The sequence below is a fragment of the Polyodon spathula genome, chromosome 12, assembly GCF_017654505.1.
Source record: "Polyodon spathula isolate WHYD16114869_AA chromosome 12, ASM1765450v1, whole genome shotgun sequence".
NCBI lineage: Eukaryota > Metazoa > Chordata > Actinopteri > Acipenseriformes > Polyodontidae > Polyodon > Polyodon spathula.
The window spans coordinates 22677675-22960608 of record NC_054545.1 but is presented as its reverse complement, the minus strand read 5'-3'; the positions used below and the strand labels follow the sequence as shown (position 1 = coordinate 22960608).

General features: G+C 41.0%; 4 protein-coding genes and 1 long non-coding RNA gene across 9 annotated transcripts; 3 read left to right on the top strand and 2 right to left on the bottom strand.

Moving 5' to 3' along the window:
- The first annotated feature begins 19252 nt into the window (after positions 1 to 19252).
- Positions 19253 to 23200, top strand: LOC121324519 (proheparin-binding EGF-like growth factor). Its single transcript, XM_041266508.1, has 6 exons — positions 19253 to 19503; positions 19996 to 20190; positions 20714 to 20900; positions 21571 to 21726; positions 22069 to 22151; positions 22544 to 23200. Exons 1-5 carry the CDS (start codon positions 19461 to 19463, stop codon positions 22139 to 22141), a joined length of 654 nt encoding a protein of 217 aa, XP_041122442.1. The 5' UTR covers positions 19253 to 19460; the 3' UTR covers positions 22142 to 22151; positions 22544 to 23200.
- A 20178-nt stretch (positions 23201 to 43378) lies between these two features.
- On the top strand, positions 43379 to 106563 carry LOC121324703 (prefoldin subunit 1). The gene is made up of 4 exons (XM_041266824.1): positions 43379 to 43483; positions 45182 to 45348; positions 68181 to 68265; positions 106336 to 106563. The coding sequence occupies exons 1-4, from the start codon at positions 43430 to 43432 to the stop codon at positions 106417 to 106419; spliced, it is 390 nt and encodes a 129-aa protein (XP_041122758.1). The 5' UTR covers positions 43379 to 43429; the 3' UTR covers positions 106420 to 106563.
- A 3169-nt stretch (positions 106564 to 109732) lies between these two features.
- Positions 109733 to 157616, bottom strand: LOC121324801. 2 transcript variants are annotated; one of them, XR_005951282.1, is made up of 4 exons: positions 155483 to 157616; positions 143166 to 143272; positions 128474 to 128573; positions 109733 to 111236 (listed from the first exon to the last, which is right to left on the bottom strand). It is a non-coding gene; the product is annotated as an uncharacterized LOC121324801 (long non-coding RNA). The 2 variants fall into 2 exon arrangements; XR_005951281.1 differs by lacking the exon at positions 143166 to 143272 and having other exon boundaries at positions 155483 to 157590.
- Positions 157617 to 161024: 3408 nt separating this feature from the next.
- LOC121324376 (cysteine-rich and transmembrane domain-containing protein 1-like) lies at positions 161025 to 213154 on the bottom strand. 4 transcript variants are annotated; one of them, XM_041266129.1, is made up of 3 exons: positions 212994 to 213014; positions 179069 to 179448; positions 161025 to 161409 (listed from the first exon to the last, which is right to left on the bottom strand). In XM_041266129.1, coding segments are annotated over exons 1-3 (489 nt in total). In that variant the 5' UTR covers positions 212996 to 213014; the 3' UTR covers positions 161025 to 161302. The 4 variants fall into 4 exon arrangements, with proteins under 4 accessions (XP_041122063.1, XP_041122064.1, XP_041122066.1 ...); XM_041266130.1 differs by lacking the exon at positions 212994 to 213014 and adding an exon at positions 213064 to 213154 and having other exon boundaries at positions 161026 to 161409; XM_041266132.1 differs by lacking the exon at positions 212994 to 213014 and adding an exon at positions 212779 to 212800 and having other exon boundaries at positions 161026 to 161409.
- A 21129-nt stretch (positions 213155 to 234283) lies between these two features.
- LOC121324674 (cell wall protein DAN4-like) lies at positions 234284 to 261910 on the top strand. Its single transcript, XM_041266782.1, has 4 exons — positions 234284 to 234538; positions 249814 to 250581; positions 256912 to 256990; positions 260832 to 261910. Exons 1-4 carry the CDS (start codon positions 234493 to 234495, stop codon positions 260908 to 260910), a joined length of 972 nt encoding a protein of 323 aa, XP_041122716.1. The 5' UTR covers positions 234284 to 234492; the 3' UTR covers positions 260911 to 261910.
- The last annotated feature ends 21024 nt before the right edge of the window (positions 261911 to 282934 follow it).

The window sequence follows — 282934 nt, the reverse complement described above, 5'->3', positions numbered from 1 at the left end:
GTAAACAGAGTCTGTCTATGTGTAACCTTCATTTCTACACGCGCATGCAGTGGATGTGTGTCACGGTGATCTGCTTTGGTTGACAGTGACGGTTTTCCTGTTCTAACAGACCGGCCTATTTCGATTTCATTTGTTAAATATCACTTTTTGACAAAATCATTTGCACTGCAGTGAAAAGGCGCTTGTACACAATGTTTAGATGTGGTCATGTGTGCCGTTGTCATGGCAAATATCGCCCCCTCCCACTCGCGATTCAGAGTGAACAGAATAGAGTAATCCTGTCGTGTATCCGCCCTGTTTATCTGATCTCTCTCTCTCTCTCTCTCTCTCTCGTGGAGGATTGTGGGAAGGGCTTGCAGAGAGGTGGAACGCCGGTGCGGTAGGACCGGGAAATTTAAAACTTTATTTATTTATCTATTTATCTATTTATCTATTTATTTATTTATTTATTTATTTATTTATTTTGTTTGTTTGTTTGATAGTTACTTAGTTGTTTTTTTTTTTTGTGTTTGTTTGTTCGTAGGTTAGTGGTGTGTGTGTGTGTGTTTGTTTGTTTGTAGGGTGTTTGGAGATCCCGTTATGGGGTCTCGTTCAGGAGGGCTGGGGGCTCTCACCCGCCGACACGGGGTCCGTTGCCTGCCTGACCCCGGGGTTTCGGTGGAGGAGTGCCTGCTGGCAGTAGGAGAGGTGGTGGGGTTTGAAAATATTATGTCGGCGTCAAGAATGAATAAAGCGCTGGTAATATTTTTAGTGGAGGTGTCTCTGGTACACAAGCTGGTAGAGGAAGGATTTACAGTGAAAGGTGAATTTGTTCAGGTTTCCCCTCTAGTAACCCCGGTTACGAAAGTTATTATTTCTAACGTGCCTCCGTTTTTAAAAAATGAGCAATTAGAAAAGAATTTAGCTCGTTTTGGTAAACTGGTGTCCCCGATTAAGGGAATCCCGCTGGGGTGCAAAAATAACAGTGTTAGGCACGTCATGTCGTTTAGAAGGCAGGCGTTTGTCTTACTAAATGATCCTAACCAAGTCATTAATGTTGCCTGGAATTTTAACGTGGAAGGGATGAATTGTGTAGTTTTTGTCAGTTCCGAAACGATGAGATGTTTTTACTGTGGAGAACAGGGACACCAGAGAAAAGCCTGCCCGAGAAAGGAGGCTAGAGCGGAGACAGGGCAGGATCAGGGCGATGCTGGCGGGGAGGAAGTCGGGGGTGTTGGGGGTGAGCGGGAGGAAGAGTCGGCTCCCCCAGCGCAGCCGCAGAGCGAGCCCGTGCTGACCGAGGAGGGGGCGATCCAGAAGGAAACCGGAGCAGAACCACCAACACCACGGCCTCGCACAAAGAGACCCAGCCGCAGCCTGTCACTGACGGGTTCGGAGGATAATACCGCTACTACTGAGAATGGTGAAGAATCATTCAAGGTAGTAGCGAAAAAGACACGAATTCAGCGGAAGGCTGCAGAGCTGCCGGATGGCAGAGCGCAGCCAGTGCAGAACTCCGAACCCGTGCAGACAGGGAGACTGCGGGCTCCAGGCGGGGCGTCAGTCCCTCCCAACGCGGAGGAAGAGAGCACAGCGCAGGGTGAGCCAGGCGCGGTGCAAGACTCTCCGCTAGCTGAATCTCAGCCGCCTGAAATGGTGCCGGCTGTAGCAGAGACCGGTGTCGGGGAGTCGGAGGGAGCTGCGGAGGAACGGATTCTCGGGGGCGAGCGAGAGGACAGCGCGGATGAGATGGAGGGGGAGCTCTCTGACTCCTCGCTTATCTCAGACATCCCTGATAGCCAACCCGTCAGTAAGAAAAAGTTATACACACTTGAGCAGGTAAATGATTTTATGATAGAAACAAAAGGGAAAAGGGGAGTAGAAATAGAGAGTTTTTTCCCTGATCTAAGGTTATTTCTCCACTCCGCTCACGTTATAACAAGGAAAGCCACAATAGAAGAATTTGATCAGCCAAAACGTTATAGATTAAAAAAAATTGTTCAGAAAATTAAAAAGGATCTTAAAAGTGGTTCAAAATCTCTTGTTTAAAAATGGCTGTGTTTTATGAAACTTCTTTTATTACTTGTTTTAGTGTGTTAGTTTTTTTAGCTATGATGGAAAGGTGCGTTTTTATTTCTTTTAATCTAAACGGCTGCAGACAGTCTTTTAAGAGGGCGCAGCTAGTCGAGTTTTTAGAGCAGAAGCAGGCGGGGGTGGTGTTTCTGCAGGAAACGCACTCGGATCAGGAGAATGAGGAGGCGTGGCGAGCGGAGTGGAAGGGGCTGTGCGTGATGAGTCACGGCGCTAGTACTAGTGCAGGAGTAGCCGTGCTTTTTAAACCCAGCCTGGGGGCAGTTTTACTAGATATAGATGAAATCGAGAAAGGGAGGATTTTAAAAGTAAGAGCTAGGCTGGGCAGTACAGTGTATGTTTTTATTAATATTTATGCCCCCAATAGAGGGGGCGAACGAATTTTATTTTTTAAGAAATTAAAGCAAGCTCTTTTTAATATTAATAATAATGATGTGGTGGTAGTAGGAGGAGATTTTAATTGTACTGTTAATTTTAATATTGATAGAAATAATGATGAACCACACCCTCAGTCCTCCAGAGAGTTGGCTGCATTGTTAGAGTCCAGTGACCTGGTTGACATATGGAGATGCCTGCACCCCAGTTCAAGACAATACACCTGGTCTCAGTATCACACAGACTGTGTATATAGAGCAAGACTAGACCGGTTTTATACTTCAAAAAACGATTTAAATAAATTTATCAAAGCAAGAATCATCCCCAGTAGTCTCTCTGACCACCACTGTCTATTAATTACAGTAATAATTCAATCAGAACCCCACAGAGCATCTTACTGGCATTTCAATGTAAAATTATTACAAGATGTAAAATTTAAGCAACAATTCAAACTTTTTTGGATAATTTGGAAAAAAGAAAAAGCACAATATAAAGATTTAAGACAGTGGTGGGACATTGGCAAAATACAAATTAAATGTTTTTGTCAACAATATACTATAAATGCAACCAGGTCACTGAACACAGCCGTGAGAGAACTGGAGTCCAAAATCCTCCTCCTAGAGGAAAGTTTAAATTCAGAATTTAAAGAACAGACCCTGGAGAACCTAAAGGAGCAGAAAATCGCGCTGGGGAGCTTGCTGAAGGAAAGAGTGAAGGGGGCGATTGTGCGTTCCAGATTCATGGAGTTGAGAGACATGGATGCCCCCACTAGTTTCTTCTTCAACCTGGAGAGGAAGAGAGCGGACAGTAGACAGCTGTGTTGTATCAGGACTCCTGGTGGGAAAGAACTGCACACCCGGGAGGAAATCAGCAGAGAGGCGGTGCGTTTTTACAAGGAACTTTATAATAAAGAACTGTGCAACATAGAGGACACTGAGCGGCTGCTCCAGGGGTTACCCAGCCTCAGTGAGAAGGAGCAGATTCAGCTGGACGCACCGCTGACCCACCAGGAGATGACCGCCGCTGTCAAGCAGCTCTCCAGCGGAAAGGTTCCCGGGATCGATGGACTGCCAGCAGAATTTTATAATAATTTCTGGGATATAATGGGGGAGGATTTGCTCCAGGTTCTGAGAGAGAGCCTCAGCCACAAGGAACTGCCTCTTAGCTGCCGTAGGGCAGTGGTTACACTGCTGCCCAAGAAGGGAGACCTATGCCAGCTTAAAAATTGGAGACCTGTGTCAATTTTATGTTCTGATTTAAAGATTTTATCCAAAACAATCGCTAATAGATTAAAAAGTGTTATTGGAACTGTAATACATATGGATCAAACATATTGTATACCGGGTCGCTCTATTTTTGATAACTTGTTTTTTATTCGAGATTTTTTAACTGTAAGTGATATTTGTGATTTTAATGTAGGAATGGTCTCCCTGGATCAAGAGAAGGCTTTCGACAGAGTCGACCACACCTACCTCTTTCATACACTGGAAGCCTTCGGGTTCGGTCCTGGTTTTATTTCTTATATTCGGCTTTTATATTCCAACATTTTTAGTATTTTAAAGATCAACAATGGGCTGAGTCAGCCCTTCCCAGTGTGCAGGGGTATAAGGCAGGGCTGTGCCCTGTCTGGTATGCTGTATTCACTGGTTATAGAGCCCCTGCTGCACCTGCTGAGGGTCAGGCTAGCTGGATGGACAGTGCCCTCCTCGCCCTCCACACCCTCCTCTGCCACAGTGAAGGTGTCTGCCTACGCAGACGATGTGACTGTGTTTGTGAGGGGGGATGCAGATGTCCAAGCGCTGCAGCAGACTCTAAATGAGTTCCAGAGAGCATCTTCTGCCAGAGTAAACTGGGCAAAATGTGACACCTTCCTGTCAGGCGGCTGGGATGAGGGCACCCCTCCTTTCCTGCCTGAGGGGCTGAAATGGAACAGAACAGGTATTAAAGTGTTGGGGGTGCACCTCGGAACAGAAAACTACATGAAAAAGAACTGGGAGGGTTTGTTGGATAGGGTGAGGGGGCGGCTGCAGAGGTGGAAGGGACTGCTGGCTCAACTGTCCTTCAAGGGCCGGGTGCTTGTTATTAATAATCTGGTGGCCTCTAGCTTGTGGCACAAGCTGGTATGCCTGGACCCACCCCAGGGCCTGGTGAAGGAGATCCAGAGAGTGTTGCTGGAGTTCTTTTGGAGCGGGAGACACAGTTTGAGGCCGGCAGTCCTCTACCTCCCTAGTGATGAGGGGGGGCAGGGGCTAGTCAGCATTGCCAGCAGGGTGGCAGCCTTCAGACTGCAGGCGGTTCAGAGACTCCTGTACACTGAGGAGGAGGCTCATTGGAAGAGGCTGGCCTGTTTCCTTCTCAATAGATTTGGGGGGCTGGGGTTAGGAAAACACCTGTTTTTAATTGAGAACACCAGTTTTAGTAAAGCAGGACTTCCTCCTTTTTATCAAAGTATTTTAAAAGCCTGGCAGCTGGTGAGGGTGGAAAGGGATGTGGAGTCCTTGACAGGGCAGGACCTGTTTGAGGAGCCCCTATTTTTTAATCCACTCTTTCCAGTTAAGTTCCTCCAGTCGATGACGCTCTGTGCCAGTTTTTTAAAAGCAGGTGTAACCAGGATGGTCCACCTGTTAAACCTTGAGCTCTCCTGCTGGCTAACTGCCTCCCAGCTAACTGCACAGCTAGGCTGGCACTCAGAGAGGCTTGCAGAAAGACTGATGGGTGAGTTGAGGGGCTGCCTCTCCCCGCGGCTCAAGGCAGTCCTGAGGGAGGAGTTGTCCAGAGGCACAGAGCAGAGACAGCTTTCCTTATTTCCAGGGATGATCGTGTCACCAGCAGTAGGTGAGGAAGGTGACGGCGGTGGAGAGAATGGAGGGACTTTGCTTAAATTGCAGAATGTGGAGGAAATTATCTTTCACACAATGAATGGAAAACAGATATACAAATTGTGTGTTAAAGCCACAGAGTATAGTAGGCTAAGGGGTCTGGTAGACTCTAAGTGGCGAGCTTACTTGGCTGTAGAGGAGGGGCACAGGCCGGTGTGGAGGGTGCTGTACAAGCCGCCTCTCGCCAAGAGAGTGGGGGACCTGCAGTGGAAGATTCTACACTGCATTGTGTCCACAGGCAGGTTTCTCCATAGAGTGGACCCCAGCATCAGTGAGCAGTGCGCTTTTTGCTCAGCAGAGGAAACTCTCTTTCATGCCTACAGTGAGTGTGAGAGGCTGCGGCCACTTTTTAATTTACTGCAGGGAATCCTGAATAATTTAGGAGTCGTTTTTAGTAAGGAGCTTTTTATTTTTGGGGTTCTATACAATTTTAAAATGAAAAACAGGTGTGTTCTTATTAATTTTTTATTTGGACAGGCAAAATTGGCTATTTTAAAGACAAGGAAAAATCAACTCTCTGGTTCTGGACTGACCAGTTTAGTGGTTCAGTTCAGGGTGCTCGTGGTCAGCCAGATCAGAGTAGAGTTTGAGTATTTTAAACTGGTCAGTAACCTGGAGGACTTTCAGGAGAGGTGGTGTGTGGGAGACGCCTTGTGTGCTGTGAGTGAGGAGGGGGAGCTCCAGTTTTTGTTCTAATTTTATTAAATTTTTGTTTTACAGTGTTTTATTTTTGGCTTTTATCTGTTTTCAACAAAGAAAAAAAAAAAACACTGTTTAATATTGATTTTTTAATGATCCTTTTATTTTGTTTAAAATCTGTTTTTAAGGAGAACACGATATATTTTAGGATTTTTTAAATTTTGCTCAGGCAGTAGGAATCTTAACTTTTGTTGTGTTTTACCTTTATTTGAATTTTAATGGATTTTATTTGGAATATTTAAATAAAGGATCTTAAAAGTCAAAAGTCTCTCTCTATATATAGAGAGAGAGAGAGAGAGAGAGAGAGAGAGAGAGAGTGTAGCGACGGGGCGAAACATGGACTGTCAGACTGCGAGTGTGGAAGGGGAAAAGCGGTCTGAGAATGTAAATTATGTAAATAGTTTGTGTTAGAATGGGAGTAGGCTTATGCATGTGAGTCACATACCCTGCTGTCAGTGATGAGTGGTGAAGCTCTGGTGCTGCCTATGTGCCGATTGGGATTGGTTAAGGAAAACATGCTAATGAGGGGTGTGTGAGGTGTCCAATGAGAGCCTGAGGGAGAAGTGTTTAAGAGGGTCTGTCCAATGAGAGCCCGAGGTAGCAGTGTTTAAGACGGGTAGTGTCTAATGAGAGCCCCAGGCAGCAGTGTTTAAAAGGGGGAGTGCCGCTGCCTTGGGTGAAGTCTGTTTAAGTGTGGTTCGCTTCTTGATTGAATTATTAAAGAGCAGTTTCAATAAACGGTACTTTTAACTGCACCACCGACCTGGTCTCGTTATTGTCGCCATCAAGACCGTCACCCCCTGCTAGAACCCACAGCACAATCAATGTTAATACTTACATGTTACCTATATATATATATTATATCTTATATATATATATATATATATATATATATATATATATATATATGGGTATATATATATATATATATATATATATATATATATATATATATATATATATATATATATATATATATATATATATGTATATATATAGTGATTTTTATATATACAGTGATTTGCAGAAGTATTTACCCTCTATCAATAATGTCACATATTACAAATACTGAATTACAAATAATGTATGCACAGTTTTTCAAACAAACTTTTTTTTAATTCAAAGCTGTAGTGGTTAAACTGAACAGTGTTATATGAGGTTAAATATCAGCAAAACTTGAAAAGAAAATGTATAAAATGAAATTTACAGGTTGCATAAGTATTCAGCCCCTAAGTCAGTACTTGGTAGAAGCACCTTTTGATAAGTGATAAGTTTGATGGGAATCGTCACTGGACTGCAATCTTCAAGTCTCGCTATAAATTTTCGATTGGATTCAAGTTAGGACTGGGCCACTCAAGAACATTAATTCTCTTCTTGTTCAACCACTCCAGTGTGACTTTGGCTTTATGCTTTGAGTCATTGTCCTGCTGAAATGTAAATTTCCTCCCCAGTTTCAGAGTCTTGACTGACTAAAACAGGTTTTCCTCAAGGATTCGCCTGTACTTTGCACCATCCATTCTCTCCTCTATTCTGACAAGCTTCCCAGTCCCTGCTAAAGAGAAGCATCCCCATAACATGATGCTGCCACCACCATGCTTGACAGTTGGGATGGGGTTGACAGGGTGATGTGCAGTGTTGGGCTTGCGCCAGACATAACACTTGGAATTTAGACCGAAAAGTTCAATTTTTGTCTCGTCTGACCACAAAACCTTTTTCCACATGTCTGCAGTATCATCTACATGCTTTTTCGCAAACTTCATACGTGCTTTAAGATGAGGCTTTTTGAGTAATGGTGTCTTTCTTGCCACCCGTCCTTACAGGCCAGCTTTGTGTAGAGACTGGCTTATTGTTGATGTGTTGACTCCCATCTCAGACACAGAACTTTTCAGATCTCTCAAGGTCATTGTTAGCTTCAGAGTGACATCCCGAACCAGTTTCCTGCTTGCCCTGCTGCTCAGTTTGGGAGGGCGACCTGATCTGGGTAGTGTCTGGGTGGTGTGATGCGTCTTCCACTTCTTAATGATAGATTCACTGTGCTAAGAGGGATAATCAGCGCCTTTGAAATGTTCTTGTCCCCTTCTCCTGCTCTGTGCCTCTACCACTTTATACCTGACTTGTTTTAAAAGCTCATTGGTCTTCATGGTTGCTTTGTTGGATCATTATGTGAGTTGCAGCTTGAAAGTCTTTATATACCTGAGGGAAATTATTTACAAGTTAAACTACTTTGAGTACACACAGGCTGAAACCATTTCATTAATTTTGTGACCTTTCAAACAAATCATTTGCACCTAAGCTGATTTTGTGCTACAGTCGCAAAGTGGCTCAATATTTCTGCAACTGAGATCTGTTTTTCTTTGTAAATCTTGCTTATTTATATTGTGCATTTTTGATTTGATCAATGTGGAGTAGTTTGTGTAGATACTATATGTAAAGTCTAATTTGAAAGTGTCGTGGAGTATGCTCAGATGCCAACAAAATGTAAAAACTTTACAGGGGGGTGAATACCTCTGCAAACCACTGTGTGTGTGTGTGTGTGTGTGTGTGTGTGTATATATATATAAAATGAATAAACTATAGATATGCGTGTGTGTATGTTTACGTACAGTGTCTCTCAAAAGTATTCACCCACCCTTGGACTTTTCCACATTTTATTGTTTTACAACACGGAATCAAAATTGATTTAATTAGGAGTTTTTGCCACTGATCAACACAGAAAAAGTCGTTAATATCAAAGTGAAAAATACAATCTACAAATTGTTCTAAATTAATTACAAATATAAAACAGAAAATAATTGATTTCATAAGCATTCAGCCCCTTTGCTTTGCTACACACCTAAATAATCTCTGGTGCAACCAGTTATCTTTAGAAGTCACATAATTAGTTGAATGGAGTCCACCTGTGTGCAATTAAGGTGCTTTACATGATTTCAGGTTAAATACACTGGGAGGTCCCACAGTTGGTTAGTACATTTCCTAACAAAAACTACATCATTAAGACAAAGGAACATTCAAAGCAAATTAGGAATAAGATCCTTCAAAAGCGCCAATCAGGGGTAGGATATAAGAACATTTCCAAGGCATTGAATATCCCCCGGAGCACAGTAAAGTCTATTATTAAGAAATGGAGAGAATATGGCACAACTGTGAATCTGTCTAGAACATGCCGTCCTCAAAAACTGAGTATCTGGGCGAGAACAGCACTAGTCAAGAGGCCTATGGCAACTCTAAAGGAGATACAGTCTTCCACGGCTGAGCTGGGAGACACTGTGCATACAGCAACAATAGCCCAGGTGCAAAAAAAAAAACATTGTTGAAAAAAACTCACATCAAATCTCGGCTAGATGTGGGAGACTCTGAGACCAAGTGGAAGAAGATTCTATGGTCTGATGAGACCAAAATAGAGCTTTTTGGCCTCAATGCTAAGCGCTATGTTTGGAGCAAGCTTAACACCGCACATCATCCTGAGAACACCATCTCTACCATGAAGGATGGTGGTGGCAGCATCATGCTGTGGGGATGCTTCTCTGCGTCAGGGCCTGGAAAGCTTGTGAAGATAGAGGGCTAAATGAATGCAGCAAAGTACAGGGAAATCCTGGAGGAAAACCTGCTGAAGTCTATAAGAGACCTGGGACTTGGGAGAAGATTCATCTTCCAGCAGGACAATGACCCCAAACATACAGCCAAAGCCAACTAGAGTGGCTTAAAAACAAAAAGGTCAATGTCCTGGAGTGGCCCAGTCAAAGCCCAGACCTCAATTCAATTGAGAATATGTGGAAAGAGTTGAAAATTGCTGTTCACCAAAGGTCCCCATCCAACTTGACGGAGCTTGAGCAATTTTGCAAAGAACAATGACTAAAAATTGCAGTGTCCAGATGTGCAAAGCTGGTAGAGACTTATCCAAATAGACTCATGGCTGTAATTGCTGCCAAAGGTGCCTCTACCAAATATTGACTCAAGGGGATGAATACTTATGCAATCAATTATTTTCTGTTTTGTATTTGTAATTAATTTAGAACAATTTGTAGATTTAATTTTTCATTTTGACATTATGGACTTTTTTGTGTTGATCAGTGGCAAAAACTCCTAATTAAATCCATTTTGATTCCATGTTGTAACACAATAAAATGTGAAAAAGTCCAAGGGTGTGAATACTTTTGAGAGCCACTATATTTACATGTAACTCAATTATTATTTGTAATATTATAGTGAGAAACCCGAACATAATTACCAATAGTACTGGCTGTTTTGATGTGTATTACTAAAGTTTGTTAATATACTTAAATACTTATAATATCAGTGTGCAGAACAACAGCGCACAATTAAGGTTTTTCATGTGACATGTGACATCACCACAGCACAGCGTGACCCTACTGTATGGTGGCATAGCCTGCTGTGGTCACGTGACTGCAGCCCCTCCATTTTTAGAATTAAATTTATTAATCAGTGTTAACCTAGTTTACAGATATCTGAAATAAATCTTAAAAACATGTTTTAAACCATTAAAAATGCCTTTTAATGCGTACAAACACGTTCATTATTTAAGCAGAATCTTAAATTTACTGTGCACACTGAACTAACTTTGAATTTCAATAGTCAAAAAAAAAAAAATTGATTATATTCAAATACCATCACAATTCAATTAACAAAATGTACGTGTGCTTCATTGTTTGGTTAAAATAACAAATAGCTGACTTGGTTGTACAAGAAGTGCCTCTAAAAACAGCTTCTCTTGTAAACCACCTGTCAAAAGTGGGAGGCACCCACTGAGCAGCTGCATCCATACTGCAGTGAAATGCGTAGGAGGTAATATTTTGTTTGGGCTCACAAAGGCACAGTAGCACAATCAGCTTGCAGGGCAGCAAGTCCCCTGCTGAGATGGGCCAGTCTAACTGAAAGCACATCACTTATTCCATTTGATCCATCGCCAGGCAGAGCGGGTAATCAAAACAGCAGTTTTCACTGCTTGAACATCACGCTGTTGTTTGCCTCTTCCTTCACTTCTGGAATGGTGATCATGAAGGCTCAGGAGGGCTCAGGAGGCGCCCAGAGGGAGGTGGGATCCCCCATGCCAGCACTCCCCGCCCTAAAGCATGTGGGGAATCAGCTTGACTTGACCTATGGGAGCATCGCCACCCTCGACCACATCGCCCTAGGGGCCAGGCCCAGGCCCCACCAGATCCCTGGACCACTTCGGGACCACACACCACCCCCCCGACAGGCCCTCCACTGCGCCTCGCTGCCGCTGCTTTGACCGCCTTTAGCCATCTGCGTGTCCCCTTCATGACCTCCCAGAGCATCTCTGCCACCCTGCAGCCCCCCATTAGCCCAGCCCAGGACCTGTTCGTCAGTAGAAACAGTTTGGCATAGTAGCTGTGGGGAGCTTTGCCTGGAGCAACGTGCCCAGCTGTGGATATCTTCGCTGCCCTGAATAGACAGGCTGTACTCATATTCACCTGGCTCAGCATGCTATAGACCCGGCAGGGAGTAGAGGTCAGGATCCTTCAAGAGATGAAGGAAGTGGACATCATTGAGCCCTCTGACAGCCCCAGGACCTCCGCCGTTGGCTCGTATCGAAGAAGAACGGAGAGTGTTGACACCACTAACAACGACGCCACTAACAAGGACTCATGTCCCTTGCTGCACATAGATGAGTTGCTGGATCTGGTGGCTGGTTCTGCCTGATTCAGCTTTTTGGATCTCTGCAGTGGCTACTGCCAGGTCGAGTTATCCCCCGAAGCCCACGCTAAGGCGGGCTTCTCTATAGAAAGAGAACATTGGCAGTTCAAAGTCCTCCACTTTGGACTGTGCAATGCACCCGATACCTCTGAGAGGCTGATAGAGTGGGTGCTGATGGGCATCTCCCCCGACGTTGTCTTGTTTATTTGGACGACCTCTTGGTTCACGCCACCACCTTCAAAGGGCCCTGACAAACCTGATGGAGATGCTGCAGCAACTCGAGGCCATCGGACTGATGAAGAGAGGTTATATTTCTGGGGCACCATGTAGCGAAAGATGGAATCAGAATGAGGGTCATCGCATACTTCAGCCAGACCTTCAGCAAGTCCAAGCGCAGGTACTACATCACCCGTCGGGAACTGCTTGCTGTTGTAGCTGCCCCGAAGCAGTTCCGACTGTATTTGTGTGGGAAGCACTTCATGCTGTGGACAGACCATGCCTCCCTCCAGTGGTTGGTTAGCTTTATGGAACCCAAAGGGAAGCTCACCCGCTGGCTAGAGCAGCTACAGGAGTATGACTTCGCCATCCAACACAGAGCTGGCACCTGCCACTTGAACAGGGATAATCTGTTCCACCACCTTTACTTACTAGAAGACTGCAGTCACTGTGAGAGACGGTAAGCACAGCATGGCATTGTAGCAGAATAAAGCCAAGCAAAGTCCTGGTGTGGAGCATATCAGACAGCCACCCTGAAAAGCAGCTCATAGCTAAGCAATTATGATGAGGGAGTGTCAAGCAGCATACAGCGCAGTAGCAGCATGTCGCAGCCGCAAGCTATATGATAGCAAGCAGCATGGACGCAGCAAGCAGCATATGAGAGCAGCATTGATGACAAGGCAAGCAGCCAAAGCAAGCGAGCAGATCTAAGGCAAGCACATTAAGCAAGCAGCAGAAGGCAGTATAGCAGCAGCAATTAATACTGCGGCAAAATAACAGCATGATCTATGCGCAGGCAGCCAGAAGCCAGCACGAATCGCAAGTCATTGAAAGCATAAACCCACATAAAGAAGCATCCGCCGCAGATAGGACGCAAGGTGGGGTGAGTGAGCAATGACGAGCATGAAAGCAAAAAGCAAGCAGCAATTGATGAGACAAGCAGCATTGGATTGTAAAAAGCAGCCGAAGGAAGCATAGCAATAGAGGACTGTGGAGGAGAAGAAGAGGAGCAGCAAAGCAAGCTACAGGCACGGCATGAGCACATATGAAGGAGCCCAGAAGCAGAATTATAATGAGGGGGAGCTCGGGGATAAGTATCGGAAGGGGATGGCAAGTTGTGCTCAGAAGAAGTAGTGGGGGTGGTGGGGATTGGGTGGAGTGTGAGTGCTCCGGCGGGTGGGGGCGTGTGCTCAGAAGAGGGAAAGCACGCCGATGTGATTAAGCAGTGGGTGGTGGAATTGGTATGTAGAAGGTGCAGCTGGAAAAAAGTTAGGATAAACGCACCGTGTAGTCTTAGTTTGAGAGAGCAAGTGACGGGTGTGATTGGGTGAGGGGGCCTAGGCCAGGGGGGGGGGGAAACGGAAGTGAGTAGCAGAGTTTCAGTAGTGAGCAGTGAGCGGAGCCAGTAGAGCGTGAGGGGCTCGAGCAGTGTAGTTTGAGTAAGTGACGAATGTGAGCAGTGAGGGGCGGTGTGGTGAGGGGATAGAAGCAGGGAGAGTAGTTTAGTAGGGATGAGGGGGCCAGAGGGATGAGACCTAAGATCCGGGCCAGGAAGCAGGGGCTCAGGATTGAATGTCAGGATGGTGAGTTCACCAGGGGGATGTTTTGTTGAGATCAGGATTGCATAGGCCAGGGCCACCCAAGGAAGGAGGATTGACGTTGTGACTGAGTACCTTGTGTGTGTGTCAGGAGGGATGATGATTGTGAGGTGATGATTTGAGAATTGAGGGACGTGTGCGTCGAGTGAGCGGGGCCAGGATGATTGCGCCCAGGTAGTACTCGAGCAGTGAGGAGGCCAGGATTGAGAAGGAGCCTTCTTGTCTCCCCTGCTCCAAGGGGTAGGCCAGGAAGGATTTGAGGGGATTTTTGACTGGATGTGTGTTTGAGACGGACCAGGGTGTAAGACAGCAGGGAGGAAATTCAGCAGTGGTAGGGGGGACCCGGCGTTGTTGTCTGAGGACCAGAGGGATGAGTGAGGACAGACCAGGACAGGGAGTCTTTGTTGTTTGGCCCACAGGCCAATGTGTAGCAGCGACTGCCGTGTTGGTGGGTGCATTGTTTGAGTGTGGGCCAGGGGACAGGGAGTTGATGTGGTTTTTTGGGATGTATATGACACCAGTGTTGACGTTTGAGACAGAGGGACCAGGTGTGATACCAGGTGAGACAGGAGTGAGCCCCTGCCCTTCCTGGAGCCGTGAAGGACATCGTGATGGGACTGGAGTGATTCGAGATTGAGTGCAGTATGTGTAGTGATGAGAGGGAGGGGCCGCCGAGCGAGAAAAGCCTATTGTGATGGGGCCAAAGAGGATTTGAGACGGTGGGATGAAGGTGATATTTATATGAGGACAGAGGCTGTCCCAGCTAGGATTTGATTATGATCTATATCCCAGGATGAGTGTGATGGGAACTGAGTGATTGTGGGGGGCCCAGGCAACTGGGAGCAGTTCTACGACACCGTATATAGCAGAAGTGTGGTCTAGGAGTGAGTGGGGGAGTTGTGATGGGGGGGCCCCCAGGAGAGACGGATATTGAGGGATGAACCTCCCACCACAGGATGATGAGTTTCAGGCAGTTGGGGGCCCCAGCATGTAGATAGCAGTGAAGAGTGGTAGTGAGGTTTAGGGGGCAGGATGAGAGATGAGATGTAGGATGTTAGACTGTTGATCAGGATCATGAGTAAGCAGTCGTGAGAGAGTGAGAGCAGAAGAAAGCAGTTAGCAGAGTAAGTAAGCAGGAGTGAGGGGCCCCCAGCGGCGTGAAGACCTAGAACGTTAGCAGTGCTAGTTTTTGGTGAGGGAGGGAGCAGTGAGGGGCCAGGATGAGACAGGAGCCTGCGACCAGAGCGAGAGGTACGGGGAGATCTCCACTGCACCTACCACAGACTGGAGAACTAAAAAAGAACAGCACCCTGATCCACAGCCTGTCTTTCGGTGTCTGGTGGAAGGTACGCTCTCCTACAACCAAAGGGCTATGGGCCGAATGGGATGGCCTGGCAATGGGAGTGGAGCAGGCGTCTGTTCACGGAATCCATGGAACAGTACACTGGGGTAGCCAAGATCCTGTGGCGCCTGCGATAATCGTACTACTGAGGCCGCTATCAGAGAGACGTGGAGGACCTCTGCCGCAGAAGCGACAGCTGCACAGCCCAAATGACCCCTTGGAAGAGTCCTACGGGATGGTTTTAGGGGTTTGAAACCCCCCCCTCCAAAACCTCGTCCCAACCAATGTAAGTTCTGACACTTAATAAAAATAATAATAATAATCAGTCAAACACATATCTAGGTGTGATTGGCCAGAGTCCTGTCCTTTTTACACCAGATCCAGCCTTTGATTGAACAGCGCCTGCGCACATACTGTTCATACTGACGTGCAATGAGACGAAGTCAAAGATTAATATAGGAATTAAGCTAATACTAGCATTATGAGAAAAGGAAAAAAAGTCAAAAATCTGTGATTTTTTTCATTTGTACTACTCCCCATAAACCAGTGGTTTTCAACCTTTTCATCTCCAGGTGGGTTCGGAATTTTTACAGACATCGGTGAAATTTTTATCCCAGATCATTTTTTCAGAAGTTCTCTGATTTATTTTACAGGGCCTCAGAAAATGTCAAACTCAGGCGTCCTGTGTCTTTTTATTCCTGTGCAAATCGACCATGTCAGCGATATGTTACAATTGATATGGCATTTCTGGGGTATTCGCTCTAAGCAATACCAGCCCTCGCAAGCGACCTGAGCTGACTCTTCTGGCGCATTCATAGTGCTGCAGGAAAATGGCAGCAGCCTTACAATATCCGTCTGTCAGTCATGGCATTGACACAGAGAGGTGGGAAAGAGGGTGTGTGGCTTTCCCCCTCTCTGAGTAGCTGAGAGGAGGGCTTTGGGGGATTGCTGCACCGATAAAATGACGCTCTGGAGTTCCCTCGGGTCTGCCCCCTCTAAGACGAAATGAGCCAGCTGGTGTAAGATGGGTTGCCAGACCGAGCACGGCCAGCGAAACAAAAACAAACGCAAAAAAAAAAAAATTGGAAAAAGAAAGGTTGTACAAATCGTGGAATCCTTGGACAGACCCCGAAATGTGTATAGGTGGAGGGAACACCGTAGTGTAGGACGGAGACCCGGGCTGTGCGGACAGCGACGGTTGGGGTGATGCTGCAGAGTACAGCACCTTTATTTTGTAGTTTTATTACAGTGTTTTATTTTCCCTTTTTCTTTCACTTTTTTGTTTTCATTATTATTTCTAGCACTTGCATGTGCACTGGACCCTATACCTGAATTGGTAAATCCGTAGTCCTGTTTACTGTTGGCAGTATTCAGGCCACGGACAACAGCGCCCTCTGCCTGTTGGAATAAATCAGTGCGCCTGAGCGGCATTACAAAACAAGTTCTGTCTTTGTCAGTGAATTGCTCATAACCTATAACAAATCATGCTTTAAATGGATGTTGTAAAACTGAGACGTAAGTACTTGACAAGTTTGCAAAGAAAAACAGAAGGATGGACTTGGAGATCTAAACATCGGGTTATTCTTTCTGTTATTTAACGTGTATGTTTGATAACTGCATAGTAATGGTTCTAAATGTGATTGTGAGGTGGTCACTGTTCCTAATAGGGTGATTGCGAGTTTATTTTTACTTCCAGAAACATCTTTTATAAATTAGCACTCTGAATAGACACTGGTAGCCTAAAAAAAAGAGATGAAACAAAACGGACTAACACTAAACAAACAGTGGACTAACAGACAAACAAACACGGGGAGGCAAGACAGTTCTAACTACGTTATTTTACTTTGTTTACTCTCCTTCTCCACACTTGTTCTCCTCTCACCGAACACACAACCCGAGTGAGTGAAAACATGCAGCTTTTATGCAGCTGTACCGAGACTAGATTGCTAATCAATCATTCAATTGGAGTTGCGGTACAACTGCACGTGAATTAATAAAGTGCAATTCCCTGTGCTCATATATTATTACATTTTACCTGCACGTGAAGTGCTGTGCAATCCTTGTGCCTAAATACAAATATACATTTTAAACAATAGTGCACATACCCCATATGACATCCAGTGTACCAAGAACTATACACCAATATTAACACACAACACGCAACATACAACACCTAAATACACACAGGGGCGGGGCAACATTGCCACACACCGCCATCAAAAAAGAAAATAAAACCAGGCAAACATTTTCAATTATTTCTCCAGGAGTCGCAGAACTGACACTATGCAAGTCTAATTTGGCAAGCCAAAGTCTTAATCCTCATCAGCAGACCTCTGAATACTTTATATGCAGGGTGTTATTTTGTTCATTGTGGTAAATATATGATTCAGTTTGTTCATAGTATAGCACTGTAATATTTCGAGTTTGACTTAGTAGTGCACACTGTCGTGCAAATATAACTGTACTGGACATACCCCAGCGAGGACGCCAAACAGACAAAACTGAATTACAGCCGTGGAAGATTGAGGCACTTCAGATTTGAACTGAAGAAAATGTTTCCCTCGTTCACCAGATGGCGCTATAACTCTTGCAAACGCTGTGCAGTCCTGGACTTGGCTGAGCAAAAATATCTGGAAAGCAACCAATCCACAAACCCTGCCACACAGTGCTGCATTAAATGCAATTCGACAGCAACTGGACACTGCTCTCCTATCGCTTGTTATGGACTGTTCTGTTATTACTGAAAACGGAACTGCATATAAAGCAGGGCTGAGAGTGGACACTGATAAACGACATCTGATCCAGGAGGCGCCATTTCTGATTTCGGGGGGGGGGGGGGGGGGGGGGGGGGGGGGGGGGGGGGGGGGGGGGGGGGGGGGGGGGGGGGTGCTCTTTTCTTTTTTTTTTGCAGTAAAAACTTAAAAAGCAGTTTATTACAGGAGCATGTTCTGTGATTATTTATTTTTTTATATTTATGAATCACATGATAACAAAATTACCATCACAAGATAAACTCTTAAAGCTAAGCAATGTGCACCTGTGGGGTACAAACACAGTACCAATTAAAGCCTTCTTTTAAAGCTTATATATAAGTTCAGAACACATAGGAGATAATATAGAATGATATTACTGATCCCACAGCCTTGATGCATCAACCTTGTAGTCTTAACACATATACCAGTCACTCAATTTGATAGATTGTGCACTATTCTTAATAGAGATAAATGGTGCTGCAATTATGGTTTTTGTAAACTTCTTATCATGTGCCAAATTGAAGCATTTGTGTTCATCCATGCAAGATCACTCCCCCATTAAGTAATGTGTATTTTTATACTGTTGGCTGTAAAAATGATCAATTACCGACTATTCTGCAGTAACAGGGCAGTGGGGTCGCAAAGTAACTTTATATAGTACAAGGGGTTTGCAGTACCAGGGAGTATGAGAATCACTGCTATAAAGAGTGTTTGTTGCCTGGTTTAAAAAGTACTACCGACGCAGTGGGTGCGTTTGCAGAGATCATACTGAGAATCTGCGCAGATCTCCGTGAACGGATCCCCCCCCCCGATGAAACTCTACTTTCATTAGGCTTATACAGTTTATATTAGATTTACAAATAATTCTCTCAAATTTGTTTTCTAAAACAAATTGCGCCCCGTCCTAATCTAACGCCACTGGGTGCAGATGAAATGCTTCACAGGGCTGCTCAAGCCCAGATCTCAGAAGTTCTTTCAGTCGACTACAATGATATTTTGAGACAACCCGAGGTAAATAAACAACTTTAATTAGTGCACCGGCCAGGCTGTATTGACTCGGGAGTTATTATCTCATAACACGCCCAGCAATGCCGTTGCCTTAGTAAACCAGTCACTGTTACTAATATAGATAGACCAACATGCTTCTGCGCTTAGGAGCCCTGTCTGTTCCAGTAAGACAAGCTGTCAGCCCTAATAAAGTTTAGAGACGTCATCAGATCTGCAGTCATTTCAAATAAGGTTGTTTAAAACATGGTTTTTAAGTAGGATCCATTTTCCCCTGCAAATGCAATAATTAATCATTAATCATTATAATTTATACCGGCTTCATCTCACAGATTTGGTGACTACGTTTGTAACCTTGCCCAGACATGTCTCATAATAAATAAATATATATTTACTCTAAAAAACACAACACTATACAATCTCCACGTATGTAAAAAATGTAATGGAAACTGTTGCATACATTGCTTTTTTTCCATAGATCTTTGCGCTGTATATGTTTTCATAAATCATATCAAGTATTCAACTAAACAGTTTCCCTCTGACCTCGCTGGACGGCGCTGACATCCCTTTACTGCGAGTTGTGTGTTAGTCAGTGGTGAGAGGATGAGCTGGGTGCGGGCAGGCTATATAAACGGGTTAAGGCAGAGGAGGCGCATTCCGAGGTTACTGCAGACGGTTTAACATCACAGTTTGTGAGGTGGATAAACTGAACGGAATTACGATCCGGAAGAAACTGGAAAATAAATATACAGCCTTGGGAATACAACCTAAAACCTAGAGGAATACACTGCCGGGATTACTTTTACTAAACTACAGCCTGTGTATTGCACCACACGAAGCTACAGTCATGACGCGTGTTACAGTTGTGTTAGTGCTTTTCCACGCAGCCGGTAAGAACGGGAATATGCTTTCATGAAGTGTGATTTACCTGACAAGGGAAGGGCAATGTTAATGCAAAGACTCTATTAAGGGTAAAAGAATATGGGTTTGCGAAGGCGCTGTTCTTTTTGGAGCACTTTCAGTAGAACAAATATTTACAAAATGCTCACAACCAGCCTACAAGTTTAAAACTTATACATGTCTTTAAACAAGCAATAAGCAAACACTAAGGCTTTTATTGATTTTGTAACACACTGAATTACCGCAACACTAGGCTTGCTTCAACTTGTTCAAAAGTATGTTTCGTCTACCTATGAGGAAATAATGTGTTTAGGCTACGTGTGTGTGTGTGTGTGTGTGTGTGTGTGTGTGTGTGTCTGCCTATGTATCTATGTATGTATAAACTCATCACCGGCACGTGGATTTGGTTTTCAGTGGATTTCAGGTGTTTTGCTCTCTGTACACTGATACGTTAATAACATACTGTATGCTTTTTCTTGCAGTATTCTGCAGTTTAGTGAAGGGAGCTGCTATTGAACGGTTCGAGAACGACATGTCTCCCAGTGTAGAAATCAAAGAGGCTCTCAGTAACAAAATAATCAGAGATGATGACTATGATTACGACTACGACAGCAGCAAGGAGCTCGAATACGGGGAGGAACCCTGGTCCGGAGACTATGACATTGAATTCCCGAGAGGTAAGAGATATAAGCGACGTTCAGGGGTTTAAGGTTTGTGTAACTCAGTCATGTCATGATAAACGCAAAGTACGGAAGTACATGTTGATAAGAAAACCAACAGCAATGTTTGAAAAAACAAACACATTCAACTGAAATGAATTATTACTGTTGCCACTTAGAATATATTAGCTCTTCTATAGACGACCGTCTGGTGTACTATGCCTTAAAATGTTGCTTTTGCTTTATTTTCACTAATTATAACGTTTAGAGCCAATATTTCAATGTTTAGGTTCCAAGATTCTTCTTAAGAATGCAGTGAACCTGCTACGATGTAATTTATTCTTATTTACTTGAGGTGAACTTAATCATTTTGCATTTACAGTAACAATTCAACATCTTTTCACTCTACCCAGTATAGTAGTGTATGCATTCCTGTTCATGCTGTAACGAGCAAACGACGTCATTCAGTTGCAGTTTGCGCTGTTTGGACACGAAACCGATACCATGTCAATCAAATCCTAAAAGCCTTCTCATTTTACAGTGGCGTTTTCCACCAAACCACTAGACCTGTCCACCACTTTAAACCAAGAGCAAGGCAAAAAGAGTAAAGGCAAGGGGGGAAAAAAGGGCAAAGGCAAAAAGAGAGACCCGTGCCAGAGAAAATACAAAGACTTCTGCATTCACGGGGAGTGCAAATACATCCGGGATCTCAAAGAGCCATCCTGCATGTAAGTATTGTACGGCAGCATGTGCCCACAAACTGTTAGAAGCTGCATTTCAGCAGAATGATAAGCATGCAGCAAGAGCTTGTGTTAGGGTTTCATAATCTAAAATTGGTTACACAAATGCTTATATATGTCTTAATAATGTACCATGTCTCAAAGTAAGTAGTTCACTTAGAACACCAAAGTTAGTTTTGTAAATTGGTGTGCTCTGAGTTTAAAGCTAATAAAATATAAGAGTAGTATTTCCAAGAAGATGAAATTGGCTCATATTAACAATATGTGTGTCAGTCTGCTATATCAGACACTACTAAGCTGGAATCCATGAAAACCTTGTTGAAGTGATCTTCAGTGGCCCTCTCTAGTGGTTCTGTACCAACCTACAATGGGATGAGGCTGTCAGTGGCAGAAGGGTACCATGTTGGTTCACATAGTGACATACTGTACCAGTGCTGTCACAGTGGTGTGAAACACTGGTGTTAACCCTGTCCAGTACAGTACCAGACAATATGATGCCATATCCAGACTCCTTCATTGTGCTGTATTAGCTGATAATGCTGGATTTGCTGAAGTGCATCACTTGGTATGTGGAGCAGACACGTGGCTTTCAATCAGAAATCCAGTAAGTCCTGAGTGTGTGGACACTGATTTAATGTTCGCCTGTGTTTCTCTGTAGCTGCCAGCAGGGATACGTGGGAGAGCGATGTCATCTCTTCAGCCTGCCGGTGGTTAAGAACAAGGACAACTACGACAGGACCACTGCCCTCGCTGTGGTGGCTGTGGTGCTGTCGTCCATGTGCTTGATTGGAATCGCTGCGCTTCTAGCACTGAGGTGAGTTTCTTGGGTCCTGTACAGCTACTCTTCTCAGAGAGGTAGTGTGAGAGTTTTCCAGATGCACTGCAAGGCACTTTACCACCCATCCTATGGTGGTTTATTATAATGCTGGAGCCCGTGCTTTAGACCATTAGCCGAGAGGTTTCATTACTCTGCAGTGAATGTTTTTTTCTGCAGCAGCATGCTGTGTGTTTCATATAAAACATCCCTGACATGCATGAAAGAGGTCACTTTCAAATGAGTTCATTGGCAAAATATACTGATTACAAGTTTTGCATTCAAATAATACAGTAAGTGCGCCATGGTGTCTTAATGAAACGTATTTTCCAATGTCTTTAGGTTTCATAAGAGGGGAGCATACGATGTGGAAAATGAAGAAAAGGTCAAGTTGGGAACAGCAACTAACCACTAAAACAAGCAAGGTAAGCAGCGAGATCTGTTGATACATCAGCAATGCTGCAAGTGCGGTTCAGTGGAACTGTTTAAGTTATTTGGCATAACTGTTGTGGACAAAAGATAAGCTCTACTTTTGGAAGGCTAAAAAGGTTCACAAATCCAGATTTCCATTTAAAGTATTTTAAATGTATTTTCCTCAAAAAAAGGTGCTGGGACCATCATCCCATGCTGTGTTTTCATTGTTAAAGAAACAAAACAAATGAGTGGTTCTGAAACAAAGTGGAGGGTTCCGAGTGGGACACTTCCATTTCCAGTATGCGTCCAGTGGCTGTAGGTCTCCGTGCTGTCCCATGATACTGCCCGGGGAGGGGATTGTTCCTGACATGCAGAGTGTGAACATGCTGTTTGTTTGTTGCAGGAATGAGAATCGAAGCTCTACCTCAAAGGAAGAAGGAGGAGGAATGTGAAAGGGAGTGAAGCTTCTGGATGTTTGAATGTTTCTTTGAAAAGAAGTATTTAATTCACCATGGAGGAGTGGCAGACAAGGAGAGCATTCGAAGGAGACTAATTTGGAAGGAAACATCCACTGCAAGCAGAAGCAGCCAGGGCTGGCCAATGGAAACATGCGTCACTGAAGGATATGCAAAAAGACTCAAAGGCTGGCCTAGTGCTTTGGGATCTGGCCAGCTGTGACAGTACCTTTATTAACCAGTAATCCCAATTTATTTAACGCAACTTCCACTGTCTGTTTGGTTTGAAAATGTTACAAGTTTGTTGAAAGTTACTTGCATTCTCTGAGTGCACTCCAAAAGATGTAGCGTTTGTCGGTCTGTATATTACAGACAGTGCTACACTTGCTAATGTACTGTACCAATTATTAATACTTATACAAGATGGATATTTATATTTAGTATACAAGCTTTTTAACTTATTTATTTAAATAACATTTTTATATTATATTTATTTCTGGTTTTTACCAGGGAATTTGATAAAACGGCAGAAATTTCTCTGTCTGTTTTGCATATTGGCTGAGATTTGTGTTTGTTGTTTTTTTATTAAATAATAGTTCATGTTACTGGTGTAGTATGCTTTTTCTCAAGCTCTTTAGCGCTGGGGCGTGCTACTGTTTCAGCAGGTGCATTCATGTCCAATAAAAAGACATTTAGAGAGCTGGGTTTTAACTGAGAAACAACGATTCCAAAATGAAACAGTAACTGAACACTTAACTTATCAGTAGAACATTATCACGGATGTTTTTCATTTGTTTTAGCTTTTTTACTGGGGGTGTGACGGGTGGCTTGGTGACGTCAGGCCAGAAGCAGGAAGGAAAATAAATGCAGTACTGCAAGGCAAAAGACGTGGCATGCATTGTTTTATTTTTAGCCAAGTTACAGGGGGATATAAAGATTTTTGAAATACCACTTTACTGCTTTAGAAATGGCTGTGTCCTGGTTTCTTGTCACATCCTGGTGCAGACTCTGAGGCTACAGGAAGCAGCACCTTTCTAGAGTAGGGTCTTTGTGGTATAAATCTTCATAGGCCCAACTCAATTAAATATGTCATTGATAATGTTTCTAGGTAAGATGAATTGTAAAGCTTTGGTTACATTGTCTGATTGTGGGCTGTGAATCGGACAGTACAGCACACAGTGGGGTTCCTGTGTGCTGGATCTGCAGTTCTCTTTGCATCAACACAGCAAAGATCCTGTTGAACTGTTCAGGACACTTCAGAAAAAAAAAAAAATCATACAAATCTGTAAATATTTCTAAAAAAAACCAAAACATCTCCTGATAATAGCCACCCTGGACTCTATCAAGGAGGAATACACACCTGTCATTTTCTGACAGCCTCAATCCCAACACCATGTGGAATGTGAACAGATTTGAGCTTCTGCAGTGAAGAAGCACACCTTCAGTTTCTGCTCCTGGCATGATGGGGCTGCTAGAAACACCACATGGAGTGCTCTGCTTCCCTCAGTCCAGGCTGAAAACTGCAGGAAAGCTAGATAGGGGTTCCAGTTCTAGAAGGTTTGAAGTCAGATAGAGGATGTAGGGGAGCTCTGCAGTTGTCACCTAGAAACAGAAAAGCATTGATGAGGACCCAATAATCAGATGCATTGATAGGACGATGGACCTCTGTTATTTCTCAAAATGTTTTGCAATTGTTCAAGACATTACTGTATTTATTTATAAAAAAAAAAAAAGCTATGTTCTAATAATTTAATTATCTATGATAAAGACCCCCTAACAATCCTAGCTTTTTACTGCATTTTAGGGTGCAGTTACTAAAGGTTATGGTTAGTTAGTGTGATACAGCTCCAGGGAATCATTTAATTAAGGATGTTGAAGCAGTAGCAAATTGTTTCTTGTTGCTGTAAGTTAAGTAATGTAATAGGCTATGAGAGTGCACTTTTCTGGCCATCTTAAGAGTGCACTGCAGTTGTTTTTAATGATGATTAAAAGTGTGGCTCAATATTTAGTGCATCATGATTATCCTCTTCTCTGCTTGTAAGGAGGATGGTACAGGGATCAATCTGCCCACACCTTTCTTTGGCTTTGATAAAGGCAAGTTCATTTTATCAATAACTTGATTACTCTTTAGTTCACTAAATTTGTAACCCTTGCCTCTGAAAGGCTGTGCATGCCTCTGTGTGAGGCTTTTGATTTCGCTTGAACAGGCTGTGCTGGTGTGTTCATTGCAATGAGCTTCAAACTGCACCCTGGAGTATAAACGGGCGGAAATGTTTTATATGAAGAACAATGTTTGTGTCTTTGTTAGGATAGCTTTCCTTTATGGACTAAGCTGTATTGCATATTCAGGCCCTTGGTTTCAGTTGTACCAGTTTACAGGTTTATTAAAAGTTATTTTTAATTTTCACCAACAACACAAAAAAATACCTGTTTATATGTTAAAAAAAAAAAAAAAATGATAGTCTAATATAACTGGTACCATTTCTCTAAATAAAAATAATAACTCTAGCTTCTACTGCTTAATGACTGCTTGGCATTTTTCTCTGTCCATCCACCATATTCAATTTTAGTTTAAAAAAAAATGATTTGCACTGTTTTTTTCCTTTTTGGAATACAATGAGAAATTACCTGCAAATCAATGTAAAATAATAGCTGGAAATGGAGGGTCCACCTGTGTGCATTATACATGTATTTAGCAAGTCCAAGCAGCACATAGCTCCCTGTCCGAGTCTTTCTCTCCATTATCTTTCATTAACATGTAACATGAATCCTGCTTCTGAATAAACTCAGAGTTTCATGTCCTGTATATTCTTCTCTATTGTACAACCATGTAAAACTGTTTGATCTAGAAACTCTGGTAATTTAATAAGATGTTGTATGAGAATTATAACTAGAAGTTTTCCTAACTGCAATGGAATAAAGAATTTCAGAAATACAACTTTTACATTTCATGTTTTTATTACTATTGTTGAACAGGACAAAATAATCTGTCTGAACTTCTGGATACAGTGGCACCAAAAATCAAGATACTGAGTTTCAATATCCATAATTACAAATATATTTACCATTGAAGCTATGGGGTTGATTTGCTCAATCAATAGAAAGCATTTTAGAGCATTATAGAGCATTTGACAGCACCGGGAAATACCCCTGGATTGCATCAGCCACCTGTGCTCAGGGGTAATCCCGGGATACCCTTGGCTAGGTGGGCAGGGGGATTCCTCCAACAGTTTAGATGGCAGTACCTAAACAGCTGTGCACATTTCACTAATTAAACTAATGACTAGTGACCAGTATACTGCAGCAGGGTGAACAAAATAACAAAGAATTTCTTACATCAAGTTCCTGAGAAAATGCTAGTCCTCTTGGGATGGCAGATTTAAGAAACATTTTTCCATGACTTTATCAGTTCAAATGTATTTCAAATGTATTTATTTAAGCAGGATAGAGATCCTGGCAAGAAATGTCATATTAGAAAATCAATAGGAAAAAATAAACCAATCATTCAAATGGAGCAAAACAATTAACATAAAAAAACAATCGTTATAAACAGAAATACAAAATGTCCTGATCATAATCAGCAGTTAGTATTTACAACCCTGGTCAGATAAAATATTTTATGAGGGATTTAAAAAAGAGAACATTTTAATGCTTGAAGACAGTGAATTCCAGAGATGTGAGGCCTGAGATATGATGGGTCACTGGCCCATATTAGGTCTTGATTTTAAAAGTAGGTACATCATTTGATCCTAAGTGCATAGATAGAGTTACATGCCTCTACAGAGATGTAAGGTAGCTTGGAGAAGTTCCACTGTTAATGACCTGATTCATTTAACAGGTATTGTGGAAATGTTTCCAGTGCAATAGCATGCTACTACATCAGCAATGTGCACATTAGCTTCAAACCCATTGTGTTGCATTGCTGGTAAAGCTGTGGTCTGTTGATGGTTCAGCTTGACTAGGGTTTCCTCAAGACAACAAACTGGTATGCTAAAGGTTTTCCCAACCCAGATATTTCAAAACTGTAATAGATAGATATTATAGGCTGCTCAGGATCTTTCAGCCAAATGTCTTCTGTATTCCACAACACACCACAGAGAAACCCTCTTCATGACATCATCCGTGCCACTTACAGTTTATATTGTGCTGTATTCTGTGCTCAGCACAGTTAACCTCTGTAAAGCATCACACCCGAGGCACCTCCCAGAATCCCATTCAACTGTAAAGCCCATTTAATACAAAAGCAAAGGTAAGGCAGCAAGCTTGAGCTGTTCTTATTTCTGATGCTTCGTGGACACTTCAAGGGCTTGGACACTATAACAATATCACCCTTAACTACATCCTCTCCATCAACCTTTTCACTCTTTTCAATGAAATTGACAATGGACTAAATAAAGGTTGGTGAACGTCTGTGTATTGATTCTATCAACACACGTAGAGCTTAAACAGGCTTTCAGCCTCTGAACGTCATAGCACAGTGAAATCATGGTAAAGCATAGGCAAGCAATGTAAAGCATGGAGAGGTATAGTAAAGCATAGGCAAGCATTGCAAAGCACAGAGAGGTATGGTAAAACATAAGGAAGCATTATAAAGCACAGAGAGGCTTTGTAAAGCATATGCAAGCATTGCAAAGCACAGAGAGGTATGGTAAAGCACAAAGAGGTATGGTCAAGCATTGTAAAGCACAGAGAGGTATGGTAAGGTATAGCAAGCATTGAAAAGCACAGAGAGGTATGGTAAAGCATAGGCAAGCATTGTAAAGCACAGAAAGGTAAAGCATATTTAAAAAAATGCAAAACCATGAGAAAAGTGCAAAAAAACTACAGTGGTTAACGTTTATAATAATTATCTGGAGTGTTATGCCAGATATGTCAGCTGTTAATGCTGAAAATCTTCATGCTGTAAAGTGGTTAGCATGTCAAACAATGTTGTAACCCATGCTGAAACTAGTGACCAGGTAAAATGTTTCTAGTACAATAAAACTACATTGAAAAAAAAAGATATATCTTTGCTTCCTTGAGCTACAATGGAGCTTACAGAAGTCATTCCTAACCTCCTGCTGCTGCAGGTTGAAGCAGGAACATGCCTGTTAAGAAGGCTGCTGGTGCCAGCGGAACTACCTTCAGGAAATTGAGCAAGTGGGGAACAGGAATTAACAGATGTACTTACCGTGCACTTAAAACACATCTGACAGTAAACAATCTAATCTCAGCCTCCTGGGGACCCCCAGAGAGCTCAGATGAAAAGAACCCGGGGCCTGAAGTAGACAGCACTGAGCCTCTGTCTCGTGTGGAGTCTGGGCCCCCAACATGACATTCTGTACTGACAAGAACAGCACGAACCCCATGCAGAAATGTATCTATAGTGGTAGCCTCCTATCAGTCAGTGCATTTACTTGGAAAACTTCTTGAAATAGCATACTGAGCATATACACACTTTGACCCTTTTCTCCTGCATGTGATTTTTTAGAAAACAGAGAAATGAATAACAATCTTTAGTCAGTCTGCATGCATCTATTTGTCTAGTTAGGGATAAAGTAATACATTTGTTAAAGTCTGTATGTATTTGTTAATAGCCCATAGTGAAGCAGCAAATGTTTTCCAGCTTTAAAATGATGTGAGAATTTAAAATAATGTCTGCAAAAGAAACTGGTAATATAGAACAGGATGAGCTGTTGGAAAGGCTGATTGCACATTATGGGCAATCTGAATAGAGGTATAGGATAGTAATCTTTGGATTTAAGACTTGACACTTCAATAAAGCAATACATTTTGGGAAAATGCTTTGTCATGTAAACTTACTGACTGTCAAATGAGATCATTCTCAAATGTGCACATCAAGAGCTCTCATGAATATACTTCTCAACACATGCAGTTAGACACTATTGTGCACAACATCTGAATTTGAAAACATTACATAAACCTGAACATGAGAAAGCAAACCCTTTTACTGCATTTTTAAATTAAGCTTTGATGGTTCCAAACAAAAACATCAGTCAGGAAATGTAAGAAAATCATTTCTAATAATCGCTTCTTTATACTCAACTTGAATATTTTGAATTTAGAAGGTTCAGATAGTAGTAGGTGGAGTAAATGAACACTACATGTATACATCACACACATATCCACATTTCCTTAATGGCAATAATATCAATGGAAACTACAGCAGTAGCACTGAAAAGGGGAGGTTGAATCATTTTAGACGCTGTTGTATATGATGAATTGCTCACCCAGTTGTGATGAAACTGGGTGATGAAACATTCTTTAGCAGAAGTTGAAGAGCATATCAGAATGTGTGTGTGTGTGTGTTTGTGTGTGTGTGTGTGTGTGTGTCACAATTCCACCTAGTTTAGTGAGGGATATTGTTCTATTTCCTGCTTGTTTTCGGCTACGAGATGCATCTTACTAGAAACGTTAGTAGATTGTATCATACTTGTTCTTATAAAAAGCTGTTACCACACAATTCAGTGAATAACAACATTGCACAGAGCTTTTATGGTAAAGCTTAGTTACAACACAGTAAGAGCAAACAAATATTACATTACATTGCAAATCAAATGTTGCAACATAAACCATGTCATCCCCTCCCCCTATTGTAAATCACTACGGCTAAAGCTAATACAGAGAATTCCCTGCTATTTCAACCCCAACACCTCTGGAGGCCTGGGTTCCAACCCTGCTAACCAAGTCACAAGTTTAAAGACTGTGCTGGTCAATTTGCCCACAGTGGACATTCGTTAACAGCACAAAACCACCACACAGCTCATCCCAATGGTCAGTGTGTGTTTGAGAGAGAAAGAGAGAGAGAGAGAGAGAGAGAGAGAGAGAGAGAGAGAGAGAGAGAGAGAGAGAGAGAGAGAGAGAGAGACTTTGACTTTTAAGATCCTTTATTTAAATATTCCAAATAAAATCCATTAAAATTCAAATAAAGGTAAAACACAACAAAAGTTAAGATTCCTACTGCCTGAGCAAAATTTAAAAAATCCTAAAATATATCGTGTTCTCCTTAAAAACAGATTTTAAACAAAATAAAAGGATCATTAAAAAATCTATATTAAACAGTGTTTTTTTCTTTGTTGAAAACAGATAAAAGCCAAAATAAAACACTGTAAAACAAAAATTTAATAAAATTAGAACAAAAACTGGAGCTCCCCCTCCTCACTCACAGCACACAAGGCGTCTCCCACACACCACCTCTCCTGAAAGTCCTCCAGGTTACTGACCAGTTTAAAATACTCAAACTCTACTCTGATCTGGCTGACCACGAGCACCCTGAACTGAACCACTAAACTGGTCAGTCCAGAACCAGAGAGTTGATTTTTCCTTGTCTTTAAAATAGCCAATTTTGCCTGTCCAAATAAAAAATTAATAAGAACACACCTGTTTTTCATTTTAAAACTGTATAGAACCCCAAAAATAAAAAGCTCCTTACTAAAAACGACCCCTAAATTATTCAGGATTCCCTGCAGTAAATTAAAAAGTGGCCGCAGCCTCTCACACTCACTGTAGGCATGAAAGAGAGTTTCCTCTGCTGAGCAAAAAGCGCACTGCTCACTGATGCTGGGGTCCACTCTATGGAGAAACCTGCCTGTGGACACAATGCAGTGTAGAATCTTCCACTGCAGGTCCCCCACTCTCTTGGCGAGAGGCGGCTTGTACAGCACCCTCCACACCGGCCTGTGCCCCTCCTCTACAGCCAAGTAAGCTCGCCACTTAGAGTCTACCAGACCCCTTAGCCTACTATACTCTGTGGCTTTAACACACAATTTGTATATCTGTTTTCCATTCATTGTGTGAAAGATAATTTCCTCCACATTCTGCAATTTAAGCAAAGTCCCTCCATTCTCTCCACCGCCCTCACCTTCCTCACCTACTGCTGGTGACACGATCATCCCTGGAAATAAGGAAAGCTGTCTCTGCTCTGTGCCTCTGGACAACTCCTCCCTCAGGACTGCCTTGAGCCGCGGGGAGAGGCAGCCCCTCAACTCACCCATCAGTCTTTCTGCAAGCCTCTCTGAGTGCCAGCCTAGCTGTGCAGTTAGCTGGGAGGCAGTTAGCCAGCAGGAGAGCTCAAGGTTTAACAGGTGGACCATCCTGGTTACACCTGCTTTTAAAAAACTGGCACAGAGCGTCATCGACTGGAGGAACTTAACTGGAAAGAGTGGATTAAAAAATAGGGGCTCCTCAAACAGGTCCTGCCCTGTCAAGGACTCCACATCCCTTTCCACCCTCACCAGCTGCCAGGCTTTTAAAATACTTTGATAAAAAGGAGGAAGTCCTGCTTTACTAAAACTGGTGTTCTCAATTAAAAACAGGTGTTTTCCTAACCCCAGCCCCCCAAATCTATTGAGAAGGAAACAGGCCAGCCTCTTCCAATGAGCCTCCTCCTCAGTGTACAGGAGTCTCTGAACCGCCTGCAGTCTGAAGGCTGCCACCCTGCTGGCAATGCTGACTAGCCCCTGCCCCCCCTCATCACTAGGGAGGTAGAGGACTGCCGGCCTCAAACTGTGTCTCCCGCTCCAAAAGAACTCCAGCAACACTCTCTGGATCTCCTTCACCAGGCCCTGGGGTGGGTCCAAGCATACCAGCTTGTGCCACAAGCTAGAGGCCACCAGATTATTAATAACAAGCACCCGGCCCTTGAAGGACAGTTGAGCCAGCAGTCCCTTCCACCTCTGCAGCCGCCCCCTCACCCTATCCAACAAACCCTCCCAGTTCTTTTTCATGTAGTTTTCTGTTCCGAGGTGCACCCCCAACACTTTAATACCTGTTCTGTTCCATTTCAGCCCCTCAGGCAGGAAAGGAGGGGTGCCCTCATCCCAGCCGCCTGACAGGAAGGTGTCACATTTTGCCCAGTTTACTCTGGCAGAAGATGCTCTCTGGAACTCATTTAGAGTCTGCTGCAGCGCTTGGACATCTGCATCCCCCCTCACAAACACAGTCACATCGTCTGCGTAGGCAGACACCTTCACTGTGGCAGAGGAGGGTGTGGAGGGCGAGGAGGGCACTGTCCATCCAGCTAGCCTGACCCTCAGCAGGTGCAGCAGGGGCTCTATAACCAGTGAATACAGCATACCAGACAGGGCACAGCCCTGCCTTATACCCCTGCACACTGGGAAGGGCTGACTCAGCCCATTGTTGATCTTTAAAATACTAAAAATGTTGGAATATAAAAGCCGAATATAAGAAATAAAACCAGGACCGAACCCGAAGGCTTCCAGTGTATGAAAGAGGTAGGTGTGGTCGACTCTGTCGAAAGCCTTCTCTTGATCCAGGGAGACCATTCCTACATTAAAATCACAAATATCACTTACAGTTAAAAAATCTCGAATAAAAAACAAGTTATCAAAAATAGAGCGACCCGGTATACAATATGTTTGATCCATATGTATTACAGTTCCAATAACACTTTTTAATCTATTAGCGATTGTTTTGGATAAAATCTTTAAATCAGAACATAAAATTGACACAGGTCTCCAATTTTTAAGCTGGCATAGGTCTCCCTTCTTGGGCAGCAGTGTAACCACTGCCCTACGGCAGCTAAGAGGCAGTTCCCTGTGGCTGAGGCTCTCTCTCAGAACCTGGAGCAAATCCTCCCCCATTATATCCCAGAAATTATTATAAAATTCTGCTGGCAGTCCATCGATCCCGGGAACCTTTCCGCTGGAGAGCTGCTTGACAGCGGCGGTCATCTCCTGGTGGGTCAGCGGTGCGTCCAGCTGAATCTGCTCCTTCTCACTGAGGCTGGGTAACCCCTGGAGCAGCCGCTCAGTGTCCTCTATGTTGCACAGTTCTTTATTATAAAGTTCCTTGTAAAAACGCACCGCCTCTCTGCTGATTTCCTCCCGGGTGTGCAGTTCTTTCCCACCAGGAGTCCTGATACAACACAGCTGTCTACTGTCCGCTCTCTTCCTCTCCAGGTTGAAGAAGAAACTAGTGGGGGCATCCATGTCTCTCAACTCCATGAATCTGGAACGCACAATCGCCCCCTTCACTCTTTCCTTCAGCAAGCTCCCCAGCGCGATTTTCTGCTCCTTTAGGTTCTCCAGGGTCTGTTCTTTAAATTCTGAATTTAAACTTTCCTCTAGGAGGAGGATTTTGGACTCCAGTTCTCTCACGGCTGTGTTCAGTGACCTGGTTGCATTTATAGTATATTGTTGACAAAAACATTTAATTTGTATTTTGCCAATGTCCCACCACTGTCTTAAATCTTTATATTGTGCTTTTTCTTTTTTCCAAATTATCCAAAAAAGTTTGAATTGTTGCTTAAATTTTACATCTTGTAATAATTTTACATTGAAATGCCAGTAAGATGCTCTGTGGGGTTCTGATTGAATTAATACTGTAATTAATAGACAGTGGTGGTCAGAGAGACTACTGGGGATGATTCTTGCTTTGATAAATTTATTTAAATCGTTTTTTGAAGTATAAAACCGGTCTAGTCTTGCTCTATATACACAGTCTGTGTGATACTGAGACCAGGTGTATTGTCTTGAACTGGGGTGCAGGCATCTCCATATGTCAACCAGGTCACTGGACTCTAACAATGCAGCCAACTCTCTGGAGGACTGAGGGTGTGGTTCATCATTATTTCTATCAATATTAAAATTAACAGTACAATTAAAATCTCCTCCTACTACCACCACATCATTATTATTAATATTAAAAAGAGCTTGCTTTAATTTCTTAAAAAATAAAATTCGTTCGCCCCCTCTATTGGGGGCATAAATATTAATAAAAACATACACTGTACTGCCCAGCCTAGCTCTTACTTTTAAAATCCTCCCTTTCTCGATTTCATCTATATCTAGTAAAACTGCCCCCAGGCTGGGTTTAAAAAGCACGGCTACTCCTGCACTGGTACTAGCGCCGTGACTCATCACGCACAGCCCCTTCCACTCCGCTCGCCACGCCTCCTCATTCTCCTGATCCGAGTGCGTTTCCTGCAGAAACACCACCCCCGCCTGCTTCTGCTCTAAAAACTCGACTAGCTGCGCCCTCTTAAAAGACTGTCTGCAGCCGTTTAGATTAAAAGAAATAAAAACGCACCTTTCCATCATAGCTAAAAAAACTAACACACTAAAACAAGTAATAAAAGAAGTTTCATAAAACACAGCCATTTTTAAACAAGAGATTTTGAACCACTTTTAAGATCCTTTTTAATTTTCTGAACAATTTTTTTTAATCTATAACGTTTTGGCTGATCAAATTCTTCTATTGTGGCTTTCCTTGTTATAACGTGAGCGGAGTGGAGAAATAACCTTAGATCAGGGAAAAAACTCTCTATTTCTACTCCCCTTTTCCCTTTTGTTTCTATCATAAAATCATTTACCTGCTCAAGTGTGTATAACTTTTTCTTACTGACGGGTTGGCTATCAGGGATGTCTGAGATAAGCGAGGAGTCAGAGAGCTCCCCCTCCATCTCATCCGCGCTGTCCTCTCGCTCGCCCCCGAGAATCCGTTCCTCCGCAGCTCCCTCCGACTCCCCGACACCGGTCTCTGCTACAGCCGGCACCATTTCAGGCGGCTGAGATTCAGCTAGCGGAGAGTCTTGCACCGCGCCCGGCTCACCCTGCGCTGTGCTCTCTTCCTCCGCGTTGGGAGGGACTGACGCCCCGCCTGGAGCCCGCAGTCTCCCTGTCTGCACGGGTTCGGAGTTCTGCACTGGCTGCGCTCTGCCATCCGGCAGCTCTGCAGCCTTCCGCTGAATTCGTGTCTTTTTCGCTACTACCTTGAATGATTCTTCACCATTCTCAGTAGTAGCGGTATTATCCTCCGAACCCGTCAGTGACAGGCTGCGGCTGGGTCTCTTTGTGCGAGGCCGTGGTGTTGGTGGTTCTGCTCCGGTTTCCTTCTGGATCGCCCCCTCCTCGGTCAGCACGGGCTCGCTCTGCGGCTGCGCTGGGGGAGCCGACTCTTCCTCCCGCTCACCCCCAACACCCCCGACTTCCTCCCCGCCAGCATCGCCCTGATCCTGCCCTGTCTCCGCTCTAGCCTCCTTTCTCGGGCAGGCTTTTCTCTGGTGTCCCTGTTCTCCACAGTAAAAACATCTCATCGTTTCGGAACTGACAAAAACTACACAATTCATCCCTTCCACGTTAAAATTCCAGGCAACATTAATGACTTGGTTAGGATCATTTAGTAAGACAAATGCCTGCCTTCTAAACGACATGACGTGCCTAACACTGTTATTTTTGCACCCCAGCGGGATTCCCTTAATCGGGGACACCAGTTTACCAAAACGAGCTAAATTCTTTTCTAATTGCTCATTTTTTAAAAACGGAGGCACATTAGAAATAATAACTTTCGTAACCGGGGTTACTAGAGGGGAAACCTGAACAAATTCACCTTTTACTGTAAATCCTTCCTCTACCAGCTTGTGTACCAGAGACACCTCCACTAAAAATATTACTAGCGCTTTATTCATTCTTGACGCCGACATAATATTTTCAAACCCCACCACCTCTCCTACTGCCAGCAGGCACTCCTCCACCGAAACCCCGGGGTCAGGCAGGCAACGGACCCCGTGTCGGCGGGTGAGAGCCCCCAGCCCTCCTGAACGAGACCCCATAACGGGATCTCCAAACACCCTCCAAACAAACAAACAAACACACACACACCACTAACCTACGAACAAACAAACACACAAAAAGAACAACTAAGTAACTATCAAACAAACAAAATAAATAAATAAATAAATAAATAAATAGATAAATAAATAAAGTTTTAAATTTCCCGGTCCTACCGCACCGGCGTTCCACCTCTCTGCAAGCCCTTCCCACAATCCTCCACGAGAGAAAGAGAGAGAGAGAGCTCTGTGAAGCAAACAGAGATGAGCTCCTAAAAAGAAATATTACTTTTAAATGTTTACATAGAAAACAATGTTTGATTTCTGAAAAAATTTGCATAAAGCTGTCTAAACAGTTAGAGAAGGCAGGGACGATATTTTCAAGAAGAAAAACAACAGGATTAAAAGGATTTTTAAAAAGGCAAGAAAGAGAGGACATGAGAAAGAAAAGTGAAGTTTGGGAAATAAAGAGAGACAGAGAAGACAGAAACAGGCAAGGTAAGCCTGTATAAATTTAAACTGAAGACAAGACAGAACATATTATAAATAAAATAAGGCTTATCAAACTTCAGATTTACTGCAATTCTTTTAAAAAAAAAAATGTAGAGGGAGAATTTAAATGAAATGACAGTTGGGCTAGACCCAGCAACTGCCACTCTGTACAAATGTATCAATCATAGCCGCTCCCACCATCAGCACTCTCTGTGAAATAAAATACCCTGAAGAAGTTTGCTCCAAAAAGGCCAGGAGACAATATAAAATCAAAGTTCTGAGAGGATCCCCAGCGACCCTCATTGCAGACTACACTGTGCAGGGGGAGAGCAGAGTCAAGAGCAACCTACTATTTTACACGCAGCACCCCACTGCCTGGCACACAGCCCTATGCAAGACCTATCCCTGCATCAGGAAGGGGGGATTGCCAAAGACAGGCAGATCATAGTGTCTGAAGACAAGGACACAGACAGCACCATGCTCACTGTCAATGTGTACCACAATAGCACAGTCCTTGTGCAGGGCACTGACAACAGCCTAGACGACTTTGCACTCAGCTTCTAGACATTGAAAGAAAAGACACTGACCCAGTGAGCGAAACAACACCCCCCATGCACAGCACCTCCGTTTCCCCAAAACTCTGCAGCAACATCAGAATCCTGAAGGAATACCTGTCAGTATTGGAGCTGGAGTTCAGAGTTCAGGGAGCAAACCCTGACCAACCTAAACCAGTGCAGCTCCACACAGCAGCTTAGATGAGGTGACCAGATTCAAGACACAGCACAGAGCCAAGGTGCAAGAGCTGAGAGCAGCAATGAGAGGTCTAGAGGAGGACAACCAGACCCTGAAGACTGAGCTCCGGTAAGCGAGAGAGGAGCTGGCCAGGACAGCCCAGCTCAACTACCTGAAGAGCCTGCAGAGAGAACTGGAGGAACCGAAAGATACACTGCACAACACCCATCAGCCAGCCTGCACCAACACACACTGTCCCCCCCCCCCCCAGCACCGACACACACACTGCACCCCTGAGCACTGACACACACACACACTGCACCCCTGAGCACTGATACACACACTGCCTCCCCAGCACTGACACACAGACTGCCCCCAACACTGACACACACACAGCCCCCAGCAATGACAAACACACTGCACCCCTGAGCACTGACACACACACTGCCTCCCCAGCACTGACACACAGACTGCCCTCAGCACTGACACACACACTGCACCCCTGAGCACTGACACACACACACTGCCCTCCCAGCACTGACACAAACATACTGCCCCCCCCACCAAACACTGACACACTCACTGTGCATCAGGCTGTGCAGTGCAGAAATTATCATCCTGAGTGACTCGAACTGGAAGTACCTAAATTAGACGCTCCTCTTCCCAGGCAGAAGAGTAAAGAAGACCTGGTGCCCAACAACACAGATGGCCCTGGACCTGCTGTCAGGGTGAAAATTGAGTGACGCCAAGCACATCCTGATCCATACCTGGACCAATGACCCAAGCGCACACAGGGGTGACGTGGCCAAGGTCCTGAGGCAGGTGGCAGTTAAAGCCACAGAAGAGTTCCCCTCAGCCAAGGTTACCATTTCCAACCTACTGCCCAGAGCAGATGTGCCACAAGAAGTCATCCATAACATCAATGCTGAGGTGTCCCGAGGCTGCACCTGCTGCCAAACATGTAGCTGGCACACCATTGTGACATCCAGCACTACCATCTCTATGACCAGGTGTCCCCTGAACAGAGAGTGCATGAGGCTATTTGCTAATGTCCTCAAGGACAATGCCGTTGCCTAGACCCGACCAGCACCTATACCGAGACCAGGACCACACCCAGCCCCAGAGACTACACAGAACCCCAGAGACCACGCGGTACCCCCAGCCCCTGTGCAGTGCAGCAAAGGCTGATCAGCCAGCAACAGCAACCAGCACAGCCGGACAGCTGTGCAGCAGCAGCCTCCAGAGCAGGGAACCCAGCATCCACCAAACTGAACCAGATAAGAAAGCAGCTCAATATCATACAAAACTCAAGAGTTAACTGGGTGTCAGAAAAAAAGACTATATATTTATACAGTGCCTACAGAAAGTCTACACCCCTTTTCAAAATTGTCACCTTTTGTTGCCTTATAGCCTGGAATTAAAATGCATTAAAATAGTTTTTGTTTTTTTCATTTATCTACACATCCTACTCCAAAACTTCCAAGTGAAAAAAATATCCTAGAAATGTGTAGAAAATTAATTAAAAATAAAAACTGAAATAGCTTGGTTGGATAGTGTCCACCTCCTTGTAATAGCAATCCTAAATTAGCTCAGGTGTAACCAATCACCTTCAAAATCGCACACCAAGTTCAGTGGCCTCCACCTCTGTTAAGTTGTAGTGATTCACATGATTTCAGGATAAATTCAGCAGTTCCTGTAGGTTCCCTCTGCTGGGTAGTGCATTTCAAAGTAAAGACCATGAGCACCAAGGTGCTTTCAAAAGATCTCTGGGACAAAGTTGTTGAAAGGCACAGATCAGGGGATGGGTATAAAAAAATATCAAAGGCCTTGAATATCCCTTGGAGCATGGTCAAGACTATTATTAAGAAGTGGAAGGTGTATAACACCACCAAGACCCTGCCTAGATCAGGTTGTCCCTCCAAACTGGATGACCGAGCAAGAAGGAGACTGATCAGATAGGCTACCAAGAGGCCAATGGCAACTTTACAAGAGCTACAGGCTTTTATGGCCAAGACTGGTCAAAGTGTGCATGTGACAACAATATCCCAAGCACTCCACAAATCTGGCCTGTATGGTAGGGTGGCAAGAAAGAAGCCATTACTCAAGGAAGCCCACCTTAAATCCCGTTTGAAGTATGCAAAAAAACTCTGTAGTCATGTGGCAAAAAGTTTTGTGGTCTGACAAAACTAAAATTGAACTTTCTGGCCTAATTGCAAAGCGTTATGTTTGGCGCAAACCCAACACAATCACCCGAAGAACAACATCCCTACTGTGAAGCATGGTGGTGGCAGCATCATGTTATGGGGATGTTTCTCATCGGCAGGGACTGGGGCACTTCTCAGGATAGAAGGGAAAATGAATGGAGCAAAGTACAGAGAAGACTTTAAGGAAAACCTGCTGCCCTCTGTAAGAAAGCTGAAACTGGGACGGAAGTTCACCTTTCAGCATGACAACGACCCAAAGGACACAGCCAAAGCTACACTGGAGTGGATAAGGAACAAAAGGTAAATGTCCTTGACTGGTCCAGTCAGAGCCCCGACCTAAATTCAATCAAAAATTTGTGGCATGACTTGAAGAATGCTGTCCATCAACACTCCCCAAGGAAGTTGACAGAGCTTGAACAGTTTTATAAAAAAGAAAGGTCAAATATTGCCAAATCTAGGTGTGCAAAATAGGTAGAGACCTATTCTAACAGACTCACAGCTGTAATTTCTGCCAAAGCGGGGTGGAGACTTATCCAATTATGATCTTTCAGTTTTGTATTTTTATTATATAATTTTTTTCTCAATAAAACCTTTTTCCCCCTTAACAGTGTGGATTATGGTGTGTAGTGGAACAAAAATCCCCATTTAAATGCATGAAACTCTGAGGCCCTGCACAACAAAATGAAAACAGTTCAAGGGGGTGTAGACTTTCTCTAGGCACTGTAAATATACAGTGCCTTGCAAAAGTATTCAGACCCCTGACCAATTCTTTCATATTACTGAAATACAAATGGTACATTGAAATTTTGTTCTGTTGAGATTTTTATTTTAAAACATTTAAACTCAAAATCAATTATTGTAAGGTGACATTGGTTTTATGTTGGGAAATATTTTTAAGAAAAACCAAAAACCGAAATATCTATATATATATAGTATACTGTATGTGTGTACCAAAAAATAGAAAACAACAAACTAAATTAAAATCATAAATATTTAAAATGATTGGAAACAACAATCAAAGATAACCACAACCCATTGGACACCCCAATCACTCTGCCAGAGTTCAAAAAGAAACTGCAGATTCTCAAACCCAGAAGAGCCTGTGGGCCTGACAGCATCAGCACCGAGATGCTCAAACACAGCAGTCCTAAGCTGCAAGAAGCCCTACTCAAACTCTTCAACCTAGTACTGAGAGATAAGTATTTCTCTGGGATCTGGAATCAAGACCTCATTACCCCCATATTTAAAAGTGGAGACAAATTCACACCCAGCAACTACCAAGGTATTTGTGTGAGCAGTAATCTGGGGAAGGTGTTCTGCAGTATTATTAATGCCCGGATAATGGCCTTTCTTACCAAACACAGTATCATGAGTAAGAGTCAGATTGGCTTAGTACCAAACCGCCACACCTCTGACCATATTTACACCCTACACACCCTAATAAACAAACACATCTACCAAAATAATAAATGAAAGATATTTGCCTGCTTTATAGAGTTTAAAAAGGCATTTGATTCAATTTGGCAAAAAGGACTAATTAATAAACTTCTTCAAAGTGGTGTAGGGGGTGAAGTCGATGACATCATAAAACCGATGTACTCAGAAAATAAATGCAGTGTTAAAATTGGTACAAAAGAACAGGATTCTTCACACAGGGACATGGAGTGAGGCAGGGCTGCAGTCTGAGCACAACACTATTCAACATCTATATCAACGAGCTGGCCAGTGCTGGAGCAGTCTGCAGTCCCTGGCCTCATTCTCCATGACACACTAATTAAATGTCTGCTCTACGCAGATGACCTGGTCCTGCTGTCTCCTACAGAGCAGGGTCTGCAGCAGAGCCTGTCACTGCTAGAGCAGCACTGTCAGAACTGGGCACTGACAGTAAATCTGGACAAAACCAGAGTTATGGTCTTCCAGAAAAAAGCCAGATCACATGGAAACAGGAACCACATCACTCTGGGAACCACCACCGTGGAACACACCACTAGTTACGTTTGCCTGGGTCAGACCATCAGCGTGTCAGGGGGCTTCAATATGCCTATAAAAGCATTGAGGGAAAAAGCATGCAGAGCCTACTATGCCATAAAGAAAGCACTTTACAAATACCCCCCCCCATAAAGATCTAGCTAAAACTTTGATAGTGTTATCCAACCAATCCTGCTTTATGGCAGTGAAATATGGAGCCCACTTTCAAAATATAATTATAAAACATGGGATGAAGGTCAAATTGAAACTTTCTATTTAGAATTTTGTAAAAACATTTTACATAGAAACTCTCCCAGCCATACGTGTCGGGCTGAACTAGGTCGCTTCCCCTTACTGCTACCCATTGAAAAAAGAGCAGCCAAATTCTGGGTCTAATTACAAATCATTCCAGAGCAACCAACTCTGCTCAGAGAGAGACCCCCTGAGACAACTAGCAAAGAAACACCAGCTTGCCAACAGTGCTAATGACAAAATTACAGCAATAACATTTAAATAAATGTATCTCAATAATAAAATGACACACATTAACCATTGGCATAATGAAACAAATTTTTTTTGGAGTCTACCCTGACACAATATCTTGTCAGGGAAAAAGATCCCAAACAAAGACAAACCCTAATGAAGTACAGACTCTGTGACCACACCCTGCCCTTCGAAACAGGCCTCCATAAAAAGAGCTGGCTGGCCAGACAGAACAGGCTGTGCAGTCACTGCGAGCTGGGAGGTCAAAACAGAGGTGCACTTCCTGCTGTCCTGCTCCAAATACTGCCAAATAAGGGACACATACCTCCCTAAATCCTCGAGTCAGTTGATCGAGTTTCCAAACCTGCCTGAACCTGAGAAACTGCGAATCCTGCTGGGAGAGGAGGCTCTGAAACAGAGCTAGCAGCCCAGTATGTGTCTGCCTGTCACAACCTGAGGGACAGTGTGTAGACACTCAATAGAAATTCACTGCTTATTGTTAAATTAGACAGGGTGGGTGTTATATTGTTTACATTCTATTAAGAAGGTGGGAGGAAGGGGATGAATTGATATTGTGTGTTATTAACATGATATTTTATTTTACGTAACGCGTGTTGAAATGCTTTGGCAACACTGGATGACTCATGCAATACTAGTAAAGCCAGTTTGAATTTGAATTTGAATTTGACTCAGGAGGGAAAGACAGGCAGGGAGAGTTCAGATTAGGATTGAGGTGCTCTCTCTCTCTCTCTCACTCTGTCTCTATCTCTGTCTCTCTCTCTCTGTCTCTCTCTCTGTCTCTCTCTCTCTCTCTCTTTGTATATCGCTGTGTCTCTCTCTATGACTCTCAATTCAATTCAATGGTGCTTTATTGGCATGACTGACAATTAGAACCATTTACCTAAATGCATTAAACAATATATCATGTAAACATTATGAACATTCATTTGCATTCAAAAATAAGTAAAATAAATAAAAATAATAAATAAATGGAACAAAGGCAAATAAAGAGTGAACATTCTAAAGGAACAGCTAACAAATGGAATAATGGTAAACATAGAAATCATGGTAAAATAATAAATAACATAACAATGACCATAGGTCAATAAAATGTAACACTGAACTTTGGTTAAACTCTCAAAGCAGTGCTGAGTTTTTTCTGGATCTGAAGAAGGGAGGTTGACCTCTCCTTTCTCGCAGTGACCACACAGTCTGTCTTCTCTGGGCAGCCAGGATTTTTTGTGCCGGCCGATTTCGAAGGCCAGACTGTGGTCACTGAGCCTGGTACTTGGTCAGGATCTGCCTCTGCTTTATACCTCTGACAGTGAAGAGATACTCTACGAGGGTAAAGTTTCTTTTTAGGGCCCGATAGCAATCAAGTTTATTTTGGGATCCCAGTGTTCCAAATAATATTTTTTGATTTGTTTTATAATTTGGTTTACTCTAATTGGCAGTGTTTAGCAGTGATGTCCTGAAGCTGGTTAGTGTAAGTGTGAATTGTTGCAGTGAGCTTCAGGACCAGCTGGATGAGGGGACTGTTTTCTGGGCTGAGCTCTTGGGTTTGAAGGGCCTTGTACTGGAGTGAGTCTGGCTCACCTTTCCTCAGATGTGCTCTTTTCTGTATGGAGATGAGCAGTGGATAGCGGCCTACTTCAGCCCTGCATGCATGGTTTATGTTTTTTGCTGTACCTGTAATATGTTTTTCTCTCTCTCTCTCTCTCTCTCTCTCACTCTCTCTCTCTCTCTTTCACTCACTTGCAGTGTTGTCAGGGAAGCTCTCATGGTGCCTGTGCCAGTTTCACCCCTTTCACAAGTACATTCACACAAAAACAGCCCACTAGAGCTTTTAAGGTAAATGATATAATTTGTTGACAGTACAGTTTGTTTACATGCCCTGAAAGTAATTTTAACTGAAAGGAAAAGTTTTGCCCTCAATTAAAATCTGCCTTTCTCAATGAAAAGAACGGCAACAGGCAATGCGCTGGGACACATCCCTGCTCTTATACAGCAAGATTTCACATTTCACAATTCTGGCAATATAATGTCTTACATCCAACAAGAATGTAAATTAACGTGGAAATAATGTAAAGCTACCGAAACTAGTAAAATAGAAATAAATCTTAAATCGTTTATTTGTGTAACTGTAATAATAAAAAAAAAAGGTAGCATGTGATTTGTAATGAAAACAACAATAAAAAAATGCATAAATAAATAAATGGATAAACAGTGACCAATGAAAGGCGTGTTTTCACATGATTCTGGAGGGATCTGCTCTAAGGCACTGCAGTGTGCATAATTCCCCACGAATAAAGGGAATGAACCCAGCGGAGAGGGAAGTGTTACATGCCTTGCGCAGTTAATTCAGTTTAGCCAGGAGCCGACTGCGCATGTGCACGGTCCCGTCAAAGATGGCAGCCCCTGTAGACTTAGAATTGAAAAAGGTAAATATTCTCGCTGTGAATTTTGTGTTTGTGTGTGTATATATATATATATATATATATACATATACACACCAAATAGAAAGTTTAAATATTAGCTACAATAGTGAAAGATTTGCTGAAGATAGCAACTTGTTTCGGGGCTGGAAGCATGCTGTCTGAGTCTGACTGTGTGAATTAAACCGCTAGGCAAAGAGGCCTGTGTTTCTTTAACTGTACTGAAGTTTAAAATATTTTATAAAATATGTTTTACTAGTTTTTACTATAGCATACGCAATTCTATACTAATATTCTGCACTGGTAAATGTACGTGGCCATATGGAAATACTAGTTTATCGATACAAGCTTTACGATTTACAGACTATAAAATCAGTTATCTATTGTTTTCTTAACTACTAACTCACTTTATTTTGTTATTAAACACAATTACATTTTGTGCGTACCTTCAGCCATCTTCTCCAGCAAATACTTAGTCTTTCGGGGCGTGCACCAGGCGAAGCATGCCACAGAAGCACTGCGCTAATTGCAGCTCGTGTTGCCTTAGCTATAGCGTCTGTAATTCAAAACCATCATTTAAATGAATTTACGTTTTATTTAAGTCAATTTCACCCATTGAGAAATGAATCGTGTAATTTTCCGTGCACTTGAGGACGGCAGTTCAGTGGGTTACAGCACAACAAACACCGTCAATTTCTTCAGACATAGTAACACCATTTAAACAAAAAATTGCATCCAGAACAACGCGATTCTGGAAATCTCTCTTTGTAAAAGCAGACCGGCTTGATACATGCTTCATTCTGGGCATCACATTGATTTAGGAGCTCTGTGCCCGAAATCTTGCACGCCAGTACAACCACGCTATATGATAGACTTCATGTATTCTGGTGTCTGAAAAGGAATAACAGCCAGTTTAGTTTTTCTTCTTACTGTAACAGATGTACAATGCCCAGACACAATTAGGAAACCCTCCACCCAGGTATTTAATGCAAAGGCAAAGTAGATACTGGCTTCATCAGGTGATAAGGTACTGTATATGATCACCGTGGATAGTAAATAAAGGGTTTGTATTTCACTGCCCCGTAAATAGGACCTCCAAATAATCAACGTTTAATCTTAATGTTATAAAAATAGAAGAAACAGCTTGGGTCTCGGTAGAAATCAGTTAAAATAAAAGTCTGGGTGTTGCCAGTTTTTTTTTACATTTTTTTTTTTTAATCATTTGCATTGTTTCTCTCCTTTTGAAATAAATTGAGGCAAACTTGTATGTGCCTTATGATTTTATTGTACTGAAATGATTTTGGCTTGCTTTTGTTGATCTGCAATTCCTTTAGAGGGGGTTGCCACTAAAGTGAATGTAATTTGTTACGGAGCATCATAGCTGATCCACAATGCTTAATGTTTACCACGGACAAGATGTGTTTAGTACATCTGTGTTTCAAGATTATTGTTTGTGGTTTAAAGATTATGATCTAGAACTTGCACATCTGCCATGACCTGCACAAAGCTAGGGCGTTAATGGGCAAGAAATGCTCCACTCCAGTGATTTTGCATTTATTTATCTGCCCCAATCCTTACGCTATATATAAATCAGAAAATGGATTGTGACATTTATTTAAGGGCAGTTATTTTTTCCAGTCGCTATCAAAGTCGCATCTGATCAAACAAAACCCTTGACGTCTCATTCCTTGCTGTGTTTCCCAGGCCTTTGCTGAGCTGCAGGTGAAGGTGATGGACACACAGCAGAAAGCAAAGCTGGCAGACCTGCAGATTGAACAGCTGAACCGCATGAAGAAGCACGCACACCTGACCGACAGTGAGATCACCACTCTGCCAGACGAGACCCGCATGTACGAGGGGGTGGGAAGAATGTAAGTCACCTAAGCAACTCTTAATGAATACTGTAGTAGTTCACAGTAGCGCTCGTTTTAGGTTTGAGTCAGTCGCATCATTATATCATAGCCCGTGCTTTTTGGGGATATGTACAGGTGTCTCTGTCTGTTCATCCGTCTGACTGTGTCACACTTTTACATGTATCTTGGGAACACAAGAACGTATTCCACATACTGTGAGACATTTTTATTTTCAATGAAGCAAACACATAATTTGCTTCCCTAATGACATATGGACTATATTAAAGTACAAAGAGCGAACACAGTATTGCACCTAATAATTATTGCCATCATTCTGTAAGTCTGACACGCACAGTATAGTAGAGTTTATTTTTTAAAATGTACTCATTGCTCCTTGCAGTTACTTCAGTGCTACACTTGCGGGTCACAGTGAGCCAAAGCGTGAAACTTCTGGGAGTTTGAGTTCTGAGAGAGAGAAATGTGTGTGTGTGTGTGTGTATATATATATAATATATATTATTAGATACCACACATTCCCTTTGCTTACCATTAACAAGCAAAAACTAAATTTGGTTACTTTCTTTTCGACATGATGTAAAACAAGCACCCCATAGATAATGCCTAAACGACAAAACGTGTCATTTTCTAAAGCTTCTGGTTTACCGGTGTATCATTTAGCAGTGCAGACTTTACGCTAGGTTCCTTTCAGTTAGACAATTGAGCTAGTTAAGCAGGCATGTTCTAAACAGTGGCACACCAGAGACCCCCCAGGTTATGCATTCTAACCCTAAAAGGGGCTCTCGTCTCTTATGGGGGTGCTTTAGCCCCCTGAGCCGCCCCGTATTTTGAACCTTGCGGAAAAATAGGAAAACACTTTTTTTGTGTTTAAAGTACTTTTGCATTGATTTTTTTTCCTACATGCTCAACACTGATAAGATACACAGGTTTAGTTTCGAAATAACCCTTGTTTGCAACATTTTATTCCATTAATAATTTTACAGTGTTTTTCGTTTTTATTTAAACTGCTAGAAACTATTCCGTTTTTTCAAATTTCTAAATGATTGGTTCAAGTAAATTTAAGTACAATGTAAAAATGCATCAAAATATAGATATACTACTAAAACAGTACTGTAAATTCCAGTAGTAACAGTGTAAACCACTGGCAAATGGTACTTTAATGGATTTAAAACGTAATAATTAACAGAGCGTAAAATCAAGTTATACATCACATCTGTATTAACCTATTTTATTTTAGCTTATCAGGTACCCAAACAAGTTCAAAAACATATATTCTTTGATTTACTGAACATCTCTTTCCTAAACCATACTTGGACAATAGTTCCAGCTGCATTGGCTTTTACAAATTCATTGTATTAATTCAAATTTAAAAGAAAAGTATTAAACATGCTTGCGTCAATTAAAGCATAAATAAATCAATGAATTAAACCGTGCACCATCTAATAACCAGTAAACAAACCATATTAATGTTGCATATGGTGTAGTACAATTGCATTTAATATCTAGGAACTCCATTAATTTTGTTTTGTTAATCAGAACCATAACCATACACATACTTTACAAGTGTACCACTGTGTTGCACTGACATGTAGAACAAGTTAGAGTTCTGCATCTGGTCGGGTGCCCGCGGATGCCCACGGCTGACCTGCAAAGCTTGTCAAGTTTGGGTCCGAATGTGAACTTTTCCACGATTTACGGTTCAGACACGGTTATGAATTTGAATAACCGAAAATGTTTTTTGTGCCCTTTCAACATAGTGATTTATTAGAAGGTAAATTCTTGGACCATAACAGGTTTTCAGCGTTTAGGGAGCGGTCGGCTGACTAAGCAGTGTTCTTGGTTTGTAATGCTGCTTGTTTGATATGTTGCAAGATTATTTTATCACATCTGCTTGGTGATATTAAAAATGTCTGTGTGTGGATGAGGTGAAACAAAAGTTAGTCCAGGGTTTATATCATGTAGTGGATAATAGTGTGAGAGGTAAATCAGAAGTGTGGAATTCTTTTGGAATCATATTGAATGAAAATAATGAAAATGTGACTGGATTCGTTGCTTGTAAAACCCGTCATTGTGTTTTTGTGTACAGCAGCCACAAAACTGGTACATCATCTCTGTGAAAGCACGGGTGTAGCTCCCTTTCAAAGGCCTTGAATATCCCTTTGAGCACAGTCAAATCGATCATTAAGACATCGAAGGTATTCGGCACCACCCAGAATCTGCTTAGAGCAGGCCGTCCTCCCAAAATGAGCAGCCGGGTAAGAAGGGCATTGGTCAGAGAAGCCACCAAGAGGCCAATGACAACTCTGGAAGACCTACAGCGTTCCATGGCTGAGATGGGAGAAACTGTCCATGTGTCAATAATAGCTGAAGTACACCACAAATCTGTCCTGTATGGAAGAGTGGCAAGAAGGAAGCCATTTCTGAAAAAAGCCCATGTAAAGTCTTTCTTGGAATTTGCAAAAAGGCATGTGGGAGACTCTGTCAAAAGATTCTGTGGTCCGATGAAACGAAAATTGAACTATTTGGCCTGAATGCAAAGTGTTATGTGTGGTGCAAACCCAACACAGAACATCACCCAGGTAACACCATCCCTACTGTGAAGTATGGTGGTGGCAGCATCATGGTGGTGGGATGCTTTTCATTGGCAGGGACTGGGAAGCTTGTCAGGGTAGAAGTCAAAATGGAAGGAGCTAAATAGAGGCAAATCCTTGAGGAAAACCTGCTTCAGTCTGCAAAAGACCTAAGACTGGGATGGAGGTTCACCTTTCAGCAAGACAGTGAGTCCAAGCACACAGCCAAAGCGACACTGGAGTGGCTTAAAAACAAGAACGTGAATGTCCTAGAGTGGCCCAGTCAAAGCCCGGTCTTGAATCTGATTGAGAATCTGTGGCAAGACGATCCCCATCCAACTTGACAGAGCTTGAACAATTTTGCCAAGAATGGGTGAATATTGCACGATCCAGATGTGCAAACCTGGTAGAGACTTACCCCAAAAGACTGCTGTAATTGCTGCCAAAGGTGTTTCTACCAAGTATTGACTCAGGGGGGTGAATACTTACTATATGCACTGTACACATTTTGAGGCTGTGGATCAGCATCACTTTGTTGCTGCTCTTCAGTGGAGTCTGTTGACTCCTAGTCCTGAGGTTCATTTTCTTCATCTGCATCTGAGTATCTGAAATGCCAAGGTTTATCTTGGCAGCTTCCCCTATTGGTGGTACTGGGATTTGGCTTGAGCATAGAAACTGTCGTGGACTCTAGGAATGGGCTTCTTGCTGTTACTTGAAGATCTGTTGTTGAGTTTGAGAAAGGACTGAAGTAGCAAAAGCTGCGTGTGTCAGGAATTGTTTTAGGTGTGTGATCAGATCAAAGGGTGGAAAGCTCTTTTTTGATTTCCTCAACTTCCTTTGCATCAACGTACAGAATGCTGATATTTGGGCAGACAGATCGCAACAAAGGCAAAGTCCTCTGGAGAATTCACCAATGCCTTTCCCTGCAGAATCCGCCGCCAGACAGTGCATTTCAGTGCTTTTGATCAAGCTACAATGGTTTTTGTGGCTTATATTGAATTTAATTGAACTATACTAAATAAATTAAATTCAGTGCTTCATGCCAAAAGCTGTGGAGCGGCACTTGAAGTGGGGGGGGGGGCCATAGATTTTTTAGTAGCCTACTATCACCATATTTAAGGTGGTACGGCTGGAGTACATTATTAAATGGTAAAGTCTGGTTTAAGTTTATTTTAACAATTCCTGCTTTGAAATAGTATGTTGTGTTGCTTTATGGTGACTTCATTACATTTGTATTTAACCAAAATATGGTAAATTAAATTTTAAATAACTTAGCTAGTGAAAACTTAATATAATGTAACGACAAGTATTTTAAATGGGAAATTTAAATCCTGTTGTGGAGAAGTTACTCACTACAATACTTAACATGTTGTTTGGAAAATGAAGCGAAAACACTTTCCAAAGAAATCCTGTCTGTTTGTATTTCTTTGTCCAAATTCTGATGCAATTGAGGTTATATCTGTTAGGCGAGGGGTTCCTTATGGCTATACCCACAAGTCATTAAATCTGTGCTGTGCCATTTTTTATCGTAAATATTTTTTTGTGCGACAGAGATGAAAATCACCTTTCTGCTCTGCTGTGGTCAGTGGTATTGTGCAATACAAGCGGAGCAGTTTGTGAACTTCTGGAAGTAATCTTCTAGCCACTGGCACTACAGTCATTGTATTAGAGATGGACTTGTCCCCTTTTTAGTCTCGTTTTCCCCTTGCTTCTTTTAAAATGTCAGGCATCATAAGCAGCTGTGTGTGTAAGCGGTCAAAATCAAAGTCATTATAATAGGTTTCCAAAGTTATTGTTGAAAACGTTATGGCTTCTCAATTAATTCAGTTTCCCAGCGTGAGATTTCTTTTAAAATGTGCCTTCCGTGGTGTTGTGGGGGAGGGGGTTTCTGAAGGGGGTTGAACGGAGACATCGCAGCCAGGGACTATATATATATATATATATATATATATATATATATATATATTTAGAATTTTTTTTTTTTTTTTTTTTTCCATTTACCAGCTTTAAAGTGGTCGGGCCATGACCTGGATGGCCCCCTGGCTCCGCGGCCACTGCTTCGTGCAATATATTAAAATAATTGCATTTGCAATTTTTAGCTGCAGATGTCATGTTAGTTACAAAAAGGAGCCACGTCAGTTACATCATTTTTTTTTTTTTAAGTATTTATTCTATTAATAATTTGCCATGACATTAGTCATGAGACAAGCTAAGATTATTCAAAGTTTCATTGGTTATTTAAAAAATAATCTATACTGTAACTGCCATCACAAATGTAACTGAAATGGCACTTCATCAAGGGGGAAAATGTCTCTGTGATTATCATACAATGTTGTTTTTTGTTGGTAATTTGCCATTTATACAATAATCTTTTATGTATTCTAAGTGAAAAGGAATAATTACCTGCATCAAATGTGGTAAAGTACAGGGACTGGACCACATGACATTAAAAGCAAGATGTCTTCTGGTCACATGATTTGGATTAGCAGCAAATATCTTGTGACTTCTGACACTGTAAATATCCCTCTAACATCATATGCAAAAATAATTAACTGATTCAATTAATTTTAACCTCAAATGATCATTTTTCATGGAACTACCCTCCATTCAAACAAAATGTTTTCTACATCGAGCCATAAACAAGTTCCTCCTCTATGGCTCGTTTTTCTTTCACCATATTTAAGTTTGTCTCTGTTTCGTCTCCAGTCATGTACTGTTTTTTCAGCATTGCGATTGCCATACATTTTGTCAAATTCAACAACGCACAATTTCAAACCTGTTGTGCATTTTAGTTTTTTGTCTGACTGACCTACTTTATCCAGTCTCAAAGACATCTGCATTATTATAGCACTGCAGTTACAACTAACGGAAGACTGATACGTTTACTCAACTTTCTAACTAATAGCTGTTTGCTACAAATTCCAGGGGAGGGTTCAGACTGAATGTTGACAAATCAATGGCTCAGGAGGGTGGGAACAAGGAAATTCCTAGAGATGGCCAGCTATTGTGTTAAAGGTGAAGTAGTATAACTGTGAAGTTTTCATATTCTGAAGCTTGATAACTTTTTTAATTAATTTTTTTTTAATTAATTTTTGTAAAATTGTGTTTTACCCCATTTTCTCTCCAATTTAAAATGCCCAATTCGTAAACCTGGCTCTCTGCCGCAGGGTTAGAAAATAACAATATTGTGCTACTAGTCCAAAGGACTAGTACCTTTTGCAATTTGCTAGTCCTGATGTAAACTTGCTAGTCCTTATGTGAAGTGCTTAAATTGGAATCAGCAGCATTTGGGGTCCCTAAAAATAGGCTTAGATTTTATTTTGCTAAAGAATAAACACCGTTATAAATTTAGATTTACATTTTTTTTTTAATGAAGCACCTTCATAAACGCTCATACAGATCGATCAATCGCCTGTTTGCACATTGTGCATAACATGTGTTGCTATTTACAAAAATGCTGGCTGGCTATGAATTACCATCTATAATAATTAATGTACTCGCGTACACATATGATCTTCACTAAAGTCCCAATTTAAAGTACGGTAGAATTTGCCAGAACTGACAGACGTTTATCTACTAGGTTTAGATATTAATGAGAGCATAGCAAATACAAAGGAAAACCGAGGGAAATGCAGATCTTTTCAATAAAGCTGGGATACTTTGTATAAATTGATCTTTATATTTTTAAATGCTGCACTAACAGTTCTGCTTGTGAAGCATCCACACTATAATTTGACAGAACAGCTGATTTATTTGAACTGTACGGGACCTTATTTTCCCTTATTGGTGCTTGAGCCCCGCAGCACCAAATGTGTGTCTTTTCGTTCACATAAAGTCAGAAAAAAACAACATATGAATCCAAATTAACATGTATTTATACTAAAGTAATACAAAAATGACTACAAAAGATTTATAAGTGAGTAGTTTTTCGAGATTTACAATAGTGAGTAATTTTTCGAGATTACACTCTGCAGCCCCGCCATGCAGCTATCTCAGAGCTACAGCGTCGGAGGTCCATGTGGCTCTGGGCCGCTTGTAGGCATGTCCGCAGGCGCCCAGCCAGTCTACAGGGGACACCCTGGCCGGCCTAAGCCCTCCCCACCCGGTCTGCGCTTGGATTAATTGTGCCCCGCCCCCTGGGAACTCCTGTCCATGACCGGCAGTGGAATAGCCTGGACTTGAACCGGAGACCTCCAGGTTGTAGAGTGCATCCTGCACTCAACACAGAGTGCCTTTGTTGGATGCGCCACTCTGATTTCTCCACGTAGACGCATCTGGGTCAAGAGGAGGTCAGCCAAGAGCCTGAAAGCTTGCATTTTAACATTCAAAATGACTAAGGGTATTGAGAGAACTTTTAATTAAAACAGTGGTTTTGTGTTTCTACCTAGCAATGTGACCTGAGTGCCATAGATCCTGAAAAAAAATTAATTGGTTTGTTGACAGTTAAATTTGTGTGAGCCATAACCGTGGCTGTAATAATCCCCTTGTGGTACTGGTGCAGTAGTTTAATATTAGACACATTGGCGCATATGTTGCACCAATGTATTAGCCACTCCACCCTTTTAAGGGCCCCACAAAAATGCCTAGGAAATCGACTTACGCAGCATTTTTTTTTTTGCGATAGGTGAGATTTACTAGTTTAATTTTCTTAGCTCCTTTTACTTGGGTGTGTAGGTTTGGATGATGCATCTGAAACTGTTTGTAATTTCTTGAATCTTGATCTGAATTTGTTGAAACAAAGAAAATATGTATTTGGTGATGCACTATATTCCACACAATGTGATATTTATTTTAATATAATTTCTTAGAAAAGTCCCAGACAGAGCTGTATAATAAAAGTACCCACAATTGGGATGTTTGATACAATAATGTTCAATATATCCTAATTAAGATTAGAACAATTAATAAAAAATACAACCAAATAGAAACTTTTCATTTCACAAATGAAAAACAGTGAGCCATGCATTTCAACAAAAATCCTAACCTGTTTATCAGAATGCTCTCAGATTGTCCTGAGAATATTACCATGTTCTATTTGTCTTGTGCAGAGTGCCCGTATTAAAATACTAAAGCAGGGGTGCCAATACTTTTGTCATGAACGAATACTTTAAATGAAATGTTTATTTATTGTTTTTATAAAGATTAGTTAAATTACTAGAAATTGTGTGTTTTTATTTTTGGTTGATTACAAAGTGGTTCAAATTTACTATTAACCTGTTACTTTGAATTATGGTATATTAAGCGTAGGGTGCCAATACTTTTTTCTGCGGATGAGTCTGAAAGTGGCATGTTGCTACAGTAACTCTGCAGTACACAAAGAATAAGGACATATGTTCAAAAGCGTCTTCCCAATGCTTACAGGTAATTGGAAATACTTTATGAATTATGAAAATGCTGAAAAGTTGATATTTTAAGTTAGAAATGACAGCCCCATTTGGTTGTCTGGTCTAATTGGAATCCCAACTGTAGTGCAGTAGCTGTGTCTGGTATTTACAGCGTTTTTTTGTGGAAACTCCATTGTTTTGATCTTGTTTGCCTGGGCAAAACAACAACAGCACTGCTTCCTGTGCCATTATCTAGGAGCTGCAGCTGAATATCTGGAATACTCATTTGGAATGAACTCTGCCTTTTCAATGTGGATGTGTTAGAATCCCAACACTGCACTTGGACTTTTTCTCGATGGGAAACTTGACTTGTTTCCACTCTTCTAGTGTAACCCATTTTTCTTTAAGAACTACTGGTCTCCTTCCATGAGTGCCATCCTAAATTTGTACATGTGAACTAGGGAAAATGATGGAGTTCGCCAAATTAAGAACTGCTGTTGTTAATTCTGCAACAATTAGTCACTCCTCGCTGGTACCTGAACCAGATTCCTGCATTTCCCTATACAAGCAAAAGCAAAGTGTAGAAAAGCATGATGAGAGGGTGGTAAAGCATAGGCAAGCGTTGTAAAGTACATAGCAGTATTGTAAGGCATACTACAATGTATGGTAAACTGGTAAATGTATAGTATAACCATAGGGAAAGCATAGAAAAAATAAAATGTGTGCAGATTTGCCATGGTAAACACTTCTAAGGGTTCTTTCCCCTTGCTTGTGGTGATGCGCCCAGGAGGAGTAGGGATCTTGGTGATATTGATGCCTCACTGTTTAATCAGGAGAGGGCACTGTGTGCAGGTTAGGGTCAGGAGAGGGCACTGTGTGCAGGTTAGGGGCTTCTCTCAGATGCATGTGCCAGTAGTTGCCCAGCTTGTGATTTGATTGTAAGTGACCTGAAGGGAAAGCTATACCAGGTCACTGGACAACTGGATCCTAAGAGCAGTGGAAACAACTTTAATCTCTGGAAGATTTGCTAGCACTTATTTTATTATCAATGATATACCCATGTGTTCTGATGGTCTCCCTTATTAATTGATTCAGAGGGGGGAGACTAAAAAATATTAGATTGGCATATGTCTTCCAGCTATTAGTTTTTGTTGCACATGAAACTACATTCATTGGGGATGACAGATCATTGAAGTCTGGATGTTGGATGTTATGAAAGCCATGATGCCTGCTTGTCCTCTTGACCAACTCCCTGCTATCTTATTTCTTGCGTTGAAAATGATATTGTGATCCGAATATGGCTGCTGGAAGAAGTTACATATAAAGAACTATAGAGTATGTTTAAAAGGTGTTGTCATATGGAAATAAATAGCCAGGGCTTACAAATATACTACTACTGTCGTGGAGGATTGCCAGTGAATTGTAAATCTGTTACTTCATGTCCCAATGAAGACCTTGCTATGTATCCTGACAGGCTGTATGGCTATTTCAACCTCCTTCTGCCTGACATCATCATGTTACAAAGAACAGTCTGAGGAGAAAGCGCACAGCAGCCTGATCTTTCCAGCTTTTGTTACCCCTGCCCACACAGGACAAAAAGGCATTTGAGTCTGACTCTGCAACCTTCCCATGTCAGACCCAGGCATTTAAACTGCTAAACCAGCTTCTGGCACAAACAGCCCTTGACACTGAAAAGCGTCGATTCAGGCGGGGAGTGTGTTGCCTCCGTTCTCTCTGAAGATTGAGAGGAAACTTTTTGACCTTACAGCTAAAACTACCTTCTGGGAATGTGAACAAACTGGGTTGTCAACAAAGAGTGTAGTGAACACTACACAAATCTATTTTATTAAAGCTTCATTTAAATGCAGAAGAGAGCATTTCAATTACTATTCTTGGCTAGTTCCACGTACCCAGGCACTAATAGGACAGCCTTGGTGGCATTAGGTAGACCAAGATTTGCGTTAATTAGGACCTGTGACTTTGACATTTGCAGGAAAAAGGTATATCGGAAAATGGAACCAGAGCCAACGTCGCTGGCATACCTAGATTATTTTTTTGCTGGCTAGACATTTTAGTTAATTTCTTTTAATGCCAGACACTATTCATGCCCTTTATGTAAACCAGTGTTAAATTAAAGAGACATCACTCTTGTTTGTCAGAACCCAAACCAAAATCAGCAGCCAGTGAAGTATGTGTGAGACATTGCTGGGCTAGAAGTCTATGAGCCCTCGCCCTCCAGAACTGTGCAGCTCCAGTTACCAGTGTGCTGCCGTTCTGGAGGCAGGGTCCGCCTGACACTGTAAACTGAACTGCTTTCAGGCTGTGTAACTGCAGAACTTTATTAATAATCATTAAAGATGAACTCGGGATCAAATCATGTATCAGTCCTCAAGTTATTCGAGAACAATGGTAGAAATTTGCCTGCAAGGTCAGAGTCTAGGAATGCATCAGCACTGGGGAGCTTCTGCAAAATTCAATTAGCTGAGGTAATAGAAACCTCAACTGATGGTGCTTAACTATTTCCAGTGGGAAAGGGGGAGTATGAATGTATTCCTCTGATACACATCAGGAGAGATGAACTAAGCTTCAGCTGCAGTGTAAAGTTTTGCAACATTTTGATTTACAAAGTTAGTAGAAATAGATATAAGATAATAATAAAATAAACCTTGGTGTTAAGGCTTTGGAAAGTGTTATGGAAGGTGCTTTATAAGTGGTGCAGTCAGAAACTGATTTCTTGATTTAAATTTTAGACAGTTAACAATCAATGCATTGAGAGCACTTTAGTATTCAATAAAATCATTTTGTTCCACTCAGTGATATAATAAATGCATTGAGAACACTTATTAAAAAGCAAGAAGACATAATTTTTTTTCATTAGATTCTGGATTTCTCTTCTCAGAACAAATAGAAATGGAAGAGCTTCTAGTCCAGTGATGTGCAAGGAAAGCATGTGTTTCTGGGTAGTTACGGCAGCCTCCAAATAGGGCTGTTGATTAGTGGCTGTTTAATCAAGGCATTTAAAGCTAATTGTTGCATCTCTAATTCCACTGAAGTGTTTGATAGCTGTGCTAGATGCTTCTGAGCTACAGTATCACACGCTCAGTTCTACACAGGCCTTGCGGTCTGGTTTTGACATTCTTCTGTGACCTAGTCTTCTATACACTAATATCAGAAAGCGCACATTGTGTCGGTTTACAAGCTGCGTTCTTCACACAAAGCAAGCAGATGTTGGCGAGAACATTGAAACAACCTAACAGGATGACATTTAAGAGCAGGAAACCTGCAAGGAAGGCTGTGGAAGGAGAGGGGCCCTGACTTCAAATGAAATGATCTGGATCTCAGATCATATAACATTCAGAGAGGGGCCCTGACTGTAAATGAAATGATCTGGATCAGATCATATATCATTCAGAGAGGGGCCTTGACTGCAAGTGAAATGATCTGGATCAAATCATATAACATTCAGAGAGGGGCCATGACTGCAAATGAAATGATCTGGATCAAATCCTATAGCAACTTGTCCAGGGCCTGAAAATGTCTGTGGGTGACACTGGGTATCAGTCTTGGCAGTCAGTGTGGCACAACTAAATTTTTTTGGGTCTAATAATATAAATGGCACATCTGATAAATAGTACAAATGCCCTGAGGGACATCTTATTCAGATATTTTGCATGCATTTGAAAGTTGTGCATTCAGGGATACCAAGACATTTAGGTCCAGATTTCTAAAAGAATTGCGCATGTTTTATGACCATAAAACAGGCGCTGAGGGTTCTGAATTCTTGGATGGGATTTATAAAACACACACAATGGCATAAACACAATTAATTGCTTGATTTACGGGGGCAATGTCGCTGAACGAAACCGCTAAAATTGGGAGGGGATTTTGCAAATGAGGTCTGTTAAATATTCCGTCTCATTTATTAAAGCTGCCGGTAATTGCGGGCCTCGAATTTGCGTGATTTATTTTAAGAACTCTGAAAAGCAGGCGTTAATTTGCTGCAGTCATACAGTAAGTTATGTAAGGCAAAGTTATGTGGGAGACTTGTCTACAGCAAGAAGGAAACATTTTGCAAAGAGCTAATTTTTTAACCCTTCTAATCAAGTCAGTTTGTAAATTACGGTTGATAATACCGGTAGCATATTGTTTTGCAAACTCCAATTTTCAGTACATGTTTCATAGCTTACATGACAAAACAGAAAGTCTGCAAATAGAGAATATAGAATCCATCTAAAAAAAGGTTCTTAGAAGCACCTAAAAAGGTCTACCCACAGTGGCAAAGCAAGGTTCTGATGAGAGCCTTTACTTCTAGAGTGTAGGCATTATTATACGAATGGTGGAGGAGATTAAGAAAAGATGAAATGATATTCTGAGGCACAGGAAAGAAAGTCTCATATACAATGAGGGCTCATTCTCCACAGTTATTTTAGTAATGCCTACAGAATGTATTTTTGCAATATGGCATTCTAGTATTTAACAATACTGGTTCAGGCAAGATTGTTAAATTCGAGTTGGAAAGAAAACTGTAAAAAAAAAAAAAAAAAAAAAAGACAGAGGGATAGGTGACGCAGTTAGTTTGTAGCTAGAGCAAGTAGAGTTTTTCGACCACATATACCATACAGATATGCTTTAAAATCATACATAGAGTAAGAAATACAGACAAACATAAGAAATAGGAGAGTTGTAACTGTGTAAGACTTTTAGAAAATATAAGTCGTAGTTAAACTGAAGACTGTTTGTAGGCAGCTGTATTGTTGCTGAACATATTGCTGTACAACAGTGGAAGGATTATCCACCCATTTGAGTGCCTTGGATGTTAATAAGTAAAACTTCTTGTTTCTGAAGTTTGAAAATCTGTATGCCTGGAATTATTCTATATGAAACAAGATGATGAACTAATAATCTGAAGCACAGTAACTGGATGATGTGTCATAAAGTGTAAACAACCTACTACAAACTTTGAAGTGGTACATTTGTTTATTAAGAAGTCATCACACATTCCATATTTTATTCATTTGTCCTGGTGATGTATTTTGAGCTTGTAACAGATCTTCATGTGTTACAAGTACTGCTTGTACCAAAATCTCCAATTTCATTTTGGTAAATTTCAGTGTTTGCTTCTGAGCATCCTCATCACCCTGGCTAGTACCAGGCTGAGGTCTTTGTGTGCCATACATTTTCTTTTGGAATGTGTAGCCTACACACGCAGGTTTTACCTAAACCCGATATTTATTGTCAGAGGTGTGTAATTCTTCACCGCTAATTGCGATGAGGGGTATTTAAATTGGTTGATTGTGGAATCGCCTGCTTTACCTAATTAGTCTTATAAAATTGGTTGTTATTTTGACGATGAATGCAGCTGTACTGAACACGCACGTTACGGGGCTTTTTGCAGTCATTTTTTCCCATTCATACATTTGGGCCATAGTGTGTATATATAATGCTAACAGAAACTATTAAAATTATTTGACAAAAATTTAACACTAGAAAGACTGGAGATATACTCATACCTAGAAGCACTGCAGCAGTCTTTCTGACGGCTGTATTCAAAACACTGTAAATAGTATAATGAAAGGAAAACAGTCGGTTGTTTTTTTGTTTTAATTGAGTACGCCACAAACATCTGAACAACCAAAGCATAATATATAAACATTTATTTTACAAATCAAAACAAAAAAATGTAAACAGACAGACATCTGAACAGACTTCGGTTTACAACATACGGTACATATTTATAAAATTGAAATGATAGCAATATATTTTTTACTTTTCAGCAGCAATTGGTTTATTACCAGATGAGTAAAAGCAACTGAACAACGTAGATATATAAACTTAGAAAAAAAAAACATTTTACAGACGCACACTGCACAAGAAGTTATAAAAAAAAAAAAAAAGTAATTTCTTTTTCTTTTTTTTTTTTTTTTTTTGACAAAAGGGTATTCCTTTACCTTGAGTCTAAGGCTGTTCACAATCAACACAGATAATGTGCTTCTCCACGCCACCTTTCTGCACAGGGCACAGCTGTCCGAAGTTTTGTTTTTATTGCACTTGCCAACCTGGCATTGGCGGCTCTCGACAGGTTTGTCAGATTCTGCTGTGGGTTCACGCTTGGCAGTCTCCCTCTCCAAATGCTTCTTGCGAAGTTCCTTTGCTAACTATAAAATATATTCTCTCCTTGGTAAGTTCTTCTCTGTGCGGTCTTTGTAAATTACCCATGAGTTGATGTCTGCTGGTCCAATACATTGTAAAACACCTGAACAGACCACTGTCAGGAGACAGCTTTCACGGAATACTTCCCTGCCATCTGATCCAAAACATACACTCCATATTTTGTTGCGTTTTAAAACCCCATGGTCTCTGGTATTTATTTTCACTAGTTCCGATGCTAGTTGACTGACCAAAGTAGCGTAGCTGGCAAGCAGGCGCCAGCCTTCAAAAGGCTGACTGAAAACAATAGAATGTCAGTCATTCACTCAGGCAGAGGGTAGAGACTAATCTGATTACAGCTAAACACAATGCGGACAAATAAATTGGTAAATAAAAATTGGTAAATAAAAATAATAAAGTAGAATACCGTTCTGTATAATCACAATACAATTGTTTTCTGTGTGGCTGTCAATGTGACTGCTCCCGGGGCTTTTAGGTATAATGTAATATATCTCCTTTATTTCTGCACTCCCGCGTTTCATGCTTTGTGAGACTATTTAATACATACGGACAGAAAGGTACATGAACGCGCCCCATATATGTTACACGACTGGAGAAAATTACATTTTAAAACCAAAAACCGCAAAAATGACCGACACAGGGCGTCTGGCGTTAAGAAATTGAGAAAGACCTTTAGTCGAAGTGTTGATCAGTAGTTTAAAATAATTTCAATAATTTATTTTAGTATTGCGCCAAAATATTTAATGAGCATGCTCTTTGGGTGGGGTAAAAGGGAAGCGACCTGCCTCCATTCAGTCTGCGTTTTCCTTCTCTATGCTGGAGCCGATTGTATGAGAGGTGCTGAATAGAAAAAGGTTTCTGAGGAATGTAGAGAAGCGGATGCCAGGGACCATGACATTAAGCAAGTGTCACAAAGACTGCTGACGGCTCACACTGTTCTGTTTGGAATAGCTGTGCAAGTGCAAGCACTGTGCTTATATGATTTGCATATCCTGACTTTCAGCACCGGAGAAAGGCTTAGTGTTTCACATGAGTGACTGTCAGCATAGAATACAGAAGGGGTAGGTGCTGGGGTTTTTTGCATCACTAAAAAGCATCAACATTGTAACACATAGGCAGTGTTGGGAACTTTACTGAAAAAAGTAACTATTACTTGTTTGTTCCTTACTTATTATTTATTAAAAAAAAAAATAGTGTGTTATGTTACTAGTTACATTTCTTTCTCTTGTGTTGTCCTGTGAAACAGTTCCATACGTCTTAACTATACATCTGGTAATTCATTTATTAAATGTGTCAAAATAAGCAAACATTTGACTTTGATATTGTTACCATCGTCCTCTGTCATCTCAAAGTAGTGGCAATACCTCCAACCATAATGTAAACAAACCAGAAAGCTAGCAAGTTCTGGTTACTGAGTACAAAGAAGGGAGAATTTTGAACAGTTTACTGTCTGAAATTTGATACTGCATTAAGATGAAATAGGATTCAAATGCTGAAGACCTGTCTACGTTCTGTGCGTCTGCAATCCGAAAATAACTCTAGAAAAGGAAGAGCGCATATAAAGCCTAACTGAATAGCAGTCTGTGCAGAGGAAACTTGACATGAGAACAATGGGTTATTAATCTGCTGCTAATGTAGGAGTCCTACAGTTGTCCTGTTCCTCCTTATCGAAAGATCTCTGTGTTTGTCGTGGTTTTGAGGGCTGATCTAAAAACACCATTCCATTGCCAGCACTGTCTTTTCCCTCAGTCTACAATAGTAGTTATTCACCCCTGAGCAGTTGTTTTGTCTTGTATTCAACACTGACTTTGCATTAGATTTGAGTATACGCTAGATATGAGTAGTAAAATCCATGCATTTTTCTAGGTAAAACCACTTTCCTGCTTGTCACTTAAAACCTTCCTGTAGGACTCTTCATTTTCACATGAGAAGTTCATTCATTCTGCCACCCCACTATAGATTCACCTCCTTTGTCGCAATGAATTGGACCCCAGCTAAAGTCTTATGTGTAGCAAAGTGAGTGTAAAACTGCTAGTGCTTGTTGCACTGAGCTTGCTTATTCTCTGTGTCCAGTTCATGATACCAAACCAAAACTGGAAATGTAAAAGTTGAGACTAATTTAGTTTTAAATGTGTTCATATTCTTTTTATTCATGAGAAAAACAGAAAGCAACTTCCAGGCGACTCCAGAATTAATGAATGTGAAATTTTGGTTTCTTGAACATTGCCTGCGGTGGAATTTGCTTAAAAAATGACAGCAAAGAATATCTCAAGTCTCATCCTTAATTAGCCATTGTAAAGCTACAGCTCCCTCTATGGACAGTTATGGCAGTGCTAGTATATTTGGTTCCCCCATTAAGTTAGTTACATTTTTAGAAATGATTAGGGCGCTATTCAAAGATTAGTTTTCTTGCCAGGGATTCATAGATTGTTGTAAACCTTCAAATGTTTGTCAGACAAGAGTCACACACTGAATGTTTGTTTTTTGTTGTTACTTGTTGACAGGAACTGTTTGACAATGTGTGAATATTATAAATCGCACGTTAAATGTCCCTCACATGCACAATTCGATCTTTTGATTTGTATAATGCCTTTTACGTAAACAAAATTTGTTGTAGTATTTGTATAAAGTCCACTACCAAATCGTTATACGTAGCAAGTCTATATGGCGTCGCTGCCGTGTATGGAGCAGGATATAGTATCCAAAGCACTGGTTAAATTATTAATTAACACTAATAATTTTAATTTCGAAAAGTGAGCACCGTCTGCCCCTCTAGCTTGTAGTATCCAGAGGCAAACCTTTAATTTATTCATTCGCCATCATGACAGCAAAGCGCTGTATAGCATAAGCTGTATTGAAAGAAATGTCTCGAAACCCCTCTACTGTTTGGGATTTTTTGGTTAAATGCCCAGATGACCAAAAAAAAGCTGAATGCAAACTGTGCAAATGACTCGTATCATGGAGGTATAACCAATCTCTGGGATCACTCGACAAGCATAAGTTCATATTATTATTATTATTATTGTTTTTTTTTTTTCCTTCGCAAAACTTTAAACTGCTGATGCTTCGACGCTGTGTGACTGATCAGGTTCTGACTTGGCAGGTATCAAGCTGGATACATTGGCTGTCAGATGCTGGAAAAATTTTGCTGCTGCATCCTTGCAATTGGCGCAGTGACGCATTTTTCGATAAAACCTTTCAATCTTCTTCTTGGGAACCGGTGAAGTGATTGATCTGAAACTTGGCATATATCATCAGCATCCAAACCCGCATCAAGTTTGCGAAGCAGAAGTTTCTCTAGTAAATTTTAATGTTAAAATGGCTGCCACAAATCTTATCGAAACACGCCCTTAACAACAAACTGCTGCTGTTTGAAAACAGTTTGTCCAAAAAACTCCAAACTTGGTGGTTATTGTCCCAGTAACAATGGGATACAAATATGTGAAAATAGTGATGTTTTATAAAACAAGATGGCCGCCACTTACACGTTTACATTTTAAATTTAAACCTGCATCAGTTGACAATGATTTACTTGACTAACTCCAAACTTCACAAGCATCTTCCCTGATACTTTATCAATACAACTGAATTTTAAAAAATGATGTTGACGGGAAACAAAAATGGCCGTTTGACGCGTTTTTTTTAGAAATGTTTCGAAATCATCTTCTTGGGAACCGGTGAAGTGATTGGTCTGACACTTGGCATATATCATCAGCAGCAAACCTGCATCAAGTTTGCAAAGCAGAAGTTTCTGTGATAAATTTTAATGTCGGCTACCACAAACTTTAACGAAACGCGCCCTTAATAGCAAACTGCTATTTGAACGCTGTCTGACCAACAGACTCCAAACTTGGTAGCCATTGTTCCGGTGACAGTGGAATACAAATATGTTAAAATGGTTATATTTCGTGTAACAATATGGCTGACATGCCTACATTTTCTTATTTTTAAAACTGCTTCAGTTTAAAAATGGTTCACTTGGTTAACTCCAAACCTGAAAACCATAGTGCCTGTCTTGGTACAATTTACATTTTCAAAAATGGCATTAAACAAGATGGCCGTCTGACGCATTTAAAAAAAAAAAAAAACTTTCGAAATCTTCTGTGGAACTGTTGAAGTTGCTGATTTTAAACTTGGAATATTGAACTAAACACGCTTAGACGGGTACTGATACTGGGGCTTGGAAGACATAGAACTGCCTGGCAGTTCTAGTAGTTATTATTATTATTATTATTATTATTATTATTATTAGTAGTAGTAGTATTAATGTTTTTAGTAGTAGTAAATGTGACTGATAAGCTGCTTGGAACGGTGACTGTTAAATAAAGCTTTGTTTTGGCAGTTGTCAGCTGCAGTTTGTGCTGCTGTAATGCAAGTTTACTGTATATATTGCAAGCAGCATCAATTACGTGTAAATAAACAACGTGCATTTTTATTTAAATTATAAAAACATGATTACTGTTCTATATAACATTTTTAAACTACATGTGAATGTTTGTTTTATTCCTTTTATATGGATTACCTGTAAAATAAGATTTTCAATCCAATATAAACTAGTAGCTATGGCGACATCACCAGTAAATTATGCAAATGAGTACTGAAGTAACTTAAAGAAAATGATGGTGATTAAGTAGATTCAAGAAAATGCACAGAGTCCTTTTCTTCAATCAGTTGCCAGGTTTATTGAAATATGCAGGGAGTCTGGTCCCAGGTACAGGACAAACAGAATACTCATCATTACAATGTTTGCATGACATTAAATACCCTTCTGTATAGATGGTCCACCTCCCCTTTCTCTGACACTTAACCAATGGTCAAGGTAATTTAATTTATTGTGTGAGTGTGTGTGTCTGTGTGTGTAGGCTAGTGTGACAACCTCTGAACTCGGTGCATTCTTCACACTCCTGGAGACAAAAGGTCCATACATCTGCCTTCTGTTATCTTCTTGCGACCCCCTTTGATCCTAGTGGCATTATCTCTTTCGAGCTCTCTGAAGTCTTTAGAGCCTGTACTAATTGTAGTCCACAGCATTGTTATCTCGTTAGCTTGCGGTCGTTGTTGGGCAAGAGTTTGTAGACGCAATATCTCTATCAATGGTTAGCAGTACATGCAATTTGAACCAAACAGTCTTCTATCTGCAGTATTAGTCTCTTTTCAGAAAAGAACACCAGTATAGCTCTGCCAGTCCACATGTGTAGCAAACTGCTAATCAATTCTCGATCCATGTTTCCAAGCTTCCTTCGATAATGTATTTCGAACTGTCGAAAGTCAAAATGTACCCTGCGTTGCAGCACTAGAAATGATTAACCCAGGATAGCCTTGTTTGTTGTAGGCTTCGCTGGAGTTATGACTGGGTGGGACTGGGAGCAATGTGCATCTCTACCACATCACCTTCATCTTTGACAGTTTCTGGAGGGTTGCATACACATTTCACTCTCGATGAAACTCTTTATTGATAGGGATGTCACAAAGACACAATAGATCTTATTCACTGAACAGATAAGAATTTGTATATTTAAATATGTGTCTATTTGAAGTCTATTTTTAGCAGCAAAGGTTTTATTGGTTTTGGAATTTCATAAAGCTAACTAAGTCTGAATTCTATTACCATAAAGGCTGTCCCAACTGCACATTTGGATTTCATTTGAGTTGGGGCTGGGTGCAGTAGCAGGCTAATTTTATTAAAAGTTGTTCTTTATCACAAATGCAACTTGTTTTCTGGCGCTGATTGGCCACCTTTATTTTAAACAAGGCCCATTCAGTCACTGTGTGTGACCAGAGCCATTGTTCAGCACCATTCATGGGAACTAAATTCACGAGCATCAGGTGTACATTTCCTGTGCTATTGTCAGACTCGCTAGAAATGCGTCGCTCTTTGTTGACACTGACAGAGATTACTGACCTTTGACAGAATTTCAGCATTCGTGGTTGTGTGCTCTCATGTTCAACTTTTCATTTAATCTGTAAAATTAAAAAATTGTAATATATACTTTCTGTATTTTTTCTTGGTAATGAGGGTTTAAAAATTTTCCCAGGCCAATCAAAGTTTTGCATGTGGGTGCGAGGTTGAAAAAAAATGCTTTCAAATTCATGTTTCCCATCAAGAAATTAAGACCATCGCTACGAACTGCACAAAAAAGATTTACACAGTTTACTAGAGTTCAGTCTTTTAGCTTATCCCAGGGACAATCCTTCTTCCTGAGCTTGTGACTCAGAATCCAAGAGGATGATCAGTTCTCACAGCATCTTTTGTAACCGTGCCCTGCTCAGTTAAAGCCAGTTCAACCTCTGCGGAAGGCAAAGGTTCCAAGTTTTGTTTCTGTCAGTGTTTCGGTAGCTTTGCTCCCTGAATGACTGTGTCAGTGTGTGCTGGGGAATTTCCCATGTCCTGGGTTGGAATGAATGACTCACTATCAACCAATGCTAGTTAAAGAAACTTCAGTGACTGTAGTAATACCCCCACAGACTATTAATAACCCATTTACAGGTATCACTTCATGAGTGTAGAAACCTTTGCACACCAAGAAAGTAACCACCTCTGACAAGTAACTGTTCAATCTACAGGGGCGTGCAATTCGTATCGCCCGGGACAGCAATGTTTATGTGAGGGACAACAAGTTTTGCTGTCATAATTTGCCCGTTGGACAAATAGTTTGTATTTATTTATTTTTATGTTCTGTTGCTAGAAAAACACTCCAGGTATATTTCTAGAGAGCCACGCAAGTTTGTGAAAACAGAACTGTGAAAGTCTAGCACCACACACGCAAATTTTAAAAAGTGTTTATGTCCCACCCCTATCACGTCTGATTGGCTAGTTGTGGAAAAAGTTGGTCTTCTATTGGTCACAAAGAAACCCAGAAATGGCTGCCAAGAGAGCTTCTGGCAGGGCACCGACTAAACTAACAAGTTGTCGTTTGCATTTTTTATAAATTGGCAAATAAGTGATGCTACTTTCTTAATGATATTTAAATGCAGCTTATATGCTTGAAAATGCTTTCCTGATATTTAAATGCAGCAATCTAGTTAAAAAAAAAAAAAAAAAAAAAAAAAAAAGTGTTCTGTAATTTATAAAATTCTTTCTGAGTCTACTTTGTGGCCAAGTGTGTACTTGTTGGGATGTTTAAAAAAACAAATTGAAGTTTACTGTTAAGAAGCATTTCAAGACAAACTTTCCCTGGCAAAAAAAAAAATATATTTTTTTTTTAATTGGATTTTGGTGTTGCTATTTTGCTATTTACCATATTTGCATATTTTTTAGGTTTAAACACTGTTAAAAAATTAACTTATTTTTTACTAGATTTGAACAGTAGCGATATTAGTTATTTAAAATAAAATACAACCTGTAAATCTCATGATAATGTTTTTATGTATTAATGCATGTATTTATTTTTCAGTGAGTAGTACAGGCATTTTAGTAGAAAAACACTAAACTGCAGAGAAACTTGGCAGGTTATACACAAGTCCTTTAAAAATCTGGGGTTCAGCAACTACAAAACTGAAAGAACGTTAAGAAAAATCACAGTTCCACAAAGCAACAGTAATAGTTATGTAGTAATAGTACTAGCAATGATTTCGTATCTGTGATGCAACAGACTAAAAGAGCTGACATTAGGAGCTGGATTCATCTTATAGAAAAAGAGTGAAAAAAACAGGCAGAAGCTATTTTTATATTTGAATAACTCCAAGTACTGCTTCTTATACTTGGCATGTTACTTAAATTTACTAGCAAATGTGTTCCAAACTGCACTGAAAGGAACATTTCCTTAGAGTATGTTATACATTTGTTGGATTGAGGTGGGGTCACAGGGAAGCTTTTGAATATCTTGAAGAATGTAGTGAACCAGTCAAGCTACAAGGCTAGATCCACCCGTCAATCACTAATTGATTGACTGAGTTCACTGTGAAATAAAACCAAAATCCTACAAGTTGTATTGTACTTTTCTCTGTGCGACGGGGAAGGGGTAATAGATTTTTCAAGCATTTTGTCCCATGGACACGTTTTTTTCAAAATTGCACATTCCTGAATCTAGAAATGTTTTAGGATAGCGAGACCCCCCCCACCACACACAATTGTGTTGGTACCCTAGTATACAGGTTGCGACAGTCCTCATTGCAGGTAGTTTCATTCCAGTCATAGCAGTGTGGTGTGGTGACATGAAGCTGTTTCCTTGGAATTAGAATGGGGTGACCACTAAGTTTCATCAAAACTGGAACATTGCTCTAGTGCACATACACAGGGGAGCAAAACACATACTTAGAATAAATTTACTGTTCCTGGTAAATGTATGAGTGCTCAGTAACATCGCAGCACTGGGACATGTGTCAAGGATGACAGCTTGAGGAGGAGTGTCCGGGTGAAGACCCTGCACCTTTATGTAAATAGTGCTTCAAAGTTTTGGTTTACTTTATCCCTGTCCCTGAGTGAAAATTGTTCCCTCCATTGCAGGCATGCGCTCCTACCCCTATTTGGTTTTGGAGAAGGAAATGCATGTTTCTTGTGAAATAAACATAAACAACAAATGCAAAATTTTTCGTAAGGCTTGCGTGAAAGCCGCACACATCATAAACATGTATCTGATTTTTTTTTAATTTATTTTGGTTTTTTTTAGCAGCAGTTCGCTAGTCATTAAATAATTGGCCAGCCATAGTGTTTTTTTGGTTCCCCCCTGCCACTGTGTTTGGGAGCTAGAGCAAGCATGTTGTTGGAGAGTTTTGGAGGTTTTGTATTTCAGCTTGTCCCAGATTCTAATATTGTGTCATATTGTTTTAGGTTTATCCTGCAATCTAAAGAAGTGATTCACAGTCAACTCCTGGAAAAGCAGAAGGGAGCAGATGAGAAGATAAAGGAACTTGAGGTGAGTCCTGAACTAGGACTGTAGTATTTCACTGTGGAGAAAGAGAAAGACAGGCACCTGTTTGTCAAAATCATTATACAGAGGTGTTGTAGATTCATTACAGATCGGAAATGACATGAGCAAAGATCAGTGCTAATTGGGGCCTGTAAATCCTTCCGTATGAGACTATCATTGATCCCTTGCTGGTTACTTGCTGAGCTGATATACATGTCAGGGAAAAGGTGCTGGGCTTTCACAAGACAAACATCCCCACTTTGTGAGAAGCAACAGCAGTATGCTCATGTCTGGCTCTACAGTGTCCTTGGAAAATATTGTAAGAATTAATTTTATTGACCACCATTCTTTGACACCATGCCAAGAGATTCTCAAAACTGCATTTTTTACATTTCTTGGAGCTTAGTGTATGTACATGTGTGCTGTAACTGGCATATGCTTTGGTAAATATTTCTCAACTCTCTGAAAAACTGGAATATGTGAACTCCGCAGAGCTATGAAAAAGGAGTGTTTGTGTTTCAGGCATTGGAGCTTGCCTTGCCTTGTTTCCTTGCCTAAGATAGACTGAACAAGCAATGATGCAGAAAAGAGAAACTCTGGCCTTTTTATATGTGTCTCTGTGTTCCGTGAATAAATGTGATAATGTTGCAAGTATATTTCATATCGTTCTGGGATGTCGGGCTCTGTCAAAGAGTGCAAGTGAACACAGTCCAGTCAACATGTTTAGAGAGAGCCACAAAACACTTAAACGTATTAGAAGTCATTGCGTCGAAATAAAAAAAAAAAAAACAGATGTAAAGCTGATAATGTGTTTGATCTGTTTATGTAGAAGATGTTGCAGTTTAAACTTTTACAATGTTTTGTCAGTTACATTCTGAGAGTGAGTTCTACATTCTGGGTGTAAAGTATTTGTTTACATTCGATAGTTGATGTAAAAATACAAGGAAACCTGTACATCCACGACCCACAATAAGTGTTACTGATGGAAAGATCTGTTGTTCTCCCTGGAGAGCCCACGACCCGCTTTCCCTTGGCTCAGTGCAGTGAATGGAGGGTAAAGAATTGCTGCCTTGGAGGAGGTCTCTGGAGGCTGTCTCAGGGCAGTGGATGCAGTGTGGAGATGGATTGCTGGCACGGAGGAGGTCCTCTGGAGGCTGTGTCAGGGCAGTGGATGCAGTGTGGAGATGCATTGCTGTCTCGGAGGAGGTCCTCTGGAGGCTGTGTCAGGGCAGTGGATGCAGTGTGGAGATGCATTGCTGCCTCGGAGGAGGTCTCCTGCAAGCTGTCTCAGGGCAGTGGATGCAGCGTGGAGGTGGATTGCTGCCTCGGAGGAGGTCCCCTGGAGGCTGACTCAGGGAAGTGGATGGAGTGGAGGTGGATTGCTGTGCTTGTGCTGACACTGCAGTGTCTGAACTCGCCTCTCCAGTCCCAGTGCCTCACAGACTGCTCTGTAGCAGAGCTCCGACTCTCCCAGTGTTCCCATGCCAAGCTCTTGCATTTTCTCCGGCTCAAGGCGCCCTTTTCTGTCTCCCTTAGAAAGCTCCATTGTTTGGTCTCCTTCCGCATGGCACAATACATTCATTTGCACAGATGCGTTTTCTGTTTCTGTTGGAGTTAAATTACTTCCTTGAATGCTTGAGTATGGAGGTAAAACTAACAAACTAAAGTATACGACTGTTTCAGTGAATGCAATTGTGTTGGTCATTGGTTAAAATGTTTAGTCTGCTGGGTAGTTTTATCTTACAATATTAAACTATTTCTGTTACAACAGTGGTTAAAAATAAGGATTGCTCTGAATGCTAGCATACATCAACATTGCCCATGTTTGTACCCATCAGAGGATGCATGTTCCTGAGGGGGTTATATTGTAGGTGCCTGTGCAGTCAATCTGTCCATGTGTATTTCACTGTTTTACCAATAGACCCCTGAGTCTACATTATATTGATTGAGTAGTATTGGAATGTGGAGATGTAGAGAGGTGTCTTTTTTACATGTACATATGGTGAAGTAGTTCTTGGGCATCTATGTTTTCATGTTAATAATGGAAAGAGTTTGTATTTACAGGGCGGAGGGATTTGTACGCTACTTGCTGTATTCTGAAAGGGAATTCGGTGACGTATCGTCATTCTTCACCCCAATGGTTTGGGTGCATCATGCTCATGATCTAATGTTGACTGTCACAACAGGCTTTGTGTTCGAGTTGAAATCAAGCTTACGTTCAGTAGTCTAGTCTAAACGTACTCTCTCACAGCTAACAACCATTATTCTCGTGTTAATTTCTGGGGGATTTCTTTTGTAGCCCCTCCAGCATTGTCTGCATGTTCCAGTTCAGCTTGGCGGCTTTGCAGTTGCTATTACTCTTGTCTGTCTGCTGAATCAAATCCTGATACTGAGTGTGTTTTCTTCCTTTTGCTAATACTGAATTTACCTCACTGAACTCCCTGTCCTAGCTTACCCCTTTCAGAATGGTGTCTGGGACGGCCATGCAGCTACACCCGAGGATCACAGCCATTGATCCAACGCAGCTTTGATGACACGGCCTGTGGTCCATGTTTTGATGACAGAGCCTGTGGTCCGTGTTTGACAGAGCCTGGGGTCCGTGTTTGACAGAGCCTGGGGTCCATGTTTGACAGAGCCTGGGGTCCCTGTTTTGGTGACAGAGCCTGGGGTCCCTGTTTTGATGATAAAGCCTGTGTTTCCTGTTTGCTTAGTGTGCTGTAATATTTGTTTTTGATGACGTCTTTCCATAAAGATAATGTTTTTGGCACCCCCCTATCTCTTTGTCCAAGTATGAGAAGACAGAGTCTGTTTTGGGAGAGATTGTCTGGAAGCTGCAGTGTTTGAAGGCCTCAGAGCCAGCAGAGTTATCAGAGCTAGATAAAGAGACTGAACTTGTGTTCTGTAGCAGGAAATAATGTGTTTCTATTCTGGAGTTTTGTGTCTGCAATCTATGTATAGACTTTTACAGTATGGCAATCTGACTTCCTTTGTTTTTATTTGCTGATTATTGACAACATTTGATATGCTCTCTCTCCCAGCACTGCTATTCTGGGAACTTTTAGTAGCCAGGCGTTGGAAGGGCAATACTGAAAATAACATGTGGGAGGACTATATGGGACTTTCTCTAGCTCTTGGCGGTGCTGAAATGCTGAAGATGAGGTGACCTTTTATGTAAAGCATTCTTTTGAAAGTGCTGACACAAGGCGTCACTCAGTTCGTCTGCTTTGTCCACTCTGCTGCCGTGATGCATGCTGCCCACTCACTGTAACCTGGTGCCCTGGCACCATTCAGAAGGGATTTAGGAAATAGAGAGCAAGTGCTTTCACACACCAGCACTTGTTCCGTGATACAGCAGGGCATGAGTCACAGCCTGGTCTGCTCTAGACCAGTCCTCAGCGTTAACATGTCCGTGAATCTGAATAAAAGTTAAAGACCTTTTTATTTATTTTATATTTCAAATTTAGGAGAGACAAAGGCACTGTCTACAGTTAGTTACCATGAGACCCTCCCCTCACAGCTCTGCACCTCCAGTCCTGATTTGAACAGCCCCCACCTGCAGTCCTGGGTAGCGTTCCCTTAAGGCTAAAATGCACGCAGTTTACTAACTTTCACAAGTTGTTATCATAAATGTCAACCTTGGATCAAGACTCCAGCCTCTCGAGGTAAACCTATTATTTTGAGACCATTCTTACAAAGCATTAACATAAGCATACGTAGGAATTTCCACGATGTGACTAGTTGAGAGTCCACTCTTTCACGATACACCGATTATCATGATTGTAGCGGTTATTTTTCAGCTACTTTTTTAACTGAATAAAAAGAAAAAAATAACATAGTTATGTCTTTTTTTCTCTGGGGGATATGGGATGCAACACAAGGAAGTTACAAACTTTAAAAAAGAGCAAGATTATAGCAAGAATGAAAAAAATTACAAGCGCACAAAAGATTTAGAAGTGAGTAGTTTTTTGAGATTTACAATTACTGTATTTACGGTATAATTGTAAATCTCGAAAAACTACTCACTTCTAAATCTTTTGTAGTCATCTTTGTATTACTTTAGTATAAATACTGAAGTACTTAAAAAATAGATGGTGAGTAAGTAGATTCAAGAAAATGCACAGAGTCCTTTTCTTCAGTCAGTTGCCAGGTTTATTGAAATATGCAGGGAGTCTGGTCCCAGGTACAGGACATACAGAACTCAAAATTACAATGCTTGCGTGACATTAAATACCCTTCTGTATAGATGGTCCACCTCCCCTTTCTCTGACATTAACCAATGGTCAAGGTAATTTAATTTATTGTGTGAGTGTTAACGTGTGTGTGTCTCTGTGTGTGGTCTAGTGTGACAACCTCTGAACTTTCTTCACACTCCTGGAGACAAAAGGTCCATACATCTGCCTTTTGTTGTCTCCTTGCGACCCCCATTGATGCCAGTGGGATTATCTCTTTTGATCTCTCTGAAGTCTAGAGCCTGTTCCCTTCTAGTCCACAGCATTGTTATCTCGTTAGCTTGCAGTCATTGTTGGGCAGTTTGTAGACGCATCGTCTCTATCAGTGGTTAGCAGTACATGCAATTACCCAGGAACAAATTATTATTATTTTTTAGCTTTTTCCACATGCGTAGCAAACCCCTAATCAATTCTCAATCCAAACATATTTCAATACCATTATCAACTTTACCCGAGGTAGACTCTTTTTCTGGTGGCATAATAGTCTATAATGTGTACAGTATGTGACTATCGTTTTCTACGATTATCGATTAATTAAAACATTTTAACAATACGATTATCACGAATATTTGTAATCACGATATATGTAAAATACTATCGATCCAATATTCTAGCTCTATCGAAATCTTAAAATGCACGTAAGATTCCCTAGCATACAGTGCCTATAGAAAGTATTCACCCCGCTTGGATGTTTTCACAGCTTGTTGTGCTACAACCTGAAATCTTGAATATTTGGTAGAACCACCTTTGGCAGCAATTACAGCTGATTTCAATGTGTGAAAAAATTGGGGGGTTGAAAAAAAATCAATTAAAAAATTAAAAATAAAAAAGTCTTCGTAGAGGACATACAGTACTCAAAGATGAAAAGCTGTGGCAAAAGATTCTGTGCTCCGATGAAACAAAAATGGAACTATTTGACCTCAATGCAAAGCGTTATGTCTGGTGCAATCCCAACACAGCACATAACCCAGGTGTGAAGCATGGTGATGGCAGCATCATGCTATGGGAATGCTTTTCATCAGCAGGTACTGGGAAGCTTGGGTAGAGGGCAAAATGGATGGAGCTAAATGCAGGCAAATCCTTGAGGAAAACCTGCTTCAGACTGCAAAAGACTTAAGACTGGGACAAAGATTCACCTTTCACAGCAGGACAATGACCCCAAGCACACAGCCAAAGCAACACTGGAGTGGCTTTAAAACAAGAACGTGAATGTCCTAGAGTGGCCCAGTCAAAGCCCGGACTTGAATCCAATTGAGAATCTGTGGCAAGACTTGAAGATTGCTGTCCACCAACGATCCCCATCCAACTTGACAGAGCTTGAACAATTCTGCCAAGAAGATTAGGCGAACATTACATGATCCAGATGTGCAAACCTGGTGGAGACTTACCCCAAAAGACCCTCAGCTGTAATTGCTGCCAAAGGTGGTTCTACCAAGTATTGACTCAGGGGGTTGAATACTTATTAATCCAAGACATTTCAGTTTTTTTTTTTTTTCATTAACTGTTGTTTCACAATAAAAATGATCTTGCCTCTTCAAAGTGCTGAGTAGTAAATCAGAGGAAAACAAATCCCATTTAAATTCATCAAGATTTCAGGTTGTGACACAACAAGCTCTGAAAACATCCAAGGAGGGGTGAATATTTACTATAGGCACTGTATTTGTGTAGGTCTTGATGCTGATTCTCTAATTTCCCTCTGAAAAAATGCATGTCATATTAGTGCAGAGCTCACTCTGGCACCCGCAGATCTACTGGTACAGGGTGGGCGAAGCAGGCGTCTGGTGATTCTGCCTCTATAGAGAGTGTACTCTGTGCTGCTCATTTAACTTTACAGTTTTTAACTCATCGTATAATTGAGTGCTAAAATCAGTGAAGCACAATCTTTTTGCATTATTTAAAGTATGAATACTTCTGTAAACATAAATAAAAATCGCAATACTGACATTTTATTTCTCTTTTAAAAAAACGTTCTCAAGCGTTTTGAAACTGCTAAAAATGTAATCAGCAGGTTAGTCAAATACACATTTAACTGTATAGTAATTGAAGAAGACATACCATGTTCATTATTTTTCTTTTTTTGCGAGTTTATTCATGTGACTTCACTCCATGTCTCTGCTGAAACTCAACATCGACCACTTTACTGTGTAAAGGATGTAGTCACTACACACCGTTGGTTTCATAAAGACACTCCGTCTGGAGAAACGCCTCTTTTTAAATCTCGCAAATAACACTGCAGAGTTAGGAAAGAAACAATTGAGAGGATTAATTATGCGTTTTATATTAAAAGGGACGCTATTTAAATTACAATCGGGTAATACACAGCAGTGAACCTGTTTTAGATCAATGAGTCAGTCAACATTCCTTTTATCAGTGTTTCATATTTTATCCTGATTATTATTATAATGCCAATAAAACTCTAAACTTAATTTGTGGATTACTATCACATGACATTGCTGGACTGTTACTAAACAGTTTCATATTTTGTATTGTTATTGTAATTGCTAGCAATAAGCGTAACAGGTCTTTTCAAAACACCTTTATTTGTAGACTAAACTACTGTGTTAGTGGAAGTAAATATGATAAATATGTTTATCACTGCTGTGCTGGACATTATTGGTTTTATGAACTGCTGTAATATAATTCTTAGTTTTTCCTGCTTATTTTAATGCCAGCTATTAGCCAAGTGATGCTGTAATAATGCTTATAGACAACAAGTCTTATTGAAAAAATAAAAAATAAAATGGGGTAATGTTTATTAAATGTACTTATTTTAACTACCAACATTATATTTATGTTCAATGCCATATTTAATTACTAATACGTTGATAAAAAGTGGGAACAACTGGAATTTTTGAATTTGTATTCCCAAGAATGGATTAATTAGTAGTCCTAAATATGGAAGACAGTGCAGATGCCAGTGTTTTATGCAGTAGTATCAAGCAATTTTATGCTTTATCTATGATGCCCACCGACAGAGCTGCATAGGATCAGAGGATGATTCAAAATCAGATGCAGAGCCACAACAAATGTCTTGTTTGAATTTAAAGTAAATGTAAAATTGTTTAGATATTGCGTTTGGAATATTGTTTCAAAATTGTATAATGCAACAAAAATATATTAAAAGGGTTAATGCGTTGCGGAAGGTTTCTCACTAATAATTTCTGTCAGGCCCAATATCTAAGAAGCTTGGAGGGAACGCTGCTCCTGAGCCTCTTGAGCACAGACCTCACTGCGGTTGTTTAGTGGTGTGGAGGATATCCTCTGGGGGTTCAGTGTAGATTCATTTCAAAGGCTACCAGAGACGAGAGCTCCTCATGGCTCTTGTACAGGAGATTCAAGTGTGTTTATTATATATTGTGGACCATGGTGTCCTGGGCAGTCAGCTGCTACATATTGATTAGTTTCAGACATATAGACAAAGTGATAATAACAAATACAAACATCACACTTTGTCCCTTCATACATATCACACCCACCCACCAGTCACAGGCCATGCTGTGCTGATTCATTTCTTCCAGCTTTTATTAGTCCTCTCCAAAGTTACTTCTGGCTGAGAGAGTAGACTTTTTGAGTGACTGCAGGGGTGTGCAATTCATATCGCCCGGGACAACAAGGTTTGTGTGAGGGACAGCAAGTTTTACTGCTGTACTTTGCATGTCGGACAAGTTATTTTTTCTTTTGTAGATTTTCTAGGGAGTCACACAAGGTCCTGAAAACTAAACTCTAAGTCTTGCACATAAAAAAAAAAAAAAATATGTGGAACTCTAAACATCAAAGCAAAAATATATACAGAGTACAGATATCCTTTTAATTCACAAACCCTCAGTCACACACAGTAACAAACATATTTAAATTAAAGCAATAATACTATTACATTGCCTTTGTCTACAGTAATGCTGTGCTTTAAAGTCATGGTATATACGGTAATTGAACCCGAAACCTAAGATACTGAAATACTGCACTTCATAATAAAAGATATCTCTATTGGCATTGGTGCATGAAGTCTGACATAGTTTGAATCTTTTTAGTTTAATTATTATTTTTGTTTTGTCATGTATCATGCACAAAAATGAGTTGGGCTCAATTTTGGCAAGTATGTTTTGAACTGAATTACATTTTCTTGATTTCATGAAAATATTTAAAATCACTAATTGATTGTTTAATAAAAGCAGTCATAAGTTATATAATATTTGTGTGTGTGTGTTTTGTGGGACAGTGAGAGAGCAAGTAGATTTTTAAGAAGGACAAGGATTTTTCTAGCATTTTGTCCCATGGACAATAAGTTTTCTTCAAAATTTGCACACCCCTGGACTGTAGTGTAGATAGTGATGGAGAGGCCAGTAGTACTGTAGTGTAGATAGTGATGGAGAGGCCAGTAGTAATTAATTATCTGGATTCTAGGAATTAATGTGGTTAGCAATACAGCGTACAGTAACTTGGAACAGTACAAGTCAACTGTATAGTTGAACATGAAAGTTATCCAACGTTACATCTGTTTAACACATGTTGTAGAAATATTGATGCACACAGTAAAAGGCCAAGGTGATGGAACCGTTTTACTAGCATGTCATGCATTTCACCAAGGGGAGCTGGGTTTGAATATTTTGAATAATCAGAACACTTGCAAGCTGAATAATAATAATAATAAAAAAAATCCACTGTAGGCACAATGGTCATCTAATATATTTACTGTGGACGGGGCAGATTGTCTGTGCTTTTCCCATTCAAGGAAGTATAGGCCCCTGACTCAAAAATAGACACAGTCTATTGAAACTCAGTTGTGAAGCACTATAAATACATCAAGGCATCTGGAAACATTGTAATAAACACTGTAGTTTACACAAAGTGGCTTCCGTGTGAATTAGTTTGTTATGTTTTCACAAGTTAGCTTGAAAATATCTTTAAAATGGTTAAAGCTAGTAAAATAATTCTATAAATAGTACCTGCTGTGCACTTCCATTCTGCCAGGAGACTTGTTGGGTGTGTTTCGTGGTGTCAGGATGGCCAGGTTAAACCTAAACTGGCCCCATTACAGGAAAACCTGTACAAGCACAAAGCACAAATGCATGGGCCTCAGAGAGCGGTGCTGTAGTGTTCTCCCTGAGAGAGGTGTGATATTGTTACCCATGAGAGCGGTGCTGTAGTGTTGCCTCTGAGAGATGTATAATGTTGTTACCCCTGTGCAGTGCTGTAGCGTTACCCCCGAGTGCAGTGCTGTAGTGTTACCCCTTTGAGAGGTGTGATGTTGTTAGCCCTGAGAGCGGTGTGATGTTGTTCCCCCTGACAGAGCTGCTGTAGTCTTACTCATGAGCGGTGTTGTAGTGTTACCCCTGAGAGCGGTGCTGTACTGTTGTTTTCCTCATACATCATTTTTCAAGCTGTTTGTTGCTGCCACGCATTATGAAATAAAAGCTTCCTGTTTTGTATTGTGTTTATTCAACATGCAGAGATTCTCTGTATGTCCTGAATGTACAAACCATATGACTCCCCGTTCAGTACTTTGTTTCACGTTTAATGCGGTAAACTTAACTCTGTCTTTTTAGAAAGTATTGAATTTCAAAACTGTTGACTTCAAACTGTCATTTTGATATATTGTTCAGAAGGCAAAACCAGTACCTGCACATAGAGGATTCTCTTAATCATGTAATAGTCGCAGGCTCAAAACATTTGAGTTTGTCATGTCATAGCCAAATGCAATGTGAAACGTATATAGGAGGCTAGGAGTGTGCGATGGCAATTTGGTGAAGACTGGTGCAAAATCAAGGCACTTGCATCTGAGTGAGATGGACAGATAATATCAACGCATCAAAGTCCCTATTTTATAAGTCACCCTAAAAAAACCAAAAAATCAATTGGGAATATTGTTATTAAACTGTCTAGTTTCTTGTGCCTTGAAGTTGATTCCTAAATGCGCATAGTGTCTAACCTTCTCCACTGTATTGAACTTTAAGGTGCTTTTCTCAAAGGCTGTGTGCATCACTAGGGGGTTTCTTAAACCATCGACACTTACAGCACTGGGAAACAAAAATGCAAGCAAAAATGTTCTTCTGCATTGCATTGATTATATTGTTCTCCTGGAATGTGAATTAGTTACAATCCTTGTTATTTTTAGTGTTGGTGCTTGGCAGTTCACATCAAGTTTATTTTCTTTTGATAAGGAGGCTGGGGTTTATATATAGAAAACAAAAACAAAATGAAGAGTAAGAAGTGAGCAAGTAAAGCAGTGTTTCTCAGATGTGTCCGCAGAAGAGCCACACCAACCCTCCCAGTCTGGCCCATCGGCGCCTCTCTTAGTCCACCTCTCTTTGGTGCCTGGCGTGCAGATTCCATTCAGCCCATTTTACTCATTAGCTGGGCGGTTTGCATTCTTACTTCTCCAACTGCTTCCCTTCTTGCTTTTTGCAAGAATCTTTTTATTGGAGATCCACTGAACTACTGTAAAATTTACAGCCATAAATGAAGGTCATCATTGCAAACATGTTTTTATAACCCAGACAATTTGTCATGCAGTGTCCCTGTGTTGCTCCCAGTCCCACTGACGATGAACCCTAGCATGACCATGTGATTCCAGTTTCAGTTTTTTTCCCCAACTCACCTGCAATGCATTCTGGTACTTGAAGTCCTGCATCTTTTAGTGAAGAGAGAAGGTACACAATGTCCATAGCACAGATATTGGAGCACAGTACGATACCATGTAAGAAACTTTAAAGGTGATAGGCAAAGGAATTTGAACATCATTTTCACAGTTGTTACTTTACATAATGATATTTGCGGGTATGGTTTCCTTTCTTTAAAAATAATATATATATATATATATATATATATATATATATATATATATATATATTATATATATATATATATATATATATTCTCTATACATACTACCTTCAACCTGTTTTTTAGCCGAGAAACGGAATCGGGACGTCAGCTTTGCTGCTGTGGTTTAGAAAGCACATTAGCACAATGTAGTTTGATGAAATACAGTACACACTCGTCAGACATCTCAATTATTAGGAACCTACTGTTATAACAAAGCTGGTCCCTGGATCCCAACTACAACACGTACTATGATTTAAAAAAAAAAAAAAAAAAAAAAGTGTATTTTTTAATTCAGTGTGACACGTACGCACTGAAACTGATGAAGTTGGCTCATAAGAACATAAGAAAGTTTACAAACGAGAGGAGGCCATTCGGCCTATCTTGCTCGTACAGCTTCTATAATACAACCATTAAAAAAAAAAAAAGTGGTATAATTTCTACTTTTATTCACAGTCTCCATTACTAGTAGTATTAGTCTGAGGCTAAAAACCGGAGTTAATTTTATAAAGCCTTTATTAGTTAAATACAATTAAGTGTTGGACTTTTTCTACACTAAATCACCAGACCCATCAGAAACTGAACCTGTCTCTTCTCAAGTTCAGAATGTTAACACAACAACGAGAGTGACAACGATACTGTACTTACAATTCAAGGTAAAACCTTGCGATGTGGTTAATATTAAAACAATGTCAATTACGCGTGCCCACGATGCGTGGTAACAACTGGATACGAATAGGCTACTGTTTTTATTATTATTACCAGCCTACAAATTGTTTAGGAGTTATATCATGCTGGCAGTATGTGTTGGTATTTTTAATGGTGATAGAGCAAGCAGTTTCTACACTATTGTATTCTTGACGAGAAATGTGCCTTTTTTTTTTTTTTATCCGTTTGTCGTCTCAATACACTTGGTGTAGGAAAATATCTAGCAGTATGTCATTTATTTACCGTTTCTTACAAATAATCGTCAGTGGCAATATAAAACAGTTTATAAGGATTGTAAAATTACATTTAGAGACAAGCTGTTCTTTTTCATCGCTGTTATCATGTCCTCTATCAATCTTGTCTCCTTTTATCAAGGATAAACTATGAATGAGATGATATCAACAGATTGGTAGATTGGTGATGCACTCAAATCCAGGTCTCCCTAGCAACAGTGTCATATTACTACCATAGTATTGTGGGCTTATGTTGTAGTATGCATTGGGAAGGGTGATCATTAATGACACACTAAACTATCAAAGAGATTTTGTTACTATTGAATTGCTGCCTTGCTATGGTGATTTAATCTTATCAGGTAGCAACAGGGCAGTGAAGCACAGTTGGCTTGACTGTGTGTGTGTGTCTGTCTGATATAAATGCTTGTCTGGACATATTTGCTAACAATCATTTAATCTTGACGTCACTGTCAAGTAACTGATACAGAAGGTTTTGTTTCTTTGCATGGCAACCACCCACAATAAGGAGCCTCTTAGAAAGGGCTGGGGGTGGGGATGGGAGGGGAGCGTGGCAGAGCTGCCGATCAGATTGCAAAGCTAAGCGGTAGGTCTTAGAACTTGCCCTTCCATTAGCTGGTGACAGCTGCAGCACTGAAGTACACCTGTGCTGCTTCTGTCTGTCTGTCTGTTCTTGCTGGTTTTGGTATTTGGTCATGGCTTTGTAATATATTTGATGACCTTGGTACTTGTTGTTGTAAACTGTTAGGTGGAAAATGTGAGGCGTGTTAAACTTTCTAATACCAGACTGAATTAAAAATCACTTGTTATTATGCTCCTTCTGTTGACTGAACTTCCTGTTAACTGTTTGTTTTTTATATTTTTTTCCCCTGCTGGTCAAACAGATCAAAGATAAACCAGTGGGGCCTGGGGTCACAAATATTCAACAATGCTTACATAAAAATGTACCCTTTATATAGCTGGATTGATAATGAAAATAGGACGTGTGTTCTGGGCATGTCCACAAATGGCATTTGGTGGTTTTGTATATATATATATATATATATATATATATATATATATATATATATATATATATAAATAAAATATCTCTCTCAAAAGCATTTCATTGTTCCGTCATGAAAAATCCCACTTTCCAGGAACACACAGAAATATCTGGTGTTGAGAACATGCTCTTGAAAAGCAGGAAAGTTCCACTTAAGGAATGGCGGCTAGAGAGACAGGAGAGCTTCCTGCGTGCTGTTTAACCACTGATATCCCAATCGAGTCGAGTTCTCTGCCCGTGCAGGCTGGGAGACAGTGTATTGCCTGCTGCAGTGCTACAGCATGCGGCGCTTCACCAGTACTGCTGATAAGGAGTTGCTTAAATACATGACTTTTACAAAGCAGGCCTGCTGTCTCTGCTTCCTGATAGGGGCAGTGACGTGAATGTATGGATTGGTTGTGTCTGAAACAACCTTTTTCCTGGAACTACTTTTCCAACAAGACATCAGCGCATTTACGAGGGTATTGCATGTACAGACAATCATTGTGTACAGCTGTCTGTAAAAACAGAAGGGCCATTTACAAACTTCCTTCTCCAGAGTGTCATGAGCACTGTTTAACAGCCGTTGAAATTGCAAAACAAACAAACAACTCAGAAGTAGTTTTACTGGGTAACATTTTAGGTAGTCTAAAACTAAACATACACATCATCAAGAAATAAACCTAGGACATGCGTGCGCTAAAGAAAATGTTTTTCAGGAAGCTGCATTTTATGGTATGCTGAATATAGCCGTTATTAAGTAATTCCCACTCATGCGTTATCTTGTTCCACTTGATTGTGTAGCGTTAGGAATGTAGTAGCCTCTGGGGTGTGGGCAAGTAAGTTGAGTAATATTGTTTCAGTGCTTCCTGTGAATACTCCTCCTGTCATCGGAAGGTATTGGGTGACACAACCAGGTGATGCAAACCTGCTGAACCCTCCATTCTGATTCATTGTTCCAAATTACACTGGAGTGATTTGCAGAGTGCCAGACTGAAATTTTATAGCCTCTGGATGCTCTTTTCTTCCGATGTTGAAAGCAGGGCTTGGGATGTTTGCTTTGTTCTTCCTATTTTTGCAATCTTCCACATTTTCTGCTTTTTGGCTTGCTCAGTTTTTATGGGATTAAAAATATTTGAATCGCATCATATGGCCTGTTTTACATTGAATTTACATTAAATTCAATTTGTAGTGGTTGGTTTCAAGTCACTCCGCCTTGATGATTTATGTGATAGCACTCATTCCACACACTATAGAAAGTGTGTCTAAAACACTATGTCTTTAAATGGTGGGTAAATTGCCAACACAGTGACCTTGGGTTTGCTGTTAGTGTCATACTGATGACTTGGAATACACACATTATAATGGCAAAGGAAGATCTAGAATTACTTGAATTTGTAGAACCCCACTCGAGTGGAACCAAAATTCTAGTGTTTCCCCAGAGGGGTGTCAACTCTTAAAGGCCTGGACACACCAGCGTGTCATTTTTGCGGTAGACTGTGCCACACCAGCGAGTCTCTACAGTCTTACATAGATAACATTTGTGTTTTTTTAATTTATAAAATTTCATAACTCTGCTGTACGGTTAACGACTCAGGTATATGATTGTACAGGTATGTGATCCTCTCTGTGCCAAAAATGGAAAGAGAGGAAAATTGGTTTGGCATCCGATTATATTTGAACCAGGATAAATTTGTGTATAATTTATGAAGAAAAAGTGTACAGAACACTATGATGTAAGGCATAGTCTACGTTAACCTAACAACAAATCAAGACACAGTATGTGAATCTGACAGAGATGCTGATAATTCACAGTAGTGACTGTGACTAATTTATTTATTTTTACTTCTACTGTATCAGCAATCACGATAGCAATATTTCAGTTTTAAACATTTCAACTTTTCATTTCATAGGATTGCAGTACAGAGTATTTGACATTATTAACAGGGTTTAATTTTAGCTGTGTTTATTGATTATAGTTTTTATGAAAGTGGGAGAAAACGGCATTCAATTTCCCAGAGTAATTACAGCGCTATAAACAAATCACCTGGAATGACCATCTCCAACGCGAGTCTCCAAACATTTTCTCTGTTTTCTGTAAACTTGAAGCTGACACAGGATGGCTTGTATAATACACTACATTTTTGTACTTCAGTTATTAATATTTCCTCCCTTCTTTGAAGTTTTTTTGGCAGTTTTTCATTTCTGGTGACGTCACTAAGTAATTGACTGCTAGTGCTCGAGTGCAGACTGGATGAGCGGCTCATAAAAAATTGCTCTGGGAGAAATCTGGACGTGCTGCGACGCCCTAGTGTGTGAGGGTGCATAAAAATCCAGTATATTAAAGATTGACGCTTGGTGAAGCGACGCGACATGCTGGTGTGTCCGGGCCTTACAGTTAATATCTTAGAAACCATTAAAGATGCTAATGTATTATTTCTAGTGTTATGGTAACAATTATTGCCATGTGACTTTTTTGTTTCCAAATGATAAAGACAACCCTTTGAGATATTAGCTGCATACAGTCGGTGCCACTCTATCGGAATGCCTCGGGAGAAGTACAAATGTGCCGAATAAGTGGCTGTCCCAATTAAACGAGAGGCATTTGAGACAACATTAGTCACACTTTTTTTTGTTTCTGAATGAAAAGGAAAATAATTAAATCACATTGTTTATTTATTTCTTAGCAGATGCCCATATCCAGGGCGACTTACAGTTGTTACAAAATATCACATTACAGTTGTGAAATACAACAGTCAGTGGTAAATAAGAGCAAATTCAATTGAGAGAATAATACATTATGATGAAATGCTAAATACATCATTTAAAATACGAACCAGTTGTGTTTTTTTTTTAAATTCCTAAACAAAATTAATCGCTGTTTTTTATTTCTACATGAAATGAAAAAGAATGAAATCACATCTTATCCCAAGGCACGGCACCTGTGATGTTGACACCCCATCTTTCTTTTCTTTGCAACAGCAGCCTAAGAAACTACAGTAAACTGCAATTTACGCAAGTCACAGTGTAATCACGTACTCGCTGCACACACATATTTAATTCTTTTCTCAGACAAGTTGCATTACAGGTGCTCTCCAATGTAACTAAACGTTTACCGTTAAAGTTTGGGACACTTGAGGTGTGCTGACAACCTGCACCTCCCACCTCTCTCCCTCCTGGTCCCCAGGGTCAGCCTGTCTCTCTGAAATGTCTCGCTGCAATCAATGACCCCGTCAGAGTGACAGGCAGGTGTCACACACAGTGTCCTGTAGTTCTGTCACTGAGATTACTCAATTAGGATTTGAAATACAGGAGTTAGCAGAGCTGGTACCCCCAAATTAAAGAAGGAGAGATTTTAAGTTTCTCTGCACTCATACAGTTTAGTGAAAACTAAACGCTTCTAGCCCTAAGCAATCATCTATTCTGGCAGGGTCCCACAGGGAGTGATGCTTTGGTCATTGTGCTCACACAGACTAGGTAGGAAAAATTGGATGGGGTTGGTTTGCCTCAGAGACAGAGGACGCCCGTTGATATTCAGATCTCTAGGCAAGTAAAGCGATCACCATACAGAATGCCTTTTCCTGGAAGGTACTCTGTGGAGGTAGAAAATAAAAGTGGTAAAACAACCTGATTCTGTATTTCACAAACTAATATAACTATAAATATATGACAATGTGCTTGTGAAAATATAATGGTGTTTTTAATGACCTGTTTAGGAATATTGATCAGATTGGCAAGGGTGTGCCATCCTAGTTTAACTGCAGCAGTTATTATATGTACAGGTTTACATGCCTAATTAGAAACCTTACGGAACATCTCAACCAGGGTACGGGTAGAGTCTGTTATCCTATAGTAGACGGCCTGTAAAAGCTAACAGGATTTTCAGAATCATGAAACTCGTTTTAAATGGAGACATACATTTCAGACAGCTTTAGGAGTCCAGACATAAAAACATGTTGTACTGAACAGCCATCTGTTTGGTTTGTGAAAGCTAGGATCCTCAGAACCTGCCTGTCAGTCAGTTGTCTTGCTGGTAATGGCTGTTGCAGAGGACATTTAATGCACAAATCGTACATTTTTTCTTTCAAAAGAGCTTCACAGGGTTAATCACTTTTTGTTTGGGAAACATGTTCAGCTTGCAGCCTGTCGTAGTGGAACATTAGCATTGCTAAATCTATAAGCTGTTCCTTGTAGCGTGACGAGGTTCACAGTGTCTCAGCCTGTCTTGCCACAGCCTGCAAACTGTATCCGTATACCGGCCGTGATTAATATAATGATAAGCCTGCCTCGTTTGAGCATCACTGCAGTGGAATTTTCTTTTTCTGAGAATAGGGTGTTTATCTACAGTGGATTTTATTTATTTTGTTTACCTCAGTATGGGTTCACCTCAGTCTTTTCAGTGGGCCTAGTAAACATACAGTGGTTGCCATTACTCTATATTGCCCATCCCTGTTCTCAGCCTCTAACAGGGGTATTGACAGGCCACGTGTGAGATCCTGGGAAGAAGATTATGGTGTTGCATTCCAGTGTTGTTTCATCATAGTAATGAGAATTTCTGGTGATCTAATTTAAGCCCCCAGGCTGCAGCTAATACATTGGTTGGGAGTGCTTCACATTTTACGGGGGTACATTTTCACGAACAGCAAATTTTATATGAAGAAAAAAAGCCGCCTGTCATAGCCACTAGAGCACCTCATAGCAGGCATTCCTGTTGGCTGTATTTATAACCGTGTTTCAAGCTCATGCTGAAAGAAAGGATGACTTCATTGCGTTTGCTGCTATTCTAATGGTGGGCTGGTGGTTGGCACTGGCACAACTATTCAGGGTCAGACTTACATAAAAATAAAATAAATAAGTAGAAGTCATAAGTTTAATGTATGAGTTTTGTCCTGTAACCGATTCCTAAGCAGCAGATACCAGACTACTTTTAGCTGCTGCTCTTGAGTCTTAGCTGTATATATTTAGAGACTGTTAGCTTTCAGATATAGCTGCTTACGTTATCAATAAATCAGCTTTCTCCCCTTTCTTTATTGACCTGACGCGGTTGTTGTTTACAAACACCTCACTTTTTTTATACCCCCGTGTGCAGACCTGCTGCAGTGTTCCGGGTGGCCAGTGATTGAATCGAATTCCTTACATGGACCGAGACGTAGCCACTCTTCCATTAAATCCTGCCACATATATCAGCTGTTTAACGAGCCAGTGTCTCTGCTGTCAGTCAAGATGAGTGACTGGACTGTCCTTACACAGACAGGAAGAAAAACATCCATTTAAAGAGCTGGCATCATCAATTAACCTTTGTGGTGTTGTACAGATATTTTTTTCTTTGTTAGTAACAGTATGAATCAGAAACATCTTGCCTGAAAGTTTTTGTGCTATGTTTTTGATTTCTCTCACTTTTCCTATATGATAAAATTATATGTTTTAATGGTATCTATAAAGAATACTAACCCTAGTTCAGGGATATTGAACAGTGTACAACCCTGCTGGATAATTCAGTCCGAGGGGTTAGCTAGGGCTAAATAAAGAAGGGTGAATGAATGAATCGATGGCATTTGCTTGATTTGTGACCTTGTTTTGTCAGTTTACGGCTCCACCTAGCAGCAAGGCATTGCCCAGGGTGAGAGGAAAATGAGCTTTTAAATCACTCAATGGAGAAGTTTCTTGCCATTGATTTGGTACTCAAGTGTATAAAAGAGGGAAAGGCAGCTTAGCTTTTCTTGTTATGAAATGAACACTTGTAAGAGGCTTGTTTCAGTTTTTATTTAAAACCAGTTTTTTTTATATATATATGTAATTAGGGAAAAATATGAAAATCACAAAGATTTGAACTTAAGAAATATATGTATTCATATAATATACTATCGTTTCAACATGTATTTTCTTTTAACACACACTTCTAGTCAAAACTTGCCTTAACATGTATACCTTGTCCGACGTAATTAAAAAAAAAAAAAAAAAATTAATATTCTGAGCATTGAAATGCTCTGCATTTACACTGCTGACAGTTTGAGAACCTCACGGGAACGACTGCAAGAGCTGCAAATCGGGGTTCATGCTTCTGCAGAACTGTAAACCATCCTCCTTTTACGTTTTGTATTATCAAGTGCATGCTGAGGTATATTTTGCACAAAAGGCTTTGGCTTTTTTTTTTTTTTGTTTATTTCTCCATAAAGCTGCACCCTCTGCTTTCATTAAATTGTTTGGGATGTTGCACTGCTAGTTGCTTAGAACTTAATTTAGCCACTTTTTGCTAACCGCTAACATTTGCTAACTGCTTTAAATTTGCACTAAAACCAATTAAAAAGACGTGAACTACTCCTTTCCTATTTTCACGTGGAGTCGAAACAAATGACAAAATTCACGGGTTCCGTGACTGCCGTGACAGAATCACATCCCTAATTATAATCACCTCTAATCCAAGTATCTGCCCCTCCCAGGCTGTTTCATTAGGCCTGATATTCTCAAAAGGGGGTAAAAGAGGTAAGAAAATATAAAGCCTTTGGCTTACCGCTTTTTGGCTCGTTGTAAAAGTCTAATGGAATGGCTCAGACTGCTATGCAACAGGAGTATTATGTACTGGTTGAAATTTTGCCATGCTGTGACAGACAGGACTCTGGGTTTATCTGGGACCCTGCTCATTTCTTTTTAGAGACACTGAATCAGCTTATTTGTATCCTGTGTGATATTAAAAATACAGATTCAGTCACTTCAGAGCCCTCTGAAAAGTGTTTAATGCAGAAGGAGGTATTTGCAGCTAGTGCACCAGCGACATGCCTTGCTCAGTGTTGCAGATTGCAGATCTGTGTGTATTCACATGTTAGAGTTTCACAAAAACGTACTGAATGGCTTTTCCACTTGTGGATGAAACTTGGGGTTTTGAAGTGTGTCTGTCAATCAGTATTTCACAAGTTTTTACATGAGTCTACCTTGTCCCGTTGTGATGACGTCTGGTATGGACCTCTTTAAGCACGGGCTATTGAATATATCAGATTATAGGGCGATATGGAGGCTGTCTGTTACACTTGGATTTTTTGTATCTTGAGAACCAGTTATCCAGCTGGATTGTAAGTTACTAAGCACAGGTTATTGAAAGCATCCGTATCTGGGGTATACGAAGGAATCTTGCTGTACACCAAACCTATATTTGTATGTGTTATGCAGTGGAAGTAGGTCATGGAAATCTACTTTTTTGTTACTAGCTCTGATTTTCTTAATCATCTTCTTGGTCTAAGCAGGGGTGAATGTCATTGATGTACTTGGCTGGATCTCTTGCTTAGGCAGTTTAATTATTAATGGAAGCTAAGTAAGACTTCCTCATGTCTGCTTTCAGAGGAGTGGTTTCCCATCAGTGCTGCTGGTGGAGTGGATACAGATGATTTAAAAGGTTTTGAAACACTCCACCTAACGTTGCAACACTTTGTTCTTTGAATTGCCAGCACTGAAGCGGACTAGTCATCCCAAATGTTCAATGAGTAGGGTTAGCCCAAGACGAGACACTGTTACCTTCTGTACATCAAACCTGCCTGGGATGGAGGGAGCACCTTTTCTTTTTCTCATATTAACCAACCAGCTGCTTCCCCTGTTACCTGACATGTTTTATATTCAGTAATTGTGTAGACCACAAAGACAACTACTGAGGTGAACAAGGAAGTGAAACAGTAAAAGACTTCCTGAAAGTAAGACATGCAAACTGAGAACGTTCTTTAACCTAGTGCAGGAACGCAATGCTGGGATCCCTGACACAGGGAGTTATGGTGCTAAAGGCTTCTTCTAACTGTCATTTGATACCTTAGCTTTGCTGTCTTTTAATAGCATTTTATTCTACCCAGTCCTATATAGCACATGTCGAAGTACTGATATTGAGTTTCGGATCCTTAGAAGGTACTGAACTCTTCATTAGCCTGGCCTATGATGATGTCAGCTTTATTGTCTGTCTCAACGGGAACTCATTGGGACAGGACTGAAAGCTAGCAGATAACCCTTTTCCCCAGTAAACACATTTTACACATATGTAGCCAAATTGATTTCAGCTGATGACAGCACGTTGCTGTTTTATTTTGTCATTGGCATATCGAGCTTCACATTTAAACATCTACTTTTGTGCTGTTGATTGATGTTATAATCACTATAAATAAGTGTGTTCTGCCTTGTTTGCATGATTAACATGATTGAAGCTGAGTAAGAGGGCTAAGTATAATAAAGCCTGAATATTTCACTGCTGCCACACTTGCACTGTGGTAATTGAGAGCAAAGTATTAAATGTTTCAGTTGGGGTGAACCAATTATATTAACTTGCAACCTCTTGTTAGGCATCTCATTTAATGTGTTTAATCATAAACAAACATCCAGAGATATCCTGAAATTGACAAATATTAGAGTCATTAAAATACAGATATGGTGTGTGCCTACAGTATATACAGTGCTAGCTTGGAGTACAGTATGTTCACACACATTGCAATACAGTATAAAAAACTACCAGGTAAGGGGGCGCTATTGAAACACCTTTATTCAAACAGTACCAGGCCCTTTGAGATCTGTGGTGGACGCTCTGGAATCTTCAATGCTTTATTTTTTACACAGCAGTATAGCAATGTGGCAACATGAGTTTCTAATCCCCATTATAAGATGTCTGTTTGAGTGCTAAGTGTAATAAATAGGGCCCTACCAAATTGGTACATTTTCGTAAAATTTCACGGTCATAACATGTAAAATCTTAAATTTTCACGGTTTCAGCTATTTAAATATTAAATTTCACAGTGGTGTAACAAAGTATGAACTTGTAGTTATAAATGGAAAAATAAACATTTAAAACATGTGACTAACAAAGCTGAAGCGCTAAAAGAAAAGGGTCGCTCTATGATTGGTGCATTTCTGTTATTGATTAAAAAAAAGTGGTTCAGGTTTTAAACATCTTTTATATGCAAGAGTAACTCAAAAACTATTCTGAAATGCTGTTTTTCTTCACTCCCTGTCTGCGGTGAAAATATCTGTCCGTATTTAGCCACAGCTCTCTCTGCATCCATGGGGTTTGTTGGAATTAACAGACCGCGCCGAGCTAGGGACGTATCTGAAGCTGGACAATATAGCCAGAGGCTAAGAAATATGTGTAGTATATGGTTATTTATTTATTTATTGTTTTTTAATGTACCTTTCTTCTCATACCACTACTTGGTATATATTTGGCTAACAATCGCAATCAAATTCCTGGCAGGCAGGGGTACAACTGAGTGGAGAGAAGTGGGCACTGACTTTTTTTAACTTAGTATTTGCAAATTATTTAAATTTTTTCTCCCAATTTCATATGTCCAATTATTTTTAGGCTCAGCTCGCCACTGCCACCCTTGCGCTGACTCGGGAGGGGCGAAGATGAACACACGCTGTCCTCCAAAGCATGTGTTGTCAGCTGTCCTCTTCTTTACACCAGGCTCACCATGCAGCCACCTCAAAGCTACAGCGTCGCAGGACAATGCAGCTTACAGGCAAGCTCGCAGGCGCCCGGCCAGGCCACAGGGGTTGCTGGTGCGTGGTGAGCCGAGGACACCCTGGCCAACCTAAAACGCCGCCTTGGAACAAAACCGGCGACTTCCAGGATATAGGGCGCATCCAGCACTCCACACTCTGGAGCTCCCGGCACTGACAATCCTAAAATGACCGTTTCACTTCAAAGTAAAGGTGACGAGAAGCCATTGAGGAATGGGGGTTTGTAAAACAACAGAAGAGTAAAACCCTGACTTACTTAACCAAAGCACGTTCCAGAACAGTGAAGCCCACCTGACCAGGTCAATACTGACACGTTGCAATTCAAATGACAAGGCAACCAGTTAGTTGAGATGAAAGCAGGGCTTTGAGGTGAGCTTATTTACCCCATTCCATCCTGCCCACTTATGATGCAACGATAGAGGAATTTCATTGTTTGTTTTTGATTAAACACTCCTAAGAGCCCGATCACAGTCCAGTAAAAAGAAAGGCCTCCCTCTGTTTAGATCCGTTGTCCTTGAAGCTGGTCATTTTGGCAGAGTTGTGCCCGTGAAGTCAGATAACACAATCTGTAAAGCTGCTGTACTGGTGTATTAGCAGAGGAACTCAAATCATTACATTCATCTGACCTTTGCTCATCATTTCGACTTTTATGCTGTTTGATAAATCTCCATTTTAATGTCTGAAAAGAAAAATGATAATACCAACCCATGTGCCCTTAGCCAGAAGCTGAGGATCACTGATTTAGTTTGTGTATACAGTATAATACAGTTATGGAATTTTGTGAATCACAAATGTGATGCTCTCGTTGATACTGTACACTCTACATTTTTCTTACAGTATTTTGCATTATACAGTGAGTTTATACATGCATTACTGATATACATTTCCATCAACAGGCTAGGTTTCACATGCTGTCAAATAAGACATGGGAAAACAGCAATTTGTATTTTACCTTGTGGATTTGTAGTAGTGTTGAGTCCGCTATTTGTTCGCAGTTGTTTTTGCAAAGGGAGTTCTCTAAAAAGCTGCGGTTTTTGATGCTGCTGTGATCTGGCTTTAAAAGTGTGAGGCCTAATGGTTCAAAAGCTTGCAGCAAGTCATTGTTTTATGTCAAGGGTAAATTGGAATTCAGAACAATAACTTTTCTATACATTGCTGCTACTACTGCCCTAAAGAAGGCTTGGTGGTCCAGTGATTAAAGAAAGGGACTTGCTACCAAGAGGTTCCAGCTTCAGTCCCAACTCAGTCATTGATTTACTGTGTGTGACCCTGAGCAAATCACTTAACCTCCTTGTGCTATCCTTTCTTCCTATAAAAAGACAGTTGTCAGCAATTGTTTAAAAGAAGAGTGGTGAGAAGGCAGTCTGCACTGTCAAGATGTCGGTGGTTGTAAACTGAGGCTTTCTTTATGGCTTGTCAGAAGACCTCATTATCTGTTACTACTTGTTGTCTACAAAGCCTGGTAAGAGGTTTTAATGACCAGGCACTCTGCACACAGAAAGCCTTGCTTGTTTTGCTGTCTGCCTGTCATCAGGCCAGAGGTTATGGTCTGTGTCGGATTGAAATATGTCAAGCATCTGCTGCCAGTCAGGATAGAGAGAAGAGAGAGAGACGAGGGGGAGGGGGATTGGATTGGCTGTCGCTGTGGGTAGAATTTCAAACCACCTTGGAGTATTTCATCTGAACCGATTTTCTAAAAGCCTAGTTATAAATATTGTGTAGCCTGTCTGTCTTTTAAAAGCTGTTACAAATTTCATAGTGATTTAATGTGCTGTCACAGGGTCTGGGTCATCGCAGGGGTGTGAGGTTGGTGGGTGGTAGGAGAGGGGGAAGGAAGGCTGTGGTTGGTGAATTCGTCTGGAGATTCCAGTGGGAAGAAGGCTGTGCCAGATCCGGAAAGGAACCAGTTGGGAAGAGGAGCAGACTGACCTCTGCTTCACTCACCATGCTCCCAGGAGACACTGTCTCACTGAGCGCTCTGTAGCAGGGCAGTCCCAGCCAGTTCTGTCTGGAGCACTGTTTCTGCTTTGCTCACCATGCGCTCCCTGAGACTGTTTGTTTCACTAAGCACTCTGTAGCAAGGCAACATTGTTTCTGACCATTCCCATCAGATGGGCAGCAGCATTTTTCAGAATTCCTGTATCATCCGTACCTATTAAAAACACATTAGTGCTGAATTTAGAAATAATAAAATAAATCTAGATTCAGTGTTAAATGTTCAGACTCCTCATTTCCTCAAATGTCTTTTCAATGTTTTGCTTGAAAACATTACAAAAGATTTTGAGTCAAAGTGTTTGCCATTTAATTGAAGTTTCTTTCATTATTTTCTTTCAGTATCATCTGGACTAATACTGCTACCATTTCATGTATCAACTACTTTCACTATTTCAGAATTCCTATACTGTTCAAGGCATTTTTCCAGAATAATGTCGATGTCAGTGTATTTGGTCTTCAGAATTTAACATGAGTTCTTGAACGTTCTTGAGATGTTAATGTTTCTAGCGTAGATTCTTTTCATTTTACATCGGCCTGAAGACATGTACTGTGTATTTTTTTCCATATCATACATTCCATTTACAGTTGTGTGACATGTTTTAGTTTTAAGTCAGGGAGTAAATGGTGAAGCAAGGCTTTGTTACCATTGGTTCACATTGGTGTACTCTGTCTCTCTCAGATGCCAGTGTAGCTGTCACCTATTGGCAGTGGTGTTCCTATACTGGTGACAAATGGAGCTCTTCTGGATTCCCCTGCCACAGCTGCTCCTGACTTCACATATACTGCATAGTGACCACTCTTGGTGCACCCCAGGGGAAAGCAAGAGATGAGTTTGATTTAAATAAATGCATTTCTTCTTTAAACCAGATTGCTTTACTTGTCAAGGCAATTTGATGTAGGAGTCGTATTTAATTTTTCTTTCTGTTTCCATTGGATAAAAGTGACTGTTGTGGTCATCTTTTCAGTTGTAATGAAACCTACTACTGTCCTGTTTTCATAATCTGTATGCTTACATACACTTTGTCTTGTGTGAAGAAAGTTGCTGTTGGCTGTATGTTACTTGAATGCTTGTTTTTTATGAAGCCACTCAAGTGTCCGAACTGTATTCTCCAATCAGGCAATGCGTCAGTCATTACACAAGCATGCTTGTATTCCTCCAAAGCTCTCCTCACATCCCAGTGCAAAGTGCCAGGACAGCTCCTGGAAAAGCAGGGGCTACTCTAGGGAATTAGGCTTTAGACTTTGCCATCTGCAACATTGCCAGACCAGCAGCGGCAATTCGCTGCCACACCTATTTGAACTGTTTATCGTCAATAGGGAAGTAGTTGTTGTTTCTTTACTGTATCTATGAAATTCCACAGGGTATGAAGCTGGGATCTGATTGGATAGCACTGTTTTTCACAAGGCTGTACGCAGTCTTAGGATTTTATAAATAAACAGGGCCCTTTAAGATACACAATTGCAGAACATTCTGGTGCTTTTTATTGTGCGATAAGCATTGTACACATAATACAGTCACATAGCAAACATTCTACAGCTGATGCTTAATTGTTGCAAAGTTATTTCCTGCTTTATCTTTTAAAAAGTTCACATGTACAGAGACTGAGCAATACACTGGACAGCCACCTTTGGTACGGTTTGTTTTCTCAGGATAAAGACATTTTGAAACTAGTAAGCAGTTAGCTATTCCTGGAAGGTGCCATTACAGTCACATTGTAAGCTGTGGTTTAACAGTTAAGTGCCGCATTCAGCTGTGGCAAGTCATTCTGCATTGCAAATGAGAGGGCTTCCCTTCTCTGGGATTCCTCAAGACCTTGTTGCATTGCTGAGTTTACAACTTGTTTGTAGATGGTTTGTAACCTATCAGGGCTGATACAACACACATCCCCTGCCAATTAGTGCTAGCAGTATCAGAAGAAAGAGAAAAACCAGCATGACCTTAATCCACTGAACAGAAAAATAGATGTGTGTTCTTCAGTAGCTCCCACAGTAGGTTCTGTAGGTGTATGTAGGAGTGTGACATACATGCAGACAGCTCCACTATACCCCCCATTTAATAAAGGTCATACACTAACAGCAAGCCATGAACAGGGTGGAAGGTATGAGGTACAGTACATTAATACTGCATGTTTCTAGTCATGTGGGGTACTGTTGTATCTTGTTTGTTGCTATAATCTATTGAGTAATTTTGTAAACACAAAGTAGCTTTTCAAAAAACATAACCTTTAGATAACTACTGCAATGAAATAGTGAGAAACATAACATGTAGCAAGATTTCTAGACTGTGACTGTTCAAAAGCAATGAACTGCACTTTCATGGAGAGTAGCTAATCTGAGCATTTCACCCTACCCTCCTTCTGCAAACACAGAACTGAAACAGGTGCAAATTTAGCCAGAGTTGCCAATGTTTCCAGAGATTGTAGCCCCCATCTATTCCGATGCCCATGGCAGGCTCTGACTGATACAGGAGCTGAATTATTGTTGAGGACTGAGCCACTGTGCGCTGATGGAATTCCAACCCCTAGGGTACAGGGTGAATTGCTGCCTCTGGATACCTGGGCCCTTAATGGAATAGAATCAGTATCAGATTGAACTTTACCACCAGGAATGTTTCTAACCAATAATAATCCCTGCAATAGAGTGGTGTGCATATAGGAAAGAGGCTCCCCATGCAATTACTAGGGTGATGTTTTCTGTTTAATTTCCTATTCAAACTTTGTAACCAATCAGAAAAACTCTCCCATAGGGTGCTGTTACAGATGCAGGCATCTCAACATGAAACACAGCTCTGTCTTGATCTTGCACTGCATGGTGACACACAGCGATGTGACGTGTATTCACATTAAAACTCAGACTGACTGCTCCCCAGGCACACTGCAGCCAGGCTATTCCATCAATGCACTGCTGGGATTATGTCCTCGCCAGTTTAGCTGCTCTTTTTATAGAACAGGATTTGTTAAAATTGCAGCAGAACTGAAGTGAAATAGTTTGCATCAGTTCTTGGTCCAGAACTCGTAAATCAGAATTTGTTATTTTGCATGCAGTGAAACACGTCTGCCTGATTTGGCTTCCAACAGCTACTGCCTCACGTTTCCTGAGCCCTTGTCAATAGTTTAACCTTTTATGAGCATGGTACTGGAGAGCTGTGTGGAGCCACCTTTTAAAGCATTCCTGGGGATCTGACCACATTCTTATTCTCTACTATATTTCAATGAATTTAAGTTTTAGTATTTCTAAATTCCGTACGATTGATTACTAAATAGTCAAGGAAGATTGCCTTTTTACAAGGCTAGAAGTTAATGTATATATTTGGTAGCATTTTGCTACCCAAAACTCTTAACTTGCTGCTAGTTTTTCATGCAGTAGCATTTTTGTGACCCTTACACTGCAGTTTATATGACTGACCCTGAGTGAACACGTAATGCCAGTATTATTTATTTGTTTTTAACACATGTATTACACTATGTAACACAATTTTTGTTCCTGGGTAGTACGTGTTATTTCCTAATTGCTTATGCCTCAAAAGTATAGAAAATGGCTATTATTCCCCACAAACTTTGCTTTTGTGACCAGGACAGTGATATTTCAAAATAATACTGTACTGTAAAAAGTAATACAAACATTACTACAAAAGATTTAGAAGTGAGTAATTTTTCAAGATTTACGATTATACTGTAAATACAGTATAATCGTAAATCTCGAAAAACTACTCGCTTCTAAATCTTTTGTAGTCATTTTTGTATTACTTTGGTATAAATACATGTTAATTTGGATTCATATGTTATTTTTTTCTGACGTTATGTAAACGAAAAGACACACATTTGCCCGTTTTCCTATTGGAAATAGTGGTATTTTGAAATATCACTGTCCTGGTCACAAAAGCAAAGTTTGTGGGGAATAATAACCATTTTCTATACTTTTGAGACATAAGCAATTAGGAAATAACACTTACTACCCAGGAACAAAAAAAAAAAAAAAAAAAAAATTGTTACACGGTGTTATTAGTGTCTGTCCTAAAGTGGGAAGCCATTGCTAATAGAGCTTCCTGATTTATCTGACACAGGTTTTTTCCTGGGTTGATATCCCTTATTCTGTTGTTACTTAGTTAATTTCTTCAAAAATTGTACAGCATTTAAAAATCAAGTGAAAAGGCAGGGTTGAGCTGACACATTTATGAACAAACAAGTTAGTGTAACACATTGAATGAAACTTTTAAATATAGCGGTACCGTTCAGGAATTAGCTTTAATTTTCAGAACAGCTCGATTGTGGTTATAACCTTATAATTTATAAGGTCATACAATGTAGGATTCAACGATATTGTGACACAAGTTATTATTATTTTTTTTTTTTTTAATTGCTGTCTTAATAGGTGTGTGATTTGTTAATTACCGAAATCAAGTCAAGAGGATCATTTTGTACCACTTAATTTGCACCGATGAAACATAACCTGGAAATCGTACTGATGGCATATCAAATGCATAGATGACAGATATGGTTGCATTCTTATAGAACTTAAGGATAAGACAAAATACGTTTCAACAAGGAATGGCATTAATTCAATCATGAGGTGGTTTCTATAAATGCTTTCTGATTTAAGTGTAGGCCTACTATGTGATAATTTGGGATATTCGGTCTATTTAAAATAGTAGGTAGGTGTTTATTTTTGTTAATTTTTATCTATTATTATTAGTCGAATAAACTGCTACCGAATAAGACCGCTACTGAATATGACCATTTTCAAAAGTTAACTTCTAGCCCTGCTTTTTAACATCATGGCTATTGTCTTGCCCGGGGTGACTGTGTAGGAGACCTCCTCTCATGGAGAGTCCCCAACACATCAGAACGGAGTCTTCATCCCAAGGTGGTGAGTCTCATTTGGGAGAGGTTCGGGAGTGCAGAGATGGATCACTTTGCCTCCCCAGGAATTGACCCATTGTCCCATCTGGTTCTCCATAATAGGAGGTGGGGACCCGCTAGCAATAGATGTGTTGGCACCAGTGGCGGAGGCTATATGCCTTCCAACCACTCGCCCTGCTCCCCCTGTGTCTGGGGAAAAAAATCAGGCAGGACTGGGCCAAGGTGCTCCTAGTAGCTCCTCACTGGACATGATACAGCTCCTGGGCAGCCAGCCGTGGAGTCAGCCCAAGCACGCTACCTGAAAATTAGGCACGGGTTACATTATGGGTGTGTTTTAGACGTGGTGTCTGCTTCGTGGGTTTGACTATAGACTTGTCCCATGGCAGTTATACTGCAATTTTTGCAGGACCTTTTTCAAGAGGGGAAATCCCCCTCAATGTTAAAGGTCTCTCTGGCAGCTATTTCTGGTTGCCATGCCAAGATTGCCTGAGGAATTTTTGAATGAGCCTCGGCAGCTTCGGCCACCTATGGAAGGATATTGCTCATCAAAAATTGAGCCCATTCAATTTTTATTGCTCAAAGCTGCTTTCTTGCTTGCTACCACCTCTGCAAAGCAGGCGAGTGAGATGCAGGCATTCTCCATAGCCCATATTTACAGAGGCCAGTGCAAAAGTTACGCTCCGTACCAATCCTGCCTTTTTGCCAAAGACGATCTCGTCATTCCATGTCAACCAGTCTGTGGAGTTGGAGGCTTTCCATCCACCTCCTTTCCAGTCTGACGGAGACCGACAGCTCCATACACTCTGTCCAGTGCAGGCCCTGGCGTACTATGCTGACAGGGTGAAATGTTGGAGACAGTCAGAGTTTCTTCACCCTAGCCTCTCGGCTTAGCCTTGTACCATTCCAGTCGTTCTGCAATATTACCCTTGAGACAGCTTTGATTCACTCACCCATATGGTTACGGTTACAACGTTAGGTTATTATCATAACCCTGGTTTCCTGAAATAGAAATGTAACCATTAAACTTAAGTCGCTGCGTCCATGATTGCAGCAGGCTTGAAGGAAAAATGACAATGAAATCTGTGAGTGCAGTCTGTTTGTGCCTTTGTGGGCGGGACATGACTTTGCAACTTTTGGTATATTTTATTCAAGTTTCAGGTCTCTAGGCGGTAAATACCTATACAGTAATGGTTACATTTCTATTTCAGGGAACCAGAGTTATGATAATAACCTAACAGTTCACTGTTTCTACAAAAGAGGCGATTGAGAGCACAGGCACTGAAAAAGACAGTCAAAACATTTGTCCTTGAATTTACATACGCTGCACAATTGACTGTTTGATAGTTATGGAAGATGAATGTTAGTGACACACTTGCTATATTGGCTTTCTTTAACTTCCTGTACAACAGCATCATGACTATGTAGACTACTCCATATTCTCACCACTCTCTGTGTGAAGAAGTGTCTCCTTCCCTCTGTCCTAAGTCTGTCTCCACCTAATTTCCAGCTGTGTCCTCTGGTCCTGGTTTCTGTACTGTACTTAAAGTATTGGTTAGGGTTAACTCCTTTTAAAATTTTAAAGACAAATCTTGCTCCCATTGAATTCTTTTTTTGAGGCTGCATACTTGAAGTTCAAGATGTGTTTAACGAGAGTTTCAATATTCTGAAGTTCTGTAGCTTTTAGAGGGCAATGACCGTATCTGTACTGGGAACCTGAATGGGTGAGATGATCCGAGCCATAGGGTTATAATTAAAATAAAATAAAAATTACATTTAGCTACACATGTCAAATGAAACGGAATACATGTAAAAACAAGTCTGGAAATCTCCCAAGGCTTGGAGACACTGCAGAACTGGGTGGGTAATGAATGCAGTCAATATTATACTAGCCTGGAGCATAGCATTTCAGAATACCTCTCTTTGATACATGTCTGTATCACCTTATCGAGTGAAATCAGCACTAGCCCCTATGAGTGTGCAGGAAACAGAACTGGTCCAGGCTGTTTTTCCATGAGGATCCCTGATAGCAGCCCTGGATAAACAGGAATGGGTGTATGGAAACACAGGGAGAACAATAATAAACATGTTCATTCCTGATTTTATTTTCATGAGATAAAATGCATAGTTTACTGCTAATCAATCAACGAAGGCGTAACAAAAATACCACTAGAGCATTACCTAGATGAGAGATTTATAATATTTAATACCAGCACACAGAACCAGAGAGTTTAAAACACTAAGAATGATTTACTTATCCTGCCTTGCTCTCCTGCTTTTAAATATTGGTTGGATTTTTGTATTATAAATCATACACTGTAGGTTTTTCTGGGGCTAGAAATGCATTTAAATGACCCCTTACCAAATGATGCGGAATGACAATACAGTGGCCCTGTATTAAGGGCGTTAATCGCACAACGGCAGATGCATTAGTAGCACTCATGTTGACATGCCAATTGGAAGTAGGAATGAGTACATACAGATATAATCTATTACAGTTAAAACAATATCTTTTTCCTTTCATAAATAATTGTGATGCAAAATTGCTGAATTACATGTGGCAGAATTATACTCTACAATAATGAGCGATGATATAAATAATTTACTGTATTTTATACTTAAAGTAATATTTAATGATTTAGAACCAATACGTTACTGTGAATGGTGTGTGTATAAACTATAATGGTAATTAAGTGAAGCTTATTTTGTATCTATTGATTTTAAGATTGTTTTGTTTTTTAGTTGTGCAATTATCTAAAAAGTGAGAGGTTCCTAGAGCATATAAAACACAAAATCATAGTAGATTATACAAGTCCTGCTGCTGTATGTGAAACTTGAAGAGCTTTCCTTTTAATGGAATTACAGATTTTATACAGCTATTCCTGATTAAGGCAACTTGCTTTGACGTTTAATATTCTAACCTTTGTCATGCTCATGGAATCTGCATGCTTGTGGTGTTTTTGGCATCATATATCCCATTGTGTTGCCACTGCTTGTAATGCTGTGATCTGCAAGGTATTGCAGCTGGATTATATTGCAATCTGATAGGATTGATCTATCCTGGGTTATAATGGGATCTCATAGGATTGATCTATCCTGAATTATAATGGGATCTGATAGGGACACATCACACATTCTCGGTCCCAACACCCAAACAACGACTGTAATAATCTTTGATTGAATTTGACCCAAACCGTACTGTTTATCTAATTTATATTAAATGTAATTCATCCTTAGTGGTTTAGGGTGTGTTTGTGCATCCAACCCCCCACGTGTCTCGCTCCCACTCTACAGTAAAAATTAATGCATACAGCAGCGCCTGCTGAAACACAAGAAATGTGCTCTTACTCATATCCGATAAGTACTGTGTGTTCTCCAGCGTCATGTATCCAGCAGTGAACATGCCTTTATCTCTTGATGAGGAAACAGCAATTGTCACTGTGTGGTTTGAGTTTTACAGCACGACAGTAGGTCACTTTAACACCTGCAGGCAATCCCAAATACCTCAATGGTGTGTCAGAGGTGCTTGTATTACACCTTAGACTTGAGTCACTCGCTGGTTTTGCTTTGCTGAAAGCATGTACAATCCTAGTCGGAAGGATTCTCCTCCCAGTTGTTTAACTTGCTCTTTTCAGGTGATAAGAAACTGAAGGTTTGAGTAGATCAAGGGTAAGGCAGAGGTGGGTTTTATTACAGCGTTGTACAGTGTCAGTGAATCCACCTGGATTGCATCGACCGAGTACCACGGTTGATAGTTTTACCTTCTTGTTTTTGATGTTTTGTATTACTTCTACTCAGACCAGGATCAGTGATTACTGAATTGGCCCCAAGGGTAACACTGTCAGATTGTAGTGATATCAGGAGTTACAAAGTGCATGACCTCACCAATGCATCATATCCTTTTGAAATGTAGGTTTCTAAGATTTCCTGGTGTTTAATGTTTGACCTGTTGGGTTGTAGGCTAGTCGTGGAAGTTATTCTCCTTGCAGTTATTTTAAAGCCAGGTTTTGCTGCCACATTCACTGCAGATATCACGGATCAAGGCACCAAGTGATTGACAAGACTCAGGTCACTAGGGTCATAGAGGACTGTGTGCTGTATCCGACATCTATCTGATATGTTCCTGCATTACCTGCTCTGTTACCTGCCTATAGAAGCAACGTTTATCAAGGGCTCCACCATTGAGATATCATTTACAGGGTTCTACATTTAGAATTTTTACTACTGACCCCTTGGGTCACTGAGGTATTGTTTTTACTGGCCCAGATACAATTTTAACTGGTCCAGTAGTTAGTACAAAACTGGGTGCATTGTTTTATTCACTGCTGCAAAGGTATTGGTGAGCCAGAAGTACATCCACTGGTGACTGGATTAAAACAACAGTTTGGTGACATTAAATATGGCAACTAGTACTAGAATTGTTGAAACGTTATGTCGGCCAGGGTGTCCTCGGCTCACCACGCACCCCTGTAGTCTGGCCGGGCACCTGCGGGCTTGCCTGTAAGAACATAAGAACATAAGAAAGTTTACAAACGAGAGGAGGCCATTCGGCCGATCTTGCTCGTTTGGTTGTTAGTAGCTTATTGATCCCAAAATCTCATCAAGCAGCTTCTTGAAGGATCCCAGGGTGTCAGCTTCAACAACATTACTGGGGAGTTGATTCCAGACCCTCACAATTCTCTGTGTAAAAAAGTGCCTCCTATTTTCTGTTCTGAATGCCCCTTTGTCTAAACTCCATTTGTGACCCCTGGTCCTTGTTTCTTTTTTCAGGCTGAAAAAGTCCCTTGGGTCGAAAAACCTTTTAGTCCCTTGGGCATCATGATTTTAACTGTCAATAATTTTTAGAATTCTTTGCATGCTTGAGCAGCAATATCCTTCGCTTTATAGCGAGGTGACCAGAACTCAATTTACTTTTAGCCCCTGTCTGCATATGACATGCATTTTAAACCGGGAATAATTCTGGTCGCTCTTCTTTGCACTCTTTCTAGATATGCATTTTTATTTCCTGCGTGCAGTACACACTTTTCTCTATTTGAAATGTCATTTGCCATGTGATCATTTTGAATGACCTTTGCTGCTGCAACAGTACTCCTTTTTTGTAGCGAGGTGACCAGAACTGCACACAATATTCAAGATGAGGTCTTACTAATGCATTGTACAGTTTTAACATTACTTCCCTTGATTTAAATTCAAATCACTTTTCACAATTATCGATGTATCCGAGCATCTCCCTTTCCTAAAACCATTTGTTCCCAGGACCCTGTTACCATATAGGTATTTTCCATTTTGCCTTTTTTATAGCTTCCCTGGTTCACATTGTCTAGATGAAGACATGATCTTGGTTAGCGGTTTGTAAAATTACTTCTTTCATTTCTTTGAGTACTACTGGGAGGATCTCATCCGGCCCAGCTGTCGCTTCCACTCGCTGTCGCTGGGAAGACTGCCTCGTTTAACTGCGTTGTTCTGCTGTGCTGTTGGCTCCTCCCCTCGCCCGTGTCTCAGTTCTGTGTACGGCGCTGAATTTGAAATCAGCTGCTCCGAGTTTCAGCTTGTTTGTTATCAGAAAAACACACGCGGCTGTTTGACTGAATCTACTTTAGGGATATAATTGTTTTGCGCCTGAGCTGCTGCTGTGTTTCCCCAATGTCCTGTTTAGTTTTCTGATTAAAGCAATTCAAGATGACAATTTCTCCTTACTGCCTTCACAAATTGCTTCAGTCATTTGTCATTTCCTCCATTTCTAACCTGCTCTGTACTTTTCCACGCCTGTACTTCTCCCACTCGCTGTCGCTGACCCCACTCGCTTTGTCGCACCTGTGCTTCAAGACTGTTTCTTATGTATAGCGCTACCCCTCCTCCTCTTCTGTCCTGCCTGTCTTTCCTATACAGTGTATACCCACAAATATTATACTCGTCCCCATCACTCTGACAACCACGTTTCTGTAACACCTATCACATCATAGTTACCTGTTAGTGCAGTAGCTTCAAGTTCTAGAATTTTGTTTCTGATACTTCTAGCATTTAGATAAATGCATTTAATGGTTGTCTTACCTGAGTTGTTGTTCTTGTTTTGATGCGGTCTCCCTTCTGTTTTTTTGTTGATTTCTCTCCCCTTCCTTTCTAGTTTAAATGCTTCTGAACCTGCTTGAGGATCTTTTCTCCGAGTAGACTGGTTCCCTTGTTAGTTACATGCAGTCCATCCCGTCTATACAGATAGTCCTCGTTGTAGAATGTGGTCCAATGATCAAGATAGGTGAAGCCTTCCCGTGTGCACCACATCTTCAGCCATGTGTTTTGATTAATTATTTCCAGCTGTCCATATGGTCCTTTGCCAGGTGCCGGTAGTATACCAGAAATACCACAGTTTTGGTTTTCTCTTTTAATTTCCTTCCTAGCTCTCTGAATTTGTTTTGCAGGGATTTTGGTCTGTCTCTTCCAATGTTGTTTGTACCGATGTGGACGACTACTACCGGGTCGTCTCCTGTTCGTTCCAGGAGCCTGTCCATTTTCTCAGTGATGTGCTTGACCGAGGCTCCCGGAAGGCAGCACACTGTTGTAGTAAGCTGCCCAGAGCTGCGTTGTCCTCTGACACTGTAGCTCTGAGGTGGCTGCATGGTGGACCTGCAGAGTGAACTGTTGCTGGGAAGAAGCTGACGACACACGCTTCGGAGGACAGCGTGTGTTCATCTTCACCGCTCCCGAGTCACGCGGGGGTAGTAGCGGAGAGCTGAGCCTAAAAATAATTGGCTATTCCAAATTGGGAGAAAAAATGATATAAACAATTAGCGACCACTAAAAAAAATTAATTTGAATATTAAATTTAAAGGCTGAAAAGTTCCTAAATTAATGGGATTTGGTAGGACATTTATTACTTGGCAATTTTCTGTATTCTTGTCCACTATATATTTAATTTAGTTTGCCCACAGTCCACATTGACAGATTCCGTGGGGGGGGTCCAACCCCCCCCAGGGATTTGGTCTGTCTCTTCCAATGTTGTTTGTACGATGTGGACGACTATCTATGCTGCCTCTACATAGTTTACATGAATCTCACTGGCTTTTTTTTCTCGGAGTCTGGTGGCTGATTTTAACAACAGTGGCGCAACCGGTAAATACAGGAGCTCTCAACAGTATTCACCCCTCTTGGACTTTTCCACATTTAATTGTGTTACAACATGGAATGAAAATGGATTTAATTAGGAGTTTTTGCCACTGATCAACACAAAGTCCATAATGTCAAAGTGAAAAATAAAATCTACAAATTGTTCTAAATTAATTACAAATAGAAAACAGAAAATAAATGATTTCATAAGTATTCATTAAGGTGTTTCACATGATTTCAGGTTAAATACACCTGTCTCTGGAAGGTCCCACAGTTGGTTAGTACTATATCATGAAGACGAAGGAACATTCAAAGCAAATCCGGAATAGGGTTCTTCAAATGCACCAATCAGGGGTAGGATATAAGAACATTACCAAGGCATTGAATATCCCCCAGAACACAGTAAAGTCCATTATTAAGAAATGGAGAGAACATGGCACAACTGTGAATCTGTCTAGAACAGGCCGTCCTCAAAAACTGAGTATCCGGGCGAGAAGGGCACTAGTCAGGGAGGCCACCAAGAGGCATTTGGCAACTCTAAAGGAGTTGGTCTTCCACAGCTGAGCTGGGAGACACTGTGCATACAGCAACAATAGCCCGGGTGCTTCACAAAACTGGCCTGGACTAGAGTTTGCCAGAAGGCATGTGAGAGACTCTGAGACCAAATGGAAGAAGATTCTATGATTTGAGACCAAAATAGAGCTTTTTGGCCTCAACGCTAAGTGCTATGTTTGGCAAAAGCCTAACACCACACATCATCCTGAGAACACCATCCCTACCGTGAAGCGTGTTGGTGGCAGCATCATGCTGTGGGGATGCTTCTCTGCATTAGGGTCTGGAAAGCTTGTGAAGATAGAGGGCAAAATGAATGCAGTAAAGTTCAGAGAAATCCTGGAGGAAAACCTGCTGAAGTCTGCAAGAGACTTGGGAGAAGATTCATCTTCCAGTAGGACAATGACCCCAAACATACAGCCAAAGCCACACTGGAATGGCTTAAAAACAAAAAGGTCAATGTCCTGGAGTGGCCCAGTCAAAGCCCACACCTCAATCCAATTGAGAATATGTGGAAAGAGTTAAAAATTTCTGTCACCAAAGTTCCCCAGTTCAAAAAGACAGCTTCAAAGAGGGAAGAGGCTTGTGTGCCTGCAGCTGAAACTCCTTTAGAGATTGTAAACCAACTGGATAGCCAACAGAGCTTTGGTTTAAAAAATATACTGTGTTACTAGTTCAGAGTTTAAATGTTTTCTAAGTTCTTCTAAAATTGAATCTGTTGGCAAAGATATGCATGTCAAATCTAAAGGTCAGCTGTTGTATTATACAGCATCTGTTCAGTGTAGTTATTCAACAATGATTCTCTTTTCCATGCACATGTAACTATTGAACACATGTATTCTCATCCATATTGTTGTAGTGTCATAAATTGTTTAGTTGGTTATAAAAATAAACCTAATATGTTAGTTTAAATGTTTAATCCTAAAGTTTTTACACATAGAGAATTAAACCGAATCCCTAGAATGTACAGCAGTAAACATCTACCCAGGAATTCTTGTCAGAACAAAGCGCACACTGCAGCATTCACACTGAGCCCATATTCTCTTTGTGTTTTCCAGCAACGCAAGACCTACCTGGAGCGGAGTGTGAAGGATGCAGAGGACAACATCCGGGAGATGCTGATGGCAAGGAGGTCTCAGTGACGCAGGGAGCAGCACAGGAACATGCCACCACTTTGTTCTGTTTTTTTTGTTTTGTTTGTTTTTTTTATTAATAGCTATTAATTGTTTTGCATACAATGTCTTGCAGAAACCAGACAGCTTAATAAAAAAAAATGTGTGGAGTTACACAAATCTTTTCTTCTCCTGTATTAATGATCAGCTCATCATGTGCTGGTCAATGGGCTTATGCTTGGAGTGTTGAAGAGTTAAAGGACTTGGCTATCACTTTGGAAGAACATGTGATGTCTACAGGAATGGAAATAAGACTACTATTGCATACCAGTTGGTTTTAAATATTTGTGTCCGGCGTGTAACACTTTTCATTTGTTGACACTGATTTCATTTGCCACGTTGCTGCCCAGTTCTGTTTGTGGTCTAAATCTTTTTGGATTTCCTAAGTGGCTCTAAGTGTGTCTGCCACTCCCCCAAGCTTTGTTTTTGTCTGCAAATTTGCTAAGGTTGCTAATTATCTGCTGATCTAATTCACTGATGTAAATAAAATAACAACAGTGGTCCAAGGACAGAGCCCTGCAGCACCCCACTGAGTACATCTGTTCTACCATTACTCCATAACAAAACAGCAAATAAAGCACGGCTGCAGTGATACTGGTGATAGCCGTTGCCAGACCTGCTCTCAAATAGCTGTTTCAACAGACAACACAGTGCTTATTTCAGACAGAGGTAAATAAAGAAATATATTTATAAAGTTGTAGTATAATAAATGTATTGACCAAGGAACGTGCCGCAGAAATGCAATTATCCCTGAAGTGTTGTTTACATGTTTCTGCTAGTTCCAACGTGTTTCTTCTGCTTGAGCAGTAGATGAAATGGTCCTGGTTCACAAACACACCCCCCCCCCCCTGCACGCACACAAGTCAGTCAGTCATTTGAATGTTGTGGTGATTTTAGATTTAAAAACCTGTGAACTTGCTCAATATAATTCAAACTTAGATTAACACTTATAACAACTGTGGATCTGAATAACTCAATGCTGTAAATATTATCCAGATTATTACTCTCATAATTATTTGAGAGAACTGAGTTCAACAATTGGAGCCATCAGTGCAGCAACAAACACATCATGTCAAATTACTGAAATCTCTTAAAGCGACTGTAGCTAAAAATCATCCTTGTCAGCAGTTAGCACAGATAATATGGGTAGTGTTTTATTACAATACATAAAACTTCTATTTTAAAAGGCTGTTTTCCGCAGGGTAGTAAATTCAAGTTTCGTGTAACTAGGTGGCAGTTGGCACATTGGCTGCAGGGTTCCTGAGCACTCCTACAGCATGTCTGGTCTCCAGCAGACTTCCTTTCAGACCAATCACAGCCACATGTGAAATGGCAGCTCCGTGGCCCTGCTTTTACTTGTGCTGTGGAATCCTGGACCTGAGTCAGCCCTTTCCGCAGGATATGTGATGCATGTCTCAATATTTGAGACGTGGACCTCCCAGAAGCTGAGCAGAACCCGGTTCGCCTTCTAAAATAAATAAAAAGAATAATGTCCACCCAGCTACATAATGAGGGTGTAATTCCACGAGGTGTTGTGGTAACACGATAAACCACAAGAGCATTGAGATTAGATTACAGGATCTTCAGACCCACGAATTTGTTCAATGAGAGTCAGGAGCAGAGGGTTAAGTAGCTGAATTCCATACACATTCATAATCTGTGTAAAAGTCACATTGAGTAAGACAGAAATCTGGAGACCAGTGCTGCTTAGTTTTGTACTGACTTCAAAGCCATTTTATGTAACTTATTGTTATTAATCAGCTTGTACATATGAAGTCACTGATGCAACTCATTGCTCTTACCATTAACCAAGTATGAAAACACCAAGAAACATTGTCAAACGATATTGAGAATTATAATATGACCTAGAACACCTAAGAAAGCACACAGCTTCATTATACCTGCATTGTCTTACATTCTGTCTTCTCAAGGTTTAGATGCTAGTATCCAAGGGGGTGGACTGAGGGTATGTTTGTCTGACAGTGCTATACATTTGGTATGTCTGGTTCCCAATGTTCCAAAAAAAATTTAAATAAATTATAATAGTGATGATAATATAATAATTCACGTTTCTAATGGGCTGTCTCTAAAGGGGCAGAGGAGGCCAGGAAAAAAAAAGAATATGTTAATAAAGTTACTAAGAATTCTAGTAATAACACATTTAAAACAACTCCCCTGGAGGCTGCCACGCCCCTTTGTAAACTGAATTCCTTTGTTAAGTGCATTGTAGCTAGAGGGTATATTGCAGAGAACCTCTCATTCAGACATTCTGAAGCACACGTTCCTGAGAGGATCAGACTAATTCATCGTGACTGGCATGGGAATAGTGAGCTCATGAAATCTGAATCTTGGGAACAGCTGGTTTCACAGCCCTGATCAGCACTAATTGTGGACCACCTAACCTAGAGTATCAGGCAGCCCAAGATTAGAGCTAATAAGGGTGTCACAAGTGATCCGTTAATCCGTTCTCCTTTGTGGAAGGTGCTCGCACCTTCTAAATGGTAGGCTTATGCTGCAGAGGTATATGGCCCTTCCATATAACCAACTTCATTTCTTTGGGGATTTCCCACTGATGGAAATGACAGTGAGGCCTGCAAAATAGTGAATTCTGGCCAACTCAGATATTTTGGATGGAAGGAATACTGTGGCAAAGTGGCTGGTAAGAGGAACAGGTATAGCAGTGATGTGGTGCAGGAGTGACAGGCAGACAACGGTAATCTAGTGAAAAAGGTGCTTTATTTCTTTTCCAGGTCTGGTGACCGAAAAATAAACAAATCTCTGGCAATACACAACAATGTGTAATGCACGGGTATAACGAAACAGGGCACAGTCCCGAACAAAAATGAACAGACGGTCACCAGTCCTGGGTGAGTGCAGTCATGAGGGTGGGTAGTGAAAACACGGATACGGTGGTGTGCAGTGGTGCTCCGGACAGTGCTGACCCTTGGCGACAGCTCCGGAGTAGTGCTTTAACTGTATGGTGGTGAAAAACACAATTACACAGACAAACACAACAAAACACAACACGTAATTCTCTTTAACAACGAGAGCTCCTCTCTCGATCCTTCTCTCTCCAAACGTTAACCCAAATGAAGGAAAAGATCAGTGTGTTACCCTATATGTAATCCCACATGATATCTAGGTAAACGGTTGCAGCTGCCTTATTACCTGCAGTTACCCCTCATTTACCTTTCAAGTCAATACGGTCTTACAACAGAGTCTCGCTTCTTTCCATGCTGACCCACTTCCCGGTCCTGGAAACGAACTGTCAGGCCAGCCCTTCCAGATACTTCTCCTCTCGTTCTTTAGCGCCCTCACAGGTCGGGAGGAAGATTTATCACCAGAACTCATATTTTTGTCACAAATACCTAATAAAGTAGACCTATGTGATCGGAATGAAATGCATACACATAATAGTTATCAGTCCAGAACCTTTATTGCAGATGGAAGTCTCTCTGAAGAGAGGACAAGACAGGCACATACCTCCCCCAGAGAGAGTACTCCTAAATCTACAGATCTAATCTGGATCAATGTTAAACCATTCAAATTTTGATTAAATCCTGATCTAGTGAATGGAATTTTCCAGACCCTCATTGTCTGGCAATCTTCAGGGGCCTGTAGTTTGACTATTTGCTAATCCTTACAACCTGCTGTAAAAGTCAGTACTACGGGTCAGGAAGTTGAACAAATGCTTCAATTATGAATTGATATTTGTCTGACAGAAAACCAGACAGTGGTGCGTCTCAGTTTATAAATCCCTATTACAGCCTTTCCCACCCTGAAACAAACCCAGCCAGTGACGGCCTTACATATTGTCTATGCGCACTCAAGCTGCCTGTGAGTCTGTCTTGTCCTTCCTCCTGGCAGGGTTGTCATAATATGGCAGTGACCGGCTTTCCACTGGGGGCTGCAGCAGGTCTGAGCTGCTCTTCAGGACAAATTGAGTTCCTGCTGAGTCACTGGAGAATCCATCAAGGTCCTGTTCTCAAACCAGAAAGCCAAAGCTGTGCATTGCCAAGAGGAGAATTGGAAGACAAAACCAAGACCTAAAAGTTAATCACAATACACAATATAGGAAATGGACACTTTATTAGGAATCTCCCCAATACTGTTAGTGTTGAAAATCCTATTGCATGCTTCATATGGAGATCTGAAAAACTGTGCACAACTTTAAATGAATGAATGGGTTTTTATTCAAAGTATTTTTTTGTGTTATTTTACAAGCTTGTTTTGTCTTGAACTAATCCAGAGTCCAGGTGCAGAGATAATGAGAAGCTTAATGCTTCATGAAGCAGTCCAGGTGCAGAGATGACGAGAAGGTCAATGTTCCATGAACTAGAGCAGGTGCAGAGATCATGAGAAGGTCAATGTTCCATGCTAAAAAGATCACCCTACCTATTAAACACTCAATAGTGATACATTTAGAAACAGTCAAGAAAATGAAAAAGGAGGAGGCTGCTTTTTTATACTCAGCAGAACAACCAGATAAGTGTGATGGGGGCATCCGTCCTCATGAACTTTTTAAACTAGTTCAGAAAGGGAGCGTTCTCTCTGATAAAGTGGAGTGCACAGAAAGACCCTGGATGGTAGAGACTCCACAGTGTCTGAGGGACGCTTTGTCTCCCTCCCTGGATTCCTCCCAGCAGCTGCCCAGGACTGTGGGAGGGGCTCGCAAGTGTCCCAGGAGCACTCCTTCAGTCCACTGCAATACATTGTCTCAACTGGCACTGTGTAGCACTTCTCATCCTGCATGTTCTGTCGCTTCTGTTTCAACATCTCCAGTGAATCTGAGAGGAGAATTCAATAAGGACATGTAGCTTTTATACATTACAGATGTTTAGGTTCTGTTTCGCTAAGCTTTAACTCTAGAGTCTCCATTGATTAAACTTGACATTCATGCAACTATTCGACACTGTAGTTGGTTTCATCAACTACAGACTAGAAATCTAAATTCAATGAAACATGTTTCATTGAAGATATTAAGTTTATTTTAGTATCTCTATATTGGAGCCCTATTGAGTGTTTATTAGTTATGTTGGCTTCATGCCTATGAGGGTAAAGCTCTCTATTTGCTATGTATCACAAGTTTTTGTCCAATCCAAGCTTATTGCAAAATATTGTTTAAACATGCACAGCCCTTCCTCATGGATTTATTTGATATGACAGTATCTCACCCAGAAAAGGAAACTTTGATAAACTCTACACCCTTCCCTGGAATGCAGCACAGTCAGCTACAGTGAGCTGAGCAACACGAATGGATCTTATCAGGAGTTTAACAGATTTGCACAATAAACATTTATGGGCACCATTAAAACAGTCCCAGTGTTGCTATGTTTCATGCATTCAATAGAATGCATGAAACATAGCAACACTGGGACTTGTAACTGCACTAAATATACACTGTTTTCACTGCATACTCTTCACTATACTGTCATTATTCTTTGAACTGTGCCTAGCTACAATGCGCTAGATTCTCAAACTCATTTTCCAAATTTAAGCTCAGCGAAGTTCAGTCTCCAGCCTTGCTAGTAAATACCATTTCAAATAGCCTTGATTCAGTATCACATAAGGGTATGTTGCGTCAAGTAAGACTAAAAGTTAGAGAGTGAGTTTAATGTGATTATTAGTCTCTTCTACATCTGCGAAAGTTCCCCTGCAGAAAAACCTTTGAACTAAGGTGAGCAAGGCAGAGAGGCTTATGGCTAAGATAAAAATACAAGCCTCAAAGATGTAATGAAAATGAGAAATGACACAAAGGTGGAAAGAAATTTGTTTTATAACTGGAACTGTGTCCTTCCAGAAGCAATATATTATCCTGGTGATGTTATTGGAGTGATATCTTTGACAAACAGGCCCAACAAAAATAGATGGTGTATGAATGATAGATGGTGTATGAATGAGACACCCTAGAGATGTTATAAGGAGCTTGCCCTGGTTGATCCTGAGAGAGAGGTGATACCAGCAGCCGATGGCTGCATTTCACATGCTCACAGTAGCTGCACAAGCTTCTCACATCTCCCACATCAAAGGGTTTTGCCAGGTGAGAAAAAGTCAACTGCTGACAAAAAGGCTAACTCACTACCTGCTATTTATTCTGTTTTGAATCCAAGCAAGAGAAGGACATACAGTGTCTTGCTACTTGTGGTCACAGAGCAGACCCCTTTGTTAAACACATGATATACAGTACCGTCATAGAACCTTGAATTCAGCCAAGGCCACTAGGATCAACCACAGCTAAAATGTTGGTGATGGGGAATTAATTTTTTATATCCTGTGTGTTGAAAATATGTATGGCCGTTATTCAGACATCTATGGGGCCTCCCAGTGTACCCTGGGAGCAGTGGTGTAATCGAGCCGGAACAAGCAGGAACATCGTTCCAGTACTTTTTTCTATAGACAGAACCTTGACTTAAGAATCTTTCCCAATTTAATATGAAAATGCTTATACGGGGTCCGACCGGTGTAATTTCGGTGCCTGGGCACCAATTAAGCTGTTGGGAAATCACATTAGTCTTTCCATTGAATAGGCACTGGGAACAGAAATATCAGTGTCTGATTCCCTACATACCAGTTTTGATGGTACACCCCGAATCTAAGTCTCTGATAACCTTATTTTAAATGTTTTTAGAGTCAAGAGTCACACACATCTCTTGCACAATTGTCTGATTTCAGTCAGTCGTCCTTGTGATGGAATAAAGAGAGCATTAGGGACTTCTATTAAAAAACTCAGTACTACTTTAAGAAGGCTAATAATTTGACAACAGTAAAAGTGCATCCAATAACTGTACCATAAACACAGGTTTAATGCTGTTTTATATATTGGTCTGCAGAGACCCAGGGATTGGAATGAATAGCTGACCTTGCCTTTAAGATTTTATATATATTACAAAAGCATAAATAAGTGCTACACATTTATTTAAAATAATGAAAAAGAACACTGGTGAGTCATGTTATGAACTATTGATTTTTGTATGTGCTTTGACTGATTTTTTCGTGACGAGTAAAATAAAATTGAATATCTGTGTGATTCATAATTTTATTAGATGCAGAGCTCCAGATAAAAGACGGGGGAGGATGTGATGTACTATACAGGGCATCGTGGTGATTGAAGTTCTACGCTGGTGACGACCTTATAATTGAAAGAAACAGAAAAAATGTTCCCTGAAAGAGAATTGTAACCATTACCCAATGGGTCTTTATCGCCTAAAGACCCAAATCCTGAATACTATATCAAAGCTGCTCATCAGAGCCTGTGATGCAGTCATGCCTGCACCCGAGGGCATGTACACACAGATCTCATCATCATTTTTCCTTTAAGACTGCTGCAATCATGGACGCAGTGACCTTGAAGGTTAATGGTTATATTTCAGGGAACCAGGGTTATGATAAGAACCTAATGTTCCCTATCAAGTGCGAAATGTAACCATTGGCATATGGGTGTGAATACCAAAGCTGCAGAACCACTGGAATGCCACAAGGACACAACACTGCATTGCAAATGTCTGTGACAGATGAACCCTGAAACAAAGCCCACGAAGTCACCATGCCCCTGGTGGAATGGGCAGTGAGCTTTTCTGGACGACATCTGCTTAGACAGGGCTTTACCTGTTGTGTTTGGTTGTTCTGTGTTTTATTACTGTTCATGACGTGTGTGTGTGTGTGGATGTTGTGCTGTGTGGTTTGTTTGTGTTGCTGTAAGGTAGAGGGCGTTCTGCTTTACGACAAGGGATGACATGTTCTTTTGGTAAGATGGAAGGCTGAATAAAGCGTCTTGTGAGTTCATGATAACGACTTGTTGGAGTCAGTTTTTACACCATAACATTGGCAACGAGGATGGCTGAAGTTGCACTTTCACCCCCACCTGTCTTCCTGGCACTACCCGGTGAGCCGCCTGTTCCCTGGACTTGCTGGATTTCATCTTTTCAGACGTACCTGCTTGCTCTCGATCTGGCTGATGTGAGTGACGCCCGCAAGCGCACACTGTTGCTGCACTGCCTGGGGACTGAGGGACACTGTGTATTTTACACTTTGGGACTGGCAGATATATACAGTGAAGCTGTCGCTGCACTCCAGAAGCATTTTGCCGCCTCCCAGAGCGTCCTCCTCCGACGTTTCAACTTCAAACAGCGGGGCCAACATTCTCCAATATATAGCGACATTGCAGGAATTGGCTCCATGTAAATTTGGAGCACTGTATGATGAAATGAGAAAACCTCTAGTGTGCAAGTGCGTGAGAGACTATTGCTGGAATCTGATGATTTAACTCTGGCCAAAGCCATTCAGTTAGCGTGCCAAGTAAAGTCTGCTGCTGCCTGTGCTGCTCAAATTACTGGGGCTCACTCTGTTGCTGCAACTACTGAACTTGCAGTGCAGAAAGTCCAGCCTGCCTTACTGCAACAGGACACAGAACCTGGTCTCCCTGTCCGACAAGCACAGCAACTTCCTGCTCGTTTAAGGCAGGGTTGTGGTAACTGTGGGTCCACCAGGCATAAGGCCAGAGCGCCTGACTGTCCAGCACGGGGTCAAACCTGCAGGAACTGTAATAAACTCAACCACTTTGCCAGGTGGTGTACCTCCGCACCAGCACCAGTATCAGCACCAGCCACAATCCACACTGTGCTCACAAACCCTACTGGGTGTAAGACTTGTGCTGTGTACCTTAGGGATGTCTGCCTTCCCCTGCTATTGGACACTGGGTCCAAGGTGTCTCTGCTTAATTTAGACACCTACAAACAGTTTTTTTCAAACCTGCCCCTTCAGCTCTCCTCCACTGCTCTGAGTGGTTATGGACAAGCTAGAATTGAAGTCCTGGGCTCCCTCCAACTGCCAGTGCGCTATGGAACCAGGTCTCTGCCAACCTTCCCGTTCCACGTCACACTCAAGGGGGCCAACCTCCTAGGTCTTGACCTCTTCATGGGGCTCGGTTTCTCATTGACAGACAACTGCGTCACGGAGATCCTACTGGTCACCTCCCCCCAGCAACGTCAATGGCCAGAGCTGTTTGATGGCTTGGGCTGCCTCGCCGCCTTCATTCACCAACCCAGAGTTGACCCTGTGGTGACCCCAGTGATCCAGCAGCTGCGCCGCATTCCCCTCGCTCTGCGGGATCAAGTATCAGCTGAGCTGAAGGCACTACTGGATTCTGAGATTACTGAGCCCATCAACGCCTCAATATGGATCTCAAACCTGGTGATAGCCAAGAAGAAGTTGGGTGGGCTCCGCATCTGCGTGGATTTGAGAGCGGTGAACACGGCCATCATTCCGGACAAATACCCACTTCCAACAGTGGAGGAGCTCACCACCCAGTTTTACGGTTCTACGGTTTTCAGTAAATTGGACTTACGCCAAGGCTACCTCCAGGTCCCCTTACACCCTAACAGCAGAGACCTCACCGCTTTTGTTACGCATGCTGGCATTTTCCGCTACATCCGCATGCCTTTTGGTCTGAGCTCAGCACCCAGCTGCTTTCAAAAGATTATGTCCTCTGTCTTTGCTGGTGTCCCGGGCGTGTCCCTCTACCTTGATGACATCGTGGTGCACGGTGCCTCCATCCATGATGAGCACCTCTGCCAGGTGTTTCGCATGCTGGCCAAGCACAACCTTACACTTAACGAGGAGAAGTGTGTCTTTGCCATGCCAGAAATCGAGTTCGTGGGGTTCTGACTGTCAGCACACGGCATCTCCCCATTGTAGTCCAACGTGGATGCAATCCACCGCATTCCGGAGCCCAAGACGGCTGCACAGCTCGCCTCCTTCCTAGGAATAACTGCATTCTACCTCTGCTTCCTGCCGCAGTACTCAGTCACAACATCACCACTGCATCAGCTGCTTAAGAAGGAGGCTCCCTGGGCCTGGACTGCAGATTGCCAGGAGGCCGTGTGTCTGCTGAAGTGCCAGCTCACCACTGCACCAATCCTGGCACACTTCAACCTTGCAAGCCCCACCCTGGTCACCTGTGATGCCTCTTTCATGGAGTTTGGTGCTGTCCTCTCCCAACTCCAGGACGGAACGAAGAGGCCTATTGCTTTCGCCTCTTGAGCATTGAGCCATACCGAACAGAGGTACTCAGTGGGGGAGCGTGAGGCACTGGCGTGTGTCTGGGCATGCGAACGCTGGCACATGTACCTCTATGGCCGGGCGTTCATGCTCCGCACGGACCACCAGGCTCTTACAGCCTTGATGTCCACCTCAGGTAGAGGACACAGACCGCTCCGGCTGTACAACTTTAAGCTCCGGTTCACCCAGGGCCGTGACAATGTGATAGCAGACCTGCTGTCCAGAGCCGTCATTGCTGCTGACCCTGTTGGCCAGCAGGTGGACATGGAAGACGACCTGATTCAGCTGTTGCACACCCCTCTTTAGGCTGCAGTTTTTCTCCTTGAGCTCCAGCAGGCATCAGCGGAGGAGCCCCTATTCGGTATACTGCATTCCTACATCATAAGTGGATGGCCTGCTTGGGTGCCTGACGAGCTAGCGCCGTTCGCCCGGATCAAGGAGGAGCTGTTGTGCTGGAACGATACTTGTGTGGCACGGGGTCACTGCACAGTCATGCCGAGAGCTCTGCAGGCACGAGTGCTGGCTATGGCACATGAGGGACACCTGGGCATTGTCAGGTTGAAACAACGATGTCGGGACCTTGTGTGGTGGCTTGGTATCGACCATGATATTGAGGTGATGGTCAGGGACTGTACGGCCTGTCTGCTCAGTGGAAAAACTGGCCAACCAGCTCCGCCACCCCTGCAACTGCTGACCTGGCCATCCAAACCATGGGAACACCTGCAGATGGACATCTGTGGGGAAATCCATGGCATACCCCACCACCAGCGCTTCCTTGTGGTCATCTATGACCTTCATTCCAAATGGTCTGAGGTCTTCCCAGTGGGCTCAGTCACATCCCAGGCCATTATCAACATCTTAGACACCGTCATCTCCCACTGGGGACTGCCTCAGGCAGTTACCACTGATAATGGGCCGCAGTTCGTCTCCGCTGAGTTCTCCGCTTTCCTCAATGACAAAGGGATCAAGCACATCTGCACAGCTGGCTATCACCCACAGGCCAACAGGGGGGTTGAGCAGTTTAATCAAACCCTCAAGAACGGCATCCGAGCTCACCTGGCCCAAGGTTGCGCATTTCAAACAGCTCTCCTTCAGACCCTCCTGCATTACAGACCGACCCAGCATACTACCACAGGGGTTTCGCCAGCGCTGCTAATGTTGGGGCGGGAGCTACAACTGCCATTAGATAGGCTGTGCCCACCTCAGGCTCATCCTGGTGCACCCGTTGCTCACACCAGGGTCCGCCAGCGTCAGCGCCGCATGAAGCAGTGGTTTGACAGAACACGCAGAGTGAAGCCCCCTGACATAAACGCCTCGGACTGGGTCAGAGCTAAATGGCCATACCATGGAGACAAGCTCCAGTCCTTCTGGTCCCCCCCCGCTTCATTGTCAGCCGCCAGCTGGGGCCAGCCACTTTCCAGCTCCAGGACGGGTCCCGTTGGCATGCTAGCAGGCTACACAAAGTGTCACCTCCGGGATTTCAGCCAGTACCCTTTGGCCACTATGGAACTGGGTTCTGCCCCTCCAGTACAGATGCTGTGGCCGATGGGGGGGGCCCGCAACTGTTGTGCCGGCAGCATGGCCAGGACAGGTTCGTCAGCGTCCGGGCTACTTGCAGGACTTTGTGACCTCCTTCCACACTTGAACCCTGTGCGGGGGAAGGGGGGGAAAATGTTGCTTTTGGTTGTTCTGTGTTTTGTTACTGTTCATGACGTGCATGTGTGTGGATGTCGTGCTGTGTGGTTTGTGTTGCCGTAAGGTAGAGAGCGTTCTGCTTTACGGCAAGGGAAGACATGTTCTTTTGGTAAGATGGAAGGCTGAATAAAGCATCTTGTGAGTTCACGATAACGACTTGTTGGAGTCAGTTTTTACACCATAACATTTCCATAACAGAAAAAAACTGTTCAGACTGCGTCCAGCTCCGTCTGTCAAAGTGTTCTGTCCACATAATACGCAAGTGCCCACGGGGCAGAGCATATGGAGCTGTCACTCTCTGTCAGACTGGAAAGGAGGTGGATGGAAAACTTCCAATTCCACAGACTGGTTGACATGAAATGTCAAGATAGTTTTCGGCAAAAGTAGCAGGATTGCTAAGAAGCATAATGGAGGCTTCATGAGTTCATCAAGCAGCACATTAATCCTCCAGTGAGGAACAATGTCCTTCATAGGCGGCCGAAGTCGCCAAATCGCCTTTCAAAAATTACCCCGCCAGGAAGTGAGCTCCTGGGGAGACTGAATCAATTCTGAAATGGCAAGCTGAAATAGTTGCCAGATAAATCTTTAATGTAGAGGGGGATCTCCCCTTGTCAAACAGAAATAATACAAAACACAAGTTATTTACACGTAATGTAAATGTTATAATTTTTCTGGTGAATCTTTTAATGGTGTATTTTCAAATCCATACACATCTCTTTATTCTTATTAGCTCTGTAGCAGCATTCTGTAGTAAACGAGAACAGCTGGAAGAAAATACACCATGAGACCATGAGACCGGAGACATGCCTCACTTGTGTCATTGCATTGTATTTGGTGCCCTCATGTGGCCACACCCCATAATGTGGCCACACTGCCAATAACCCCATAATATATCTGCAGATAGTCAGGTGGGTACTTTGTAGTGAAAAAACGAATTCAGTGGCCAGCACACCTTTTTGCAAATATATTGTAGCAACCTGATTTGTACAGCCGGTGTTGTAATCAATTTTGTATCCCCTCAGACTGCTGTATCCCCTGGCACAATGAGCGTGCGTAAATCTCGGCTGATTCTTCTGCTCATGCCTGAGGTGAATTAGACCAGAGACCAATGTTGTTATGTCCATGTTCAGTGTACTAAAACGGCCAAGTCACAATATTCTAGATAACTTCCTTATATATGTTGTTCCATTTTAAACCTGTTGTAGCAGTGCAGAAGATACCTGACTGTGGACAGGAGAATGCCCTGCTGAGAAATGTTTGGGGTTAAAATCATGCATGAATGTATTAGTGTTTAGTTTTAATGTGGTTCGGCAGGGGGCGATGTTAGCACCTCGTCTCTGCAGGACTCATGGTCGGCAGCAAATGATTATTGACAAATAGGCTGTCGACCGTGCAGGTTAAAAACTATCACGTAGAATGTGACCGTCTCCAGATTGATTAGTCATAAATTAATCTGGTGATGGCCACATGTAAAAACCTGCAGCGTTGGCCAGGGACGCGGGAAGTGGGAGTGCGGCCGAGGGAAGGGTGCGGTGGCAGTGTGGCCGCACTGGTAACTCTTCTCGTTAACTTTAGTTAATGCCTGCAAGAAAGTCATGAATCAACGTTTCAACCAATTGGTACTGCCGTGTGCGTGCTGTCATTTAGTGTTTCAACCAGTTAGCACTAAGCATCGCTATTCAAGTGCGACGTTCATTGTTCCAACCTATCAACACCAAGCACTGTCATGCGAGAGACAGCGTTTACTTACAAATGTGTCCTGACCTAGCAACTGGTTTCGCTACGATAACTGTGTGTTTAATGTTAGCTTAGTTCGGGGTGGTGCAGCTGGGGGCTTCCAATTTCCTGTCAATTAGTACCTATTCTCTATTTAAGCCCTGATCACTTGCACCTTTGCTCTCTAGTGTTTCTACCGCTAATCTACACTTGGTTGCCTTTCACTGGAGGTCACTTCTCTGTGCAGCGATACCAAGATATTATCAATTATTTTCCTACCTGCTCCAGTGATTCTTCTGATCAATCAGCTTCTCTGTTCGGCTGCAGGAGCTCCAGAGTTAGTCTTTCCTGCTCTGTCCAGCTTCCAGCCCAGCAACAGCACTGTCCAAACCGCAGCTTCATTCCTCAACTCGTCCACATCTTTATTAGACAGACTGGCCTTCCACTAAAACCTCCAAAGCTCCTTCAACAAGACATCGACATTCCTGTCGTCAGCGTTTGCCTTGCCATAACTCCTATTTAAATCCAACAAAGCTGTCAGCTGAATCTCTTTCTTTACTCCTCTTCCTCCACCTTTTCATACATGCCTTTGCATCGGTTGTCTCTGGGGGTCAAGTGAGTCTCACTTCCCTGACCTCGGAGCTAGGCAGAGCCTCCCTTTACCTTCAGGGGGGGTTCCCACCATGTGAGTCAGAGCAGACCCCCAGCCCAACTCTGTCCTTTTGCAGCTCCTGCGCTTATCTTACCTCACTCAAGGCTCTGTTCTATACTCTATGTCTTGTTCTTATTTCAGTCCCAGGCCAATTGGGGGTCTAACGAGTGCCCCTTTACAGAAGTCTCAGATGCTGGGTACCTCTGTCTCTGTCTCTCTCTCTCTCTCTCTCTCTCTCTCTCTCTCTCTCTCTCTCTCTCTCTCTCTCTCTCTCTCCGAGAGGAAAGTACAGGGTAGATGGCCCTGGCAGAAGGAACTTCCGAGGGTCATAAGCCTTGTATGTGTTTATGGTTGCTGGGTCCTTCGCCCCCGGGTTGTGTCGGCATCGCCGCCCTCAGTCAGTGACCACTTTCTATCCTAGCTTCAATGTCCAGCTTCGCTGGTCTGCTACTAGAGTGGGCCTTGCCCGCTCCTCTATCCTAGGTCCGGTCCTTTCTAGTCGGCACTCTGTCCTACTTACTGCTCCCTTCTGCTTCTTCTGCCCTATCTTTACACCCCCAGCTCACGCCCTGTGAACAATGTTTGATGGCAATCTCTGTAACTTCCAGAACCACATTTAAACAGTCGAGAATAAAGGACATTTAACTGTTAACATGTGTCAATATATTTCTCAATAAACAAATCATAACCCTCCTGTGTTCATTTTTACTAGTTGTAAGAACCAGTCCACGTTCTGTATGACACTTTTTAGAAATCGTACTCTAAACTGTATTTGTAGTGGTGCTGTCTTCTCTGTCGTGTTCCCTTTTATAACTGTTACTGCAGCAGGCCAGTGAGGCACGATCATTTCCATTAATAGCTCATACTAGTACTGTATTTGGAATTTGAGATTTTTTTTTTTAGTATGGATTCAAGTAGAAAGTGACATTTTATGTTTTCAGTAAGAACTCAGAAGAGACATTCAATCATTAAGGTATATTAACAAGATAAGCTTACCTCTGTTTTAATGGATGTATAACTGTGTTTCTCGCCAGGCTTGACAAACTGCCATTTTCATTTTTAGCTTCCAGTAGAAAATAGTTTTTCCATAACTATTGTTGATTGTTACATTCTGAGTTGAATATTGTGCAATTGACCGCAGTGTCAGGGGGAAGTCCCGCAATGTAAATAGAAATGCAAGCCTTTTATAAAGGAGGGAGTGGGTGAAACTACAAAGAGATAAAACAGTCCAGATAAAAACAAAATCAAAACAAATCAATTTACAACGGTATTGACTTAAATCTTTCACTCCTAAAGAATTACAGATACAAGCAACGTGACTAGCTCGACTGCTAGCACAGGTTTATCTGTATCCCCGGATTGTAATTTAAATAGTGCTCCTTTTAATGCAAACACATAAGATAATTAATACTTCAAGTCGTTTCTTTGTTAATTCTACATGTTGGCATTTGTTAAGAATTTAAGCGGTGTGTAGTGTAATGACTACATCCTCCTTACAGTAAGAGGAAAGCCACCAGCTTTCATTAAGTAATGTAGAGCTACAAAATATTGAGCTCGAATTAATCCAGCCCGTGGTTAAACGGTTCTAACTACGGCTTTAAAAGGCAGGTAGAGAGAACATAAATAAATATAAAAATCTACCAACTCTATGTTAATAAGTAACAGTTGCCACCAAATGCCAAGCAGTAGTGCACTGCCTTTAAAATTGTTACTTTGTTTCCCAATGCATCTAGACAACGACTGTACAAAAGGCGAGCGATTAGCGGGTGTCTGGAACATGTTTTCAAATCTGATCTGTCTATGTTAGCGACCAGCACAATTTATAATTAAAAGTGTAGAATTGAATGAAAGCATTTTGGTGCAGAAGATTCATGTATTTTATTTGTATTTATTTTAAAAATACATCTAAGGACAGTACATCTGATTTGCTCCGTAGTTAATATGTAGTCTATCGTCTTATAGACTTTGTGCCTCTGTTTCTTAGGAAACTCACTTGGTCTGTGCATATTTTGATGGTGAAATGCACACAAAATTATGATTTTGTATATATTTAAATATTGCCCAAAGATGCATTCCCACTCTTTGGCTTTGCCTGAACGAGGTTGGGTGTTCAGGGAGAACGAACGGGAGAGAGAAGTGAGTAAAAAATATAAGTAATTGCTACTCATGCTGCATTTGGACCCGCACGATACTTGTTTGTTCAGTGCTTGTTTGTCTGTGTTTATTATCTTTTGGTTTGTTAAGTGTTTTTGTTTTGTTTAAATCTTTTCACCTGCGCGGTTGACAGTCAGTTTGTAATTAATCATTCGCTGCCGATCCCGCATTCTCACAAGATGTCTGGCAGAGAGGAGTTGCTAACATCGCCTCTGCCAGACCACATTTAAATTACAGCAATACATTCACCCCAGTGGCCCACCATGGCATATGGCAGTGGGGGTTAAGCAAGCCCATCTGAAACATAACATAACTGAAAGGCAGTTAAACGAGGCAGTCTTCCCAGCGACAGCGAGTGGGAGAAGTACAGGCGTGGAAAAGTACAGAGCAGTTTCGAAGCAGAAAGGAGAAATTGCATCTTGAATTGCTTTAATCAGAAAATAGAGGACATTGGGGAAACACAGCAGCAGCTCAAAGTCAAACAGCCGCGTGTGTTTTTCTGATAACAAACAAGCTGAAACTCGGAGCAGCTGATTCAAATTCAGCGCCGTTTTGAGACACGGGCGAGGGGAGGAGCCAACAGCACAGCAGAACAACGCAGTTAAACGAGGCAGTCTTCCCAGCGACAGCGAGTGGGAGAAGTACAGGCGTGGAAAAGTACGGAGCAGTTTCGAAGCAGTTTGAAAGCAGGTTGACGGCTGCAGAAGAAACTAAACTTAAAAAAAAAAAAAAAAAACCTCAACATGGTCTTCAAGCCAGTAATCTGTGACACCTGCTTGATGTGGGAAATCCGAGAAAACCCAGCGGAGCTAAACCAAGTGTGCGTAAAGTGCCGCGCGATCCAGGATTTGCATAAACTAGTAAGTATGCTAGAAATGGAGCTGGAAGAAGTGAGACAGCAACAGGATCTTGAGGAACTGGCACACCCACAATTCATGGAAGTCTGCATCACCCCTAACAGACTGAAAGCCACCAGGGAGATAGAAGGTCAGAACAGCTGGGTTCAGGTAGGCAGAAGCAGGGAAAAAAAGAAACTTCGTCAAACACAACCACCAGAAATCAAAACAACCAACAGATTTGAGTCACTTCAGAATTTTGATGAGCAGAACCAACAACAAGAGAATGAAAGGAACAACATCCAGGACCCTATTGACAGTGGTGACCAGACAGCAAAAAGAAGGGAGGTCATGATTGTTGGGGACTCCATATTGAGAAACACAGCAAGTTCAATTCGCAGTTTGGACCCCCTTACTACAACAGTGTGCTGCCTTCCGGGAGCCTCGGTCAAGCACATCCTAGAACGAACAGGAGACAACCCGGTAGTAGTCGTCCACATCGGTACAAACAACATTGGAAGAGACAGACCAAAATCCCTGCAAAACAAATTCAGAGAGCTAGGAAGGAAATTAAAAGAGAAAACCAAAACTGTGGTATTTTCTGGTATACTACCCGCACCTTGCAAAGGACCATATGGACAGCTGGAAATAATTAATCAAAACGAATGGCTGAAGACGTGGTGCACACGGGAAGGCTTCACCTATCTTGATCATTGGACCACATTCTACAACGAGGACTATCTGTATAGACGGGATGGACTGCATTTAAATAACAAGGGAACTAGTCTACTCGGAGAAAAGATCCTCGAGCAGGTTCGGAAGCATTTAAACTAGAAAGGAAGGGGGGAGAAATCAACAAAAAAACAGAAGGGAGACCGCATCAAAACAAGAACAACAACTCAGGTAAGACAACCATTAAATGTATTTATCTAAATGCTAGAAGTATCAGAAACAAAATTCTAGAACTTGAAGCTACTGCACTAACAGATAACTATGATGTGATAGGTGTTACAGAAACGTGGTTGTCTGAGAGTGATGGGGACGAATATAATATTTGTGGGTATACACTGTATAGGAAAGACAGGCAGGACAGAAGAGGAGGAGGGGTAGCGCTATACATAAGAAACAGTCTTGAAGCCCAGGTGTTAAACCTGGACAAAGAAAATAAAACCGAATCAATATGGGTCAGAATAACGGACAAAAATTCAAAAGGCATAATAATAGGAGCATGCTATAGACTGCCAGATTCAGACGGTGAGCACAATAATCTGTTATACAATGACATTAGAAATGTGTGTAGCAAAGGAGAAGCCATACTAATGGGGGATTTCAACTTCCCCCAAATAAAATGGGAAAACCCGGTGGGTAGCGCGAAGGATGAAATAGAAATGGTGGAAATGACAAATGACTGCTTCCTAACACAATTTGTGAAGGCACCCACTAGAGGGGAGGCATGCCTTGATTTAGTCTTTTCAAATAACGAAGATAGAATAACTAAAACAGAGGTCAGAGAACCACTGGCAAACTCAGACCACAACATGGTCTCATTTGAAGTGTTTTTTAAATCCCCAAAAGAAATGACTAAAGCTAAGGTTTACAATTTTACAAAAGCAAACTGTGAAGGTATGAAACAGAGACTAACAGAAGTAGATTGGAGTAAAATAGAGAAAACACCCACAGAAGAAGGATGTTTGTTCTTCAAAAATGTAGTACTAGAGGCACAAAACAATTATATCCCTAAAGTAGACAAATCTAAATGTAAAACTAAATTGCCAAAATGGTTTAATAGATCAATTAAAAAAAATATTCAGCGAAAAAAGGCACTTTACAGAGCATTAAAAAAGGACCAAAAAGAAAGTACGCAGAAAGAGTACACAGAACTGCAAACGCAAGTCAAAAAGGAAGTTAGAAAGGCCAAGAGAGAAATAGAAATAAACATTGCTAAGGGAGCTAAAACCAATTCCAAAATGTTTTTCCAATATTACAACAGCAAGAGAACATTCAAAGAGGAGATTAAATGTTTAAGAGATACAAATGGCAAAATCGTAGATGAAGAAAAAAAAATAGCAAATATGTTAAATGATTACTTTTCACAAGTTTTTACAAAGGAAGATACGGACAACATGCCCCACATGTCATCCAGTTCCTATCCAGTTTTAAATAACTTTAGCATAACTGAGGCAGAAGTGTTAAAGGGACTAGGAGCTCTTAAAATAAACAAATCCCCTGGGCCGGATGAGATCCTCCCAGTAGTACTCAAAGAAATGAAAGAAGTAATTTACAAACCGCTAACCAAGATCATGCAGCAGTCTCTTGACACAGGGGTGGTACCGACAGACTGGAAAATTGCAAACGTAATACCGATCCACAAAAAGGGAAACAAAACTGAACCAGGTAACTACAGACCAGTAAGCCTGACTTCTATTATATGCAAACTTATGGAAACTATAATAAGATCCAAAATGGAAAATTACCTATATGGTAACAGGGTACTGGGAGACAGTCAACATGGTTTTAGGAAAGGGAGATCGTGCCTAACTAACTTGCTTGATTTTTTTGAGGATGCAACATCCATAATGGATAATTGCAAAGCATATGACATGGTTTATTTAGATTTCCAGAAAGCTTTTGACAAAGTCCCGCACAAAAGATTAATTCTCAAACTGAACGCAGTTGGGATTCAAGGAAACACATGTACATGGATTAGGGAGTGGTTAACATGTAGAAAACAGAAAGTACTGATTAGAGGAAAAACCTCAGAATGGAGTGTGGTAACCAGCGGTGTACCACAGGGATCAGTATTAGGTCCTCTGCTATTCCTAATCTACATTAATGATTTAGATTCTGGTATAGTAAGCAAACTTGTTAAATTTGCAGACGACACAAAAGTAGGAGGAGTGGCAAACACTGTTGCAGCAGCAAAGGTCATTCAAAATGATCTAGACAAGATTCAGAACTGGGCAGACACATGGCAAATGACATTTAATAGAGAAAAGTGTAAGGTACTGCACGCAGGAAATAAAAATGTACATTATAAATATCATATGGGAGATATTGAAATTGGAGAAGGAATCTATGAAAAAGACCTAGGAGTTTTTGTTGACTCAGAAATGTCTTCATCTAGACAATGTGGGGAAGCTATAAAAAAGGCCAACAAGATGCTCGGATACATTGTGAAAAGTGTTGAATTTAAATCAAGGGAAGTAATGTTAAAACTGTACAATGCACTAGTAAGACCTCATCTTGAATATTGTGTGCAGTTCTGGTCACCTCGCTATAAAAAAGATATTGCTGCTCTAGAAAGAGTGCAAAGAAGAGCGACCAGAATTATTCCGGGCTTAAAAGGCATGTCATATGCAGACAGGCTAAAAGAATTGAATCTGTTCAGTCTTGAACAAAGAAGACTACGTGGCGACCTAATTCAAGCATTCAAAATTCTAAAAGGTATTGACAGTGTCGACGCAAGGGACTTTTTCAGCCTGAAAAAAGAAACAAGGACCAGGGGTCACAAATGGAGTTTAGAAAAAGGGGCATTCAGAACAGAAAATAGGAGACACTTTTTTACACAGAGAATTGTGAGGGTCTGGAATCAACTCCCCAGTAATGTTGTTGAAGCTGACACCCTGGGATCCTTCAAGAAGCTGCTTGATGAGATTTTGGGATCAATAAGCTACTAACAACCAAACGAGCAAGATGGGCCGAATGGCCTCCTCTCGTTTGTAAACTTTCTTATGTTCTTATGTTCTTATGTTCTAAAAAAATCAATAAATAAAATAACCTTACTCAGTTTTGCAGATGTGTTATACAAAATTAACGAGGATGATTAAAGAATGATAATAATAATAATAATAATAATAATAATAATAATAATAATAATAATAATAATTTCAGTTTACTTTTGTCAGTATGTTGTTTTTTATCCATATTAGTTTATTTGAACAATCAATCTGAAAATGAAATTTGGGGGCGGGACTGCGATGCCTTATTTGCTGATAAAACCGTGCAGTATTTCATTTGATGAATTGATTTTATGACTATCACCTTAGTCAGGTGATAATAATTCATAAGTTTTTAGAGCAGTCTGCCGTCTGTATTTATTTCTTATTCCGTAATTGCCCAAGGTAAAAAAAGAATGACATTGTTTAAAATGCTTCTGCCCCCTGTTTCCCGTTTTTTCTAATTTGTTCAGATTTTTTGCGCTATTGAAAAGGGGCATTACACTTTTCATGGGCTATAAACAGCAAAACTGCTACACATTTTTGGATTGCACCATAATCCAGAGACACTAATGACTCAATAAGGATCAGCTGAATCAGTGCTGTAGTGGTAAATACACTGTGTAACTCCCCTGTTGAACAGACAGATAAAGATGGACACATACATTCAGGGTTCATACAATTTTTCTGATACAAATTGCAAGGACCATTTTGACTATTTTCAAAGACCTAATATCAGAAGTTTGACATTTTCAATGTTAATAACTAATAACCAACTGTAAAAATAAAGCTTTGGCACTATTTTATTTAACTGTATAATAACACAAATCTAAATTATACTCACTTTGAATGCAGATACGTTCTGGACCAGTAAACTTTCTTATTCAATAACACTAAGTCAGTTTTGGTACATATACTGGTTTCATTCTAAAAGCAGTATAACAATTCAATGTTTTAATCAATATCAGAAGCAATTGTCCAAGAATTGTGTGTCTCAATCATACACGCCTAACTTTGTTTTTCAATTAATAGGCTTTAAGAAACCAACAAAATTGGACACGTGTTTCAGCATAAAATGTTCAATATGTACTTACTGAGCACACACAAACCTCACTACACAATGATTAGATAAATAAACTTTATTGATGAAGTATGCGAAGCAAATGAGCATAGAACAAACAATCTGGCATAGCACCTACCTGGATTGAAGATCCCCTACCTGGCAGTAGGACGAGGCAGGAGACTTCCAAAAATGATCCAAGCTGGTCTTAATGCCACGAGTAGTAAATGTGATGTTGACTGTAGGAATAAAAGTGAGAATTAGGATTGAATGCAGCCCAGATTGGGATCTGCTGCATAGCCATGTTGTGAAAGGTGAATTTAAAGAGTAAGCAGGCTCCGTGTTGTGAAAGGTGAATTTAAAGTGCAGGCTTGGACTGACCAGGAAACATTTAACACACAGAAGAGGAAAACAAAACCCCTAAATTATTCAGAGGAAATAAACCTGTGGGAATCTATGGCTAAGTGAAATACATTTGCTCCAGGCTAACAGACTGGGAACTAAAGAGAGGGTTATGAACAGAGCAAGTTAAGTGTGTTTTTAAGATCAGTCTTGTATACAACTGGTATGCTTTGGAAGATAAGTGACCTAATTGCTTGATGAGGTGGTCCAGAATTCCTTGACGGGAAGCAGAAGCAGTTGCTCCAATTCTGAACAAATGGCCCAAATATTTTGGGTTTGTCCATCCTGTCATACCTAAGTTGTAAACTTCATTACATGCAAGCAACATCAAATGGCACAACCAGTGCCAATGGCATCTCTGCACAGAGATACAGTTATAATTAAACTAACAAAGAAAAATAAATACGGTTCTTTTGAAGGTAAGTATTCCCTAATTAAGGCAGTTCAAAATACTGAAGCACTGGTCTAGAAATGCTGTAAATGTGTTCTGGATTTTGGGATGGAACCACATAACAGTCTCGCATTTTAATTGGTCTATGTCTGTGTCAAGAAGACGGCTGTAGTGGTGACGTCAGACCAGAAACAGGAACCAGGAAATAAACAACAGAGAGGTGGAGTTGTGTGGAGCTGAGCGATTGGTTTTGCTCAGCATTTAATAATGAACAGACAGAAAATAAAAGGTTGTAAAGACAAACAAAACACAGGACACAGCACTTTCGCCAAACTAAATAGACAAACAAAACGGACTACACAGACAAACACGGTGAACTGATATTTGATCTATTACTTTGTGCTCGCATATTATTACATTTTACCTGCAAGTGAAGTGCTGTGCAATCCTCGTGCCTAAATACAAATATACATTTTAAACAACTCCCATTTATATCCATATAAATGGGTGTTGTTTAAAATATACATTTTAAACAACACCCATTTATATCCCTTGTACCAATGATTATACACCAACATTAACACACAACATGCAACATATAACACTGAACTACACACAGGGGCTGGCAACATTGCCATAGTCTGTCATCACACGAGTGGAAAAGCTTGCAGGCATTGTTAACATTGATCAAAGAAAGAGCAAGAGATCTGCTTTCCACAACCTTTCAATTAAAATATAATGTGGTATTTTGCTGTACTAATATAACAAACTATGGGTTATTACTTTGTATGAATTATCATGTTATGCACGAATGGAAGAATTTTTTTTCTGTAGTAGTGTACTTTTTTCTTTTAAACAGCATATATCATTGTTTGCACAATGTATTTTAATATCAAATATACGCTTTTGCAGTTTTGTTACAGGATACAGTAGTTTATCTCTAATATAATCACAGTTTTAAATATAGTCTGCCCCTGTTTTCATTTAGGTCCCAAATTCTGGGCCACTTTGGTTTTTAGATAACGTCCCAAATTCTGGGCTTCTCTGGTTTTCAGATAACGTTATTTCCACAACTTTTCAAGTAAAACATAACGTGGTATTTTCCTGTACTAATATAACAAACTATGGCTAAATTACTTTCTATGAATTATGATGTTATGCATGAATGTAAGAATTGTTTTTTTTTTTTTTTTTCCCCCAGTAGTGGTGTACTTTTTTCTTTCAAATAGCATTATGACAGGCTGGCAAGTGGATAGAGGCCTAGAGACAGACTGCAGTTCAAAAAATAATACTTTTATTAACAAGTAAACACAAAATAAAATGGCACAAGGGCCAAAACAAAGGTATTTATACACAAAAACACCAAGAAAAAAACTTACAAATAAAGGTTTCCAGGCTGGGCAATGCCTTTACTGGATCAGAAATTCAAAAAACACAAAAACAAAAAAACCCAGCAAGCACAAACACCAGCTTGCTTCTTCCTTTCCCTAATGGGCAGCTGAGGCCTCCTTTTATGTCAGGTGGCTGGGTGCTGATTGATCGTTAATTACTCCAATCAACCCCAGCCACCTGAACACGATAAACCCAGGCAAGTAAGGGAATTTAACTCCATCCCTGCCAATCTATAAAGGGCAGAGTTCAGCTCTGCCACAAGCATATAACAATAATCATTTGCGCAATGTATTTTAATATCAAATATATACACTATTGCAATTTTGATATAGGATACAGTAGTTTATCTCTAATGTAATCACAGTTTTAAATATAGACTGTCCCTGTTTTCATTTACATCCCAAATTCTGGGCAGCTTTGGTTTTTAGGTCATTTTTAATTCAGCCCAGTTTTTGGGACTCAGCTGACAGCTGAGTTTCTAAGTCATGCAACAAGGCTTACCATAAACTGGATCGTGAATTAATTTAAGAGTAACCTTTAGTACATGAATCAAAGTTAATGTATTTTTTACTCGCCCCAGAAAACATAATTTTTTTTATGAATAAAACTGAAATAAAATGTAAATGTTAAAAGAACGTATTTCTTATTACAACGAAGAAACTCCATTGCACTGAAATAGATACATGCAAATTAATTAAAGGCTAATATTAAAAAACATTTTTGAGAAGGAATATGGTATTCCAAAAAAAGGACATCTCATTTGCATGGCCATCAATATATTATAATGGCCATCAATATATTGTAGCATTTCGGGTTCTTTTTGGGACAGAAATGAGACTGCAACCATGAGTAGATGAAGGCTGTTTATTTTGACAATAATTAAATAATCACAAAATAAAATCATAAAGTGAGAAAAGGGGACTGGGAGTTGAAAGTGAAAATAAATGATTGTAGTAGTTTTTCTTTTACCCTACCCTTCCCAGTCTTTTCCCTGCACCCCTTATATCACCTCATCTCCCGCCCCATCTTTGGCGCCAAACCTGCACTCCCCACACACACATCAACACGCAACCCCTGCATGCACACACCACCATGCAACCCCTGCATGCGCACACCACCATGCAACCCCTGCATGCGCACACCACCATGCAACCCCTGCACGCGCACACCACCATGCAACCCCTGCACGCGCACACCACCATGCAACCCCTGCACGCGCACACCACCATGCAACCCCTGCACGCACACACCACCATGCAACTCCTGCACGTGCACACCACCATGCAACCACTGCACGCGCACACTACCATGCAACCCCTCATTCGTGTCTATAGCAGGATTGAAAAACACGTTTTCATGCATATTTCCCGAGTACGTAAAATCACCATTGAAAGGGATTTAGACTCAGGGAAGTACCCCAAACCACCTCCTAAAACGGCGCAGTGGTTCACACAAAAACTCAAGTGGTGACAAAACAATTAACTTAGCACCCTGCAAAATGTCTATGGGAAATCCCATTATAAAACGCCTGCCATCTGGTGGCGGGATGGGGTACGAACCCGTGGCCAGTGATATTCTTTAGTTGAGAGTCATGTGCACATGAAGAGAGTGCTCCCTAGTTCCTTGCCCCAGGGGTCATGGAGACCAAATCCCATTATGAAAACACCATAGGGGTAAGGGTCGGCAAATGGCAGTCATGGGTTGTACAAACTCGAAGGAACCCAATTTCTTTAGCTAAGACTGTTGTGCATCTAAAGAGAGTACTGCCAAGTTCATTCGCCAGGATTTGTGGACTTATTGGATACGAACGCGATTTCCTATTGCAAAATAGTATAAAAAAATGTCCATTGTATATAAGACCTGAAACATGCACATATTGTGGTGTATTTATGCAACGGAAGCACTGATTAAGTCCATTTGAAGTGTTTTGTGATCACAATCTTGAGGTTTTATCTTGAGGTAAACATTTTGAATGTCACACAATTATGCAGAGATGTGAAGTAAATGTTAACGTAAAAAAAAAAAAAAACCCATGTAGCCTACAGTGCACATTATTTTGTGCACCAAATACTTGTCTTTTTAATTCTGTGCATCCAAATACTTGTAATTAAGTGTTAAGAATTAAGGCTATTGTTTGTTATTCTGTCCTAAACCAGCAGTTTGCCATCCAATCTGTTGTGACATTTATTGCAACTGAGGTACCGTTCAGTTGAGCAAAAATTGTAAAGGGGTACTTGAGCTGAAGATTGAAAACCCCTGGCCTACAGTATAGACTATCAGGAATAGATAAGGAAAATGTTGACTAATACAATGCAATAAGATTTATTTGAAGTTGTTGAAGGGCACTGGTCTCTTAAACCCAGAAGCACTGATAAACCCCTACGCATGACTATATTGATGGGCATTACATAAGCAAATGAAATTACCTTTTTTTTTTTTTTTTTTTGGAATACAATGTTCCTTCTCAAAAGCATTTTAATATTAGCCTTTAATAAAGGAAAACAACTTCTTTAATTAATTTTCATATATTTATTTCAAGTTTCTTCATTGTAATAAGAAATACTTTTTAACATTTACATTGTATTTCTGTTTCTTCATAAAAAGAAAAAAAAAAGGTTTCTTTGAAGAGTAAAAAATACATCAACTTTGATTCATGTACTAAGGGTTACTCTCAAATGAATTCACGATCCAGTTTATGGTAAACTACGCATGCATAACTTAGAAACTCGGCTGTCAGGTAAGCAGCATATTCTAAAAACTGGTCTGAATTCGAAAATGCAGAATTTGGGACGTTATCTGAAAAGCAAAGTGGCCCAGAATTTGGGAAGTAAATGAAAACAGGAGCAGCCTATATTTAAAACTGTAATTACATTTGAGATAAACTAATGCATCATGTTACACAACTGCAATAGTGTATATATTTTATATTAAAATACATTGCACAAATTTTTATAGATATATGCTATTTGAAAGAAAAGTAGACTACACCACACAGAAAAAAAACAAAACATCTTACATGCATGCATAACATAATTCATATAAAGTAAGTAGTTTGTTATATTAGTACAGAAAAATACCACTTTATATTTTAATTGATCTCTCGCTCTCTTTCTCTCTCTGACCGCAATGTTAAAAATGCCTGCAAGCTTTTCTACTTGTGTACAACATATTTATGTGACAGACATGGACCAATCAAAACGTAAGACTGTTCTACTGTTCTGCTGTTCCATCGCAAAAACCAGGCCTGTGCTCGTGGCTTGTGCATTTCTGGAGTGTATGTGTGGTTGGCTGAAAGCTCCTGCAATCTTGTCCCCTCAACTGCAAGCCATATTTAACATCTAGGAGGCTTCCTGCCTTCACTGACTGAGAACCTTGAGAAGGCATAGACAATGCTGATTAACGCATTGATGACTCCTGTATATTTTGTGCACTTAGTCAGTGTTTTTAGATAATTGAATAAACTGTATCATTGTTTATGTGGCATTGTTCAATTTACTAAACCATAAACACAGTAGAATTTTGTTTTTGTTTTTAAATGAAGCAACTGCCATGTGCTTGTTTGTTGATTTCTTAAAAAAGAAAGTTATTTTGGATTTTCTTTTAAACCCCAATGCTTCTGTACCACAATTAATTTATAATAATAATAATAATAATAATAATAATAATAATAATAATAATAATAATAATAATAATAATAATAATAATAAATAACATAATATGGAATTTCTCTAAATATGTTCTGTAAATCAAGAGCCATAGAAAATGTATACAGTACCTCTCTACTATACTCAATGTAGTGGAGGAGTGCGCGTGAGGATGGGGGAGGAGTCAAGCATAAGGCAATGTCACAGAGACGGCCGAAGTGGGCGGCGTCAGAACCAGGAAATGAATACACAAAACAGGACGGATGAAATGAAATGATGATGGTGCTTGCTTGCGCCGGTTTATTGTAAAATAAAAGGGTTGAACAAACAAACAGAAACAGGACACGGCACGTGAAGCCAAAATAAATAGACAAACAAAACGGACTAACACTTACCACAAAACACGGTGAGCAGATTGACAAACAAACACGGTGAGTTAAATAAACAAGTATCGTTCTGGTCCCACCAGCATGCAATAGCAATTGAAATTCTAACTCTCCTACTCTCTCTCCTGTTCTCCACTCACCGAACACCCAACTCCGAGTGGGTGAAAACATGCTGTTTTTATGCAGCTGTACCAAGACTCGACTACTAATCAATCATTCAATTGGAGTCTCATTTCAAATGCACGTGAATTAATAAAGTGCAATTCCCCGTGCTCACATATTATTACTTTTTACTTGCACGTGAAGTGCTGTGCAATCCTCGTGCCTAAATACAAATATACATTTTAAACACTCGTGTTACACAGACCTGTTTATATCCCTTGTACCAATGACTATACACCTACATTAAACACACATAACAGAAAATATACACAGGGGCGGGCACTTCGTCACAGGCAGGACTGGTAAAAGACATGTAATATTGACTATTGCAGTAGGCTATCTCTGCAAAAGGCAGAGTTAATATTTTTAAAGATCATGATAACACTATGGGAATGTACCAAGGAGTTCAATACAGAGGACATACAATCCCCTATTTTTAGCTGAAGCCCCCTATTTGAAAAATATTTCCCCCCACGCAACATTTCACCCTATTTTTCCCCCAATGGCTTTGATTTCCCCCTACAAATGGAGGGTTCCCCCAAAATCTGGCAACCATGCTGCTAGCTTCAGCTACAATTAACAGTGAACTTCGGACTATGGGTCAAACCAGTGTTCATGTTTAACTCATTTATTTATTTATTTTTATCAATGACAGACTTCTCTGCCTCTTCTGAATGACTTTACATTTTAAATCTTTTAAAGGCAAAACCACAACAAAATAATAGTGTGTATACACTGAGCAAAAAAGAGGAGCAAAATATATACCAGTAATTTGCTTCCCCTGTGCCCTATGGGTTACGATCTCAATCAAGTTAGTTTTCCACAAGAAAAATATTTATATAACCCTGTCCCCTCCCTCCAGTTTTTTTTTTGTGCATTTCGACAGGAATCACAGGAATAGACCTGGGTGAGACCATTTTGACTTTTTCACCCATTCGTACTGTACATGCTAGCATTGCATGTTAATTGCCCTCTTGACCCTCTTAGCATACCGTAATTAATTCTCGTAATTCATTCCCAGCAGCACTATTTTAATATACTCGAGTGCAGAGACACAATAAGAGCAGTCATCGTTTTAGTAGAAAGTTAGTCACGGAACTGTGCTATGGAGCAAAGCACTACATGTGAAGGACTTATGAATGGGAAGTTTTGTAGTTTTTTTTTTTACTTTGACAGTTCATTGCATAGAAAGACTATTACGTCTATCTGTTACTTCCAGAATCACAGAATGTATCTAGTCTTCTATAAAACCTGTGTGCTGTAAACACGCCTTACTTTCTCAAAATACACTGTCGAGCAACAGCTTCAGGCAGCAACAACAGAACAACAAATGAAACTGTCGGTTTCGACAGAGTACTTTTTGTTTCTTAAATTCAGGATCTCTGCAAGCCTGTGAATCAAGCTGCATGATGTCAGTGTGATACAGAGTCCCACTGAAAGCAGCCAAGTATGTATTTCAGTTAGATGTTGACATTCAGTCTATGTTCACATTGGGAGTGATGTTCCTGTATAAAGTGAGTTTGTAATAACAAGGATTCCTGTGCATGTCTGTGCTGCTCCCTCATATGATTATTTCTGTATTATTTCTGTGAATGTTGTAATACTTATTGGGCTACTCTCAGTGGACACCCTTTATAAAAAAATGCTGTTGCAAAGTGGATAGCTACCAACTGTTCATTTTATATCAATTACCAAATTTATTTTAAAATATTATTTTTTTTTAAACGGCAATGAAAAACAGTTTGAGTATAACTGAGACCCTTTTAAAGGAACCTGATAAGAAAATATCCAGTTTAATTTGAAATGCAGTAGGGTGAGTAATAATCTGACTCCATTGTGATTTAGCAGTTGGTTCAAACAATTTAAGTTTTTTAAATTTCAGTTTTTCTGTATAATTGTGTATAAATAAATTTAAAACCATAAAGAGGGGCCAACAATAAGAATCCAGAAATAAGAAAGCAGGGTTTTTATGATGGGCTGTTTTTTGGATTATGAAAATAATAATATTAATAATAGGGGTCAAGGCTGGTAGGTGACGCAATCAAATATAAAGACATAAGCCTGATACCAGCTCCCGCAGGCAGGGGTTTGTCACAGGCAGAGATGGGAACCGGGGACCTCCTGCTCTGAAGCATAGCGCCGATACCGCTGTACAAAAGAGAGCCGACTCCCTGGCAGGAGCAGAAAACGGGTTTATGTCTTCATGTTTAGATTGTGTCACCTACAATAATATCAACAAAAAAAAAAAAAGTTGAATGAGATGCAGTAATTGTATCAATTAAATATGCGATTAAAACCAAGATTAACTGAGATTCCGGACTTAGGATAGAGGAGCGGGCGAGGCCCACTCTAGTAGCAGACCAGCGAAGCTGGACATGGAAGCTAGGATAGAAGGTGGTCACTGACATGATTGTTATCATGATACAGCCCTAGTTCTGTTATTAGGCACATTGGACTTGGAGACTCTTCTTTGGTTTGTGCTATTCACAAAAACAAAATCATTATTCAGACAGTGTTGTCACTGTCCCTGTGGAACTGAGTGCCAGAAATACATTTCATGGATTCCATTTTTGCCCCTGATGTCCTCCAAACCCAATTGTTAATTACACATTTTAATAAAAATGAGTTTGAAATTGAACAGAAATGCAATTGTTTTTTTTTTTTTTTTTTTTAACTGCTGAAATAGATCTCCCTCACTTCTCAATGCAGGTTCACACCTAGGATTGCATTAGTCCCACAAACAGCATACTTCACATACTTCTGTTAATTCATGTTTCTTTCTCATACTACACAACTGCATGCCTCTTCAATTTCCAAATAATTTTTTATAACAAAAAATAAACCCCAAAACTAATTGTAATTCACCATTGCATACCTGTTCATGATCACTCCTTTTTTAATGTTTTATACCAATAAATGCATGAATATTATGATAATCACAAAACATGTACGGGGATGCTGCATTGCTTAGCTGCACTTCAAGTTAACTGAGCCATACTGAGTAAAAAATAAAAATCATACACTTTATAAAAATCAGTCTTCATGTTACTAACAGGCACGTTTACAGCTCTAAAGCACCCCTGCTCTGATTTACCACCTGCTGTTCTCATTTAGGAGTTCATGGGCCCTTTCTCAGGTACCTCAGTTAATAACTAAATGACATACTGATTCGCTCTACACGGCTCAACTGTAATTCAGTACTGTAAGAAATAATGAAATTACTCTGCATTCTACTTCCCAGTTTACTTTCAGTTAAAAAAAAGCTGTAGTTGTTTTCACTACCTCTTTGATGAATCAAGTTCTTGTGGAAAAAATATCATGATAAATATTATTTTGTTGTCCAGGTAAAGGGCTGTCTCTACAAGAGAACATCCTAAAACCCTGGCAAGACCAATGTTCTATACTGTATATAAACAGTGTCTACCTGGTTATCTCATTATCATGTTACCAAAATAGTGTGAGATTGTATCTCAGAAAGCCAGACAGTACTCTGCTCCAGTTTCCTGGTTTATTGTAAATACATGAATCATCATTTAAAACAAAGGTGCTGTGTGAATGTCATGCTTCTGAGAGCTTCACTGCCTCAATTCTTAGGAGATATGAAATAATATAGGATTAGAATGGAACAGCATAATAAGATAGTAATCTACAATATTGTCACCTGGCTGTCTGAGTGTACTGAACATGGACATAACATCTCTGGTGTTTCCTTCTATATTAGGCTCAGAGTTTTTTGAACCACCATCGTGTGTTTATTTAAGTATGTGATAAGACTCGAGAAGGGGTGACTGAAGATGTCCTAAAATGGACACCCTACCTGTAATTCACCTCAGACATGAGCAGAAGAAGAGTCAGCCTTGCCTTTGGGCAGATTTTATTTTACACATGCGCATTGTGCCAGAGGATATAGGATTCTGAGAGGATATAGATTAGAATTGATTACAACACCGGCAAAAAAACTAACATTTAAACAAGCATACTATGTTAGCCAATTATTTTAGAATCACACAGCAACTATTTCACAACAATTACACACACACACACACACCACCATACACCATAAAAAAATATATGTTGATACATATATATATATATATATATATATATTAATATACACCACAGTATGGTGTACATATGTTTTGTAATATTGGCGTGACAGGATTATAAATTTTTATCGGGTTAACGATTGTACAGTGATATGGTCCCACATGTTCATTGCTGGTATATGGATCTCTATTCCACAGGGATGCTGGCCATATAGTGGATATATACTCCGAATAGCTTGTTCCTCTCATCCCACAGATGCTCAATTGGATTGAGATCTGGTGACTGGGCAGGCCACTGCAGTAAGCTGAATTCACTGTCATGTTCGTGGAACCATTCCTGGACAATCCTAGTCTTGTGGCATGGGGCATTATCCTGCTGAAAAAATCATCCATTAGCAGATGGATACACTGCTGCCATGAAGGGATGCACCTGATTGGCAGATGTTCAGATATCCTGTGGCATTCAAAATTTGCACACTTTTATCAAGGGGCCCAATGTGTGCCATGAAAACACACCCCACACCATCACACCACCACCAGCCTGCAATGTTGAGCGGCATGATGGATGCCTTTTGCCCATACCCTAGTCCTCCCATCAGCGAAACAGCAGGAACCTCAACCAGGCAATTTTGTCGGGCCATGAACCGCAGTTTCTTGTCTGAAAGCATTTGTTAGGTCGTCGGGGCCATGCTGGCCCATTCTTGACTGGACAATGTAGCCTTCCTCTGCACAATTCGTGTCAGCCTTGTCTCAAGTTGGCTGGTAGATACACACAGGAAACTGGATCTCCCAGCAGCTCTTGACACACTCAAACTGGCGCGCCTGGCACCTACTACCATACCCCGTTCCACTTAAATCTCATCCCACAGATGCTTTCAAAAATGGATTGAGATCTGGTTACTGGGCAATTAACAAAATGCAAAGCTGAACAGAAGAAAAATCTACATCAAATCATATTCGTGGAACCATTTGCCTGGATCAATCTTCTAGCACTTGCACAAAGTCAGGGATGGTAGGCATTAGTCTGCTGTAATTAAACAATTATACCAAAACAGGTGCTAATGATCATCAATTCAATATGTAGGTTGAAACACAATCATTAACTGAAACAGAAACAGCTGTGTAGGAGGAATAAAACTGGGTGAGGAACCCAAACTCAGCTAACAAGGTGAGGTTGCTGAAGACAGTTTACTGTCAAATTAGACATGTTAATTGTTTATATTTATCAAGTGAACAGAAGAAAAATACACACTTGGCAAGACTGAGCACAGCAACAATAGTTATACTGCATCAGCAAGGTCTCTCCCAGGCAGAAATTTCAAGGCAGACAGGGGTTTCCAGATGTGCTGTCCAAGCTCTTTTGAAGAAGCACAAAGAAACGGGCAACATTGAGGACCGTAGACTGGTCGGCCAAGGAAACTTACTGCAGCAGATGAAAGACACATCATGCTTACTTCCCTTCGCAATCGGAAGATGTCCAGCAGTGTCATCAGCTCAGAATTGGCAGAAAACAGTGGGACCCTGGTACACCCATCTACTGTCCGGAGAAGTCTGGTCAGAAGTGGCCTTCATGGAAAAAAGCCATACCTCCAACGTGGAAACAAGGCCAAGCGACTCAACTATGCACAAAAACACAGGAACTGGGGTGCAGAAAAAAGGCAGTAGGTGCTCTGGACTGATGAGTCAAAATTTGAAATATTTGGCTGTAGCAGAAGGCAGTTTGTTCGCCGAAGGGCTGGAGAGCGGTACACAAATGAGTGTCTGCAGGCAACAGTGAAGCATGGTGGAGGTTCTTTGCAAGTTTGGGGCTGCATTTCTGCAAATGGAGTTGGGGATTTGGTCAGAATTAATGGTCTCCTTACTGCTGAGAAGTACAGGCAGATACTTATCCATCATGCAATACCATCAGGGAGACATCTGATTGGCCCCAAATTTATTCTGCAGCATGACAACGACCCCAAACATACAGCGAAAGTCATTAAGAACTATCTTCAGCGTAAAGAAGAACAAGGAGTCCTGGAAGTGATGGTATGGCCCCCACAGAGCCCTGATCTCAACATCATCGAGTCTGTCTGGGATTACATGAAGAGAGAGAAGCAACTGAGGCTGCCTAAATCCACAGAAGAACTGTGGTTAGTTCTCCAAGATGTTTGGGCCAACCTGCCTGCCGAGTTCCTTCAAAAACTGTGTGCAAGTGTACCTAGAAGAATTGATGCCGTTTTGAAGGCAAAGGGTGGTCACACCAAATATTGATTTGATGTAGATTTTTCTTCTGTTCACTCACTTTGCAAACTATTAACATGTCTATTTTTGAAAGCATTCTTATTTTACAGCATTTTTTCACACCTGCCTAAAACTTTTGCACAGTACTGTATATATATATTTGTTATATATATATATATATATATATATATATATATATCACAAATTATATATATATGTTACATATATATATTGTTATATATATATAAATGTAATATATATATATATATATATTATATAAAATAATATGTTCATTGCAAAAAATAACTGTGTCAATTGAGCAGTTATGGTTAACTCATGCAGTCGTCATGTCTACCAACCGTTGTCTTTTAGGAACCAGACGCACAAGCAACTGAGACTGCCATCATCAGGTATGACACAGAACATGCAACTCTTTCCAGATGATGCAATAGACATCCATCATCATGGTCCACCGGTGTAGTAACCAAGGATCGACATGTACACTTCAACACAGAAACACCCACTTCAGGCAGCAGAACTGTATCAACTTCACAAAAATATAACTATCATTCCTTTGAACTCATCACATCATTCCTTTGAACTCATTTCTCCTCTGTGTTGAAAGCTGCAGTCAGTATCCCACGTTCACGTTCAATTTGAATATAAAAGGTTTTAAAAATGGAATTGTTTGGTGTTAAATTACCACCTAATTCCAGTGCCTTGTTTCACAATCAAAAAAGCTGCAGCACGTTCCTATCACAGCAGCCTGCTTCCTGCTCCTCTTCACACTCCTATCACAGCAGCCTGCCTCATGCTCCTCTTCACACTCCTATCACAGCAGCCTGCCTCCTGCTCCTCTTCGCACTCCTATCACAGCAGCCTGCTTCCTGCTCCTCTTCACACTCCTATCACAGCAGCCTGCTTCCTGCTCCTCTTCACACTCCTATCACAGCAGCCTGCTTCCTGCTCCTCTTCACACTCCTATCACAGCAGCCTGCCTCCTGCTCCTCTTCACACTCCTATCACAGCAGCCTGCTTCCTGCTCCTCTTCACACTCCTATCACAGCAGCCTGCCTCCTGCTCCTCTTCACACTCCTATCACAGCAGCCTGCCTCCTGCTCCTCTTCACACTCCTATCACAGCAGCCTGCTTCCTGCTCCTCTTCACACTCCTATCACAGCAGCCTGCCTCCTGCTCCTCTTCACACTCCTATCACAGCAGCCTGCCTCCTGCTCCTCTTCACACTTCTATCACAGCAGCCTTCTTCCTGCTCCTCTTCACACTCCTATCACAGCAGCCTGCCTCCTGCTCCTCTTCACACTCCTATCACAGCAGCCTGCCTCCTGCTCCTCTTCACACTCCTATCACAGCAGCCTGCTTCCTGCTCCTCTTCACACTCCTATCACAGCAGCCTGCCTCCTGCTCTTCTTCACACTCCTATCACAGCAGCCTGCCTCCTGCTCCTCTTCACACTTCTATCACAGCAGCCTTCTTCCTGCTCCTCTTCACACTCCTATCACAGCAGCCTGCCTCCTGCTCCTCTTCACACTCCTATCACAGCAGCCTACTGTTAATCTGTTAATCTGTGAGAGCTGGGGTGAATTTGTGGGCTGTGGTGAGGCTGGCAGGGGTACAGTACAGGTAGCTCTTTCCCTATCTTGGGCAGGCTGTAGTTTGCACTGCTCCTCCTCACCCCCTCTTCTGCTTAGCAGAGGAGCTGGTGTACTGTAACTGGGTTTTTTTCAGTTATTAATAGCTGCCTGCCTGCCCGTGTTCAATTACACTTTACAAACCATTTTTAAATATAAACCCAGCCAGCTCCCAAAGGGCAGTGCAGAGATGTTTCTGAACCAAAATGCTGGGTCTGTGGGGAGTCATTGTGAAAAGTGTGCCCAGGTCTGTGGGGAGTCATTGTGAAAAGCGTGCCCAGGTCTGTGGGGACTCATTATGAGTACTGTGCCCAGATCTGATGACAAAACAAGAGAGCTGCCCTGGGGGAATTTCATTACCGCTCTATCAGAAGAACATAAGAACATTGATGAACAAGAGAAGGCCATTTAGCTCATCCGGGCTCATCCGGTACCTAGTAGCTGATTAAGCTGAGAACTTTGTCACATTGGGGCTTAAAGGATCCCAGTGCTTCTGCCTCAACAGCATGGCTAGGTAACCCATTCCATACCCTCACCACTCTTTGTCTCCTGCCTGCAGTCCTCAGTCTGTCTCCACTTTGTTTCCAGCTGTGTCTCTGGTCTTGGTCATAGAGATGGCTGATTTCTAAAAAGCTGTTTCACACTTCAAAACAAAAACAGCAAACCTGATCAGAACAGATCAAACACCCACAAAATACTTGACAGGTAATTTTTTTAATAAATCTTTATTTTATTTTAAAGAAAAAGATACAATACAATAATTAGCATTGAAGGTATTCAAGCACATCTTACTATCAACACATTAGAAACTAACTTTGTATCACTTTTCAATCAAATATTTGAAAAGTAAAAAAAAAAAACTGTCAAACCCTAAGTGCAGCAGGACAATGCACTGCATTCACAAATCATATTATTATTTTTAAATTAAATAAAATACAAAATTCATTATTTGTACACTCGGTTAATATGGACGAGTCCTCTGCATTCCCTAGCTCTTTATTCACATATTCATATAAGTATCAGAAACAAAATTCTAGAACTTGAAGCTACTGCACTAACAGGTAACTATGATGTGATAGGTGTTACAGAAACGTGGTTGTCTGAGAGTGATGGGGACGAATATAATATTTGTGGGTATACACTGTATAGGAAAGACAGGCAGGACAGAAGAGGAGGAGGGGTAGCGCTATACATAAGAAACAGTCTTGAAGCCCAGGTGTTAAACCTGGACAAAGAAAATAAAACCGAATCAATATGGGTCAGAATAACGGACAAAAATTCAAAAGGCATAATAATAGGAGCATACTATAGACCGCCAGATTCAGATGGTGAGCAAAATAATCTGTTATACAATGACATTAGAAATGCGTGTAGCAAAGGAGAAGCCATACTAATGGGGGATTTCAACTTCCCCCAAATAAAATGGGAAAACCCAGTGGGTAGCGCGAAGGATGAAATAGAAATGGTGGAAATGACAAATGACTGCTTCCTAAAACAATTTGTCAAGGCACCCACTAGAGGGGAGGCATGCCTTGATTTAGTCTTTTCAAATAACGAAGATAGAATAACTAAAACAGAGGTCAGAGAACCACTGGCAAACTCAGACCACAACATGGTCTCATTTGAAGTGTTTTATAAATCCCCAAAAGTAATGACTAAAGCTAAGGTTTACAATTTTAGAAAAGCAAACTAGGAAGGTATGAAACAGAGACTAACAGAAGTAGATTGGAGTAAAATAGAGAAAACACCCACAGAAGAAGGATGGTTGTTCTTCAAAAATGTAGTACTAGAGGCGCAAAACAATTATATCCCTAAAGTAGACAAATCAAAATGTAAAACTAAATTGCCAAAATAGTTTAATAGATCAATTAAAAAAAATATTCAGCGAAAAAAGGCACTTTACAGAGCATTAAAAAAGGACCAAAAAGAAAGTACGCAGAAAGAGTACACAGAACTGCAAACGCAAGTCAAAAAGGAAGTTAGAAAGGCCAAGAGAGAAATAGAAATGAACATTGCTAAGGGAGCTAAAACCAATTCCAAAATGTTTTTCCAATATTACAACAGCAAGCGAACATTCAAAGAGGAGATTAAATGTTTAAGAGATACAAATGGCAAAATTGTAGATGAAGAAAAAAAAATAGCAAATATATTAAATGATTACTTTTCACAAGTTTTTACAAAGGAAGATACTGACAACATGCCCCACATGTCATCCAGTTCCTATCCAGTTTTAAATAACTTTAGCATAACTGAGGCAGAAGTGTTAAAGGGACTAGGAGCTCTTAAAATAAACAAATCCCCTGGGCCGGATGAGATCCTCCCAATAGTACTCAAAGAAATGAAAGAAGTAATTTACAAACCGCTAACCAAGATCATGCAGCAGTCTCTTGACACAGGGGTGGTACCGACAGACTGGAAAATTGCAAACGTAATACTGATCCACAAAAAGGGAAACAAAACTGAACCAGGTAACTACAGACCAGTAAGCCTGACTTCTATTATATGCAAACTTATGGAAACTATAATAAGATCCAAAATGGAAAATTACCTATATGGTAACAGGGTCCTGGGAGACAGTCAACATGGTTTTAGGAAAGGGAGATCGTGCCTAACTAACTTGCTTGATTTTTTTGAGGATGCAACATCGATAATGGATAATTGCAAAGCATATGACATGGTTTATTTAGATTTCCAGAAAGCTTTTGACAAAGTCCCGCACAAAAGATTAATTCTCAAACTGAACGCAGTTGGGATTCAAGGAAACACATGTACATGGATTAGGGAGTGGTTAACATGTAGAAAACAGAAAGTACTGATTAGAGGAAAAACCTCAGAATGGAGTGTGGTAACCAGCGGTGTACCACAGGGATCAGTATTAGGTCCTCTGCTATTCCTAATCTACATTAATGATTTAGATTCTGGTATAGTAAGCAAACTTGTTAAATTTGCAGACGACACAAAAGTAGGAGGAGTGGCAAACACTGTTGCAGCAGCAAAGGTCATTCAAAATGATCTAGACAAAATTCAGAACTAGGCAGACACATGGCAAATGACATTTAATAGAGAAAAGTGTAAAGTACTGCATGCAGGAAATAAAAATGTACATTATAAATATCATATGGGAGATATTGAAATTGGAGAAGGAATCTATGAAAAAGACCTAGGAGTTTTTGTTGACTCAGAAATGTCTTCATCTAGGCAATGTGGGGAAGCTATAAAAAAGGCTAACAAGATGCTTCGGATACATTGTGAAAAGTGTTGAATTTAAATCATTGAAGTAATGTTAAAACTGTACAATGCACTAGTAAGACCTCATCTTGAATATTGTGTGCAGTTCTGGTCACCTCGCTATAAAAAAGATATTGCTGCTCTAGAAAGAGTGCAAAGAAGAACAACCAGAATTATTCCGTGCTTAAAAGGCATGTCATATGCAGACAGGCTAAAAGAATTGAATCTGTTCAGTCTTGAACAAAGAAGACTACGTGGCGACCTAATTCAAGCATTCAAAATTCTAAAAGGTATTGACAGTGTCGACCCAAGGGACTTTTTCAGCCTGAAAAAAGAAACAAGGACCAGGGGTCACAAATGGAGTTTAGAAAAAGGGGCATTCAGAACAAAAAAGAGGAGACACTTTTTTACACAGAGAATTGTGAGGGTCTGGAATCAACTCCCCAGTAATGTTGTTGAAGCTGACACCCTGGGATCCTTCAAGAAGCTGCTTGATGAGATTTTGGGATCAATAAGCTACTAACAACGAAACGAGCAAGATGGGCCAGATGGCCTCCTCTCGTTTGTAAACTTTCTTATGTTCTTATGTTCTTATGTCCTTATGTTCCTGTGGTACTGGCACCGGCCCATACACTGCCATGCCTGTGCATTTTTTGTACACTACTGTACTGGCACCGGGCAGTGCGCTCCTGTGCACCCCCCTGCCTGTGTTACCAGCACCAGCCCGTGCACTCCAGTGCCTGTGTATTTTTTGTGCACTCCCATGCCATTACACAATGCCAGCATTCCATGATTTCATTACCTGTGGGCAGTGGATGCCACGGGTGGATTCGCATGAATGCTGCGTCTCCTGACTGGGCCCTGACCATGCTACGTCAGCTTTAGCTGACAGAGACTATTGCGCTATCTGCGCAAAATTCCAGAATTCACTTGTATGGTACTGTTGGAATGTCAATACACGTATCTCTGTAGTTTTGATGTGTTGGTTTTAACGCTAAGTGCATAAAAAACAACTTTGAAATGGGTGCTGCTGTTCAAAGTCTAACTACCCGGATGTATCCGTGATGTCACACCAGGATAAGCTAGCAGATCAGCCCACTGCTTTCATGCATTACTGCTGATTAAAGCTGTGTCAGACACACATGGACACATTTTGTCGGGATTGTGTCCTCACACAAAATGGCCGAACACTGAACACAAAATGTCTGACAGTCACAAAATGGTCGACGGGGAAAACTACCTGGAGACAGGTGTCTTGGGAGGAATGTTATAAGGTGCTAATGGGTTGTTAACGGGGCGTTAATAGGCCAATCAAACCTCAGCCATCTGTATTTAAAGGACAGCTAAAACTTCATTAAGGGAGTGTGTGTTTGGAGGTGAGACAGCTTTGTTGGATTGGTTTAAGAGAGAAGGCGAACAAAGGAAATACTGAATACCTGTGCATGACTTGGATTGTTTGGACTACTCTACCAGTGGTGAGACCCTGTTTGTATGATAACCTGCTTTGTGTACTGAACTTTGCAACCCAATTCAACAACTCATCTGCCTGGGACCAGGGAGATAACAAACCAACAGGCACAGTCCTAATTAACTGTGATAACATTGTGTGTTGCTTCTGTTCTCGGACTGAAGTGTGCTTAAATTAGACTTTATAGACCAATAATTTGTCATATATATTTTCACTGTTATATTGTAATCTACATTAAATATCCACTTTAAATTGTATTAATTGTATGTGTTATATGTATATGCAATAAAAATGCAGTACAATAAATATAATTTCATTAAATAAGTTAAACTGTGTGCATCATTTATTTTATTGTTTATTTTCTTTTTATCCATCCATGTTTGCATTGTATAATTAATGCTACTGATAAAGAACTAACTTTTTCTGTACTTAATTAAAAGCTAAAAGTGCCGTATCCAGCACAAAAAAATATAGTTTATATCCACATAGAAAGTGGGGTGCAATGTAATGTAGACACACTGCGAGTACAGAAAATAAAGTTACTTAAGATTTATGTTACTGGAATAGCAACACCACTTTTTATGTCAGGTGTCTAGTTAAAATAGCCATTTTGGGCACTCCTGTGCCTGTGCATTTTTTGTTCACTGCTGTACCGGCACCGGGCAGTACGGTCTCGTGCCAGTGCACAATGCCAGCGTTCCATGATTGCATTACCTGTGGGCACAGGATGCCATGGATGGATTCACATGAATGCTGCGTCTCCTTTATGGGCCCTGACTATCTGCGCTATCTGTGCAAAATTCCAGAAGCGGGTGTTGAAGGCCAGAGCAAATAGGGCAATGGGACTTGTGTCTCCCTTTAGTAAGGGTTGTCACTCAGAGTCCATTCTCCCCTCGGGGGTCTCGGCCCTCTCCCCAGTCCGTTTGCAACTCTCTATGTTGCCCTTACCTGAACGTTGATCTTGCTCTCCTACTTGCAGAGTTCAGACGGAGACGTTCACTAGCCCCCAAATGACAAGGCTCCCCTGATAGGGACTGTCGGACTGATTCTGGAATCTCGGCCCTCATGGACCAGATTGGCAAGTTTATGCAGGTGATAATGGGGCAGCAGCAGCTCATGCTGTGCAGATTACCAGTCGCTGCCCCTGCTGTGCCGGCCACAGCTCCTGAAGCTACTATGGCCCTTAGGAGACCGGTCCCTCCATCGGTTCTGGTCATGGACCCAGCTACTTAGGAGGAGCTGCACTAAAACGAGGACGTCCTCTCCCTGAAGGCTTCTGGGGACAGGGAGGACTTCACTCAGCCCTCAGAGTTTCGCTCTTGCAATTCGCTGAACAAACTGGAATGGGAGCCTATGATGCAAGGACCTTGCTTCGAGGCTCTGATAGAGAGAGCTGAGTGTCGTCTAGGGGTGGAATGGCCACAAGACAAGGAGCCCCAGAGCTCCTGGTTCCCTTCAGCCAAGCTCACTTGGCACAGGGCCTTGACTCCCTTCCCCGAATTTGTTTGGGAAGTTCAGTCTACATGGAGGAACCCTGCTTCAGCACCAGGCTTGGTGGCTGAAGCCAGGAATCTTGCTACGCTCCAAGAAGAAGGAGAAGCTTCTTTCCAAGCATACCATTTCCGAAATAGACCCTCCCTCTAGCAGGGAGGGTTTCTATTAAAAATACTTCCTAGAATCCAAGAAGGACGGTGGGTTCCGTCCTATCTTGGACCTGAGACTTCTGAACAAGCACCTTCGGGTGTTAAGTTTCAAGATGCTCACGCACCGGCAAATCATTCAGGCAATTCGACAGGGTGACTGGTTCACCACTGTGGACCTGAAGGATGCGTATTTTCACATCCCTATCAGGCCAGAGCACTAGAAGTATCTCCGTTTCGCATTCCAGGTCAGGTTTTACAAGTACTGCGTACTTCACTTTGGCCTGTCCCTTGCTCCCCGCACTTGCTCCACGCGCACGGACACTATTCTGGAGCCCTTGCGGGTTCAGGGCGTTTGACTGAAGAACTACCTAGACAACTGGCTCGTCTGTGCTCAGTCACTGGAGCAAGCGTTGGAGCATACAGCATTGGTCATGGACCACCTTCATGGGCTCAGTCTTAGGTTAAACCTGCAGAAGTGCCGTTTCACGCCGTCCCAACACTCGGATTTCCCAGACCTCCATCTGGACTCCGTGAAGGCGTCACTGACAACTCAGAGAGTTGCCGCAATAAAGTCTTGCATCTCCCTTTTCAGGTTGAGAGAGAGAGTGAGCATGGTGCTGTGTCAGCGCATACTTTGGTTGATGGCTGCCGCCTCGCAGGCCCTTCCCTTGGGCCTACTCCATCAAAGGCCTTTTCAGGCCTGGTTCAACTTGTTTACGCTCCACCTGCAGCAAGACAGACATCGCAGGCTGATGGTATCTCAGTCCTGTTGGAGAACTCTGCACTGGTGGAGGAACCCCTCCAACCTTTGCCAAGGGATGATGATGGGTCCCATCTTCCGGAGGGAAGTAATCACCACAGATGCCTCCAACCATAGTTGGGGAACAGTCTGGAACGGTATGGGCACCCGTGAAGTGTGGACAGGGCCATGGGCCTCAGCCCACATCAATGTCCTGGAACTCAGAGCGTTGTGAAAACGTAATCGCCCCCTTAGACTCTGTGACCAGGATGGCTTGCAGTGGTGATGTCAGACCAGAAACAGACTCAGGAAGTAGTGAGTGAAACTGAGGCACAGGGAAGATCAGTGTTTTATTAAATAATAATAATAGAAAACTAAAGACTTAAACAAATAAAACACACAAACAAAACAAAGGGCGCAATGTCCAAATAAATAAACAAATAATAAACAAAACCGCAGTGAACAAAACAAACAAGTATCCTTCTGGGTTTTAGCCAGCATGTATAGCAATTGTTTTTAGTTTAGTTTTAAAACCTCTCGCACAGACTTACACTTCTCCTCACTCTTACACTCCACCTTGAGTGCAGACAGCTGCCGGCTTTTATATTCTGGCCAAGGGGTTAACTAGCTATTAATTAAATTACCTTATTACCCCTCGGCCACAGTCTGCGCAAGATTAAATAAGGATGCGTCACTGTCAGCTAGTTAAATGATCAGTAGCTGATCAGTCACGCATCCTCACGAGGTTTTCAAAAATAAAAACAATAACCTGGCGGACGGTATCTCGCTCGTCCGGCCAAAAAAATACATAATAATAATAAATAATAATATCTGACAGCTTTCGCTGTCGCGTTAATACATAAATAAAAACAATAATAAACCAAGGGGCGGGACACTCCACAGACTCAATAACTTGTTATGCCACCTTTAGCAGCAATAATTGCAACCAAACGCTTCCTGTAGTTATTGATCAGTCTCTCACAGCAAGAGTATTCATGGAAGAATTTTGGCCCACTCCTTCATGCAGAACTGCTTCAACTGAATGACATTTGTGGGTTTTCAAGCATAAAATGTTTGTTTCAGGTCCTGCCACAACATCTCAATGGGGTTTAGGTCTGGACTTTGAATAGGCCTTTCCAAAACTTTAAATTTCTTGTTCTTCAACCATTCTGATGTAGACTTGCTTGTGTGTTTCGGATCATTGCCTTGCTATATGACCCAGCTGCACTTCAGCTTCAGCTCACAGACGGATGGCCTGACATTCTCCTGTAGAATTCTCTGATAAAGAGCAGAATTCATGGTTCCTTCAATGATGGCAAGTCGTCCAGGTCCAGCAAAGCATCCCCAAATCATGACACTACCACCAACATGCTTGACCATTGGTATGAGATTCTTACTGTGGAATACAGTGTTTGGTTTTTCCCAAACATAATGGGGCCCATGTTGGCCAAAAAGTTCCACTTCGACTCATCTGTCCATAGAATATTGTTCCAGAATTCTTGAGGATCATCCAGAGGTGCTTTTTGGCAAACTTGAAATGAGCATTCATGTTCTTCTTAGTGAGCAGTGGTTTCTGCCTTGCCATGAATCCCATTTTTGTCTTTCTGATGGTGGAGTCACAAACACTGATCTTATCCAAGGTGAGAGAGGCTTACAGATCCCTGGATGTTGTTCTAGGGTTCTTTGTGACTTCCTGGACGATTTTGCTCCTTGCTCTTGGAGAGATTTTGGCAGGACGGCCACACCTGGGAAGATTCACTACTGTCCCAAACTTTCTCCATTTGGACAATATGGCTCTGACTGTGGTTTGGTGGAGACTGTGAGCCTTAGAAATGGCTTTGTAACCCTTTCCAAACTGATAGGCATCAACAACTTTTTTTCCGGAATTTCTTTTGATCGTGGCATGATGTGCCTCTAGAACCTATGTGTTGACAACTTCACTCTGATGGTAAGGGCCAAAGTTAGTTAGATTTATATTGGGCAGGGCTGGCCCAAATCAGGCCTGATTGTTAACCAAAGTATTCAAACAGCTGACCCTAATTATCCATTTAATTGGGTTGAGTTAACTAGGAGGTGTCACAGAGACGGCCGAAGTGGGCGGCATCAGAACCAGGAAAGGTAATGCAATACACACAACACAGGACGGATGAAATGAAATGATGAAGACGCCTGTTGGCGCCGGTTTAATACAAAATAAAAGGTTTACACAAACACGAAAAACACAGGACACGGCACTCTACGCCAAAATAAAGACAAACGAAAACAGACTAAACTTAACAAACACGGTGAGCAGATACTTCGTTATTATTATTACTTTACTTATTTCCTCCGTCTCCAATCCCGTTCTCCGCTCACCGAACACCCACCCGCAGTATGTGACAACGTGCATCTATATATACTATTGTGCTGGGATTCAATTACCAATTAATTATTCACTTGAATCCCAGCACGTGAATTAATAAAGTGCAATTCCCCGTGCTCACATATTACTACATTTTACTTGCACGTGAAGTGCTGTGCAATCCTCGTGCCTAAATACACATATACATTTTAAACACTCGTGTTACACAGACCCGTTTATATCCCGTGTACCAATGTCTATACACCAACATTTAAACACACCACACGCAACACATAACAGATAATATACACAGGGGCGGGCACTTTGTTACAGGAGGGCAATAACTTTTTCACACCTGAAGATTGCATGTTTGATTATCGTGCACACCAAACAAATTAAAGAAGCACCGAACTTTGGTGTCATTTTTTCTCTCAGACTCCCTCTATATACTACTACAACCTACAAAAAGATCTGATCAAACTCAATATGAAAAATGTGCAAAAATGCAGAAAATCAGACAGGGGGCAAATACTTTTTCATGGCACAATATATATATATATATATATATATATATATATATATATATATATATATATATATATATATATATATATTATATATATATATATATATATATACACACACACACAGTACTGTGCAAAAGTTTTAGGCAGGTGTGAAAAAATGCTGTAAAGTAAGAATGCTTTCAAAAAATAGACATGTTAATAGTTTATATTTATCAATTAACAAAATGAGTGAACAGAAGAAAAATCTACATCAAATCCATATTTGGTGTGACCACCCTTTGCCTTCAAAACAGCATCAATTCTTCTAGGTACACTTGCACACAGTTTTTGAAGGAACTCGGCAGGTAGGTTGGCCCAAACATCTTGGACAACTAACCACAGTTCTTCTGTGGATTTAGGAAGCCTCAGTTGCTTCTCTCTCTTCATGTAATCCCAGACAGACTCAATGATGTTGAGATCAGGGCTCTGTTGGGGCCATACCATCACTTGCAGGACTCCTTGTTCTTCTTTACGCTGAAGATAGTTCTTAATGACTTCCGCTGTATGTTTGGGGTCGTTGTCATGCTGCAGAATAAATTTGGGGCCAATCAGATGCCTCCCTGATGGTATTGCATGATGGATAAGTATCTGCCTGTACTTCTCAGCATTGAGAAGACCATTCATGCTGACCAAATCCCCAACTCCATTTGCAGAAATGCAGCCCCAAACATGCAAGGAACCTCCGCCAGTCTTCACTGTTGCCTGCAGACACTCATTCATGTACCGCTCCAGCTCTTCAGCTAACAAACTGCCTTCTGCTACAGCCAAATATTTCAAATTTTGACTCATCAGTCCAGAGCACCTGCTGCCATTTTCCTGCACCCCAGTTCCTGTGTTTTAATGCATAGTTGAGTTACTTGGCCTTGGAGGTATGGCCTTTTGGCCGCAAGTCTTCCTTGAAGGCCACTTCTGACCAGACTTCTCCGGACAGTAGAGTGGGTGTACCAGAGTCTCACTGTTTTCTGCCAATTCTGAGCTGATGGCATTGCTGGACATCTTCCAATTGCGAAGGGAAGTAAGCATGATGTGTCTTTAATCTGCTGCAGTAAGTTTCCTTGGCCGACCACTGCGTCTATGGTCCTCAACGTTGCCCGTCTCTTTGTGCTTCTTCAAAAGAGCTTGGACAGCACATCTGGAAACCCCTGTCTGCCTTGAAATTTCTGCCTGGGAGAGACCTTGCTGATGCAGTATAACTACCTTGTGTCTTGTTGCTGTGCTCAGTCTTGCCATGGTGTATGACTTTTGACAGTAAACTGTCTTCAGCAACCTCACCTTGTTAGCTGAGTTTGGCTGTTCCTCACCCAGTTTTATTCCTCCTACACAGCTGTTTCTGTTTCAGTTAATGATTGTGTTTCAACCTACATATTGAATTGATGATCATTAGCACTTGTTTGGTATAATTGTTTAATCATACACCTGACTATATGCCTACAAAATCCCTGACTTTGTGCAAGTGTACCTAGAAGAATTGATGCTGCTTTGAAGGCAAAGGGTGGTCACACCAAATATGTATTTGATGTAAATTTTTCTTCTGTTCACTCCCTAAAACTTTTGCACAGTACTGTATATATATATATATATATATATATATATATATATATATATATATATATATATATATAGTACAATACGGCATACCAATTTAGAGCCGCTCAAAATGAAAGAAATCACCACGCACCACTGTTTGCTAAAATCCAACAAAACTGCCATTTATTGTTTATTAGTTACAAAACAAAGTTAACTGTTACAAAAGACTCAGCTTTCTGAAATAGGTAAGACTTCGTCACATCTGAAAATAATAAATAAATAAAATAAGTGCACCAGCAAGAGTAGACACAGAACAGTAGATGAGGAACAGCTAAATGAAAAAGAAGAAAAAAAAGATTGAAAAAAGAAACTACAGCATGGGCTGGTTAATGTACTTAAAAAAAAATAATATGGACATTCATTTTATGGATATAAGTTAAAAAAATCTCAACAACATAAGGGAATTTTATGCCAGTGCAAGAAGTTCAACTGGCGACCAGTATTCAGTCATGTTTTACAACGCTGAGCTGGACTAAACACATATTTTAACAGTAAAAGTTTTAACATCTCTGCTGACAGCGAGTTTAAAACGAGCAGTAATGTATTCACGTCAGTTAGGAAAACTTTTAGAAAAGCAGGTAACGACAAGGCCAGACATGACCCCCCGAATTACTGGCCTGGATTTTAAACATCTGCAGGAAACTGAGGTTCTGATTGGTGCGTAAAATTTAGTTCGATTGTCAACTTAGTCTGGGATAACTTGGACGCGAGGGTTTCTGACAACTAACTAAAACATATTTTCAAACATATATCCAAAAGGATGAAAATGTATTAGAATATGCGTGCCTTCCATACAACGAGTTCACAAACTTACTTCAAGATCTAGTGTCATTTGAAACTCCACCCATCATCACAGCTTGTGGTAAGTACTCTAGTTTCTAGTGAGATGGCACTTTCGATGCAGAAATTTACAATAAATTAACTTGTGCAATTTATTTTTAATAAGCGAACAATTAATTAAATTAAATTAAATTTGGGACATATTACACTGTGGATGTATACGCAATAAAAGTTTCTGGTTTTGTCTTAATTTAAACGTGTTTTAATTATTTTAATTTTTTTTCTTCCCACAAATGACAGGTAGCCGTGCTGTAAGCGATATAAACCACTTTGGGCTGTGCGGTTCCGATGGTATATACCACTTCTGGGGTGGGGTATATGATGGGAACAGCACGGCCTGTCGTGGTTTATTCCTTACATGTGTTTCTCCATACTGGGCATATTTATTAAATAAAAAAAGATCTTTAACATAATAAAGTGCGATGATTTACAATTTCTTACCTAAATGAAGGTGTTTCTACAGATCAAGAGCAATCCACTCCAGTATAGCTTTGTCAACATCTCATTTTTTTTCTGATGACATTTTCAAACTCCCAGATGGCATTTTAAAAAAAATCTTTTAGCTGAGGTTGCTGTTTCTTCTTTTTGTCTTGCTCCTGAAGTATTTTTTTTTTTGTGAATATTTGAGAGATGTCTTTCCAGGTGCCTTTTCTGATTGAAAGACTTCTCACTCAGATTCTCATGGCACAGCTTATATTGTGTTTTGCCCTGCTGTAAATGTTGAAAACAACATCTTTATAACATTCCTCAGTTTGCTCTTCCTGTGCCATGTTGATATGGAGAACACTGAAGTGGTATTGATGCAATATGTTAAACTGAAGCATTTGGGGGTTGGGCTAATGGGATTGTCACTCAAAAGTGGAAAAACAAGTTTCTCATTTTAAGTAAACAAGTAGTGAAACTGTGCTGGAGTGAGTGATTTGGGAGTTGGTCAGAAAGAGGCCTTATCTTCTGAAGCAATTCAGTGCAGGGGGCCCCATGACTCTAGCAGGTGATCTTAACTCCCTGGCAACCAACTTTTGGACAATCAAAAGTCAGGACATAATTTCTGAAAACAGATTGCTGTAAAATGAGGTGAATTTAGGCAGAGCAAGGGTTTGGTTAAAATGACATAATTTGAAAATACTTAGAAGAGTGTAGTGTGAAAATAGAATTGCTTTCTTCTGCAAGTGTTTTACAAGAGATGTGCACTGTAATGATAGAATCAGCTGTGGAACTAAGAAAGGGAAGGTCTTACAGGAGTCAAATAAATAAAAATAATGTGTTATTTACTAATAGCTGGTGTGAGAAATGCTTTTATTTCATCACCCCCAACACATAACAATACCTATGAAGTTACATATTCTGTTAATTCAAGCAAACTGGACTTACTATATCAGAGTGTTTAATATAAGGTAGGAGAGAGTGGAGCAGATCCAGGACCTCAGCTCTGGCTTCGGGCTCCGGAGCACTCTGGTGAGCTTGAATCCAGCTCTGCTCCGGAGCACAGCTAAAAAAAAACGGCCAGCTCCTCTCCGGCCAGTTCAGATATCTCACTGGTTTATCTGTCTCACTGTTTTGTCTATCTCACTGGTTTACCTGTCTCACTGGTTTACCTGCTTCACTGGTTTATCTATCTCACTGGTTTACGTGTCTCACTAGTTTACCTGTCTTACTGGTTTACCTATCTCACTGGTTTACCTGTCTCACTGGTTTATCTATCTAACTGGTTTACCTGCCTCACTGGTTTATCTCATTGGTTTATCTATGTGGCTGTGATTTAAGTCTTACTGCAGTTTAGATTTAGATTCATATCGAGTCTTGATAAGTAGATCTGATTTATGCAGGCTAGAGGAATATTCTGCAAACTTTTTATTTATCTGATCGAAGTTGAGTTTTACCTTCTCTGATTGAGCATTTTGAATAGATGAAGATACAGGTGAATATACAGAACCACTTGTTTGCCACACCTACATTTTTACATACTCTGGATGGAAGGCATTCATGATAGTACACTTATCAATTCCTGTTAGAGTGAGTTTCTGTGCGCCGCAACCTTCGATACTCAGCCCTGCCAATGAAGCCAAAGCATTCCTTTCTTTAGTGTCTATAGTGGATTTTAGACACAGATCTAGAAAAAACTCTCAAACACACAGCGCTAAGGCTTTCAGCAACCGCATGCTGCAGTTCATATACTGTGTGTTTGTGCATTGTACTGATTAATAATAATTTAGCACACCATGTCATAATTTCCTGAACTCCTACACTGTACAAACAAGTCAAGTCCAGGTTAAATGAACTTGTTGGGTATCAGTTTCAAAACAAACACACTGTTCAGCAGCACAGCCTGTGCAACAGACCTGACCATTGTGAAGAGGAGGAGCTCAGTTTGAACTAAGGAATATATTTCCATTAGGGTCCATCAGGGTGAATCCTGTATTCAACTAATCATCATCCCTGCACAAGAGAAACACCACCTCCAGTAGACTTGCAATGCACAGCAGCTGTTAGTTTCCTAGCTCGAATGCTGTGAACAGAGACAATACAATTACACACATTTCACGCTCTTTAATAGTGTATGTGAAAAATGTCAATCTGGATTCATGCTGATATATCACGACGGCCCTTGTTAGAGAAGCGAATGATTTGACTCAGACTTTCCATCAATTTTAATTCTCCTACGTCGAAGTGCTGCTTTTGATACTGTGGACCACTCCATGTTATTGAATGGTCTTGAAAGCTCAGTGGGATTGTCAGGTGTCCGGCCTTGGTTCAGGTTTTTCTGATCGTTTTCAGTTTGTCTCTTCTGGGGAGCCGAGATCAGGCATTGTATGAAATTGTCTGCAGTGTTCCACAGGGCTGCATTTGCGGTCCTTTCTTATATGCGTTACCTTTAGAAGACATTATCCGCAGACATGGAGTGAACTTCCATTGTTACACCGATGATACTCCGATCCTATACAGTGCCTTGCAAAAGTATTCAGACCCCTGACCAATTCTCTCATATTACTGAATTACAAATGGTACATTGAAATTTCGTTCTGTTTGATATTTTATGTTTAAACACTGAAACTCAGAATCAATTATTGTAAGGTGACATTGGTTTTATGTTGGTAAATATTTTTAAGAAAAATAAAAAACTGAAATATCTTGTTTACATAAGTATTCAACCCCTGCTGTGGAAGCTCCCAGTTTGCACCGATGAAAGAAATTGCCCTAACGAGGACACAATTACCTTACCATTGGCCTCCACCTGTGAACCATTAAAGTTCCTGTCACATTTTCTGGATAAAAACCCCACTGTTGAAGGATCATTAGTAAGGCTGTGAATCTGAAGCAAAATGAAGACCAAAAAGCATTCTACAGAAGTTAAAGTAATACAAATGCATAGATTAGGGAAAGGGTACAAAATAATATCCAAGTGTTTGGATATCCCAGTGAGCACAGTCGGATCAATAATCAGGAAGTAGAAGCTGCATCACACCACCCAGGCACTGCCAAGAAAAGGCTGTCCCTCAAAACTCAACGCTCAAACAAGGAGGAGACTTGTGAGAGAAGCCAGAGAGAGGCCAACAATCACTCTGAAGGAGCTGCAGAGTTCAGTGGCTGGGAGTGGAGTAATGGTGCACCAGTCAACCATATCAAGAGCTCTGCATAACACTGGCCTGTATGGGAGGGTGGCAAGAAAGAAGCCGTTACTCAAAAAGTACCATCTGAAAGCATGTCTGGAGTTTGCCAGAAAGCATGAGAGTGACCCAGCTGCGATGTGGGAAAAGGTTTTGTGGTCAGATGAGACCAAGATAGAGCTTTTTGGCCAAAACTCAAAGCACTATGTGTGATGCAAACCTGACACTGCCCATGCCTCAAGACACACCATCCCTAGATGAAGTATGGTGGTGGCAGCATCATGCTGTGGGGATGCTTCTCATCAGCAGGGACTGGGCATCTTTTCACAATTGAAGGAAGAATGGATGGAGCAAAATACAGGAAAATACTGCAAAAGAATCTGCTTCAGTCCGCTAAAAAACTGAAGCTTGGGAGGAAATTCACCTTTCAGCAGGACAATGATCCCAAGCACAAGGCCAAAGCAACATTGGAGTGGCTCAAGAACAAAAAGGTGAATGTCCTATAGTGGCCCAGTCAAAGTCCTGATCTCAATCCCATTGAGAATCTGTGGCACTATTTGAAAATTGCGGTCCACAAGCGTCGTCCAAGCAACCTGAACAACCTGGAGCAAATCTGCCAATGGGCCAAAATCACTCCGACACTGTGTGCAAAGCTGGTACATACTTACCCCAAAAGACTTAAAGCTGTTATTGCAGTGAAAGGTGACTCTACCAAATATTAATGTGTGGGGGTTGAATACTTATGCAAGCAAGATATTTCAGTTTTTTATTTTTCTTAAAAATATTTCCCAACATAAAACCAATGTCACCTTACAATAATTGATTTTAAGTGTTTTAAAATAAAATATCAAACAGAACGAAATTTCAATGTACCATTTGTAATTCAGTAATATGAGAGAATTGGTCAGGGGTCTGTATACTTTTGCAAGCCACTGTATTTGTCTTTAAAGCTAGGAAATACTTCTGCTGGTGTGCTATTAGCTGTTTGCCTTGCAGACATCAACTGTTGGATGTCTCAAGACTTTTTAATGTTGAATTCAGATAAAACAGGTTATGCTATTGGGCTCACAGAACCAACTAAAAGGAAATGTGGGATTACATGAGCTTCACCCTTGCAGTCTCCCATCAAAACTTAAATTAGAAATTAAGAGTTTGAGGGTCATCATTGATCCTGACCTCTCATCTGAGACTCATATTAGGGAACTTACTAAAGTATATTTTTACCATTTGAGAAATATAGCCAAACTTGGACCAATTATTTCCATATCTGCCGAGAGACTAATGCATGCCTTTGTTTCATCTAGAATTGATTATTGGACACTTTTTTCTAGTGTCCCAAAACGTGTGGTATCCAGCTTGCAGCTGGTTCAGAATACCACCGCTAGAATTCTAACTAAAACCAGGAAAATATTGCCCGTTTTACACTGGCTCCTTGTGAAGTATGTAATAGATTAAGATTTTGATGTTAAATTACAAAGCCCTGAATGGATTAGCACCTAGTTATTTGCAGGAGTTACTGACTCCGTATCTTCCAAAATGTACTGAGAACACATAATCCAGGGCTTCTGGTTATTCCTAGGGTCAACAAAAGCAACATGAGAGGAGTGAGGGCTTTTTCATGCAGCGCTCCTAAGTTATGGAATGCTCTGCCTTCGTGTGTCAGGGATGCTGGGACCATTACAGTTTTCAAGTCAAGGCTAAAAAAGCACTTTTATAAAATGGCTTTGTTATCTTAGTAGGTTTTAATGTAACTTTGAAATTTCTCCTTTTATTTTATTAATGTGTATAGTGCTATTTAAATCTTTTATTTAAAATTGTCTGATTGTGGCTGTTGTATGTGTGACATGCCAAAACAAATGTATTGTGCAAATGTATTGTGCTTTGTTCTTTTTTTGCTGCTATGCATACATGTACATATATATATTTACTAATATATATATATAAAATGTACCTATATAATATGACTTACTTTGTATAAAATGTAACGCGATGTATTTACGTATGCATTATATTATATATATATATATAATATAAATATTATTATCACTAAAGTATCATTTGAGGTAAAATGGACCTCCGATGGCCAAGAGGACTTAATGCCATGCCTTTGTGCTTCATCTAGAATTGATTATTGTAATGCAGTGTTCTCCGTATCCCAAAATGTGTCTTGCTTACAGCTCATTCAGAACACTGCCGATAGCTGTGAAAAAAACACTTAAATGGAAGAATTTGTCAATCATTTATTTATTATGTAATTCTGGAGTTGTGGCATAGGCAACTATAATTCATTTAAATTTTATATAGACTTCCATTCTAGGAATATAAATATTAAAAAGGGTAGTTAATTTAAAATATGTATTCCTTTAATAAAGACTTTGGCAGAAAATAATAAATTGCACACACATTTGCCTAATAACAACAATAATAATAATAATAATAATAACAACCTAAACATGATTAGAAACTTAAAGATTAAAAGAAAGAGTGTATCTATAAAAATCAAGGTAGAATAGAACCATGGCCACCACATGTGGACAACATTCATGTGCCATGGAGGGCTGGAGGGAGCATTGTCTGCAGTGTATTGAGCTGAGTGCGAGCAGAGGAGGCTCCTCCAGGGAGAAGGCCCATGTGATGTGCTGACATCCTGGCTTGTCTAGGTGAGCATGTCCCAGAGACAGCAGCAGCACAGGGCAGTCCAGCAGGCAGTGAGGCAGGTGCTATCCCCAGAGTCATCCCGTCTCCGCTCCTCTACAACATACACTGCAAAACAAACACACAGCATGAGGAACCTATTGGGAGCTCTTGAGAGCTGCAGAGTATTTACTGTAGACACAAAGATACACAGCGCGAGGAACCTGCTGGAAGCTCTACAGAGCTGCAGAGCACTTTACTGTAGATCAGGGTTTATAGTTTAGTGTAAACATTTAACCGTTCTAAAAATATAGGACTTTACATAGTACTATGTGTACAGTGTAAGCCTGTTTATTTCATATTGAATATCTCTTCACAGTCATTTCCATATGCAATGAAAAGCTGTGCACACAGTCTTCTGCAAAGATACATTTATACAATAGTGATGGAGGGCTTCTTATAATGGCTTTTCTGATTGGTTACAAACATTGAACATGGAACAGTCTAAACAGTTAAAAACATGTATAATTGCAAAGATTAAACATTGAGAAAATTAAACTGTTATCATCATAACCCTGGTTCCCTGAAAAAGAAATGTAACCATTACCTAACGAGCATTTACCTCCTAAAGTCCCCGAAACCTGAATATTTTATTCCAAAGCTGCTCTTTGATGCAGTCGGGGCCCCGCCCCCAAGGGATCAAAAGTACTGCAGTCACAGATCTCAGCATCCTTTCCTTCAAGCCTGCTGCAAATAATTGATGCAACGACCTTGAAGGTTAATGGTTACATTTCTATTTCAGGGAAAGGGTTATGATAATAACTTAATGTTCCCTATCAAGTACAAAATGTAACCATTACTGAATGGGTGCTTTTTTCCAAGCCGTCGTAAGGCTAATCTGAGAGGCTGCCCTGTGTGTTACCATTCGGTACCCCAGTAACAAGTAGCTAGGGTGAAAAATTGAGGGAAAATTTTACCTCTATGCCTGTGTTGTAATGGTCGACTGGGAAGCTGCTCTTAACACTAGTTGCAAAACCAAGGTTTTGAGGATCCACAACATTCAGCATGTAGAACCTAGTGAAGGTATGGGGAGTAGCCCACAACACTGCATTGCATATATCCTTTAGAGGTGCACCTTGAAATAAAGCCTACAAAGCTGCAAGGCCCCAGGTGGAATGGGTAGTGAGCTTTTCTGGAGGGGTCAAGTTGGATAGTCGCTGCTTAGACTGGGCTTGACCACGGGACTTTGCCCCATAGCAGACAAAAAATTGGTCAGACTGTCTCCAAAACGTTTGTCCTGTCAACACAATACTCCAGGGCCTGAACTGGGCAGAGCATGTGGAGCTATCGCTCTCTGTTAGAGTGGAAAGGAGGTGGATAGAAAGCCTCCAATTCCACAGACTGTCTGACAGGGAAAGCCGACATTGTCTTCGGCAAGAAGGTAGGATTGGTATGGACTGTGACTTTTGTACTGGCCTCTCAAAAAAAAAAAAAAAAAAAAAAAAAAAAAAAAAAAAAAAAAAAAAAAAAAAAAAAAAAAAAAAAAAAAAGCAGGCTTTCGTGATACAGAATGCCTGCATCTCACTCACCTGCTTTGTGGAAGTGATAGAGAGCAAGAAATTCGCTTTAAATGATAAAAATTTCAGCTGAATGCATGGGATCAAATGGAGGCTTCATGAGTGCATTAAGCACCACGTTTAGCCTCCAGCAAGGGAAAATGTCCTTCACGAAGCTGTCCAGCCTCTTGACATAGTAAGCTGAAGTGGAGGGGGGTGTCCACTCATCATAAAGGTCCTGCAAAAACTGCAGTATAAAAAACTGCCATGGGACAGGTCATAAGGTCAAAACTCTGAGGCAAGCACCACGTCTGAAAAGAAGCCCCATTTGTACCCGTACTGGGAACGCATGGATGCTGCTCTGGCATTTTCAGGGTGTCAATGACCCTAAAAGAACGCTCCAGACAGCTCAAATGCAGTCATTCAGGGACCAGACCCAGAGTCATGGGCTCGACGGATTGGGATGCTACAAGTCCCCCGTGCCTGACTGAGCATGTCGTGGTGTTTGGGCAGTCTCCATGGCTGGCCGTTCAGGAGCTGCATCAGAGCTGAAAACCAGTCTCCTGGGCTAATAAGGGGCTAGTAATAGCACCCTGGCCCGGTCCTGCCTGATTTTTTCCAGCCACAGCACAAGCACAGTGAGCGAAGGGAAGGCATCTAAAACCGCCAGCGTGTCCCTGTTTCCTGTTATGGAGAACCACAGGGGAAAGTAGGTCAATTCGTGGAAGGCAAAACATATCTACCTTTGCTCTCCTGAACCTCTCAAATGAGGCTCAACACCTCAGAGTGAAGCCTCCATTCTCAGGCGCTGACAGCTCCTCTTGAGAGGAGGCCCACTGCCCAGTTTATCTGCCAGGGAAGGAGTGATGCCCGGAGTGAGAAGAGGTTCTTGCAAGCCCACAGCAAAAGCATGTGGATTACACAGAGACCTGAGGCCGCCCTGGTGGTTTATATAAATCACCACGGTAGTGTTGTCTATCCAGACAAGCACATCTCCCTTGAACCTCCTGCAAGGCCAGATAAACTGCCTGCAGCTCCAAAATATTTATGTGGAGAACATATACCCCAAGAGGGGTTCCTTACCACCCTGCCATTCCATGCAGCACCCCTGCCGAGGCTAGACCCGTCCGTGGTGATGACCTTCCTTCTGGTGACGCTGCTCAGCACTACGTCTAGGCATAGATAGGCATGCTGTGTCCATTAAAAAAAAAGAGTGCCTTTAGACAGTGGTGAAACATACACTTTCACTAGGTTGGCCAGGGTTCAACGTGGGCTGAAAAACCCTGTGTTGAACTAGGCTTGGAGAGGGCACATGTGCCGGAGACCCAAAGGAAGGTTCTGAAGCTGCTGCTATCAAGCCCAGAAGTCTCTGGAATGTCACTACTGTAATGCTCTATTGAGCTGAAAAAGCGCCAAACAGGCAACTATTCTCCGCACTCTGTCATTCGGAGTCCAAGCACACTCCTAGATAGGAGGCTGTCTGCGAAGGTGTGAGTTGGCTCTTTGCACTATTCAAAGACAGGCCTAACCAATGAAGGTTGCCGGTGACGAGTCTGTGCTGGAGACTGGGCACAAATGAGCCAGTCGTCCAGGTAATTCAGCACACCAATGCCTGAGTCTCAATGGGGCCAGGACAGCTTTCATGCACTTTGAAGAGACACAGGAAGCTAGGGAGAGGCCATATGGTAGGACACAGAACTCATATGCTGGTCCTTGAAAAGCAAATTGCAGGTACCTCACGTGCCCTGGTCTTATGGGGATGTGGAAACACGCGTCCTTGAGGTCCAGCGTGGTGAACCAGCCATCTCACCTGGATTGACTGCAACAGCTGTTACATGATCAACATTTTTAAGCTTCGTCAACTCAGATACAAGTTGACCTGTCTGAGGCCACCATCCTGCTTGGGCACCAGGAAGTACATGGAGTAGAGTCTTTCCATCAAGTGCAGAGGGTGTACTGTGCAAGACCACCTCTGGCTATAGTTGTTTGCCGCTGGTTTGAAAGCAGCAAGATTTCTGCCCACAGCCTGTCCGTTCAGTTTGGAGATACGGAGCAGGTTTTTATTCAACAAACGCAGCTCCTCTAGCTTCTGTGGCAAGGGTCTATGGGAGAGGGAGCAGGCTCATCCTGGTCTTATATATAGGCCAAGGCACTTGCAAAATTGGAGTGGCTCTCTTAATCAATGGCAGAAGCTCTGCCGACAGGGAGAGATTAACAGCAGGTAATGTGCTGTCGGAATCCACCTCCTCAGAGATGAAAGCCAGCTTCGCTTTGGCGATGGACAGCATATCATCCTGCTGCCAGTCTGTGCTTATAGTCCCTTTTTGCTCCAAGGGAACAAGGGGGGCAGGCAGAGCAACGCACTCATGCAACAGCTATGCAAGCACCGTTCCCTGATGGGAAACAGCTGCCTAGTTCCTCCAGATGTTCAGAGTCCGCCGATCTCTTGGACCGGTGACTCTTTCTCTTCCTTGGAGAAGGAGTTGGAGGAGGAGGAGGAGAAAAATAGGGATAGGATAATGAGGAAGATGGTTTCCTACGTGGGCTCTTCCCCCGGGCAATTCTCCTGCTCTCCCTTGGTAGGGTACCCTCGGTTCAGTATGGGTATCGGGTTGGGAATGGAGCAGGTCGGTGACCTACAGGTCTACTCGGTTTGCGTTACTGCAAGGAGCAGCATACAGGGATGCCCACCTGTACAGCTTCTGACAAACTCAAACAGTCCGAACGCATACAAGACTGAGCCCTAACAGCCTTCATAACCTCCTCTCAAGGGGACTGCAAGCAGCTGTGCTCATGTTTCTAAAAAAAAAAAAAAACACCACGAGAAAGAAACTCGCACAAACAGTAAATCACACAATTACAGTTCAAATAACAATAAATTATAGAATTTGTTATTTTATTTTTAACTAGCAGGACCGAAGTAGCCGGTAAGAAGAGCACAATTCAGCCGACTCAAGTTGCTTGATCCCTGGGAATGGACGACTCGAGCCACCGGCTTCACATAGGGCACAAGGCCGCTGCGGGGCGTAACAAACGGGCCGTGTGCAAAAATTACTTATAAAATTAGCAAACAAATGCAACACCAAAAAAATATTGCATTTAATAGCGTAATACACAATAGTGAGTAATATATGCAGATGAAAGTAACATGTACTTATCTAGTCTGTGAATCAGATTCAGTCCTCTATAAAAATTATGCAGGTAGCTGTGCGTGCAGTCTTATTATGTCCTCAGGGGGTGAACATGACTGCATCACAGGCACTGGTGGCAAGCTTTGCTATATCTATTCAGGTTTCGGGGTCTTTAGGAGGTAAACGCCCATACGATAATGGTTACTTGAAAGGGAACTATTTGTCATTAGTCTTGATGATATACATCTCCCTTATTACTATGTTACTCTATTTATTTGAAGTAGTGTCTCCCTCACTCTTTCAAAACACAGCCTTGATAACAGTGTATTTATACAGGTCACTGAATGATGACGTTTAACTTTAACAAGAGAAGACACTGCTAACAGGGGGAGCTTTATCCACTCAGCATGAGAATTAATTTACAAAGTGGTGCTCAAAGGCACTACATATTTACAATACAAAGATCACTCAATAGAAAAACAATTAGCTATAACAAAACAGATATCAAATTCCCAGTGGTGGACTGCTTTTGTAACCTCTTTGTGGTTGTGCTGCTTTTAAAAATTCTTTAAAAGGAGTTGCAAAGTGAACCCTCTCCAATAAGCACAGGACAGTAACCAGGGGCAGAGGCTACAGCTGGAAACTAATACCCCTTCTCCACTGGCACATCTGACGTGTGAGGGTTCGGTATGGTACAGGTGGTTCTCCACTGGCTATTTGCTGAGCTGAGCAAGAACCAAGTCGTGAAACTCCGGCCTCACAAAACATCTGAATCCGGCTTCTAGCAAGGATTTTCGTCATTACATTGCATCAGTCAGTACACTCCAGAAAGACAAAACAACAAACAACGTGGCTGGCAGTGAGTGTGATGAGAGAAAAAAAATACAGCTGACGAAGTCTAGGTTCTAGTTTCTCTATGGGCAGATAGAAGGAAGATCTGTTCAGGAAGATCTGGAGTCGTGTGTCTTCTACCAAATTTCTCATCCTTGACCTTTATTATATTAATATAAAGAAAAAAATGCAGAACTTAAAACATCTAAACTGAATTAATAAAATATGCACTTGTGCAGCTTCTTTCTTTTTTTAAGCACCTAAATAAAAAACAACAACTATCCTTAAAACGGGATATCTTTAGCAAATCATATTTTTAAAACCTCCTTTTTTTCCCCCTTCAACAACAGAACTAATTGAACTTTATTAAGTCTATATAAATCCGTAACATTTGTGGATTAAAGAAATTCCTAAATACATTTACAAAATACAGCGACACAAGTTACAGCTGTACTATTAGTCTATTCATTTAACACCATTTGCACGCGCATCTTTTGGCAAACAATTAGTTAATAACCACTGTCTTTCTTTCCCACTTTTCCCACTCTAGAACTGAAGGCTATTGTAAGAAATGAATCAATGTTGACAGATACCTGAAATTTAAGAACAGTAACATGTATATCATTTCTTTTTCTGTATTTATATATTTATGTATGTGATTTGTTTAAAAAAAAAAAAAAAGAGCAATAAATCTCATTGAGTTTTTTTTTTTTTTCTTTTTTTTTTTTTTTTTTTAGGCTGTGTGGTCCAGTGGTTAAAGAAATGGGCTTGTAACCATGTAACATTGTTTAGCTTACCCGAAATTGTATAAGCAGGCTCTAAATCAGCGTCGATGCGATCTGCAGCGTGATGCACACCCCAGTCTCGTATCTTGTAAAAGACGCTTTCTGATGGTGATCAATTATTTAAGGTGCTATATAAAATATTATAATATAATTATAATAATTAATATATATAATAATCATAGAATAAATAGTATTTCTTACTTTACCCCATGAATAAACCAGAAACTCGTTTATTAAACTTTTGTAGCAACCTTATTTGGACGTTTACATTTTATAGTTTTCTTCGTTTTGACTTTGTGTTTTTCGCGACAGACACCTTTGGAGGGCGCTTCTGGACAGAAACTCCCGTGGCCCACTTGGATTTCACATCCCCCCAAACAATGAATGGGGGGGAGGGGGGGTTGGGCGGCTAAGGGAGATTGCCTTGTTTCCCCTGCTGTAAGCCACGACACCTGGAAGGTTGCAGTGGCCCTCTTGATTAGCGGTACATAAAACTCTATTGACAGGGAGAGCTAAACCGCAGGGGACGTGCTGTTGGACTCCACGTCCTTAGACAGCTCCTGTTCGCGCTGATGGACTGTGGAACGGGTGTGGGTAATTCACTGACCAGGAGACAGATGGGTGTAATTGAAAACACCACACAGGTGCCCAGTTTTATTTCAGGGGCGCGCTGGGTTTCTTTAGCCCGCAGAGGGCGCTGTTGGTCCGTGGTCTGCTTACCAACTATGGTAAACAGAACCACGGGAATACCAAGCAAGGGTAAACAGTTCAGGCGCACTCGCAGGTGCTTCAAAACAATAATGCAAAAATCGAAGGCATGAAGAAACAGGAAAAAAATAAAACAGTAACAAAACTACAAAGAAAAGGTGCTGCACTTTGCAGCAATATCCCGGTCGCCGCTGCCCGTGCGACCCGGATCACCATCCTACGCTGTCAGCTACCTAGCCTGCTCAGCTATCCTTATTCAGGGATCTGCCCAAGGGTTCCCCTCCCTCACTGTCTCGCTCTGAACCTCTATTCCGTTCGGTCGTGGACCAGCGTTTCCACGCACTCTACGCGTTTAAAAGGGCAGAGCTGAGGAAACAACAGAGCATTAATTTATAGGGCTAACAATCTCCCAAGACGCGCCTCTCAGCCATTCAGAGAGGGGGAAAGTCCACACACCCACTTTCCCATCTCCCCATGTCACTGCCATGACTCGCAGGCGGTTGTTGGACGACGGCCGCCCTCTTCCTGCAGCCCGTGAACACGCCAGCAGAGTCAGCACAGATCTCTCCCTGTTACATGGACAGTATGTCCTCCTGTGACCAATCTGTGCTCGCAGCCCCGTGATGCCCCAAGGGGGCAGGCAGGGCAGGTGGCGCAGAGGGTTCCTGCAGCTATCCAGCAAGAATAGTTCCCTAGGGGGAAACAGCTGCCCAGATTTTCAACATCTACTCCAAGTCTGCTTATCGTCTGGAACGCCGACTATTCTTTCTCTTCAGGGGGGGAGGGGAAAGGAGAGGCAGAGCTTTAGGAAGACTGTTTCCTGGGTGTGTCGACCGCTCTCCTTTGGCACAGAGCATGGGATGAGGATGCAGCCACCTCTAAAGAGAGGTTGATGGGGGAAGAGTGCTGAGCAGGAGTAAGGGACGCAGAACGTTCCTCAGAGCTGCAGGATAACCTTTTCTCAAGTGTGCTCTTGGAGAAAGGGGCACAAAATTCACAGAAGTTGTGATTAACCAGTGCCACCTTGGCAAGCTCTGGTCCCAGGCAGGAAGAGCATCTGCTATGCTTGTCCTCCATAGGCACTGGCCTTGCATCATGCTCAGATTCCATGAGACATGCAAGGAGCAAGCAATGCACTGTGCAGTATAGGGTTGTACAGCTGTTGTCTCAATCTGCTTATATAAAATTGACCAAGTGGGTCTAAAGCTGAGCGGGACCAGTTCAGTGACCTCAGCATCGGGTCAGTTGGTACCAGTTCAATGTAATAAAACACAGGGTCGGTACTGGTACTGATGCAAATCAACAACAGGGCTGAAGCAAGCAGCTGCTCTAACTGTATGTGTGCAAGCACCATGTTACAGACAGGCCTGTGCGTGATTGTCTGAAAGACAGAAATAACACAATGAGAAAATATTTTCTTAACAAAAAAAAAGTAATTTTACAATTATCTAAATAATATAAAACATCTCATTAGCAAAAACGAGAAAAATTTGCTCCAGCCGAAGCTATGCAGCTATGCAACTCGAGTTGCTGGCTTCAAGCGGGGCACAAGGCCGCAGCAGGACATAACTGGCAACAAGTTGTAGTGCACAAAAAAATATTACAGCGATTTGCTTAAATATCACATACAAAAATGAGTAAAAACACATAAAATATGAAATATATACTGATATAAGCAACAAAGTACTTATCTGAACAAGGCTTTCCAAGTGCTATTGATGACTCGGGGGTCCCGACTGCATCACAGGCTTAAAGAGCAGCTCTGATACAAAGTATTCAAGATTCCAGTCTTTAGGAGGTAAATACTCCTTTCCTACTTGAAAGGGAACTCCAGTTTTTTTCACAGGCCAGTAAGTTTTTAATTGAACCTAAATTGTATCTACAAACCCCCAATGCCATTTACAAGGATGTCAAACGTGTAATGATTTTCATCTAATTGCAGGAATTTCTCCGTCTATTGCAATAGATGTTTTCAGTGTCAATACCACAAACTTACATTTTACACATAAAAAGCTATAGCCAAAAGTTTTGCATTTTACAACTGAGCCATAATAAAAAAAAAACAAAAAAAAACAGCAATATTAATCTTTTATTTAACATCATGTAATCAAGAAAAGTACAAAATGATATTGCAAGTGTCTACAAAAAGCCATAATAGTAGAACAGCATTTTCATGTTAGATTTTGAAACGTCACATTTTTAATCAGTTTTGTCAGTACAGTCGACAATAGTGTGGGCTCGAGTTTTACAGATCTGCTTTGCCACTTTCTGGGTCTCTCCTGCCGGCTTATCCTGCTGTCATGCCATTGCTATGCGTGCTACGTCACTGCCCGAACACCCAACATTTATTTTTTTTTTTTTTTTAAAAAACCATTTGAACGTTGTTTGCATTATGCAATTATCCAACTTAAATTTCAATGTACAATGGACTTCGGGACCATGCAGCTTTATTCAATAAAGCGAATTATGCATTTAGCCAATATGCATTTAAGAGTATCATACAATCACAGAAAATGATGCAGTAAAAAACAGGACCAATTACGAGATTTATGCAATTATCCAATATGAAAATAAGTGGAGCCGACTACGTAGAAAATTACAAAGCAATAATACTTCAAATACAGAGAAATGCATAATACATGATATACAGTGGAAAGTACATAATACATGACATGCTGTGTGATTATCCACATTCCGGAGGCAAGACTTAATGAACAACTGTCTTTTTAGGGCTCATTCTGGGATAACCAGACACATGGCTGATGCAGTCCAGGGGGACTGCCCAATGCTGTATACATGGAATCCACGGGATTAACCAGGGCGGTACACAGCAGCATCATGGAATCCACGGGATTGACCAGGGCGGTACACAGCAGCTTCATGGAATCCACGGGATTGACCAGGGCGGTACACAGCAGCATCATGGAATCCACGGGATTGACCAGGGCGGTACACAGCAGCATCATGGAATCCACGGGATTGACCAGGGCGGTACACAGCAGCATCATGGAATCCACGGGATTGACCAGGGCGGTACACAGCAGCTTCATGGAATCCACGGGATTGCACCAGGGCGGTACACAGCAGCATCATGGAATCCACGAGATTGACCAGGGCGGTATACAGCAGCGTCATGGAATCCACGGGATTGACCAGGGCCATATCCAACAGGTTAATGGAATCCACTTTAGTTTCAGACATTTTTCCTCCACCTCCTGACTACTTGCAGATTGTTTAACGTTTCCCTCATGTTGAATGCCACTCTAACAGCAGCTTTGTTTAAAATGGCTGAATACGATCAGCCACAAGAAAGCAGTTCCAAAATCAATCAGAACTAGCTCCACACAGACACACTCATGGTTCGACTTGCCTTTACATCCTCTGCAGTGACAGCGGCCAGTTGTCTAGCAGCGTGGGATACTAGACAGAGCTCAGTATGAATTCCTTTGTGTGTGAGAAACCACACACAAAAGGAAGCCTTTGCTGATCCTCATTCATTAATTAAAAAGTGTCCAGTGTCTGAAGTCTCTGTATTTCAGGAAGTGACAGATGGGAGTATACACAAGAGATGCACTGTCACCGAGGAGAGAGGGGGAGCAACACCACCCAGGTAATGGGACACCCAGGCCGCACACGATGTTGGCTGCATGTTCGGGAGCTCATCACACACTATGCTGCAGGTAGACTGTTCATATTAACGCGGTGTGCTCCTCCTCTGCCTGGAGGTCTGGGTGCTGCTTTTGTTTTTAGAAAGCTGCTGTAATAGATCCTTCCTGCATGGTGGTGCGCAGAGCAGGTAATCATGTGCCCTCTCGGGTTCCAGCAGGTCTCTGTGGCTCCCACAGCAGCAGAGGCGGGCAGGATGTTGCTAGACAATGCACTTGCCTCAAGGCTCTCATCACATCTCATTCAGGCTTGCGTACTGCAAGCACTACAGCTGGAGACTGGGGAATGAGAGTGCCTTGCACCCATGTGGTGATGATGAATAAGGTGTTTGTCAACAATGAGCCCCTTTCAATGAGCGTCAACTCTGCATCGTCTTTGTAAAACGAAAGACAACAGAGGACACCCTGCAGACCACAACAAATGTGCAAACAGGCCCCAAGAAAAAAAGTTTACAATGGTACCATTTCATGGTTATACGACTTACTTTTCATAGTGTACCATGGTTTGGCATTGTTTTTAATATGCTTTACCATATCTCTCTCTGCTTTACAGTTTTATCAGTGATTTACCATGCTTTCACTATATTTCATTACTGTTTGTTATGCTTTAACTATGAGGAGAACTTTTCATGAGGAGATTGCAACAATCTGTGAAGCAAAAGACTTACTGAATCAAAGTTTAGCGTCACAAAAGTACAGTAAATAATTCAGCAGCTTCAGAATGCCAATGATGACAGCATGGAGGTACAGGTGTCAGTTCCAAGCAGACACACACTAATCACTAAAGTAGTGAGGACTCTCCACTCCTGCAATCCTGCTCCATTCCAGGTATAAAATCAGGAAGAAGCTTTGTGTATCTTTTTAATCACCTTTTCAGATTCCTCTACTGTGGCAGGGTGTTTGCAATCATTGTAAACGTCTGTTTCTCCTATCACTTATGTCTAAATCTGCCTTTCCCTGGCTTTGAGCTTGTCTGGAGAACCATAATTACCAGGACCTGCAGTATTCAGGTCGTGCTCTGCTGGCCTTAGCGAGGTTTCATTGTACTTTAAGGACATGGTTAGAAAAAAAGCCCTGGACTGGGTATTGAGGTAATTGAGTTTTATAGGTGGTTTATTTATATTTTACACACACACACACACACACACACACACAGTGTAGATCCATTTGCATGATGCGTGTTGCTGACTGTAATAGTATTGCATCAATGGAACATTTCTGAGAATGACTGCATCACCTTTGTGCTCTTTAATTACTTTTCATTTAGATGCTGTAACATAATCCAACAGTGTACAGAATGTATTGGGTGAGTGGACTGAATACAAGCCTTTTGAAAAGCCATTCTAGTGTCAGTTAAAAACAAAAGATCGGCGAGGTCTGTGTCCCTTTAGTAAACAGCATGCATAAGGTATGAAATAATTGCTTTTCATGGCATCGCAAACAGGCTCATGATAAAGGAGTGAGTGAACAGCAGTGCCCTATTTATGTATTTTTTTGTGAGAGAGGGGGCTGTCGGAAAGAATCACAAGGTAACCTCGACGCAAGGTGCACATGGGTTAGCTTGGTATGAAGAATCAGTCATAAAAGGTACCAGCATAATTAACACACATTTCACGTGGAGCTCTGTAACACTGCTTTGTATTGTGTGGCTATGGTTGTGTGTAGGAAATGTAAAGCAGTAATACATGTCTTCACAAGAGGTACAGGATGTAAAATGCTCTTGACATTTCCAAGTTCCCAGACAAGGACAAAGAAACGCAGAACAGTGTGAGATTGGGAAACTTGCACTTGTGCTCTTTCAATAATACGTCCTGCATACAGACAGAACAGAAGAGGCTGTGATGTGTGTGGAAACAAAGTCTTGGTTCCAACAGTAATATGGCAACTTTCACAGAGTAACAGAAATGTCACTATTAACTCGAGTGACACTCTTAACTGAGTGTCACTCGAGAGAAGAAAATCACATTACACAGCCAGCAAAGTCGCACCTGCTAGTTTACTAGAACATGTATTAAAAAAATGTATGGATGATTGTGTAAAACAAAAACCTGATAAGGTGGGTGTATCTGACTGAACTCACAATGACAGTGGAGAGAATAAGGTGGTGTATCTGATTGAACTCACAATGAGAGTGGAGAGAATGAGGTGGTGTATCTGATTGAACTCACAATGACAGTGGAGAGAATAAGGTGGGTGTATGTGGGTGGGCGGTGCATAATTCAGGGTTTGTTTTTTCACTGAGATCCTGACATCCTGCTAAGCAGGAAAGGCGTGTTTCATTTAAGTTCTAATGGAGCTGTGACTTCTAATGCTTTTCCAATCAATGCAGCTGGCATCACTGCAAACCATTCCAGCAGGATACTCAGACACAGAGGTCTCACAGCCACAACACAAAGACAAACAGGCCACATCTAAAAGAGGAAGACACATTCGGCTTTCTGTCAACATCTCCATGGTTGTGCTCTGCGGTAGTGTGCAATATGGAAGTGATACTTCCTGTGATTGGCCCAACGGAAATGCTTTTATGACACATCCCTGGCCTTTGCCAGCAGAGCCCCTCACTGCTGAAAACAGTCCTGAACTGTCCAGTTTGAAGATAAAAAAAGTCCTATCCATCATATTAAGATTTAGATTGAGGGACACTTTCTCGCCACTTCAATTTCACTAAAGCAAGGGGTAGGAAAGGCTACTGCAGACAAAACTAGGCTTGATATTGGAGTGAGCTTTACATTTTCTTACATATAAAGGTTTTTATGCTGTGCTTACATTGCATTAATTTTGAATTTCAGGAGCACAGCCAGATTCTGCTAAATATACTCAACAGATGCAATGCACTTACTTTTACACACCCTGGGCTCAGGATTTTCAAAAACGTGTTGTGTGCCCAGGGTGGCAAACTGCACAACTGGATAAGCAGCTACATGTAAACCCCCCTCCCCCTCTTGCTTTTATTTAACAGTGAACACAATCAATCAATTTGTAATTAAAACCATTTTTGCTTTGAGAAATTTAACATAAAAAAGTGGCAGCAGCAGCATTATGACTGGCACTAGGCTTCTGAATGATAGAGATAGCCCATCAATGAAATGAAAAAAACACTATGTATATTGATATCAGTAAACCCTTAGGCTAGCTTTTTACATACCTCTGCCTTAAAAAAAAAAAAAAAAGAGTCAGAGATAAAATGCACTGATGACAATTGTTTGAATAATTTCTATAAATTTAAATCTATAAATGCGTTATTTTGCAGACCTTTGCACAAAGGTAGAAAAATGACAATATGGTAATATGTAACCCACTTCAAAAGAGTCTGGCTCATAAGATTAACTAAATAATTATTTTTCGTTATACACTGTCGGTTACTAGGTGACTTTTTTACAGTGCGAAATGGATAAAAATCGCAAGTGAGCTTTTTCCATCCAGCTGAAAGGCTTGCAGTCCTAAATGTCCTGACAGCTTAATTTTTTATTTTTCTTTTTAATCAATTATTCACACCTGTGTACCTACATAACTTTCTTTTTGGCTTTACATATACTTCTACTTTAAATAAAATATACTGATGCACAATGAAAATGCAACAGCAACATCAATAGCCCATTGGGCACATACATAATGTAATTTACATTTTAAATAGTGAGCAGATGTTTATTGATTGATTGAGTAGTATTGTTCCTTGGGATAACAAAATACTGAGCTCAAGTCATGTGATTTCATAAAAACGCCAGGTTCTCAGGTGTTTGGCATTTGAACTGAGTTACAAAATTGCCAAAATGAGTTGATTAAGAATCTGTAAACAGCCATTCAAAAAGACATGATTTTAATTAACACCTGGCTGCAGCTGCACAGGAAGAGTGGCGGAACAACCCACAGCAGTCTATCCAGAGGCTGATCAGGTCTATGAGTCAGTGCTGCCAGGATTGTGTTAATGCTCAGGGAGGTCATATCCGATACTAACTTTGCAATGTTTTCATTTTGACAGCGTGTCACATTTCATGCTGAAAACTCATAATTCTTTGATCTGTATTTTTGTTCACATTTTCTGTGATTTTATTTGATATCTATATCACACATACATACATACATATACATAGACTCTTTTTGGAAATAACAGGGGTCATGTCCATCTTTTAAATAATATGGGGAGAGTGTGGCCATAATTATAATTATGATTTACACAACCTACTCAATGTCTTGGTTAGATAAGTATTCACCCCCCTGAGTCAATACTTGGTAGAACCACATTTGGCAGCAATTACAGCTGGGAGTCTTTTGGGGTAAGTCTCTACCAGGTTTGCACATCTGGATCGTGCAATATTTCGCCTAAAACCACGTGCAGGAGAAAAGGGTCAAAATGTGCACATGCACAGTATGCCATTTCAACAAGTTTTCCGAAAAGTGTGTTTACATGATATAGATTTTGTTAGTTTTCGGAATTTAATCAGAAATGTCTAGGTGCTGTTTTCCAAAAGATGGACTTACGGAATATTCAGATACATTTTCCGAAAACTATGTTTACATGACTTTTGATATCGGAATTAGTTTTCCGAAAAATAACTGAATTCTTCTGCTCATGTAAACGCACTGATTGTCCTGCTGAAAGGTGAATCTCTGTCCTAATCTTAGGTCTTTTGCAGACTGAAGTAGGTTTTCCTCAAGGATTTGCCTCTATTTAGCTCCATCCATTTTGCCCTCTACCCTGACAAGCTTCCCAGTTCCTGCTGATGAAAAGCATCCCCATAGCAAGATGCTGCCACCACTATGCTTCACAGTAGGGATGGGGTTACCTGGTTGATGCGCCGTGTTGGGTTAATTGATACAATTACTGCATCCATCTCATTCAAATTTGTTTGATTACTGATATTAGTTTGTCCCTCTTCATGGTTTTACATTTAATTTACACAGAATTACACAGAAAAACTGTAGCATTGGCTGTTAAACTGTTTGAACCAACTGCTCAATCACAAGAGAGTCAGTTTATTACTCACCTTACTGCATTTATTTAAAACAGTACAAAACAAAACAGTTAAAAAAAATGCATACTGCATTTTACTGTATATTTTCTTCCGTTTCCTTTAAAAAGAGTATTATATTACTTTTTATAACTTGAAAATATCTAAAAACAAAGCACTCACAGAGTAAAGGTTACATGTTCCTTAATTTTAAACAATATCTTTTAAAATAAATCTGGTAATTGAAATAAAATTAAAAGTCGGTAGCTATCCACTTTGCAACAGCATTGTTTATACAGGGTGTGCCACTGAGAGTAGCTCAGTAAGTATTACAACATACAAGAAACAATACAGAAATAATCCCATGAGGGAGCAGCACAGACATGAACAGAAATTCTTGTTATTACAAACTCACTTTATACAGGAACATCACTCCCAACGTGAACATGGACTGAATGCCAACATCTAACTGAAATACTAACTGGACTACTTTCAAGTGGGACTCTATCACACTGACATCATGTAGCTTGATTCACAGGCTTGCAGAGATCCTGATTTAAAAAAACAAACAAAAGTACTCTGTCGAAACAAACCCGTTTCTTTGTTCTGTTGCTACCTGTAGCAGAATAAGCTAGAAAGTGTATTTTGTGATATGAGTGTGTTTATAGCACACAGGTTGTACAGCAGATGCATGCTGTGATCCTGGAACAAACAGACACAAGAACAGACTTTCTACCTAGTGAACTATCAAATAAATAAATAAAATAAATACACTTCCCATTCATGTCCTTCACATGTAGTGCTTTGCTCCATAGCACAGTTCCGTGACTAACTATCTACTCAAACGACGACTGCTCTTATTGTGTCTCTGCACTCGAGTATATTAAAATAGTGCTGCTGGGAATGAATTGCGGTGTGCGGTGAGGCTTAAGACAGAGGGCGACTAACACACATTAAAAAAATATATATATATCTAAAAAAAGAAATGTATGCGTTAATTGACAGACCTAATTTTTTAATTTATATATAACAAATCATTGGTTGGAAAGTCTGGCCTGTGATTGTCTAAAACCTCATCATAGGAGCAAAAATAGATTGCTCTAACATCCTTACACCACCACGCAATAGTCTCCATAAGTCATGTGATTGGTTCACATCACCCAGTCTCGCCTCTTTTCAAAGGAACGCCTTTCATCTTCACTCCTCACAACAAGAGAAATGGCAAAACGTAAAAAAAACTGCTCAAAAAGCGATTGTGCCAGTTAACAGAACATGAATTACAAAACACACTACAAAAGAAAGGTGATCCAAAAACTAAAATGGCGATTAAAACTTCACTTTTTTCTGACTTTATGAAATTCATCTCGGCAAAAACAAATATGACGGACGGATTGGACAAATTGGATTACGCAGCAGTCAGCAAACCAGATGGAGAAAAACTTTCCTCACTACACAGAATGAACTTTTCTGTTATTTCATTTGCTTATGCTGTATCAGCTATATTTAAACAAAATATATAAAAGTCATATTTACTATCCAACCTTGCCTCACTTATTATCTTGACTGATTCATATATTAAATATGAACTGCAGACTCAGCCATAGTGGGTAAGTAAATGCCCCATCCAGCGTGCAATTGTAGCACCCTGTCGGTAACAATAGGTCTTCTAATCAGGTTAATGTTCTTGGGTCATATTGTAAACAAAAAGCAACGTAAATTAGTAATAATATTGTTGCATTCATTTAAGTTTGTTACTGTGTGTTTGACTGAGGGTTTGTGAATTAAAGGGATGCGTGTATGAGTATATAGTTGTGGTTTGAGGTTGAGAGGTACGCATTTTTTATATGTATGTGTATGTGCTAGACTTCCGAGTTTTCAGAACCTTGTGTGGCTCTCAGAAATCTACCGGTGCCTTTTTTTCTAGCAAAAGAACAAAAGGAGAAAAAAATAAATAACACACAAAAAAGGCAAATCTTGTTGTTTCGGGTGTCTGGCAATACGAACTCCACACCCCTGCATTAGTCTATTAAATAATGATCTAAGCAAACAATTACATAAACCTACACATAACAGGCTATTAAAACTGGTAACACCATTAATAATATGAAATGTTGCTGATATATAAGGACACTGCTTGTATTTAATGGAATCAGGCAGACTGACCTGTGTTCTTTGGAGCATCTCCGTACACCTGTCCAGGTGGCGGGGCGTACTGTGGGTATCCCGAGTAGGGGCCGCCGGGGCCTGGGTAGGGGCCGCCGGGGCCCGGGTAGGGGCCGCCGGGACCCTGGTAGGGGCCGCCGGGACCCTGGTAGGGGCCGCCGGGACCCTGGTAGGGGCCGCCGGGACCCTGGTAGGGGCCGCCGGGACCCTGGGAGTAGCTGGGGTATGTCTGGTTGACCCCTGGGCCCGGGTAGGCAGGGTTGGGGCCGGGGTATGCTGGGTTAGGCTGCTGTGTGTACGGGGGGTACCCAGGAGCGGAGGGGCCAGGCCCGGGGTACGGTGGAGGGTTCTCGTAATTCATCAGGGTCAGATAATGCTTCCTGCAAGAGAAGAACAAGGCGGCAACATTGAGTCATTCCATTTAAAAAAGATGAGCTTTTCATAGCAGTTTTTATAAATTAACAGGACTAACAAAAAATCCTGAAGCAATACCACAACATTTCACAAACTCTTTTCCAAATTATGAATTAGTTCCATGAGAACAGATCCTGACAGTGTGATTGACCCAATGGAAATGCTGTTTCAACAGAGCACCTCATTTGTGAAACAGTACTGCACTATCCTATCCATCATGTTAAGCTTCAGGTTGAGGGACACTTCCCAGCAAAAGGGAAAGGCTACTGCAAACAGGAGGAGGATGAAGATGACGATGATCATTTAGCAAATGCTTTTATCCAAAGTGACTTTGAGGCTAGGGTGTGAACTATGCATCACAACTGCTGCTGCAGAGTTACTTACAAAAGGACCTGGGTTTTTGAAGTACGGCAGATGATAATGTGCTGATAAAGCACTAGCCGAAACACTTGTCTACTTGACATACTTTCTTTTAGTTTTACCTCAGATGGAGGCTAGAAAGAGAGATTGAACAAAAAAACTCAGACAAAAGTAGATAAATCAGCAGCAGAGACTGAATGCATTGGTTTATTTTTGTTCTTAAGAGCCCCCCCTCAGCTGAAACAGTGTTCTTACCAGGAATTTTTCACAGATTGGTGGTAGGAGGAGCAGGGGGAAGGAGTGGGGGCTGGGCCGGGCGGGGAAAGAAACTGAGATCTCGCAACCCCCTGCAGGTGAGCCAGGACAAGTCACGCACATGCTTACGCTTTGTGCAAGTAGTTGTCAGGATAATATTCTGTTTCTATGGTTGAAAGTAGGTAGATGCAGAGTCTGCGTCATAGGTTGATGTACTCCCTAGAATGTACGCCATTCCACTGAGGGGAAACTAGATTTTTGCCAGTGTGTTATTGTTTCTGTCCGACCGAGAAACCTGTTTTTACCTTTCAAAACATTAATGGCGGCCTACGATTATGTGGATATAATTAGTGCTGTTTTTAGTCTTTCAAAAATAGCATAATTAAGTTTTCTAAACTTTTTTTTTTTTTTTAATTTTAATTCACGACTTTTTGTTTTGAACCGTAGCCTACTGCATAGTAGTACTTTTTTGGCACTGTATTTGTATTTAAAATACAGGTTACTTATTGAGTACTAAAAAAAGCTATACTAATAACATTCATCTCACATTTAAAAAATTCTAATAAACTTTACTGTGATCATGTGATTGTGGAGTTTTGCGTTTGTTGTCATTGTTCCAATATATATATATATATATATATATATATATATATATATATATATATATATATATATATATATATATTGCACCATTAAAAAGACACTTGACCACACGTGTGCTTGCAAGAATAAGTGGAAAATCTGTTTGTCACTGTTGTTCTGTAGTTAAGGAATATACAACAAACGTTTTTTCCACTTATCACAAGTAAAACTGGACATGTACTGTGTCCCACATTTTAGATTTTAAAAACTACATACTATTTGAAAACCTACCTATGGGAAACTAAAGTTATACAAAAGGATTATTGTAAAATTGTGGAACTTTGGATTTTTTCCTAAAGACCTTGAAATAAAAAAGATAGAATATCTCAAAACAGACTGCCAGCACATTCAATTTGTGCTGGTAGACAAGTCAATACAGACTGTTTAGTTTGATTTCATGTTGCCAAATGAAAGCCCTTTAGCTTGATCACGTAACATATGCATGCCACAAACGGGAGGACAGAGGCTCTAATAGAAACAATCAGCAGACGGCACTGCTTGTAAACAAACAAAAAAAAGAAAACCCACATGGCATCCAAACGGGAATAAAATGTTGGAAAACAAAAAATTGTACAGATAAATGACCAGAATCAAAAAGACGTCACCCATGCACATAACTAAAATATGACCGTGATACTAGTCACAGGAAGGTGAAGCAATCATGGTTTCAAACATACCCTCTGGTCACAAAAGAACATTTTCACAGATGGCAAGCCAGAAACACACAGCAAGATCACATGCTATGTTGCCCCCCCCCCCCCCCCATTATTTACTATCTCTTTAATCTCTTCAAATGAGGAGTAATGTAATAAAATAATAAACACATTTATTATTTTAAAAAGTATATTATCTCACTATGATTTATTGAGTTTTAATGCCAAAATCTGTGCAATATTTTACTGTCAGTAGTCATAGGTGAAAGAACACAGTAATCACTGTACAATCCTACTAATATTATATTCACACTATTACAATCTTCTGTCTAGAGTTGGTCAAGGAAGCATTAATATTAAGATACACTAATAGCAACGTCTACTGGCATAATTTTGCTTGACCGTTCTGTAGTGAAAAGAAAACAGTGTCACAGTCAGAATAATGTAAAGGATTAAGCAGTACATGAATATCAATGCAAACCTGATTTAGAATTTAGGAAATGTTTTTTCACGTGGAACTAAGTTTGGCATTTATTAACTGGGAATGAAATATAATGCGCATTGTAAATGGTAGGGTCTAGCATTATATGTCGAATATCTGCATGTTTTCAGATAAAATGCACGTCTTTTTGCCTTGTTGAAACAGTATGTTTATAACGTCTTTATAGTATTAAGTGGCTAAAGTTTTTCCAATGTGGCAAAAAAATGTTAAGTTACTTTAGCCACAATAAAAGTACTGCTAACTTTTTAATTCAGATTTGAGTGCAGGCTTGTACATTTAAGTAAACTTCAGTTCTAAAAATATCTCCTAGAATACATTTGCTAATGCTGCTTGTGCTGTTTGTTCAGTGACGTGTTCACATGTTTTTAAAGTTTATTCAAAGCTGGCTTTGTTAGAGAAGACAGTACCATCCTGTGCCATTACTGCGATATGCAAAAATTACTTTCAGGATCGTTATCTGACTACATCCAGTTGTTTTGACTTCAACTCGTCATTCAAACCGAAGACTAGTTGCTAGCGTGGTTACTGCACTGCCGTTTACAGTAGCATCTTGCAATTGGTGTCCTTTTTGTCAGAACACTAGAGAACATTACAAAGCACTTCAGAAACCTAACAGCTCTACTATATTTAGTATTAGTATTTTTGTATTATGTATTCCGCTTCGTGTTTTCAAAGATACATGTATAAAATGTGTTACTCTTTGTCCTGAAAGGCCTTACAATCCTTTCTGAAGGTTTTGTTGAAAAATATTGATGTGTTTTTTTTTTTTTTTTTTTTTTTTTTTTTTTTTTTTTTTAACATTTCTGGCTCAATGTCTTTCTGTCTTTGAAATTAATAAACAAAATATACAGTACATATTTTCAGAAGTAGAGATTTCAAAGTGGTATTTGTTGGTACCAGGACTCTTGAGAGAACATTATATTATAAAAACTATAAAACATACTTCTCTTACAGATTTTTCACTCCAATAAGCAAAAAACTAAAATATATATTTCTAATTATTCAGTAGATTTGGGGGTTTCACAGACAGAAAGGTACAAAAACATTTTATTTTGTTACCTGAAGGACTCAAGTTATTTTTTTCTTTAAAAAAAAAATAAAAATATGGGCAAAATACAAAGACATTCTTTCATTCGAGTGATTGAAGAGGGTGTGTGTGTGTGTGTATATATGTATATATCTCAAATATTGTGTGCAATGATTGTAAATAAATAATCAAGTACCTGACGCTCCTGGGAGAGCCTGCTCTTCTGTGTGCGATTACAAGGTGTGGAATCTAATAAGCAGGTATATTCCTGTCAGGGCTGCTGCAAAGGGGTGGACAAATCACTATCGTGTGGTACTTTGACAGGCTACCAAAAGAGAAATTATGGCAGCCCACATTTCCATTTAACGTGCCACTAAAAACATGTAGACAGATAAAACTAAGGTGGTAAAAGGTTCAGAAAAAAAAAAAAACCAGGCAAACCAAGGTTCCAAGGTTAACAGTGCAAATTGGCACCCCTATTTTGTATTCGATTATCATATAGGCATTTATCAACGATAATCGATGCATTGACATTTTATTTTTCAATAAAATATTTGTTTTTAACAGAAGGTCCAATAACTAAAAACACTATTCTGCATAATAGTTAAACAAAAAGGCATGACTTGCATGCAGATTAGAAAGAAATACAAAAGGACTTGAGTTTAACAACTAAAAAGAATACGCGTGCATCCGCATCAGATGTCCCTTTAACATTGTAATAATAATAATAAAAAAATACTATATTTAACAAACAGTAATTTCTATCTGAACTACGGTTGCTCATTACTGTTAACATTTTATGTCCAAAGCAAAACATTTGAATTAATCTCACAAATCCCGACTAATTTATCATACTAAATTCAGCTTCTTTTTTATATAATATTGCCATATAATCCAAACACAACATGCTTTGAAACAAAAGGTAGAAAAAAAAAGGTAGATTTAAAACAAAACCAAAATCAAGAAAACTTGAATACAGTGGGCCTACTTCTGATCTGGCTTGTCCAAAGCGAATGTAGAGGCCTAGAGTCCGAGACAGACGGGCGTGACGTGGCACCTCTGGGCATTTTCACAGTGTGGTACCGCTAGTCTGCCCCCGGACACACAGGAGCGGCATGCACTGTGCGGTACAGTAGTTGTCAGTACCACACCGTAGGCTATGTACTCGAATATAATTTACGTATATTGCCAACAGTTTTGCATCACCTAGTAGAATATTAGGATGCAGACATCATTTAAAAAAAAAAAAAGAAAAAAATAATTATGAACATAATTGATATTTTATTTATCATGCAATCTAAAACTACAAAGTGGTATCTCAAAAGTCTACAATAGCAGTACAGTATTTCATGTTAGATGTTTTTGTATTTAAAAAGGTATTTTGAATTTATTTAAAAATGTGATTTTTTTTGTTTGTTATTGTTTGGCAGCATGGATGGGGTTAAAGTCCCATCCCACTAAACCTGCGCAGAACGCAGGAGACTCAAAAATGATTAATTGGCTGTTAATTTGGAGGTGGCTACGTTTATATAAACATGTCTGATGTGGGTGTTCGAGACGAGTAACGTGTGTGTAAGAGCCAGAGAGAAACAAAAACAAAATTAAGAAAGCAAGCAATTGCTACTCGTGCTGGATAGACCAGCACAGTATTTGTTTAGATTAGGTGTACCAGAGTTGCTTTGTTGAACCTTTTATTTTTGCTCTGAGAGCAGGTGTTTCTTTGTACAACCTTTTGATTTTGAATAGAAACGCTTTCACCCATAGTACCTTCCTGTGTGTCTCTGTCAGGTGTATGGTCTTGGAACTTCACTACTCAGCCATCCTGTCACAATGCCCCAGTTTATTTCAGCCATTCTTAATAAATTCAAATACAAGGAGAGCTTGGAGTTCTTACAATATTACTAAGGAAGAGCATGGTGTATAGGCATTTCACAACAGTGGGTTTTGAAAAATCTGCATGTTGATTATTATACCTGAACATTAGGCACTGGGAACAAATCACCTAGGAGGGACTCTTCTGCCCTAGATCCCTAAACGATCTGAATATAAGTGGAAATTTCACACCTGAGGCACTAACTCACACTGCTCCCTGAACTGTAGAATTGTTTTTCTGTTTACATATTTAAAAACTACAAGACAAATAATAACACGTGTGTAAACTGTGCGCAAATCAACATATTGCATTTGCTTAACAAATATGAAATTGCATTGAGAGGTGTGCTAAAGCAGAAGCCTAGGGTGTGGAACTGAAGTAATTAAAAAGAACCACAGGAGGCAACAGAGTGAGCTTGTAACACACAGCCATTCCCTTAATTGCAGAAATAACACTGCAGGTGCCAATCTGGTATTCCAGGCTAAATAGCTTCAATTCCTTCAAGCTACCTTTGAAACCCTGGGATTAGACTGGCTGCTTTTCATTGGACTCTCTTCAGGGTCTTTGTTTTGGAGACCAGTGCATTGTAGAAACTCCATTGACTTGTGCTCTACAATTTTGGGATATACCCAAGCATTCTGTTTATGGTTGTGACTGCTTGGAGGGCCGTTTTCAGAATCACAGATTACAGTTCTGTCCCAAGAATGTATGTTCAGGTCAAAGTGAGGGGTGTCGTTAGAATTTGCATGATGAGTTTTCATAGCATTGGAAATATGAAGTTTGCATCTAAAATAAATTTACTAGATGTGAGCAGGAGAAATAGCAGCTAAGGATTTAACCAACAAGCTCCACTACAAGGATGCTTAAAGAGACTACAGCTGTTGCTTTAATGAGCTCCTCTCTGCACAAGACGATCATAACATGGGATGCTTCGAGCAGAGCTCAAGGGCTGCATTTGTCAAGCATAGAGTAGTCCCTACTACAAATGTATTTGCATGAAAGAACATAATATAGTAATCTGTTGTGCACCTGCCCCTTCACATATCCGCCCTAAACGTTTATATCCAGGGCTGGCCTTACACATCACAATTTGTATGACAAAACAGTCTTGTGAGTATTATGTTGGACCCTCGTCGGGCCATTGTAAAAGGAAAATAAAAAATACAAAGAAATTCAATTCAAGCGGCAAGGAGCTCTGCTGCCACATCTAGATAATCTGGCAATGAGTAGACTACTATTAAAATCGATAACAAAATCAAGGCTGTCTATTAAAAGTAAGACGCACCACCACACCAACAGTCTGAACAGCTATCTGCAAGAAATCAAATGTTTGGAAGTGTACTCTTAACGCAGGCCCTGTGTTTATCTGTCATGATCAAGCTCTTCAGCAATGTCACCCACGTGTGCAGCGCTAATGCAAAATGGCTACAGGAAAGCCAAAGCGAGTTGTGCTTACGATTTAAAGTTGTTGTTGTTTTTTTTTTGTAAACCTATGAATTTTGCTGCTGTGTAAATTACCTGGCACTAACGTAAGTGTATGCAGCACTATGGCAGGGCTGGATCCCTGTACAGGACGAGGGATTTATTTTGTAAATAGGTGTGTATTTATTGTAATTAATTAGTGAAGTACCCGACGCTCCTGGGAGAGCCTGCCTGCTGTGTGTGATTACCAGCTGTGGAGAAAATCAACAGGTACATGTGTTCCAGCGGGGAATCAGGTATAAAAAAAGGTTCCATTTATTCACCTCAGGGCTGCTGCAAAACCAAAGCCAACTGAGCTAAAGAAGCTGAAATTCGCAGACGTGTGTGTGTGTGCGTGTGTGTGTGTGTGTGTAAGAAAACCAGAACCAGGGTTGGATACCGAAGACTGAGTAAGCAAGTCGAAACCACCGAGAGCCGGACGAGAAGCTGGAGTTTGTTTATTATTGAACAGAGAAGATTAGTTCAGAGATTGCACTAAAGTTTTTGTATACTGTTATATGTGCTCCGTGTGCTGCCATTGCTGGTCGTATCACATGAGCTGTTCAGTGTGTTGATGTAAATAAATCCTGTTGCCTGCGGGGCGTATCAACTTCAACTTTCCTCTCAATCACCTGCCTGTCACTCAGCAGGAAATGCACGCACCCACATTACAGATGGCTACTGTCACAAGCATCAATACTTCTTGTATCTTTCTAAACAAGGGATTTATGGGAGCTTCCTAATAAAAGCTGAATCAAAAAAAGAATTGTTTGAATATAGTAATTGTTACAGCTGTGTATACAGGCATTTAAAACAGAATTCGTGTATCTGATTTTTTACATATGTGTACTTACTCTGGTCCCACAGAGGTCAGATTCATAACGGATTACTGTAATAACGAGATGTAAAACAGAGGTCCTATGTGCAAGTCACTTTAATAATAATAATAATAATAAATAATAATAAAAAATAATATAATAATGAAGATGTAAAACCGAGGTCCTATGTGCAAATCAATAAATAATAATAATAATAATAATAATAATAATAAATAATAATGTAAAAAACCGAGGTCCTGTGTGCGTCTGCTAAAAGACTGGATCAGTGGTTTTCAAACTTTTTAGGCTCCTTTCCAAAAAATCTAGTCTACCCTGTACCCCCATCTGAGATAGGGCCATAATATACCTTTGAAAACAGAATAAAATGGTATTTTCTAAATTACTAGGCTTAAGTACTTGCTGATGTTAACTGAAAATAAATATAAAATGCTTACCTACCAGTGTGATGCATGTGCCTGCTTTTTATTACAGGATTTCAGTAAAACTACACCTTGATTAGTAAAAAATGTAGCCTCTAGACAAGGGTATGTTATTCTGTATTTTAAAATGAATGAATAGGACATAAAGTTACAAAAAAATTTAAGTGGGTCATTAAAAATAAAAAAATAAACAGGACTTAATTTGCTGGCTCAGAAGGCACAGGGAAGGAGGAGGGGCTACAGTCAGCTGTATTAGCCAGTTAGTAGCTAATTTACCTCAGGGTTGTCTTGTTTGTTCATGCGTAATGTAAGCGAATTGTAAAACATACTATACTATAGTTTCATTACTATTTCTAGTGTAATGTGCTCTGTATTTATGCAGCTTGAAATGTATAATGTACAGCTACAGTATGTCAATGTGAACTGAATACTAAAGTATATTCTTTTCTGTATTTTCACAACATAAACGTTTTCAACATATTCGTTCAAAAAAAGTCACGCCTTGGGAGTTTTATTGAAGACTCACTTGTTAGCTATCTGTCTAGTTTTAGATGGGAATGCAATGCAAGGGCAGAAAACACATTGTTTTGAAGTGAATATTTCCAAAAACTAAATTTGATTAAAGTAGAAAGGCGACATTTATACCTTGCAGTCAAAAATGACTTTTAGCAAAATGCTTACATGTTAGTGTTTAGTGCAGTCGTCTGTTCATGTTAATCAGCTGCCAGAGAGCTTGTCGATGGGCACTCACTATATGATATGAACACACTCAATAGATCTGGAGTAGGGATTCCAATTTCAGACACTTCCCAATCCAGGAGTTAGGGATTTATTATTATTATTATTATTATTATTATTATTATTATTATTATTATTAAATCTGCAATTCCATTTTTGTAATAATAATAATACTAATAATACCATGCATTTTGCTTTTATTAGCCTAATAATTAGCAGCGACAAAGGAGTTCTTCAATGAATTAGTCAAAAAACCCATAAAGCATTGCAAGTAAAGATAACACAGTCGTGTACGCGCTCCAGCGCAGTGATTTCACTGTCAAAGGAGGGAGGCACAGCTGCTTGCTAAACTCAATAATACTGTTATTTAAAAACATAAACTTGGATAAAACACACTGAACTGATTAAACTAAACTACAAACACTGAACATTTAAACTCCAGAAAGCAAACATGCCTAGTAAATACTACACTTTTTTAAAAGAAGCAACATCAATCAACGATTATTTTTTCTTCTTCTTTTTAGCCTACAGACTGCCATTTAAATATGTAATTTATCCATGTGTGCGCTCAGCGCTCACTCACTGTCAGCAGCCGGTTGGTTGTTTATAGTTAACCTCGCCCAACAGAAAGGAAATGTTCACCAGTACGGCTGTGGTTTTATTTGAAACGAGATTCAACATTGTTAATTCGATTACTAAGTCGCAAAGTACTACAATGTGGTAAATAAATAAATAAATAAATCTGTTGTCTGCCTGTCACAGAGACGGCCGAAGTGGGCGGCGTCAGAACCAGGAAAAGGAATGAATGACAAAGAGGTGTGGTTTGGTGGAGCTGAGCGAATGTTTCGCTGAGCATTTAATAAACAGAACAGAAAATAAAAAGGTTGTACAAACAAACACAGCACACGTCGCCAAAACAAAAAGACAAACAAAACGGACTAGACAGACAAACACGGTGAGCAGATACTTTCTGTTATTATTATTACTATACTTATTTCCTCCGTCTCCAATCCCGTTCTCCACTCACCGAACACCCAACCGCCAGTATGTGACAACGTGCATCTATATATACTGTTGTGCTGGGATTCAATTACTATTCACTTGAATCCCAGCACGTGAGTTAATAAAGTGCAATTCCCCGTGCTCACATATTATTACATTTTACTTGCACGTGAAGTGCTGTGCAATCCTCGTGCCTAAATACACATATACATTTTAAACACTCGTGTTACACAGACCCGTTTATATCCCGTGTACCAATGTCTATACACCAACATTTAAACACACCACACGCAACACATAACAGATAATATACACAGGGGTGGGCACTTTGTCACACCGCCATTACAGGATTTTTCTCATGTTCCCCCTGAGGAGTGCTCGAGTACCCCCAGGGGTACGCGTACCCAAGTTTGAAAACCGCTGAACTAGAAAAAGATAGAATTACTAGCTACATGTAATACATGCAAACCCTTTGCATGCGTGAACATACATGTAATACATGGGTGTGCAATATGGGGCAACTAAATACTGGTTTAATACATATTATATATAATACATATATATTTTTAAATTTGCCAGGTAAATGTTAACTTTTAACCCAAAAATGGATTACTGAAATAATCCTGTATCAACCAGACAACATATCTGACAGATGGCATCATTAAATCTGTGATACTACCACAGCATTATTTATTTCAATAGCAGAAACCCTTCCTCAGATGAATAGAGCTCAGTTCATTCACTGAAACACATAATGATCACTTTCAGCACTGAAGGGCTGAATCTGCCAGCCACATGACGTAGCCACATGTATGTCAGTGCAATTAGCTTGGGATTTGTATCCATCTAGAAGTTTTATCCTTGCAATGGATAACTGAAGTGAAGATTTAGCAGAGCATAAGTTGTAGATCTGTGGGTGAGAGGTTGTTGTAATTGACTCTGCAGCTGATGCATAGCTCACAATCCCTAGTCTCGTCTCTTGCAAAGCACTTTGTGATGGTGGTCCACTATGAAAGGTGCTATATAAAAGAAATATTATTATTATTATTATTATTATTAACAACAACATCTGGAACACTAGTGTGGAACTGTGTAATGGATAGCAATTCAATAGATAACTTAAGAGGGAGCCAAAACAGAGTACGGCTAAAAATCACCTTCATACAATAAAAAGCTGTGCAAATTGTAAATTTTTCTGCATGGCAACAAGTTTGAAAGCCGTACCTTCTGTTCAAGAGGATTGAACTGTGAAGATCCCGTTTGTGACATAACTAGTCAGTGCCACTTGAGATGTAAAAATATCCTGAATAAGCAGCTGTCCCAATTAAAATGAGAGGTATTGGAGGACCTTACTCACAACAGAGAAGAGTTTTTTATTTCTAAATGGAAAAAAAAAAATAAAAAAGTCCCATCACATTATGAATACATATGAATAAATATGAGTCAATGTTTATTCAATGTTTCACATTATTGCCATTTGCCACAGTGTTTTAACTTAGCTGTTTCATAAAAGGTTATCAACAAAAAATAAAGCCACTAAAGTAAACAAAGGCAGCCCTTTGTTTAAAAAAGGCAACAAATGCACAGAAAGATTTTTATCTGTACACTTTTGGTGATTGGACAGCTGATTGCTTTAAGCTTGTCAGTTTCTTAGCAACAAGATCAGATGCAATTCATTATGCTGGTCTTAAAACACACAAAAACAAAGAACAGGGTGCAAGGGCAGACATCCACTGGGAATGTGATGATATCATTGACATGGAATTTGCCTAAATGGATTTAATGTTGTCAGACTCCCACCCCACCTCATGTGCAATGTACACGTTCACCTTCACTCGTCTGTATGCATATAAAATGTTCTTATAATACTGTAAGTGTTCGGTGGCTACTTCTAATCATGTTGAGTTTATTTATCGCAGAGGCGAGCAAAGAGTACCAGAGAAAATACATGGTTAGAGGAATTCACTGAACAATTATAAACAAATTGTGTTTGAGTTATCGTAATTTTAAAAAGGTGAATAAATATATAATGAAGTGTTACATACATGGTATGCATGTATAATATAGCTAACAAACTAAAAACACAACACTTCCAAGATGTCAACATAAGAAAATAAATTCCAACCAATATACATTGATGGTTTATGGTATTTTTGTTTTTCTTTAACCAAAAACAGATTGCAAAATGCACATTAAAAGAGTTGTATAAAGCAAGCTGAGACAAAATATCCCTCCAAAAGAGGGTAAATGACTAGTGGGGTTTAAATGTATTTATTTATTATTTTTTTTTAATTCATGGAGTCTGATTTTTACCCACACGCCTGAAATCGTGAATCATTATTTTATATGTGAAGTGCTCTAAATAAATGTACATTCTGCATGACAAAATGCACAATATTAAATGAAGTTTACAAATTATACACAGCACAGACATTCCTGTTATTTTATTTCCATTTGCTGCTGCTCGTCTGTATGCTAGTAGTTTCCATAACAGCGAAATGCTTCCATTCATTTTTCTTGATCTCGTTAACATGCATTTTGATTAATGAGTTTCCCTTATCTAGTCATTTAGACAGGAAGTGATGTATGTGACCTGAGATAATTAAGCTTTTGAACAAGAATGAATGCATTCATTAACGGTTGAAAACCACTTGCTATTAAAGCTCTCGGTACAATACCACGCGTCTGATACAATAACACTGTTTTTTGAAAATCTTGCCATATGTGGAGTAAAATGTATTTTGGGTGAGTAAAATGCAACATTACTTTGAAGGATGTGTACCAGAGCTGTCCAAAACTTTTCCCCATTGAGGATCCAAGACAACTAAAAAAAACTGAAAGTTCCAGAAGAAAATGTTGGCTGTCCCAATAAGAGTACAAAGTCTTAATGTAAGTACACACAAGCCCAGATTAACCAATGTGCACTAACCCTAACCCTAAGCATACTTAGTCACCTGGTAAAAGACACTGGCCTTGGAACAGGCGAAACCTCAAGATGTGTTGATGAAGTCCAAGGCCCAGTACAGCCTGAACCAGAACAAGCTGAAGAGCAGGGAGCCCCCTCTTAGAGACTTCTGAAACAGGTATAGGTGAGCCCAATGCGGATGCATACGGTGTTTGTTTTGCAATGGATTCAATGATTGGGCCCATTCTACAACACAGATTACAGAGCATGAAAATAGAATTTACCACCAATCTGCCATGACTGTCACTTCACCCTTATGAAAATAACCAATAGGTTACCTATATAATTCTATAGAAGACATATAGGCTATTGTATTGAACCAATAGTTTTTTTTTTTTTTTTTTTTTAAAGAGAGAATTGGGACATTTGGCCTATAGAAACCTATAGGTGTCTATAGAGAACTGGGACATTTGGCCAATAGGTCTACAGAAACCTATAGGTTACTTTCGTAAGGACAGTTTCAAAGTGAGAAACAGTACTGGAGAGAGGTGCTAAAGCGAGTTGTGTGGAGGGAATAAAATTTCTTGCCGAAAGAGGGCTCTCATTTTGTGGCGATGACGTAATAATTGGATCTGTTCAGAACGGGAATTATTTGGGAACTTTAGAGCTGATTTCCAATTTCGATAACTTCTTCGCAAATCACATTGAGATGTTTGGAAATGGAGGACGTGGGAATCCATCATATATTTCCTCCACTGTGTGCAATGATTTTGTGCAGTTGATGGGCAAGAAAGTTCAGCAAGTAATCCGGAATGAAATCCACACTGCAAAATATTACTCCCGATCAGCCGACAGCACCCCGATGCGTCTCGTGTTGATCAGTTGGCATTCACTGTTCATCATGTTAATGAAAGCGGAAGCCCATTGAACGCTTTCTGAAATGTGTGTACATTTCCAGTCACAGCAGTGAAAGTCTTGCAGAAAGTACGCCATCTACTCTAAACAAGCTGCATATTAATATTTTGGATTGCTGTGGTCAGACCTATGACAATGCTGCCAAAATGTCAGGAAAATATTCCGGTCTTCAGCAGGTATTAAACAGATTAATTCTTTAGCAGATTACATGCCTTGTGCCACGCATTCTCTGAATCTCGTCAGCAACCAGTGTCCATTGCACCCTGCAAGAAGTGAATTTTTTTGGCTTCCTCCTACTATTACTATTTATTTAAAGTACTTGTATATGTCCTAAATGAGTATGTTTAAGGCAAATTAGTTAATTTTGTTTAATAGTGTAAAATGTAGTAAAAAAAAAAAATGGCTACAGCTTTTGGCTATATTTCGCAGATTTTGGTTGAGCTTTTGGCTACAAACGTTACATAGAACAGGCAACCCTAGTCATCGCCAAAGATCTTCTATATACACAAGATAGTCAACTCTGCCTTTCCTTTTCCTGGCACCCCAGATAGCCGACCGTTAGAGCAAAGCAGCGCGTTACCTATAGACTCTCCTTGATGGGGACACAGACATTTCCACCAAGGAGTGTGAAATCGTTTATGTGCGACTACTTGAGAATGGAAAGCCTGCCTATCGTCTTATCGGACAGCAGATGCTAATGCATTCACATGCAAATGGTGAGTAGCTACATGATGCTCTTTTTTAGTATAGTACTTTATTTTCATGAATTCAAAGCAATATTCTAACTGACTGTAGCAGTTTTGTGAAATAATGTTGTTTACATACATCAATTCGTAAAATAGCTAGAAGCAGCACGTTACTTAAAAACACAAATTTACTACCACTTACCTGTAAATAGTTACCTGAAAATAGTTAAAGTTTGGCATTTAGGTATAGAAATGTAGGAGTTGTACATTGTATGTTTTCACCCACAAATAATTAGCTAACATGCTATTTACAAAGGAGGAAAAAAAAGTTTTCATGTCAAAGTAATAGTGTATGCGACTGCAAGCATTTACTTTTGAAATATATATTTGTATTAATAATATCAATAATATATGTGAATTTCTGTTCAAAGGAGTACTTGATGCAACAAAGGCTGACTTTGATGCCCTTGGTCCTGATGAAAATGGCTAGATGGAAAAATCAATTGCAGTGGGAGCTGACGGAGCTGCTGTGAACATAGGAATCCGTGGGGAAGTTACTGCTCTTTTAAAAAGAGTTAGGGAGCATGTCATCTCATTTCACTGCATACCACACAGATAAGCTCAAAAAGTGAGCTGTATGCTTTGGGAGAACAGCCTGGTGTTCATGCGCATCGCATCCAGTGTCAAGGGCACACGTTGGGTTCCACACAACCAGAGCGCCCTGGATGTGTTTCTCCAGCTTGGCAAAAGTGGTGCTCAAGGCAGAGGCCAATATAGCGTGACTCACCATCACATGGATCACTTGACTTCAGCAGCAAACAATGCTGACATTCAGGGGCGAGCAAAAAAAGTACCTCATTTCTAGTTATTTGAATTAAGTGTCAAAACATGCAATATTACAATATAATATAATTAGTGTAATTTAAATATGATTTTAACCCTTAGCAGTCCATTTATTCAGCGCTTGTCAGGCGCGTCAGGTCCAATTTATTTTCACACGCAGTGCTTAAAATCCCCCCCCCCCCCCCCCCAGAGTAAAACAGGTTTAAAAGGCACTGAATCACAAAAGGTCACTCCAGCCAAGCCTTACCCCTTCTTCCCTGTATTTCATATAACTCTTTATAGACGTGCATACTGATAAATCCTCTCCTGGTCACTCGTTTTATCACCAAACTCCTCAATAATGCGATCCAAGTCATTATTTTATTACTATACCATCTCAAAAAGGCAAATGTCTGTGACATTCTTTGAGTTCTGGATGCAGAAGCAGCTATCTCCATTGTTGTTATGTCCATGTCCTCTGTAGTGGATGGGGCTATGAAATACGCCCTTTTTTCGGTTTAATTCAGCTCCTATCGGTCTCACTCGGCCATTGAAAGGTTTTCTTGGCTTTTTCCGGAGAAAAAACGACTAGAGACCTGTGCTTTACGTCTTTTTGATGATATCGGACTGGAAAGGGAAAATTGTAATGTCGGACCTGGTCCAACATAGCACCGCCAAGGGATAAAAGGTTCCTTACTGAGGAAATGTGTTTGTAACTCTTGCCCTTTATGCGTAAGTGGTCTCAATGATTTTAAAAGAGTGTTAAGTGTGGAGAATTTGTCTATTCATTGAATTGATTCACTATTTACTTTAATATAGTAATAGCTTTGTAAAAAAACTATATATATATATATATATATATATATATATATATATATATATATATATATTTCAAATGTTTTGATTTAGTGATTTATTATTTGATGATGTATTTGAAAACTATGTAACTGTTCTCTGTTTTAGCACATCTTGTGCAAAGTTGAAAAATGTTAATTGTGTATATTAATATACGGTCTGTGTGTGTGCTCCTACATTTTTTCTTCTACCAAAAAGTTAGCCCAGAGCCCCGGCTAATCGAGCTCTTTGAAACACTACCTCCATACCTCATTCCTGGACCTGTGTGTGTGCACACGTAACGCAATCGAGAAAGAAACCCAACTTTGGGTTTGGTTTCTCGTTCTGTTGTTAACAAACTATACTTTCCGATAATGACACGGCACATTATCAGTGTGTAGTTCACATCAAGGCCCCATACTTGAACACACATGACTTGTAAAACTAAACATAAATAAATGGACTTATCCGTTCGAATAGGCAGGACTGCATTTTTTAAAAAGTCAATCAATGCGAGAGCGTCGATTTATTTATGGAGAAAACAAAATAATCATTGAACAAAGTTTGGGTATGTCTTTTTCTTAATTTGAAAATAAAACTTTAACATTTAGTTAAGTGAGGTCAAGACTAGGAAACGTGACAGGAGCGGTGCAAGTGGAATATAAATACGTCATCACGTATAGCAAAAGTGCCTACGCGCAAATTTTGGAGATGTATTTGGTGCTATGTAACTGAGGACAATGTTTCAAAACAAGTCCTGCAAAGGTGAAAAATTGTTATATGTATATTAATATACGGTCTGTGTGTGTGCTCCTACATTTTTTCTTCTACCAAAAAGTTAGCCCAGAGCCCCGGCTCGTGAGGGTGCCCTTAGCACCTGTGCTTATTTTCAGTTGTGATCCAAATCTCAGTTTTTCACTAAGCGGAGAAGCAAAACTTTGCAATCCCCCCTCCACCCTCCTCGCCGCACCGCAATCCCCCTCCCTCTACATGCACATCACACAATAACACTGCTGTACTCAGTATGTATTCAATTCACTTTATTGAAACATTTTTTCACCAATAGAGAACTCAAAAAACATACCTGCACAATGCAGTGGCACACTTATTTTATTTCCGAAAAATCCACTTTTACAATATAGTGGACATGTTTCTGTTATAATGGCCAAACACATGTGTGATTCCACGTGTAATTTGGCTTATTTTCAATGCCGAGGCTTGCCATAGACTTTTTTTTTGCTGCTGAGAACTTTTATAATAGTAAAAGGGAAAAAGGGTGCCATTATCAAATACCTTTTCTTAAAAAAAAAAAAAAAAGTGTGGCTATGTGTGACATATAATTTTTTTTTCTTTCTCTAATTGTACATATGCACTAGACTCTGAAGCAAGAGGAGGGGGAATGGGAAAAAGGAAAAATCTTTTCCTTTTAACAGAGATCAGTATATTCATGCACTGACTCATTATATAATTATTATGATCACTGTATTATTTTCTCATATACCTACGTGTGCAGTGTTTTCAAAAGGAGGAGATATACACATAGGATTGTACTTTATGACTCGTAACAACTTTTCACTTACTGTGCAATGGACGGAATGTTGTTGCTTTGTTATTGCACTGCTCAGTTTATTATTTAATTATTTACTTTTGCTGTCTGCAGGGGACAGTGGTATTTGCCGTTCCTACTGGTAGTGCTAGCTATGGTAGCTAAGTTTGATAGCACAGAGTTAGCAGACTCAGGTTTGGGGACAGGCTGGTCTAGGGGGGGGGGGGCAGCTTGGGGCTCTGTTCTGTGTTTTCTTTGTCTATCTTCTCTGATCTCTCATTGTACTTTTTTGCTAGGAGACGAGGGACTGCCGATTTTCAGTGACAGTTTGTGTGTGCTACTACAGTTTAGAGTATTAAAGGTTTTTCTAATTCATGGCACCTACATCTGGACTAAATACTGGTAGATGTTCAGTGAACTTTGTTAGCTGGAATGTGAAGGGGCTGAACCACCCTGTTAAAGAGAAATAAGGTTTTCACCCATCTGCAAAAACTTAAATGTCGGAATTACTTACCTACAGGAGACCCACCTACATACTTCTGACCATTTCTGTACTCGAAAGAGATGGGTGGCGTAGTTATTTCATACAACTTTTATACTAAAGGTTAGAGGCACAGCAATTCTTGTGCACAGAAACGTCCCCTTTACTGCTTCCCAGACTATCTTTGACTCTAATGGGCGTTCTGTTATAGCAATAGGCAAGCTGTTGGATAAACCAGTGATCTTGGCCAATCTTTATGCACCCAACTGGGATGAGACCCAACTTTTTACTAATCTTATGTCTTCCCTTCCTGAACTTCACACTCACCAACTGATCACAGCAGGAGATTTTATTTGTGTTTTAGACTCGTCTGGAACGCTCCACTACAAAATCAACTTCTCACTCTATATCTGATACTGTTATTCATTCCTTTCTTGACATTTACAAAATCTCTGACCCAATGGGCTTTTTTTATTTCCTTCTGCAAGAGTTTTTTTTTTTTTTTTAACCAGAGTCCACCACTCACAAATTCATTATATTCTAATGGTTAATAGACTGCTTCCCTCTTTGGCTTCCTGTAAATATCACAGTATTGTAAACTAGAAAGGAAGGGGGGAAAAAAATCAACAAAAAAACAGAAGGGAGACCGCGTCAAAAACAAGGGCAACAACTCAATAAGACAGCCATTACATGTATTTATCTAAATGCTAGAAGTATCAATAACAAAATGTTAGAACTTGAAACTACTGCACTAACAGGTAACTATGATGTGATTGGTGTTACAGAAACGTGGTTGTCTGAGAGTGATGGGGTCGAATATAATACTTGTGGGTATACACTGTATAGGAAAGACAGAAGAGGTGGAGGGGTAGTGCTAAACCTAAGAAACAGTCTTGAAGCCCAGGTGTTAAATCTGGACAAAAGAACACCACTCTGAAACAATATAGGTCATTACAACGGTCAAAAATTCAAAAGGGCAAAATAATAGAAGCATGCGATAGACCGCCAGATTCAGACGGCGAGCAAAATAATCTGTTATACAATGACGTTAGAAATGTGTGTAGCAAAGGAGAAGCCATACTAATGTGGGATTTCAAATCCCCCCATATAAAATGGGAAAACCCGGTGGGGAGCACGACTGACAAAATCGAAATGGTGGAAATGACTAGAGGGGAGGCATGCCTTTAAATCTTTAAGGTTATTGCTTCTATTGATTTTCGGATTTCCAGAAAGCTTTTGACAAAGTCCTGCATAAAAGATTAATTCTCAAACTGAACGGAGTAGGGATTCAAGGAAACGCATGTACATGGATTAGGGAGTGGTTAACATGTAGAAAACAAAGTACTGATTAGAGGAGAAACCTCAAAATGGAGCGTGGTAACCAGTGGAGTACCACAAGGATCAGTATTAGGTCCTCTGCTATTCCTAATCTACATTAATGACTTGGATTCTGGTATAGTAAGCAAACTGGTTAAATTTGTAGATGACACAAAAACAGGAGTGGCAAACAATGTTGCAGCAGCAATGGTCTTTCAAAATGATCTAGACAAGATTCAGAACTAGGCAGACACATGTCAAATGACATTTAATAGAGAAAAGTATAAGCTACTGCACGCAGGCAATAAAAATGTACATTATAAATATCATATTGGAGATGATAGTTCATAGGAATCTATGAAAAAGACATAGGAGTTTATGTTGACTCAGAAATGTCTTCATCTAGACAATGTGGGGAAGCTATAAAAGAGGCCAACAAGATGCTTGGATATATTGTGAAAAGTGTTGAATTTAAATCAAGGGAAGTAATGTTAAAACTGTACAATGCATTAGTAAGACCTCATCTTGAATATTATGTTCAGTTCTGGTCACCTCGCTACAAAAAGGATATTGCTGCTCTAGAAAGAGTACAAAGAAGAGCGAGCAGAATTATTCCAGGATTAAAAGCGCCACAGCAGTCTTGACAGTACTGCTCGCTTATGCTGTTCTTATATATACATAATGTCACGATAAGTCACTGTGTAAGATAAGAACCTACGCAATAGTCAGCTTGCCTGCAAACAGCCAAGTAAGTTCACTTTATGCACGTGCCAAAATTACTTTGGAGGACCACTGCCCTAATCTTTATAAAAAAAAAAAAAGGCTGGGTTTGCAAACTGAATTTAACCTTCTTTCTACCAACCATGCTGAACAGCTTTTGCATAAATCACATCATGCCACCTACAAATATGGCAACAAAGCCAGTAAACTGTTAGCTGTTCAGCTCCACCTGTATGCTGCTTCGCACTTGAGCACTGAAATAAATACACAATCTGGATCAACTACTGTGAATCAATTTAACGTTAATAACAAACTTAAAAGCTATTATTCTACTCTTTACTCCTCTGAAACTCCTACAAAACATTCTGTTTCACTCCTATTTTGAGGGTCTTGTACCTTCAGTTGACCTTCAATCTAGAGCAGACTTCGAAGCACCACTGTCATCTTGAGGTTATGTTACACGGACCATCAAGTCAATGCAGAGTGGTAAATCTCCAGGTCATGATCAGGGTTCTCGTCAGGGTTGCCAGATTTCTGCTAGGTTTATAGCCCAAAGTAGCCCAATTATTTCTTTTAACTGAACGCAAGCTTATTATTAACACATAGGCCTATGCATAAAAAAACAATTAAAAGCTTTTGTAAGAAAAGATACCTAATATAAATTTGATAGAAACAAGCCCCAGTACAGCTCAACCACACGCCACTACAACAAATGCATATGAAGCACTGAAGGGACAAATCAACATTCATACTAGCATCCAAATTACAGCGTGATCCTTTTACTGAAATACGAATGCTGGTACTGTATCCCAAACAATATTGCAAACATCATGAAAACAGTAATATTTGAAAGTTATGCCACCAATCTAATTACATTATCAACCCGCGACTCCTTAATATTTCCTGCGGCTGTGTTTTTAAAGTAGCCCAATTGACCTGGCAACACTGGTTCTCACCAGGAATTTTTCACAAAGTGGTGGTGGGAGGAGCGGGGGGCAGGAGCAGAGGCAGGGCTGGGAAAGAAACAGAGATCCTCACAGCCCCCTGCAAGTGAGGCAGGACAAGTCATGCACATGCTTACGCTTTGTGGAAGTAGTTGTCAGGATAACATTCTATTCTAACCCTGCACAGAGGGTTATGCGCGTCGCAAATGGCCGTTGTGCTAAGTTGCCTTATTCGAAACCTCCTTTTGCGTGTCACAATTCATTCTGCACTGTGCAGAAATTAAATGTATGCATCGAGCAATATTGGGGGGAGTGGCCGACAATATATGTGATCCTGGTATATTCAAAACCTGGTTTGAAACACGCAGAATAAGGATTGTTAAAAAAGGACTCAGCGCACACTACCATTCCAGCACTGACTACAAACAGGCAACAATGGGAAACGTGGGTAGCATGCAGCGTGTCCGTCGACATGTGGATGTGAATGATGCCAGGCACACCCAGCAACAGCAACCCCGACATAGGTGAAGATATGATGAAAGGATTTGTGCCGAGGCTGGTACACATATGAGGAGCTCAGCAATGAGAAAATAGTGTCCAGGTATCGTCTCGACTCATCTATGCCACATGCTGCACGATGACCTGGCCAGAACAAACCTGCGCAGTCATGCCTTGTTTAAGCAATTGATAATGTCTGTCTGTATGTGTATCCTGGCTACAGTGGGGATCACCCAGTCAGCCGTGTCCCGCCACCTCGACCGTTTCATAACCATGTTGCACATGCTGAGGAACATATTCAATTCCCCAGTACCAGAGCAAACAGTGAGGAGATAATGCAGGGTTTTTATGAGGTCGCGTTCATGGTAGGTGCAATTGACTGCACCCGTATTGCTATCCGGGCACCTGTTACAGTTATCCTGTTCTATCAGGATTCCAGTTTTATTCAGAATAGTGGGAAATTTGAACAGCTATTCCATGCCACGTAAACAGGGTATTCCGAATAAATCTGTCCAGCCTACCAAATTGTATAATGTACAATGATGAGTATTAATTCTTGTATTTGTATTGTACCTCAATGCTGCATGATATAGCGAGTCCAGTTTACCTAAAGTTGATGGTGATGCAAACCTATGTACTGCATCACCACAGTCAATTTGCGACAAAAACACACAAGCAATAAGCTTCTTTTTTTTTGGTTTCCATAACATATTCATGTCAGTGACATTTATAGCATATTCCCATGCCCAACAGACGAGTGTGGAAACATGCACTCACCTCTGTCCAGCACTCTGCCTTCCTTCTGTTCCTTTAATACGGTCCTATTAGCATATGGTAATGCATCAGTAGTTAGAAACATGTGATGCAAATGTATTCTAGGTGGACATTCAATATGCACATAGTGCATTCAAATCTGAATTGGGCGAAAGCCCTAATTCATCTGAATATACCAATATCTGCGCGATACCTGCGATGTGCTAGTTCCAATAACTGCGCACCGCTGGCTCAAAGAGTGTCGGAGTAACAGTCCACTCTGGAGTTGGGTACAACAGTATAAACGTAAAATAGTACAGAACCTCAACACCTCCACCCCCACCCCCCCACCCCCATACCAGATGGGCGGATCAGTTCTGTGTTTTACCACTGTATTGATATGATGGACAACAGTAGTGTGTTTAAATATACAGTTATGTGTTCTTCACTGCTTCACAGGCATTTCGGCATCCAACGTGTGCCATCGAAGTATGGAAATGAAGATTGAGAGAAGGATGAAGAGGGGAGGGGGGTCCTGCTTGTTATCTTTGCTGCGTGTTGCCATACATCTGTAAATTAATTTTATAAATATTGTATACACCCATCTTGTGGCCCATTTCTTTATCTGGCTATTCCACAGGTTGCTGTGCATTACGAGTGAGGGGTGGGCAGCTGCAGTTCGGACAGGCAAACACCGACAGGGCACTCTTGCTGTGAAAGGCATGCTAATGTTTTCCTAAAGTCAGACCGGTGACACGATCAACTAATCAAAGACTTGTATTTTCTTTGCAGCAGTCCAATCATATGTTAGCTGAGGCTGGACAAACAGTTATGTTTAATTTCTGGCTGTTTTTATGCAGCTGTCCAGTCTGCTGAATGTCAGTGTTGCTAACTGTACAGAGACTGTTCATTTATTGAGAAATTATACTAGGCTACAATTAACATTTTAGGAGCGTATTTAGGAAATATTATTATTCTTACAAAAAAATGGCATAACGAAAAAAATCCATTTCGGCGAAACTCAAAAACCTACAAACTGGGCTTAATCATGATGTTCAGATGGGTGAGTAGAATGAATAACAATGCATTTCTGTGTATTGTGTATATAAAAATGCTTGATTGATGTTTTCTCTGCAGGTGAATGAACTCGTTACATTTACAAATCAGAGTGCGTTACCACAGTAGACTTTGTCACGGCACGACTTACATAAAAAAAAAAAAAAGAAATCATTAAAAAAAAAAGACAGTATCTAAAGCCTTTAATTTTTTTTTATTTTACTTCCGACATAGCTGTATGTTTTTGATCAGTTGGACTTTAAAGAAACTTATTTATTTTCTTGTGATACAATACTGTCCGTATTCAATAAAGCTGTGGCATTATCAGTACATTAATTTGAAAACTCGGTGCCTAGCTATGGATCAATTGTGTATTTGAATGGCCTGTATGTATGTGTGCACGATATATTGTGTGGTCTCATCTGCTGTCATATAGGTACATACTGTGGCAACACCAATGATAGCAGCTTGTCGGGGTAATGCCATTACTAATGGTGACTATTCACCATTCTGCATTCTCGCTTGGCTGTTGTGTGCAGTTGCTATATTGGTAGTGAATGCGCAGACAGTTTTGCGAGGCACAAACAGATTTGCAAATCGCTAAAAAAAACTGCTATATTTCAATGTCTCGCAACTGCTCTGTGCCGTTTTGGAATACCTCTCATTTTGTGCCAAAGCAGAATTTTTTTTTGCGAGGCACAAATTTAGCGAGGGGATTGCTTGAAGATCGAAGATCGGGCTCTATATCTACGGTTGTCAGTAGGTAGATGCAGAGGCTGCGTCACAGGATAACGTACGGATTTTTGCCATAGTGTTATCGTTTCTGTCCAACTGAGAAACCTGTTTTTACCTTTCAAAACAATGGCCTACGATTGTGTGGACATAAATTAGTGCTATTTTTATTTTTCTATCAAATTAGCATAAATATTAGGTTTTCAAATTATTATTTTTTTTTTTTTTAATTCCATCGTGGTGGAGGAGCTGACCCGAATCCCGGACCCACAAATCGTTCACAAATGATAAAAGAAACAGTAGAAGTGAATCCCATTTCGCACCTGAATGGCCCCGTATTGACTGGCCTTGAATAATGGGTGTTAGACAGAACAAAGGAGAATCAGCACAGGAATATGGGATTCGTAAATGGGAAGCATACAGGGATTATTCTGGACTCCCGGGGCCAAAAGAGGAGGACCAAGTATTTGTGCAGACGGTTTTGAGCTGTCTCAGACCACATTTGCAAAAAGCATTAGAAGTTGGAGTGAATCCAGGGAAGACATATCAGGGTTCGACATTAACCATGGCCCGGGGCCGGTAGACAGCGCAGTTTGGCCGATGGATACCCAGCTACACAATCGAATTGTCTAACTTTTTGATTTGGGATTTTTGCTGTAGTGTATTCAGAATAAAATAACACCTATCATATAGCAACCTAAACATCCTACATGTGTTTGATTCTAACAAATAGTATTTATAACATAATCTTAGTGAAATACAACAATACAATAGTTTAACATTACTAATTACAACTAGCCATCAAGTACTGACATCAAATAAATCGAAGTCAAGTTACTTTGTTTATTCAAGGAACAGTTGCTATATACATGTTAAGTGGCTGAAGTATCATATTGAAAGGCTTCGTTTAGCCACTTTCTTTTGAGACTTGGGCTCTCTTTGGTTACCACACACAGTTAGAAACATACTGAAAATAAAAACCATCATGAAAAAACATATAAATATATTGGGCCAGATAAAATTGCATCTGGGCCAGTAAAAACACTAGCCAAGTGGCCCGAGGGGCCAGTAGGTAAAAATCTAAACGTACAGCCCTGCATATGACAATATTATGAATTGGGCAGGAACCATAAAAAACTGGCTAAATGAGAAAAAAGGGGGAGGGGGGAATAAAGCCTCTGTGTGTGCTGTGCGCTTTGCAGGCAATTATCACAGGTGTGGCAAGCAGGGACACATACAGAGTAAGTGCAGGTCAGACAGAGATAAAGGCTGGTAGAATAATGTGCGCCAATTGCAGTAAACCTGGCCACTCCAAAACAAAATGCTTTCAGGAGGGGGAAAAGAGAGACAATAACGAAAATGACACCAGTTGTAGCTAATCCTAACACAATATTGAATGACTTCTGTCCAAAGCACACTGTATTCTCAGTACTGGACATTAGCAAAGGGTTCTGGAGTATTCCTGTGCGTCCTGAGGAACAATGGAAGTTTGCTTTCACTGTAGAGAATAAACAACACACCTGGGCACGTGTCCCACAAGGTTTCACAACAGTCCAGCCATATTCCACAAGACTATGGCAAAGGTGATTGAAGGAATTACTGTTCCTGAAGGTAGTGTGATTTTACAGTATGTTGCTGATTTAATCCTCGCTAGCGAGACAGAAGCAGGATGTACTTAACACAGTGCCTAGGGAGTTAGAGGAAGCTGGGCTCAAAGCAAATCCAAAGAAAGCTTAGATAGGCAAAGAAACTTAGTGTATTTAGGACAGGAAATATCACTGGGTTGTAAGAACATTCCAAATGAGCATAGTCAAGCCATCTAACCTTAGAAGTCCCACAAATTTGAGAGAGTTGCCTTCGAGACATGTCTTAGGCATGCTAAATTACAGCACAAACTTTGTATGGGAATATGGCACTTTAGTGAAACCACTGCAGGACTTAGTGACGTGATACTGTGATAAATCCAGTAGACTTACTCGATGGTACGCACTCAGGCGTGGAACACATCTGTGAATGCATTGAACAAGACAAGCCTGGGGTGGCCAGGGAAGAGTCCCTGCCTATAGGGTAGATGGTTCCAGGTTTTATGTTGATGGAAAAGTACACACTGGCTGGGCAGTGTGGAATGCAGAATTACAGGAAAGTAAAGAAGGGAGTCTCCCAGGGGGAGACAACTCAAGTTGCTGAATTAATTGCCGTGAGTGAGGTCCTGGATTGGAGCCCTGATGAGGATTTAACCATCTACACAGACAGTAGATATGTTTTTAGCTGACATATAGACTGGAAGGGACTCAAACTTGCTATTAGCAAACTCATCCTTCCAGTCAGCAGTTGTGGCAATGTCAAAACACTTGTGAGAATTATATAAAACAGGCTAAAAAATCAACAGGAAAAATCGACAAAAGGAGGGCGAGACACCCTCCAGATCTGAACCTGGGGACAAAGTAATGGTGATGACATACCCTCAAGCAGGAAGGACGACAGCACGGTGGCACAAACCACACATGTGCTCATGACCACACACACAAGCGTGGCAGTAAAGTTACCACACAGTCAAATGGGTTCACTGGTCTCAGACTAAACCATATAAACCAGTAGACACAACTGAATTCACCTTTGCTGAGGTCCCACAACCATTAGATAACCAAGTTTTATCGTCACAGAATCTAAGAACAGCAGCAGCACTAATTCTTATCGTTGCAGGTATCGCAGGATCGAGACCCCGGGCCCCGGGCCCCTTCGCAGGACGACACACATGGAATAATGAATGCCCTGGGAACAATGATTACATAGACTGTAGGGGGTTCATCAGACAGCCAGGAAATGCTAGTGGAAAAGACTGGCCCTGTGGAACAAATAGGATCCAATTAATAGAGGGCAGAGAGATTAGCGATGCTAGGTACAACTTAGCTTTGTCCATAACATATGATCAGCCCCCTAAGGGACTAAACATGACAAAGGAGGGCTGTTACTACCAATACCATAACGAGAGGTGGACTATCCACTAATTACCAAATGAAGGAACTATACAGGGTGAATGGCAGTAGGAATGTTGGTATGGGAGCTAGTGGGCTATTCCAAAAGGGAGACATTACACAAATAAATAACTATAGATTATGGAAAAAAAAAAAAGAAAAATGAAATATGTTTGTCTAGCTCACCCTCGAACAAGACACAGCGTATTTTGTTTGAACTGACATGCCGAGGATGAGGACACAGGCGACGTATACTTAGGACCCAAAATTAATTTGCCCAAATAAGAACGCTCTGACGTATGGTCAGGCCCCCAAGACGGGCTAGTTCCTGTAGGGCCCACTAAAACATTATACACAGGGCTAACATGGCATAAAACATTGGTAAAAGTGGACCTGGATAGCAGCGCTAGACAATACTATGCCCAGTGCCCCAAATTCCAAAAATTGCTGAAAATATTTCACACACTGAAAAGGGAAGATAATTATTACAGGGCCAATGCAGGTTTGAGGACCAAACGAGGGCTCCTTGATGATGTAGGAGGCTGGTATGGAGCAATTAATTTGGGGTTCAACTCCATTAATGGGGCTGTGCAAGAGTCACGAGACAGGAGCCAGTTTACCTCAACCGCCGACGCGGTCCCGAAACCAGCCTCAGCCTCTGAAATAATGGGTCAAGGGACACAAATGACTGTAAATATTGTTAGATGGGTAATAATAGCAATTGAACATGATGTTAGTCAAACTGCAAGGGAAGAAGATTGTTTTAGGTTGACACGTGATGTAATGCTTGCCATTAGGGATCTAGACAGAGGGTGGCTCTCCCCCCTCTGGAAAAATGATGTTTTACTACAAAAAAAAGAAGGATGGATACCCAGTGGTAACCACTCTGAAGGATAACACTAACTAATACTGAACAATGTGAAGGACTATGTTTTACAATAACTGTGTCATACATGGTGGGGAAAGAGCCCGCAGGCAAGGCCATTAGGGTTGAAAGTATTGGGGTTTTTAAGGGTAAACGAGTGGCTGTTCCAGATGTAGCACAGGTGGGGAACACCACACGTGGTAACACTGTATATCTGAGAAATGCAGAACGTATTGAATTTGGTGTAAACATTTTGTGTGATCACTTAATTAGTACTAACTCTAAATATTCGATTCAAATGGGCAAGAAAAATGTGCACAAACTAGAAATTATACTTAATGTGTGGTGATCATGACAATCGGGAATAGGGTGGAAAGTTGCAAAATGATGTAGAGTATGTGATTTAAACCCAAAGGGATTGTACGAATTGGCCATCTAACAATCCACCCTACCCCCGACATGAACGCAAGTACCCTCATCAACCAGGGTCTTGCCTGGATGGAGACAATACACCACACACAATTAATGACTGCTTTGCACCACATACAGGAGGAACTGAATAAGACCGGGACAAGGGTGTCAGTAGCACAAGCATCGCTGGCCAGTAACCAAGGCAACATTATCTTGGCAAATGCACAAACTTGTGGATGGGGAACTTTGTGTGGGCTACAAGGTAATATTGGGACTGACTGGGCAAACTGGTGGAATATGACAGGACACACTTCCTTTGTCTGTGCTGCAGTCATCTCATCCACACATCTTGAAGAAACAACGGACACCAGTGTCCAACCTCACAACAGCTGCAATGGTCCGCAACCTGCCCACAACAGGACACAAGAAGTACAGCCACCAAGGCTACACTCCACTGAAACGAGGAGAACAAGGATCAGAAGAGAAGACGGAGAGAGTTTTAGGGTCGTGGTAAAGACGTGATTACATCAGCTAAGGGCAGCAGTTAGCCTTCAAGCTTCTGGACATTACACCTCACCCCTAGGCCCTTTGATAACATTGGCTCTGTTTTGCTCTTATCTTGTGCTACATCTTACTGTCCTACTGAAACTTTCTGGGAACACAGATCCCAGACACACCCTATTTTCAAGCTTGTACAAACTGTATAAATATCAATTGCATCAACACTTATATCAACCCTTGTAGACTCTTCCCTTGTAAACACTGATCAATAAGCCTGAATCCTGAGTCTCTTTGGATAGCGGAGAATAAATCCAATGTGATTGTAGAGTTTTGTTTTTGTTGTTGTTCCAATATATATGTTTGTTGCACCTTAAAAGACGTAACTTACACTTGACCACACGTGTGCTTGCAAGAATAAGTGGAAAACCCATTTGTCATCGTTATTCTATAGTTAAGGAATATACAACAAACGTTTTTTCCACTTACCGCAAGTAAAACTGGACATGTACTGTGTCCCACATTTTAGATTTTAGAACCTACATACTATATGAAAATCCACCTATGGGAAACTGAAGTCATACAGAAGGATTATTGTAAAATTGTGGAACGTTGGATTTTTTCCTAAAGACCTTGAAATAAAAAAGAATATCTCAAAACAGACAGCCAGCACATTCAACTTGTGCTGGTAGACAAGTCAATACAGACTGTTTAGTTTGATTTCATGTTGCCAAATGAAAGCTCTTTAGCTTGATCTTGTAACATATGCATGCCACAAACAGGAGGACAGAGGCTCTAATAAAAACAATCAGCGGACGGCGCTGCTTGCAAAAAACAAACCAACCAAAAAAAAAAAGAAGCCCACATGGCATCCAAATGGGAAAAAAATGTAATAAAACAAATTGTACACACCAATTACCAGAATCAAAAAGATGCAGCCCAAGGAATACCAGTCACCCATGCACCCAACTAAAATATGACCATGATACTAGTCACAGGGAAGTGAAGTCATGGTTTCAAACACACCCTCTGGTGACAAAAGAACACTCTCACAGACAGCAAGCCAGAGACACGCAGCTTCAAAAACACAGCCCCCCCCCCCCTTTTTTGTTTGCTATCTCTTTAAAATGTGTTGAAAATACATTTTGGAAATAGTAACAAAGTGGATTTGAAGGAGGAATAATTTAAAAAAAAAAAACACATTTATTATTTTTAAAAGATGGATTCGTCTCATTTTGATTTATTGAGTTTTAATGTCAGTGCAATATAACACATGAACTACAGCGCTAGTGGAGACACGATGACCTGTGCTCCCCTGAACTACAGCGCTAGTGGAGACACGATGACCTGTGCTCCCCTGAACTACAGCGCTAGTGGAGACACGATGACCTGTGCTCCCCTGAACTACAGCGCTAGTGGAGACACGATGACCTGTATTTAGCTGTTCTAGCATTGTTTGCTGCAGTGTCAGACAGCGAGTGGTGATGGATCAGGGAGTGCCTCAGGGTTTCAAGCTGATGCTCTATAATAAAGTTGGTGCCAGACATTCCATCAGACAGTGCAGCCTGGACGCATGTTTACAGTGATTGTGTGAATCTTACCTGTTGGGCACTTCCATCCACTATATACAGGAGGTCTCAAATGTGCCAACAGAGAGCCCTGCTTGTAGATGCTGTTTGTATGTTTTATGGTGGTGGTGTGAGAATGTGGCTGTTACCAAATTAGATAATTGGTCTTAAGTGGGAACAGCCACATGAGATAAAAAGGGAGCTAAAAGCTCCATTGGAGGAAGAGGGGTTTGAAGCCACATGGAGAGACACAAACGCTCCTCTGTTTAGATTTAAAACCTCACCATGCTAGTGTAAGACTTGGGTGAGGGATTTTCTCTTGACTATTTGTTGTGTGCGACTGTTTTTGTTCAAACCTTTTATTTAAAATAAAACGTGCATCAGTGCTTCAACACTAGTAGTCCTGTGTCCGAGTCAACTTCCTGGTCTGGGGACGTCACCACACAGCTGTCCTGCCACATAGCTGTTACACTCGCAACTACCCCACAAAACACACCTGCATACAGATGTCCAACATTTTTTGAACTAGATATAATTTTTTTAAATGAAAACATTGGAGACCTAATGACCTACTGTGAATGGATGTGCATGATGGGCAATTTATTAAAACCTCATGTCTAGTTTACATAGATTACTTTCCAAAATACTGGAATCTGTATGGTATAAAGAGTTTAGTAACACTCCTGTAGTATGTTAAACTTGCCTTAGGCTTGTTGCGAATGTTGTTGTGTTTTTTTTTTTTTTTTGTCCTGACACAGCCATCAGGATCGCCATACAGGGCAATAACATAGCCTTCAGAATTGCCGTACAGGGCGATGACACAGCAATGAGCATCGCCGTACATGGTGATAGTAAAGCTGATGCTTATTGTACAAGTTTCTACTTCCCACATATTTGATACTTTTTCTGAAAGCAATTACATTATAAATTCTTGTTGGGGGAAAAAAAAAAAACCTATCCCATTTGACAGCTTTGTGAATTGCAGTGGAGATAACATTTTAAACCTTAGCTGCTGACAGCAGTAGAAGGGGTGTGGTGCCCATTTGGCGCACAGCGTGACAATATGGTGAGCAGATTTTAAAAGTGTGGGGGAGGGGGTCTTGTGTGCCCACATCTAAAATTAACTTTGAGGAATGTAAGCAACACAGGCTTGCTTCCTATGGCCAAGCTGGTGGCTAGATAACCCCGCAGCTACTCGTGCGTTTCACTATTGGAGGCCAAGGTACAGCTTGGTCACAGGGCAAATGGGTTCGCTAGTGAAGGAAGCCCTAGTCCCACTCACTGTGCGACACGCTCGAGACAGAACTGAGACTCTCTCTGTGTCTCTCCCGCTGTCTCTTACTGTAACTCCAGCTGCACCAGGACTGACTGTACACAGCATTACCCTTCATGGGCACCGAATTCACTAACCCTAAAACAAATAAAACACAAATCGCGAAACCTACAGAAGAATGCAGCTGTAAACGAGAACATTTACTTTCCACTGCACTATAATGACAAGGTATGACTTTATCAAGGTCAAACATGTAACAGTATCGCACTCTGCATAATCGCACCTGTTTCATAGTTGCCCTTTATTATATGCATAGTTGGGCAGTATCAAAATTACATGTAATTAAAATACGCATTTTCATTACATTTGTGCTTTGTAATTTGTAATGCAAATGCCAATTTGAAAGTATTTTGTATCGAAAATACATCTGAGTATTCTGTAATTTCAAAATACATTGTCAGTAATAGTTTAAATATTAACCTGCAGATGTATGACATTTAATTCTAGTGATCGTATATTCAATTTAAAAAAAAAAAAAAAAAAATGCACACGCATGCTCCAGTTTGTCTTGGGAGTAAATTTAAAGCAACAACACAGTCTAACAAAATCGCAGAAGTTGGCAAGTTTGAAAGAGATGGGTTATTATTAGATAGATTAGATATAATATAGACAGATTTAGATAGACTTATACGGTATTTCTTTTCAGCCCCCAAAGAAACTGACTGTCGGATGACCTCTTCCAGAAACTTGTTTTGCTGAAGAACTGACAGAGAACTACAGTGCCACACATCAATCTAGTACATCAGTGTGTACTGAAAACTACACTAATGCTAAAAATTAAATACTGTTTGAATATTCAAAGGTTTTTCCTTACTATATAATTACTCTCCTACCTCCAAAAAAAAAAAAAAAAAAAAAAAAAAACTCTAAAACTTTCTGGTGTTTAAAATTTATTTTAAAATTTCTTCTTGACAGCAAGAAAATAAAGGTACTTGGAACAGTAACTGTCTCTGAAGAGTCCTTTATCAAAATGCTAAAAACCCCGCATATTTCCTAAAGAGCATCTTTGAAGGGTTACACTTATAACAACCATCCAAAAGCATTCCAAAATGTTCATATTCAGGCCTAAGAGGGTAACAACAACAACAATAATAATAATAATAATAAATCATATTCGCCCACCAAAAGTTGCTACACCCCAGCTGACGGGCAGGAGTGGTAGCAACGGCAGTACCAACTCAACTGCAATGAGGCCAGTTCACATCGGCGCATAACTAGTGGCCTGAAAATAGAATCGCAATATTGTAATATTTACATGCGAAATTAAAATCGTACTTCTGGTACATAAGTTCCTAGTGTTCCGTTACAAGTGAGAACAAAAACAACCCCGCAGTCCGCAATAAATAAATAAATAAATCAAACAAACAAACAAACAACAGTACAGTTTATTACAAATTATAAACCTGCCACAAACGTTATTTATATATATATATATATATATATATATATATATATATATATATATATATATAGAATGTCATATTTATTACCGTACTTTATCATATTTCCTATTATTAATGAATAACTCCAGAGCGAATGATTAACCTAGAAATTACAACATCGTGTTGTTTAGGGATGCGTTGTGAAGCACGTATGTCACGTGTAAAAACTTGCACCAAACCGAAGCTTAATTTGCAAGAAAAAGGAAAAAAAAATCACAATGCACCTGTCATCAGTTTGCTTTTCTGCACTGCTCAATCCACTTCCGAGCGCAGACAAGACCCAGAGAAATCAGCACATCAGTGTAAACGAGTAGGGTACAGACAGTACTAAACACAGAAGTAACGTCCAGTGCTCTGCAAGACGAGCAGAAATATACCGACTGCTAGAAAGACTTGGATTTCATTTTAGGCAGTGAGCAAAGACTTAAACACCACATACATGTTTTTGTTGAAAGCAGGTGCTTTTTTGGCTCGCTATTAAAACAACAGGCTCACAGAAAATGTCCTACCTTTAGTTGTTTGTTGTTGTTTGTACTCTGCTCTGCAGTGCTCTCTGTAACTCGCTCCTCCTGCTCTGAGCTCAACTCCAGCGTCCTTCTCGTCGGGGTAGAGCAGTGACGTCATCACAGTGGTGTGCTTTTCCAACGGAACTTGTGATTCAGGTCACCTGATACCCTCCGCACTAAGTGGACTCGGGGAATCCTGCATTGGAGACAGTTGCAGGCTGCTTTCGACCTCGCATATTCATTGCTTTATTATTGTATTAGTACAGCATACATCTTTAGAAGTATTTGAGATTCAGAATGGAAACTGACTGTATGTAATTTGCAAACATTCACGGACAATAATATGTATGTAGCTATATGTTTAAATTATGTTGTTATGAATATAGAAAATAAAGTGCACCCTAATATTGATTTGATGCACCCACCTGTAATGTGTTTGTATCAGAGATGGTATTTATGAGATAGAAATGATGTAGCCTCAGTTATCATTTGAATAGATTTTTTTTTTTTTTTTTTTTTTTTTTTTTAATTTCCCTTAGCCAGCCTCTTTATAAACATTTAGAGTCAGTGGGATGGCAGAGTTGAAAGTCGTGATATGACTTGAATGGACTGAGGAATGAACTTCAGATCTCCAGAGAAGCTATGAGCCAAGCAAACGCAGATTTAGAGAGAAATGATAATCATTAAGTGTTGGAGCAACAGAGCCCAGGAAAACCCTGAATGAATGCGAACACCATAAAGGAGTGTGGCAGAGATCGACGCTTGGTGTTAGATCTCCTTCCCGACCTGTGAGGGCACTAGAAAGAAGGAACAGAGTAACCTTAAGCAAATGGCAAGACAATTTATTCCGTAGGGTAGGTGGAAGTCGGCCATTTAGGAAGGGGGCGGAGCTACGGCACCCAAGCTCACTGACCCGGACGGTAGACGGCGTGACATCCAAGGATTGGAGGAGCGGATGCGCTCGTTAACCTAGGGGTCATGGGTGAGGGTATAAATAGGGGGGCGTAGGTTCAGTGATCTGTTCCTTTGCAGATGGTTAGTAAACAAACCTAGAAGGAGCCCGTACAATTGTGAAATAGAAACCGTAAATGTTCTGTGTATTCGTCTGTCTCGTAACACTGTTTGTTTTGTGTTGTTTGTCTTTAAAGAATACTCACATGATCCGGAGCTGTAGCCCCAGGCCAGCATTAACCCGGACATCAACACTCACTTTTCACTTTCGAACTGTCTTTGCACCACAAGCACTTAATTCACGCACTGTAGGAACTGTGTCTGTGTTTGTGTTTTGTGTGGGTGAGGAAAGACGGGACTTTGGAATTACAAACAGGAGTGATACACGCTGCTGTACCACTTCCATCATTATTATTGTTTTCAGGTTTTGCCATAAGGCTCTGGACATTATAATCATTAATAAACACCCTTGCACCCGTAAATCATTCATCTGTGTGATTAATCCGCTCTGCACTGCACTCACCTGCACGTATTCACCACTTTGCCACACATGGTTTTAGATGTGGGATGGATTACGCAACACTGTCGGTGCTGCTGGAGCAGCTGGACAGCAAACAGGAGCATATCCCTGCCAGGTACTGCTTAATAGATTATGGACTAAACACAACTCATAAAAGGTCAAAGTCTAGATTTGTATTTCCTTATATTGTATCAAAGCTCTTATGTTTATCTACATTTTGATAATATTGTGATGCAAGCAGGTGTACATCTTATCAGAATTTCAAAAAATATTATAAACCGTGTTTGATTTGAAATACCAAAATATACAATAGTGTCCCCAAGCAACAGTCTTAGCAGTTGGATCTCCAGCGTACAACCTATTAGTGTTTTCCACATGGTGTTTGATAGCGCTCACATCCCAACTCTATCACATGCTTTCATGTTTCAGAACCCTTTGTGGGCTTGGCAGTTATTCATCCATCCTCATTGAAGTACTACCCAGGCCTGTACCTGTCATGCACTTCCATTTGCTAGGCATCTTATATGTGCATTTTGGAAAGAAGCACACGCAATAACAAACATCTATTTCATTTGAAATAACTAGATATGTTTTGAATGTAGGGGAATGTCATGAAGTAAAGTTGGTTTGAGAGATCTGTTCTGTTGATATGACAATGAAATGGTTAAAAACACTGGTAATGACACTTAACTGAAGCCATGACCTCATTTTCTTATACAATATCCCTGATCAAACTTCATCAAGGTAATCATAGAATGCACTCTGTACTGAGTAGCATGCCAAAAAAGTCACATGACTACAATATGGCAGCCATTTTAGCAAAGGGAAGTAAAACAGTTGAGATGTTAGCAGTTGAAAGAGAAGTAGTCTGTTCCCCTTCCTATGTCATTTCACCTCGCCCAGGTAAACACCTGGAACTGTCATTAGTCAAGCTAGTTGGTTAATGACAGGAAAGAAGAGGGTGGGAACAATTTCAATTTCTGGGTAAATTGACCTATGAAGTACAATACTATGTGAAAGTAAAGGATGCTCACAGAGCTTTAACAGAGTACAATAGCAGATACCACATAAAATGAAAATTCATGCTGCTTCCAAGTGTGCATCAGACAATCAGGTCAATCAGACTGCCCTGAGTATACTGCCTAGGCTCATTCTCACAGGCTCCCAATACAGCCCAGGCTCATTCTAACAGGCTCAAAATACTGCCCTGGCTCATTCTCACAGGCTCCCAGTACTGCCCTGGCTCATTCTCACAAACAGACTCCCAATACTGCCCTGGTTCATTCTCACAGGCTCCCAATACTGCCCTGGCTCATTCTCACAGGTTCCCAATACTGCCCAGGCTCATTCTCACAGGCTCCCAATACTGCCCAGGCTCATTCTCACAGGCTCCCAATACTGCCCTGGCTCATTCTCACAGGTTCCCAATACTGCCCAGGCTCATTCTCACAGGCTCCCAATACAGCCCAGGCTCATTATAACAGGCTCACAATACTGCCCTGGCTCATTCTCACAGGCTCCCAGTAATGCCCTGGCTCATTCTCACAAACAGACTCCCAATACTGCCCTGGTTCATTCTCACAGGCTCCCAATACTGCCCTGGCTCATTCTCACAGGCTCCCAATACTGCCCAGGCTCATTCTCACAGGCTCCCAATACTGCCCAGGCTCATTCTCACAGGCTCCCAATACTGCCCTGGCTCATTCTCACAGACTCCCAATACTGCCCAGGCTCATTCTCACAAACACTCCCAATACTGCCCAGGCTCATTCTCACAAACACTCCCAATACTGCCCAGGCTCATTCTCACAGGCTCCCAATACTGCCCAGGCTCATTCTCACAGGCTCCCAATACTGCCCTGGCTCATTCTCACAAACACTCCCAATACTGCCCTGGATCATTCTCACAAACAGACTCCCAATACTGCCCTGGTTCATTCTCACAGGCTCCCAATACTGCCCTGGCTCATTCTCACAAACACTCCCAATACTGCCCTGGATCATTCTCACAAACAGACACTCCCAATACTGCCCTGGTTCATTCTCACAGGCTCCCAATACTGCCCTGGCTCATTCTCACAGGCTCCCAATACTGCCCAGGCTCATTCTCACAGGCTCCCAATACTGCCCAGGCTCATTCTCACAGGCTCCCAATACTGCCCTGGCTCATTCTCACAGACTCCCAATACTGCCCTGGCTCATTCTCACAAACACTCCCAATACTGCCCAGGCTCATTCTCACAAACACTCCCAATACTGCCCAGGCTCATTCTCACAGGCTCCCAATACTGCCCAGGCTCATTCTCACAGGCTCCCAATACTGCCCTGGCTCATTCTCACAAACACTCCCAATACTGCCCTGGATCATTCTCACAAACACTCCCAATACTGCCCAGGTTCATTCTCACAGGCTCCCAATACCTCCCCCGTTCATTCTCACAGGCTCCCAATACAGCCCAGGCTCATTCTCACAGGCTCACAATACTGCCCTGGCTCATTCTCACAAACAGACTCCCAATACTGCCCTGGTTTATTCTCACAGGCTCCCAATACTGCCCTGGCTCATTCTCACAAACACTCCCAATACTGCCCAGGCTCATTCTCACAGGCTCCCAATACTGCCCAGGCTCATTCTCACAAACACTCCCAATACTGCCCAGGCTGATTCTCACAAACACTCCCAACACTGCCCTGGTTCATTCTCACAGGCTCCCAATACTGCCCTGGCTCATTCTCACAAACACTCCCAATATTGCCCAGGCTCATTCTCACAGGTTTCCAATACTACCCAGGCTCATTCTCACAGGCTCCCAATACTGCCCTGGCTCATTCTCACAGGTTTCCAATACTGCCCAGGCTCATTCTCACAGGCTCCCAATACTGCCCAGGCTCATTCTCACAGGCTCCCAATACTGCCCTGGCTCATTCTCACAAACACTCCCAATACTGCCCTGGCTCATTCTCACAGGCTCCCAATACTGCCCTGGCTCATTCTCACAGGCTCACAATACTGCCCTGGCTCATTCTCACAGGCTCCCAATACTGCCCTGGCTCATTCTCACAAACACTCCCAATACTGCCCAGGCTCATTCTCACAAACACTCCCAATACTGCCCAGGCTCATTCTCACAGGCTCCCAATACTGCCCAGGCTCATTCTCACAGGCTCTCCAAACAATACTGCCCAGGCTCATTCTCACAGGCTCCCAACACTCCCAATACTGCCCCAATACTGGCTCATTCTCACAAACACTCCCAATACTGCCCAAGCTCATTCTCACAAACACTCCCAATACTGCCCAGGCTCATTCTCACAGGCTCCCAATACTGCCCAGGCTCATTCTCACAGGCTCCCAATACTGCCCAGGCTCATTCTCACAAACACTCCCAATACTGCCCTGGCTCATTCTCACAAACACTCCCAATACTGCCCAGGCTCATTCTCACAAACACTCCCAATACTGCCCTGGCTCATTCTCACAAACAGACTCCCAATACTGCCCAGGCTCATTCTCACAAACACTCCCAATACTGCCCAGGCTCATTCTCACAGGCTTCCAATTCTGCCCAGGCTCATTGTCACAGACACTCCCAATACTGCCCACGCTCATTCTCACAAACACTCCCAATACTGCCCAGGCTCATTCTCACAGGCTCCCAATACAGCCCAGGCTCATTCTCACAAACACTCCCAATACAACCCTGGCTCATTCTTACAATGCTCCCAAATCTCTTGTCTCAGCTGGTCATGCCTGGCTCATGAGAGGATTTGAGTTCTCTGTGCATTGCCGTAGCCTACACTGAAAAACCTATTGCATAAGCATTTGGAATTATTCAGCTGTGCACTGCCAAACAGCAATAGCATGCATGACCACTTGTGAACAGGGTGGCTAGGTGGTGACGTCACAGACCAGGCAATACAGGCACACACAAGTACTGTGCAGGTGCACACTAATGCATGTAAGTGCTTATTAAATGAAATGCTTAAACAAAACACTTTTCATAACAAAAAGGCACACTGGCCAATACAAAACAGGCAATAATGAACACAAGTATCGTGCTGGTGTAAAGCCAGCATGAGTAGCAATTGTGGGACACCTGCAGCAAGCTATCGATTTGGTCGATATCTATTACCATGTGAGCTGAGATATAGGATTCTTAAAGGGGAACCAACACTCATGCACCACCCACACAACCAGGAAGGGACAGCACAACAATGAAAGATCAAGATTTTTATTCCCCTTTTGTTAAAATAAAATAATTAAGAATAAACAAATATCCCCACAATAGGGCAAAAAAAAGCCTCAGCAGAAGAACAACACAGGTATCCTAACTCTGTCTTTTTAAAGCACGAGAGAGAGAGAGAGAGAGAGAGAGAGAGAGAGAGAGAGAGAGAGAGAGAGAGAGAGAGAGAGAGAGTCAGAGTCCACTAGCCCCTAGTTGCTTGAGTCTGTAGGCAAGCGCAACACTGTAATATCCAAGGCTACTAAAGCAGTTTAATTATAAAGATTGGACTAAAAAAACAAGTACAAATACTATAAAATACTAAATGTGGGGCAGATTGCAATATTGCTAAGGACAGTCTAGTTATAACGGGGGGCTAAAACCAGGTTAAAACGACTATAAAATGCTAAAAGTGAGGTAGAGTACAATGCTACTTAAAAACTACTAATTAAAATCACTAAAAACAAAGTGAAACTAAAGCAGCATAGGAGCTTAAAACAATAGTGGAACTGGCTCCTGCTATAAACACCACAAGCGCTAGCCTGCCGCCAGCATAGTCAGTGTGCACAGCACTAAAATGACAAAGTAGCAAGAGGTATTTAGCTCTGGAGGGTGAGTGGGTCGTCAAACCATTTTCCCCAAAATGCAGATTCACTTCCCTCAAACTACTGTTCCTGCTTAAAAGGCTCAGAAGCCACCTCTCATTCCGTCCTCATTCCTATAATGGCTTTTCTTCCTCTCTGCTTGTTCCGACAACTGTCCTTCCACGCACCACCTCCCCCCTTCCTGCTCCCCCTGAGTTTCTGCTCTTTGGTTTCACTTTGGTTCAAGTGAAGCTCATTTTCCCTGGTGCAGCACTAGAAGTTCTCCTTGCTTGGTTGTGAAGTGAGTTGTTTTGTGGTCCGTTTCTTTAGCAGGTCTGAATTAATTTGTATTCACATTGCAATGTCGGGTTAGTTTTTAAATGAGTGCTCTGCCCTGCTCTATTTAGAATGAATGTGAGGCTCTGCTCTGTTTACAATGAGTGCTCTGCTCTGCTCTGTTTAGAATAATTGTGAGGCTCTGTTCTGTTTAAAATGACAGTGAGGCTCTGCTCTGTTTAGAATGATGGTGAGGCAGTGCTCTGTTTAGATTGAGTGTGAAGATCTGCTCTGTTTAGAATGAGTGTGAGGCTCTACTCTATTTACAATGAGTGCTCTGCTCTGTTTAAAATGATTGTGAGGCTCTGTTTAGAATGAGTGCTCTGCTCTGCTCTGTTTAGAATGACTGTGAGGCTCTGCTCTATTTACAATGAGTGCTCTGCTCTCTTTAGAATGAATGTGAGGCTCTGCTCTGTTTAGAATGACTGCGAGGCTGTGCTCTGTTTAGAATGATTTTGAGGCTCTGCTCTGTTTAGAATGATTGTTAGGATCTGTTTCGATTTAGTGCTCTGCTCTGCACTGTTTAGAAAGAGTACTATGCTCTGCTCTGTTTAGAACAATTGTGAGGCTCTGCTCTGTTCAGAATGATTGTGAGGCTCTGATCTGTTTAGAATGAGTGTTCTCTGTCAAACCAAGCAATACTATAGGTTTAACACCACAGGACCCTTCAGCGCAGTCATGTGAGCTTGATGAAAAAGTGAAGGTTTCAATAGTTCTTGGAGTTGGCCAGCCAAAGTCTGAAGATCAAGCCGGCCCAGCCTTGAGACTTGTACCTGTGATCGTAATCAATATTTTATTTAACAAAGCAACTCATACATAATCAAGGGTCATCAGCCCGAGGTAACAACCGCTCTCTGTACCACAAAATAAACCGGTTTGTTATCTTGTCTATGTGATAAATGCCAGCTCCAGCCTCAGTTGTCTGTTTGTGAGGACTGGTCTTTCGTTGGGTGTGATAAACCCTATTGGAAAACAAAAGGGTCCTTTGATCTACAAAGGGGCCAGATCTTGTCCTGCTTTTCCAGTCCCTGTGTACAAAGTTACTCATAGAGAGGGCATGTAATGATTACAGTTTTATATAAAACTTTAAATCTTGCAGGGAAGATGCTGGTTGGTTAAGAACAGGAATTTTGTTGAAGGGGCGGGACAATTTCACTCTCCAATTGAAATGACCAAGGAAGTATTAGATTACCTGAAAGTAGGTATCACACCTGGTATCATGTTTTAAAATGTATTGAATAAATTGCATGTTTGTTTAAAACAGTACACTCCAGCATAGTGAATGGAAGTGCAGGGTCTGCAATAATTGTAGAAGAAGATGAATGATTTAAGATGCGTTCACTGAAACTGTCATTCACTTTGAAAATGCACTGTGCTGCCCTCTACTGGGCTAATCCCTAAATTCACCCCATTTTGCTGCCAGCTGATTAGGAAAGCTCCAAACAGCATCATGATTCACAGTGCCCCTTTGCTGAACCACTACAATCTGACCGCCTTTATTTTCACTGATTTTATGTTTACTAAGTTTGAAGATTTAGTATGAGCCCCCTTTCCTATCTTAAGTAACCTTTCACATCTCAAATGTGTTTTACAGGTACAGCACTACAGATCAGCCCTCCCCTCCACGTTGGTGCGTTGGTATTAGAGTCCCCCTGTGCTCTCTGTGTCATCCACCTGCCCAAGTGTGTGTCAGGTGGAACTCTCTCTGTCCAGCAGAGTGGGCTTGGGGACTGCAATAGGGGCAGATCAACATGGAACTGGTGGAGGGATCAATACATGAAGGTATCTTTTCAGCAAAGAATGAATGAGAAATGAAAGGGCTAGCTGTGCCATGATAAGGAGAAATGGCACTGAAACTGTTGTGTTTCTACCCAGTCCAGTCCTGAACTGAAGCACCTGGAGTTTCCATTCCTAGCCAACAATTCTAAACCAATACTGTTTACTGGAAATACGCTCTCAATAGTCTGCAAATCTATTGCATTGTCACTGTGCCCCATACAGTCTAAAAGGTTTTTACTCAAAAGAGACCAAATGCTGAGATATGGAGATGTGCTAAACAGCTACTAAAGAACTAGAAAGGAATGGGAAAAGCAGAAGGGAGACCACATCAAAGCAAGGACAACAACTCAGGTAAGACAACCATTAAATGTATTTATCTAAATAGTAGAAGTATCAGAAACAAAATGTTAGAACTTGAAGCTACTGCACTAACAAGTAACTATGATGTGATAGGTGTTCAGAAACTTGGCTGTCTGAGTGTGATGGAGACGAATATAATATTAGTGGGTATACACTGTATAGGAAAGACAGGCAGGACAGAAGAGGTGGAGGGGTAGAGCTATTCATAAGAAACAGTCTTGAAGCCCAGGTGTTAAACCTGGACAAAGAAAATAAAGCCAAATCAATATGGGTCAGAATAACAGACAAAAATTCAAAGGGCATAATAATAGAAGCATGCTATAGACCGCCAGATTCAGACGGCGAGCAAAATAATCTGTTATACAATGACATTAGAAATGCGTGTCGCAAAGGAGAAGCCATACTAATGTGGGATTTCAACTTCCCCCATATAAAATGGGAAAACCCGGTGGGGAGCACGACGGACGAAATAGAAATGGTGGAAATGATAAATGACTGCTTCCTAACACAATTTGTCAAGGCACCGACTAGAGGGGAGGCATGCCTTGATTTAGTCTTTACAAATAACGAAGATAGAATAACTAAAACAGAGGTCAGAGAACTACTAGCAAACTCAGACCACAATATGGTCTCATTTGAAGTGCTTTTTAAAACCCCAAATGTAATGACTAAAGCTAAGGTTTACAATTTTAGAAAAGCAAACTATGAAGGTATGAAACAGAGACTAACAGAAGTAGATTGGAGTAAAATAGAGAAAACATCCACAGAAGAAGGATGGCTGTTCTTCAAAAAGGTAGTATTAGAGGCACAAAACAATTACATCCCTAAAGTAGACAAATCTAAATGTAAAACTAAATTGCCAAAATGGTTTAATAGACCTGTACATACATTGCAAGAACCGGCTCTCACATTTCAAACTGATGAAGCTTACCTGCACATATACTGCCAGAACCAGCTCTCACATTTCAGGGACCTTTTTTGGAAAAGGAATGATATTTAAAATGCTTACATACACATGAATGCATTCATGTGGCAGGGCTAAAGTCCTACACAGGGAGTTTAGTAAAAATAGTTTGATTGTGTGTTTGCATAATAAATAAAGTCTGTATATTTTGAATTTAAGTTTGGCAGGGATGTGGTTGAAATCCCATTCCTGTAGAAATACTTGTGGAATGTGACCATTGGCAGATTGGTAAAGTGAGTACCAATTTGGGGATGGTCACTTGTATAAAAGAGGAGCCAGACCTTCAGTTGTGTTGTTAGTTTAGAAAAAGGACTGGGAGCAGCAGGTCAAGTAATAGTTCTACTTTGGTGTGGGTATTTGTATTTTTTTTTGTTATTTCACAGGGCAATGGTGAGTGGTAAGTGTAGTGCTTCATGACAGCTCGGAGAGCACCCTAATACTTGCAGGGAGTTAAAGGGATAGAACAGGAGTCTTGCTCTCAGCGATGGAGAACCGCATTGCCCAAGGCTGGGCCGGCAACCCAAGACTCAAAAACACATAGATAGAATCCCCCACTGCAGAGAGTTGCTTACTTGGAGACTTAGAACGGAGCTACCTATAAGGGATTGAAGGAAGAGAGGAAGGGATTGAAGGAAGAGAGGATGCGAATCTCTGTTAATTCATACGTCCAATCTCCTGTGCAGTGTCATTCATATGTTAAGCTGGCACTGCACAATCACTCAAAATGGACATATTTCCCTGCTAAGTTGAATTTTTAAGTAGACAGCATATCTTTTACAAAAGAGTTTTAATTATTATTTTTAGTTATTTAATAGAAACTAAATTCTGAAAAATGCCTGATATGAGAGATGGACAATAGGAGTAATGCTTAGCATGCTGTCCTTGCCCAGGTGCTGGTCTGAACCCCAGTAGCCACATGCTGGCGTCTTGAACCAGGTCACCTTTGCAGGCAGATTCAGTGGCATCACTTGTGGTGAATGTAAGCACGGCATTGTGAATCTATAGCATGAAGCAAAACAAACGCAGAATCCATTAAAGGTATAATGGAAAGGGCTTCAAACATTGCTGACCTTCTTCCACTCATCTTGTTCATGTTACTAGGTTTCCAAGTCTTGTCTTATTTCAGGTTTTAATAACGAGTTTAAATTTATAAGTAAAAAACATTTTCAAAGTTTAAGCTCAGCTCATAGCTACAAGCTGCTGAAGATCATTTAAACCACCCTTAGGTTCAGTACCCAGGGAAATATCAAGCAATGTAGACTAAAGGTGAGGGGGAGTTTAATTGATTTGGTATCTCAGCTTGTGTGAGTTTCCCTTCTGACTGTTGCCCGGAGTTAAGAGCAACAACTAACGGGCGCATTGCAAGGCACCTGTCAGTAGGGAAACTCACACAAGTGTAGGCGAGACTACTAATCAAATGAGTGAACCTTTCACCTGTCAGCAGGGAAGCGCACACAAGTGCACACAAATATAGGTGAGACTAGTAATCAAATGAGTGAAACAAACGAGACAAGCACTGGAAACCAAATACAACATGTGACATGCCAGCAAAGATAATAACAGTATTTGAAGCCATTCTGTCCACTCTATCTTTAATCCCCACTGTTATTCTGACAAACGAGGAACATCCCACATGAAAAGTTTTCTCCCTGTTATGTCCTGTAATTTAAATATAGATAAGAGTTAGAGAGAACTTGACACATGTTTGCAATATGACAGTATGATGTTGTTTTAATGGATTCTTCTTCTTTAGATTCACTTTGAGCATAGTTTTCTCTTCAATCTTTGTAAAGCTCAGACATTTAATGCACCCTGTATCCTCAAGAGGGCTCCCCTGCATAGCCTCTCTTGAAGAACAGCTGCTACAGCACTGCCCCTAGTGGATGTGAGGAACTTAACAATGTAGTATTTATTACATCCACCTGGGGCAAAAACTGAACCTAGAAAGTCCCCAGGATGAAACGACTCAAACAGAAACTGATTCCAAAAAAAAGAACAGTTCATTAGTCAGGATGACTGAGCTATGGAGCCCTGTACCAGCCTGCTCTTTATGACTCATATCAGTTCAGCCTGCTATTCTGTCTATTATTAGTCTGTTAATGGTGATGGATCAAGAGAAGGGTGGGGGGACTGAAAGAGTTGAAAGGAGGGTGCAAAGCACAGGGACTTTATGAATACAAAAAGGGGACAAAAAAAAGGAAGGATGGAGAGGTGATAGAGAACATGAGATTAGGGTTACATTTTCTGTTAAGTGGTTTATTCAGTAGGGATAATCCATCATGCATTGTACAATTCATTCTTGTTCTTTTCATTTACGATCAACGGTTATCCTTGGCAGAAAAAATGATATAGAGGCTTGCTATCTAACATTGAACCCATACCTGACATTGTCTGTCTGTTCCCTTCCCAGTACCTGTGTATTAAAGTGTTTTGTTTCAATTTCAGTATTTCTCTAGTATCTCCAGACTGTAATTCACTCTTAAAGGTAATTATTTACTGTATTCTTTATTATTTTACTCTTACTTGTACTTTACCTTATTTTCTACTGATTTTAGTGTACTTTATAACTGCTCTTATCTGTAAGGTGATATTTTGCAATGTGATATTTTGTGACAACTGTAAGTCACCCTGGATAATAGTATCTGCTAATTAATAATAATAATAATAATAATAATAATAATAATAATAATAATAATAATAATAATAATAATCTCTGCCCTCAGAAAGCAATGAGACAGCACTGATTTATATACTTTCTCTTACAAGTGTACACAACCTTGGTCCAACCTCTTGAATGCATACACTGTTGCTACCCTACTTCACCAAGCCTATCTGTGTATTTTCATGCTTTCGCTGTGATTTATAAGGAACATAAGATAACACATTCTCAAGATATTGACATGTGCTGCTTTACTTTACATCACTAATTGAAACATTACAAAACTCCACACAAACAAATGCAGTGCTGTATATGATGAATATACTGTAGCCCATACATTTGAGTGTGCATATACTGTATGTGAAGGAAAGTTTCAGCAGACACAAAAACTTGGATATAGAAAACTATTAAAGTAATTAAAGCTAACACTTGGTATGTAGGTCTCAAGTATGCAGTCTTGAATAGGACATGCATGTTGATTTTAAAACATGATATCTGGTACTACGTTAAAGACATTTCTCAGTTTCCATGACTTATTCTCAGAGATTCTGTTGCATACCCCAGCTGTGTCTTCTGGGTCTTGTTACTGGCTGAAAATAAACCAGTGAAAGGGTGGGAACAATTTCACTCTCCAGTTGAAATGATGAAGAAAGTGCAACAAAATCTAAAAGCATGTCTTGCAAACAAAGATTTCTTATTTTGTTTTAAAATAAAAATACATGTTTCTATAGCATGCTTTTTCTTTACAAACTGCACATTTGAGACATACATAATGAATGAAATTGCACAACAGATTAGACTGTGTTAGCTACAATCCCTTCAACTATTACAATGATCAAGTACATACAAACTTTTAAGCTGATGCCTGGTGTGGTTTTGCTCTTCCCTGTATTACACTGCTTGTGTAAAACAGGAAAGACCTCTGGCTTCCCACACCTGTATGGGTTCTCTCACAGCTAAATGCTGACAGGACTCAGTTACCATCCCTCCTGTAGATTATTAACCAATAATGAAATTACCTGTTTGCAAGGTGAGAGTGATCACTTTAACATATGCATAGGCACTGGATTATATGGGCCCATGGAGCCTGTGCTCCACCAATTTTCTGGAAAGCGGGCCAAGCACCACCAGTGTTTGAGTTTATATATAATTATTATACGTACCTTTTGACAGAAACAATATCTTTACACATGATATGTTTGTGAAATTCCACCTTATAATGGTAAAATGCACGAGAAACAGTGTACTATTCGAATAACATTTCACATCAGATTAGTTTAACAGGGAAATCGGTGTTATTTCTCCTTTGTTAAACGTCCTGAGCCCTAGTCATTCAAACAAGCCTTTCATGTCTCACAGACCACATCTCTCGCACAAAGTGAAGAAACCAGAGAGGGACAGGTTGTGCCACTTTCTTTTGTCATTTCCATATTCAATATTATGTTTCTGTATTTCATTTTTGTATTCAATATTATGGAAGTGTGTTAGTCTGCCTATCAAGAGAAAAAATTACTTAAGAATCACTATGTATGTAGAGCAACTGAATCACTTAGCATTTCTGCGTGTTCAAAAGAACCTTACCGATGAAATGTACAAAAATCTCCTTAACTTCATTTTGGAAACGAACAGCGGCGAAATGTTTTTCCTCTTTAAGTAAGCGGTAAGTCATCAATGCACTAATCAGCAATTACTTCTATCTTGGTATACATGTGAATGTATAATTAAGTTGACTAATATAAAGCTTGATTATGCATCAATTATGTAGTTTTCATGTTCTCCTGGTTTGCTGTGAAAAAATATAGGGTCTGATGTAAAAAATTACAGGGGTCTGATCAGCATTTCCAAGCTGGTACTGTTTGTTAGAATGCTACTTTGAAAATGATTGTGTGTATGTCATGGATTATTCGAGATTGGGCAGTGACTTTTTGGTTTGTCCTTTCTCAGCAGTCGGTCACGTTGCTGTTTGTGTATTCAGGCAGATGTCTTTTTTAGTCTTTTCTCGGCAGTCAGTCACGTTGCTGTTTGTGTACTCGAGTAGTTATGTCTTTTGTTGGTGATTTTAATACATGCTTATACTGTACTTGAATTGAAGACACAGGTCATTTTTGAGAAGTGTAAAAAGGTTAAAAAAAGTGCATCTTAAATTTGAAGGAATACAGTAATTATTTTGGTGTAGAAGTTCAACTGTTTGCAGCATGTCCTGTCCATGATTTGTACCAGTACCCAATTGTTCCAGTTCTTGCATCAGCTTGTACTTGCACAGAACTGCTCCATACCTTGCTGTATTGTACTGCTACTCTTAATTATAACTACCTCCTGTATTTGTAAGTATCCAGTTTAATTTTTTTTTTTAAAGTAAGTGCTCTTATTTGAAATCGTTCTCATCCATTCATTGTACTCATTACGTGCTCATACTGGACTTTACACGCATAAGCAAATATGTTTACCACGAGTTAACTGCTCTTAGTCGAACCCACTCTTACATAGAATTATTTACTGTATTCTTTATTTTGTTTTTATGTGAATTTGATCTAATTTGCTTCTGATTTTGTTGTAATTTATAACTGCTCTTATCTGTAATAGGTCATAAAATAAAATAAATGAACCAAAAGCAAAATTATTTGAACCTCTCTTCCTGTCTGTGGATGTGGCTGACCACATGCAGTTTTTGTAAAATGTCCCAAAATCATCGACATCGTGAGGGCCCCAATTCTTTTGGGGCCCCTACTCTATTTGCGTACAGGTCAATCCGGCCCTGAAATGGAGATAGATATATGACTACATGTGTATAACTCAAACAAATAAGTAAAGAATACAACAACCATAAGAAACCCTTATTGTGAGATAAATAATTAAAAAGTTTGAATCTAGCATGCCTCTGGTATGAAATAAACAGTTGAGCGTCATTTCAAAACGTCCTCAGTCTCATTTACATTTTAAGTGTCTGGACCAAATCATTCAATATAGGCGAGGGGGTGGGGTACTGTTACGCATATGATTATTAATAATAATTAATAATAATAATTTCAAGATTATTGTATTGATGCAGTAGTCATTTTAGATTCATCTTTTTTTTTTATGAAGTGTGAAGGTTGTGTATAATTAATATATGGAGATAGATATACATGTGTATAACTCATACAAATAAGCAAATAATGCAATAACCACAAGAAACACTTGAGAGATAAATGATGAAATTGTTTGAATATAGTATGACTCTGGTCTGGAACAACAGGTGTGAATAATGTGTAAGAGAGGTGAAGGGAACCTGTATCAACGCTGTATGTAATTTCACTTTGTAGTGTATGGGGTTTTCAGTGTGTAGAGTATGAGTTTTCAATATGTAGTGTCTGAGATTTCAGTATGTAGTGTACAAGGTTTCACTGTGTACTGTATGAGATTTCAGTATGTAGTGTATGAGATTTCAACATGTAGTGTACAAGGTTTCACTGTGTAGTTTATGAGATTTCAATATATAGTGATGAGATTTCACTGTCTAGTGAATGAGGTTTCAATATCTAGAATTTGAGATTTCAGTATGTAGTTTATGAGGTTTCATTCTGTAGTGTATAAGATTTCACTGTGTAGTGAAGAAGATTTCAGTATGTAGTGTCTGAGATTTAACTGTGTAGTGTATGAGATTTCAGTATGTAGTGTATGAGATTTCACTGTGTAGTGTATGAGGTTTCACCGTGCAGTGTATGAGATTTCAGAGTGTAGTGTGTGAGGTTTCACTGTGTAATGTATGCGATTTCAATATGTAATTTATAAGGTTTCACTATGTAGTGTATGAGGTTTCAGTGTGTAGTGTATGAGATTTCGATATGCAGTGTATGAGATTTCACTGTGTAGTGTATGAGATTTCAATATGTAGTGTATGAGATTTCATTATGTAAGAACATAAAAACATAAGAAAGTTTACAAACGAGATTCGGCCCATCTTGCTCTTTTGGTTGTTAGTAGCTTATTGATCCCAGAATCTCATCAAGCAGCTTCATGAAGGATCCCAGGGTGTCAGCTTCAACAACATTACTGGGGATACACTAGATTTCAGTATCTAGTGTTTGAGGCTTCATTGTGTATTGTATGAGCTTTCAGTGTGTAGTGCAACAGGTTTCACTGTGTAGTGTATCAGGTTTCAATGTATTGTGTATAATTTCACTGAGTAGTATATGAGATTTCACTGTGTAGTGTGTGAGATTTCACTGTGTAGTTTATAGGGTTTCAGAATGTACTGTATGAGATTTCACTGTGTAGTGTATGTCATTTCGGTATGTAGTGTATGAGATTTCACTGTGTAGTATATGAGATTTCAATATGTAGTGTATGAGATTTCACTGTGTAGTGTATAAGCTTTCACTGTGTAGTGTATGAGATTTCAATGTGTAGTGTATGAGATTTCACTGTGTAGTGTATGATATTTCACTGTGTTGTGTATGATTTCACAGAGGAGTGTATGAGATTTCAGTATCTAGTGTATGAGATTTCAGTGTGTAGTGTATGAGATTTCAGTGTCTAGTGTAAGAGATTTCAGTATGTAGTGTATGAGATTTCATTGTGTAGTGTAGAAGATTTCACTGTATAGTGTATAAGATTTCAGGGACTAGTGTATGAAGTTTCACTGTGTAGTGTATGAGATTTCAATGTGTAGTGTATGCGATTTCAGTATGTAGTATATGTGATTCCACTGTGTAGAGTATGTGATTTCAATGTGTAATGTAAGAGATTTCACTGTGTAGTGTATGATATTTCAGGATGAGGTGTATGAGATTTCAGTAAAAGGTTTCACTGTGTAGTGTATTAGGTTTCACTATGTAGTGTATGAGATTTCAGTATGTAGTGTATGGGGTTTCACTGTGTAGTGTATGCAATTTTCCTGTGCAGTGTAAGAGGTTGCACTATGTAGTGTATGAGATTTCAATATACAGTGAATGAGATTTCACTGTGTAGTGTATGAGATTTCAGTGTGTAGTGTATGAGATTTCACTTTGTAGTGTATGATTTCACTGAGTAGTTGTGACAAAGTGCCTGCCCCTGTGTATATTATATTATATTATACCCTTTATTTTACAATAAACCAGCGCAAGCAAGCACCATCATCATTTCATTTCATCCGTCCTGTTTTGTGTATTCATTTCCTGGTTCTGACGCCGCCCACTTCGGCCGTCTCTGTGACAGTAGTGTATGAGATTTAACTGTGCAGTGTAAAGCTTTCACTGTGTAGTGTAAGTGAAATCAATGTGTAGTGTATGAGGTTTCACTGTCTGGAGTATGAGATTTCAGTATGTAGTGTATGAGATTTCACTGTGTAGTGTATGAGATTTCAATATGTAGTGTTTGAGATTTCAATATGTAGTGTATAAGATTTAACTGTGCAGTGTAAAGCTTTCACTGTGTGGTGTATGAGATTTCAAAGTTCAGTGTTTGAGATTTCAATGTCTAGTGTATGAGGTTTAACTGTGTGGTGTATGCGATTTCAGTGTGAAGTTTATGAGATTTCACTGTGAAGTGTATGACATTTCAATACGCGGTGTATGAGATTTCAGTAAAAGGTTTCACTGTGTAGTGTAAGAGGTTGCACGATGTAGTGTTTGAGATTTCACTGTGTAGTTTATGTGATTTCGCCTTGCAATGTTGAAGTTTCAATATCTAGTGTATGAGATTTCATTATGTAGTCTATGATTTCAGTATCTAGTGTATGAGGTTTAACTGTTTAGTGTATATAATTTAAGTGTGTATGTATGATGTTTCACTGTGTAGTGTATGAGATTTCTGTCTGTAGTGTAACAGGTTTCACTGTGTAGTTTAAGGGATTTCACTGTGCAGTGTATGAGAGTTCAGTATGTAGAGTACAAGGTTTCATTGTGTGGTGTATGAGGTTTCACTGTGTAGTCTATGAGTTTCAGTATGTATTGTATGAGATTTCATTCTGTAGTATAAGATTTCACTGTGTAGTGTACAAGATTTCAGTATGTAGTGTATGAGATTTCACTGTGTAGTGTATGAAGTTCCACTGTGTAGTGTATGAGATATCAGTATGTAGTATATGAGATTTCAATGTGTAGTGTATGGGATTTCACTTTGTAGTGCATGAAATTTCCCTGAGTATTATATGCTGTTGCACTATGTAGTGTATGCGATTTCATTGTGTAATGTATGAGGTTTCACTGTCTGGTGTATGAGATTTCAATATGTAGTTGTGACGAAGAGCGAATGAATCCGAATCAACAATCTCCCTCTCGACCGGTGAGGGCACTGTACAACAGGAGCTGCGGGCTTCCTACTGAATGGTTGGGCAGTTCATCCCAGGGACAGTCGGGAGCCGGCCATTCAGGAAGAGGGAGGCGTTACGGTACCTGGAGTCATCGCCCTAGTACGGTGAGCGAAGTTTCCGTCATGAATTGGAGGAGACGTGATTGAACTAGCTATCGGAGGGGGCGTGGCTTAGGGTTCTTTAGGGGGACGTGACGCCGTAATCGGCTCCTTTGTTGTGGTTAATGGGAGGAGAAGAAGGACGGAACCTTGAATGAAGTGTGGGTTCATTGAGAAGTGTTGTGTTTGTTTTGCCAGACGGCTGATACGAAGCTGGAGCTGCAGCGAGCGAGCGAGAAGCCCGTACCTGAACGCGCACGAGCACCAGCACTCAGAGCACCGCACCTGCAACAGAGCACCCAGTTTGGAGACGTGTTTTTGTGTTTATTATTTCGGGACTGCAACTTTGCTGGGTAGAACCAGCTTTATTATTTGAGTCCAGTTTTCGCTGGGAATACCCATTGCTGGGTAGAGCCAGCTTTATTATTTGAAACCCGGTTTAAAGGGCATTAAAAGAAACTTGACCGGTAAACTTTCTGTTTGTCCTTTGTTGGAGCACCTCAAATCACCTATACACCGGAGCACTACAAACCACTTTGCCACGGCAGTGTATCAGATTTAACTGTGCAGTGTAAAGATTTCACTGTGTAGTGTATGAGACTTCAATGTGTAGTGTATGAGACTGCAGAGTGTAGTGTAACAGGTTTCACTGTGTAGTGTATGAGATTTCAGTATGTAGTGTACAAGGGTTCAATGTGTGGTGTATGAGATTTCAATCTGTATGTATGAGGTTTCACTGTGTAGTGTGTGAGAATTCAGTGTGTAGTGTAACAGGTTTGACTGTGTAGTGGATGAGGTTTGACTGTGTAGTGTATGGGATTTCAATGTGTAGTGTATGAGGTTTCAGTATGTAGTGTATGAGATTTCATTCTGTAGAGTATAAGATTTCAGTACATAGTGTTTGAGATTTCAATAGGTAGTGTACGAGATTTCCATAAGTAGTTTACAACAAACCCAGCACCTTTGCAAATATGGCGGTGAAGTGAAGCCTAATAGAGGTTCCACTATTGAGGTCAAGTCACCGGACTGAGGTTCCACGAACAACACCAACGAGATCAGAGGAGAGCAGGAGGAATATCACGTCCTTTATTAGACATGCAGGCGTCCAGGGAAAGGATGAACCAGCGCTGGGGTGGCTGCTGCATTCCATCCCTCTGTCCCATCACGAGATTGTTATCAATTCAAATTGTATTTATATGTATAGAGTGCCTTCCATACAAAGTGCACTGCACAAGAGCACTGTCAGAGAAAATAATGAGGCTCACAATAAAGTACATTTCTATAGAGGTCCCATAGCGTGTCACACACAAACACACACACAAACACAAAACGAACAATTAAACCATTAACTTAAAAAAAAAAAAAAAAACCTAAGATAGAAAAGCATTTTTTCATATATAAAAAATACATTTTCAATCTTGACTTAAAAACAGAGAGAGTCCCAGCTTCCCTGACAGAAGGCGACAGAGCATTCCAGAATGTAGGCGCTTTACAAGAAAAGCCCTTCCTCCCGTGTTATCTTTATTCACACTGGAAAAACCAGCAAGCCCGCATTCTGTGATCTAGAGTGCGGTTAGCAGTATACGGGGTCAGTCATCATTTCTGTAAATGTGTGCTAATCCAGTTTAGGAACATATTACATGTAAATCTCTAGTTTAATTTATGAACTAGTTTACTTACATTTTAACAACTATTTATTGATCATATCAGTGAAATGTGTTGACATTTGAATGACAACAGTACTTTTTAAAAGATGTCACGTGCATCAATGTTAGCAAACTGCTCAGCAGTCAACGAATAATACAACTTCTCAGTAACTTGTCACAATCTAATAAATTAAATTAAAAAAAAAATAAATTAAAAAAAAAAAAAAAAAATAATAATAATAATAAAAAAAATAGGAGACATTGGGAATGCATTTGTAACCCCCTTAAACTTGGGACTATTTAAATTCACCAGAAAGCTGGATAAACTGCAACCTGGACAGAAGAGTCACGGGAGAGCCTGTTGTTTTCATTAAAAGTATTATACCCGATTCCCGGATTGATCAAGTCGCTGGATGTTTTCAGCAGTAGTGTAACCTGAAGCTACTATCTGAACATACTTATTAGGAAGGGCACACAGCCTCTGTGATCGGTCTATAGCTATTGTCCTGAACTGAGACAGTGAACAACGAAACCGCGGTAAACGGCATGCCAGTACACACCACACCCTATACCGCTCCAAAAACAAAGCTTCAGAAATGTAAAACGCAAACCTGAAAATCGAGTTCGGTGGCTTTTGGCAAGATGGGGACATAAAAACATCAACAAGGGGGAAATAATAATAATAATAATAATAATAATAATAATAATAATAATAATAATAATAATAATAATACATATAGTTTGATGTTATATGTGCGAATTACTTCCAGTGGGTGTTCGGAACCTGGGTATTGCTGCCCTTGATCCAGTGGGTGTCATCGTGCTGTCACAGTGCGAGCTGCAACGCCCCCAAGCGCACCTGCTGTGGTTACGCTCGCCTCCGCGAGTCGTGATTACTGTTGAAGAAGATACTGCTTGACATTCACAGGAAATACTTTTTAGTAGAGCTCTCCGAACCCACTTCGACCTATTTGCTGTACGACCAGCAACACTAGTCCGCCGGTGTCAGACAACGAGTGTAACTGGACTCGCAGAACCATGAAAGCGCCGGTGGCTCTCTGTTTCTTCTGGATTTGTGCAACAGGTAAGAGCAGCACTCTCTCTGCTTCCTCTTTCATCTTCCCCAGTTTTGCTTTATCGTGTTTTATTTTAAAATAGAACGCTTTGTTCCTTACCAAATAAAGACATAAATACAACGGGAATGTCAAAATTTGCTGTCACTGTAGGGCCACAAAGTGGTACATCGTCAACCCGTTTAACGGCACAGAAAGTGGTGTGATTGATTACTGCACAAATCACGAACAAGACAAACTGTAGTTCACCCACAAAATCAGGTATGTTTACAATTTTAGATAATCCGATTCGTGCTCATCAGTTAGTCTCATACATTTGTTGAATTGTGAAAAAAAACACGTTGAATTACTTTAAGGGCCAAAGTCAGCGTTTCCTTGTTTTCTGAGCTAAAATCTTGCGCATGCCCGGGCAAGCGCAGTACTCGGTGCACCACTTTTTAACGAGTACCACAAAATAACACAACACCTGCTTATAAGTTACCATGCTACAGAAATGTGACACATTGAGCACCCACCTCAAAATAAAGTGTATTTAAATATTTTAAAAATGGTTTTATCTGATTCACTGTACATCCATTTGTTTAGCTGTTTTCGTTAATATTTTGCAAACATGCATAAATATTTTTTTATGCAATATTAACATTTAAGGGTGATTTTTTTTTTTGGTTCTAAAAGTTCAATGTCTTACAGCTCTTATACTTTCTCATCAAAACAAATGCATTTTATGGAATAGTTTTAAAACATGACAACATTTTTTTTTTAAAGGAATGTTGTATCATGGTAATGTTATTTTAAAATAGGTTTTCTATTTTTGAATAAAAAGCCACTGAAAACCTGTCCCAGTATTCAATCTCGTTGCCGTAACAGACAGTGTATGACTTCCCCTAGACCAGTGGTGTGCAAACTTTTTATATGCTGCTCCCCTTTTTTAGTGTACAATTTGCATTTTAACAGGTGGTTTTTGTAATGTAAATCACATATTTTTTTCCTAGATTTAACCTAAAAAGTCCAGATTTAGCTAATTACACAACTGTATCACAAGCGAATGAACATTTAAAACATGCTAAATCTGGGTTTCTAACAAATAAATCTGTGAATTTCAATATTTTTTTAAACTTGGCGATTCAGCATTTACCTAACAGATACATTTGAAAAACATTATCGTTCCGCAGTTAAATCCAAAAAGATTAATCTGCAAAAATAAAGGTGGGTTTCAAAAAAACATTTATTTTGCCAAATATGAAGCTAACATGCAAGCCAACGCCCACTGGCGTGCTTGATTTGGCATTGCATGCTTAAGCTCTCTTTACACTCTGACTGTTAAGAATGTGTTTGTTAATATGTATATATTTTGCTAAATATGGACTCTTTTTGGTTAAATCTAGGAAAAAATACACAGTTTACATTAAATCCGGGGAAAAAAACAGCTGTTAAAACATTACTGCTTTTTCTTTACAGTAGTCGCCCCATACATGGTAGCCATCATTTCATGTCTGTTCACAGCAGTTTCACTCACACTCACCACTTCAAACATAATTTCTCAGAATGATCATCAACGGCTCATTAGCTGTCATTTATGTATTTATTTAAAATGTTGTATCCTTTAAATTTAGTTTTTTTTTTTTTTTTTACAGAACTTTAGTCATCGTCGCACCCCCTTACTGCCCCCTGTCCCCCCCACTTTGCGCACCACTGCTCTGGGCCACACCTTTCATCATGTGATCATAAAAAGAGATTGCGTCATTTCCAGCACGGCCACATGGGGAGTAGAACAGTTGCAAACATGTCTTTAAAAAAAAAAATAATAATAATCACTTCAAGTGTCTGAAAATCATTGATTAGGTTTATTATTCATCAAAATGCTTAGAACAGTCATTACTGTAACAACCGATTTTGTTTTGCCAATGACAGAACTGATGGATTTGACACTTTTTATAAATGCTTTAACAAAATGATTGTTAAATATAAATGAATTCGTCAGTATTTTTGATCAGCATTTTCTTGGAATGCAGAATGACGAGGGTGGGGCATTAAATCCCTTTTCTGTCCGCTCATCCATGTGCATTCCTGGAACATTGATTATATTGTGGGGTATGTGTGCCCTTGTAAGACACTCTTGTAATTGAAATATTTGCCTATTAATAATAATTAATTTATAATACAGTATAAATATTTTGCTCTATTTACAAGGACTGTGTTAAAAGGTTTGAAGGTTCATTCGCTAGCCAGGAATTAGTAGCACCGTTGCCGTCCACTTATAATAAGTGGAATTGGGCTTGGTTTTTGTAAAAGTCAGTTTCCTTTTTTGAGAGTCGTGGGTTGCGTGATTGACTGGCGTCAATGTATATGCACGTCATTAGAATTATAGAACCATGCTATCCCCACTCTAGTTCAACTAAAAAAAACCTAGTACTAAAAAAACCTAGTACTAAAAAAAGTACTAAAAAAAACCTAGTACTGAAAAAAAAACCTAGTGCTGAAAAATAAATATTGAATGTATAAACACCACCCTCCCCTCTCTCTTAAATGGGTTAGGCTTGTTTTGAAAGGCAGTGCCGCTTTTTTTGTCTCGTGAGAGTTGACAACACTGATTCGAAAGGTAGTTCCCTTTCAATTTGAAGATGACCACCACTTGCACTGGTATGGGATATTCCTGCACTTCGGGTAGGTATTGCTGAGCTCTCTACATCAGAGCTGCCAAAAGGCCCCTTCCTGTGATGACGCATTCGGTCCCGCCTACCGAGGGAATAAAACTGTCATTCGCAGGAAGATCCTCCTCTTTTTCCCTCTGTGTTTAGCTTAGTGTGGCTCTCTTATGTGAGCACACATTTCCTCCCTGGGGCTAGGCCTTGTCGTACCCCCGTTGTTGAGTGACTTTCCCAGCCATGCTCTCCTTCACGGGGCTAGGCCTTGCCATATCCCCGCTGTTGAGTAGACCTTGCTGGCTGCACAGGCCCGCCACCTCGGTGAGTCTGGGCTTGTAAACAAACTGTATTTCACCGTGTTTATTGTCTGCTTAAACTCGCCCACCGCGGCTTCGGCCTGCGTCCCCCCTCCCCTGGTACACGCTCCTCGCTGACCAGGTGTGTGTGTGTGTGTGTATGCGTGTTGACCATGTGGTTAAAGTAGGCACATTGCGTAGCGGCCTCCCCGGTGCTGCGATAACGTGGCGCACGCATAGCCTGTGATACTATTATCTCGGGGCACAGGTACTTATTATAAGCGACGCACGGTGCCCAGCTCCTCAGTGGTAGTGCATAACAACGCCACACGATATGTGGTGCACTTAGTGCCCTTACTACTCTATGTGTGCGGTGCTCGGTTCGCACAGTGCACATGTGCACATGTGCTGATACCTCTACCACTCTAGTGTGATTACGCACGGTACGCAGTTCACGTAGTGTACGGTATCTGATACGGTGCTTGGGACGCACAGTGCAAACAGTGCACGTGGTGCACTTTGCGCTAGTTGCGTAGGCACTAGTCAACCTACACACAGTGCTGCGCAGTACCCAGTGTAACAGGGTACTCTGCAGAAGGTGCACAAGGTTAATATCCTTGCTGCAACACCAGTGGTTGTACACACTACGCTGACACTTCCAGTGTTCGATGCATTGTAAGCAGTGCCCCAGTACTGATGCTCAAGGCCAGGCCTATGTCAGGGTCTCATCCCTGCACGGCCTGCAACGCTAGCATCCCGCAGGAGGACAAGCACACCCTCTGTGTGCGCTGCTTGGGCGTACCACATGCCACCATCGCCCTCGAGAGGGACAGGGCTTGTAATGTCTGTGAGGCCCTTCAGCCCCGACTGAAAGAGGCCCGGCTAGAGAGAGCCAAAAGGGCGAGCTCTGCGTCCTCTACGGCCGGATCACCAGCGGCTGTCCTAGTCCCTGTTCAGGGACCCTTGTTGGGTTTTCCCAATGCACAGGCAGCCCGCAGTCGCTCCCCATCTCCACAAGCGAGATGGGTGAAGCGCTCCAAGCAGGAAAGAAACATTATGGACCTCATGGCCCAGATAACCCAGGTCCTGGAGCTCTTGGCTAGACAGGCACCACAGGCCCCTGTCTGCAGCCCCAATCGCCATACCCTCCCTCTCCCATCGGAGTGCAGGAAGGGTGGGCAGGGTTGTCTCAGCTGGCACAGGATGACACGTTGTCCATAGCGGCCTCGGGTGACAGGGCTTCTTTCTCCTTGGAGATGCAAGTGGCTGAGACCCTTGCCGAGAAAGAGCCTGGCTCTGAGAGTGCCTCAGAAGCCAGTGTCACCCTGCTGTCCAGCTCCATTTTGGCACTCATGGGACGTGCTGCTGCTTTCCTGCAAGTCCCCTGGACATCAGAGGCTGAATCACTCCGGTCTGTCTTCCGGACGCAAGTGCTGGCTTCTGCCCCCAGAGGTTCCCTGCCTTTCCAGATTTTTTGGAGGAGGTACGCTCCTCATGGGACCACCCAGCCTCGGGATCCAGTATGCTAAAGCAGGCCAAACCGTTCGCCACCTTAGAAGGTGCGGATAAGCTTGGCCTGGTGGGATTCCCCCCAGTAGACTCCACCATCGGGGCCCTGGTTAAGGCCCCTCTGGTGGGTGGTCTCATGAAAGACCCTGTGAGCCCAAACCCCCAGTGCAAGGTCGGAGACACATTTAATAGCATGCCCTTGGGCAATAGCATGCCCTTGGCCAGAGCCTGGCTAGCTTAGTGGTGGCTCGTAGACAGCTATGACTGTCTCAAGCCAGGGTCCCTGATGCAGATAAGGCCGCGCTGCTTGACATGCCTATATCCCCAGGTCATACGTTTGGGCCAGCTGTGGAGGAGATTTTGCAAAGATCCCATGGGGAACGAGAGGTATCCTGCCAAGTTGCAGCATTGCAAAAGGGCTATGCGCTTCACTTTTGTTTGGGACCTCCTCCCTTTCGAGGTGTCACAAATACTTTTGTGACAGACCCACTGCAAGCCTTGGTACTTCAGAACAAAGTGTCTTGCTGGTCAAGCGAGCCATTTGTCTCGTAGACCCCATCTCCCATGGAGAGGGGTACTACTCGAGGTACTTTCTGGTACTTTCTGGCTTTTGCCCCATCTTGGACAGGAGGCTCCTCAACGGGTTCTTAAAAGAAAGGAGGTTCTGAATGCTGACGCACTGTCACATCCTCCAGTTCGTCCGGCCGGACGACTGATTCACCACCATGGACTTAAGGGACGCATACTTTCATGTTCCCATTCGTCCAGAGCACAGAAATGTGTGTGTGTGTGTGTATATATATATATATATATATATATATATATATATATATATATATATTTTTTTTTTTTTTTTAAACTACCTTAAACTAAACAGAGTTTGTGTTTTTTTTTTTTCAGTTGTGTAACTTTAACAGGGGCTTTTGTCCCTTTGAATCCTCTTTCTGGAGTAATGACTTTGTGTGGGGCTGCCCTGTACAGTGAGCTCAGTCCCGGGATCTTCAGCTTGCTGTGTGTACTCGTTGTGTTAGGATGACCACTCCACGATAGCTATGCCATGCCTGTGGTATTCAACCATCCTCACCTGTGTGACAAAACGGTTTGGGGTCTATTTGACCTAACAGTAGCAGTTCTTTATATGGCTGTGCTAAACTTTGAAATCCTGCCGCATCACTGGTGCTTCCTGCTGTGGTTCGGTCAGCTCTTTTCATAGTGATTTTAGCTTTTTGTAAATTCGCCAAAAATGTCAAATAAAGCATTTGAGGTGCTGCATAATGCAAAACTAAATGTCGTCATTCATTTAGACCTGTGACTTATTACTGCTGCCATGTTGTATGTATCATATCTAGGTCATGGGACTTTAGGTTTCTGCTGCCTAGAGTCAATTTAAGATGGTGTTTTCACATGTGGTACATACTGTAAGTGTACATTTAAACAATGTAAACATTTTTACTATCACATTGTTTTAACCATAGTGCTCGCTCACTTCTCCAGTTTACTCCACCCTCTTGAGGTGTTGTGGGCTAGTCGACGAAACACTGAGGATGGAAGGTTCCCACTTAAAGACCCCAGAGATGTACCCTACTTAGCTCAATCCAGACGTCATTGTTGACGGTTGTCATGCTGATGCGCTGGGGAGGCCGTACTGTGGTTGATCCCCGGAGCCAGCATCACAGCCGTTGTGTGTGCTGATGCGCCAGGGAAATAAGCTGATCCCTGGAGCCAGCATTACACTTCAGCCATTAACACCAGACAGAAGGATATCTACATCATTATATGGAAGGAAATGCAAATGGATGGAGACACATATGGATCACATTAGTTTACTGTAAAGCTACATAGTTGGTGCTTATCTTGGCGAGAGCCGAGTTCAAATCAGCATGAAGTTTTAACATCTACTCTCGTGTAACGGAAATCATGAAAATCTGGATACGTCCAGTGACTGCTGTGAATAGTGCAGCTGGCAACAAGGGAAAGACCTTGTGACAGCCTGGAGAGACAGCTGACAGGCGGAAAGAGACCCCATTGGGGCTGGCAAGGGTTAGCTACCCTTGTCGGCAGTATCCAGCTCTGTGTTTACAGGATGCTGGAGACACCCGCCCAAGGCTTCTAAGAAATTAAAGAGAAAAATATCCCTAGAGTCTGCGAGAGCAGGGGCGGAAGATGACTCAACGTTGGACAACATGGTTAACGAGTTAGGAACGGAAACAGATATGAGTATGGAGAGTACTTCACAAAAGACTAGTTCAAGATCTGCAGTTAGTAAAGACATGGAACTCCAGGTTTGTGTCTGCAGCTGGAGCAAGGCGACAACGGTCAGGGGTTTGAAGATTCATCAAGGGAGAATAAAATGCTTGAGGGAGAAGGGACAAGGGCCTCGCATTGATCAGTACTTCTTACGAAGTCAGTCAAATCAGTCGAATGAAATCCAGCGACAGGAAACAAACCACAGTTTGCAGGATATCAGCACCCCTGTCATAGACGTGAGGAGGACTTGCATGGACACAGTTAGTGATGAACCTAATGAGCCTTGTGAACCCGGTCAGACAAACCAGCATAAGAGAGAAAAGAACCTCAACGGGCACAAGCCTGGAGTTAAATGGCCAAGAGCTTGTGAAAAAACTGCATGGGACACAGTAAATACAGATCTCTGCTTTGCATTGGAAAGGTTAAGTGGAAAAGTTGAAAAGAAGCTGGATAAATTTGGGGACATCATCTACGCATATGGAAGTGAGAGGTTTGGAATTGAAAAAAGGAAGGAAAAAGTACAAACTATTCCTGGAAAGTCTAGACGGCAGCAGGAGATTGAATGCTTAGTTAGAGAAAGGAGACAGCTGAGGAAGCAATGGAGAAGAGCAGAACAAAGTCAGAAGGGACTCAATCTCTTACAAAGGGTCATAAAAGATAAGCTTGCAACATTGCACAGAGCTGAGTGCCTACGGAAACGCTACAAAAAGGAGCGTGCGACAGCTAACTTTTATAAAGACCCATTCAAATTTGTAAAGAAGTTAATCACCAGTGAGAAGAATGGCACACTAAAAGCATCTAAGGTTGAGCTGGAGAGATATTTGGAGGAAACATACAGATTCAAAAAGGCAGGAGCCTATGTCAATTCCTTCAGACATCCCACCTATCAATCCCCCAGAATACCAAATGGAGGACTTTGCACCTAAGTGGAAAGAAGTAGAGCAAGCTGTGAAAAAAGCAAGGGCTTCATCATCACCAGGGCCTAATGGAGTTTAGTACAGAGTGTACAAGAGTGCTTCAGGAGTTCTACGAATTCTGTGGAAATTGATGAAAGTGGCATGGGAAAAACAGATTGTACCAAAAGTATGGCGCCGAGCAGGTAGAGTCTTTATAACTAAAGAAAAAGATTCTACAAGCATCAGTCAGTTTCGTCCTATTTCCCTATTAAACGTAGAAGGCAAGATTTTCTTCAGCATTATTGCTCAGAGATTGTCAACTTACCTATTAAAGAACTGCTTCATTGACACTTAATACAAAAAGCGGGCATTCCAGGTTTCCAAGGATGCTTAGAACACATCAATGTAATCTGGCGACAAATTCAATCGGCTGAAAAGGAGAGGAAGGAGCTCCATGTGACATTCCTGGATTTGGCTAATGCATATGGTTCAGTGCCACATGAACAACTTTGGGCAGCATTTGATTTCTTCAGTGTACTGATGACAATAACAAATTTAGTGAAAGCCTACTTTGGAGATTTGCAATTTAGTTTTTCAACTTCAGAATTCAGCACTACATGGCAATGCCTAGAGGTTGGAATAATGGCAGGATGCACCATTTCTCCACTGGCTTTTACCATGGCAATGGAAGTAATCATTAGGGCATCAAAATGGGTAGTAGGAGGAGAGCGCTTGGCTTCTGGAATGCGACTACCACCAATTCGAGCATACATGGATGACATGACAACCATGACTACAACAATAGCCTGCACTAATCGGTTATTGGGCAAATTAACCAATAACATTGAATGGGCACGAATGCAATTCAAGCCCACTAAATCAAGGAGCATCTCTATAATTAAAGGCAAAGTAGTAGATAAAACATTCTTCATTAATGGTGAGGCAATACCAACAGTCTCTGAGAAGCCAGTGAAGAGTCTTGGGAGATGGTACGACGGGGATCTAAAGGACACAGTTCGTGTGGGAGAAGTTAGACAACAAGCAGTGGAAGGGTTGAAGAGCATAGACAGCTGCGCTGTACCAGGCAAACTAAAACTCTAGTGCTTTCAGTGTGGTCTACTGACGAGGTTGCTGTGGCCACTGACTGTGTACGAGGTTTCTTTTACAACAGTAGAGAAGCTGGAAGCTTTAATCAGTTCATACATCAGGAAATGGTTGGGAGTTCCACGCTGCCTCAGCAGTGGACTTTATGGTAAAGGAATACTGCAGCTACCAGTCTCTGCTCTAACCGAGGAGTTTAAGTGCGCCAAGGTCAGACTGGAAATGACATTAGTAGATTCACGCGACAAATGCGTAAGGGAGGCAGCACCTGTGTTGAAAACTGGAAGAAAGTGGGCGGCAAAGAAAGCTGTGGAAGATGCAAAGGCTGCCCCTCGAATTGATGATATTATGGGGCAAGTTCAGCATGGACGAGGGGGTCTTGGTCTCAGTTCAGCTCCTCCTACATGGCACAAGGCAGCCCCAGCTCAAAGGAGGAAGCTGGTAGTCAACGAGGTGCAAAAGCAGGAGGAGAGGATGAGGTGTATAAAGGCCATTTCCCAGGCCAAGCAGGGAGAATGGATGAGATGGGAAAGTGTGGAACAACGCAAGACTGGCTGGCAAGACCTGTGGTCAATGGAACAGAGCAGGATCAGTTTCCTCATCAGGTCAACATATGATGTTCTCCCATCACCACAGAACCTAAACCTCTGGGTAGGAGAGGATCCCTCATGTCCTTTGTTTTCATCAGCTGCAACATTAAGGCACATTTTGACAGGATGTAAGGTGGGTCTTAGCCAAGGACGGTTTACTTGGCGCCATGACCAGGTGCTGCGATGTTTGGCCTTAGCAATGGAAGACAAGCGTAACCTGACCAATAAGTTGCCACCAGTTCCATCAAAACATTACACACAAAAGACAACATTCCTCCATCCAGGAGAGCAACCACCAAGAAAAGGTGTTAAAACCAATCCTCGCCCAGGACAACTGGAAGCTGCTAGAGACTGGAAAATGCTGGCAGATGTTGGTCAACGGCTTATTTTTCCACCTGAGATTGCCACCACTAACCTTCGACCAGATATTGTCTTGTGGTCTGGATCAGCACGCCTTGTTCACTTGGTAGAGTTAACAGTGCCATGGGAGGATGCTGTAGATGAGGCGTACGAGAGGAAGAAACTGCGGTATGCTCAACTAGCCACTGAAGCGGAACAGCGAGGATGGAGAGTCCGGGTTTACCCAGTGGAAGTGGGTTGTCGAGGATTTGTGGCACACTCTATAACCCGGTTTCTCAGAGACGTCGGATTCAGTGGCCAAGAGTTGCGTCGCACAGTGAAGAACTTATCTGAAGCAGCAGAGAGGAGCAGCAACTGGCTGTGGTTGAGATGGAAAGATTCTGGCTGGGAATCTCAAGCACAATAGAAAGAAAGAAACGCTGATGTACAGGTAAGTAAGCTGGAGTTGAGTGGGGGATGGAGGGGGGTGATGCTGGGACGCCAGAATCACCATAGAGCCCTCTTGAGGTGTCGTGGGCTAGTCGATGAAACACTGAGGATGGAAGGTGCCCACTTGAAGACCCCAGAGATGTACCCTACTTAGCTCAATCCAGACGGTTGTCATGCTGATGCGCTGGGGAGGCCACACTGTGGTTGATCCCCGGAGCCAGCATCGCAGCCGTTGTGTGTGCTGATGCTCCAGGGAAATAAACTGATCCCTGGAGCCAGCATTACACTTCAGCCATTAACACCAGACAGAAGGATATCTACATCATTATATGGAAGGAAATGCAAATGGATGGAGACACATTAGTTTACTGTAAAGCTACATCTTAGTTGGTGCTTATCTTGGCGAGAGCCGAGTTCAAATCAGCATGAAGTTTTAACATCTACTCTCGTGTAATGGAAATCATGTATATAACCCATTCCATCAGAGATGGCATTCCCCCACAGTATCAGGGGTGGCCAATTGCTGAAAAAAACTTCTTGTCCAAGGGGCAAAATGCTTCTAAAATGTACTTGCCCGCTTACTGCCCCAGAAGATACACACACAAATCAAATAGAACTTTTAGGGCTTTGCTTTTGTTCAACAATGAACAATAATTGAAATTGCTGTGCAAAAAATAATAATGATTAAAAACAAAAAACATTCAAACTGCATCAGAGGGTTATGAGGGTTAGTCAAAATTGTTGCGCTCATCCAGTCTGAAAGCAAAATAAAAAAATTAAAGCAGTTCAAATATTCTTTGCAAAACTAAGCACATCTATTTTTTGTGGCAAAACAAAAAATGGATCAGTGAAACTAAAAAGATTCAAACGACATAAGACTTCACCCACCATGGGCTGGAGTTACTTACCGTAAAACTTCAATTAAACACCTCTGGTGTTTATTTACAATATTTGCCAGCAGACCCGGCGTGCATTGGAGACCGGCGATTATTTGAGACCGGCGTTTATATTAGATCTCTAGCTTCACATGCTTCATGAGGTCATACATCGTAACTCAATTTAAACATTTCAGCAAAAAAAGTTGTGTGTCAGTGGGAATGAAGTAACAGTTTTGTTTTATAACAAGATTAAATTGTATTGTACACCCTCAAGTATAAAGTGAAAGTATTATTACAGTCTTTTTATATGCACTGGTTAACAAGGATACGATATGCAAAATGTTGGAAAATGAACAAACAGTACACATTTGTATTTAAAAATGGAATTAGATCTACCATTGTTAATAATAATAATAATAATAATAATAATAATAATATAATAATAATAATAATAATAATAATAATAATAATAATGGCAAAATCCACTAAGACAGTCCTGTAGATATCAGAACCCAGGCATGTAGGCTACGCTTACAGCACAATAATAATAATAATAATAATAATAATAATAATAATAATAATAATAATAATAACACAGACTTCTAAAATGTTTTTAAAAATTAACAATAAAAGCAATAAATGTCATTTTCAAAAATAATTTGTTTAATCTCAAACTTGTATATTGTTTGTACAACAAAACATGTTAAAATGCTCCAAGAGGTTTGTATCTGGCCTATTATCATAATGCTTAAAATTATCAAAACTTTTAATAATGTAACAACTGTGTTAAACAAATATGCATTACATGTAGGCATACGGTACTTTTTCTATTATTATTCATTAATCCTGAGGGTCACTTTCATCTCTGTCACTCATTAGCAGTTCTTTACGCTCAAGCTCCTCCTCATCTTCCTCTGCTTCCATGGCAATGACAGAGACCTGGCGTTTATTTACAGTATTTGCCAGCAGACCCGGCGTGTATTGGAGACAGGCAATTATTTGAGACCTGCCAATTATTTGAAGTTTTACAGTATGCCCCTTCACATGCTTGGTGCCACCAGAAGTTAGCCAGTATTCAGTAGCTCTGCTTGGGTTGTACTCCCAGATTCTGGCCCCTCAATCTTAAGGAGCATCAGATCTTGTCCTGATTAAGCCGTGTTCATAAGGGGCTGTTGATGAAATTCATGGATGCAACCACACGTTCTGCTTTGGCTGTTGACACACTGAATGTAAACATCATCTCCACCAGTTTCAAGGTATTGCTCAGAGCTGGAGGTTTTGTTGACAGCAAAAATAGTAGAATATCTTACATTATATTAAAAAAAAAAAGACATGTATTGTAATGCATGGGTCACATTGACCCGCATGGCGGTTCTAGGCAGAACTGTTTATAACTTTATCATTTTTGCGATTCTGGCTATCAAACACCATCAGGATATTTAATTCATATATTTAGGAAAAATCAAAAACGGACATGCACATACGACTTACAATGGAAGAGTAATTAACATTTTAAGTGCAAAATGGGTCACAATGACCCGCATGGTGGTTCTAGTGTTAAATACACTAAACCCCACAATTGCAGCCTTCTCCCGCTCAGTGAAAAGGGCATCAAAATGGACCAGGATTTGTTCAATGTCAGATTTGCCATATGAGCTGAGCTCTTCTCTACTTTCTGGCCACAATGTCTAGTCAAAAACACTGAATCCCTGAGCTGGCATGCAGCTAAAGTTGGAAATTCTTTCATCAGTGTATTTGACCATGCTGTCAATAAGTCTAACATTACTTGTTAAACTGGCTGCTGGGGGGCAGTGACCAGAACTTGATCTCAGCTGAATCACCCCCAAACGTTCTTTCTTCTGGGTGGTACATCTTGAAAACTGTGTCTTTCTTCAGTTCTAGTAATCTGAAAACTCACTGCTCTACTGCAGGCTGGACATATAGCCACAGTAGGTCATTAGACTGAAAGAATTCTGAGAGACGAGATACTGGCTCTAGGATGTCTCTTCGACTGTAGTGTTTTAGTGAGTTTGACACTAGTGACTTCAGTAAAGAACTTTCTTTTCTTAGCTGCTGACTCATCACTGCCACTGCCAACCTGACCCAAATACAAAACCACAAATTGCAGGTTTTGCTGCATGGGATTCAAGGCTATTGCTATGCTTGAGATCCATTGTACCTGTTTAATATTGCTGAAATGGGCAACATCTTCATCTAGAACTGTTGCAATTTCTTTTGCCTCTCTTCTCCTTTTTAGGCTATTCCAGTAAAATCAAAACATGGGACAAGAAATGGGATATATTTTTTTAGTAGCGCTGCAACACCACCTTTTGCACCCATCATAACAACAAATTCACTGATATTAATATTGGACCTGGTTTTTTGGGAGATTTCAAATTTGCCAAATCCAATGACAACTTATATCAACAATATCATCTAGGACACCTCATGCATGTGCATGCTCCAGTGGGACAAGATCTGCTAACCCTGCATCGGGCATTCCTGCATTGACAACCCTAACCAGCACAGTTTGCTGTTCAATTATGGCATCTGTATTCCCATTAGCTAAAATAAAGATGAACCTTGATCCACTAACTAATTCCTTGATGTCACGTCTTCTGCCTCACACGTAATGAATTCAAAGGCTTTCTTTCTGTTGGTGTAATTGTCTCCTACATCCACACCAGCCTTATTTATTGCACTGCATAGGAATTCCATGTCTGATAGTTTACCTTGTTTAGCAGTTAAGTATGAATTGTTAAATAACACTGTTAATCTCTTCCTTTCCACCTCTTGTAGCTTATGCATTGCTTGGGGCTGCCCCCCAGACTGAGCTGTTGTCACTGTGACCATAGCACCACAATTAGATTTTTTTGTCTCCTTATTGTACCATGATGACAAACATGCCATGAGAGCTTTGCTGATTTCGTGCGCTCTGATTGGCTCTGTGTGATTAACTGCCAGCTGCTATTGTGCAATATTTCAGGCAAACCTCACAATGCATTTTGGTGATTGGTTCTCCTTCTTCAGACTGCTTTCCTTAAGAACTAACCATGGCCAAGAGTCCTGCCAGTGAGTTTGAAACACTATTTTTCTTTTTAGTTTTGTTTTTCATGGCAGAGCTGGCTGCTGCTACTAGCCCCAGCAGCTGCAGTGTTATCACTGCTAGTTGGTTTACAGGGCTCTTTTTCCCCTTTATCCTTGCTTTTTTTGCTGAACCCAAAGTTTAAAGGACTCTGAGACGTGGTTAACAAGGTTGAGGCTCCACTTCTACACAGCCCTACCCAGTTTCTTTTCGAATTACGTTATTACGTTAAACCCGGAGGAGCGTGCAGTTGTAGGAATGTAAACGGAGTGTTTTATAACAAGCAGAGAAGTAGGAGTGGGAGGGGTTTTTTTAAAGTGGAATTCAGCGAGGGACAGAAAAAAGTTAGCTGTCTGCTCTGCAGTGCAACTTGTTTTGGATGAATTTCATTAATATATTTTGAGTGACTTTCTTTAGCCTGCTACTATTTGCGGGGCTGACGATTTTGATGTGGAATGTTGGATTATTTTGTCAGTCACACCGAAGCCGGTAATAAGAAGACGACCAGCTATTTATTTATTTGTTTGTTTGCTGTGTTCACGTTTCGTTTACATTCACAAACAGTGTCATCGTACTTTGTTTTGAGTGCTGTGTATTTCACCTTGGTTTCCCTCAGCCTTTGTTTTTATTTCTATTCTTGTCCTGTTTTGCATCAGCACTCATGAAAACAGAAAAGTATGATGACACTGTATGTACCGAAGTGAAACTTTTTCCTTACATGTTTATTTACTGTGTAGACATCACATGTAATTTTGTTAACTGTCAAGCTATTTAGGTAGATTATTTACTTCAAAAAGTGATGCGATGTGTTTTTTATGGGTCATATTTACACTATATTACTCTATATTATATTTACATTCGTAATTTGCCAAATAGTACTTTTTATTATTGATTTTGTATGTTTATGCTTGCATAGTATATGTTTACAGTATTGCTGGTTTAATTATATAAAGCCGATTATTCAGTCATTTCAAAGTTGTAATAAATAATAATAATAATAATACTAATAAATAATATAATAATAAATAATAATAATAATAATAATAATAATAATAATAATAATAATAATAATAAAAGTACTTGTCCGACGGGCAAAATGTACCGGTAAAACTTGTTGCCCCTGATGCAAATCTTGTTGTCCCGGGCATCGGGTGATATGAATTGACCACCCCTGAGTTTGTGCGGGGCTGCTTTGTTTTTATGGTTTAGAATGTGCTGTGATATTCAGAGTGTTTTTTGTTTTTCCTCAGGTTTAACACCTGCTTTCCCTTCTACTGATGTGGCCAATACCAACACCTCAGCATCCACTATCCCCCTGCCACCCACTGCAGAGCCTGTTATCAAGGAAACCACAGACCACAGCTCATTGGCTGCTACTACTACTACGACTATTACCAATGAAACTGCAGGCTTACTGTTTAACTCAACTGACCTTGTTTCCAATCAAACTACAGGCAAGAGCTCATTGGTTAACTCAACTGGCCTGGTTTCCAATGAAACGACAAGCAACAGCTCATTGGCTAACTCAACTCGTCTGGTTTCCAATGAAACGACAGGCAACAGCTCATTGGCTAATTCAACTGGCCTGGTTTCCAAAGAAACTGTAGACAACAGCTTATTGGTTAACTCTACCACATATTCAACATCTCCAGCCCCCAATACAACCCATGTAAGCAGTGCAACACCAGGAACAAATAAGACCCAAGTACCTACCAACACATCCAGTACTAGTACACCCACGACTCTCAATAGCACCATGCCGGGGAATGATTCCTATAACTCTCATAATAAGATCAGTGTCAACACAACGACTCCTTTACCAACCAGTACTGCTACCATGATCAGGAGCAGTCCAGAGCCATCTGCCAGCACTGCTGAGAGCACAACGACCAGCCAGGTTGCAAACCCAACTGCCAGCACCACTGTGTCTGCAGTCACCCAGCAGGATACCAGAGGAGGCAAGCCTGGAAATAGCACCACTGATGGGGTTGGGTCTCAGAAGGTTCGACCGCTGTCAGGTGAGAATTTCCAGTTTAAAACAGGGGCCTGTCAGCCACATTAAAATAATTGTGTAAATCTCATTCCCATTAGCCACGTAGGTCTCAAATGTGCAGTTTTGAAATACACACGTGTTATAGCTGGCTTGCCTTACCTTCCGAGAAGTATTTTGCTGATTTTACTTCCTGGGTCATTTAACCCCAGCAGTGTCTTCTGGGTCAAGGCATGTTACTGACTGAAAGCATATCAGTCAGTAGGGGAAGCAGCTGAAGAGGTGAAGTGAGGAGTGCCTCCGGAAATGTTTCACATGGTACGCAAAACTGAATAACTTTTTGTGCTTTCCTGCAGCACTTACACTGTAACATTAGAAAACTGCACTCAAATTGCATCACTGTTTCCCTTTTTTCACAGGACATCAGGACCTTCTGTTAAATTTCAAACTGAGGCACCCTGTCTTTTTAGTGCAAATCGACAATGTTAGTTTTATGTTACAATTGGTGTAGCATTTCCAGGGTATTCTCCTCAAAGCAACACCAGCCTTTACAATAAATCATAATATAATATTAAAAATGGTACAATCTGTCCTGAGATTCTAAGTTCAGTAAAACACAATGATTGGGGATAATCAAACTGGGGATCAGGCGAAAGTACAAGACATATACCAAACTGCAGTACAAAATGCAAGCAGGAACCACAAGATTTTAACACTGGAAAAGGGGGCCAGAGATAGTGCTTCTCATGCTAAGAAGATAAAGGAAAATGGATCTGAAAACATTGTTTGCCACTACATTAAAGATGCAGTTGCCTTTGAAGAAGAGCAGGTGTGTTAAGCCTGGTGTCTGTGAAATTCAGAACCACTGTCAGTACCGTTCTGCAACTAGCAGACTTGATTAAACCAGGGCAGGACATTCCTGTAAATGAGATGTTGAGACTGGTCAAGCGAGCTTCTGGAACACCTTCAAATAAGAAGAACTGCAGTTCATTTCAAATAGCAAACAATCAACGTACTCCTTGAAAGACAAGTCATAGTCACTTATTCTTCATGCAGTATACGCCACCATTGTTGCATAGAAATAGTAAATGCATGATTTAACCAAGGGAAAACTGCAAAAAGGCACCAGTTACAGAGAAACATAAACACAAGCCTTGGGGTGTGCAGTTTGTTTACAGTATTACAAATGTCAGAGGTGTGCAGTTTGTGTGCAGTATTATACATGTCAGGGGTTTGCAGTGTTATAAATGTCAGGGTTGTGTAGTTTGTGTGCAGTATTATAAATGTCAGGGGTGTGCAGTTTGTGTGCAGTATTATAAATGTCAGGGTTGTGTAGTTTGTGTGCAGTATTATAAATGTCAGGGGTGTGCAGTTTGTGTGCAGTATTATAAATGTCAGGGGTGTGTCGTTTGCATGCAGTATTATACATGTCAGGGGTTTGCAGTGTTATAAATGTCAGGGTTGTGTAGTTTGTGTGCAGTATTATAAATGTCAGGGTTGTGCAGTTTCTGTGCAGTATTATAAATGTCAGGGTTGTGCAGTTTGTGTGCAGTATTATAAATGTCAGGGTTGTGTAGTTTGTGTGCAGTATTATAAATGTCAGGGTTGTGTAGTTTGTGTGCAGTATTATAAATGTCAGGGGTGTGCAGTTTGTGTGCAGTATTATAAATGTCAGGGTTGTGTAGTTTGTGTGCAGTATTATAAATGTCAGGGGTGTGTCGTTTGCATGCAGTATTATACATGTCAGGGGTTTGCAGTGTTATAAATGTCAGGGTTGTGTAGTTTGTGTGCAGTATTATAAATGTCAGGGGTGTGCAGTTTGTGTGCAGTATTATAAATGTCAGGGGTGTGCAGTTTGTGTGCAGTATTATAAATGTCAGGGGTGTGTCGTTTGCATGCAGTATTATACATGTCAGGGGTTTGCAGTGTTATAAATGTCAGGGTTGTGTAGTTTGTGTGCAGTATTATAAATGTCAGGGGTGTGCAGTTTGTGTGCAGTATTATAAATGTCAGGGGTGTGCAGTTTGTGTGCAGTATTATAAATGTCAGGGGTGTGCAGTTTGTGTGCAGTATTATAAATGTCAGGGGTGTGCAGTTTGTGTGCAGTATTATAAATGTCAGGGTTGTGTAGTTTGTGTGCAGTATTATAAATGTCAGGGGTGTGTCGTTTGCATGCAGTATTATACATGTCAGGGGTTTGCAGTGTTATAAATGTCAGGGTTGTGCAGTTTGTGTGCAGTATTATAAATGTCAGGGGTGTGCAGTTTGTGTGCAGTATTATAAATGTCAGGGGTGTGTCGTTTGCATACAGTATTATACATGTCAGGGGTTTGCAGTGTTATAAATGTCAGGGTTGTGTAGTTTGTGTGCAGTATTATAAATGTCAGGGGTGTGTAGTTTGTGTGCAGTATTATAAATGTCTGGGGTGTGTAGTATTCTAAATGTCAGGGGTGTGCAGTTTGTGTACAGAATCATAAACAGTATATTATTGGCAAAGCTTTAGTTTTATTAGTCATGTGTTTCTTTGCTATGCACATGAAGATTGTGGTCTATTTCAATGTATTATGTAATAAACATAATAGTTCCATAAATTTCCCCAACCATGACAATCCATTCACCTTTATAGATCTCAAATGTGCAGTTTTGAAAGAAACACGTATTTTAGTCATTTCATTGTAAATCATAATATGTGGTGCTACACTTGGTTAAAGACATGGCCATCTTTCAGATTATCTTGCATTTCCTGGGTCATTTCACCTGGAAAGTGAACTGTCCCTGTCCTTGCAGGGCCTTCATTTCCTGTCAGTAACCATCCAGCTGCTTTCTGAAAAAGTGCAAGACAAAGTGAAAGCATGGCTTGTAAACAGATGTTTCTTTGCCTAGCGCAGTGTCAGATATAATAATGTTTACTGAAATGACATGTGTGAGAGGTGTGTAGTTAATGGATGTGCATGGCATGGAAAGTGTCAGCAGTGATGTTGTTAATTAATCACTTTTCACAGCAGCACAGGGAGCCAGGGAGTAGTGCTGTTAATCAGGCTGCTGTGTCTGTAACAGTAATTCTCTTCACAAGGGAAGTGGTTTGTGTTTCTGAGCAGTCGACACACTGAAGCCACTTCCTGAACAGCTCAACTAGGTTACTCTGCTCCACGTCACTGGAAACAGAAAAAGAAATCTACCTTTACTGTTATTGTTGCACGAATGTAGTGGATTTTGTCACGCAGATGTCTAGAACTGCTTGTCCAATTGTTAAGGACTTTCCAGTGTATTATAGTAACATGGGGATATATTGAGTCTGTCTGTCTCACACCGTTTTTCCATTTATTTGCATAACTTTGTGCTAAAATTTCATCACAATTGGACGTGTTATAACCTGGGGTATATGGAGGCGGCATGTTTGTCTGTCTCTCTGTGTGTCTCTCTGTATGTGTGTTTGTTTCTCTGTATGTATGTATGTGTGTCTCTCTGTATGTTTGCCTGTATCTGTATGTGTGTCTCTCTGTATGTGTGTCTGTGATGTTAGGGGCTGTGCTGTGTTATATAAAGCATGCTGTTAGGGGCTGTGCTGCGTTATATAAAGCATGCTGTTAGGGGCTCTGCTGTGTTATATAAAGCATGCTGTTAGGGGCTCTGCTGTGTTATATAAAGCATGCTGTTAGGGGCTGTGCTGTGTTATATAAAGCATGCTGTTAGGGGCTCTGCTGTGTTATGTAAAGCATGCTGTTAGGGCCTGTGCTGTGTTATATAAAGCATGCTGTTAGGGGCTGTGCTGTGTTATATAAAGCATGCTGTTAGGGGCTGTGCTGTGTTATATAAAGCATGCTGTTAGGGACTCTGTTGTGGCCCCCGAGGTCATAATTTATATTCACCTTGACTTCGACGTCACATTGCACGTCAGTTTGAACAGTACATCCACACAATCAATGGAGTCGAAGGCTGAATCTGGTGTAAAAATGGCAGGACTCTGCCCAATCACAACTAGATTTGTGTTTGACTGGTTGTTTTGTTTTGTCAGAGCTTCCATTGGTTGGGACAGGGGTTTACAGTGTCGCAGGTGTCTAACAATTTTTTCTCCCACATCAAACCCCTAAAACAGCCTCCTAGCTACCCCACTGTTAACAGAATATAAAATATTACAGAGAACTGTTTTGTACTGCAAGTCAGGGCAGTTTAAAATATGTATGTTACTGCTCAATTATTGTTGAGGTAAACGTACACTTCCTACAGGAGAAAGTCATCAAGAAGCTTATGTGCAGTTACAGGAGTCAGTGCTTTTTTTTTTTTATATCTATATATATATATAACTATCTATATATCTATATATCTATCTATCTATCTATCTATCTATATATATATATATATATATATATATATATATATATATATATATATATATATATATATTATACAGCTCTGGAAAAAATTAAGAGACCACTGCAAAATTATCAGTTTCTCTGGTTTTACTATTTATAGGTATGTGTTTGGGTAAAATTAACATTTTTGTTTTATTCTATAAACTACTGACAACATTTCTCCCAAATTCCAAATAAAAATATTGTCATTTAGAGCATTTATTTGCAGAAAATGACAACTGGTCAGAATAACAAAAAAGATGCAGTGTTGTCAGACCTCGAATAATGCAAAGAAAATAAGTTCATATTCATTTTTAAACAACACAATACTAATGTTTTAACTTCGGAAGAGTTCAGAAATCAATATTTGGTGGAATAACCCTGATTTTCAAGCACAGCTTTCATGCGTCTTGGCATGCTCTCCACCAGTCTTTCGCATTGATGTTGGGTGACTTTATGCCACTCCTGGTGCAAAAATTCAAGCAGCTTGGCTTTGTTTGATGGCTTGTGAACATCCATCTTTGCCTTGATCACATTCCAGAGGTTTTCAATGGGGTTCAGGTCTGGAGATTGGGCTGGCCATGACAGTGTCTTGATCTGGTGGTCCTCCATCCACACCTTGATTGACCTGGCTGTGTGGCATGGAGCATTGTCCTGCTGGAAAAACCAATCCTCAGAGTTGGGGAACATTGTCAGAGCAGAAGGAAGCAAGTTTTCTTCCAGGACAACCTTGTACTTGGCTTGATTCATGCGTCCTTCACAAAGACAAATCTGCCCGATTCCAGCCTTGCTGAAGCACCCCCAGATGTGTCCAATTTTCAGCTTTGCCCAACACCTAGTCGTCTAATGGTTAGACGGAGACCTGGAGAGGCCTACAAGCCACAGTGTCTCGCACCCACTGTGAAATGTGTTGGAGGATCGGTGATGATCTGGGGGTGCTTCAGCAAGGCTGGAATCGGGCAGCTTTGGCATGAATCAAGCCAAGTACAAGGTTGTCCTGGAAGAAAACTTGCTTCCTTCTGCACTGACAATGTATATTTGGTTAAGTATAACCGTACATTGTTGTTCTCTTTTAGTTATCAATAATAATAATAATAATAATAATAATAATAATAATAATAATAATTCGACAGTAACTGCATTTGACTGGTGGCAAATGTGGTGTATTGACGTGAAGTATCTTTACTAGAGGCTTGCTTGCTGTCAATCATTCAGAGCCTTTATCTGAGTCTCATATGAGGAGGTATTACATTTAAAAAAACTAAATAATAATTATGTGCTTCAGAACTCAAGCCAAATGCATTCCCTTGTTCACATTAATTTCTACATCTATGCACAGTTAATGAATATCCACCTTCATTTGTTATTTTTTGCTTGTTGAAAAGTTATTAAGAGCTACATTTTAGTGTGTTGTGAGTGTCACCAGATCTCTACAGAAATGATAGCATTCCACCACTTTAAATAGCTGTGACAGTCCTCTCCATACAGTTCAGTTCTGCATTGAGAGTCACAGTAGGGAAGCTACTTCATTCTTATGTGTCATTCAAAACACTTGGCAGGACTACAAAATAACTAGACAGTTAGAAATTAGACAAAAGATAGGTCTCATTAGTCTGTTGTTCTTATTCAATGGCTAGGTATTGTAAGTGCAGTGGCAAGACGAAGATCCTGTACTGCCGGGCAATGGCAGCAGAGAGCAGGTCCACTGCTAAGCGACTCACCCAGCCAATATTAAACACTTAATACTGCTAAACTTAGATATAGGAAAGAAATTTGAGAAATTCAATGACAAACATTTGGTTTGAAGTCTTTCTCATTGTCTTCAATGCACCTTCTTCGATGAAAACATTGAAAAAGACGAGTAGTTGAAACATTTGTCATTGAATTTCCTCGCTTTTTTTAAGTGTTTCGAAATGGTAGAAGTCTACCATGGTAATGTGAAACCATGAGAAACAAGCAAGTATACTCCAGCCTGGAGTAAACACTGTCTGTCTGGTTTCTTGCAGGGTCAGCAGTGGCGGTCGCTGTGATCGGGACGATCGTAGTGGTGGGATTACTGGTCGGAGCACTGGTCTGGAAGAAGAGGTGAGCAGAACATAGAAAAAACATTCACATAGAACACTGTAAGCAGGAATCAGGGGAAAAAAAGACCTACAAAAAATACACAGAAATAAAGTTATAGTAAAACACTGCAAATGAATTGTTTTCAATGCCATACAAGTGAACTTTATATATCAGCTGTAGTGTCTGCTTATTGGAAAGGGACTGAATTGCACTTATTTACAGTGCCTATAGAAAGTCTAGACCCCATTGAACTTTTTTCACATTTTGTTGTGTCAGTGCCTCAGAGTTTCACGCATTTAAATGCATGAAATGTATTTTTTCCCACTTATCTACACAACATACTCCACACTGTTAAGGGGAAAAAAGTTTTTATTGAGAAAAATATATATATATATATATATATATATATATATATATATATATATATATATATATATATATAATATATATTATTAAAAATATAAAACTGAAAGATCATAATTGGATAGGTCTCCACCCCCCTAAGTTAATACTTGGTGGAAGCACCTACGGCAGCAATTACATCTGTGAGTCTATTGGGCTAGGTCTCTACCAACTTTACACACCTATATTTGGCAATATTTGACCATTCTTCTTTACAAAAGTGTTCAAGCTCTGTCAAGTTCCTTGGGGAGCGTTGATGGACAGCAATCTTCAAGTCACGTCACAAATTTTTGATTGGATTTAGGTCAAGGCTCTGACTGGGTGTGGCAAAGTGGCTAGTGGAGGGGAACAGGTATAACGGTGATGCGATGCAGGAGTGACAGGCAGACAACAGTTTCCAGTGACAAGGTGCTTTTATTTATAATCCAGGTCTGGTGACCGTTAAATAATAAATCCCCGGCTATACACAACAATGTGTAAAGCACGGGGATAGCAATAATACAGACACAGTCCCGAACAAAACGAACACACGGTCACCAGTCCTGGGTGAGTGCAGACGTGCTTGTGGTGGGTGAAGACACTGTATTTCGTGACGGTTCCGTGCAGTGGTGATCCGGATTGTGCTGACCCTGGTCGACAGCTCCGGACCGGTGAGTTAACTGTCTGGTGGTGCAAAACGCAGACAATTACAAACAAACACAACAAAACACAACACGCAGTTCTCTTTACAACGAGAGCTCCTCTCTCGATCCTTCTCTCTCCAAGCGTTAACCCAAACGAAGGAAAAGACCAGCGTTACCCTGGCCCCTATATGTAATCCCGCATGATATCGAGATAAACGGTTGCAGCTGCCTTATTACTTGCAGCTGCCTCTCGTTTATCTCTCAAATCAATACAGTCTTACAACAGAGTCGCGCTTCCCTCCAGGCTGACCCACTTCCCTGACCCGGAAACGAACTGTCAGGCCAGCCCTTCCAGATACTTCTCCTCCCGTTCTTTAGCGCCCTCACAGGTTGGGAGGAAGATTCATCACCAGAACTCATCTTTCCGTCACACTGGGCCACTCAAGGACATTTACCTTTTTGTTCCTTTGCCACTCCAACGTAGCTTTGGCTGCGTGCTTTGGGTCGTTGTCATGCTGAAAGGTGAACTTCTGTCCCTGTTTCAGCTTTCTGGAGAGGGCAGCAGGTTTTCCTCAAGGACTTCTCTGTACTTTGCTCCATTCATTTCCTTTCTATCCTGTCATCCCCATAACATGATGCTGCCACCACCATACTTTACAGTAGGGATGGTGTTCTTTGGGTGATTCCTGTGTAGGGTTTGTGCCAAACATAACGCTTTGCATTTAGGCCAAAAAGTTCAATTTTAGTTTCGTCAGACCACAAAACTTTTTGCCACATGTCTACAGAGTTTCCTGAGTGTTTTTGCATGCTTCAAACAGGATTCAAGGTGGGCTTTCTTGAGTAATGGCTTCCTTCTTGCCACCCTACCTTACAGGCCAGATTTGTGCAGTGCTTGGAATATTGTTGTCACATGCACACTTTTTGTTCGGTCATCGAGTTTGGAGGTACGGCCTGATCTAGGCAGGATCTTGGTGGTGCCATACACCTTCCACTTCTTAATAATCATCTTGACCGTGCTCCAAGAGATATTCATGGCCTTTGATATTTTTATATACCCATCCCCTGATCTGTGCCTTTCAACAACTTTGTCCCGGAGTTCTTTTGAAAGCGCCTTGGTGCTCATGGTTGAGTCTTTGCTTTGAAATGCACTACCCAGCAGAGGGAACCTACAGGAACTTCTGAATTTATCCTGAAATCATGTGAATCACTACAATGTATCATAGGTGGAGGCCACTTAACTTGGTGTTTGATTTTGAAGGTGACTGGTTACACCTAAGCTAATTTAGATTGCCATTACAAGGGGGGTGGACACTTATCCAACCAAGCTATTTTAGTTTTTATTTTTAATTAATTTTCTACGAATTTCTAGAATATTTTTTTTACTTGGAAGTTGTGGGGTAGGATGTGTAGATGATAAGTGTATATATATTTTTTGTAATGCATTTTAATTCTAGGCTATAAAGCAACAAAAGGTGAACATTTTGAAAGGGGGTGTAGACTTTCTATAGGCACTGTAAATATGAGACTCTGCCAAATAGAGACTGGCAGTACAACAGTTTTCCTGCAAAAAATGATGGCATCTAATGTGAATTTCAGATGAAGAGATATAATCAATAATGAATATGGACCTCTGGGTCAGTCGCACACAGTACTGACATGCATATGACATGGTTTATTTAGATTTCCAGAAAGCTTTTGACAAAGTCCCGCACAAAAGATTAATTCTCAAACTGAACGCAGTTGGGATTCAAGGAAACACATGTACATGGATTAGGGAGTGGTTAACATGTAGAAAACAGAAAGTACTGATTAGAGGAAAAACCTCAGAATGGAGTGTGGTAACCAGCGGTGTACCACAGGGATCAGTATTAGGTCCTCTGCTATTCCTAATCTACATTAATGATTTAGATTCTGGTATAGTAAGCAAACTTGTTAAATTTGCAGACGACACAAAAGTAGGAGGAGTGGCAAACACTGTTGCAGCAGCAAAGGTCATTCAAAATGATCTAGACAAGATTCAGAACTGGGCAGACACATGGCAAATGACATTTAATAGAGAAAAGTGTAAGGTACTGCACGCAGGAAATAAAAATGTACATTATAAATATCATATGGGAGATATTGAAATTGGAGAAGGAATCTATGAAAAAGACCTAGGAGTTTTTGTTGACTCAGAAATGTCTTCATCTAGGCAATGTGGGGAAGCTATAGGCTAACAAGATGCTTGGATACATTGTGAAAAGTGTTGAATTTAAATCAAGGGAAGTAATGTTAAAACTGTACAATGCACTAGTAAGACCTCATCTTGAATATTGTGTGCAGTTCTGGTCACCTCGCTATAAAAAAGATATTGCTGCTCTAGAAAGAGTGCAAAGAAGAGCGACCAGAATTATTCCGGGCTTAAAAGGCATGTCATATGCAGACAGGCTAAAAGAATTGAATCTGTTCAGTCTTGAACAAAGAAGACTACGTGGCGACCTAATTCAAGCATTCAAAATTCTAAAAGGTATTGACAGTGTCGACCCAAGGGACTTTTTCAGCCTGAAAAAAGAAACAAGGACCAGGGGTCACAAATGGAGTTTAGAAAAAGGGGCATTCAGAACAGAAAATAGGAGACACTTTTTTACACAGAGAATTGTGAGGGTCTGGAATCAACTCCCCAGTAATGTTGTTGAAGCTGACACCCTGGGATCCTTCAAGAAGCTGCTTGATGAGATTTTGGGATCAATAAGCTACTAACAACCAAACGAGCAAGATGGGCCGAATGGCCGCCTCTCGTTTGTAAACTTTCTTATGTTCTTATGTTCTTACTGCATACCCCTCTTTTCTGTTTGCAGGGAGAGGTACATTCGTCTCGAGGAGGACCAGCGCGTGGAATCCCAGAGCAACTACACTAACCCTGTGTACGGGCTCTGAGGAGCTCCCACGGCAGGACTGAGCAGCCAAAAAAAAAAAAAAAACAGCTTTTTAATGAAAATCAAGACATTGGAATGATGTACACTCAACCCCAGCACTACTCCTCTGTATCTACTCTGTGGCAAACTCCACTGCATAGCAACAGAGGAACATGATGGATATGGGGTGCTTTTGCAGTCCTAGTTTTATACTGTATGTACATACACACAATCAGGTATACTGTATACAATGCACTCTGTTTATTATGGATGTAAGAATCATATAGTGATCAAAACCACTGGGACAAAATCATTTCTATACTAACCCTGCTAATATACTCCGCTTGGAAGAATCAAGCAATCCGCTTATAAGAATCATTTCAGGGCAAACTGACTGCACGTAATACGGTACTTGACCAAGTGCAATGACGTGTACAACCAAGCTATTTTTGAATTTGAAGTTGCACTCATCTCGCGTGATTAGGCATGCATGCAGCGTGTATACAGTATAATCAATCCCTGGTCCGCAGCCACTCCCAGCAGAAAAAAAGCAAGTTGTGCAGTTTGCATGTGAGTTGACATGACAGGTAACAGGCATTGTTCTGTTATATTTTTTGTGTTCTCTATTAGTGAAAATGTGTTTTAATAAAGTGAATACACATTCACTGAATACATCCTGAGTACAGTTCTGTTATTGTGTGATAAACATATTGAGGGAAAGGTATTGTGGCGTGGTGAGGAGGAGGGATTTTTTTTTGCAGAGCTTTGCATCTCTGCTTAGTGAAAGACTGAGAGATTTGCATCACAGCTGAAAATAAGCAAGCCACAGATGCTTAAATGCAGTGGTAGTCCTGACAGTAAAATACTGTACTGTAGTGTCATTTTATTTAAAAGGCCTTTACACGCAACACTGCACGGCAGTTAAACTTGGCACCTTCACGAGACAATCGCTTCTCAAGTATACTGTAGTAAAATAGGATTCTGCAGCCTTGAGTTAACATAATCGTGGTCATATAACAAGCTGCTTCCTCACTAGGACTTGTTTTGATTGTTTTGATGTATGGCCTCAGTGATTGAGCACCACTGACAGTTGTATATTGTATTAAAACTGCTGATGCGCGAAGGCATGCTTTTGATAATTGTAATGATATCGGTCCGCTTGTAATGATAAAATCAAATTATCTGGGACGGATATGATTCTTAGAATCAGAGTGCACTGTATATACAGTATACACACACACACACACACACACACACACACAATCAGGTTTACTGTATCTATACGCACACACACATACACACTCAATGGAAATCATTGACATACTGCATTCATCATCTAACCCAGGCCTGTATTGCTCTCCATGGTGATGTAGGGCAGGTATGGAGGGTGGATAATTGGGCAGGTGTGGAGGGTGGATAATTAGGCAGGTCTGGATTGTGGATAATTGGGCAGGTGTGGAGGGTGGATAATTAGGCAGGTTTGGATTGTGGATAATTGGGCAGGTGTGGAGGGTGGATAATTGGGCAGGCATGGAGGGTAGATAATTGGGCTGGTATGGAGTGCTGATAATTGTGGCCTCTTTTCTCTGCATAGACTGGAGTGTGAGATACTTACATAGAGCAATACCATCCCCTCACCAGACACCTAATTTTTGTTTATTAAATTAAGTCATTTTGCTTTGTCATTGGTTAGGATTACAGATCTGTATATCCTGTACCATACAGCACATGTCCATTTTGCATACTCGGGACGATACAGAGACTTCCACTGGCCACACAGAGAGAAAAACACATCCTGGAGCTGTCTCTTAAACATGCATATCTATATATATATCTTCATATTGTTCGGAACTTTGTGTGTATTGTCAATATCATTCTTTGTGTGTTATCAATATCATTATTTGTGTGTCTCAGGGGTGGGAATATAATAAGGAGTCCAAGATGGAGGGGAGCTACTACACTTCACTATCTACAACCATAGAACTACTGCACTTCACTATCCAGAACCATAGAACTGCTGCACTTCACTATCCAGAAACATAGAACTGCTGCACTTCACTATCCAGAACCATACAGCTGCTGCACTTCACTATCCAGAAACATAGGGTTGCTGTACGTCACTATCCAGAACCATAGGGCTACTGCAGTTCGCTATCCAGAACCACAGAACTGCTGCACTTCACTATCCAGAAACATAGAACTGCTGCACTTCACTATCCAGAACCATAGAGCTGCTGCACTTCACTATCCAGAATCATATAACTGCTGCACTTCACTATCCAGAACCATAGAACTACTGCACTTCACTATCCAGAACCATAGAGCTGCTGCACTTCACTATCCAGAACCACAGAGCTGCTACACTTCACTATCCAGAACCATAGAGCTGCTGCACTTCACTATCCAGAACCACAGAGCTGCTACACTTCACTATCCAGAACCATAGAGCTGCTGCACTTCATATACAGAGCCATAGTTTACAATAACTCCTCGGTCAATTCAGCACCAGCTGTAAACTCCTGTAGAACTACAGAATACACACTGAGTCAAGCCAACTGTGAATACTGTATGTAAAATAAAACAGGCATTTGAGAAGACAGCATGGACTAGAACTCTAAAGCACTGCAGTCATGTCACTTAAACATCTGCCAGTGTCTTTAAACTGTCATCTATCCAAAAACATTTGAATGTACAAAAAAGGCCAAGCTCTAATAAAGGTCCCAGCCATATAAAGCTATCTCAAAATGGGTCAGGCTATACAGGTATACAAAAAGGGTAAGCGTTAAGATGTACAAGGTAAACAAGACACAGTTAGGGCAAACAATGTTATGAATTCTTGAACCCTTTATTGTAACTGTGGCTCTTCAGGACATGTGGAATGTTCTGTTTGGTTATTGACACACTGTGAGATCTCCACTCTCAAAGTTGATGTTGTTTTGTTATTGACACTGTGTGTGAGATCTCCTGTGAACAGGATGGCTTTGCAGGGGTGACATCAGACCAGAAATGCAGACTCCAAACAATGAGGAATGGCGGTGAATCTGTGATGCTATGGTGTCCAGAGTTTTATTGCAAATAATAATCACAAACAAAAGTTTTAAACAAAACACACAAAACAAAGGGTATGTTGGCCAAACAAACATACAGACAAAGCAAACGTGGATGAACCCAACAAACAAGTACCGTGCTGGCACTTCCAGCACACTGTAGCAATTGTTTATACTATGATTCTCCTCTCTCCCGTTCTCCACTCACGAACACACAACCCAGAGTGGGTGAAAACATGTAGCTTTTATGCAGCTGTACCGAGACTCAATTGCTAATCAATCATTCAATTGGAGTCTCAGACCAGAAATGTAGACTCCAAACAATGAGGAATGGTAGGTGAATCTGTGATGCTATGGTGTCCAGAGTTTTATTATCAATAATAAAGAAACAAAGGATTTAAACAAAACACACGACTAAAAATAAAGGGTGCGTTGGCCAAAGTAAATAGACAGACAAACAAACAAACAAACAAAGTGGACGAACAGAAAACAAGTACTGTGCTGGAGCTTCCAGCACGAAATAACAATTGTTAGACTCTCCTTCTCATTTCCGTTCTCCACTCACGAACACACAACCTCTAGTGCATGAAAACATGCAGCGTTTATGCAGCTGTACCGAGAGTCGATTGCTAATCAATCATTCAATTGGAGTCTCGGTACAACTGCACGTGAATTAATAAAAGTGCAATTCCCCGTGCTCACGTATTATTTTACCTGCATGTGAAGTGCTGTGCAATCCTCGTGCCTACATACAAATAAACATTTTAAACACTTGTGCTCGTAACCCATATTTATATCCCGTGTATAAACACCAACATTAACACACTACATAGACATAAACACTGATAAACATAAAGGGGCGGGACACTCCGCCACATCTCCACTCTGCAAAGTTGATGCTGTTTTGTTATTGACACTCTGGGATCTTCTTCACTCTTTGCAGTTATACATGCAGTTTCTACTAATACATTCTAATGTGGGCATGACATCACTCTGTTGAGAAGCTGAAGGAGAGAAAGGTTTGAAATGATCAATTACCACACCTCCGTGTGTCTTTTAATTACACAGCTCTCTGATCAGCAGCGCATCTTCAGATTTAAAATGCAGTAAAAACTAGGGCCAGATATTCAAAGAATTTGTTCAATTTTTGTGTAACTCATTGCAAATATCTTGTATTTATTCGCATGTGTAACAAAAGAATTGCAGGCAGTATCTTTGCATATTGAAAGTTTTTTTTTTTTTTTTTTCAGTTCCGGCACTGATCTGAACAACCAGAACTAAAGTTAATTTAACAGTTTAGTGATCTCTAAGCTCCCTCTTGTGGTCAGTGTTAGTACAGTATTATTTTTTGTTTAAACATCCCATATTTCATAATTCCAGCACAGTATTTATCTTTCTTTTTTTATTGCTGTTGTTTTCAGCATTTGAAAATACTAATTCAAAATGCCATCTTGATTAATTACAAACATGCACACTCTTAATCACCCATTACAAGGTATTTTAGCTTGTTTGCAAGTTAGTTAAGTGAAGTCAAATAAATACAACACATTTATTCACAGCATTATGATTTGTGGAAAACATACAGTTTGAATTTGGCACTTGTAGGTGGACCTGCATACTTATCCCCATACTTATACCTCTAGAGCTGAGGAAGCAGCACTGAGCCACAGTTTCTTTCTGCCGCAACTCCCATTTTCGATTTCACTCACAAACACAACTTTTCTCAAGGCAGAATTGAGGCGAATAAAATCATTGCAACTACCCTTGCAAAACTTGCGTTTATTTTTAATATCTGGCTCATAATATTAAGCCTAGGGGGGTTAATAGTGCTTAGAAATTTAACCATTGACAAAAATATGCAGGCCAAATATAGGAGTTAGCCTTAGTGTTTGCATAGTAAGATATAGTACAGTGCAAGCTAATTTATTTCAAATTCTATATGTCGTACCAGTCTTTTCCAGGTACAATTAAATGCTACCAGGTGTAGTCTTATAACCAAACACAAGCTGCAGTCATTTATAAAAAGTGCTGGATGGCTTCTTGGGAAGGCCAAACATTCCTAACACAGTAAAGTTCAGACTACTAAATTTATTTAATTCTAAAGTTTAAACATTTAGGAAATTAAATAGAGACTACCTCTACTGGTCTGTTCACATGCCACCATGAGTACTGAACAGAGGAATGCAATAATAGTGATGAGAGTATTGAACAGAGGAATGCAATCAGTGATAAGGAGAGTACTGAACAGAGGGAGTGATGAGTGGAGTACTGAACAAAGGAATGCAATCAGTGATGAGAGGAGTACTGAACAGAGGAATACAATCACAGTGATGAGAGGAGTACTGAACAGGAATGCAATCACAGTGATGAGCGTACTTTACAGAGGAATGCAATCAGTGATAAGGGGAATACTGAACAGAGGGAGTGATGAGTGGAGTACTGAACAAAGGAATGCAATCAGTGATGAGAGGGGTACTGAACAGAGGAATACAATCACAGTGATGAGAGGAGTACTGAACAGAGGAATGCAGTCAGAGTGATGAGAGGAGTACTGAACAGAGGAATGCAATCACAGTGATAAGAGGAGTACTGAACAGAGGAATGCAGTCAGAGTGATGAGAAGAGTACTGAACAGAGTATTGCAATCAGTGATGAGAGGAGTACTGAACAGATGAATGCAGTCAGAGTGATGAGAGGAGTACTGAACAGAGGAATGCAATCAGTGATGAGGGGAGTACTGAACAGAGGAATGCAATCACAGTGATGAGAGGAGTACTGAACAGAGGATTGCAATCACAGTGATGGGGTGAGTACTGAACAGAGGAATGCAGTCAGAGTGATGAGAGGAGTACTAAACACAGCAATGCATTCAGTGATTGGGGGGGTCCTGTTACTCCATTTGGACACTTGTTTAGTAGCTATCTTAGTATCCCTTAATAAAGAAGGTTCTTAGCAATTTTTATCATAATATGACAAACTGTTCTAGCTATATGCAAGTGTGATGTGCAATCCCCTGTTCAAATCCCAGCTCAGCCATTGACTCACTGTGTGACCCTGAGCATGTCACTTAACCTCCTTGTGCTCTCTCTTTCAGATGAGATGTTTTTGTAAGTGACTCTGAAGCTGATGCATAGTTCACACACCGTAGACTTGCATCTTGTAAAGAGCTTTGCGATGGTAGTCCACTACAAAAGGTGCTATATAAAAATAAAGATTACTATTATGTGTTATTTACTGTGATGTATTATATCCTGTGTGGTGTGTTATATTCAGTGTGGCCTGCATATTTTATGCTGTGTGGTGTGCTATGTACTGTGTGATGTGTTACATACTGTGTGATGTGTTATATACTGTGTGATGTGTTATATACTGTGTGGTGTGTTATATACTGTGTGGTGTGCTATATACTGTGTGATGTGTTATATACTGTGTGGTGTGCTATGTACTGTGTGATGTGTTATATACTGTGTGGTGTGTTATATACTGTGTGATGTGTTATATACTGTGTGGTGTGTTATATACTGTGTGATGTGTTATATACTGTGTGATGTGTTATATACTGTGTGGTGTGCTATGTACTGTGTGATGTGTTATATACTGTGTGGTGTGTTATATACTGTGTGGTGTGCTATGTATTGTGTGATGTGTTATATACTGTGTGGTGTATTATATACTGTGTGATGTGTTATATACTGTGTGGTGAGCTATGTACTGTGTGATGTGTTATATACTGTGTGGTGTGCTATGTACTGTGTGATGTGTTATATACCGTGTGGTGTGCTATCTACTGTGTGATGTGTTATATACTGTGTGGTGTGTTATATACTGTGTGATGTGTTATATACTGTGTGAAGTACAATTGCTTGCCAGCCTCCACTGTATCCTCTGGAGAAGAGGAAATATTTTCAAATCTTGGTGAGCACTTCTGTGACTTCCCCCATTACAGTTAAACAGTGCAAGCACTACAGTCTGTTACCAGCAGGGGCAGCAAACACCACACTGCAGACAGGACAGAGAAACAGAGATCCTTTATCTTTCAGGAATAAGGTGAAGAATAACACAGGGATGGAGTAAAGGCATGCTCAAAGAGTTCTGTTTTATACGTGGGGTTTTAAAGCATCTTTGCACTGTATGATTGTCTGTCTCTTATTATGCAGTACTATGCATTCTCCATAGTTTGCCCTTTTTTTTTTTTAAATAACCTCTCTCTCGACGTTACAGTGTTTACCTATGCTTTGCCATGCTTTCACTATCCTTTCACTACAGTAATCTTTAAGGTATTGGGGTAAGGAGGCAGTCTGGGGGCAGTCCTCCTATGTGTGTTGTCTAGTAATTCGATGCAGCCTATCTATTATTCTTATGTACTTCAGTAAAGATAGTGGATCTTTTTCTTTGTCGTTTCTCTCCAGGTTGATTGTGATTCTGCAGAAATCCCTATTGATTCCCCTTTCCTTTTCTGCGCTAACCCACATCCGTCTGGCCTTTACAACATGTTCACATACTGCTCTGTCTTCCAAAGAGTCTGTGTCTCAGCCAATAGCACGGTCCCAGCGCCTGTTCCCAGGATGTGATTGGTTGTTGCTAATATACAGAAAGTGTGAAAGGCATAGAGACAGGGGAACAGATGAGAGCGTCTGTGTGTAGTGTTAGGAGCAGTCTGTCTGGGAACGAGAGAGGGGGTAGGCAGACATAGTCTTAGTGTCCTTCTTATATTAACGATTAGCAGGGACACTGTACATGTGTTTCTTATTATAATGATTAGCATGGACACTGTACATGTGCTTCTTATTAGTTAGTTTGCTTCTTAATTTTGCGGACCAGCTTAGTTAAATCAGCAATAACCTCACAATCTATTGCATTCCTTGATATCTGTCATTCTTCCATTGCAAAGCCTTTAGGTGCCTTCAGAAAGAAAGCACACCTTGCTGGTGGTTGAGTTTGTTCTCATTCCCCAGCTGTAAAAGTTGCTTTCTTGTGTTGTTCTGCATTGTGTAGGAGGGTAGTATTTTGATCATGGCTAACATGCAGTAGGAATATTGAATACAGAGCTGGAAGACTGTAGTTCAGTGCTTTCACGCATTGTAATTAAACAGAAACAAACAAACAAATCAAACCACACCCAAGCAGCACTATCACAGAGGAGAGATAGATAGCACAAACTGCTGCTCCCAGTACTTCACTAAACTAACCAACCTGCACAACACAACCTGCTGCTCCCAGTCCATTCACTAATCTAACCAACCCGCACAACACAACCTGCTGCTCCCAGTCCATTCACTAATCTAACCAACCCCCAACACAACATAACCTGCAGCTCCCAGTCCATAAACTAAACTAACCAACCCTCCTATGGCAAAGTGCCCGCCCCTGTGTGTATTATATGTTGTGCTTGTTAATGCTGGTGTATAGTCATTGGTACATGGGATATAAACGGGTCTGTGTAACACGAGTGTTTAAAATATATATTTGTATTTAGACACAAGGATTGCACAGCACTTCACGTGCAAGTAAAATGTAATAATATGTTAGCACTGGAAATTGCACTTTATTAATTCACGTGCAGTTGTACCGCGATTCCAATCGAATGATGGATTGCTAATCGAGTCTTGGTACAGCTACATAAAAGCTGCATGTTTTCACCCACTCTGGGTTGTGTGTTTGGTGAGTGGAGAACGGGATTGGAGACTGAGGTAATTGTGATAATTGTAAGAAAAATAGAAGTTCATTGTGTTTGTCTGTGTAGTCCGTTTTGTTTGTCTATTTATTTTGGCGAAAGTGCTGTGTCCTGTGCTTTTGTTTGTTGCAACCTTTTTATTTCCTGACTGTCTGTTCACTTATTAAATGCTGAGAGAGACCATTCGCTCAGCTCCACCAAACTCCACCTCTCTTGTTGTTTATTTCCTGGTTCTGGTCTGACACCACCCACTCTGGCCGTCTTTGTGACACCCCCCAACACAACCTGCTGCTCCCAGTCCTTTCACTAAACTAACCAACCCCCCCAACACAACCTGCTGCTCCCAGTCCTTTCACTAAACTAACAAACCCCCAACACAACCTGCTGCTCCCAGTCCTTTCACTAAACTAACCAACCCCCAACACAACCTGCTGCTCCCAGTCCTTTCACTAAACTAACCAACCCCCAACACAACCTGCTGCTCCCAGTCCTTTCACTAAACTAACCAACCCCCCCAACACAACCTGCTGCTCCCAGTCCTTTCACTAAACTAACCAACCCCCAACACAACACAAACTGCTGCTCCCAGTCCTTTCACTAAACTAACCAACCCCCAACACAACCTGCTGCTCCCAGTCCTTTCACTAAACTAACCAACCCCCCCAACACAACCTGCTGCTCCCAGTCCTTTCACTAAACTAACCAACCCCCAACACAACCTGCTGCTCCCAGTCCTTTCACTAAACTAACCAACCCCCAACACAACCTGCTGCTCCCAGTCCTTTCACTAAACTAACCAACCCCCAACACAACTGCTGCTCCCAGTCCTTTCACTAAACTAACCAACCCCCAACACAAACTGCTGCTCCCAGTCCTTTCACTAAACTAACCAACCCCCCCAACACAACCTGCTGCTCCCAGTCCTTTCACTAAACTAACCAACCCCCAACACAACTCAATCTGCTGCTCCCAGTCCTTTCACTAAACTAACCAGCCCCCCCAACACAACCTGCTGCTCCCAGTCCTTTCACTAAACTAACCAACCCCCAACACAACCTGCTGCTCCCAGTCCTTTCACTAAACTAACCAACCCCCAACACAACCTGCTGCTCCCAGTCCTTTCACTAAACTAACCAACTTTCACTAAACTAACCTGCTGCTCCCAGTCCTTTCACTAAACTAACCAACCCCCAACACAACCTGCTGCTCCCAGTCCTTTCACTAAACTAACCAACCCCCAACACAACCTGCTGCTCCCAGTCCTTTCACTAAACTAACCAACCCCCAACACAACCTGCTGCTCCCAGTCCTTTCACTAAACTAACCAACCCCCAACACAACCTGCTGCTCCCAGTCCTTTCACTAAACTAACCAAACCCCCAACACAACCTGCTGCTCCCAGTCCTTTCACTAAACTAACCAACCCCCAACACAACCTGCTGCTCCCAGTCCTTTCACTAAACTAACCAACCCCCAACACAAACCTGCTGCTCCCAGTCCTTTCACTAAACTAACCAACCCCCAACACAACCTGCTGCTCCCAGTCCTTTCACTAAACTAACCAACCCCCAACACAACCTGCTGCTCCCAACTAAACAACCAACCCCCAACAACACAACCTGCTGCTCCCAGTCCTTTCACTAAACTAACCAACCCCCCCAACACAACCTGCTGCTCCCAGTCCTTTCACTAAACTAACCAAACCCCCAACACAACCTGCTGCTCCCAGTCCTTTCACTAAACTAACCAACCCCCAACACAACCTGCTGCTCCCAGTCCTTTCACTAAACTAACCAACCCCCAACACAACCTGCTGCTCCCAGTCCTTTCACTAAACTAACCAACCCCCCCAACACAACCTGCTGCTCCCAGTCCTTTCACTAAACTAACCAACCCCCAACACAACCTGCTGCTCCCAGTCCTTTCACTAAACTAACCAACCCCCCCAACACAACCTGCTGCTCCCAGTCCTTTCACTACTAACCAACCCCCAACACAACCTGCTGCTCCCAGTCCTTTCACTAAACTAACCAACCCCCCCAACACAACCTCCTTTCACTAAACTAACCAACCCCCAACACAACACAAACTGCTGCTCCCAGTCCTTTCACTAAACTAACCAACCCCCAACACAACTCAATCTGCTGCTCCCAGTCCTTTCACTAAACTAACCAACCCCCAACACAACACAAACTGCTGCTCCCAGTCCTTTCACTAAACTAACCAACCCCCCACACAACACAAACTGCTGCTCCCAGTCCTTTCACTAAACTAACCAGCCCCCCCAACACAACCTGCTGCTCCCAGTCCTTTCATTAAACTAACCAGCCCCCCAACACAACCTGCTGCTCCCAGTCCTTTCACTAAACTAACCAACTCCCCAACACAATCTGCTGCTCCCAGTCCTTTCATTAAACTAACCTGTGCAAAAGCTCTGTAATCATCATTTGATATATTCAGTCATGTCTTATTTAAATGTAATTGTATTTGAAATGAAACGTTAATATAAGTTCATCCTGCTACCTGTTTACCTATGATATAGGTCACATAATTTTAAGGTGCACAGACAGTCCCAATTTTGGAACACTGATTCCAGTGTCTCCAGAACCTTTCTTGGGATGCTCATTTCATCCCGTTTTTTTCCCCCAGAGCCAGTAATAGAATATTAGATATGTTCATGCAGGCTGCTGTGTTTCTACCATACCTAACTTAATACAGTATAATGACTATAGGGAAGGTTGACTAACCAGCAGCATTAAAAAGCTGCTGTGCAGCGGTGTACAAATATGGACTAAGAACTACTAAACAGTCGATGTTCATATTTGCAACTAATCACAAAGAATTGCGGGTGGGTTTATCCAGGTTGCTAAAATGAACTGGTGGCCATCCTCGTCTGAATCATCACTCTCACTGCCTGAAGAGGGTAGACTATTGTAGTCATACAATAATGGCTCATACAGGTACCACTGTATTGTGCTGGAATTATTCTCTTCATTGATGATATTTGTATACCTGCATGCAAATGGCTATGATTTGTGTGTAGTGTGACAGAAATACAATTAGTTCTGGTGATAAATCTTCCTCCCGACTTGTGAAGGTGCTAAAGAATGGGAGGAGAAGTATCTGGAAGGGCTGGCCTGACAGTTTGTTTCCTGGACCAGGAAGTGGGACAGCCTGGAAAGAAGCGAGACTCTGTTGTAAGACCTTATTGACTTGAAAGGTAAATGAGAGGGAGCTGCAACCGTTTACCTAGATATCATGCGGGATTACATATAGGGGCCAGGGTAACGCTGATCTTTTCCTTCGTTTGGGTTAACGCTTGGAGAGAGAAGGACTGAGAGAGGAGCTCTCAGAGTGAATTGTGTTCATGTTTTGTGTTATTGTGTCTGTCCGTGTAACTGTCTGTTTTTGTATTCACCACTGGACAGTTAAGCACACCTCCTGAGCTGTCGCTAGGGTCAGCACAACCCGGGGCACCACTACACACCACACAACCTGTGTCTGCACCGAGCACCTACACGTCTGCATTCACCCAGGACTGGTGACCGCATCTTGTGTTTTGTTCAGGACTCTGCCTTGTTTTTGTTATCCCCGCGCTTTACACATTGTTGTGTATAGCCGGGAATTTATTATTTTACGGTCACCAGACCTGGATTATAATTAAAGCACCTTTTTCAATGGATACCGTTGTCTGCCTGTCACTCCTGCATCGCATCACCGCTACACATGTTCCCCTTCACTAGCCACTTTGCAACACGTGGCATGGCTGCGGGAGTTCTGGGCCAGCCAGTTGGGACCCTGCCTGATCGGGGAGGCTCAGGCAGCCTACCAAGCCATGAGTGACCATCACACCATCGATTACGACCTGGTCAAACAGGCTATCCTCCGTCGCCTGAACATAATCACGGACACTCACCGGGAGCAGTTTAGGGAGTACCGGAGAGCCCCGGAGACACGCCCCAGGGTGGTTGCAGAGCGGTTGTGCGACCACATGGTACATTGGCTGACCCCCGGGAAGAAGACCGCCCAACAGATGGGGGAACCCATTGTGGTGGAGCAATTCTGCCATGTGGTCAGCGCCGAAAACCAGGCGTGGATACGACGCCACAACCCTGACACACTGGAGGATGCGGTCAAATTGGCGGAAGATTTTGAAGACTCCCTGACTTCTGCCCAGGTCGGGATCCTGTCGGCCCCTGCCCTTCGGAGCAGCCGACCTCTCCCTCCCTCTCCTCCAACACCACCACCACCACCCTCATTCCTGGGACCCAGACTTCCGAGAGCGCCGACCCCATTGGGCCCCCTTGCCTCCCCCCCATGGAGACCAAGGTTGGCCCCCAGCTGGGGTAGAGGTGTTGCCCCTGCCTCGTTGCCATACCAGCAGCAGGACATATTTTTAACCTATGCCCACTCCGTCCCTCCTATCTGTTTTAGGTGCAACCAGCCGGGACATCTGGTCAGGTCATGTCCCGCTGCCATGGAGTGTGACGTGGCCGCGTGCAATTGGACACCTGAAACTGGTAAGCGTGGGGAAAATGGTCGGGAGGGGCCTTGTCTGATTAATGTTGTTTTAGGGAATGTGAAAACCCACGCATTAGTGGACAGGGTGTGAGCAAACCTTGATTAGGACAGTTCTCCTGGGCAGTGTGTCGTGGCGGCCACGAGGTCAGGTGGCCATCTCATGTATCCATGGAAACATGGTGGCATACCCCACATTAAAAGTATATTTATCGGTAGGACCGATAAAATGTCACCTTGTAGTCAGGGTGGTGGAAAGGTTGCCACACCCAGTTATTCTGGGCCGAGACAAAGAATTGTTGCAAATAATGGCAGTCTCAGCCACACACGTAAACGTGGCAGAAAAAAAAGGAAAGGATTGGTGATGTGCTTTCTTTTCACACTGAAATGTTTTCCCATCTTTTCCGTCCTAGAAAAACAAATAAGGAGAGATGGACCTCGAAATGGGATGGAGCGTTTTTGAGACAAGGCTGGGATCTGGTGGGAGAGTGCTGCAATGTTAACAAATGCCAGTTGAAGGGAGTGGGAGCGCAGTGTGACCGAGAGAGTGAGGTTACTAGGCCGACTAGGGCAGAGGTTATTCCAGCCCCTCTCAATGTACCAGACCCATGGTACTCAAGCGCAAACCTAGTGTGGGGCCAACATAAGGACCCGTCATTGGTGCACGCTTGGGGGCAATTCCGGTCCATTGAAGGTAAGGATGTTGATGGCGCTGGGGCGCTAGTATATCCACATTTCAGTATTAAGGGGCAGTTACTGTATAGGGTAAACCTAGCCGCGGGCACAGGACAGCCTGTAATTCAATTGTTGGTTCCCCCATCTTGTCGGACCGAGGTCATGAGATTGGCGCATGATATCCCTTTTGCGGGGCACCTTGGAGCCGAGAAGACGAGGGAACGGATATTGGCTCCATTCTATTGGCTCGGTCTTCATACTGATGTGTCGAGATATGTAGCCACATGCCCAGACTGCCAACGAGTAGTGCCAGGTCAAGTGTGCCCCACCCCTTTGGTCCCACTGCCCATTATTTCCACTCCTTTCGAGCACATTGCAATGGACATAGTGGGCCCTTTGTTACCTTCTGACTCCGGGTATACACATATGTTAGTGGTGGTGGATTATGCAACGCGATACCTGAAGGCAGTTCCATTGAGGTCCTCTACTGCCGCTGCAATAGCCATCAAGTTAGCACAGATTATGGCTAGAGTAGGGATGCCCAAGGAGATTTTGACCGATCACGGGACCAATTTTCTGTCCAATACGTTACAGCAGGTGTACAAAATATTGAAAATACGTCCCATCAGGACATCCGTTTATCATCCACAATCGGACGGTCTGGTTGAACGTTTTAATCAGACCTTAAAGTTGATGCTGAGGCGATTCGTAACCCAGGAGCAGAAACATTGGGCATCGCTTCTTCCCTACCTCCTTTTTGTGGTGAGAGAAGTGCCGCAGAGTTCAACTGGGTTCTCCCCCTTTGAGCTCCTGTACGGCCGGCAGCCTCGCGGCATTCTCAACCTGCTGAGAGAGGGGTGGGAGGAGCACAAAGGCTTGTCCAAAATTGTAATGAAGTATGTGCTCCTACAAAGAGATCGCCTAGATTTGGTCGGTCGTTTGGCCCAAGACAGCCTCAGATCGGCTTAGCACCGACAGCAGCAGCATTACAACAAAAATGCACGGATTTGAACCTTTCGACCAGGGGACAAGGTAATGCTGCTACTTACCTCATCAGAATCAAAACTGTATGCTAAATGGCAGGGACCGTATTAGGTGATTCGGGCTACAGGGAAAGTAAATTATGAAATTAGACAGCCCAATTGCCGGAATGAACGTGAAATTTACCATGTTAATTTGTTAAAGCCCTGGCAGACAAGGGAGGTCTTATTTATAGCCCCAGACAATATGAAGGATGATTTAGGGCCCTGTCCAGAGACCCCGAGCACAAGAGCGATTTCTATGGGGATCAATTGGTTCCGGATCAGCAAAGAGAGCTGCGTAAGCTTGTTGAGGAGTTCAGTGATGTTTTTTCTGACGTGCCCGGCAGAACAAACTTAGTTGAATATGACATTATCTCTCTACCAGGTGTCACAGTGCGAGAGAGACTGTACCGGATCCCAGAAAATCGACGAAGTGACGTTCGTAAAGAGGTATGGGATATGCTCGAGCTTGGGGTGACTGAACCTTCCAGGAGCGAATGGTGCAGTCCAATTGTCATAGTGGCTAAGAAAGACGGCACCAACCGCTTCTGCATGGATTTCAGAAAGGTAAACGCTATTGCTAAGTTCGATGCATATCCCATGCCTCGGATCGACGAACTTTTAGACAGACTGGGAGAAACGAGGTTTATTTCCACTCTGGACCTGACGAAGGGATACTGGCAAATTCCTTTAACCCGCAGCTTCAGAGAGAAAACCGCATTTTCAACACCAGAAGGGCTGTTCCACTTTATAACCATGCCATTTAGGTTTTATGCCCACATCATGAATATGCAGCAGCGTATATTGATGATGTGGTGATTTACAGCTCCACCTGGCGAAAGCATTTGGCTAGGGTTGCAGCCTTTCTTCAGTCTCTAAGGGCAGCCCGGCTGACAGCTAACTTGCGGAAATGTGCGTTTGCCAAAACAGAGACTTAATATTTGAGATTTTTAATGGGGAATGGAAGGGTGAGACCTGTGGTCACCAAAATCCAGGTTTTGGTTGATGCAGCGATCCCCAAAACCAAGACTCAGGTGAGGTCATGTGACAGGGAGCGTGAGGATCTGAGCTGCAAATCTCCCTCCCGACCCAAGAGGGAACTAAGCAGAGGTACTTGCATGCCTGTTCAGAGTTGGGCCGGCTTGGAGAGAGGGGCGGAAAAGGAAGTCGGCCATCTTGGTGCAGGGCGGAATGGCCATATTAGGCAGGTGTGCTGAGTCGCGCTGATCACGGGGTGGAGTCCCCTGGTATATGAGAGCTGTCATTTTGTAAGTGCGAGGCTTGTTGAGGTAATACTGGAGCTAGGTTCCTGAGCTGTGTGTTTGTTTATTTGGTTATTTTTGTGCTACGTGTTTGTGTTTATTGTCAAAGTATCAGCACTTTTCACCTTGTACACCACACACCCCGGACAACAGAACTGGACACTTAAGCACCTGAGCACCTGCACTTTTCACCACCCCAGGAGTGCACCCAAGGAGCTGAGAGGGACTCCTCTGTTGGGACTTATGATTTTTATTTTTGTTGCTTTGAACAGTGTTTTTTTTTGTTAATAAAGTTCACCCTACCATTGTGGTAGGATATTTGCAAATTCAGAAGTGACTCTGTGACGTCTGCTCCACACCCACACCCACTGCACCGTCACAGGTCACTACTGGGCTTAGCTGGTTATTACCGCCACTTCATCCCTGAGTACGCCATAGTGGTTAACCCGTTAGTTGTCCTCACCAAAAAGAGTGCTCCAAATTTAATTAAATGGTCAGCTGAGTGTCAGGGGGTGTTTGATACGATTAAGCATAGACTTTGCCAGGCCCCAACTCTTATTACTCCAGATTTCACCAAGAGATTCATCCTCCACACCGACGCATCGGGTGTAGGTTTGGGTGCAGTCTTGTCCCAAAAAGTAGCTGGAGTAGAACACTCGATATTGTACCTGAGCAAAAAAATATTACCTCGGGAACGTAACTACTCTGAAGTCGAAAAAGAGTGTTTGGTCATTAAATGGGCTACTCACTTTTTACGATACTACCTGCTGGGACTCTCATTTGATCTCGTTACTGGCCATGCCCCATTCACGTGGTTAAGCACAATGAAGGACAGCAATGCTCGGATAACTTGGTGGTATCTGGCATTGCAGCCCTTCATGTACCATATGGTACACCGTGCGGGGAAAGACCACCAAAATGCGGATTATTTTTCCTGGGAAGGGGGAGTAATGGGAAAGGTAGATTTAGCTAGATGCCGTTGTTTGCCTGTCACTCCTGCATCGCATTACTGCTACACCTGTTCCACTTCACTAGCCACTTTGCCACAGTAGCTATACATATTATGTTGTTTTAGCAACAATAAAATACAAGTATTTCAGGTCTGGTGCTGATTTCATTTCTTACAATTACAAAAAAAGAATCATGTCCTCATTTCATTTTAGCTTTCTTCTTTAACAAAAATATCAAAATAAGCTGTCTTAGAGGCAGGATAAATCTATTTTTAATTTGGTGACTTATTATTTTTATTTATGTGCTAAATGTAAGCCTATTATAGAAGAAGTATAGAGAGGTTAATGCTCTCTGTTGCATACATGTGATAGCTATATAAGGTATTTTATTTTAGTATTTAACTTTATCACTGATATTAGTTTAATAGAAGAAAAACAACACATTGATAAAAACATGTTTTTCCTGCAGCAAGAGGTAAATGTCAGGGCTTGAATTGCTGGGGGCTGGAGGGGGGGTCGATCCCTTTGAGTTTCTCCAAATACTTTTATTTCAAAATTTCCTTTTCAACATGTTTTAAGCTCACCGGCATCTCTTAAAACAGTAAGGAACCTGTTAAAAGCGTGTCAATTGTATGATGACATGTCCTGCCTCGTCTATGCAGGTCATGTCATCCATGACAATGAGAAAGAGTCTCCTGACAATCTGAAAGCTTCTCTGCAGAATTTACACAGGCTAATGCTTATATTAAGGATGATTAAATAGTATTCCTTAGTAAAGAAGTGACCACATTTCATTTGATCAGAAAAAGGAATACGATTTAATCTTATTAAACCTTGATCCATGTCTCAGCGTCTACTGTTGACTCAAAAAAGATCAGAAGAAAAAAAATTGCCTTCATAAAATGATAGCTTCTAATTTAGATTGTCAAAAGACTTTCCCATGATCATTGACTGGTACCAAAAAATGGAATCAGTGGGCTTCATTTATTGCACAGTCAAAAAATAGAATAGTGAACATATTGCATCACCTTTAATAGTAATAGTTTAATAGTAGAAAGTATATACAAATCCTTGTATCTATTAATCATGGCACACTAATGATCCAAGCAAAAACTGCAATAGAAAAAAATGTAGATTATTTTATAGATTCTATGAAGTAACCATTTCATAAATATTGAGATATTTAATGTTTTTATACAGGAATGGCCTGGTTTGCAGATTGGACACTTGATGATAGCATAGAGATAGAAATAAAGTGAGATGGAAAGTGAAAATCAATAGGACAAGATGCAGTTTTAGGCAGAAAAGGGATTAGATTTGCAGCAGTAATCAGCAATAAAATAGAATCTCAGAATTAGATATTATTGAATTGCTGCTGTGTAATGTAATACCTATACTTGTTGTGTAAAATTAAATTACAAAGAGAATAAGATCATTTATTCACAAAAAGTTTTTGTAAGTCAAAGGTTTCACTTTGAATACCACTTTCAATAGGATATTAGATCAAACACTGCCAAAGTGAAAAAAAAAAACCCAGAGCTTCCCCTTGGCTTGGACGTAGGAAGTTATTCACAATGTTTCCATACTGTCCCATTTAAGGACTTAACAATCTGGTCACCTTACATGATCTGCTATCCACGAAGCAGCTAAAACCTTATTTAGTTTGAATTTCAAATATCTGCAATTAAAGACGAACGACAAGCACAGTACAACCCCTTAAACAAAAATTAATCACACTGCCATGGCCGGGAGCCACGCTGGGAAATATTCCCCTGTGTCAGGGCAGAAGAAAAGCCTACACATACTGAGAGGGGGGAGAGCAAAGCCCTGCATGTAAGTACATGTGTTGTGTGTGTTTAGCATGGGTGAAAATATTGCTAGGATTTCAAATGCATTGTGCTGTACTGTATTATTATTTACAAGATATGCATTGTGCTGTACTGTATTATTATTTACAAGATATGCAATGTGCTGTACTGTGTTATTATTTACAAGATATGCAATGTGCTGTACTGTGTTATTATTTACAGATATGCATTGTGGTGTACTGTATTATTATTTACAAGATATGCATTGTGCTGTACTGTGTTATTATTTACATGATATGCATTGTGGTGTACTGTGTTATTATTTATAAGATATGCATTGTTTGTTTATTTAAACGGGTGATATTAGAGAGTTATGATTTAAATGTATTTTGTGTTTATTTAAGAAAGCAACTGTTTTGTTTGTTATTGTTTGGCAGCATGGAGGAAGTTTATGTTCCTTCCCACTAAACCAATGCAAAACGTGGCCGTCTCCGAATTGATTCATTGGGTGTTCATTCGGAGATGGCCACGCATATATAAGAATGCCTGTTTGTGTGTTTGGGGTGGGTGTTTGAGAGGAGGAATGAGAGTGAGACAGGAGAAAACAAATCTGAAAAGAAAGTGCAAGCAAGCAAGCAATTGCTACTCGTGCTGGGCAGACAAGCACGGTATTTGTTTGCTTGTCAGTTTTGCGCTTGCGACCTGTTTTTGTTCAAACTTTTATTTTGGCTCTGTGAGCAGTGTATTTGATTGAATATTTATTTTATGTTTGTTTCAATATAAATGGCACACCAGAGTGCTTTTCACCAATAGTACCTGCCTGTGTGTCTCTCTGTCAGCTGTCTATTCTGGGAACGTCATCACTCATCCTTCCTGTCACAGTACCATATTTAGTTGCAACTGTTGTAATAAGACATATGCATTCAAAATATTCAAACTTGTAAGCCACGTAAATGTAGCATTAGATCCCACTGCAGACACTGACTGATTTGCAGCATCTCAGTGGAAAAGTCCTGCTTGATAAGACACTGAGGAATACTCTCAATTAAGATCCAGATAACGTAAAACCCGGTAGCATAAAACCCCAACATTTACCAAGGAATAGGACAACAGGCAAATAATACTGATGAAACTTCCAAGGGCTGCCTGTGTGTCAGTACTGTATATCCAACATTTGAGGCATTAATAGGATATCTAGATAGAGGTATACATATATGTGTTTATGTTTGTATTAGCCTTTCAACAGGAATGTGAAGGCAAAACGGATCTGTCTAGATAAATTAATTGATCAGAATGCTTGCTATTGCATCTCATTTACATGCGGCTTCACTGTATTGATCTTTAGTGTCGTTAACATCAACATCAACATCATCAAATGCTACATTCTGGCACATCATTGACTTCCATCAAACATGCATTGCATAGCACACAGCAGGCTACAATAACTTTTGCCATCCAGTCAGTTCTGCACATCTCTAAATATTTCAGTCTTCTAAAGCGCCCTTTAAGAATCCCAAGCGCTTGCTCGATCATTGCTGTGGAACAAGCACTGGTTGAATTGTTTCTGTGCTGAGATGACCGTTATCTCTATAGGAGGTCACTAAAAAGTTGTTAAAGTGAAGCTGAATTACCAAGACTGTGGGTATTTGGCCTCAACGTCGTGTGGGTTTCATTCTGTAATTTGGTGTATCGTGGGTTTCTTTTCCACATTCTGGCATCATTGGATGATCCTGGCCAACCAGCAAACAAACAGTAAACATCATGTTAGCATCACAAACACCTTGCAACAAAACAGAATGGAAGCTCTTGTAATAGCTACCACTGTCTGTTACTGGCTCTCTCATTGGAATATGGGTCCCATCAATGCAGCCAACTATATTAGGATAACTGTTAGCTCCACGAAGTTCCTGAAACTGCATTGTTTCCACTGGTAAAAACAATATATTCTTTACTTAAAGCATGCTGTATGTGCATGTACTTTCCCTACCCTACATGTGCATGTACTTTTCCCTACCCCTACCCTACAGGGCTTAAAAGGCATGCCATATGCAGACAGGCTAAAAGAATTGAATCTGTTCACTCTTGAATAAAGAAGACCATGTGGAGACCTAATTCAAGCATTCAAAATTCTAAAAGGTATTAACAGTGTCGACCCAAGGGACTTTTTCAGCCTGAAAAAAGAAACAAGGACCAGGGGTCACAAATGGAGATTAGACAAAGGGGCATTCAGAACAGAAAATAGGAGGCACTTTTTTACATAGAGAATTGTGAGGGTCTGGAATCAACACCCCAGTAATGTTGTTGAAGCTGACACCCTGGGATCCTTCAAGAAGCTGCTTGATGAGATTCTGGGATCAAAAAGCTACTAACAACCAAACGAGCAAGATGGGCCAAATGGCCTCCTCTCGTTTGTAAACTTTCTTATGTTCTTATGTTCTCATCAGCAACACCACAGAATGATTCTTGGTTAGCTACTGTCACTATCGGGAATAAAAAAAGTTCTTCCCTGCTCCTCTGCTGGCCTTCCTCCTGTTCCTATCAACACATTATTTGTCTCATCATCTTTTACAGTGAAAAAAGGACACAATTAAAGAATCCAATTCATTTCTTACCTCTATACCATTTCTACCTTCACTTTTAAACGATTTTGGTCATATTTGTTTTCGTCCTGCTTTGTTTTAGATGCATTAAGTGCACATGACATTGTTGTAAAACAGTGTTATTATTGAATTGAATTTATTACGTGTTTAAGTATAGGCTATATAAATTAACTACGTCTGGGACATAGTTACTCTCTTTTGCATGAAGCCTCGCTGTCTCCGAAGCGAAAGGGGAAGGAGCCGCTGCTGTCTGCCGTAAAAAAAGAATGATTTATTTAGAATGTAAGTTTGGCGGGGTTAAATCCACCCTGCCAACAACCTCATGAGAAATGTGGCCACTCCCTAATTAGGTAATTAAGTGCTAATTCGGGAATGGCCACATGCATTTAGTGAAGCTAAGTCCTTTGTTTGGAAGGAGTGGAATGTTAAAGTCCAGTGAAGGCAAGGCTCAGCCTGGACAAGCTGAAGCACTCATTGTAGTGTCTGCATT

What these genes read in the sequence shown, in the direction of transcription:
- LOC121324519 (XM_041266508.1), top strand. Translation starts at nt 19,461, where the DNA reads ATGACGCGTGTTACAGTTGTGTTAGTGCTTTTCCACGCAGCCG. An exon ending in TGACATTGAATTCCCGAGAG is followed by an intron (nt 20,191 to 20,713) that starts GTAAGAGATATA and finishes CTCATTTTACAG; the next exon opens with TGGCGTTTTCCACCAAACCA. An exon ending in CTCAAAGAGCCATCCTGCAT is followed by an intron (nt 20,901 to 21,570) that starts GTAAGTATTGTA and finishes GTTTCTCTGTAG; the next exon opens with CTGCCAGCAGGGATACGTGG.
- LOC121324703 (XM_041266824.1), top strand. Translation starts at nt 43,430, where the DNA reads ATGTGCACGGTCCCGTCAAAGATGGCAGCCCCTGTAGACTTAGAATTG. An exon ending in TACGAGGGGGTGGGAAGAAT is followed by an intron (nt 45,349 to 68,180) that starts GTAAGTCACCTA and finishes ATATTGTTTTAG; the next exon opens with GTTTATCCTGCAATCTAAAG. An exon ending in AGAAGATAAAGGAACTTGAG is followed by an intron (nt 68,266 to 106,335) that starts GTGAGTCCTGAA and finishes TGTGTTTTCCAG; the next exon opens with CAACGCAAGACCTACCTGGA.
- LOC121324376 (XM_041266129.1), bottom strand. An exon ending in AGATGCTCCAAAGAACACAG is followed by an intron (nt 161,410 to 179,068) that starts GTCAGTCTGCCT and finishes TTTGTTTTGCAG; the next exon opens with TGTATGTTGTAGAGGAGCGG.
- LOC121324674 (XM_041266782.1), top strand. Translation starts at nt 234,493, where the DNA reads ATGAAAGCGCCGGTGGCTCTCTGTTTCTTCTGGATTTGTGCAACAG. An exon ending in GAAGGTTCGACCGCTGTCAG is followed by an intron (nt 250,582 to 256,911) that starts GTGAGAATTTCC and finishes GGTTTCTTGCAG; the next exon opens with GGTCAGCAGTGGCGGTCGCT. An exon ending in GCACTGGTCTGGAAGAAGAG is followed by an intron (nt 256,991 to 260,831) that starts GTGAGCAGAACA and finishes TTCTGTTTGCAG; the next exon opens with GGAGAGGTACATTCGTCTCG.